At 31.8% G+C, this 288,358-nt stretch overlaps 22 protein-coding genes, 2 long non-coding RNA genes, 1 other non-coding gene and 1 pseudogene across 34 annotated transcripts in view; 11 read left to right on the forward strand and 15 right to left on the reverse strand.

Annotated features, from left to right (window-relative positions):
* Positions 1 to 24,755: 24,755 nt before the first annotated feature.
* Trnaq-cug lies at positions 24,756 to 24,827 on the reverse strand. Its single transcript has one exon. It is a non-coding gene; the product is annotated as a tRNA-Gln (tRNA).
* Positions 24,828 to 25,134: 307 nt separating this feature from the next.
* Positions 25,135 to 26,716, reverse strand: LOC105255198 (THUMP domain-containing protein 1 homolog). The gene is made up of 5 exons (XM_025411703.1): positions 26,449 to 26,716; positions 26,180 to 26,341; positions 25,815 to 26,059; positions 25,528 to 25,747; positions 25,135 to 25,412 (listed from the first exon to the last, which is right to left on the reverse strand). The coding sequence occupies exons 1-5, from the start codon at positions 26,638 to 26,640 to the stop codon at positions 25,263 to 25,265; spliced, it is 969 nt and encodes a 322-aa protein (XP_025267488.1). The 5' UTR covers positions 26,641 to 26,716; the 3' UTR covers positions 25,135 to 25,262.
* A 612-nt stretch (positions 26,717 to 27,328) lies between these two features.
* Positions 27,329 to 28,339, forward strand: LOC112638985 (annotated as a pseudogene).
* A 9,753-nt stretch (positions 28,340 to 38,092) lies between these two features.
* Positions 38,093 to 40,552, reverse strand: LOC105254670 (mannose-P-dolichol utilization defect 1 protein homolog). The gene is made up of 6 exons (XM_011263505.3): positions 40,447 to 40,552; positions 40,199 to 40,369; positions 39,748 to 39,813; positions 39,351 to 39,483; positions 39,047 to 39,251; positions 38,093 to 38,929 (listed from the first exon to the last, which is right to left on the reverse strand). Exons 2-6 carry the CDS (start codon positions 40,284 to 40,286, stop codon positions 38,687 to 38,689), a joined length of 735 nt encoding a protein of 244 aa, XP_011261807.1. The 5' UTR covers positions 40,287 to 40,369; positions 40,447 to 40,552; the 3' UTR covers positions 38,093 to 38,686.
* Positions 40,553 to 42,553: 2,001 nt separating this feature from the next.
* On the reverse strand, positions 42,554 to 44,044 carry LOC112638991. Its single transcript, XR_003123245.1, has 3 exons — positions 43,920 to 44,044; positions 43,291 to 43,407; positions 42,554 to 42,973 (listed from the first exon to the last, which is right to left on the reverse strand). It is a non-coding gene; the product is annotated as an uncharacterized LOC112638991 (long non-coding RNA).
* On the forward strand, positions 43,359 to 47,661 carry LOC105254698 (tubulin glycylase 3A). Of its 2 annotated transcripts, XM_011263536.2 has the most exons (13): positions 43,359 to 43,531; positions 43,614 to 43,826; positions 43,947 to 44,167; positions 44,479 to 44,606; positions 44,694 to 44,967; positions 45,067 to 45,280; positions 45,366 to 45,456; positions 45,739 to 45,909; positions 46,070 to 46,323; positions 46,412 to 46,605; positions 46,674 to 46,934; positions 47,005 to 47,208; positions 47,281 to 47,661. In XM_011263536.2, the coding sequence occupies exons 1-13, from the start codon at positions 43,378 to 43,380 to the stop codon at positions 47,509 to 47,511; spliced, it is 2,610 nt and encodes an 869-aa protein (XP_011261838.1). In that variant the 5' UTR covers positions 43,359 to 43,377; the 3' UTR covers positions 47,512 to 47,661. The 2 variants fall into 2 exon arrangements, with proteins under 2 accessions (XP_011261838.1, XP_025267487.1); XM_025411702.1 differs by having other exon boundaries at positions 43,378 to 43,531; positions 43,614 to 44,167.
* Positions 47,662 to 48,505: 844 nt separating this feature from the next.
* Positions 48,506 to 49,739, forward strand: LOC112638986 (tubulin glycylase 3A-like). Its single transcript, XM_025411688.1, has 5 exons — positions 48,506 to 48,619; positions 48,696 to 49,098; positions 49,170 to 49,303; positions 49,381 to 49,473; positions 49,557 to 49,739. Exons 1-5 carry the CDS (start codon positions 48,506 to 48,508, stop codon positions 49,737 to 49,739), a joined length of 927 nt encoding a protein of 308 aa, XP_025267473.1.
* Positions 49,740 to 50,915: 1,176 nt separating this feature from the next.
* On the forward strand, positions 50,916 to 51,684 carry LOC105254665 (tubulin monoglycylase TTLL3). Its single transcript, XM_020028499.2, has 2 exons — positions 50,916 to 51,081; positions 51,186 to 51,684. The coding sequence occupies exons 1-2, from the start codon at positions 50,916 to 50,918 to the stop codon at positions 51,341 to 51,343; spliced, it is 324 nt and encodes a 107-aa protein (XP_019884058.2). The 3' UTR covers positions 51,344 to 51,684.
* Positions 51,685 to 52,323: 639 nt separating this feature from the next.
* LOC105254650 (UPF0430 protein CG31712) lies at positions 52,324 to 57,487 on the reverse strand. Of its 2 annotated transcripts, XM_011263465.3 has the most exons (6): positions 57,159 to 57,487; positions 56,522 to 56,665; positions 56,291 to 56,338; positions 55,770 to 55,995; positions 52,896 to 52,979; positions 52,324 to 52,826 (listed from the first exon to the last, which is right to left on the reverse strand). In XM_011263465.3, exons 1-6 carry the CDS (start codon positions 57,302 to 57,304, stop codon positions 52,662 to 52,664), a joined length of 813 nt encoding a protein of 270 aa, XP_011261767.1. In that variant the 5' UTR covers positions 57,305 to 57,487; the 3' UTR covers positions 52,324 to 52,661. The 2 variants fall into 2 exon arrangements, with proteins under 2 accessions (XP_011261767.1, XP_011261775.1); XM_011263473.3 differs by lacking the exon at positions 56,291 to 56,338.
* A 1,468-nt stretch (positions 57,488 to 58,955) lies between these two features.
* On the forward strand, positions 58,956 to 147,716 carry LOC105254613 (serine/threonine-protein kinase 26). 4 transcript variants are annotated; one of them, XM_011263444.2, is made up of 11 exons: positions 85,474 to 85,620; positions 97,395 to 97,689; positions 135,152 to 135,376; positions 143,188 to 143,353; positions 143,665 to 143,822; positions 144,157 to 144,342; positions 144,595 to 144,740; positions 144,992 to 145,271; positions 145,345 to 145,710; positions 145,794 to 146,017; positions 146,097 to 147,716. In XM_011263444.2, exons 2-11 carry the CDS (start codon positions 97,510 to 97,512, stop codon positions 146,104 to 146,106), a joined length of 1,941 nt encoding a protein of 646 aa, XP_011261746.1. In that variant the 5' UTR covers positions 85,474 to 85,620; positions 97,395 to 97,509; the 3' UTR covers positions 146,107 to 147,716. The 4 variants fall into 4 exon arrangements, with proteins under 4 accessions (XP_011261755.1, XP_011261746.1, XP_011261729.1 ...); XM_011263427.2 differs by having other exon boundaries at positions 85,500 to 85,710; XM_011263453.2 differs by lacking the exons at positions 85,474 to 85,620; positions 97,395 to 97,689 and adding an exon at positions 58,956 to 59,915.
* A 3,253-nt stretch (positions 147,717 to 150,969) lies between these two features.
* On the forward strand, positions 150,970 to 187,115 carry LOC105254600. 3 transcript variants are annotated; one of them, XM_011263393.3, is made up of 14 exons: positions 150,970 to 151,593; positions 157,613 to 158,933; positions 159,147 to 159,289; positions 159,645 to 159,804; positions 160,348 to 160,582; positions 161,375 to 161,484; positions 180,963 to 181,255; positions 182,765 to 183,122; positions 183,212 to 183,555; positions 184,302 to 184,674; positions 184,763 to 185,024; positions 185,109 to 185,294; positions 185,368 to 185,505; positions 185,909 to 187,115. In XM_011263393.3, the coding sequence occupies exons 2-14, from the start codon at positions 158,719 to 158,721 to the stop codon at positions 186,131 to 186,133; spliced, it is 3,042 nt and encodes a 1,013-aa protein (XP_011261695.2). In that variant the 5' UTR covers positions 150,970 to 151,593; positions 157,613 to 158,718; the 3' UTR covers positions 186,134 to 187,115. The 3 variants fall into 3 exon arrangements, with proteins under 3 accessions (XP_011261695.2, XP_019884073.2, XP_019884077.2); XM_020028514.2 differs by lacking the exon at positions 150,970 to 151,593 and adding an exon at positions 153,965 to 154,455 and having other exon boundaries at positions 157,197 to 158,933; XM_020028518.2 differs by lacking the exon at positions 150,970 to 151,593 and adding an exon at positions 153,965 to 154,455.
* On the reverse strand, positions 162,440 to 173,085 carry LOC105254589 (prolyl 3-hydroxylase OGFOD1). 2 transcript variants are annotated; one of them, XM_011263362.3, is made up of 3 exons: positions 166,906 to 167,256; positions 164,808 to 164,937; positions 162,440 to 164,691 (listed from the first exon to the last, which is right to left on the reverse strand). In XM_011263362.3, the coding sequence occupies exon 3, from the start codon at positions 164,163 to 164,165 to the stop codon at positions 162,459 to 162,461; it is 1,707 nt and encodes a 568-aa protein (XP_011261664.1). In that variant the 5' UTR covers positions 164,166 to 164,691; positions 164,808 to 164,937; positions 166,906 to 167,256; the 3' UTR covers positions 162,440 to 162,458. The 2 variants fall into 2 exon arrangements, with proteins under 2 accessions (XP_011261664.1, XP_025267502.1); XM_025411717.1 differs by lacking the exons at positions 164,808 to 164,937; positions 166,906 to 167,256 and adding an exon at positions 173,081 to 173,085 and having other exon boundaries at positions 162,440 to 163,858.
* A 920-nt stretch (positions 187,116 to 188,035) lies between the features above and the next one.
* Positions 188,036 to 198,035, reverse strand: LOC105254581 (LHFPL tetraspan subfamily member 2 protein). The gene is made up of 5 exons (XM_011263350.2): positions 197,829 to 198,035; positions 190,462 to 190,648; positions 190,003 to 190,275; positions 189,055 to 189,168; positions 188,036 to 188,678 (listed from the first exon to the last, which is right to left on the reverse strand). Exons 2-5 carry the CDS (start codon positions 190,589 to 190,591, stop codon positions 188,536 to 188,538), a joined length of 660 nt encoding a protein of 219 aa, XP_011261652.1. The 5' UTR covers positions 190,592 to 190,648; positions 197,829 to 198,035; the 3' UTR covers positions 188,036 to 188,535.
* A 2,017-nt stretch (positions 198,036 to 200,052) lies between these two features.
* On the forward strand, positions 200,053 to 201,192 carry LOC112638987 (leucine-rich repeat-containing protein 71-like). The gene is given in 6 exon segments (XM_025411689.1): positions 200,053 to 200,118; positions 200,266 to 200,336; positions 200,411 to 200,554; positions 200,621 to 200,800; positions 200,907 to 200,984; positions 201,066 to 201,192. Coding segments are annotated over 6 exon segments (666 nt in total).
* A 181-nt stretch (positions 201,193 to 201,373) lies between these two features.
* LOC105254835 lies at positions 201,374 to 205,230 on the forward strand. The gene is given in 10 exon segments (XM_025411711.1): positions 201,374 to 201,436; positions 201,514 to 201,631; positions 201,711 to 201,820; positions 201,906 to 202,047; positions 202,162 to 202,298; positions 202,300 to 202,411; positions 202,414 to 202,541; positions 203,355 to 203,543; positions 204,117 to 204,266; positions 204,779 to 205,230. Coding segments are annotated over 10 exon segments (1,302 nt in total). The 5' UTR covers positions 201,374 to 201,388; the 3' UTR covers positions 204,947 to 205,230.
* A 2,211-nt stretch (positions 205,231 to 207,441) lies between these two features.
* LOC105254572 (protein CDV3 homolog) lies at positions 207,442 to 209,623 on the reverse strand. The gene is made up of 3 exons (XM_011263339.3): positions 209,151 to 209,623; positions 208,144 to 208,553; positions 207,442 to 207,618 (listed from the first exon to the last, which is right to left on the reverse strand). The coding sequence occupies exons 1-3, from the start codon at positions 209,325 to 209,327 to the stop codon at positions 207,480 to 207,482; spliced, it is 726 nt and encodes a 241-aa protein (XP_011261641.1). The 5' UTR covers positions 209,328 to 209,623; the 3' UTR covers positions 207,442 to 207,479.
* Positions 209,624 to 210,729: 1,106 nt separating this feature from the next.
* LOC105254566 (pyruvate dehydrogenase (acetyl-transferring) kinase, mitochondrial) lies at positions 210,730 to 224,046 on the forward strand. Its single transcript, XM_011263328.3, has 8 exons — positions 210,730 to 210,832; positions 221,796 to 222,003; positions 222,088 to 222,272; positions 222,383 to 222,547; positions 222,848 to 223,026; positions 223,187 to 223,411; positions 223,525 to 223,748; positions 223,833 to 224,046. The coding sequence occupies exons 1-7, from the start codon at positions 210,730 to 210,732 to the stop codon at positions 223,711 to 223,713; spliced, it is 1,254 nt and encodes a 417-aa protein (XP_011261630.1). The 3' UTR covers positions 223,714 to 223,748; positions 223,833 to 224,046.
* A 3,907-nt stretch (positions 224,047 to 227,953) lies between these two features.
* On the forward strand, positions 227,954 to 231,007 carry LOC105254830 (zinc carboxypeptidase). Its single transcript, XM_020028532.2, has 7 exons — positions 227,954 to 228,007; positions 228,400 to 228,563; positions 228,894 to 229,409; positions 229,492 to 229,579; positions 229,776 to 229,978; positions 230,402 to 230,486; positions 230,665 to 231,007. The coding sequence occupies exons 2-7, from the start codon at positions 228,423 to 228,425 to the stop codon at positions 230,865 to 230,867; spliced, it is 1,236 nt and encodes a 411-aa protein (XP_019884091.1). The 5' UTR covers positions 227,954 to 228,007; positions 228,400 to 228,422; the 3' UTR covers positions 230,868 to 231,007.
* Positions 231,008 to 231,898: 891 nt separating this feature from the next.
* LOC109610227 (zinc carboxypeptidase-like) lies at positions 231,899 to 235,110 on the forward strand. Its single transcript, XM_025411690.1, has 7 exons — positions 231,899 to 231,975; positions 232,617 to 232,770; positions 233,098 to 233,613; positions 233,754 to 233,841; positions 234,019 to 234,221; positions 234,573 to 234,657; positions 234,881 to 235,110. The coding sequence occupies exons 1-7, from the start codon at positions 231,953 to 231,955 to the stop codon at positions 235,108 to 235,110; spliced, it is 1,299 nt and encodes a 432-aa protein (XP_025267475.1). The 5' UTR covers positions 231,899 to 231,952.
* A 2,083-nt stretch (positions 235,111 to 237,193) lies between these two features.
* LOC105254821 (putative odorant receptor 85d) lies at positions 237,194 to 240,028 on the reverse strand. The gene is made up of 6 exons (XM_025411691.1): positions 240,016 to 240,028; positions 239,134 to 239,540; positions 238,801 to 238,900; positions 238,287 to 238,391; positions 238,059 to 238,217; positions 237,194 to 237,208 (listed from the first exon to the last, which is right to left on the reverse strand). Exons 2-6 carry the CDS (start codon positions 239,523 to 239,525, stop codon positions 237,194 to 237,196), a joined length of 771 nt encoding a protein of 256 aa, XP_025267476.1. The 5' UTR covers positions 239,526 to 239,540; positions 240,016 to 240,028.
* Positions 240,029 to 241,756: 1,728 nt separating this feature from the next.
* Positions 241,757 to 250,055, reverse strand: LOC109610225. Its single transcript, XM_025411692.1, has 12 exons — positions 249,577 to 250,055; positions 249,068 to 249,477; positions 248,688 to 248,787; positions 247,909 to 248,016; positions 247,685 to 247,843; positions 247,370 to 247,426; positions 244,342 to 244,689; positions 243,467 to 243,873; positions 243,160 to 243,262; positions 242,420 to 242,521; positions 241,915 to 242,073; positions 241,757 to 241,827 (listed from the first exon to the last, which is right to left on the reverse strand). Exons 1-12 carry the CDS (start codon positions 249,877 to 249,879, stop codon positions 241,762 to 241,764), a joined length of 2,322 nt encoding a protein of 773 aa, XP_025267477.1. The 5' UTR covers positions 249,880 to 250,055; the 3' UTR covers positions 241,757 to 241,761.
* A 5,147-nt stretch (positions 250,056 to 255,202) lies between these two features.
* On the reverse strand, positions 255,203 to 258,278 carry LOC105254814 (odorant receptor 30a-like). 2 transcript variants are annotated; one of them, XM_025411706.1, is made up of 7 exons: positions 258,149 to 258,278; positions 257,976 to 258,058; positions 256,874 to 257,280; positions 256,061 to 256,160; positions 255,766 to 255,867; positions 255,522 to 255,680; positions 255,203 to 255,290 (listed from the first exon to the last, which is right to left on the reverse strand). In XM_025411706.1, the coding sequence occupies exons 1-7, from the start codon at positions 258,267 to 258,269 to the stop codon at positions 255,222 to 255,224; spliced, it is 1,041 nt and encodes a 346-aa protein (XP_025267491.1). In that variant the 5' UTR covers positions 258,270 to 258,278; the 3' UTR covers positions 255,203 to 255,221. The 2 variants fall into 2 exon arrangements, with proteins under 2 accessions (XP_025267491.1, XP_019884040.1); XM_020028481.2 differs by having other exon boundaries at positions 257,976 to 258,278.
* A 1,626-nt stretch (positions 258,279 to 259,904) lies between these two features.
* LOC105254804 lies at positions 259,905 to 273,657 on the reverse strand. The gene is made up of 14 exons (XM_025411693.1): positions 273,286 to 273,657; positions 272,525 to 272,931; positions 272,068 to 272,167; positions 271,387 to 271,488; positions 270,635 to 270,793; positions 270,282 to 270,316; positions 265,615 to 265,714; positions 264,836 to 264,993; positions 263,239 to 263,560; positions 261,552 to 261,958; positions 260,989 to 261,088; positions 260,803 to 260,904; positions 260,051 to 260,209; positions 259,905 to 259,961 (listed from the first exon to the last, which is right to left on the reverse strand). The coding sequence occupies exons 1-14, from the start codon at positions 273,580 to 273,582 to the stop codon at positions 259,905 to 259,907; spliced, it is 2,505 nt and encodes an 834-aa protein (XP_025267478.1). The 5' UTR covers positions 273,583 to 273,657.
* A 1,449-nt stretch (positions 273,658 to 275,106) lies between these two features.
* Positions 275,107 to 278,255, reverse strand: LOC109610218 (odorant receptor 30a-like). Its single transcript, XM_025411694.1, has 6 exons — positions 277,904 to 278,255; positions 276,164 to 276,576; positions 275,801 to 275,900; positions 275,535 to 275,636; positions 275,281 to 275,391; positions 275,107 to 275,157 (listed from the first exon to the last, which is right to left on the reverse strand). Exons 1-6 carry the CDS (start codon positions 278,195 to 278,197, stop codon positions 275,107 to 275,109), a joined length of 1,071 nt encoding a protein of 356 aa, XP_025267479.1. The 5' UTR covers positions 278,198 to 278,255.
* On the reverse strand, positions 278,248 to 283,248 carry LOC109610216. The gene is made up of 5 exons (XM_025411695.1): positions 283,168 to 283,248; positions 280,277 to 280,683; positions 279,698 to 279,752; positions 279,377 to 279,535; positions 278,248 to 278,289 (listed from the first exon to the last, which is right to left on the reverse strand). Exons 1-5 carry the CDS (start codon positions 283,246 to 283,248, stop codon positions 278,257 to 278,259), a joined length of 735 nt encoding a protein of 244 aa, XP_025267480.1. The 3' UTR covers positions 278,248 to 278,256.
* A 4,526-nt stretch (positions 283,249 to 287,774) lies between these two features.
* Positions 287,775 to 288,358, reverse strand: part of LOC112638994 — a 4,502-nt gene continuing 3,918 nt past the window's right edge. Inside the window, exon 3 of the long non-coding RNA XR_003123246.1 lies at positions 287,775 to 288,218. This is a non-coding gene — a long non-coding RNA (uncharacterized LOC112638994). The remainder of the gene's footprint in view (positions 288,219 to 288,358) is intronic.

Consider the following 288,358-nt stretch of genomic DNA (forward strand, 5'->3'; position numbering starts at 1 on the left):
AAAGAGGATATATATCTGTTGTATTTTATATATTAATGCAGATTCTACAATTTTTACTTATAACTCAATCACCATTCAGATTCTGCGGGCTTAGATTCTTCCAATTTGGATTTAAATTTCTTCAAACGGTATGGTGTAGTGATATAATTATTCGTCATTAAACTCATGATATATATTTAAAAAAAACTGCTGTTCCTTTTTTTTATAGTTTACTACATCTGTGGCAACAGTTTTAGTTATATTACTACAAGCGTACACAAATAAGTATGTACATTTTTAAAATATGACGCAACATAAATGTCAAGCAATTGTACAATTTGATCAATTCAAATATTTTAAAAAACTTAAATAAGCGTTGATAAAGAATATTGTAGATGTAAAACAATATCTCTTTGAATATAACATTATTATTCATATTAAAAAGAATTATTATTCATATTAAAAAGAATATGTTGAAAGAATTATTATTAAAATTATTCTTATTTCTAATCCTTTTTATCTCTTTCTTTTTCTATCTCCTATATTTTCTTTCCTTTATAATCACATAATTTTATTATTATTTTGTCAAGGTTGATTTTAATTAAAAAAATCAATATATTAAAATACTACACTATTTCATTATTTAATGTTTTTAATCGTATGATAGTACCATGTAATCATGTAAGTAAAAAAATAAAAAATAAAATTGTCATAAACAACATTAATATTGTACAAAATGTACTTTGCTTGAAGATATGAGACACATCCAATCATTTCTAAAGCTCGCAGTATGTAAAATTCAGTACATTGATTATTTCATTATAGATAAGTATATGATGAGCGATATTACGATGATCCGCTATTTTAAGATCCTGATTATATTTCATTACAATTGTTGGCAAAGCAAGTATAGTTCGGAATTGCATACTTACGTTATGAGCATTCAAAAAATTTTATCGCCATTATTAATAATCAGTTATGTGTGTGGTTCAAGAATGGTCGAGTTTCCTAAAGGTGTCCCAAGACAATGGTTCAGTGTTTTATATATGCTGCTGTTGTGGTCCTTATATAATTTTATCTTTATTTATTTAGTAATACCTTACACAGTTCATTACTCTACTTTATATCATATTTGGTTTGGGATAAACATATTTATAGCATTTTTGTCAATTATCATCGGGATATATCATGACAAGGTAAGACTTAATATAGAAAAATATTATTGCAGCTTAAGTATTTAAAATCATTCATAAATTGGAATATAATTTATAATTTTTTCTACAGTATTTGAATAACCAAAAAGTGTCATATAAATATAAAAAATTTAACATATACTGATATATCATAAATTGTTAACTAATTTTGATTTTTGTACACGTAATAATATGTTTGATGGAATGATAATCACACATATTCCTTGAAAAATGTTAGTTAAAAAAATCAAATAAAATCAATACACACACACACACACACACACACACACACACACACACACACACACACACATATATATATATATATATATATATATATATAATATATACTGCATTTTTCAAAATAAAATATATTATTTATTAGTAGACACTAAAATTGTCAAAATTATATAATTTGATATTATTCGGAAGAATACAAATCATTAATTTACTACATACTATCTTCCTAGGCATTTAGAAATTGTATAAAGAATCTCACTGATGTGGACGATACATTGGAAAAATTAGGAATAACAACAAATTACAAATTTTATATGAGAACAACATGGTTCATTTTAGGATGATTTACGATATTTGTATTGGCGATTTGTTTGCATATTATATTATTAAAGAATATTAAGATTATCTTTTTTCCTCTTACGCAGCTTTATTGCGTTCATGTTAATATTATAAACGATTTAATTATAACAAGTATGCTTTGGTTAGTTTATTCTTTTAAATATATACAAAAGTATGTTGTTATATTATGTTAATTAGATAATTATTCATTAATCTCCTCAATTTTTAGGTACGTAGGATTGAAATTTGATCAAATCAATGGATATCTTGATAAATTAACAAATAAAGGTAGTATAAACAGAGTTTCGGAAGAATCCATATTATTTTTTCATCAATCTAGATATACAAAATTTCCGAAAAATGCATATATGATATGGATTGTAATGTAAATATATTTATATTACTTCGATTAATCATGATTGTGTTTCGCATAACAAAATAATACACAAAAATAATACGACGTTTGCACAGACATCTTCATTCAGAGTTACGTAAAATATCCCGCAAAATAGATCTGATATTTGGAATACAAATGACTATGGAAATGGGCTGTTACTTCGCTCACATAGCATTGGGTATTCAAGAAATGTTTGATGTGATATTCAGCAAAGATTATAATAATAAAATATACTACATTATCTTGTTAATAGTATCGCTTTTAGTGGACATTTTCAGACTCTTTCTTATCAATTATGAATGTGATAATGTTAGCATCAAGGTAGGTATTTTTAAAATCTATGTATCCAAAACTTAAAAATGTATATATTGAAAACTTATTCTTTAAACTTATTTCATTTATTATATGATATGCATCATGAGTTTGATAAAAAACTAACACTAAATTAATTTTACTTATTCAAATTTTAGGCAAATGCAACAGGAAATATTATAAGTAAATTATCATATCCCAATTGCGATGTTGAAATTCGTGAAAATGTAAGTTTTAACATATAATATTTTAATTTTTTACCGAAATATAAACTTTTATGTAAGTTTAAATTTATAAAGAAGATATATATCTGTTGTATTTTATATATTAATGCAGATTCTACAATTTTTACTTATGACTCAATCACCATTCAGATTCTGCGGGCTTAGATTCTTTCAATTTGGATTTAAATTTCTTCAAACGGTAAGGTGAAATGATATAATTATTCATTTACATTAAACTCATAATATATATTTAAAAAATTTGCTGTTCGTTTCTTTTATAGTTTATTACATCTGTGGCAACAGTTTTAGTTATATTACTACAAGCATATACAAATAAGTATGTACATTTAAAAAAAAAATTATAATAATTATACATGTAAAAATAATGTGATTGATTCTAACGACAAATCACATTTTCAACATGTAACATACATCTTATAAAATATATATATATCAAACAATATCTAATATTTCGTAAGTAAAAATATTTGTGTAATTACATCATGTGACGTAATCTAAATATATTTCTGAGTATATTTCAATTATACAAAGTAAGTTATTTTATTAAAAAAGCGTGAATATATTATAAATTTCTGTTAGAGTTGCAAATTGTTGAAACTGCACTTTATACCTAGTGCTCTTGGCACAAACCGTCGGCTTATTTTTTTTCTATTCACTTTCCTCTCTATAGTCTTTTTATTAATCATGTCTTCAGTCAAGTCACTAACGTCGCGCGTTTCTCTTTGTTTTATTTACGTATGTATACATTGTATTGAAAATATTAACCAGCATTTAATGCAATAAATTTGTGTATGTGTGTACACTTTGTTCTGCTCTCATATTACCTCAACACGATTTCTCAATTCTCAAAATAAATCTTCTCGAAAGTAAAGCTGCATAAAGAAGTTATTTTACTTGTTTAATTTTTTTGTACAAAAAGCATTCTTTATAATATAAAAAATCATTTCTTATCATATTATGTATTTCGATTATTTTACATATATATATATATATATATATATATATATATATATATATTCTATGAAAATTAATATTTATTTTATCATTTCGTCGGAGATTGAAGATTGATCATATTGTTTGTGATTGAAATGTTACAAGGTGAAAGATTACATTTCCTATTTTATTTTTTACATCGACTTTAGTTTTTTGCTTTTTTTACAAGAGTGATAAGACAAATTAAAATATTACAGTATCACGTTATTTGATGTTTTTATCGCGTAATAATAGCATGTAATCATATAAGTAGAAAAGTAAAAAAAGATTAAAAAATAAGTAGAAAAATAATAAAAACAAAAACAACATCAATATTTGCGTTCTAAACTTATGTACTTTATCTAAAGACATGTGACGCATCCAATAATTTCTATAGCTTGCAGTATGTAAAATTCAATACATTGATTATTTCATTATGGGTAAATATGGATAATGAACGAAATTACGAAGATCCACTATCATTGCATTTCAGCTCAGTTGTTGGAAAGCAAGTGAGTTCGGAATCGCATATCTACGTTATGAGTATTCAAAAAGTGTTATCTCCATTGTTAATAATCAGTTATGTATGTGGTTCAAGAATGATCGAGTTTCCTAAGAATGTTCCAAGACAATGGTTCGGTCTTTTGTACATGCTGTTGTTGTGGTCCTTATATAATTTTATCTTTATATATATAGTAATACCTTGTACAATTCATTATACAACTTCTAATATTTCCTTTGGAATAAGTATGTTTATAGCGTTTTTGTCAATTATTATCGGGATATACCATAAGAAGGTAAGAAACTTAACTTAAAAAAATATTAGTACAGTATGAATATTTAAAATCATTGATTTTAAAATATACATAACTTATAGGTTTTCTTATAATATTTATAAATCGGATAAACACTATCACAGAAATATATAAGATTTACTATATCATAAAATAGATAGATTTACTATATCATAAATTAGATAGATTTAATATATCATAAATTATTAATAAATTTTAATTTTTTTTACATGTAATAATATGTTTGATATAACTTTAATATACATATTCCTTGAAAGATTTTAATTTAAAAAACATAAGATTAGATAAATGTAAAAAATTAATATATATAGATATTTTATAATATCTTTTTCATCATTACTTATTATCGTTTTCAAAATAAAATGAGTTAGTTACTATAGTAGACACTAAAATTATTGTACAATTCGATGTTATAAATACAAGTAATTAATTTACTACACATTACTTTCTTATAGGCATTTAAAAATTGTATAAAGAATCTCACTGATGTGGACGATACATTGGAAAAATTAGGGATAACAACAGATTATAAATTGTATATGAGAACAATATGGTTTATTTTAGGATGGTTTATGGTAGTCGTATTAATAATTAATTTGGAAATTCCATTGTTGAAGAATATTAACATTATACAAACTATCTGTATTCCTTTTACGCATATGTATTGCGTTCATATTAATATTATCAACGATTTAACTATAACGAGTATGCTTTGGTTAGTTTAATCTTGTAAATATACAAAAATATTTTGTTATATCTGCCAATTAGATAATTTATTAATCTTTTTAATGTTTAGGTATATCGGATTGAAATTTGATCAAATCAATGAACATCTTGATAAATTAACAAATGGCAATAAAATAAAGCAAAATAAAGCTTGGAAAGATTCCGTATTACTTTTTCATCAATCTAGATATACAAACGCTCCGAGAAATGCACATATAATATGGATTGTAATGTAAGTGTATATTTAAATAATTTCGATTAATCATGATTGCGTTTCGTGTGACAAACTAATACGACGGTTACACAGACATCTTCATTCAAAGTTACGTAAAATATCCCGCAAAATAGACCTAATATTTGGAACACAAATGACTATAGGAATGTTGTGTTATTTCGGTTACATAGCGTTGAGTATTAAAGAAATTTTTGATATGATGTTCATCAAAGATTATTCATCAAGGATTAACAATAAAATACACTTTATCACAGTGTTAATAGTATGGCTTTTATTACACATTTTCAGATTGTTTCTCATTAATTATGAATGTGACAAAGTTAGTATCAAGGTAAATATTTTTAAAATCTATCTATCCAAAACTTAAAAATCTATTAAAAACTTTTTTAAAATTCTTTAAAAATATTCTTTATTCTTAATATTCTTTAAAATTATTGATTTATTATACGATATGTATCATTGGTTTAATATGAAAAAATTAACCATAATTTGATTTTACATATTCAAATTTTAGGCAAATGCAACAGGAAATTTTATAAGTAAATTATCATATTCCAATTGCAATGTTGAAATTCGTGAAAATGTAAGGCTTAATATTTAATATTTTAATTTAATATCTAATATTTTTTATCGCAATATAAACATTTATTTAAATTTAAATTTATAAAGAGACATGATAAAATATTTATTATATTGCATATACATATCTATTGTAATGCAGATTCTACAATTTTTATTTATGACTCAATTACCGTTCAGATTCTATGGACTTGGATTCTTCCAATTTGGCTTCAAATTTCTTCAAAAAGTACGTTATAATGATATAATTATCTATTACAAATAATTAAATTTATACTATAATTTATGATTTTAAAAAAGCTACTTTTTTATAGGTTACCATATCTGTTGTATCCGTTTTAGTTATATTATTACAATTATATAAAAATTAATATATATAATACATATATAAATTTTGTGAAAATTATAACGAATATAATATGCAAAAACAATATGATTGTTCTAACTACAAATAATAGGCTCAACATGTAATATCTTATAAAACGTATACTATTTATAATAATTTATTTATAATAATTTTGTAAATAAAAACATGCAGGATCACATAATGTGATGTGACATGTATAATCTGAATATAATTCTGACAATTAGATGAAGTATAATTTTGTATAAGAAATTATTTCTTTCTGGCTATAGTATGTTTCTTGATCATATTATACTATATATATGTGTGAAAATTAATATTAGAATTTTACTCTCTCATTAGAGATTAAAAATTGAATCATCTCATTCAAAACTGAAATGTTAAGAGTAAGGTAAGAGATTAATATAATCTAGTTTTACATCGATTTTGTTTTATAATTTATTTATTTTTTCAAAAATATTTCTTTGTGCAAAGTTAATTTTACTTATTTAATTGAATAATATTTTTAATATCTACACTATAATAAAAACAATTTTATGATTACCTTTTTAATTCTTTAATTATTACTCTTAGTATTTTTTTAATTATTGTCATCTTTAATTAATATTAGAGTGGTCATCTTATTTCTTGTTACTTGATAATATTTTTCAATATATAATATATAATAATATTATGCAGTCTTTTAAAACAAGAAATGAAAAAAGTATATCAAAAATAATGTTTATATTTGCTTGATGTGTCATGTAAAACGTATCCATCATATCATCTGATCTGTTTAAATATGTAAATTTTAGTAGATCGATTATTTTAATAAAAGTATATTGAAATTACAAATACTCGCTGTCACTTGATGAGACACAGTCGGCATACGAAATGTAATTCGAAATTAAAGCAATATCCACAATAACCAATAATATTTCGATGATTTTAACAATGTTTCTTTTCTGTCTGTTAAAGAATTGTCGTGTTTTTAACAAAAGTTTCTGAAAAATACAGTTTTGTCTAAATTAAGATTATGAATTATTGAGTTTCCTATTGAATCATTTAAAATCTATGATTCAGAATTTCGCATATATTGTCAGTTTATTTATACCATTAAATATATATTTTTCCAATTTAACTACAAATTTCTTCAAGAATATAGAGTATATATATATATATATATATATATATATATAAATATAATAAATGTATGTATTATAATTATAATGTAAATGTAATAGGTGTACATCTAATTATATATTAAACAATTAAATTCACAGTTAAATTACAATCCACAATTATTAATTTTTAAAGAAGAAATTAATATCTTTTAGTTCAGCGAATCTACTACGATTATTTTATTAATACATATATAAACATATTTTTTTAAAATGACAGTGTAAATGACAAATATCTAAACAACGTAACGAATTCTAAAGTTAATATTTCAAAGAACTTAAATATAAATTGAATAATACTCTGAAATATACTCTGAAAATAATACTTTGAAAATAATACTAAAAGAATAAAACAATTTCTTTTCCTCTTTGAAGAATGTAATATTATTTTATACCATGGTATTAAAGAGAAACGTGTTATTATGTTAATATGTAACGTTATTTTACTTGTTTTTCTTTTTCACTCTCACTCTCTTTTTTACTTTCTTTCTTTCTCTTTCTCTCCCTCTCCCGCTTATTTTTTTTACTTTATTTCCATCTTGCATAAACATACGTTATTTTATTGTATTGTCAGTGATGATACTCACACATACAAATCTCAATAATCAATTAAAGTATTACTATTATATTTCATTAATCAATAACCACATGTAATAAAACCATATAATTATATAATTACAAAAATAAAAACTAAATGTATCAACAAAAACATCAATGTTTGTATTTTAAACGTATGTATTTAGTCTGAAAACATATGATACATCCAACAATTCCTCTTGCTACAGTTTACAGTATATAAAATTCAGTACATCGATTATTTTATTACAGAAAAATATAGTGAAATTACGAAGATCTGCTATCATTACGTTTCAGTGAAGTTGTTGACAAGACAAGAGTGCAGTTTGAAGTCATATATTCACATTATGAGCATTCGAAAAATTTTATCACCATTGTTAATAATTAGTTATGTGTGCGGCTTAAGAATAGTCGAATTTCCTATAGGTGTTCCAAGAAAATGGTTTGGTCCTATGTACATGCTGCTGTTGTGGTCTTTATATAATTTTGTGTTTATATATATAATAATACCTTGTACAATTCATTACTCCATTTTATATCATGTTTGGATTGGAATAAACACGTTTATAATATTTTTATCAATTATTATTGGGATACATTATAATAAGGTAGGAGTTATAACATTCAAAAATATTATTACAACTTGAACATTCATAACATTGATTTTAAAATGGAACATAATATATAATATTTTTATAATATTTATGTAATAAAGCACTGTTATATAAATATAAAAAATTTAGCATATTGATATATAAAATTATTAATGAATTATTAATAAATTTTAATTTTTCTACATGAGAACATATTTGCTTGCATCATTAATTATTCCTTAAAAGATAACAAATATAAAAAATAAACATAAGGTGAGATAAATATAAAATTAATATATGTATATAATTTATATTTTATCTTGCATCTTTTTACAAGATTAAATGTATTAATTACTACTAAGCATTAAAATTGTCAATATTATCATATATTCGATATTACAAATACAAATAATTAATTTACTACATATTACTTTCTTGTATCAGGCATTTAAAAATTGTATAAAGAATCTCACTGATGTGGACGATACATTGGAAAAATTAGGAATTACAACAGATTATAAATTGTATATGAGAATAATATGGCTCATTTTAGGATGGTTTATTATAGCTATATTAATGATCTGTTTGTGTATTCCATTTTTGAAAAGCAATGATGACATTACGCTGACGGAAGCTATCTATATTTCTTTTATGCAGATTTATTGCATTCATATTAATATTATCACCGATTTAACTATAACGAGTATGCTTGGGTTAGTTCAATCTTGTAAATATGTACAAGAACATTTTGTTATATCTGCTAATTAGATAATTATTCATTAATCTTCTCAACTTTTTAGGTACGTAGGATTAAAATTTGATCAAATCAATGAACATCTTGAGAAATTAACAAATGATAATAAAGATAGAAGAAAGCAGGATTGGGAAGATTCCGTACTACTTTTTTATCAATCTAAATATACAAAAGCTCCAAGAACTTCCTCACATATGATGTGGATTGTAATGTAAGATTTGCATCAATTTATTTAATCATGACTGTGTTTCGTGCGACAAACTAATGTGACGTTTACACAGACATCTTCATTTGGAATTACGTAAAATATCCCGCAAAATAGATTTAATTTTTGGAACACAAATGACTATGGAAATGGGATGTTACTTCGCTTTCATAGCGTTGGATATTCAAGAAATGTTTCACATAATATTCATCAAAGATTACCACAATAAAATATACTTTATCATCATGTTAATAGTATGGCTTTTCTTGCATATTTTTAGACTCTTTTTCATCAATTATGAATGCGACGAAATTAGAATCAAGGAAAGTATTTTCAAAATCTATCTATTAAAAATTTAAAAATCCACGTATTTCAAAATTATTTGATTTATTATATATGATTAGTTTGATATTAAAAAATTAACATTAATTTGATTTTACATATTTAAATTTTAGGCAAATGCAACAGGGAATTTTATAACTAAATTCTCATATTCCAACGTTGAAATTCGTGAAAATGTAAGTCTTAATAAACTTAATGTACTATTTTGTTATAGAAATATAACCTTTTAAAAATTTAGAAAATTTTTAAATATTTAAATTCAATAAAACATCGAAAATATATATGTATATATATATATATATATATATATATATATAAATAATCCATTATATTAATACAGATTCTTCAATTTCTACTTATGATTCAATCACCAATCAGATTTTGCGGACTTGGATTTTTTGAGTTTGGCTTTAAATTCCTTCAAAGTGTACGTCATAATGATATAATTACAAATAATAAATATCATATTAAATATTTAAAAAAACTATTGTTTCTTTCTTTTATAGTTTACTATATCTGTTGCCACTCTCTTGGTTATATTACTTCAAGCGTACATAAATAAGTATGTATATAAATAAGTATGTACATTTAAAAAAAATTGTAACGCACATAATATGAAAAAATAATACGATTATCTCTATCGGCACATAATATTCAACATGTAACATCTTATAAAGTATACCATTTAGCATATAATATTTCGTAAGTAAAAACTTTCCTTATCATGTAACATAATGTGACCTAATCTAAATATATTTTTGACAATTATAATATTAAAGTAAGCCATTTGATTAAACAAGCGTGAATATATTATTGAACTTATACAATTGAATTATACAAAGTAAGCCATTTGATTAAACAAGCGTGAATATATTATCGAACTTTTAATCCTCGAAGTAAATTTTTTCAAATGCAAAACCGTATTTCAAATCAACTATTAGAACTGTTTTAGTTTTATTAATATATGCGCATAAATTAATAGACAATTTAAAAAAATGACAGAATGTAAACGATAAACAACTTAACAACTTAATAAATTTCATTCAAAAATATTTTAATATTTTTCTTTCTAATACTGTTTTTTGTGTTCCTTTCTCTCCCTCTATCTCTCTTTTTATTTCTTTTTCTCTCCCTTCCTCCCTCTCCCTCTTTCTCTTTCTATCTCTCTTTGCAATCACATTATTTTATTATTATGTTGTCAGGTATGATACTAATTATAGTCAATAAATAAATTTAAATATTATTAACTTATTATTTGATGTTTCTAATCGCGTAAAAGAATTGCGTAGACATATAAGTAGAAAAATAAAAATTAAAAATATAAAAAATCAAAAATATCAATATTTGCGTTCTAAACGTATATTACTTCGTCTAAAATCATGTGATGCATTCAACTATTTCTATTTATACGCAGTATGTAAAATTCATTACATTGATTATTTCATTACGGATATATAATGCACATGAAATTACAAAGATCCGCTATCATTACGTTTCAACGCAATTGTTGTCAAAGCAAGTGCAGTTTAAAACCGCACACCTACGTTATGAGCATTCGAAAAATTTTATCGCCATTATTAATAATCAGTTATGTGTGTGGTTCAAGAGTGATCGAATTTCCTGCAGGTGTTCCGAGACAATGGTTCGGTCTTTTATACATGCTACTATTGTGGTCCTTATATAATTTTGTCTTTATATATGTAGTAATACCTCATATGACTCATTTTTCTACTTTATTCTATATTTGGTATGGAATAAATGTGTTTATAGCATTATTGTCAATTAGTCTTGGAATCTATCATGACAAGGTAGGAGACTTAACGTAGAAAAAAAATTAGTGCAATAAAAATTTAAAATCTTTAATTTTAAAGTAGAACGTAAAACTTAGATTTGCTTATAATATTTACATAACGAAAAAACATTGTCATATAAATATAAAATATTTAGCATATTGTAACATACTATAAATTAAGAAATTTTAATTTTTCTACATTTGTTTGATTACAACATTAATTATTCTCTGAAAGAAAATGTGAAAAATAAATGTAAGAACACAAATATAAAAATAATATATGTATACATTTTACATTACATGTTTGCTAAAACAAAAACACTAAATTACTAGACTAAAATTGTCAATTTCGATAAAATTCGATATTATAAATACAAATCGTTAAATTAAATTACTATTATCAATTATCTTTTTATATCAGGCATTTAGAAATTGTATAAAGAATCTCACTACTGTCGATGATACGTTGGAAAAAATGGGAATAATCATCGATTACAAATTGCATATAAGAACAATATGGCTCATTTTAGGATGGTGTAGCATAGTCATATTAATAGTTTCTTTGGATATTCCACTTTTGAGGAGCATAAATTTTAACATTGCGCAATCTATTTATATTCCTTTTATGCGCATGTATTACATTCATATAAACGTTATCAATGATTTAACTATAACGAGTATGCTGTGGTTGGTTTATTGTTATATTTATATAAGAATTTTTGTTTAAACTTGCTAATTAAATTAAGCATTCACTAATTAAGTATTCACTAGTCTTTTCTCTTATTAGGTACATAGGATTGAAATTTGATCAAATCAATGAACATCTAGAGAAAATAACAAATAGTAATAAACGCAGAATAAAGCAAACTTGGGAAAATTCCATATTACTTTTTCATCAATTTAGATATATAAAAGCTCCGAGAAACGCATATATGATATGGATTATAATGTAAGCAGATTATATCAATTTAATTAAGCGAATTCATATCAATTTATTTAATTATAGTTGCACTTCATATGACAAGTTAATATCATGTTTATACAGACATCTTCATTCGGAGTTACGTAAAATATCCCGCAATATTGATCTAATGTTTGGAACTCAAATGACAATGGAAATAGGATGCTACTTCATTTACATAGCATTAGGTTCTCAAGATATTTTTAATATGATATTCTTCAAAGGTTTTCAGAATATGTATCTTCTCGTGATTATACTCTTATGGCTTTTCTTGCACATTGTCAGACTCTTTCTCATAAATTATGCATGTGAAAGAGTTAGCATCAAGGTATGAAAAGAAGCATTTATTTAAATCTTATTTTTAACAATTTTTGGTTTATTAAATGTTATATATATATATATATATATATATATATATATAATTTAATAATAAAAAAATTACATTAATTTTATTTTACATATTCAAATTTGAGGCAAATGCAACAGGAAATTTTATAAGTAAATTATCCTATTCTGATAGCGATTATGAAATTCGTGAAAATGTAAGTCTTAAAATTTAATGTATTATGTTATTATAAAAATATAAACTTTAATTAAGTTTAAATTCATAAGAACAGAATATATATATATATATATATATATATATATATATATATATATATATAAAATAATCTATTGTATTAATTCAGATTCTACAATTTTTACTTATGATTCAATCACCAATCAGATTCTGCGGGCTTGGATTCTTCCAGTTTGGTTTCAAATTCCTTCAAAATGTACGTTATAATCATATAATTACCCTTTGCAATTATCTAAATCCATAATAAATATAAGAAAGTAAATATTCTATATTTTTCTGTTTTTATAGATTGCTACATCTGTTGTCACCGTTTTAGTCATATTATTACAAACTTACACAAATGACTATATACATTTCTTAAAAAAAATATATAATGTGCAAAAATAATATGATTGACTCCCAGCACATACTTAACAAGTAACATCTTATGAAATTTAACATTTGTTCCAAAATGTATAATTTACTATATAATATTTGCAGGTAAAAACTTACATGTTACAAGATCATGTAACATAATATAACCTAATCCAGATATATTTCTGACAATTATACAAAATAAGTCATTTGATTAAGAAAACGTGAATATATGTATATTATTAAACTTTCAATCCTTAAAATAAATTTTAAATTTTTTTCAGAAACCACATAAATAAGTTATTTTATACATATATATACGCGTAATTTAAATAATTATATGATATTTATTGAAAAATTAAATCAGCAGATATATTTAGGAATGACAAACAACTTAAGACCTTAATTATATTTTTTCTTTTAATATTTCATACAATTTGAACAGACATTAAATAGTTGAAAATAATATCTTGCATGTGAAACACGCTTTTTAGAGGAATGTATTATATTTCACCATTGTATTAAAAAGAAATATATCATTATATCATATTATTTCAAAATTGTTTCTTATATTTTGTTCTTTCTCTCCCTTTTTCTTTCTCTCTCTGTTTCTCTTTTTCTTCCTCTCTCTATCTCTCTTTCTCGCACCTCTCCCTCTTTTTCTCTCTTTCTTCCTTTTTTTTCGTTCTTTCTTTTACAATCACATTATTGTCAGGCTTGATATTAATTATAATCCGTAATAAATTAAAATATTATTATCTCATTATATTACATATTTTTAATAGTGTAATGATACTGTGTCATCATATATATTTTTAATAGTGTAATGGTACTGTGTCATCATATATATAGTAAAAAAATAAAAATTAAAAGCGTCAAACTTGAATGTTTTTGTTCTAAATGCATATACTTTGTCTAAAAACATATAATGCATTAAACTACTTGTACATAGCTTGCAATATGTAAAATTCAGTACAATCGATTATTTTATTACGGATAAATATAATGAATGAAATTACGAAGATCCGCTCATAACGTTTCAATGCAATTGTTGCCATAGCAAGTCCGGTTCGAAATCTTACATACCTACGTTATGAGTATTCGAAAAATTTTGTCGCCATTATTAATAATCAGTTATGTGTGTGGTTTAAGAGTGATCGAATTTTCTACAGATATTCCGAGACGATGGCTCGGTCTTCTATACATATTACTAGTGTGGTCCTTGTATAATTTTGTCTTTATATATGTAATAATACCTCATATATTTCATCATTCCACAATATTCCATATTTGGTATGGAATAAATATCTTTATAGCATTATTGTCAATTATTCTTGGGATCTATCATGATAAGGTAGGAGATTTAATGTAAAAAAATATTAAGATATTGTTGTTTAAAATCATTGATTTAAAAAAAAGATAAATGAAAAGAATAAATGTGAAGCTGATAAAAGTAAAAATAATATGTATTTATATTTTAAATCTTTTTCAAGATAAAATGTTTTACATTACTAGTAGATACTAAAATTATCAATATTTCCTAAAATTTGATATTACGAATACAAATCATTTATTATATATTATCTTTTTATCAGGCTTTTAAAAATTGTATAAAGAATATCACTGCTGTGGACAATACATTGGAAAAATTGGGAATGACAACAGATTATACATTATATATGAGAACAATATGGCTTATTTTAGGATGGTTTATTATAGCTATATTAAGAATTTGTTTGGATATTCCAAATTTGAGAAGTCAAAACTTTAACATTGCTCAATCTATCTGTATTTCTTTTATGCGCATGTATTGCATTAATATTAACATCATCGGTGATTTAACTATAACAAATATGCTTTGGTTAGTTTATTCTTGTAGATATACAAGAATATTTTGTTATATCCTAATTAGATAATTATCCACTAATCTTTTCAATTTTTAGGTACGTAGGATTGAAATTTGATCAAATCAATGAACATCTTGAAAAATTAACAAATAATAACAAATGTAGAACAAAACGAGTTTGGAAAGATTCCGTATTACTTTTTCATCAATCTAGATATAAAAAAGCTCCGAGAAATGCACTTATGATATGGATTGTAATGTAAGTGAATGTATATCAATTTTGTTAATCATGGCATATGGTAATGTTTCGCGTGATAAATTAATATCATGTTTGTACAGACATCTTCATTTGGAATTACGTAAAATATCTCGCAAAATAGATCTAATATTTGGAACACAAATGACTATGGAAATGGGATGTTACTTTGCTTACATAGTATTGGGTTTTCAAAATATTTTTAATATGATATTCGATATCAAAGATTTTCAGAATAAAAAGCATCTTCTCATAATAGTACCATTATGGCTTTTCTTAAATGTTTTCAGATTCTTTCTCATGAATTATGCATGTGAAAGAGTTAGAATCAAGGTATCAATCTTCAAGAAAGCATTTATTTGAAAGAAAGTATTTGTAACAATTATTTGATTTATTAGATGATATATAATCAATTTTAATAAAGCATTATTAATAATATTAATGCATTATTAATAAGCATTATTAATAATATTAATAAAGCATTATTAATAATATTAATAAAGCAATATTAATTTTATTTTGTATTTAAATTTTAGGCAAATGCAACAGGAAACTTGATAAGTAAATTATCATATTCCAATTGCGATGGTGAAATTCGTGAAAATGTAAGTCTTAAATATCTTTAATATTTTATTATTTTATTATAAAAATACAAACTTTAATAAAGTTTGAATTTATAAAAATAGGGAATTGAATGTGTATATATATTGAATAATCTTTTGTATCAATACAGATTCTACAATTTTTACTTATGAATCAATCGCCAATCAGATTTTACGGACTTGGACTCTTCCAGTTTGGTTTCAAATTCCTTCAAAATGTATGTTATAATGATATAATTAGCTAAAATCCATAATAAATATAAAAAAGTAACTATTCTGATTTTTTTCTCTTTTTATAGGTTGCTACATCTGTTGTTACCGTTTTAGTCATATTACTACAAACTTACACAAATAACTATATACATTTTTAAAAAAAATTATAATGTATATAATGTACAAAAATAATATAATTGATTCTCGGCACATAATACCCACCATGTAACATTTTATAAAGTTTACCAAAATGTACCATTTACTATACAATATTTGTAAGTAAAAAAACTTACATGATCATGTAACACGATATGACTTAATCAACATATATTTCTGACAATATATGACAAAGTCAGTCATTTGATTAAGAAAAAGCGTGAATATATAATTATTGGACTTTCAATCTTCAAAGTAAATTTTCTCAAAAGCAAAACCGCATAAATAAATTATATATATATATATATATATATATATATATATATATATATGTACATATGTGTAATTTATATAATTACATGATATTTATTAACCAATTAAATCTATGCTAAATTATTTGTTTAAAGAAAAAATTAATGTCTTTGAGTTTAAATCATCTATTACAATTGTTTCAGTTTTATTAATACGCAAGAAGCAGACATCTTAAAAAATGGCAAAGTGTAAATGATAAACAACTTAACAATTTAATCATAATTTTTTCCTTTAATATTTTATACATTTGGAATAAATATTAAATAATTGAAAATAATATTTTGAGTGTAGAGCATGCTTCTTGGAGGAATATTATTTTTCATTATTGTGTTAAAAAGAAATACGTTATTAAAATTGTTTTTTATATTCTGCTCTCCATTACTCTTTCTCTCTCTTTCTCTCCCTATTTTGCTTCTTCTTCTATCTTTTTTCTCTTTCTTTTGTAATCACATTATTTTATTATTATATTGTCAGATTCGATATTAATTACAATCAATAATAAATTAAAATATTATTATCTCATTATTAGATGTTTTTAATGGTATAAGAGTGTCATCATATAAGTAGAACAATAAAGATTAAAAGTTTTAAAAATAATATCAATGTTTGTGTTCTAAACTTATATATACTTCGTCTAAAAAAGAACACATGATGCATTAAACTATTTGTACATAGCTTGCAATATGTAAAATTCAGTACAATCGATTATTTCATTACGAATAATTATAATGAATAAAATTACGAAGATCCGCTCATAACGTTTCAATTGTTAGCAAACCAAGTTTGAAACCGCATACCTACATTATGAGCATTCGAAAAATTTTATCGCCATTATTAATAATCAGTTATGTGTGCGGTTCAAGAGTTGTCGAGTTTTCCACAGATGTCCCGAGACAATGGTTCGGTTTTCTATACATGCTGCTAGTGTGGTCCTTATATAATGTTGTCTTTATATATGTAGCATATGTACCTCAGATGATTTATTATTCCATCCTATATCATATTTGGTGTGCAATAAATATGTTCATAGCGTTATTATCAATTATCGTTGGGATCTACCATAACAAGGTAGGACACTTAAGAAAAAATATTAGCTTAAATATTTAAAATTATTGATTTTAAAATGGAACATAAACTTTTCTGACTTTCTTACAATATTTTTGTAATGAAAAAGCATTTTTATATAAATATAAAGGATTTAACATATTGTAATATAAATTAGTAATTTTAATTTTGTCATAAGATAACATATTTGATTATAATAATTACTCCTTAAAAGATAATAAATGAAAAGAATAAATGTAAAAGCCGATGAATGTAAAAATAATATATATTTATATTTTATATTATATCTTTTTCAAGATAAAATGAATATGTTACTAGTAGACATTAAAATTGTCAATATTTTCTACAATTTGATATTACAAATACAAATTTTTACATACATTAATTTATCATATTTTTTTATTAGACTTTTAGAAATTGTATAAAGAATATCACTGCTGTGGATAATACATTGGAAAAATTGGGAATGACAACAGATTATACATTACATATTAGAACAATATGGCTTATTTTAGGATGGTTTGTTATAGCTATAATAATAACTTGTTTGGATATTTTACATTTGAGAAGTCAAAACTTTAGCATTGCTGAATCTATCTTTATTCCTTTTTTGCGCACGTACTGCACTAATATTAACATTATCAACGATTTAACTGTAACGAATATGCTTTGGTTAGTTTATTTCTGTAAAAATATAAAAATATTTTGTCAAATCTGCTAATTAGATAACTATCCAATAATCTTCTCAATTTTTAGGTACGTAGGATTGAAATTCGATCAAATCAATGAACATCTTGAAAATTTAACAATTAATAACAAACGTAGAATGAAACGAACTTGGGAAGAATCCATATTACTTTTTCATCAATCTAGATATACAAAAGCTCCGAGAAACGCATATATGATATGGATTGTAATGTAAGCGGATTTATATCAATTTATTTACTCATGTTACGTTTCATGTGACAAATTAATATCACGTTTGCATAGACATCTTCATTTGGAATTACGTAAAATGTCTCATAAAATTGATCTAATATTTGGAACACAAATGACAATCGAAATGGGATGTTGTTTCCTTTCCATAGCATTGAGTTTTCAAAATATTTTTAATATGATATTCGATATCAAAGATTTTTCGGATAAAAAGCATCTTCTCATAGTGATACCACTATGGATTTTCTTACACATTTTCAGACTTTTTCTCATTAATTATGCGTGTGAAAGAGTTAGGATCAAGGTAATATCAAGGTTCAAGAAAGTATTGATTTGGATTTTATTTATAACAATTATTTGATTTATTAGATAATATAGATCATAAATTTAATATTAAAAAAGTAATATTAATTTTATTTTCTATATTTAAATTTTAGGCAAATGCAACAGGAAATTTGATAAGTAAATGGTCATATTCCAGTTGCGATGATGAAATTCGTGAGAATGTAAGTCTTAAATGTCTTTAATGTATTATTTTATTATGAAAATATAAACTTTAATTAAGTTTAAATTCATAAGAACAGAATATATATATATATATATATATATATATATATATATATATAAAGTAATCTATTATATTAATACAGATTCTACAATTTTTATTTATGATTCAATCACCAATCAAATTCTGCGGGCTTGGACTCTTCCAGTTTGGTTTCAAATTCCTTCAAAGTGTATGTTATAATGATATAATTATTCGTTATAATTAGCTAAAATCCATAATAAATATAAAAAAGTGACTATTCTGATTTTTTTCTCTTTTTATAGGTTGCTACTTCTATTGTCACCATTTTAGTCATATTTCTACAAACTTACACAAATGACTATATACATTTCTTAAAAAAATTATATAATGTGCAAAAATAATATTATTGACTTCCAGCACATACTTAACATGTAATATCTTATGAAGTTTAACATTTGTATCCAAAATGTATCATTTACCATATAATATTTGTAGGTAAAAATGTACATGATTATGTAACATGATGTAACCTAATCTAAATATATTTCTGACATTTATACAAAATAAGTCATTTGATTAAGAAAGCTTGAATATATGTATATTATTAAACTTTCAATCTTCAAAGTAAATTTTAAATTTTTTCAAAAACCATAAATAAGTTATTTTATATGTATGTATCACATGTAATTTAAGTAATTATATAATATTTATTGAAGAATAAAATCTATGCTAAATTATTTTTTAACGAAAAAATTAATGTCTTTAAATTTAAATCGTCTATTAAAACTGTTTTAATTTTAATAATACATGCGCATAAATAGGCAGACATCTTAAAAAAATGATAGTATAAATGACAATCAACTTAAGAAAGAACTTAATTATATATTTTTTTAAATATTTCATACAATTGAAACAGACATTAAATAGTTGAATATAATATCTTGCATATAAAACACGGTTTTTAGAGAAATGTTATGTTATATTTCACTATTGTATTAAAAAGAAATATGCATTAAAATTGTTTCTTATATTATGTTCTCCCTCGAGAGAGAGGAAGAAAAATATAATTCTTCCTCTGTCTGTCTTTTTTTCTCCTCCCCTCTCTCTCTTTCTCTTTCTTCCTTTATCTTTTTTATTCTTTCTTTTATAATCACATTATTTTATTACTATATTGTCAGGCTGATATTAATTATAATAAATTAAAATATTATTATCTCATTCTTACCTGTTTTAAATAATGTAATGATACTATGTCATAATATAAGAACAAAAATAAAAATTAAAAGCATCAATTAGTAATTTTCTTTTCAGTTATTACATTTTATTATTATATTACATTACTGACCATCTTTTACGTGCGGTCTGCAGAAATTAATATCTCTCTAATAGTCATCTCGTTAGAGAAAATGTTGCAAAATGAAAGATTAATATTATTTATTTTAATTTTATATCGATTTTATTTCTCCGCTTTATCTTTTTTTCATAAAAAATATTTTGTGTGTAAAATCAACTTTACTTACTTAATCGAATAATATCATTTCTACAACTACAACAAAAACACAGTTTTATAATCATTTTTTATATTTTCTAATTATTTTATTTATAATTGATATTAAAGTCGATACTTCTTTTATTAAAAATCTTGAAAATATTTTTTAATATATGTTATATCATTAAATATGAATATAGAAATATATGTTTAAGATAAAACAATAAAAAAAATGTACTAAGAATAATGTTCATATCTGTATTATGTTTCATAAAAATAAATGCCATATTCATCTTCTGACCTACTTAAATATATCGCGGTAACCGCGTAAACTCCAACAAATCGATTATTTTAATAATCATAAGTGTATTGAAATTATAAGTATCCATTATCGCCACCATCTGATGAGACGCAGCCATTCATTCGGCGAACGAAATATAGTTCGGACTCGAAATAATGCGTACAATGACCAGTAATATTCGAACTATTTTAACACCGCTCTTTTTAATTAGTTTTGTGTCTGGTTTAAGGATCGTCGAGTTTTCGACAAATCGTTGGAAAGCACGGTTTTGCCTACTATATGTATTGTTAGTGTGGTCGATTTATTTCTTCCTCTTACATACAGTATTATCTTATATACACAAATATAATGTTGACTTTATCATTTTCTTTTATCTAAATAATTTTATTTCGTTAATGTCAGTCATCTTCGGAGTGCATTATAATAAAGTAAGTAAATATTCGTATATGACACACTATACATATTTTTAATAAATAATTTTGATAGTGTTCGAATAAACTGAATGTTTACCTTTAAATAAAATTATCATAATGATATAAAATTCTCAATATCTTGATATATTTCAATATTTTGATATATATGCAAGCATAAATTATTTGCAAGTTTCTTTTTGCTATATATCCCTAAAAAATTATTTCTTTTAAAATTAAAAATATAAAAGTAACATAATATTTATTTCTTTAAAAATTTCTTTAAAAATAGTATTATAGCTATTAGATATAAAGTTGTCAAATAAATTTTAATTATATATCCTTTTATGACAGAGATTTATAAAATGTCTAGAGAAGATCGCTATAGTCGATGATACTCTAGAACAACTGGGAACAACGACAGCTTATCAAAAATTGCATACGAGAATAATATGGTTTATTTTTGGATGGTCCGTGATAGTCATACTAATGACCTATACAGAAATTACATGGATGAGAAATGAATATAATTATAATATTGTAATAGCTTTATGTATTGCTATTTCAATGATTTATTGCTCTTACATTAACTTCATTAACGATTTGATTATTGTCAATATACTTGGGTTGGTACATACACATAATACATACACACATAAATTTAGCCATATCTAATAATTCATAAAAAACTTATATTATCAAAATATTAATTTATTTTACGTATAAAAATTTAAATCTTTTCGAGATATGTTAAAAAAAATACAATATAATGTATCGGTATATATCTCATAATAATAATATCATTACTCATTAATTTTAATTATATATAGATATATCGGATTAAAATTTGATCAAATTAATGAAAATCTTCGAAAACTGACTAATATATGTGGAAAAAAACAGACTTGGGAAGACGTATTACATTCGCGTCAACGCAAACATTTAAAGACTTTAAGCAACAAGCATATGACGTGGATAGTGATGTAAGAATTCGCATAAATTAAATGCAACGAATCTGTGCAGCAAATTATTTACTACTGCTATTTATACAGACATCTTCATTTGGAATTACGTAAAATATTTCGCGAAATAGATTCAATATTTGGAATGCAGCTGACTTTCAAAATGGGATTGTATTTCGGACTTATAGCATCAATTCTTCGAATATTATTTAGCATGATACTGATCAAAAATTATGTTAATAAAAAAATAGAGTTCTATGCCGTAATCTCATTCTGGAATATTATATACGCTTTCCAAGTTTTTCTCATTAATTGTATATGTGAGAGAGTCAGCTTTAAGGTATCACTTTTATATTCAATTTCGCGATATACATATATGTATGTGTGTGTGTGTGTTGAATTTGATGTAGTATATATGTACGTATTCATTATATGTTTAACTATTAAGAAATATTAAAATTATACTGCCAAATCAGTATTCAACACTATAATTAGTATTTTATATTTATATTTTAATTTTAGGCAAATACAATAGGAAGTTTTATAAATAGGATATCATATTCTACTTATGATGTTGAAGTTCGTGAAAATGTAAATCTTATTATTATGTGCGTTTTGAAAATAATGAAAATAAATCTTTATTTAAATTTAAGCAAATATAGAAAACATGAAAATATATACATTAAATAATACATTTTAATAATATAGATTTTACAGATACTATTGCAAGTAACCCAATTGCCGTTCAGATTCTATGGAATTGGACTTTTTCAATTTGGCTTCAAATTCCTTTATGGAGTATACTATAATATAATTATTTATTATAAATGATTAAATTCATAATATAAAAATATAAAAATTAACTGTTATATAAAATTTAACTGTTTTTTAGTTCTCTGCTTCTATCGTGACTGTCGTGGTTATAATATTACAAGCGCATGTAAGTAAATATTATTAAAAAATGATGATATATGTATAATGTATAGTAATTTTTAAATAATATGTAACAAACAGTATAAATATTTGAAATATAATTTGATTTTTTGGGAATATTTTCTCAACATTTTCTTATAATATTTCTAATCTTTATGTAGTTTTTCTTTATTATTCTTTTTATTTTTTCAACAAGTTCTTTATAAAGTCAATTTTACATATTCTATCAAAGCTTTTCACAATTTGTATCTATTGATAAAATATTAGTGTAATATTATTAATAATAATCATAATAATTAGAACACATATACGTACATATATATATATATATATATATATATATATATATATCCATATATTACAATGAATATCTAAACATGCAGCGAAATATTATATCAAATGTTAATGTATAATGTTTCATAATAAATGTTAATACGACATTTCTTTGCTATTACATTATTATCGATTAAAATACAATATGTATTCTTTATTATTAAATAATTAACAATATATTAATAAATTATTTATTATTTAATATTTCGTTAAATATGTATATATCGTTATATATCGAAAATAACATCACAGGCGTTAACATAAAGGCGTAAAACGAAAACGCAATTTTACAGAAACGAAGAAAACGTTTTAAAGTTCAAATTTTATAGGAATATAATTGTTACGTTTTTGATAAGAAAAGACATCAGAAATACTAATATCTCATTGTTCATTTAAAAAATTAAATATTTTTTAATATCTCATTTTTTAGGTAATATCTTATTTTTCATAAAAATTGGGGATATGTCCCTCGATTTATATTCGTTTTTAGAAAGAGAGAAAAAGATTTGTAAAAGATCTAAACAAAATAACTAATATTAGTGCCTTCTCTCTATATTCTACATCCTTAATTTTAATTTATTAATAGTTTTATCGAAATATATATGCATATGCAATAATATATATATTTAAATTTAAAAAAATATAATTTTATATATCAACATTAAAAAAAATTAAAAAATTGTATATGATGTAAAATTAAGGTCCCACCGAGATTTGAACTCGGATCGCTGGATTCAGAGTCCAGAGTGCTAACCATTACACCATGGGACCTTCCTTGAAAGTGTGTCTTTCGTATTCATTATTTTATTTAATCAATTAATGTACAATATCTACAAGCATTGTTCATTAATTTTATAATTTAAAAAAAATATATATATATTTTCCTATTAAAATAATATTTTTAGAGCAAGATATTACATTGAAAAAATCGTATAATTTTATGCGAAATTCTCACAAATAATATTATTTATATTTAAACATTCACACACATTAACATAATTTATATATATACATATATATTAATATTACTAATAATTCTAATAAAAATACATTAGAGAATATACAAAAAGTATCTCATTATATGTGTAATGTTTATTTACAAATAGTTTATACATCTTTATGAAGTATAAAACAAATGCACACACAGTAATTATAAATATATATGTATTTTATACATGTATCACAGGTTTATTTTAAGCATTAAATTTAATTTGTTTGTTCTTTTCTTTCCATTTCCAAAGTATTCAAACTTTTGTCAGTAGATTTTTCCACTTCTTGCGTACTTGATATAACTGTATCTAAATCTCCTTCATTTTTTTCATTTATTATTTTTGTTGCTTCTTTATTGGAAATTATCTAAATATTTATTAAATACATTTTTCATAATATATCAGAAATTTGTTGTTAATAATATTATATAATTTTTAATAATAAATTCTTACATAAGTAAATTTAATAAAAGTATTCTTACCTTTTCCTTTGTACTATTGCATATTTCATGAAGATTATATTTCTTAAATTTATAATAATTTGGAGCAATAGAAAATAAGCAGATTCCACAAATAATTTCTACAACCACGGCTATCTCTGGATTCTTCAAGTCTGCTTTGTTGCCTGGATTTTTTCTTAGAATTATTTCTGCTAAGTTTTGAATAACTTCATCTCTTTTAATGCTGTTATTATTACGACGACTAGAAGATAAATATTTTATAAATAAGAAAGAAATGCAAATTTTTATAAAATACTATCATAACTTACTTAAGCACTATGCTAAATGTCTTAGGTTCTTGAGCAAAATATTTTTCGAATAATACACTCGCTTTTGTTTTTATGTCATCTATATATGCTTTGCATATAACTTCTATTGGAAGTAATCTTAATAGATATCTAGTATATTGTTCCTTAGTTGCATCCAACTTGGTAAGAATTTTAGTGACTAGCTCTAATGGATTTGGTATGGTACTTGCTATAAAAATTACATTTTTGGCACCTGTGTCTACTACCTATAGAAAATAGTAATATTAAATATATATTGGTTTCTAAGAGAAAAAAGATTTTGTTAATGTAATGTCAAGCTATTGTCTGGTGTCATTATAATTATTATTGTGACATTAAAAACATACTTGAAATTTTCGAGAAGATAGCGGCATTTCATGTTCTGTTCTAAGTTCATTGATTTCTTTCTCCAGAGCAGTAGATATATCTTCATCTTCATCTTTATTTTTTGAAGATTTATTAGTCTCTTTTTTATCAAGTGTATTCGTTGTGCTTGATATTTCAGACTCCTTCAAATAAAAAAAAATTGTAATAAACATTTATGAATACACATGTTGTGTTTTCAAATCTTGTATATTTTTCCAGCTATATATCTAACTTAAGTATTCCTAAATACCTTATTTATGTCTGATTCCTCATCTGCAAACAGGTTAAGCAATTTGTAGGCGTCGGTGATGCAATCTTTTTCGTGAAAATTACATGTGCATAAGAATCCTGTCATACCCGGTTCTAATACCAATTGTTTACGTCTCTTATAATTGTTACGATGACCAACAACATACTTATTATTTCTCTTTCGTGTATCCATCGCACTTTTATTATTTGGAATTTATCTCTTCCAAATCTTATATCATATGATATGGGAAAAATAAAAGTTAAGGTGCAATTTCATTGACGCTACTTTTTAGCGTCAATGAAATTGCACCTTAAGTTCATATTTTTATGTTTATAGAGGACGCATCGTCCTTTCAGGGATAACCTAAAGCCGGATACTTTGTTAATCTAGTGACTTTAAGATCGCCTAAAAGCAGACTATGACAAAAAAGAGTGAAAACTATGAACAACTTTGTTGTATGTTTTATAGATTTTAAAAATGGCTTGTCGTATGTTACATATTTAGAGTTGTAAATAATTTGATAAAAAATGTTCAATCTATAAACAATGGTAACGCAAATGAAATATATCATTGTCTCTAAATTATTATATGTAATTAACATATAATGTGTATTTAAAATAAATTTATCAATTTAACTCCAATAAAATTATGAAATTTTTTTCAGGTATATTATTGTTTAATATTGTTTAATTTATTGCTTGTCAGTCATTCACATTTATTAAAAATAGTCACTTTATTAAATAATGTGAGAAACTCTATGTTCTTTGCGAATAGTAAGTAGAACTTTTATAGATATAGCATTTTAATAATAGTTTATATTTACAGTAGAAAATAGTTTGTATTTCACTGTGCTTTTGTTCTATAGGACCATGAATTATGAAAGGATGTGACAAGTATCAGTAATGCAGGAAGACGCAGAGGTAGAGCAAGAAGAGTAGTGAAAAGAGAGACCTAAATAAGGAGCAAATTATTGACATGGGAAAAATTCCAATACAATTTCCTGGTCTGAACACTTCTGTGTTTAGAGGAAAAGAATTAATTCAACAGCTGAAACTGCTTGTAAATTTTGAAAGAAAGCAAAAACTTATGGAATTACCACAAAGTCAGACCAGGCCAATGCAAATAAAATTATCGCCATTGGAATGTGGTTGGAGGAGTGTTACAATGGATGGCAGAAGCATTGAATCAGATCTTATTGGAAAAGGTTAATATTTATGCTATTATTGGATTATAATGGTTAAATTACATACATACAAAAATCATGTGATATGATGTCTATTTTCAATTTTTTTTTTTTTTTGATGTTTCAGTTCTAAATATTAGAATCTTATATAATTAATATCTTTGTTTTCTGCAGATACATTTGAAAGTTTTGAAACCTGGATTTTAGAAAACAAAATGATAACTTGTATGACCAGTAATTTAGCACGTAAGACTAGAATCAATTCATTTATAGTAACTGGGAATGGAAATGGATTGGCTGGATTTGCGTTATGAAAAGCCAAAGCATCCCTAAAGACGATTAAAAATAGGGCTGGTCAAAGATTAATGTATATTCCTACATATAAGGAACACACTGGTAAGAAAATACTTGTCAGTACTATATAGTATAAAATTTATTTCTTCTCTTTTAATATCACTTTGTATTTTTCAGTGTTACATGATTTCTTTACACAGTTTGAGAATATAAAAATATATAAAAGAATATAAAAATATATTTGTAAAGAAAATTCATGAAGGATAGTGGGCTTGTTTGTCATCATGCGATAAAAGCATGTTGCGAGATAATTGGCATAAAAGATATATATGCCAAAGTACAAGGAGGAATGTAAAAGCATTCTTTGGTTGGTTTATTACAAATAGGTGTGAATATAAAGTAAAAAGGTTTAAAGGCATATTATACTTTTTATTTAATTTATATTAGAAAGAAACATTTTTTTATTTATAAAAATATATATACATATATATATATATATAATGTTACACATAAAGCTAAAAAAAACGTAAATTGTGTCGATTAATTAATTAATTGTTTTATTTAATTATCAATTTATATATGTATCTCATTAACAATGATTTTTTGTTTACTTAAACTTGATATTGTACTTGGTTGTACATAAGAAACAATCTTTTTTTATTTAGTATTTCAAGCATATTTTCATAGAACTTTAATTTAATAATTATATTAAAAATATTGAACAAAATAAAGAATTAAAGCTGGCTTTCTCTGTAGTCTCATGGCAGATTATATCAGTAATCATACTTTAATTATTGCAATATATCATGAAACAAATCAATCTCAAAATAATGGAAATATTTGCAGAAATATCAACAATTTGCAGATGAAAAATGATAGCATTTAGTCAAAGTTACATCAGAAGATGGGAATTATCCAGTAGTACTTGTTTCATCAGCGCAAATCAGAAAACCAGAAGTACCGTCAATGAGTCTCTCGATTTTATGCAGTATGTAATGGATAAAAGAATGGTGTTGAAAAAGAAGAAATTACTGCCATTCTTTACTAAACTTCCGTCTTACAAAAGAAAATTGGAATGTTGGATTTGAACGAACGAGAAACTCCGATGAAACGAAAATACAATTGTTAGCGAAATATGGAAAACTGCATTTTCTGACAGAAAAATATCCAGAGGCACAAATATTTTATAAACAAAAACCACGCGAAGATGAAACAATAGAATAAAGAAGCCGTATAATCATTGTACTTTTATGTATAAACGTTTCACAAAATAAAATCTTTATAAATGAAGCGTTACATTAGAAATATTAGTATAAAATTAAATATCCATGTGAGATTTAAAATTTTTTGTCCTTTTTTTTCTTTGGAATTTTTTGTACTTTTTTTTTCTAAAGATTCTTTAAGCGAGAACTGCTTCTTTCGCAAGACTATTGAACAATTTGAATATATGATGTTTTTTTAGTAGTCTAAATTTCGTGAAAAAATTCGAGAGAAAATTAGATTTTATCGTATTACTGCACATATCGATTAAATGCTATATCAAATATGTAGTGTAAATATTTTAATTTTTTCGTATACGATCTATTTTTTATAATTTTTTCGTATACGATCTATTTTTTATTCTATCGATGTTTTCATAGTGATGCACCTTGAGCACTTGCTTCATATGTTTGCAATAAAAATATATTAAAACAAATTATTTTGCAAATTTATTATTCTAATTTTTATTTAGAAAGAACAAGATTTAAAAAGATGTATGAATTTTTTCAGATTTGTTTACATATTTCTATTGCAAAAAACGCATCAGATAAAACTGACTTTTCTTTTCTTTACATTTTAAATGTGCCAAAAGATTTGCTCTTTATTCTACTTACTGCAATAATGTACACTAAAAATGACAGATCTATATTAAAAATGATAGATTAGTAGTATATTTAGTAGTTGGAAAGAAAGAGAGCAGAAATGAAAAGTGCATCTAGAGAATTTAAAAGAATAAAAAATAAATCTAAAAATAATACATAAAGATTAATATTATGTATTTTTTTCATGAGAAATGTGGAGCGCACATTTATGCATTTATTTATTTAGATGAGATTTACTTTAGAGCACATTCAGTATTCAACTTTTATTTTATTTTCTCTTTCTTACGATATATAAGTATAACATAATTACCTGCAAATGCTATCATTTTTGTATGCTTACAGTGATACAGAAACAACATTACGAGTACTATATTTACAGATAACATCTGTATAATAAAAAAAGCACCAAAAGTCTAATGGAAAAAGGTAAATATTGTAGACCAGCATAAGTATCAACCAATTATTCCAACGCTCTGTTTCATTAGAGTTGCAATTTTCTTTTATAATATCACGAATATTATAAATAAGATAAAGATTTCAGTACGTTTCAAATAAATTTATATATTTTATGTATGTAATACTGCGCACACATATTAAAAGGTGATAATATCGCAGTTATAATAAGATACAATCCTGGCAATGTAGCAATGTTTGGATTCTGAAAATAATTTAATTTGATTTATTTTTGAGAAATGCACACAATACTTGAGAGCAAATTATTTTTGTGCCATGTATTACCTGTGTAAAATTCCACACGCAGTATCATATTGTCTGCGATATATGAAAAGTGTCTGCGATTTCATCGATGAAATAAATGGTTGAATATGATTGAGATATAAGAAAAGTACTTGTAATGTAGTAATATAGTACTTGTAATGAATAACGTTAATGTGGAATACATAAATATTTTATATTTTAATTTCATGTAATCGAGATGTGATAAGACACTCATGATTACTTTAAAAATGTGTCCACAAATATCATGTAACTTCAATAGCTGCACATTCGTCAAATTAATCCTATTACGTTAAATGAATCACAGCAGCTTGTTTTAATTTAATCTAACCTAACCAATTATATTATATGCTCCTCATTAAAATGTGTAAAACTGTACGTCGCACATTTAATACGATTAATATACTACGTAATGAAATGTAATACACTAATGAAATAATTAAATATTATTTTTGAAAGCATGATAAAATCCAGGGAGCATACGCTTATGTTTACATTCGATATCCAAAGACACTGAGAGATTAGGTTAGGTTAGGTTAGGTTAGATCAAACAAATTTATCGTTTAACTGTTGGCAGCCCTACGAGATAGGCTGTGCAGCACTGCGCGCACGTACAAAATAAATTTGAAATCGCTTCTATCATAACCATCTTCACGCGATCGACTTTATTTGAATTGCACCGAATCGAATTATGATGCCGATTTGTCCGAATGTAATTCGGGACATCGCGATGCTGTATAAGCGTCGAATGAGCACAAATTATCACGCAAATGTGATAAATCAAATCTACTCACCGGCTGTTCCACAGGCCGCTCCTCCTCGGAAAAGTTCGCTCGCCTCGGGACGTCCTATTCCGATCTTGATGCACACAAATCCACACGATATCATCAACGCGAACGCGCGACATTTTATTCGGCACTCCCGATATTCGCTCGCATCCGATAATCATCATCAAGGGCGCGAATAACGCGACGCAACTTCGCTCCATCTTCGCAATGACGCCATTACTGAATATCGTTAAAAATCGCTGTCGCGCGTTTCCATCGACACACTATAAAAGTCGCGCGATCATCCTTCGACACTCTCGACGCTCGTTCACTTGCGATATTCATTTAAAAACGGTTAAAAGATGCGAAAAATGCGGACGTACGACGATCCGTGTAACTGCGTATGACTCCGATCACGCACAAACATGGCGGCCGTATGACGCGTTTGACGTAGCAGTGACGTAGCAGTGACGAAGCAGTCACGCGCCAACATGGCGGCCGAACCAGTGCGCATTCGTTTCTGCGTATGGCCATTCCTGCGCGCAACTTTGATTTCTGAATATTGTCTACGGCTTTAATTAATAGCACATAATGATAAATATATAAAGATGGAATCAATTAATCATATTGGTCATATATGTAGACTTGCCCGAAGAAATAGAAAAAAAATTGAGATATATTTTTAATTTCTTTTTCTTTTAGTAAAGGATGGAAATGTCTATTCATAGGCTTGTTCTTTTTTTCCTCTTTCGCGCAATTTCGATTCAATATATAACGTAGAAAATTCATAGTATATTATGCTAATGATATGAATTACGAATGATTCGATTGTTTTATCGCGCTTTTCCAAAGTCAAATCTTATAATATTTAGTTTTGCATTTTAAAAGACTGAGAGCGATTCATATACAGAGTTTGAAGAGATATCCAATGCACGACAAATTATACTTGCGTTGATTAGTATTCATCAATACCGAACTGTTAATCGCGAATACGTACAACACTTTCACACATTTTTTTCGCAAAGAACGATATACGAAATGCAATATTTCGCGCCTCGCGTTTCACTCATGCGGCCATCTTTCTTTGCTGTTTAGTATCGCCATCTGCATTCGCGTTAAACGCCAGAATTACGTAGTCAAGATACTTCCTGATAAAGTCATCATTTTGTGCATGTCGGTAAATTGTTAGAATCGCGTCGCGCAAGCATGATTTTTTTATTTGTAATATAACAAAATATGTAATTAAAAATTCATGTAAAACACGTGTTTTTAATCAAATTACATATACTTATTCCGTTACTCTAATACTTGTACGTTAACAGATTTAAGTTACACACATTGCATAAAGCTTCCAGAGAAAAATATCCAGAGGCACAAATATTTCATTATTTAAACGAAAACCATGCGAAGATGAAACAATAGATTAAAGAAGCCGTATAATCATTGTACTTTTATGTATAAACGTTTCACAAAATAAAATCTTTATAAATGAAGTGTTACATTAAAAATATTAGTATAAAATTAAATATCCATGTGAGATTTAAAATTTCTTGTCCTTTTTTTTCTTTAGAATTTTTTTATTTTTTTTTCTAAAGATTCTTTCTAAGCGAGAACTGCTTCTTTCACAAGACTATTGAACAATTTGAATATTTGATATTTTTTTAGTAGTTTAAATTTCGAGAAAAAATTCGAGAGAAAATTAGATTTTACCGTATTACTGCACATATCGATTAAATGCTATATCAAATATGTAGTGTAAATATTTTAATTTTTTTGTATACGATCTATTTTTTATTCTATCGATGTTTTCATAGTGATGCACCTGAGCACTTTGCTTTATATGTTTGCAATAAAAATATATTAAAGCAAATTATTTTGCAAATTTATTATTCTAATTTTTATTTAGAAAGACTAAGATTAAAAAAGACGTATGAATTTTTTCAGATATTTCTATTGAAAAAAACGCATCAGATAAAACTGACTTTCCTGTACATTTTAATGTGCCAAAAGATTTGCTCTTTATTCCACTTACTGCAATAATGTACACTAAAAATGACAGATCTATATTAAAAATGATAGATCTATATTTAGTAGTTGGAAAGAAAGAGAGAAGAAAAGTGCATCTAGAGAATTTAAAAGAATAAAAAACAAATCTAAAAATAATAATACATAAAGATTCATATTATGTATTTTTTTCATGAGGAATGTGAGGCGCACATTTATGCATTTATTTATTTAGATGAGATTTACTTTAGAGCACATTCAGTATTCAACTTTAATTTTATTTTCTCTTTCTTATGATATATAATTATAACATAATTACTTGCAAATGCTATCATTTTTGTGTACTTACAGTGATACAGAAACAACATTACGAGTACTATATTTACAGATAACATCTGTATAATAAAAAAAGCACCAGTCTAATGGTGAAAAAAGGGTAAATATTGTAGACCAGCATAAGTATCAACCAATTATTTCACCGCTCTGTTTCATTAGAGTTGCAATTTTCTTTTATAATATCATAAATATTATAAATAAGATAGAGATTTCCATACGTTTCAAATAAATTTATATATTTTATGTATGTAATACTGCGCACACATATTAAAAGGTGATAATATCGCAGTTATAATAAGATACAATCCTGGCAATGTAGCGATTTTTGGATTCTGAAAATAATTTAATTTGATTTATTTTTGAGAAATGCGCACAATACTTTAGAACAAATTATTTTTGTGCCACGTATTACCTGTGTAAAATTCCACAAACAGTATCACAAACAGTATCACAAGCAGTATCATTGTCTGCGATATATGAAAAGCTTCATCGATGAAATAAATGGTTGAATATGATTGAGATATAAGAAAAGTAATATAGTACTTGTAATGAATAACGTTAACGTGGAATACATAAATATTTTATATTTTAATTTCATATAATCGAGATGAGATAAGACACTCATGATTACTTTAAAAATGTGTCCACAAATATCATGTAACTTCAATAGCTGCACATTCGTCAAATTAATCCTGTTACTTTAAATGAATCACAGCAGCTTGTTTTAATTTAATTTAATCTAACCTAACCAATATTATATGCTTCTCATTAAAATGTGTAAAACTGTACGTCGCACATTTAATACGATTAATATACTACATAATAAAATGTAATACATTAATGAAATAATTAAATATTATTTTTAAAAGCATGATACAATCCAGGCAGCATACGCTTGTGTTTACATTCGACATCCAAAGACAGTGGTTAGGTTAGGTTAGATTAGATCAAACAAATTTATCGTTTAACAGTTGGCAGCCCTACAAGATAGGCTGTGCAGCACTGCGCGTATATAAAATAAATTTGAAATCGCTTCTAGCCTAACCATCTTCACGCGATCGACTTTATTTGAATTGCACGGCATCGCATCGAATTATGATGCGGCGCCGATTTGTTCGAACGTAATTCGGGACATCGCGATGCTGTATAAGCGTCGAATGAGCACGAATTGTCACGCAAATATGATAAATCACATCTACTCACCGTTCACCGGCTGTTCCACAGGCCGCTCCTCCTCGGGACAGTTCGCTCGCCTCGGGACGTCCCATTCCGATCTTGATGCACACGATATCATCAATGCGAACGCGCGATACTTTATTCGGCACTCCCGATATTCGCTCGCATCCGATAATCATCATCAAGGGCGCAAATAACGCGACGCGACTTCGCTCCATCTTCGCGATCGCGCTATCACTGAACTGTGAAAAATAGCTGTCGCGCACTTTCACCGACATATTATGAAAGTCGCGCGATCATCCTTGGACACTTTCGACGCTCTTTCACTCGCGATATTCGTTTAAAAACGGTTAAAAGACGCGAAAAATGCGGACGTACGACGATCCGTGTAACTGCGTATGACTCCGATTCACGTATGACGCGTATGACGTAGCGATCACGCGCTAACATGGCGGCCGAACCAGTGCGCATTCGTTTCTGCGCACTGGTTCGGCCGCCATGTTAGCGCGTGATCGCTACGTCATACGCGTCATACGTGAATCGGAGTCATACGCAGTTACACGGATCGTCGTACGTCCGCATTTTTCGCGTCTTTTAACCGTTTTTAAACGAATATCGCGAGTGAAAGAGCGTCGAAAGTGTCCAAGGATGATCGCGCGACTTTCATAATATGTCGGTGAAAGTGCGCGACAGCTATTTTTCACAGTTCAGTGATAGCGCGATCGCGAAGATGGAGCGAAGTCGCGTCGCGTTATTTGCGCCCTTGATGATGATTATCGGATGCGAGCGAATATCGGGAGTGCCGAATAAAGTGTCGCGCGTTCGCATTGATGATATCGTGTGCATCAAGATCGGAATGGGACGTCCCGAGGCGAGCGAACTGTCCCGAGGAGGAGCGGCCTGTGGAACAGCCGGTGAACGGTGAGTAGATGTGATTTATCATATTTGCGTGACAATTCGTGCTCATTCGACGCTTATACAGCATCGCGATGTCCCGAATTACGTTCGAACAAATCGGCGCCGCATCATAATTCGATGCGATGCCGTGCAATTCAAATAAAGTCGATCGCGTGAAGATGGTTAGGCTAGAAGCGATTTCAAATTTATTTTATATACGCGCAGTGCTGCACAGCCTATCTTGTAGGGCTGCCAACTGTTAAGGTGCAATTTCATTGACGCTAAAAAGTAGCGTCAATGAAAAGGCCGCTTTACACACTAAAAAAGTTGAAACTGTTTGAACTTTATTTTATTGACGCCAAATCTAGAGAAAGAGTAGTGATTTTAATTTGCCGCTGGTTTCTAGCGTCAATGAAATTGCACCTTTAGGATCTTTTTCCTTTCTTTTGCATCTGCATCAATGTTGACAGAGAGGAAGGACAGATGTCATGACATGGTCCGTTTTTAGATGATCCCTGAAATGCCTTCTGTGGATATTAAAAACGTGGACATGACCTACAAAGCCAATGTTCACAAATGTTCTCAGAGGGTAACATATAATATACACAATTTCTGGTTCTGTTCTGTGTTATGTGCATGAAATGCCGATAACACAAGTGCTGTAACGCAAGACGCTTATGTATATTAAATAAATTTTCAATATAAATGAATTTTGTATGGTTTTCTCTCTCTCTCTCTCTCTACATATATATATATATTTAGAAAAGGAATTTGGCGGAATTTCTCACATTACTTTTCTGTGTATCATTGCGCAAATAGTAACAGAATCAAGCACTTTTTTCTTGTATATTCTTCGCTATTTCCTGTAACTGCACTCATTCGTGTAAACACAATTAATTATGATTAGTTAAATATGTAGAACATTTTGCATGATATTTTCGATCTAATCATTTCGGAATAATCACATGAAATTCGCACTTTATTATATCCATAAGAGAACAATATGACATACGAAATTAAAATCACGTTATGCGGCCAATTGCTATGCTTATTGTTAATATAAATAGTATATGCATAAAATCATAAGATTGAAAAATTAAAGCAATGAAAAGTCGTGATATAGCTATTGTTTAATTAATAATTAATTTGTTCTCATTTTAAGAAAATTTAAAATATAAAATACCGAAAATTTAAAATATCGAATGAAGTATTTTTGACTCCAACAAGTATATAAGGATAGACCGATTGGTTAAAAAATTGTAATAAAATTTATGTTTTTGTTCCCTTTATTTTAATTTTTACTCATATTGTTTTAAATTTTTATTTATATTACATTGTACGTCAAAAAATTTTACTGACAATGAAATAGATATTTATTTCGAAAACTGAGCAGTATCTCTCATAAATGTTAAAAATGTGACACTATACTTTCAATTGAATGATCATAAATTTACTAAAAAATTAATTAATTTTAATTAAAATAATTACTTTAAATGATTTTGTTTACATTAGTATAATAACATCAAAGATCGATTTTTACTTCAAGAATATTAAAAAATAATAATATAAAGGGATTTAAACTTCAAGAATTTAAAAAATAATAATATCATAATATATCATAAAAAATACATATTACACACACACACACACACACACTCATACATATAACAGAATGTGTAAATATATTTACTTTTTTCGAAAAAAAGAAAATATTGAAATATTTATACAAAATGTAAACGTAAATACACAATAGTAATAGAAACTCATTGCATATTTCTTTAATAAATTACAAATTGAAATAAAAATTAAGTTACATTATCTAAAAATTAAATATCATGTAGTCATTACAATTATTATTAGAAATAATATTACTTAGCAGCACTTTTTAAGCTTTATAAAGTATGTTACACATTATATATTTAGCTAATTATAAACTCAAAAATTATAGTTTTAATCAGTTCAATTTTTTCTATGATATTGCTTCTAATAATAAATGTAATGTTGATTACATTTTAGTAAAGGTTGGGCAAGTCTGAAATAAATCATAAGTATTTCAACAATATAATCATTTAATATATATATATATATATATATATATATATATATATATATATATATATAAATGATTCATCCAAACCTCCAAACCTTACTTTCAACAATGCATATCAAAAAATTGTAATTTATAAGTTATTATATAACACAAACATATATAAAATATTTTTAAAACCCATTTTAAATAATATGTAATATAACAAAATATTATAACAGAATTATATTTATATAATTTAATTCATTTTTTGCGCGTATAATGTAAAGAACATTTAAAAAGCTAGAATGTATACATACATACAAAATGCATATTAAAACATGTAAATATACATGAAAATATATACGAAATATTAAGTAGATGAAATTCTGTCTCGAAGTTCGTTGCAAAATCATCTAAAGCAGATTTAATTGCTTACAATTTCTTTAAACTATTAAGATATATTATTTTGTTTTATATTTGTTTCGAAAGAATATTTAACAGAGATATGTGGAGGAAATGAATAGTAATATAGTTTTATCTAACCTTATCTTGCATATATTTAAAAAGTGATGTTTTTTAGAGTATGTATTGTCATCTTACATAATGTCTATTGATAAGAGATGATAATACTATTTTATCTTTCAAATTATAAAACGATATTGACTGCTACAACAGGATATTTCAAACTGTTTATATATACTGGCTATTAAAATTGCAACATTATAGTGCACTTTGAATGGCAGCAGTATATATAATGATAATGAACACAGTTCCAAATTTATTTCCTTTATGGAAACTGATTCCTAAGTATTCATCTCTTCAATATCACATTGGCTTCATAAAATATCATTCACACAAAATTTCATACAGCCATGTATATCAAATTTACAATTATTATCGGCTTATATAGATTATCAATTGCGCACTGTATATAAACATTCATATTTCTTTCATTTTACTCTTTCTTTTTAATCTTTTCTTTACTTTTTACACCTACGTTCCAGTAGTGAAGAAGTTGTGCCACTATAACACCATTTGCCAGTGTAGAACACATATACATTGTTATCATAGCTGCATCGCCTGTTTCTTGGATGGAAGTAAAAATTCTCACGAAAGAACCGAAGAAGAGCATAAAACATGTTGCCGCCGATAATTGGCCGGTATGTCCATTGGAATAATTTGTATAGGCTTGTGAAAACTATAATCATGTAAAATCATTGATTAATAATTTATAAAATTTGATACATGTATGAGTGACAAAAAAAATGAGATATTCTCTCTTCCAAGATTTAATTTTGATAATTAAACTGTATACCTTACTAATAAGAACAATTGGTATATTCATTGCTTGGCATGCCCAGAGAATATGAATAGGCGTTAATCCACTATTAGCTGTAAAAAGTACTGCTAAATAAGCAGATAGAAATGCAGTCGCTTTTGCTGTATCTCCATTATAATGCATTACTAAGACTGCAATAATCAAAGTCTGAATTCCCAGAAATACTGCATCTCCCCAGGCACTAAAATTACAATATTATACAATGTTGAATAAAAAATAAAGGTTTTAAGCAGAAGAAAAATTTTTTTTATACATTGTTGTTAATGAATTACTTATTCACCTAAATGGAAATCCTCTCATAAAACTATAAGACAACATTGCAGTAATGGCAAATAAATCTAATAATACACTGAAGACATTAATTCCTTCACCGCTCTTGTTTTTTAGAATTTTTACAATTTGAGGTACCTTTACTAAAAAAGAAAAAAAAGCAAGATAATATGATACATTTAACATACAGATAAGACACATGTATATATAAAATAGCAAAACAGAATCAAGAAATATATATTATATAAACTATAAATAGAGATAAATTTTTAAACTAATATAAATCATAATAAAATTATTTGTTGAAGCGATTATATGGAATCATGATTATTGAATAAAATATTATGCATATATTTTCATAAAGCAATGAAATATTTTTATCTCTCGCTAATAATGATTGTACTAACCAAGCAAAGAACCTCCAATGATGGTCACTCCTAAAAGTTTGCTTAACGTCGCCTTGAAGCATGCGACTGAAACATTTTCAAAATAATCATATTTTATTTGCATACAAGTTTGCTTATTTATAAAGACTAATACAAATTTAATATAATGAAAATAGTCAAGCACCAGTAAAGTGTTATATTTCAATAAATATGGTATTTCTTTATAAGTATAGAGTTGTAAAAAAGTAGAACATGTAAAGATGATTTGATTTTGAAGAATAATAACATTAATTAATCAATCGCAAAGACAAGAGAAAACTTATTTAATAAATTATAAATAAATTATTTATATCTCTCAATTTTAAATTGAGGATGTTTATTTGTAAAACACAACTGAAAAAAGGTTACTTTCACATATGATGAAAAGCTGAAATAAAGTTGCAGTTAATGTTATTGGAATGAGAGAACGTACCGTGAAAAAAATTGAATTTGTCCAAGTATTCCCTCGTACATTCTTGAGTAAATAACAATAATGCTGCTTTTTTAATAAATTGAGCCATATCGTCTGATATATACTACTTGATATTATTTTGCATGGGCATCACACATAGAATGACGAGGAATAATCACGAGTGACTTGGAACTGTTGGCAAAGCGCTTGTCAATCCATTTATTAAATGATTGCTGATTGTACATTTAGATTATTTTTTGCCAACTCACATCGACACATGAAACTTGTTTAGTGGAGGGGCCCCAGCGCACTTAAGAAGTCAAGGACATTTTCTGTCTAAACTGTGCAGGTTCGTAACTACGCATGATCTGATACTTTATTTCATTTCTTTGCGAAAGCATTCTTAGATGCAGTATACAAATTTTTTTTTATAATTAAAGAAAAATTTATAATAATAATAAAACCGACAAATAAAATAAAAATGAGACATGTGAAAAGGGAAAATTAGAAATGGTGAAGATATCATTCACGTGGCCCGTAAAACATATGTGACAGGCCTTGAAAGGTTGAAAGGTTACGAAAGGGAGAGAGAGTCTAAGTTGAGACAGAATATATCCACCTCTCTGTTGAAACAAATTATATATAATTGGTATATATGCAAGACCCCTCCAATATTATATTTTCTTTATCCTGATTGGTCAATTAATTTACCCCACCAGGAGTAGGATTTCTGAACGCATCCTAGCGGTATTTAGAAACTATTATAATATGGCGCGAAACTTTGAACTTTGAACGATGCCCTTGGCTGGTACAAAAGACATATCCCCAAAATACTTGAAAGCACATTAACACATTAAAGACATAATTCTACTTCTTTTTAAGACTAAATCTAAAAGCTGCTGACGTAATACTATCTTTTTTCTTAATAATAAAAAGTGCTAATGTGCTAAAAATTCAAAATTAATATATAAAAATATTATTCTTAATGATAAAAATACAAAAGATACATTTTATTTTAAGAAAAGCAGACAGAAATAATAAATAAGAAATAAATATACGTTACATTATTGCTCAAGAAAATATTACATTATTAATTTTCAAATAGATTCTAATAACAAAACATTCTTGATATATTGTTCTGTTTAAAATAATTGTGTAAAATATTATTATAATATAAGAAGCAATACTACAAAAAATTGCAATATAAAAAATCATTATTACAAAGAATCATTATTCATCTTTAAAAAATAAGTGAATATTATATATTATAATAATAAAAATTTTTAAGGATTTAATGCCATAGGTGAGAAACATTTTTGTTATTGTTAAAGATCGCGTGCCCTCGATCCAAATAACAGTTGCAAGCCAAATAAAAAAGCAAACAAACTTGTTGATAGTTTTAACGACATAGTTGAGAACGACATAGAATGAGAAAAAGACTAAGTAATTGTTGAATATAAAATTAAGTAAGATTTATAGAGAGATTTATATAGATTAACATGTGTAGAAAGTTTCCAAATAATAAATTTATTCTTTTTGCATCAAATAATATTATTATATTTTATGAAAGAGAATTATATGTTTTTCACAGTAATTTATTCATATATGTTTGTTCTCTATGTGTCATTACACGTTTCTTGCGATCTTCACTTTTCCAATCGTCTATCAATGGCAGCAATATGTCAGTCATTCAAATCGTTCGTCCAACAAATTCTCGGTGTTTCGTGTTCTATTAATATTTTCTTGAGTCTCTCAAAATCTCAGAGTATATCGTTGAAGACCTCGCCGCGCGTGCCTCCTATCTTGCACGCGATCAGTGCCAAATTTGGAAATGAATTCGGTCGGTTTCCGAAAATAGACATTATCAGACGACGAGGATCAAACCCCCTGTTGTAATTAACGAAAATATCAAACCGAATGAGCGAGCGATTCATCAGGCCGCCACCTGCCGCGATTTCTCCACGCAACCGGAGATGCAACCGTGTAAGTGGGTCAAAATACACGCAAAGCCGAAGAAAGAGGAGCAGGGTCCGATTAACCGTGCGATTGCTTTGACTTTCTTGCCTATATTCCGATCGGGGGGGTTGCGCGAGAATTGGGCCGCGGGGGTGTACCTGGTACGCTGCTCGTAAGCTCCCGTTCAACCATCACTTGCACAACTAACGTGTGCAGGAACGTTTCATCCACTTTTATTGCCCAGGTTAACGCAATCATTTAGTCTAGTACTTGTTCGTCATATATACGTCACTTCCAACAATTAGAAAATACTTGAAAGCGTGTCTTATACAAGTGCCTTTAATACTTGAAGGACTTTTGTCGAAATTTTTCTTCAAATAATGATTAATTCTTTTAATTTTATATAACTATTATTTGACACACAATTAAAACAATTGACACATAAATTTTAATCTTAAAAATTTTGTTTACCGTCCGACAAAGATACATAGAGTTTCTTGTGACTCAAACTTTTCTTGATTGATCTAAGATGATTGATTTTTTTAATAGTTTTGAGCAAGAAAGGGATTTCATCAGATAATTTTTGGCATGGTAAGATATCAGCGCGATCCAATTACTTTTAACAAGGGCGCCTTAAAACATCCCTGCGGCGCGCGCCTGCGAAATATCAGATTCTACCATCTGACTCGCGTGTCCTCGTAGTCATCGTTCAGTCTTGCCTTTACTTCCATCCGTATATCATCTTTGCTCAGTTTCCTTCATCGTGCGGCAACGCTCTATTTACTTTTCCTTTTGAAAGTAACAATCTTTAATTAGTCTCGCGCGAATACTTTTTGATATCTGCAAGAGATGTATTTATTATTGGACAAGTATCGGGAATTCAACAGGTATCAAAAGTGTCGCAGTGGGTTTTGCTACAATCTGTTTGCATTGAAAATTAAGCATTGAAAATTAAGCACGTTCTTTTCGTATTTGCAAGTTTTGCTTTTGAGATTTTTATAATTTATTTATAATGGAATGGATTTATATAGAATATTTTAAAGATATATCTTTAATAATATAGATTTTGTTATCCTTGAATCAATCTAAGTTGTAAATATAAATATATTTATGCAATAACAGTTTCAGACTAAAATAACGACGCTTTCTTTACACACCTTTTATTGATATCTGCCGTGCGATGAAGAATTCATGAAAATCAGTGATACGCATTTGCGCGGGAAAGTTTTGCGGTTCTCCGCTACATGAATGCCAATGATGGGTCCTCTTCAAACCTGGAAAGTTCAAATGAGAACAAAAAGAATACGAAAGAAAGTACTGAGGACGAAAATGAAAATCCCGGAGAGAAAGTAGTGATAAATACGGATGGAACAAATTGTGATATTAAAATTCTGGAAGGTTGAAAACATTTAATAAAATTATGTTTAACGTAAATAATTAAAAATATCAAATAAATGTACATTTTAAATTTTCTTTATAGAAGAGCCAGAGTGTTCAGAAAATAAAATTGAATCATCTTTAGAACTGCCTTTGGAACCAACCCTTCACGAACGATTTTTGCGTATTAAACAAATCGTGAAGGACGCTATAACTGCCCATCATACTTTTATGATTTATGGCAAGTCACGGGTCATTCGCGATTGCATGCTGAAAAGAGGCTGGTGCGAGAAATTTTATCGTAGAAACAGCGGCGGTAATAAATCACTCGGCAACCTCACAACTTCTAATAGACTTTTTTACTTTAATGAAAAAACTGAACATTTGTACTTTATAATTTATAACTTACATTTTTCAAAAATGATAATTATTGCAGTTGATCAGCATTTTAGCGTCGAATCCAGCCCGGTAGTTTTATTAGCTGGGATCGGTGATTTGAAGGATCACCCAAATGAATATTTATTGATATCAAGAATGCTTACTAATCATACTGTTGACTTCCTCTGGAACACAGGGTCCGATTGGCCCGGCTGGCCCGGGCAAGATAACAAAACTACTGTGTTCAATCGATATTGTCGAGCTGGTTTTACGTCCAAGGTATCATTAGCTCATCATAATTGCTGTACTATTTTTAAAATTCTATTTATAGTCATCATAATCTAAAATTTACAATTCAAAATATAATGCGGAATGATCACTTTTCTAATTTTAGTGTAAAAAATTAGTTGCATAAGTTTTGTGAAAAATTAGTACGCTTAATTCAGATGTTTGAAAAATGTTTGTAAAGTATAGAAGTGTTTAGATAGAGGATGTAGCACGCGTTTGTCGAGAGTAGACAGTTTCGACGAGCGTGCCGACAAATCGTTAGGGAAAAGGTGCATGTACTTCTTCGAAAATCAATTATTCAGGTGGGCTTGTGTTCAAGCGTCAGACAAATGCATTGGTATTACGAAGCTGGAGTGGCCAACACTTTATTTCCACGTTGCTACAACATATGTCAGAACGATCAGATGCACGCCTTTGTCGAGGATTTCCGGTGAGTTGGTCGACTGTCTACTAGATGTATAATTATTCAATTAATACATTGATTAATAATAAAGATTTATAAATTATATTTTATTAGACTTACAGGTTGCTTGAGTCTCTTGAAATGGCTAGTGGATAAAGTCAACATCGAGGACGAAGAAGTTGTACGTTCACCAACTGGTACAATACCTCTCAAGGCTCTCGATTTTGCAATTAAAAGATGTAATGATTATATCAGTGCCCAATCACATGAAGATATCGATCAAGAGGCTGAAAGAGTCTGGTCTCATCAATGGGATCAATTTATTAGCTGGTATTACCAAATTATTCATGGTCAAGCTCTCTTCATTCGCACCAATGTACCTTTTAATGTGAGATATCTGCCGACAAGTAACAATTTTTTTAATTTTTCGTTCACTTTATTTATTATCATGCTATTTATCATTCAAGAAATTATATTATATTTGCAGAAATATGTTCTAGCTTCAAAGCACATATTAAAAAAGATGAGAAAGTATTGGCCGCAGATAGATATGGATGGCATAATGAACATGTGGATCCTGAAACCTGGAAACAAAAGCCGAGGACGCGGTATCGTTCTAATAAACAAATTGGAGGACGTAATGGCGAAAGTAAATCAAACAGGCAAACCAGACACACGATACGTTGTGCAAAAGTACATCGGTAATAAAATTGTCGGATTAATAATTGGAAAGAATAGATTACTCTCAGGCTATTTGTTTTTATAATTTGATTATTTCTCTAATAGAACGACCGTTATTAATTCACAATACAAAGTTCGACATAAGACAATGGTTCATCGTGACATGCGCTCAACCTTTAACTCTCTGGATGTACAGGTACATGATACAAATATACCAAGGATTTTTAGATAAGTCACGACATTTGGTAACATCTGGCTCACGCCAGAACAATTAGCGGCTCGATTGTAAGAAATAAATGATAGAGCTCCGGAACTAGGGTAATAATCAATTTATGCCTCGCTGGCATTAAAGCGACCCTGTTTCCTTGATAGTTAAGTTTGTAGATATAAATATCCGCAGACAATGTACATACAGAATGCATTATCCGCTATTCTCTATTTAATTGCCGCTAGCGCAAGGTTCGCCATTTTATTACAGGGAGAGTTATCTCCGTTTTTGCTCGCAAAAGTTCAATCTGGATGACTTTCACGAGTCGATCCACCTGTGCAATCACGCGATTCAATGCAAATACAATAACTGCGGCGACAGGGACCCCGCTCTACCCGCGGATAATATGTGGGACGCCACGACATTCAAAGAGTTTCTCAAGTACGATTTATATCATATGAAGAATTACGCCCTTCTAAAATTCCTTTAAAACTTTTTAAATGTTCTCTATATTTGTCTCCGATAAAGAATATGCAAGAAGAATTTCTGAACATATAAGATTGAAATAATAATTCTTACGATTTTCATAAAAATTCTTCAGATCTCAAGGTCACGATAACGTATGGGATGAGCTAATCTATCCTGGAATGAAGCAAGGTCTGGTGGGCTCGTTATTGGCTAGTCAAGAGGCTATGGATCGACGGAAAAATAGTTTCGAATTATATGGTGCTGATTTTATGATCATGGAAGACTTTTCTGTATGGCTGATCGAGATCAACAGTCATCCGGACATGAGTTATTCCACTAGTGTCACTACGCGATTATGTCGACAGGTGATGGAAGATACCATTAAAGGTGAACGATAATTTGATTAAAAAAATTGTTTTTCTTTTCTAAACTATTATACAAATGATCATAGTAAAAAATCATATTTGTTCGGTAGTCGTGATAGATTTTCGAGAAGATAAAACTACAGATACCGGAGGTTTTGAATTAGCATACAAACAACGAATGCCGAGCTGCCAACCCTATTTGGGAGCCGCTTTGTCGCTTCAGGGTACTCGTCTTACCACTTGCGAAAAGAAATTGAGTTTGAATCAAGATTCCAAAACCAGCTTAATCGCAAAATCTCCGATGGTGAGTTTATAAAGATAACAAATAATTTAATGTTGCAAATATTGATAGTATTTTATTTGTATTCTTAGACGAAAAAAAAATCGATAGCGCACAACAATATCGGGCCGGTAATCGTCGATCTTATCGAGGAACTAGAGATCCAGCTTGATCAAGAGTTGAATTCTTATTACAACACGGACTCGCCTAAATCGAGACTGGCACTTCCGGCGACAGCACCAACGAAGTCTTCAATTTCTGATGAGAAAGAAATTCTCACAAAGAGCACTTCGGCAAATGCAAAACCTATCAATAAGATAAAGTCGTCAACTTTATCTAAAACTAACGTTCAGGTAATTGAAATTCAATTAAAAAGAACAACATTGAAATGAAAATAATTACTTAATGTTATGTTTCATATAGAATAATCAGATTAAACCTTCGAGAAATGGAAAATCTTCTCCGCATAAACCGGCACGAAAGTTACGTACATTCGACACTGCAAGTAGCAAATTAGATGCATCTCCGACGAGACAAACATTGATATCAAAGATTATGGCTCTTCAGGAGCAATCGGCGAACGTGATGCTTAAATCTGAAAAACCATTGAGAAAAAATGAAGAGAAGGTTCGCGTGCAAATTTCTTATCATTCCATATGTGTTTAGCAATTTTTCTTTTATTTTCCGTTCTTTTATTAGATCATCAAAACTGCGATGCAAGATGCTGTGAAAAAGTACAAAAGAAACGTAACGACTTCACCACAAGTACCGTCACTGCCGACCCTTATGCCAACAACAAAAGCCATCTCTGCGTCAACGATTAAGAATAAAATCCGCAGCTTTCCGAAAAAACGAATGCATCATAAGAAAAATAAAGTTCTAGGAGATATCACCGACATGTATGCTGTCGGTTTAAGTCTGACAAAATAATCAGAAAATCTATCAATCGCGCTTGTTATTTATTCGTTATCTATCTCTTTACTCTTTACTGTTGATCAATTCTCGAATTCTATCTACACAAGTGATATATGTATACAATCAATAAATGTTATCGATATACTACTAATAATTTACTCATACCATCATAAAAGTCTTTATTACATAAGATATCGAAAAATATCGAAACAAAACACAAGTTCTTCGAACGATGAAAATAAATTCAATGCGATTTTCAAAAATTCTTGCTCTTGCAATTTCAATTTTAATTTACATTGTTCAAAATTCTTTATAAAAATATTCTAAAATATCGTGATAAATAAAAAATTTTCCAATGTTAATCCAATTAGCAGAAGCGCGATAATTCCTCACAAATAAAAGAACAAGCTAAGAAATAGATACATGTTAAGAATTTTCGAAGAGGTTACTCAAAAAATGAATAAAAATGACGAAGTTTTATCAAAAATGCTTTCAACGGTTCCCTCAAAAAATCAATTGGAATATTCGAATGTTAAATATCCTCAATTAGATAAACGTTCAGAGTCGGATAAAGAACATCAGAAATTACCTATCGCAAACTCAAAGAATCAAACTGATGAGCTTCAGAAGCCAATCTTTCAAAATCCTGCAGTGGAGAAATACTTGAATGAATCAATGAAGAAAACATTAAAAAGATATAAAAGATAATAACAAATGCAAAGACCAGAAAAATTTAGTAGATAAATAAAATATAAGAAAAATATAAGAAAAAGCTTTGCATTAATTTGGAAATATATGTATCATGCATTTTCAAAGATATTTATTATAACCATGATAAAAAATTCACGTCATTAAACATGAATGTAGATTATCGAGTTATATGATAATCGATAAAAGTAAAACGAAAGCGGTAAAAATTGTCGCTTTCAAAGCAAATTATCAAGTCTGAAGATCATATTTTAAAAGATTATTCAAATAAAAAATACAAAACATTTTTAATTTCAGCAACATGCACTGTGACAGCAATAACAATTCGATTTGTGCAGACAATCAATCTAATAAGTGGCAAATAACTTTAACTTCAAAAAATTGCACAATCAGAAAACATCTGGAAGGTTGGCAGGTTTGCATCGAGAAATTCTATGGATTATATTTTTCTGATTTATTTTACCAACGTTATCAATTTTATAAAATCGTAGATTTATCCAAAAAGCGCAAGCAATGAAGAAAAAAATTTACAATTAGTTCTAACAGTCCCAAAATTGAACATTAATTCGCAATGTGCAGACGAGAGGATCAAAACCGTGGATGCCGAGATTTGTTGTAATCGCGAAAATTTAGAAGAAATATTAGAAGCGAAAGATAGAGAAAACGATCAGGAAAATGGGAATATAATATTGACAGACTATTTAAAATTAGTAACAGATGACGAAGCAAAGATAAATTTTTTACTAAAAGTCTTGACAAGAACCATAATCGACCATAAATATTACGTAATCTGTGGCACGTTTCCGGCTCTGAAAAAACCATTGACAGATAGAGGCTGGCTTGAGAAAAAAGCAATTAGAAAAATAATTTCAACAATACCCGACACATATGAAGGTATTGCATTTTAAAGACTTCGTCATCATTCGAAGGAAATTAACTTGAAAGTTAACATTTTCACTTTACAGATGGCTTGGACCAAATCGAAAAATTGCTTCAAACTTCTCCTGATTTTATATGGTATACGAATAAAAAACCTAATATAAGAATGGATGACAAGACTATTGTGAATAAATTTGCTGGCAGTTATTTTACATCAAAGGTAATTCAAAAGTAATTTAATTCGAAAGTAAGCTGGATAATGTGGAATAAACAATTTTTAATTAATAAAATATTTAGATTGACATGTGTAACAATCTGGAAAATGCTTATTGGTTTTACGAAACCGGAGTGTCAGATATACAGTTTCCTCGATGCTACAATATATATCAAGTATGAATATTGCACATTTGAAAATTACACAATACTAAAAAATATTTATACAATTATTATATACATATAATTATTCCTAATAGTCGGCACAAATGGACGAGTTTATACAAGATTATTACATTACTGCGTGTTTTGGAATTTTAAAGTGGTTTTTATTACTCACCAATTTGGTAGGAGCGAAGAACACCTGGTCCCTGAATGGAACAATCCCCATAGATGCAATTTTGTTCGCTTTGAAACGCTGTATAGAATATATAAGGTTGTAAAAGTATTATTTATATTATACAAAATCATAATTTGTTTGACGAAAATCATTTTCAGTATCCAAACACACGAAGATATAGACCTTGTAATTTGCGAGGATATTCCTCTATCTGCATGGTATCAATTTCTAGATTGGTACTATCAAATAATATACGAACGTGTTTTATTGAAAGAAAGCGAAAAAATTGATATACATGTGTGTATAAATATTATATTATTTTTTCTTATAATATATATAGTATAAATCTTGGAAAGAAAAAAGCGCGATTAAAGAATTTTGGAATTTATAGGATCTTGTAACATCTGTGCGCGATGTAATGAAAACAGTGATGAAATATCGATCGCAAAGTAGGATCGACGGTATACGTAATATTTGGATTTTAAAACCGGGCGACAACAGTTTGGGACGCGGAATTGTTTTGAAGAGTTCTATAGTCGATATCCTCGCCAAAGTAAATCAGGCTGCGAAAAACAATACTGAATATGTTGTACAGAAATATATAGGTACCATCTCTCAAAAGGTCATTCAACATAATAATATAAAATACTTAATAACATATAATATAATGTACTTAACATAATAATATAAAATATTTAATAACATAATAATATAAAGTATACGATAAAGAAATGCAATGTTTAAAAAAAAAATATATAAATTACAATCATAATTTTTGTAGAGCGACCACTGCTTGTCTATAAAACAAAAATAGATATTAGACAATGGTTTCTGATAACAAGTACACAGCCTCTTGTCGTTTGGATGTTCAAGTATTTCATATTTTATGACTTTTCTGTATACTTTAAAGCTTTCAATAATTTAGATTATTTAATCAGGGATATCTTAATACGATTCGCGTCGAAAAATTTCACTCTTAGTGATTTTCACGAATCCATTCATTTGTGCAATACGACTGTGCAGCTAAAATATCGAAAGTTACCGAGATGCAATTCCGATTTACCAAAAGAACTTCATTGGAATCTTCAAGATTTCAAAAATTATCTACAGTATTTATCTTACGAGCTCTCTTACAAACTTTCTTAAAAATTAATAGATTGAATAGTTGGAGTTAAATTGCTGATTTAGATCGCGCGATCAAGAAATGGCTTGGGAAAAAATCATCAGACCAGGGATAAAGCAAAATTTGATAGGAGCACTTCTGGCGTCTCAAGATAATATGGTAAACCGTAAAAACAGTTTTCAATTGTACGGTGCTGATTTCGTAGTGGCGGATGATTTTTCGGTATGGCTGTTAGAAATAAATACAAATCCGCGATTGCATCCGCCAAGCAGCGAAGTCACAGCAAAACTCTATCCGGAAGTCATAGAAGACACGATGAAAGGTAAAAGTAATTTTAAGAATAGAAAAATGGATGAAACATAATGTAAATATATAAAGATTTATAAAAATATTACATAAAATCTCACATCTATTTTAATAATTTAGTGGTCTTAGATCGTCGTAAAAATAAAAAAGCACTATGCGGCAGATTCGAATGTATTTACAAGCAACGTAATCCGTTTTATGGAGTCAATGTCTTGGGGCAAGGTACGAGTCTTGGCATTCGTGGTAAAGGTTTATTTATGACACCGAAATTGTCGTGAAATCTCCAACTCGAACACAATTGTAACATTACTTCTCCGAAAACTTATTTCGCACAGAACTGTTTCAGTTCCAATCATAATCCGTCCAATCCTAATGCAATTTCGTATTAGCATATAAACAATGCGTTATGGATTGCTAGATAAACGTGTTCAAAAAGCACATTTGTATTCTCTTTTTTCATTGCATGACGCGCGATTAGCAGAAAGAGAGCAAGTAATTTATTAGAAACATGTTTATTTTACAAGTAACAATGCGCGGTAGGTATACAATCTTATATACTATAGATATTTTTTTTCACAGAACAATGAATATACATTATTATGATATAAGACAATTATGCCCTTGTTTATATTATTCACGTATACAATCACTTAATTTTATAATTCTTTAAATTGCTATTATTCTTTTAATTTGTCTTTTTATTATAAAATCATTTTATTATTTCTCATTTTGTAGAATAAATATATTTTATATCAGATTCTAAAAATGGATCCTAAAAGTGGATGTTTATGATCATATGATGTGTATCGTTAAATAGTTGCTTAAACATATCATATTATCGTGAAAATCATTCATTTTTAACACACGTTCGTACAATAGATAACTTGTAAAAAAATGAAAAGTATAATGACGATTATTATTCACGATATAAGAAATTACATTCAATTTAACAATATGAAATTAATTTACTATTTTTTGTGATACACATGATCTAATGTTATATGTGATTCATTTCACTGAAATAAAATATTACATTTAATATTAAGATGATAATAAAGAATTTATAATGTACAAATTATACATATATATGTAAATCATAGAACACATTTAAATAGGCTAGAATACACTTACATCAGAAGAACGCGACACTACTATTAAAAAAAATATTTTAAGATATGATATAGTTAAAATTTCTTTTCATTTTCAAGTTTTCTATTTTCATTAAAGATATTACATGTTTTTAATTATTATATATAATACTCTTACATGATAAAAAAATTGTATTGTGTTCATACTGATGTTAGCGTAATCTCGCATAATGTGAACTCCCATTTGTATCTGTGTTAAAATCTAACAAGATGAGAATTATTTAATTATGATGTATTTATCAATACATCACAATTAAATAAAATACAATCTTGCCTGATTTCAACAATCGTTTTGAATACATTAGGGTGAACTTTGGATCTTACATTACTGCACTAAACTATAATGTATTTATGTAGATACTATCTACGATTGTTCTCGCGGATCGAGTACGAAAACTGACAAGATTTTGTGTATATATCACATCAAACTGTATGAAACAACACTGACTCACGTAACCGATTTTAAAGAGAAAGATAACTTAGGCCTCGAGTTATTTTTGCCTAAGATCCTCTTTTGTTCCTCCTTAACACGCTTTTCATGCTCCTTTCTCATTTTTTGCCTTTCTTCTTCCATTAATCGCTGTTCTTCAACCATAGCCAATCTTTCTTCAGCCTGATATTGATGTTAAGTTGAATTAATATTGCATATTAATATTTTTTCTCGTAAATGCTAATAACTCACTAATTTCTTCTGAGCCTCTTCTATCTTTCTGTTGTTCTCCTCCATAATCCTCTCTAGTTCCTCACGCTTCTTCCGCTCTTCCTCCTACAATGACAATGAAATAGGTTTACACAAAGCAATGATGTTGTCGATCACCGATGTTACATCGTTCGTTTTCGAAATCATAGTGCTGCTATGTCAACAACCTAGTGTTACACATCCTAAGAACCTTTGTAAGGGTAAGTTCGGGATATAAAATTTTTAAGTCAGATTTCAAAGAGGATGGCTTGAGAAATAGAGAGTGACAGAGGACATATGTATATAAATACAGTTCCTTCTTTTGTGTAAAATACGTTCCTCTTAGATCTCAGCAAACTCGTTTTTTCTCACTGCCCAAATAAAAATACGATGATTTGGACAAATGTCGTTTAAATAGAAAAGAAAATGAATTTCTCATAACTTTATATGATTCCAGTGTGCATGCAAAGAATATACATAAAACTTTTTTTTCGTAAATTCGATACAAGTGCATGATAAGATAATAATAATGATATTATTTGTAATATTATGTCTGTAGATAAAATTATTAAAGAGATCTATAGATGATATAACTCAAAAATTAATACCCTAAAATACATGAATGATTGTTGCCATCCGCCTGACCTGACCTGTCGATGAAAATTCGTTGTATCCTATGATGATAGTATTTAGCGAATCTATAAAATGAGCCCTAATATGGTCTTTCTGGTACAAAGTGTTGAAACAAACAACAATGATAATAATATTGGTATAAAATGAATTATGAATATATAAATTGGATAATACCTGAATGAAGCTCACGCCAGCTCGTAGGGGATGCCTTCTTCATCGACAATCACTCAGCAGTGAGTAAAAAACCGGCATCTTCTGTTGGTAGTCAGTAAGGAAGATGACCTATATATCGCTAGGTCGTGCTTTGTCGCTATGGAATTCTAATTCTCTGCCCCCTTAAAGTCTCTAACTTTTCCCTTTCTAATAAATTTTCTCCCAAATTCGTAGAGATAATCAACGCAAACTCAATATGCAAAGCAATGAGGGTAAAACTTGTAATAAATTTGTAATTAAAATTGTTGTTCAATCAACAGGGAGCTGATGTTTCAAGGGTATAAAAGTAAATAATTGTGCATAGACACAAGAAATATAATAGTAACTACAATCCTAATCAATGAAATAAAATAAAGAAGGTTCAGAAAATTTTTTCAGTTTTTAATTAAATCTGCCGCGCAAATAATATGATTTTTTGTAATAATTAATGCATTTATATATATGTAATAATTGCTGAACAAGTTTAAAAATAAAAATTAAAGAATAAAATATGATAATAAATATAATGATAAGAATTATTTACATCATTGCATAATTATCTTGAATTTCAAAGGTAATAGTCATGTATTTGTTTATAGTTATATATGTATTTGTTTAGACAATGATAATTTATATTTTAATTTATATTTATTAAAAACTGTTATTAAATATATATATATATATATATATATATATATTTTTTTTTTTTCTCGCGCGCGCGCGCGTAAACTGATAAGATATAAAATAGTGATATAAGTAAATCAAGTTATATGTATAAAAAAAGATATCCCATACAACATACATTTCTAAACATATCTCTGTTTATGTTATCTAATTATATAAAAGTAATGGAATCAAAAAAGTTTGATAAAGTTTTATTTATAACTGATAGTAAGCTATTCTCTTATCTGCAATGTCTTCTGAATCCATATACATTTTATGCGGCATCAGTATAATATTATCACTACGATGATTCAACTGACAGTAACAACTGTTCAGGGAAGAATACTTTTTTTATAATTTCATATAAAAATAACTTTATTTCAGACTCAAGAATAATAAACTTTTCTTGATCAATAAATTACAAAGTTTTGGGATTGTTAACTTTTTTTAAATAGATAATAGATAATTTCTCGTTTCTATTTTTTCTTAAAGATAATATGCATAATGCATAATGCAATAAAGTGGCTATTCGCGGGCATTTTTTAAAATTAGATTGATAAGTATATAAGAAGATTGATAAGCAGACTTGCCAACATGCACAACAATTACAGAAATTGTGAATGAGGACTGTGGATCCAAACGAATCAAAACAGTCTAAGCACATTTTCTAAAATTGTTGACACAAACGTCAATCCATATATTGTGTGATGAAAAAGGTTATAATGTTGTACAAATATATAAATATATGTACATGGTAGAAATAATTTGATCATAAATAATCGATACATGCGCCTATAATAGCAGAGAATCTCTTTCATAATAATATAAAATATAATTTCTCAGTAACGCGACCTCAGTGGATGCTGAGAAATCGAAGCAGTGTGGTTTTATCGTTAAATTTCTTACAATATAGTCGCGAACCACAATACTTCAAGCCCAAACGCTGTGATCGTAAAATGTAAGATTATAATAGACCTGGTTGATAAATTCTCTCAATTGTTCAATCAAGATTTCTCAAACAGAAATAATACAATTTGTAAATTCCATAGTTTTGTCATCAAGATCAAAATATGCGAGATTTACAAATTGTATTTAGCCCGGCTTAACAACTAATAGCAAAGCTTTAATACAAATGTATCTTTTGGATTTTTTCTACTCTCATTTATCACAGATTTCAAATTCTGTAAATGTTGCAATAAATTGTGATAATCATTTAAAATTATTTTTTCACCTATAATATTAAATAATATATTTTTTGCAAAAATACATTCTATACATATTCCGATTTTTCGGAACAATTGCACTAAAAGAATGCTAGATTTTTATTTTCTGCTGATCACAACAGCGCTTGGGCTATCACTGACCAATATTTCTATCGATAGATCTTACCTCTCTTCGTTTCTCCTCCTCACGTAGTTTTGCTTGCCTCCATTCCATCTCCTCCATGATTTGACGCTCCATAGCCCTCTTTGCTTCTTCTACCCGCCTTTGTACCTCTGCTTCAATTTCTTCTTTACGTTTCTCAAGCTCCTCTTCTACCCTTTTTTGTACAAGTTCTTCAATACGTTTGGCTGCTTCCTCCTCCACCATTTTTTGTTCCACCTCACGCTGACGTCTGCAGACAGATAAGTAGCAATCTTCTTCCAGAGCACCATTCCAGAATCTTTTTTTTTTATTTTTATACAAAAGTGAAGTTAACAACATGCTAAATCTTCATTAAATATCAAGTGCCATAAATTTTGAAGTTTACCAATATAATTATTTGAATCGACAATTAAAATTTGTTGTAACTAAAAATGTTATCAAAAAATTTGGTGCTTGTGTACACATCAAGCATGTTTTTAACAAAATAGTGAGAATTGACGAATTTTAAATATGACCACCACCATGAAATAATTACACATTCTTACCCAGCTGTGCTCGTAGTGAAGATTTTGTTCATTAATTCTTTCTTTTTCCTGACAACATAATTATAAAAAATAACAAAAATTTCGGATATAAAATAATTGTAAAATAATGTTTCACTCTTGATATTGAACAAAATATAAAGGAATAAAGTTGAGAAATGATTTGTATTTCCCAACTCTAATAATATATGAGCTATCAAGAGGAACATTACCAATATAATTACTACTGTTTACCTTTGCCGTTCCATTTCAGCCAATCTTTCCACTTCATCCATCTTTCGATCTCTATCTCTGTACGAACGTTTCTTGAGACTGACAATGTGCACATCATCCGATACTTCCGAACCACTGCTGGATGATGCGGAATGGGATCGCTTTCTAAAATAACAACCAATTATAATTACAATATTATTCTTATAATGTTATGCACATACACAATCTATTAAAATAGATGTCATCCATAACAATCGCACATTAAAATCCGGACAAACGCATTTGCATGTGAAATCGAGGATTTACTCTACGCAATAATAAGATCTGGTTGCACCAACATTATTTTATCTTTAAGCGAAACTTAAATATATGTCTGTCTTTATTTATTTAGAAAGATAAAGATAGACATATACATAAGATAAAGATAAACATATATTTAAATCTCGCTTAAAGCTAAAATAATGTTGGTGCAATCGAGTCAAAGCATGTAATAATTTGTAAACATTTTTTATTGCCAAACATATACATATTAAAACGTGTTCAAGAGTGTGACAAGATGGCTGAAAAAAATACTCGATTTTAAATTTCTCGCGAAATCATTTTAGAATCAGATGGCATCTACGACACGTCAAACGCAATGCGATGCAAGGCAACGCACCTGGACTTGGAACTACGTTCCTTCGGTTTGTCTGAATATTTGTTGTTGGAGTGCTTCTCGCGCGATTTGGATCGCTTGCGAGAGTGTTTGCTCTTGTGACGCCGTCTGCTCTGCGGTGATTTCGATCTGGAACGCGACCGGCCCATCTTCTCGAGATCGATCGTTTTTTCGTTCAGTTCAGCTCGACGAAGCACAAAGAGTCACTGTTTCACGAGATTCGCTCGATATTTCACTACAACGCGATCAAATTATCACTCGGCTTCCAACTGCGTATCCGACAAAAGTAGCGAGAACACCAAGGACCTTCTACATGTTGAATTACAAGATGACGTAAGAATATAGATCGCCGACTCCCGTATTTTTGCTTTGTCGAGCGCCATCTAGTGGTACGCGCGTGAACTAATATCCAATATGGCCGACTTCTGATATACAGGCTGCGGTCGGAGAGATGCGAGCATCGCATTAACCAATCAAGATAAGGAAATTTTTACTTTTCTTGGCATGATTGGCCAATTGAAAGATGCCCTACGTGATAACCAGGTTTTCGAACGCAACGATACGTGTTTGAAGTTTAAATTTGTAGAGCAATGTTGTCACAAATGCATATGAATGTGACTGAACATATAAGTGGATTCTTGTATCGACAGGATCGACAGGATCAATGGAAGGTATTATATTTTCATTTGATATTTCATTTCGATGTTGCAAATAGAACTTTTCTTCGTCTGTAATGTTATAATTCTTTGGAAAAGTTTTGTAATAATAATCGATATTTTTTGTGTACTTTACGCTTTATGGAAATGTTTTAATTTGGTGAAATATTATTTATATTATACAGCATCTCTCAATATGATATTGATAACAACATAGAGTTTATTAAAAAAATATACAATGTCAAGTTTCTGTAAAAATTATACAAGATGTAAATAAGAATTAAAATATATTATGAAAAATTAATCAATTAATATCTTGAAATTTTTTGCAAAGCACGAGGCGCGAAAAATCAATCGTGGCAACGTCCATTAATAAAAGTTTGTATATTAACTATTTTGAAATTAAATTATATTAATTGTTTATATAAAATTTAAATATTAAATTGTATAACAGAATATAGTAAATACTCCAAAGTATAATATATCAATAAATTAACAAATTAATATTGTTTGTAAAATATATAATGTTGCGTGAATCAATCATGCCAACGGTATGTAATCGGTTGGTAACCTTTATTAAACGGTTTGAAATATTTTAAGTAACGATATTCCGACAATATGGCGGTCTGCTTGTACGACGGGATATATCATCGCCTTCGACGGGATATATCATCGCGATTTTTGACGTTTTTCTTCGACATTTATCCGACATATAAACAAAAAGTTGCACGAGAGAACGCTGTAAGTATAAGGATTTTGCGGAAAATCAATCAATTAACATATTGAAATCTTTCTCAAAGCAAAAGAACGTTAATCGAGAATCAATCGCGGGAGAGCATCATTAGCATAAACTTTCAATCAATTCTATTTATCTAATTTGATCTATTCTATTTTATTGCAGGCGAAATCATCGTTTGGAAGAGAAGAATACATATAATTATCCGGATAATTATGCGGAAATGAATCGCGTATGAAAATTTGCATAATCGAAGCGATCCGAAGTGAGGAGCGCGTCGCAGAGTGCGATCGGGAATCGCGCGCGCATGACACATATTCGGCCGGTCCGTTTCCGGCGCGTTCCGCCGGTTCGGGGAGCGCGCGCGGCAGCACCGTCGCCGGCCCGGCGTGTCACGCCAGCGCCACTCGCGCCACCAGCTGTGCCGTGTCGGTCGCGCCATTCCGGTCCGTTCCGCTGGCGATTGCCACAGAAAGCAAGATGGCGCCCGTCTGTTTGCGAATATCTCCGCGACGGATATAAATACGCGAGAGGAGAGAAAAAAAGAGAAGGAAAACAGTGCCGCGAGAAACGATTGCGGGACGAGTCGAGCGGTCGGTGACGGTCGCTCGTGATACGCGTGTCCGATCGACGTTGCCACGCGTTGCGGGAAGGTCGCGCCAAGGTAACGCGTCTGCCTCGTCCTCCGTCGTCGCGTTCCCCGTCGTCGTCGTCGTCGCGGCAAAGTCGGAGCGGCGCGCGTAACCCCCTGAAGTCGGCCGAATTCTCGGTAATTGGCCGCGGCTCCGGAGGCGGCTCCCGCGAACGGTGCCCACCTGAGGAATGCCAGATCGCTCGCGATTCCTCCCGGCGGCAGGTCGACGGATGATCGGCAGTGTGACGCGTCGTGAAAACGAGTGAGCGAGTCGTGAAAAAAAAGAAAAAGGAAAGAAAGAAGAGAAGAAAAAAAACGACCTCGCGACCACGGCGGAGTGTACTCTCGTGGGGGATCTCCTCCCGAGAAGGTGATCGCGGTCGCTATTCTTTTCCGTGACGTATGTGTCTCGCGGAGGTCGTCTGCCAGACGGGTGGTCGGTCGTCGCGAGTGTCTTCGCCGTCATTGTCGTTTACGTTCGCGTTATCGTCGTCGACGATACTGCGTCGCGAGTGCCGTTGGCGATCTCGATGCGCTGTCGCTCTTCCTTGGAGGACCAACAACCCCTCTGGACGTCCGACGAGATCAGCTGCTACTGCTGCTGTTATTGCTGCTGGGACTACTAGCCCGGCGGCCTCCTGCGTGGATATCCTTCTGTTGGAGCGGTGGGGCAGGGAGGCGCCGGAAGCAGCCGCGAATCCGGAAGCATAGCGAAGAAGATGGCCTTCAACGAGGTGAGTAGCCTGGCCTGGCCTGTGTTTTCGATCATGTTTTGCCTGTTCCGTCCGCACGTCATCGCATCGCGTCGCGTCGAGTCGAGTCGCATCGCGATCGGGTCGTTTCGATCCCGCGAGGTTGACCCCGCGACCCCCAAACGCCATTCCTAACCTAACCTAACCTCCGTTCCTGCGCACAGCTGGCACGCTATCAACTCCCGCTTTACTCTTCCCGGCGCCTCGTCCTTCGCTCTCCCACGTCTCCCCCGTAAAGATGCTTAGCGTTTAACAAGGATCGGTCTTGCATAGATTCTTGGCGATTGTCGTTTTGTAAATTAGCTTTAAATGAATCCGAAATGGGAGAGGAAGCGGGGAAGAGGATGTTAAAAATCCTGCCATTTTTACTCCACGACGATGTCGAATTCGAGAGCCAAGTCAGAGAGTGAGATCGCGCGATGTTTGTTTAATAATAATAATAATAATCAAGTTTGCGTAAAACAGTAGCGCTAATTGGAGTTGATAGCGACGTGTTTACGTACCATAATTATGTGCGGCCGGTATCTCTTTCATGCGCGCAATTTAGATCTTTAATCAGACGTTGCAGTAGTTATAAGCTATTTGTAAAAGGAAATTAGCTGCTGAAAGTGTCTGTCGTCTTCCATTCGCGACCTTATTCAACCGTGCATTAGATTCCGATTGTATATACTTAACCTTCGGCGTGTTGTAATAATAATGTGTCGAAACAACAAACGTTGAATAAAATATGCACGCGTAAAATCCAAGCGAGGAATCAGTAAATTCTGACAACGAGCTGGTAAATGCGCGTCTAATTGTCTCGCGTCCTTGAGGCGACGCGATAAATGTCGTTATAATACACAAGGTTTTATCTGCCACATAATAATTCTATCACTTCGACAGTAGTTTCGTGTCGCTCGACAGTGATTGGTCTGTCATTATCGCGATGTTACGTAATTTTAGGAATTTGTAATCTGCCTTGCATCGCCCTGTTTTTCACGGCTTCGAATCGTAACAATAACATTGACGAGTTCGTTGCTATCGATTTTGATAAAAAAAATAGTTGGCCTTGTTGCCTCGCTGACTCTCGATAGCGATAGAGTTACACGTTTATGTCTCTCGTTTCGATCGATTTGAAAATTATTCGCTTCAATTTGGTCTCTTGGAATTTTTATTCTACTTGTGTTCTTTTTTTAATTATTACGCTCGATTTAATAATCTCGGTCGCGTGTTTCATTTCCTATTTCGACTGCATCCGAGTTTCCGCGCGCAACGCAAGATAACATCGACCCTTTCATGTGGACCATGGGAAGCTTCCCATCATTTGTTGGTGCGTGTATAATGCTCGGTTATGTAGAATCACTTTTTATTATATATTTGCTAATATATTTCAGTCTATGCTATAATTATTACTAAGTATTACCGATTATTATACTAGGGTTTTGCACATTGTTTAAAATACTTGACGGAAACTTACATAGAGAAAAATGTATATTGTGTTCAAGTAAATATTATTTATTTTAAGTATATATCATAAGTCATCACAAGGATTAAATTTAATTAAATATATTCTGAATTTTAAGTGCAGTATTTTAATCAAAATTAATTTTAATCAAAATATTAAATTAAAACAAAAATTTGGTTACTACATAGAATTGGCGTAAAGTAAGTTTGATTTTTCTTTGATACAACTTTACAATATTTTTGAAGAGAAAATAAATTCTTCTTTTGAGCACATGAGATTTTCATTTGTGATGAGTATATTTTAAGACTATTATCAAGAATTCTTTGTTAAAGAAAACTATTACTTAAAAAAAGAAAAATAAACTAAGTAATCTCTTATCTTGGCAATAAAATGATATTTTTCTCTGTGTATAATCAGAATGGAATCCGTAACAGGATATATACTCCTGGACAAAATTAACGCATAATTTTTTTTCACTTTTTCTTTAAAAGCTGATATTTAAATTTTAACGAAAAATTTTAAGGAAAAAGTGAAAAAAAAATTATACGTTAATTTCATCCAGGAGTATATATATATATATATATATATATATATATGTATATGTAATCGAAATATAATTTACCTCACTCTGTCTCTGTTCATCGAACTTTATCATCGCGCATGACGCATGCAATTGTGCAGTAGCTCTCGGTTTTATCGCTCTCGTCTATTTTTTCGCTGGGTCGAGTCGTATTAAATAAAAATGAAAAAAAATATACCGGCGCGTAATTAATATACCGCGATCGGATTTCGCCGATAGCCTGCTATAACGTTACATACGGTTCATAAAACTCTCGACTGGTGATAATCGCATGGAACGTGACTTCTATTCTCACGTAGCTCTTGATACTTTCAATGGAATGCGCGACGTGAACTTCTCACCTTCCGCGCGCGCGAACGCGATTCGAGGAATGTTTGAATTTTCTTCGATGACGCAGAAATTCTTCGCTTGATTATCGTCCGCTTCTTCAACAAAGCTGCGAGTGTCACTTTTTTATCACAATTGATTGATTAAATTTTCTTCCGCGTGAAATTCTCAGACGCAAAACAACGCGATTGTCGAAGGTGAGCGGATTAAAATTTCGGATTCTTAATCTTAAGTATCTCGTGACTACCTCGACGGATCTATATCGAAAAGCACTTTATACAAGCCGTGTTCTTCGTCATCGTTATCTTATCTGTCACGCTTCGTGATTTCGCAAGAGGGGTTTGTGATCTGTCCATCAGGACTCTCGGAGAAGGAAAAAAATCGCCAACAAAGCTACGTACGTGACCCGTATGATTGATATCGATCGAGATGTCATATAGCATAGGGATTCCGCTCCTTCGACGTCTCTTACGCGTCATCCACGTAGGGCTTCGTTCTCGTTCTGAATTCTCCCTCCCATTCCTACAACGTGTCTATTCTCATCGAATGGACTCGTCGAGAATTAGAACCAAAGTTTTCCCTTCGACCTTTCCGGGTGACCTGGTTGAACTGCATGTTGTAGCTGTTTGTCCCTGCTACTGTATGAGTTACACATATAATGTGTGCTCTGAATCGTAAAACTTGGCAGCGAATTAAGAATTCTGAGCGTACTTGTTATTAGCGTTGTTGTCGAAATGGCTGTTTTGAAATTTGCTCAAACTTTACAGCCTGCCATATCTCATGGATAGTAATAAAACACTTTATATATGCTGCAGAAGTGATGCTGCGAGGATCGCGCACTTTCTTTATAGAGCATATATTTAATTTTTTTTTATTTTTATACTACTTAAATTTTATGGAAAATATTTTTTCGTACTTCAATATAATAATGTCTCTCGCACAGTTTTAAATGTTAAACAGGTTTATCGCTTAAAAGGGTTTCTCGTGTGTAGGGACTCACAAATATCGGTTCTATTCTTCTTATCAGCTTGTACTTAAAGTAGCTCCGGTTAACACACACGCGACTACTTCTTATCGCCACATTATTCTCCATCCGGTTTTATCATATATCGAGACGTGTGTGCATGTGAATTGTACATGTTAGGTATGTACCGTTATTATGTGGGCCAACGAAATTTTGACGATGGTGTTTTTTCGAGTTTCTTTTTCAGGTCACTACGTGCCCCTCATTCGTATAAACAAGTTCAATGATGCAAACATTGTTGTGACACTTTTTTCATTAAGTGAATCATTTTGAATAATTTATTTCGCGATTTGTTTAATTATTTGTATTTTTCTTTTATATTATATAAGTAATTCTTATTTGCGTCTAGAAATTTTTTCTTGCGAATCTAACTGTCGCGTGTAAAATCAGATACAATATAAAATAAAATAAAGCATAAGATATAATATAATATAAAAGATACAACTTAATATATACAGCAAGACAATAATACAAGAAAGACAATAATACAAGAAAGAATATTTTCTACGTACGACATAAAATTCTTCAAGTTTTACATATTTACTTCGATATTTGAAATGAAATAATTTTCTGTACTAAAATCTAGATTGTGTTCCAAATTAGCTTATCGTTAACTATTTTTTTATTATAAAATTGGTAACACTTTATTTACTTATGTTCCGTAATGAATAACTGATCAGTTGACAAAAGTAATGAAGAATTAATAAATTTTAATAATATGAATAAACGCCATAGAAAAAAAAGAGCGAGATTCGAAAATTTTATTGAAATCGTTGTGCATAGAAGCATTTTAATAAAATTTTCAATTCTGTTTCGTTTGTGATGATTATTTATATTAATATAATATATTATAATTTATATTAATAATTATTTATATTAATAAAATCTGTTAACTCTTAATCATCTCAACTTAAATTTGAAGATATAATATAGAATATAGATGATCCGATCAGCTGATTCACTAGGAGGGATGCAGGCAAAACGTAACTTTATAGAAAAATAGTAGAAGCTAATTTAAAAAACACGACCCTTAACGAAAATCAAAAGGAGAATATTAATCTGCACGAATGCATATCGCATATGACTAAATCATCTTAAGGAGAAATCGCGTGACAGAGCGATCGCGGCTGCGTTAACGTTACGTAAGATCCGCGCACGTTACATGGCATTTAATGGCTCGCATTTCCTTGGACGCGCGCATACGATGCAGGCCGGATGCGACGGGGGACACGTTCTAGATGCGTCGACGTACGACCGAGACCGTGGGCGAGCAGATAGCTCGGAATCGAACTATGGAAATTGACAAAGGCGGGCACATCCGTGATTAAACTCGACGCTCGCGCGCGGACAATGCACCCCATTGTACTCTGTTTCCAGGTGCGTAGCCTCCGCTTCCTGGTTTAAATTAAAATTTGCCATTTGCCATTTTCCTCTATCGCCGCGCATCTATATCGTGCATCGATTTATTTTTTTACGTATATTTTTGGGATACGGCGTATTGCGTATGTCTCGCAAATTACGCATCCGCAAATTTTTGAATATCCGCAAATGTGCGAAATGCGTGTATCGATTTTATCAGGGTGTCTATTCCTTGAAAAACATGAAAAATCTAGATTTCTCAGGAAATTTTCATGAAATTTTATTGGGAGATTAATCAGAGAATTTTTTTTTAAATTCTGATAATTTTGCTGTCGTACTGTAAACAGTTGGCAAGTCAAGCGAATTATTAATGTTTAAAATATATCATAAGTATATACCTATCTCTATTTACATATTCAATTTTAACGAAATATTGAATATGTAATATATATTCTTTATTATAATTTCTAGTGATAAATGAAAATGTTATGCAAGTGAAAAATATTTATCTTACAAAAGATAATAACAACAACAAACAACTATTACAGTTGTCATTGTCTTTCGTAAATCTTTTAAGTTTTAAATGCTAGATTTGTAAATTTGAAAAAAAATTATGCAGTTTTCGTAAAAGTTTCATTCCGATATTCCTTCTTATAAATAAAAAAACACTAGAGAACGCGTGTAATAAACAAATTTATTTTAGAAAGTTGCACCAAAAAATCTTTAAAATTTCTTTTTAATATCCCTTTAAAATTTTGAATAAAAATTTCCTATTTCTCAGTTTCATCCTAGTTTTTCCGTTTCTCCGTTTTCGAGGGGAAATTACGCGGATTATACTTACCAAGTATGGTTTCGTTAATGCTCGTACTACTTTCGATGATTTAAATCACCGATGTTGAGATAAATCTTGCAAAAGCGAAACGTGGCAATCGTTATGGCTTTTCTTAGTAATGTCTGCATACGCGTCTCGCGCTCTTGGCCACGATCCATTTTATTCCTGATAAAATATACGCGTCACCGAAAAGAAAAGAGCATCTGCACCTTGCTTAGTATGCTTTTGGAAGGCGCTGGTACAAAATGGCAAAATACTGCCAGCCAAACCCCGATCTCACCGAAATTGCTGAATAAAGGCCATTCCATAAGTTGATCCTGATCTCTAAACCGAGTAAATCTCTTCTTTCGACAGTGGCTATGATCTTCGTATAATGTTGATTCTAAAAAAGAAAACCGACTGTAATACACAGTTATCTCTTAAATCTTCAGTTATAGTAGCGAATTATTCTATTTGCAATCGAAAGAAAATTAAATTAATAAAATAAAATTAATATAAAATAATATAAAATTTAGGAAAAGTAAAAACTTTGACGTGACTAGTATTGCCAATTTTTTCAAAGATGCATTATTTATATATGTTGTAGTAGGATGTTTGAAAAAAGTAATAGCTATTTCAAATATTTAAAAAAAACATTAAACATTATTATCAAATTAATTTTTTTTTCACGAGTTTAAAAGTGTGATTTTCACGAGAATACAAACAAGTCATAACTCTCTAATTTTATTATTAAAAACTCTTTAATATATATCTCTGAAAAAAGAAGACTAATTTATTGATAAAGTTTAATAAATGTTTTTTTAGTGTTATTTGAAATAGGTATATAGTTATTTTCCGATGATCCTGTACATATACACTTAGTAATATACACTTAGTAATTACGAGTTTACGAGTCCTTTCGAACAACGCTAATTTCTCCGTAGACACTTAAATTATGATTAAGTAATTCCTTCGAGCATTGCTATTCCGCAGAAATGTAATTATCGAACGCAACATAATTTCCTTCTAGACTATATATATTTTGGATTCTACATCTGCTGCATAAAAATTATAAAATAAGTACTATAAAACAAAAATAACTGACAGGAAAACATTATAAAGGCTTAGAAAATAAAAATAATTATATTTTTAAGCATTTTTCTGGCGAAACACAAAAATCTTTGAAGATTCAATCCACTTTGATGTAACATTGCGAAATTATTGCGACACTCGTGGCAATTTTTTCTCTCTGCGACCACAGCCGCTAAAGCTCACCGACAGGAAAAAAAGGATATCACGCATGCAAGAGAGACGCTCTGGGATACGTTGTTATTTTCCGGAAGAACTTTTGGATCGGAACGTAGGAATTAAATCACGGTGAATTGCGCGATGGTTTCGTTCGGTCGTAAACGTCACTAGTGCACGCGGTCCCTCGTAAAGCGAAGTGACAGCGAGTTGATCGTACGCGTGTGCATACGTATAAATACCGCGTTTGCGTCTGCATTTACGTTTATCCATGGTCGCGAGCATATGGCGCCTCTAACCACGCATTTATTCACGTGTGTACGTAGGTGATAATGCTGTCGTACCTCGAACGGAGCAGACGCCTTTGGCGTATTTAACGCGGGGGTGAGGGAGTGTGCGACGCTGATATCTGGTGTTGCAATGCACGTTAATCTCAAAGTCAATGTATCGCGCTGTGAAACTTCGTTAGTCGGATTGATTATAGCGAAGGAGGCGCGGATAAGGGAGACATGCCTGCAACGACGTCTGGCACGTCGTAAGACGTAACAGAAACGCGTTAACGCGAGGCGAATTATCGTAAAAGTGGATGAGACGTTTTTGTGACGTATAATTAATCCCTGGAATGTGCGTGTGTAACGATCAACTCGATTACCTTCGAAGAGGCTTCCTCAAGGGCTTTCTTAATATTTCTTGGTGCACAGCATCCAGATAATTAATAAACGAATTATATCAGGTAGATATTTCACAATAATAATCGAGAAGATATTGTAGTTATTATTGCGAGTATATTTTTTACGAGATATTAAATTAATTTTCTAATTTTTGTATAAGACATATTAATATGTAACTTCTCAATCATGTTGACATTATGGAGGAAATTTCGTTTGGTTTTGTAGAATTTCGATATAAAAATCTTTATAACCATATGTGTGACACGAAAAGAAAATTATAATGATTGTAAGAACGCTACTCGGTGATCTGTGACAGAAAGCTGAAAATTTAACGCTCAACGATCGCATTTGAAAGTAACTTAAATTGCTGATTTAAATCCAGCCAAATGCGATCGGCGATAGGCAAATGCGATCTTTACGCTCGATAGATTTTCCTATTAATTAACTACAACATACTCCATAGATTTTTAATAAATTATCCGAAATTATAGTGCTTCTGATAGCACTAACGGTTAGGTAATGACACGACGACAAAAAAAGTTCGTGTAACAGGTTCTCGTCCACGGTGAAAGGAAAGGAAATTCTGATTCCATGGCGATGCACATTCGTACGATTAGATCATTACATCAAGATGAAATTCTATTTAGAAAAAAGAAAAAGGATTCCTAATGAAGATGAATCATTTCTCGGCATGCCTGCATTGATAGTCGTGTATAATTAAATAAAAAGATTTAAATAATCATGGAAAGAGATAAGAGGTGCTCTTTTTAATATCTTTTACAAAATCTTTTATATTATTTCATAAGAATAGTCATAAAGTAATATGTCAAATCTCTTTCTCTCTCATGATTTTTTTCCATGCATTATCTTAATTTGTCACGATTCTAACTAATGAGTTTGGCAAGTATAAGGTAAGAATTTCAAGCATAACGGCAAAGTGAAAAAAAGAGATGTTATACGATCTCTCGTTTTTTTCCCAAAGTGACCTTTGAAAATTCCCCCGGAGCACCAACTTTCCGTGCTTAAGTTTGCCTTCTCACTTGGTCGTCGCTGCTCTTTGAAACTTCTGTTGAATCGCGCTTCCATCCTTCCACCTCGTCTTGAGAGCGCACTTGAACCTCTTACCCGATCGCGGTTTCTTACCGTGGCGCTGCCATTACTTCCCCTGTTCTTCGTCTTGAAATTCCTCGTATCTAAAAAGTTCGATTCGTAAAACAAACAAAACTTTGATTCGCTAGAGATCAAGGGCGAGCCGGGAAAATTTATCACGTTCCTCCGAGATTCCGATCTGTGATTGTGGGTGTATTTATGGAATCCGCTGGACCGTGTGATACCCTGAAAAATATCCCGCGATCGAGCATAAACTTCATCCGTTAAACTTGCTCCGCTTATTTTTCTTTCGAGATAGAAATTTAATCGTATTTCTTATTTTATTTGAAATTTAATTTACCTTAGTAATGCAAATTCGAGATATTTTCACTAATATATTATAGTGAAATAATGTAATTCATTTATAATGCTATAATTTTGTTACAGAAAAGTATTATAAATGATATCTATAAATCTATAATGATATTTAGTTTAGTAATTGCTTTCATGCTTGCATGCTTGTGTTAGCACGAAAATATTTATTAATAACGTGGAAAATTCTAAACTCTAATTTTATTTGCGCGGAATGCATCGAAAATTAAAAAAGAATACACGTTCAACAAGCTCGAAAAACGATCAATAATCGGTTTGTTTTAATTATCGAAAAATTTAATCTATTATTATACCTATTCCCTACATGTTTAAGTGATTTGTCATTTTATACATAACAATTATTCACTACAATACAATTATTTACTATAGCGCAAAGTATTATTTGCTCAATTATAATAATATTATTTGTAAAAATTATTATTACTAAATTTATAGAAATTGTTATTGAGTTTAATCTCACTTGAATCTTTCGCAAAATCAAAGATATTTTAGGAATGAGTCTTATTATCGATACACATTACCGTTAGATTAATTAATTAATATTCACGGTATTTACGACGGAAAGGAATGTGGAATGTGACTTGAGAAATATAGAGAATTGAACGAAAACTATCTCTTTCGCGTATCACTAATGACGAGATATTTAAAAGAGGATGAGTCGCCGCTCTCTCTCAGGGAGAAAGACGGCTCTCGGAATAATATATAGAATAAATTTGCACCTGTTTAATAAAAATGATAGTAGAACTCGCTGTTCTCGCGCACGCTCGGACGACTATATCGCATCGTCGTTGGTGGAGCGTAGAAAAAAGAAATGTATTCTCGTGCAGGTACTCGTGGCATAATTGAATTTTGCACGAGAGGAGTTAGAGACGTTAATTCACGCTTCGCGTTGCGAGAGGAGGAGGAGGCGGGGGAGGGAATCTGCTCGCGAGGAGAGAAAAGCAGGCGGGAGGCAGGATCGACGTTGATTGAAATCCAACGTTCGCTCCGTAGAACCCGGTTTTATTTTCGAGATCTTCGATGGGTAGACCACCCTCGTCAGTGCTGAACCTCGAGAGGAGAAAGGAATTCCATTATCCCAGAGGACCGGATCTCTCCTCCTCGACCAGGAGCAGATACCCTGCGCGCGCGATCCCTTCCTCCCCCTTTCTCCTCCCTTCCTTCCTTTCTGCCTCCCGCATCTTCGCGGATAGTCCGTTCTTTGCACGGGATACCTCATTTCCTTTATATCCATCAGCCTTTCTCACGACCCCCGCGATTTTGCACCCATCACTGCCGCATTCGCGGAAAGGATAAAAGCAGTCCACCCGGTTGATTCTGCTGCTCAAACTCGGCAAATTACGCGTTCAGTTTCTACTAGCGTCGGCGGGGGCACGATCGATATCGATTTCCTCCATTTCCAGGATGTTCGATTTCACGGGAATTGAACTGTGCGACTGTGCCTTATTAAGGTATGGCGGTGCCGCTTACTGGGAGCGCCCGATAAAGCTTTGTCGATGTTTGCTAGATTGAACCGGCAGACTGGGCTTCGCGAATGGAGATTGTGCCCGTGTTGTGTTACGCAATTAAATGCATACAAACGCATCCTTTCAATGACATGATTAATATCTCGATTACTGCTCGAGTAATATTTTATTTTGTTTATTTATTTATTGGATAATTATATACTTTTCCTGTAATTAAATTAGACCAATTAAAAGTTTTATATAAATTTCGAACACGAAATGAAACACATGAAGCGTTAATATCTTACAATTAGTATAAACACTTTTAAGAGAGTAATTAATTATTAAGGATTATTAGCTACATCTTAATTAATAATTAATAGTTTTTATGTTAAAGCAACAAAAATTATGTGCTGAATTATACACATTATATTTTATATGAATAAATGAATATTCTTATTAATCATACTTATATATTTAATTCTTTATATTATATTAATATGCATAAATAGTGAAAATCATTTTATGCGTTTCTTTTCAAGCATATATTTAATGTTTAGTAACTACTCGAAGTAATCATCAAAATTTCACACTATCATTTTCCATTAGTATTATTCTCGATAAAGACGACCGTGGCTGGAATCTATTATCAATTCCTTACTATCTAAAAGCCACTGAATAATTCGACATCTTATCTCGTCTCGTACTGGCACTCGCTAGATAATTAAAGAAAATCGATTGCCCAGTATCTCGCTTGAAATCTTCTGTTGCATTATTTCACGTTTGGGATGTCCGATCGAGTGATCTGCTCGAAAGGAAAATGGCAGCGTCCGTTAAAAAATCATTTTACAATGGTTTCTATACTTTTTCTACATTTCTATATTTTTTCTTCTTTCCTCTGTATTTTATATTTTTAAATCTTTATGATCTGTGTAACTCGTAGATCATAATCCTAATAAAAAAATTCTCGCAATCGTACTTTAAAAAAATTACATAATCGTTTAAATAAAAAAATCACATAATCGTTTAAATTAAAAAATTACATAATCGTTTCATGATTAAATTACTCGATAATAATTTAGTCAACTATTTTAGTTGGTTATCATCGGTATCGTCTGATGCAAATGAATGCGCGAACTGTAAGTGTGACGGATTTAAAGCCAGAAAACACCGTTTCGCGTTCTACTAAAGAATGCACGTGTCGCGTTGATCTACTTTCGAATGAATATTTTGACGCCCACACACACATTACACGCTCGAGGAATGTTGAAGTATCCACAAAAATGTAGAATTCGGTCGACCGATAAAAAATGTTCAAAGTATTATTATATTTCGTCGCTTTTCGAGCGCGTTACTTTCTAACACGTCCTACTTTCGTAAATGTTTTTTGGTCGGAATGTTGTCGCATTTTGATAAGCGAGGAGATTTGAATATCGAAAACGGAATTTTTAGCAAACATGTTCGATAATGATGCTTCAATTTACGAGGCATGCGCGAAATATTTGTTTGTCTCGGCAATATATAATTAAATAACTTTAGGAAGCCGGCGAATTTGTCGAATTTTACAAATTTTTTGAAGTACCATATAATTAAATGATAATACGTGAGATTATAAAGTGTTTACGTATTATCTGAATAGTTTTACGTGTTTTTGTCGGTCAGGTTTTTGCGTAATAAAATAAATTACAAATCATCCAATCCAAGAAACAACATATGAATGCATCGATACGTAACTTCTTATTTACATATAATTTTTGCAAAACATGTGTAATCTAACTATATAATTTAATTGTATTTAAAAGCGATTATTTCATATATATTTATTTATATCAATATAATGCAACCATAATGTTTATGGTAACGCAAGCTGCGGAATGTTTGATGGATAACAGATGGCACTATAGATCTGAGAGCACTATAGATTTCTTCTCGTATTTTTTAACACCGCTCCGATGAAGCTGTGAAATAGCGTTGTCATGTTGACTCCGAAACAGTTGTTGTGAGGCGTGGAAGCAACGGTATCCGTCTTCTGTCTTTCTCTCTCTCGGATTATTTTCTTAGAGAATAAATTCCATTGTGGAAGTCCTCTTCTTCAATGCCAATAATGTCTTGAAATAATTCGCATATTCGACGCGTCAGTTTTGCACGAGTTATAGTACATCGACTTTACCGATTAAATCTAATAAAATAATCGTCATTTTTTAATTGTAATTTTTTAAATTATATCATTAAATTCGTAAACATATAGCAATTATAAAAATGATTATCTGAACATATATTTTATACTTGAGATGAAATTATAAATGCGTTAATTTTAAGATCTTAAATTGAATTATAATAAAAAAATGAATAATAAGAAATATGAAGATATAATTTTGACCTTTTAAAATTATTTTTGTTAAGAAACATTGGATACTCTTTCCCTTGAAATTAAATTTGAAATTAAATGTGAAATTAAATTCGAGCGTTTCACATAATTAATGATAATTTGTATAATTTATGTAATAGCATATTTAAAAACATAAAATATATAATATGTTGAAATATATTTGCAAGATCTTTAATTATTAATACCGTTAATTTTAGTATCTTGTTACAAGTGTTTTTTTAGAAGTAGGGATATAAATATTAGTATAATATTAAAGTATTTTTAATATTAATTTAGTGCTAATTGTTTCGATCAATATATTCGAGATTAAAGCAATAAATTAGCACTCAATTATATCATATTTCTAAATTTAATTTTTTATAAGTGTGGTAGATTAATAAAAGTATTTAAATAGTGTTTCTTCCCCATTTAAATTGATTAAATTCTTATATAAAATCTTGAATCATAAAAATAATTGAAATGAATCATGACTTTTATATGAATGTAAAACATACTTTTTTACACATGAAAAATCTGTGAGCTCTGGTAAATAAACCGATGAATGTAGGAAAAAGAACTATCGAAGAGGATGATTTCATCCTCTAGAGAATGGAAATAGAGAAGAAACGAACAGGTGGTTGGAATAAATGTGATAACATTAGAGCGCATCCCGGTTTTGCTCTAACTTTAATTAACAGCGTTGTTCCGTTATCTTTTTGCAATAAAATGTGCATAATATACCGCATCAACAGGATCAATTCCGTCGAAGGTAACTTATTAATTCAAAACACGCGTTTCTTTCATAAATACGATTAATTACGATTAATTTGCGATATACGCTCAGTTTCTCCTATTATTTTATAGCAAGTAGCTTTACATCGCAGCTTATATCATGAAACGTTAAATCGAACTCTCATCTGCGACGTAACATTTTTATCGTGAGACGTGTAGACACGGTCGGGTGGAATATACGACGAGCGAAGGTCCTTGCCCCAGGACGCGGCGGTTGGCCAGACGGTCGATGCCCAGGGTAACAACCGAAGTAGACGGTACTTTCCCCACACAGGGATATCTACCCTTCTATACAGGCTGACTCAGTCGTACCGAAATTGGACCCCAGACGAACTGTCTCGGTCTTTCCTATTCTCATCTCGACGTTATGAAGTTTCATGTTACTAACAATATAACAATACGTTTTACCGCAAACTAATTAAAGTCTGCTAAATAAATGTATCATAAATGTGTTTATGATATGATTTTTGTATATTAATCGAAAAATTTAATCAAAAGATATCTCAAAAGATAAGTAATCTCACTAAAATCGCGTTAATCGATATCTCTTTATGCTGTAGCTTTGTGCTTTAGAAAGGATTGTCTTTGAAGATAACGGAGACGTAAAAGAACGACATTAGGAAAGTATCTTTCTCTAGATGAGTATCTTTAATTAAGAAAATCTCTCTAATCAAACAGTTTCAGCGGAGAGTCTCTGGATTGCTGGAGAGCTCAAAGACGGGCTGGTTCGCAGATGCAGCACGTATTATAAATTTGATTGAGTATTACCGTCTTACTATTATGCACATGGCGCTCGTTAAGGAAGACAAATAGATTTTGCGAAAGTCAACAGTGTGCTTAATTGCCGCGCTCAATGAGAAAAGATTATTGCAAGCTTTAGAAGAGAAGCTAAAATACTTGTAAAATAATTTATAATAATAATAATAATATACATATAATAATAATTTAGAAAATAATATATGATAATAATTTCAGAATAATTTGAATTGATTACTTATTGTGTAGAATAATGTTTGACATTATTTATTGCAAGCTTTAGAAGAGAAGCTAAATAATTCTAAAATAATTTATAATAATAATAATAATTTAGAAAATAATATATGACAATAATTTCAGAGTATAATTTGTTGAATTTATTATTTATTGTGTAGAATAATGTTTGACAATATTTATTCGTTTGTTGTTTTTTTTTTCTCAATTTGTATCAAGATGATAAATTTAGCTGCCCAACAACAGATCGTTTTCATCATAGATATACTTTTCTCAGTGTATCTCGCAATTCGCTCATTTGCCAGCTACGTAACGCCACGTAAACTTTCCTTCTTATGCAAATGCAATTTATCTCGGTGATAAAAGTCCTCGAGTCTATCGATCCCGGGCGTGATGTGTAGATGCTTTTACACGAAACGACTTTATAACGACACGGCTGGAGACGTGAGTGCAACGTCTCGTTAGAACGCGTGTATCCTCTGCACGTGTAACCACTCATGGGCTAACGAAAGATTATGCATTTTCCACGTCACGAATAAAGATATCGCGGCAGTTTAACTCAACCTCTTTGTAACCGTGTCGCTAACCTGTTGTGTATTTTTAAAAAAGTCGTAGTATTCTGGCCAGTATTTGCTATCGCGTAAAATTGTTGCGTTGGAAGCCTAGTTGCGATAACCAACTTTACAACATGCGATAATACATACGCGCGTGGCTTACATGATAAATATAATAAAACGTCGTCTCTCGTTCACGAAAATATATCCACGTGGAGAGACTCGTCGCTATAGTATATAATATAAAGGTATAATAATATATAGGATAGTAATATAGGATAGTAATATAGGATATAGGATAGTAATATAAAGGTACGAACATGTAGAGACCAAACACACCGAGTCATTGTGAAAGAATGATATAGCTTCTTCCCTTCCCCCGTCGCAGATTGGGAGATGTTGAGGTAGAGAAAAATCATCGATATAACTCGCAGTTTCATAATCTACAACGTCGTTAACGCAAGAAGAGCGAAGGAGACGCGCGTCGTCTTGTGAAACAAGCTTTATGGACACCAGCATCGGTTGGCATGAAAATATATCAAGCTGGTGATGGCATAAGGGACGATTCTCCGTATCTCGCACTGGCTTGGGACGCGAACGTGAATCATCACGAGGAGACGACACATACTCTGCGAATGGCCACGATAAAGCGCGATATCGCTACGAGAAGACTTTGACGTGTCGTGCTTGCTTGCGTATTACCGACAATATCACGTGTGTGTTGCAGCTTTGTGTTCGCGGAACAAAAAGAGATCCGTTCATTGCAGCGACGCGCCCGGTTAGGACCGTCAATATTTCCTGTCCGAGACGAATACACGGGACGAGTCTCACAAGTCGCGATTGTCACTCGCATTGATTATCAAGGTGACCTAACCATTCGCCTCGATTTCTCTGGGACGGTCCCGAATTATAGAAAATATATCTCCACGTAAATAAATTTTTAGACTGGAAAAATGAAAATCAAAAAGTTTATTTTTATTGTATATATATAATAAATTTATTACATGTAAATTATATTTGAATTATTATATTTAAAAAATTATATTTGACTTATATATTATATTTAAAAAAATTATATAAAAATTATATATATATATATTTATTTAAAAAAAAATTTATCGCGTTTCGAGCTAAGTTTGACGTAATTAACAAACATGCTTGGCGTTTCAGGTCATAAAAAACAATTGTGTTGCGGCTTTAAATATGCTATTAAAAATTGTCATTTTTTCCAGAGAGATCCATTTCTCGTATAAATAAGAATTAAATTGCTTTGATTACGCGAATCGATACGAGAATTGTGAATTTATTTTTGGATTTTCACGATTGTCATTGCCTAATTCGTCAGTTTCCGGCTCTAGCCATTTTAATTAACCATTAGTCACCACTTTATCGTCGGTACTTGATCACGACGAGGTTTCAATTACTGCAACAAGAATATACCATTTCTCCGCGCATGTTTCACTCGTTAATTCTCGCACGGGAAACATGACGCTAGTTTTTATTTCCTCGCATTCATTTTCGGACGCATCCCACGGGTAATTAATATTTTAACCATTTTATTTCGTCGCTGAAAGGGCAGGAGCAATGTTTATGCTATTCGTTGTGGTACATATACATATACAGCGTTCGTCCGACCGATTAAAATTCATGGACAAGTTCGGTAGTGCGTCGGGAAAAAGCGAAAAAGAGAGACGAACGGAGAGGTGACTATTATTACCATCGTTATTCTCTCATTTTCCAGTCCGAGCGAGCTTTTTCGCAGGCGAGCTTTATAAAATACGAGGACTGAAATGGATACGCGAGCGCGCTACCGCGAAATTGTCTCGCGACTTAAGCGCGGACTGATTCGCTCTGCATTTAATTACTTCCACGGTATTTTTAAGCAGGATTATGCTGATCTATGGCGTGATATTACCTGCCGTCGAGTTTGCATTTAATTCGGAATTCCTGCGTACGCGGCGAGTCAAATTTCATGGCGTTCTCCAAACACGCCACTGTTGATTCGCCAGCAGCGAATTCCACAAGTTCCTCGTAATCATAATTCGCTAAATTGCGAATAGAAAATACGCGAAATTTATTATAAATATTTGTCCAAATTAATTATATGTTCCAATTGCGCTAATTTTTATTTCTTTTTCTTTGTTGCAGGTGAGTTTTCCTTGACGAATCTTTGTAGGACGTCCGAGGGTGAGTGCGCATATTTTATGTATCAAATTGGGTCATGAAAAATTATGCAATAGTCTTGACTGTTCCATTATTTAAACTTTTATTTCCAAAATAAATCCGAGACGTATTTAAAACGTAAATTGCACGAAATACATATATTATCGCGATTTTTCTATTTTCTATCGTCTTTCTTTTCGACTTCCTCTTGTGTAACTCGCGACATAATCCAGAGATTCCAAAATATTTTCTTCCCAGTCTGCCGCGGTGGACTTTTATTTTCATAAATTTCATGCCCCAACGGTATTCTTTATTTTGCACGGATGCTTGTACAAGCACTTGATATCAGAAGCTATGAGAGGAAATTAGTTTCCTGGACGCTCTAAGCTTAAAAGCCGCTTACTTCGCTTTACACAATTTCCCATGTGAAACTTGGAAAAGATTTTAAATATGTAATATAGAGACACTGATACGTTTCCCCGTCGTAAGATTGAATATGAAATTACGTCGTAAAGAAAGCTTTCGTCGTGAAATGCCCTAGAATTGCGATTCTACCTTAAAATGCAATAACGAAATGCTTCTCTGGAATGAGTCATCGCGTTTTTATTTCTGCGCAAAAACTATATCGCGTCATAGCTCATTAATATGCACTCGAAATGAATATGTCGCAGAGCGATAAAGTCGCTGCTTACCAAGTCACTTGTTCGTATTCGCACAATGACATTTACAAAAGTTACGCAAAGAATGAGAATTGATTGTACAAAATATATCAGGATGTTTACTCTCTGGAACAACATGGAAAGTCTGGATTTCTTAGCGATTTCTTTTATATGTGAAAAATCAATTCTCATGGAATTTTATTGGAAGTTAGAGAATTTTTTAAAATTCTCTTTGATAACTTATTTTCTCAAATTTTAAGCAATCGACAAGTCAAGTTTTAGTAACATTTCAAATATAAATATATACCTATTTTTCTTTCTTTTTATCTATTTTTCTAAATATTTAATTTTTTTTATTATATTTTTTTTTATTTTTAAATTTAATGAAATATTGAATATGTAGTCTATATTCTTTATTGTAATTTTTCGTGATAAAATGTGAAGTGAAAGAAAAATGTTTATCTCATGAAAACTATTCAGTTTTTTCAGTATGTTTATAAATCTAGTATTTGAAACTTAAAAATTTCCATGTTGTTTTTTCCTATGAAAAACATTTAAAAAACGCATACAATAAAAACATTTATTTTATAAAATTGCATAAAAAAATCTCTAAAATATTCCCTTTATCTAGAATTTTGAATACACTTGGAAAATCAGAGAATTTTTTGGTTTGTGGTGAGATATTCTGAAAATGCGTTCTTTGCGTATATATGTAAAAGAATGAATAGAAACGATTGTGATAGAACGGTAGCAGTCGCAACTGGATTTTCGTGGAGATTTCGTGGATCATGGGGATCGCGATGATTTCCAGCGGTCGACTCTCAGACTACGTAATTCCGAGAGGTTCGACCGACAACTAGTATCCGCAACATCATCCAATGAGAGAGAGAGAGAGAGGGATGAAACTTGATTCCACGGGATTACGCTACTGGATGAAGTCGGGAATTAGCCTCGGAAAGCGTAACGAGCTCAATCATCCCGCTAAATGAAATCATGTAAATTGTATTGTAGATTTGGATCATGCTTTAATGACGTTTTTTTTATAGAAAAGCAAGAAAAAAATTTAGGCGTTTGAAAACGGGTTCCCATTTACGTATCTAAATCCATGAACAAAAAATCCAATCGAGTTCGATAACATTTGAGCACGTGTCGCAAAGAAAATACGTATGATTCGATACCGAATATTACAGATATCTATCCGCAGGTGATATTATCGCGCGAGAAATGATTGAAGAAATCAGGGGGAAATATTATTAAACGCAATCGCGATACAATCGGCGGCACAAGCGTGACTCGTTTCTTCAAACACAAGGGTCAAGTGGGTATTGTTCGCTCTCCAATAAATTCAAAACGAACGCAATAAGAGGTGGCCGCGCCACCGTTATTGGTCACGCGACGTGTCGCCATCATATGGTAATAATTCATGCCGTCAAGGTGTAAACGTTCGTATTTCTCTCGTGCCACGTCAGCGCGACTCGCGACTAGTTACGAGGTAAACGTGCCACGAGTGCCAAGAGATTTTCCTGATTTTCCGTTGAGGTTCATTCGAGCGAGCGATCGCGAAAAGAAGCGCATCTCTTTGATACTTGTAGGTAATGGTTACCGTATCGTTGTAAGATTTATAAATAAAGGCGAGCGCCTTGTGTGCAGGGCCTTGCCTCTCCGCTTACCGCGCAGCAACCGACTATTTCTGCGAAACAAAGGATGCAGGATTTATAGCGTAGAGAGTTTTATACGTAATAAGGGTGAGCTAGCCGCGTATGCGGAAACGCCGCCTGGGGGAGAATTTTCCCCTGGTCGAGGAGAACCATTCCTTTTTTTTTTGTTTATCGCGGCTTCCCTCTGTGTCAAACTAGTCGGTGGTCGAGGAAAACAACGAATGTATCGCGAGTAACATTACGCTCGTATATGTGGTATTAATCAAAATATATGTGGTATTAATCAAAATATGTCCCAATTCGTGTCGCAAACACGAGAAGAGATACAAAATATATCGAGGGTTTTATAGAGCGTGGACTTGAGGGAGAAATTTATGTCGTCCTTTCGTACAAAGTTGCCAGCTCTGATTATTTTACTCGCCATTTTGTGTGGTTCGTCACTGAATAAATACATAAGTCGAGATAAGCAGTCGCGAAACGATCGTTCATCCAACTTACTCACCGCATTCAATGTTTTGTTTTTTTCTTTCTTTTCCAAATAATTAACATATTTTTCTTCGAATTTTTCTAATTGCCATGACGAAAAACGGAGCATACGATAGCTAAATTGTCTACGTTATCCTCATTCGCCATGCAAATCCCCATCCACGTCGAGATCTCGTTTATTGCGGCGGCCAGTCTAACGGGTGTGCGTTATGTACATGGCAGCGATGGCGCAATGTCCGCGGCACGAATTGCTATTCGTCCCACGGGAATCGTAGCTGCAGCGATTATTCATCTTTCAGAAAGCCAGGCACGGAATCCCGATAATCCCGGTATGCCAAGGAGCGGACACGCGAACGCAATAATTTAGAATCGGGACTCGCCCGACAACGTGGGTTACTATTAAAAAGAATCGAAAAGATGGCACATAGGCTTCCGAGATAGATAATACATGGACATTGATCGCGATATCTTGATATATTCTAGTGGAAGTCGGCTAAAAAAAAAGAAAAATAAATGTTAAAATTGTTATTACCAATTTCGATTTATATTAATTTTCGATTATTAAATAATATGTATTACAAATACATTGATAAATTATTAAGCAAATAATCTGGTCCAATTATATCGTACAGGATCGTATTTTATATGTCAAAATTATAGTAATTCGCAGAAAGTCTTGCCAATTTAATTTAAATTTAATTATTAATTTCAAATTTATATTACACATATTTTTACCTGATTATTAATACTTAATTATTAATATCATTAATATTAATAATTAAGTATTATAATAATATTTAATTATTAATTTCAATTTATACATATATATATTAATAAATTATAAATAAATATATTTATTTATTAATTATTATTTAAATTAGTGCTATTTCATCAAAATTCTTTTTCCGCCGATTGTTTCATTCGTTTCATTCACGATGACACATAAATGAGGAAACGCATCTAGTCCTTTGACGACTTCGTAGATTCTAATACGGAAAGTTGACAATGGAGTTTTTCCGTAGGGAGTCATCTGGAGATAATAGTATCCGAGGTTGAGTTTCGAAGGTCAATTTAAAGCGTTTTGGATCATTGCCGCGGCGGAAAAAGAAAATGGGAACTTTAACCGATCTTTATTCTAACCGGAGCTTTTCTCGAAAGAATTTTCCCCGAGATAGGTAAAAGCATTTAAAGGCGTCTGTAGATTTTGGACACTACTGATATAAAAAATAAAATCTTGAAAATTACTCAAAATGATAATATTAATAGAAATGCAAAAAAGCAATTATCAATTAATAGACAATAGAACGAGATAGATAAAAGCATTTAATAATCTGTAAATTTTGGATATCTACTGATACAAAAAATAAAATCTCGAAAATTTATCAAAATGGCAATATTAATAAAAAAAAAGCAATTATATAAATTAATAGACAGTAATATAATGTAAGAATTTTAAACGATTAATAAATTATAATCAATGAATACCTCTCGAATAATAATAACGTATAGTAGAAAACATCCGTTGCATAATCCATGAATATTAATCGTCGCGATCGAATTAACTAAAGTATCGATCAAATCCTCTTAGAATTATATAGTATCGTAACAGGCCGATTCATCAAAGTTTCACGCACGAGCGCCGTTATAATCTTTGATGGATCGATTTTGCATCGAGGCTCGGCATTTCCATTGTAAAGTCGCAGATTTCGGCGCCCGAGTCGATTACGTTCTCTCGCGCGTGTATGATGTAGCTAGCTGGAAAAGACAAAATTGATTTTTCTGATAATGAAAAGGCAATTATGCGTGGCCTCGTGTGTTCGCATGGTCGGCGGAATAAATAGCTTCGCTGGAGTTTTTAATGGCCTCTCGCGTCGAGGGACCCGGTAATCCCCGCTGTATTCCACTCTCGTTCGTCGTACCTATAGTCCCACGGGGAGCGTTAATTAACGTTAATTAATTTAACGTACTTAACGTCAATCCCTCGTCTCGACCGCGAGGGAAGGGCCGATATCCGGGTGACGATCAGATATCGTCAGAGCGCCGTTTCTCGATTACGATCCAAGCAGCAAAGCTTTAGTCTTTGCATTATCCGATCCAGTTAATGCTCTTGCTATTTCAAATGAGTAATCAAGCCGAACAATCAACATGAACGTGAAATACATTACTATCGATAATCGATTATCGTTTGTTCGGCATATATTTGATAATGTACCTCAATCGCATCTTGTTCCAACTTAAATTGGCTTATGCAGGTTAAATAATTACGTAATATATAGCATACTTGCACACGAGGAAGATCTATATACATGGTAAAATTATATAAAATTTATATATTTCAATTATATGAAAGTTTATCTATTAGGAATTACAAGATTCCATTTTGCGAATTGTCAAGATAGTACTAATTTCATGAGAGATAATAACGAATTTCGTTTGTTGCTTGTCTGCATTCTAGATTGTATATTCAAGCAAAATTATCATATTTAAATCTTTGCATTAGGTACAGCACGTGCTAGAGATTTGACGTCAAATTTAAATTTCCATCTAATGATATTACGTAATTTTATGCTCGCACCTGAAAAAGTTTCTACGTAATTCGCGAATATAAAACTTAGTTGAACACTTATATATAAGACGTAAAAAGTTGATCACCGCGAGGCGTCGTTTTTAACTTGCAAATTTGCCAAGCCTTTTTTTGATATAAAAAACTATAGCAAGGGAAATCTAATATATCTAAGAGATGGAAAAATATCGAACAAGTTTAGAAAATTTTTTTCTACAGCTGAATTGTTACTGTTGAATTGTTAGCCTCGCGATTCACGAACAGACATACATATGTACTCGCTGTCGCGAATTTCTGGCGAATTTGCATCAGATAATTCGACGAATAAAAACATATTTATTTACCAACTGTTTAACCAGTGTTTTTGTATGGGTGCAAAAACATGTGTGAGAAATTAGACGATGTACAAAGAGGAGAGGACTCGTCTTGCTTGTACCTTTTTGACGCGATCGATCTCCCCATGTTTGTCGATCCGCCCATTGAACTTCCTCGACTGCCTTCGATGCACCGTAAGATCCTCCGTCGCGCTCTAGAACCGGTTTTTCGGGCTTGATTCACGGAGCAAAGCTGTTCTTCGATCGCTCTTGCACCTCGAACTTCATATTCCGTGTTTTCCCTTACTTTGTTCTTTCTCGCATTGGATAAAAGCGGTAGAAAGCTCTGCTTTTTTGCTACAATCTCAATGGATTGCAAGTCGCCATTTCTCGTAAACGTTCGTTATCTTTTATTCGCAAGAAGCCATCCCATGGGAGACGCGCCTAAGATGCCGAGCGTGTCGTTTAAGACTGTAGTCTGTGCACTTCACTTTATGCTAATCAATGATACATAACTTTTTTTTCTTTTTTTTTTTCTTGCTTTTTCCTTTCTCTCTCTGAGATTTACTTTATTTAGACCATATTTTTATTCCATATTTATAATCGAGAGTGTACGTGTGTATATATAAAATTTTAAAAAATTCTTTTTACTATTTTTTAACATCATTTGATGAGCGTTGCGTGATCTTAGAATTTTTATATCTTATCATTCGGATATTTTTTTATTTTTTTTTAGACATTATCAAAATGCGTGAGTGACGACGATCGAACAAATTTCGAGCCGAGCTTTATCTCTCAAACTTATTTCGCGTCAACGGGTTAGATGTCTCGTATCATCAATCCTTTGCATTTTCCATCGCGTTGTGCAGCCATCCAAGAATCTTTGCGGTGTCGTTTCGCACCCCGAGGAAATTGTCAAGTCCTGACGACTGATATGGATTTCGTTCTCCTTACTTTGCACCGTCTATCTCGATACAGTTTCTAATTTATCTTCCTCCCGTCGTTTCTTGACGGTGCATAAAAACGATGACGTTGTGGCGTTCGATTTCACGGCTGAGAGCAAATTTAGCATTTTTAATTGCGTAATATTATTATTAAAAATCTATTAATATCGTCACTGTATTAGAAATAAATTTGGAGTTAACTATAAAAATTTTAATTACGGATCTTAATTTTTTATAGGTAATTTTGTCCTGGTTTTTGCCGACTTTTTTTTAAATTGATATTCTGAAAACATTATTAACTTAATTTACTGACACGCTAATTTTTACGCTATTTATCCGAAATTTAATTTCCTTACAATCGTAAATTTTACTCTGTGGCACATTGGTCTTAGTTTTTCGTCTTTTGCTTTTTTTTCTTCTGTCTCTATGGTATCGTTACTAACTTTTCTAGATGAGGAGAAACTTTTTGTTTCCGAGTTTATTCGAGCGAGCCTTCTTTAACAAGTAATTTTGTAACTAATATAATAAAGGATGCATAATGAAACGCTGCCGGGTTTAAAAAATTTGATTAACCATTTTTCAAGCACTGCCTCGGTATCAGACAACTCATTGTTTTTTTATACTTGCAATATATTATTATATATATTTTTTTAAATAGTGTGTGCAGTTTTATTGATTAATCAATTTTTTTTCTATTCTCGTTTCATTTATAAAAGTAGAATTTTTTCGACTTTTATTTGATTGTGATTTAGTAACAATTTCGTACTTTGAAGGCAATCAATTATTCTTTCGCTCTTATTTTTAGAATTTGTAGTACGCATAGTGAATTTTAATTTATTCTCTCTCTATCGTTGCTCTTTTTATCGTTTTACTCTGCGTTACCCCTCGTAAAACTAAATCATTCTCGCGAAAGTTGGCTTTGGAAAGTATGAAGATCAATAATTTTTGATTATAATATCAGCGTTTGAAAATAAAATCAGCATCTCAAAAATCAAATTAAAATTAGGAAAGTTTTAAAAAATAATATCCTCTACTAGCAAAGTATCCTTGTTACGATATTTTTATTAAATCATCGATCAAAATTACATAAAAAGTCTGAAAAAAGCAATAAACTCTTTTCCTTATATTTGTTTTGTAAAAATTAATTTGCCACGGATTATTTTATTATATGACAAATATCAAAAAGGATTAAGGATTATATTCTGCCAGATTACCTTCTTACATATCAGACATTTCCTCATCCTAATCGATGTCATGTTCTCGTCACCCACGTCGAAAAATCCGTACCGACTCGTTCAGCCGCGAATTCTGATTTATCTGCTCCATCGTCACGACCTTCATGCTTATGGTACCCTTGCGCCCTCCGCCCCGCGGTTTTCCGCCCTTTGCAACGGCGGGAGATAGAGGGAGAGGGAGGGGAAGAGAGGGAAGAGACGGGATGTTTTTTGCCGGACAAAGTAATTCCACCAGCAGACACCCCCACCAGTTTGTCGGCCGCGTGGCGATACAAGCATCCCCTCCCTCGATAATCATCGACGCGGTGGGGATGCATTCGGGGGTGGCGACGGTGGCGACTGGGGGCGGCTGGCTGGATGGTTGGCTAGCTGCTAAGGGGTTGCGTCGCGGCGTCGCCGTCGTCGTTTCTTGCGGATTCGGTGCCCCGAAAGAGAGAAGCTCTCAGTCGACGCGCGACCACCCTGCACGCGACACCTGCATCGTATCGTCACTGCAACCCCCGTGTGAGAGGCATCCGCCACCCACGATCGAAGGGGTGTGTGATAGCGCGCGAACAACCAGGAAGACGCGAGGTAATTGGAGAATTCCCGGGTTCGCGCGATTTTTATTTTATTGGTTTTTTCAAAGGGTGTGTTGCGGTGGAAAATATCGATTTTAGAAAAGTAAGATATTAAGCTATTAATAATTATAAATTAAAATTAATTAATTTCTGTTTGAGAAATGAGACTTTGGAAAATAGAGAAACAACGAAAATACGATAAAACGATATATATTTTGGAAAAATTGTTTCGTTTTTTTACGTTTTTTAAAAACGTACATAAAATATGAAATTACTTTTCCATCAAACTAATATATAAATTATTCAAACAGAAATTTCTTAAAATAATTTTCTATATAATATTTATAATAATTCTGTTTGATTAAAAACAGATCTATTATATTTCGGCTAATCTAATAGATTTCTTTTTTGTTTGAATTCTTGTGCCTGATGGATGGAGAATTAATACGTTTTTACATATCCACATTTCTTATTAGCACGTTTCGTTATGCAAATACGTTTGTATAATATGAATCATCCTCACGATTGGTATTTTATTCTCGAACGTGACATTGCGAGTTGCGACCAATCGTAGATAGAGTTTCTTCATTATGCTGGCTCACCCTCGGTCGTTCGTGCAATGGTGGAAAATCACGGCAGACATGTAATAGTGCAATCTCTTTCCCGATGACTAAGACTTTGCAAACTTTTCCACTATACAAAGATAGTAATATTTCGCAAAGTTTGCAATTATATTTGACATGTGATTACAAGTCTAAAATTAATTTTCTTAACATACAACTTTCTGAAATTGATAGAAGAGCAAGCATTAGTAAAAAGTTTGTTTATGTTTTAAAATTTTTAGTTTTTAATTATTAATATTATTATATAACAATTTAAATTTTTACGGAAATTACCATTATTTTGCATTCACAAGTGCAATGAAATCATCGGCAAAGAGGGACACAGCTGCTTAATATGCCAGAATCTTTGATGATTCAGGCTAATTAAAGATTTTTTTAATTCTTTAACGAATTCACAAGCAGTTCTTGCGTAGGGATCGTCGAATCTGATATATAACACCGAGAACAGTTTTGTGTTTCGTAAGGGATAACGTGATGATAACGTACAAAGTAAGGGCGTATTCTCGCGACGATTTTCTCGATAACTACACCGGTACCGATTTCCGCAACTTGTTGAGACGGGCATCGCGTGATGCGGTCGTTTCTCTCTTTGAATGCGATCCCTCCCGGTGGAGATATCTCCGTTCGCGCCGAAACGGAAACGATTTCATTCGAGTTTCGATCTGAGAACGTTCACGTGTGTGGTCGCTTGTGGAAATTCACAAAGACGTGAAAAATATCTCGCGTGTCGTTAGAGGTGCTTAAATTTTCAATTAGACTCGCGTGCGCGCTCGCTTTGATTCGAATTTCTAAGAAATGATATCGTTCATAAATGTATGAAATAAAAATATATTAATATATATTAATATATTAATATATTTAATATATTAATAATGTAGAATTAAATTAATTGATTTTATTACATTACATTGTATTAATAATTGGAATTTTAAATTAATTTCGAATAAGATTTAGAGAAAAATTTCGAAGCATATTCGCAGTGTTAGCTATAGCATAATATCTAGCTATAGTATAATTTATGCAAATAATATTAGTGCATAATTGACATTATGCACCGATATTATTTGCATAAATTTGTGAATGAAGATAATGAAATAGCCCAGACTAGACAGGAGTAACCGACATTGGTCAGACGACAGGCGCGCCGAATGAATTACGTAGGAAATTGCGCGATATCGTTTTGTAAATTGAATTTTCAAACAGACGCAATGCGCCGCGGCGTCTGAAAATAGGCAGGTCGATTACAGGGAAAACCCCGACAAGTTCAGATAAAGTGGCTTTAACGCGGCGCTTCCTTTGTCCCGTCGCGCCGGCTCCGTCTACGGGGAACGCCCTTTCCCTCCGCCAAGATTTACGGTGTCTATGGGGAAGAACTTTGATAATGCTCGGCGCGGAGCGTTATAGGGATCTCTCGCGAGTCGAGTCTCCGGCGTTTCCCTTCAACCAAGTGGAAACGCACGACCGTGCGAAAGCGAAAGAAGTATATCGCCGAGCTCGCGCGATATCATACCGGAAGAAAATAGAACCGGCACTTTTATTGTCGAGCTTTTAAGCGATCGTCATTTCTTGCCAGATGGAAATAAGAAAATAAGAAAAGCTCATCCGCCGGATTGTCGTTTCTTGCAATTATCGTTTACTTCTATTGCCTCGACGATTTTCGCGTCGATTAAAACGTCTCTATTTGTGCTCGAATAATTCGCCCTTAATAAGGGAAACTCAAAGCGTGTCGGTCTCGTAAAAACGGAAAAGGAAAAAAAGGACGATACCGTTATTAACAGTTTACCTTTGCATGCTAGTTTTTATCATCACGAAAACAAGTGATGTCCTACAAAGTTTGTCGATATATTTATTATGTATTTCATATATCGTGTATACTTTACAAGAGCATAAATTCCTTAATAGTAAAATTATCTCACGACAACCATATAATTTACTCATTGAGCAACATTAATAAGTAAGTAGTGTGACGAGCAATTTCGCGTCACGGAAGAGTTTTATCGCGAAACTAGTTGCGGTATTGACATTTAAATATTTGCACGATGGGACAAGTTTGCATTTTTTTAGCGAGTTTTATTTGCTACTCTAAAGATAAATATCAATGACGCAATTTAATGATCCATTAATTGTATTAATTATAATTGTTATATTAATTATATTAAATCTATTCATTTAACAAAATTTAAAATCTTACTCATTATAAAATGTAATTGTTCCTTAATTTATTGATTATGATTTCGAATATCGCGATGAACCATAGCGTGCGAGGAAATAATATGAATATAAATAAGAATATAACAATTTTTATTTCGCAGAGAAAAATCTTTACAAATGTTAGGTGAGATTTACACGAGATATATCTATTTAAGCTTGAGACGCAAGCGTGCAACCCATTGACGAGGACTGCTGTGAATTCCTCGTATTCGTGATCTATATTCTCACATGATTCACGTAATGACGCGTGTATAACCGATGCAACGCTTCCGTGATAATTCATGCTATATCTGATTTTCCGTAAATACGTGCGTGCGTGAGTACGTTCCCAACGACCGGTGGTGCGGTGGCTTCGATCGCTGCTTTTCGTGCGTGGATACTTTCCTTGCCCATTAGGGGCACGCGAACCATTAGGTTATATGTATCGAGCAGCGCAAGCCATTACTTGGCTGAAATTGGCTCGAGAGCTATTTTCAAAAATTCCTCTTTGCTCCATCGAGAATACGTCTTGTTTTTTTTATTCTCCTTTCTTTTTCATTGTTCATTGTCTATGTTTCTTTTCTCGCTTTACAGCGTAAATAGGAAAAAGGTTTTGTTCCAGTTTTGTAGGTTGTTTCGGGGGAAGAAGGGGAGAAATGCGAGGATATGGCTATTTCTAATAAAACAAACTAGTCTTTTTCCTGAAACGGAAGGTGAATTATATACGAGACGACCTGTGGCACGTACATCCGTACTTCCGGAATTAACGCGAGTTTTTTCAAATATCACTTTGCGCAACGGAAAACTTTAATCGCAAAACTCGAGCTTATATCGCTATTCATTAATCACATGACTGAGAAAACTTTGTAAGAGGCGAAACCAATTATTGCACGATGTATCTTGCTCTTATTTATTGAATAAAGAATACAATTTTTTATCTTTCTCAATTAATATAAAACGACGATGAGGCACATTTAATCCGACGAGGAATTTTAATCGAGTAAGTAACCTTCGTTCTCTTTTATTTTTGATTTTTTTTTTTGCGTAATATTGTAAAATACGCCCCTTACTCTTATCACTCGCGAAGAACACATTTGCGGTCATCGATCTTTCGTTGACGGCAAATATACGTCGCCGTATTTTTAGACGTCGCTGCGACAGGTAGGAGATGTCGGAGACGAGTCTATTTCCGAATACTTCGGATTCCACGGATACGTTAGATAGCTGACAGTTGGACGGTTAGATGAACGTCACTCTCCGCCGCATTAGTTAGTTATTTCCGCCGACGGAATTATCGATCCCCGTCAATCTCGTTAAGTTGTTAAATCGTCCGCAAAATGCATAAATTTGATTGTTTCTACCGCGACGAGAAATTTGCGAAATTATTCCCATCTGCCGGAATATCACGATATGCGAAATAATATTAATTATAATATAATTTTTTGTCTATTTACAACCCGTTATATGTATCTGGTCGTAATATGAGAGAGATATGTTTTGCGAATAATGAATTATATGTGGGAAACGAGATCGTACTTGCCAGTTGGTTCATTATTTACTCTTGCGCTGCCTCTACCATCGGTCCATCGATCTTGATATACTGACATCGCTGTTTCGATATGTGTAACACGTCCCTGCATCCTACATATGACACGGCAACACTCATGATTTGACAGTGGAAGAGACAGTCGCCATGAACAAGCGCGCAAAATATATCTATGTGGGTAGGTACATCATATACTCAATCAAAGTCACGTATCATTTATACGATTGCTGTGGAAACTCCTGCCGTGTCAAAAGAGGAGTTTATATCATTTCGAGTCATATTCTGTGCGTTTATTATTATTTAATTCTAATATTATGCATATAAATACGTAGAAAGATATGAGAGAGAAATAATTCAGAGACAATTCATTTAGCAATCTACACATTTGATTAAAATATACTTTGTGCTCGCAATACATCGCAATCCACTATTGTCGCGCAGACTAATGAATACGGGCTCCGCACAAACATGGGATTTAATTGTCCGCAAACACCATTAACCGAATAATCTAGATGACCGCGTCCAACTGCTATGTGTTGACCGAAACGTTTTATTAAAATTGTAGTCCCCGTTGGCTCGTTATCAAACGTGATGTTTATCATTTTAACGCAACCCCTGTTGTTGCGAATCTCAGTTTGAATAATAAATTTTCATCAGTTTATTATCTGCCGACGGATTTTTATCGAGAAAATTGAGTCGAAAAAGTGAAATAAATTCATCAAATAATACGTTATCGAAATTAATTTAACGCGACCTCCGCCGATAGATTTCTTCATTAATTAAATTATTACTACAAGTATATTGATAATAATGCTAAATCATAATCCATACTCGTATTTTATCTCGCGTGCCAAAATTAACTCGGACAATTCATCCCCTGGCCACAATGTATCGTGTATTACAAAACGCTTCACTGGCGAGGCTCCAAAAATGTTACACGTTACGAATTTCGACATGACCGGAAACCTGTGTACAGGTGCAAAAGACCGCGTTTGAGCGTCGTTTAATGGAGAATCAGGTACACGTATATCCGGCGAGCGACAAGTTTAAATGAATCTGTCTGTCGCAAACAATACGTCCCCCTTCCCCTCTCGTACGTCTGCCTTTCTCTATCGTGAAACCCGGAGTGTCTGACATCGTCACCGCGGATTTCTATGGGCCAGTTTTCCATGAATCCTATCGGCGGCCGACAGTCGCAAACGCGTCAGACAATGCGCTGTCAGACGGCTGTCAGGATACCGTCTGCGGCTATATTGGACACATATACGCGGTTAAATTACTTTTTCGAGCGAGAGAGCGCGATATCCGTGTCCTCGTGATGGATTCTTTTCGAGTCGATCCAACTGTATAAGTTATACGTAGAACAGCTGTTTCTGACAGCGTTGCGTAATACTTTTTGAAATCGAGTTTAATAACGTAATATACCAATAACCATTGTTAGCTTTCCCCTTATTAGCAACACGGCAAGCAATTAGCAGCAGATTCTGCCGCGTTCAAATATTAGTTCGATATACAATAATTGCTGATGGAGGCAACCTTAATTGATATAACCAACGCTCTGAATCTCGCGGACAAATTTTTCTCTATCAAATGCACAATCTGATAATAATTTGTGCAATAATTTATTACAATTTTTTTATCGCGCAGATTTATTTTCGCAATATTGCGTATTATCTATTTTCTTTTTGTTTGTTTCATCCAATGTTTATAGTGGCTTTTGACAATTATTGGAGTCTCGTTGTGACGACTACGGTATTAAAAAAACAGTTTTATATCGATAATTCTGTAAAAAATGCCGGCAGCGATCACCGCGCTTTGTTCCGGTCACCGCATAGGCTAAGCGTTTTTTTTCCGCACGTTGCGAGAGTTCGATAGAGATGGACGTGTACCATGTACATGTGCATGTGTCTCGACGCTGCTCTATGCATCGTATACCTGCATATACGTCATCCATATTGGCCCTCCCCCGACGACGCACATTCGCCGCATGTACAGCCATACACACACATACGCACGCACACGCACGCGCGTTATGTAAGCCGTGTAACGCTGGAGCGCGAGAGAGCAGGTAGAACATGAACCTCACTGTGCGTCGAGATACACATACATGCATCTGGAAGACTCCATGTTTTTGTTCGGTCAAAAATTCAACGCATCGATTTTCACTCTTTTGTCTGCGAGAGCATCTGCATAACGAGTAGTTGTCTAGGTTGTACCAACATTATTTTGGATTTAAGCAGTACTTAAGGATGTTTTGTACCTTTCAAAATATTGAGAATTTAATGAAAATTGTACAGAATGTAATTACATATGGTTAGAATCTTCAGTACAATTTTTTAAATCGATTCACTAAAACGTTCACAAGTTATAAGGATTTTAATTTGCACCGAATTAACATGTGTTCTTATGGGAAACGTATAATCACGTCGATTCAAATGACGAAAACATATGGAAATAATATTCAGAATTTGTTTAAAATTTGCAAAAGTTTAGATACAGAGGAAATATTTGCTCAAATAATATTATACACTACTAACTAATTAAAAAGGTATTAAATTCAATGAAGCTAGCCATTTATCTGTCACAAGGCGAAATTCTCTGCCAAAAGTAATCATTTCGATTAACAAAATTCGGAATTATTTCAATAAAAACGCAATAATAAATATTAAAAAATACATCTCTACACTGTAGCTAATTGTAAGATCAAATTGTAATATTTCACACAATTTCTTATTCAAAATATACCAAAAGTGAATATTCGTCAATATTGATTTTCAGCTACTTTTTGCTGGGATTGTACATACAAAACATCCTTAAATGTGTGTCTCTCTAGTTATCTAAAGAGAAAGATAAAGATAGGCATATTCAAGTGTCATTTAAATCCAAAATAATGTTGGTGCAATCTGGTTTTAAACAATTAAAATTCTGTGATTTGTTGGAAGAATGTGTTATGTAACTGGTGGGAAGCACATCGCTGTTACGCCCATAACTGTTTACTTGATAAGGAAACGTGTAGCGAAAAGATCAGAATCCGTTTCTCGATGATTGCTATTGTGAAGTATCCCATAGATTATTTTGCCGTCGATGTAATTATGATTGATTATTGGGAGGATTAATGACGGTGATGCGCAGAGATTTTAAATGGCGATGAGATGGATAATCTAAACGTGACCGGTTGGAATTTCCTGTGCGTGAAAAAGAAGGAGGAGAGGAGAAGGGAAATGGAGTTGCGAGCTTTACAATGTTTTGATATGATAGCTTCATCTTTTCCTGCTCGACGCGATCATAAATCGTCTCCGTGGCGAGTTTTCAATATCTTGATACGATACTAGTGCAATATCTTCTCGTCCAATGTACCGTAAATCAAACACGAGTGATCTTGTCGCTCGTTGCATATGAAGCGAGATATTATTCGGGCCTGAACTAGTTATGTATATTCATGTTATTCGGGTCGAATATTCTTAGTTAGACGGAAGAGACTCGTGTTTTTTCTTAAAAAAATACAAATTCCTCTGGAAATAAAAGATCAGAATCCTCGATAATATTGCGAACCAGAAAACCGTTTTTTAATTTGTCTCTTTCTCATCTATATCTATGCAATACTACAAAAACGAATCTCAAAGTTTAATAAATTTTATTTTATATATATAATTTATCGCGTCTCTTTTTGATTAATAAAATAAATTCTACTTGCCGAAATGTGTAAAATTTTTGCAACGAAATGCATTCGCATATCCGAAAGTTTCGTTGAAAATCTTGCGAAAGGCGGAATAACATAATGCCGAAGAATTGCGGGGGAGGAGAGAGAGAGCAGGGACTGTTTGTTGGCGAAATATTTGTCTAAATTCGTCGTCTTCGTCGTTGTCCTTCGTCGTTACCGGTGCGACAAGAAACTCGCCCAATTTTGTTCTGCAAAACAACGAACGCACGGGGGGAAACTTTATGCGCCCGGTTTTACGAACTGGAACCCCGACCTTCGCCCGAATCCTTCGTCGTTCTATTGTCGCGAATAAAGACTACGTCGCTCGCTCGAGGGTAAATGCAGTTAATTGAAAATTCTGCGAAACGGTACAGGATTCCTACAGTGAATAAATCGACGAGCGACGAAATCTACAATTTCAAGTTGGAATAAATTCGTGGTATAAATTTTTATGCGATAATATTTTTAAGATGGAAAAATAGAAAAGTTCTTTGCCTTTTGAACATTTTATTCGAGTAATCTATTTGACGTTTGAGAAAAATTTACAATTGACTTACGATTAAGCGACGATGATTGAAAAAAATATTGAAGAAAGGAAATGTTATCGATGAATAAAGGAAGAAAGAAATACATTTAATTCCCCCATTTCATTTGGCGTGCGACGCACCTTTCGAATGATTTTGTGATGGATCCTTTTTTTCTTCGACCGATTTCATTCAGTTAATTGGAAAAGTTAGCCGATTGAATCCCGACTGATGCACGAGCGAAAACACATTCGCTCGCGACCAGTAATTTTTGTATTTTTTTTCTCACTGACAAAGCCGGCAATTTCCTCTTTTTAATGACACGATGGGCTCATTGCTCTCGGTACAATTTGAAATCGATTTTAACGAGGTTATCTAACTAAACTCCTCCGATGTAATCGGCGGAGGCTCAAACGCGACTGCCGGGTTAAGTTGGGAAAGTTTTCAATTATCGAGATTTCGTGCGATTTACTTTGTGATTAAAGTACCTGTGCTCGCCGCTTATCGGTTGTTCGAGAGTCGCGAGTAAATCGATTGGCCGTTTCCCAGGCGATAAAAACACAATGAATTACAACACGCGATAATGTCGAGTTACATAACTCGAAATTTAGAATCGTACAGCAACTATGTATTTTTTTGGATCGTCGATTTTGAAATTTTCCTATATATTTTTTTTTTTACCTGGACGCGATTGGAAATTTCCCTTGATATTCCGCACTCCCGTGAATCTCGCGATGGAATCGCGAGGCTTGACGGTGATTTTAACGGAGAAAAATATCGCGGCGATTGCGAGAGATGACCCACGGATCACGCGCGACCCAATTTGATTACAAGGCGATGTTCTGGCCGTAATTACTGCCACGGCGCTAATCGCGTTACGAGCCCCACCTGCTGCCGCGAGACATCCGGCCAAGTGCCCTGTAAGTCGAGCAATCAAATCGACCGAGTTCGAATAACTATTTCAATTAACAGTAAATACGTACGGTACGCACGAATCAATCAGTCTCTCGAGAAGAACAATCTGTTACGATGCTTTCTCGAAGGACGTTATATAACCGTTTGAGTTACCGTTTGCGTTATTAACTCTTGGGTAACTCTTGATAAATATTCTTATTGACAGATACATTGACCGCTAACGTGTCGCTCGCTTTGCTCGCTGATATATCGTCGTGACTCTCACAAGTATTTTGACATATTTCCTTGTCGATATTTCCTTCACCGATCGAGAATAAGCTCGATTAATTTATTACCATTTTTATAATTGCTTATTATAATTTTAAATTATAGGTAAGCCTGTATTATATACATGAGAAAAAATTAATTTTCTTAGAAACTCTCATATTAAAGCATCAATTTTATATTTGAAACGATTTACGATACCATATATCATTTATTATGAAATAATAATAATTGACATATTGGGATATTTAAAAGGTGCACTTATTAAAAACAATTTCAAATGAAATTTTAAACGTAATAGCCGTTTCTTTGAAATTAAAATGTGTCTTTGAAATTATAAAATCTAGACGGAGAGATTTTATACGTATATGACTTAACTGTAATAGATGTGCCGGAGAGTAATACAGTTATAATAAGTTGTAAGTGACAGAAAGATGGGTGAACTTAATTATAAGTTATCAGCTCGAAGGATCAAATAAGATAGAACAGAGATAGAGATAGATACATAGATAGAGAGACAGACAGAGTGAGAGGGAGGAAGGGGAGGCAGAATGAAATTGGAACGATATTTTAAACAATTTATCGGTGATGTCTTACGTCGATTTACTAAAAGATTACAGTTCTTGTATGCAACGCGCGATATTTTCATTGACAATCGTGGCACAAGTCCGATCGACGTATTATTCAAATCGAGAGGGGGGAGAGAGATGGCTACGTCAGAAGGTGGCGGGAGAAGCCGCGAGAGAAGAGAAGGGAAGGGAAGACGAATAGCCGCAGTTCGCTGCACCTGACTATTTATAACAAATCAATAGGTGCCGGCAGCCGGTGCGTTCTTGTATAGTGGTGTTTCTTGCGTTTGCAAATGGTTCCCGCGAATACACCTTAAATACGATTAACCTTAGACGCACTCGACTTTTGATTGCATCATCGATAAATGATGATCTTCATCATTTATCACAATTTTCTGATGAAAAGGTTTGTAACGCAGATTTTTATACAGAAAGAAAAACTCGATTGCGTAAAAAAAATTTGTCAAACGATTTAAGAACGTGATATAATTTAATCGTGATCGATGATTCACTTGCTGGTTATGTTTATGTTTTCACATTATCGAACACTGCATTAATTATCGAAGGCAATAAATAATTATTTTACGCTAATCTATCATTATGTTATCATTGATCGCAAGAGTTTCTTGTTGACTCTTCATTCGCATAATATTATTCTCGAATGTTTGCAATAGTGCAGTGTTTTTAAACGAACTTGAATGTACGCGATATAAAAATTCATATATCATCATATTTATTTTAAGCTTCTAATACTCAATATCAAAAAAGTGCACGGCAAAAATGTACATCAGGAATATATTATATAATATTGACAGAAAATATTTTGCCATTTCGCGTTCGATTTGTTTATTTGCGGTATCGCAAACAATCATCCATTTCCGCGTTTCTGCGGTTTTTGCCGTTGCCTTCAATTACACGGTGGATATTGACCAACGAAATTAACGGGAGAAAGTCTGAAAAGCTTCTTCGCTCATTCGATTGCGCTCCGGTTATGCTTGTACGCGGCTTTCTACGAAATCCGCAAGCCGCGCGATATCTTTGCGGTGCACCGAAGTAGCCTCCGCAGTCGGCAGAATGAAATTAGTCTTTCTTCGTAAGGTAGTAAATCGTCCGATGTGTGTGTGTATGTGTTTGAAAATCGAATCGAAAATAGTCGGTTCTTCAGAGCTTCAAATCGATTTATTATCAACCTTCAGAATATTTTGAATATTACGATTTTATATTATTTTATTTTTTTTAAAAGATATTTTAAAAATAGTTTCTTTCCTTTTTTATTTAATTAGAAATAATGTATCATAAATTTCACGTTCCTACAAAGTTTTCCAAGACTTGTAAAAAGTTTAAAGGTCTCCATCCATCAGGCGCACGATTATTCCATTATTACGACGGTTGCGATAAATTGAAGGCGGTATTTTAGTTGGCGGTATTTTACTTGGCGGTATTTTACTTGGGTCAGAAGTGAACGATTCGAGTGATGCGGCGAAACGAGGGGCAGTGAGATCGGCGCTTTTTCGAAAGACCATCTTTGCTCGTTCCGCGTGTTTACCGTGTATTACGGGTAGACATTCGACATGTTCGCCGCAATGGTGCTGCACAAGCATAACAAGCACAACAATGGGAATCACTCGAATCATCACGCGAGCAACAATAACTCCACCAACTCCAATACCAGCAATCATCTCAACAACAACAATCACATCAATAACGTCAACGTCAACAACGTAAACCAGGCATTCAGCACGAGGGGGGCGGTAAGTGACATTGTACTTTGTCAAGATTCTGAAAACAATCCCCCTTTATTTTTAGCCTTTTCGTAAAAATACTTTACAATTTCATTGAATTTTATATTAAAATAGTAATTAAAAAAGTATAATTCTTTAATTAGCGTTATAAAACATTCGATTATAAAATAATATTTTATAAATAATATCTTATAATTATAAAATAATATTTTTATTTTAAAGTAAAATAAAAGACTAAAAATAAAAGGGAATCGGAGGAAAGGGATTATCCAGATATCTTGGGTTACGCATAAGAAATATAAGAAATCTCAATATATCTATTTGATTGAAAGGCAAGCCCGCCTTTCAATTCGATCAAACGCTTCTTGACGATAACGCGTTTCTATAGGGAATTATTATTTTTGCAAGCGCGAACGAATCGCGAGTAGTTAGATGTAAATTTTATGCCTTCGAATGTCGTCGTATTTTTTGAAGCGAACCGTTCTGGCGGGTCGGCATCGGCTTTCGCGGGCTCCGACAAGATTTAGAAGGATTTTTATCAGCCGAGCGCGAAAAAGCTCGGCGGAATGTTCCTTTCGGTCGGGCAAGAGGACGCGAAAAAAAGAAAGTTTTTCCGCTCGGAGGGAAATCACGTTTACGGCGCAAAAGGGTAGGTCTTATCTCTCGCGTTGTAGAAACGATCCCGAGAAAATCGCGATGATTTTGCTGACATGGCCGACGATTCGTCCTGCGAAACGCTACGGTGGTTGTGAATTTAGTTTTCATTATACTTGGTTTCTCTTTTTCGTCCACCGCGTTTTTTTTTTCACCGTACCTCCCCTCGGCTTATCTCTGATATTCATTTTTTTGTGTGACATAAAAACAACTATGTGGAAAAAATCTTCCTTATGCTTGAAGGCGATTTTTTTTGTCGTTTTCTTCGTAAAAAATTCTTCGTAAAATATTTTCGCGCGTTTTGAAAAGAGATTCAGATGGTCCACCGGATAAGATGAAGCAAAAATTGTCTTAAAAAGGATTAAACCGTGATCCTTTTTAATTCGAGGCAATTGTACCGCAGGAATGATAAATTGGAAACTGAAAATTTAAACTCTATTGTAAATGCGGCGCTGCGGTTAAGTATGGATGCCACCGCACACATGGTATTACTTGATGTGTAGCGCACGGCGGATTATATCGGTTTAATATTTTAGGTTTTCCTCGGGAATATCTCTTCTATTTCGGTGCGGTTCGTTAAAGTGGCGCAAGGTATCCCAGTTTCAATTTCCCAGGATATACTCGACTGAAAGATTGGAAATGGAGAATTCAGCGAGTAGTCGATGACGAAATATTTCCAAGTACAGTCGGGAATCGGTTCCACGTGTAACGCGATGTGACAGAATTTGTTTTATACAAGCGGTAAAACGTGGCGGGTTTCAACGGGAGATGGAATTCACCCTGTTACGCGAAATCTATTTTTTGAGGGCCGATATTGATTTTGACTATTTTTGTTCCATCGCGGTAGAGGAATATCTTGTTAAACAGGAGATCGTTTTCCTTCTTTTTTTTTTTTTTGTTAATTACAAGTTGTTTTCTCATCGCGATTTCTTAATTAAGATTCGATGGAAATTGAGATTATTATTATTATCAACGATTGTTGTTATTGTTGTAATTTTCATAAAGTGAGAAAATGGCAACAATATGCATACACTCAGGATGCTTGCTCATTTCTAGTTTCCTCTAACTTCATTTTCCGAATTACCATTGCGGTTTATTATTCTGCGGCGCGATCTGCATCCTGTTTGCCATCCAGCGGGCAGTTTATTTATTTATTTTTTTTTTTAGCAGGGAAAGGATGGAGGATTACGAATGAGTTAATTGCATCTGTCGCTCCCACCTCCCTCCCCCTAAAGCAAGGCGAAACTTGGAGAGGGTTAAATGCAAATGAAGTAGTGAAATTAAGTCCTTTGTGCTATTCGGTCCTGATAACGAACATGTTAAAGGACTCGCTTGATACACTATAAATTAACAACTAGATTAAACCATCCATGACTCTCGTCTAACATCTTTATAGTCTTTCGTCTCTCTGTCCATTCTCTCCCTTTATCTGTATCTAAAAATTAATCAATAATTGTGTGTCTGCGCTTTCAGAATATCTATTTTATTCTCTTTACAGATAGTTTTTTTTTAGGTGAATGCATTTTTTTTAACGCATTTTATAAAGAACTTATGTTATGTGAAATATTAATATTGTTAAAATTTTTCACAGAAAAATAGATTATTGGTTTTATCATGTGATAAAATTGTTTGTTATTAAAGTTTTATAGCGGCCACAGTAATTTAGATTTATACCATTACTGTTATTATTACCGTCGGTGCGTTTTATTATTTATCTGACTTGAAAAATAGAGAAAATTCTCGTAAATGGCCACAGAAATTTTACCGAAAAAGAAAACAAGACTCTTTTAGCTTCCATCGTCCCTTACGCGTTCTAAGGGTGAAAGCATCGCTATCTACGGTAAAAGACAAAAACAGTTAAATATATCGACGTGAAGCGGAATAAAGACCGTTTTCCCTCGAAGGGAGAGCCCGTCGAGTCCCTTGTTTCGTGTTGTACCTGCCTATCTACCTTTCGCCCTTCAGTCTTCGCGTCGTTTCTCAACCGCCGTGTAATTCGATTTCAGAGCACGACGAGACTTCGCTTTGTGCGACTTGTCGGACCCTCGCCGGCTTGAAATAACTTCGTAAAGGGCTTCGATTTTCCCAAATGTGCGGTTAGTGTATGTAATACGTTATATCGAACGATATGAGGAATGTCAGATAGACATGGGAAATCGGAAACTGCACGATTCCAAGCATAAAATGTGATTTATAACTTGGCGAATCGTCCCGCCTTAAAGCTGAAACTTCAAAGCGATTCTATCTAACAATAAGAAATTTCTCTTAATGCTTCTTTATGAGTTATGAAAATAAGATTTTCACAATTTATTCAAATAATATTACATAAAAACAATTTTCTAGAGAATGTCTTTCTTTTTTTATCTTTCTGTTTGTAATTTCTGAGTCTGTAATTGTGAGAGTTCAAAGTACTAAATATAAGCTGAGACAAAGAATAGCTATGATTAAAAACGTCAACTATGATTAAAAACGCAGCCTTTAATCTTTAGATGACAGGACAGAGAGGGTAAATCGATTACGTGACAATAAAAACCAATCAGGAGACTCAAAGAAAGAATATTTGCTCTTTTTAGAATAGTAATTTAAAAGATCGATGATCTATCGTTCCGAGCAAATATATAAATAATCGCCGGATATCAATATTTCCTTCGTAATAAATATTCGAGAGTCTAGACCGAATTTATATACATACATCAATTTTTTTACACGCACAATCTCTTTTTCGTCTGTGTGCGATCGAAATTATTATGCAAAATTATTTATTCTCTCTCTGCGTTTGTGTTAATGATTTTATGGTATCGAACTTTCGCCGAAAAAATGGGATATTTTTTGCGAAACGTTGATGCATTTCCATTAACGCGCCGGCGAAGCGAGACGGATCCATCGGCTCGAAAATTCACCCTCTCGTCGATGTCTACGGGGGGATGATGTTACTAGGGAGAGGATACCCGGGCAACCGCATCTCGTCCGCGTTGCCAAGGTTATGCTTGGACAATCAATGGACCCGGCTGTAATCAGCGCGAATTATAAACGGTGTTCGCTTAACGCGTCGCCGATCGCCATCATTAATGTTCGACAAATTGGCCAGCCATGCCGCTTTTGCAAATAGCACGCCACTCGCGTTCTCGTGGATGGGAAAAACATCGTCGATGTCATTGATCGTCATTTCCGGGAGGTGATTACCAACAGTAGCAACGAGTCGACAATTTCGAAAATGATTCGCGAGCTCGTTCACTATTCTGTAATTAGCTCGCGAATTAGCTTGCGTGTAATCATCCCCTCTGCGCTTTTAGCACGCACGTCGCAACTCACTAAACATTTTACGCGAATGAATTTCATCGACGATGAATTTTTATCTATATTATTATTTATAATTCAGTGACAAATTTATTATATTCGTGCGAATTTATGCGACGCGTCGAAGGAATTACAGTTTAAAGCGATAAATAAAGTTTCACGCGTGCGTTGAATAACGAGGGATAGAGACATCAATTTAATTGGCGAGATAGTACTCTTTTTCTGTCACGGGATAATAAAACAGAAGAGCGAATATGATTATCGTAATAGTCCGCTTCGCGTCGGTTTTATACAGATATAAACCTTAAGTCTCTCGATACGATTCCATTCTACGACCATCCTGCCGTCGTCTTCTATTATGTATGTGTAATACCGAGCCAACTCTCTCAAATCCATAAAACACACGAATTTCTTTTTTATATTGTCGCATTATGCGAATGTCGCATAAATTTTCTTATTCTGTCACATAACTAGTCATCATCTGACTTACTTTCTGGCATTTATGAAAACGGAATATGCGTTTGTACTTGAGAAGTACGAGTATAAATGTATGAATATCTGATATAAAAAGATTATATTTTTAAAAATTTGTGAATATTTTTAATTTTATAAGAGCTAGATTTTTATCATTTATTAAGTATTTAAATTTTTCACATTTATTCAAATTCTTTGGATTTTCATATCTTATTAGACTTGCATGATTTTCATTTAAATTTTTGAAAATTTATGCAAAATTTTCACCTTGTGTTTATAAAATACTTGATAAATTTTATATTTAATATATAATCAATTAGACATTGATTATCGTACATAGAGATGTAAACTGACAATTAACAAATTTTCACATTTACTACGAACGTTTGATATCGCGAAACAATGCGTGGAATTGTCGCGATAACGATCGATTTGGTAAACTCTCTCTCTCTGTTAAAATCAAACATGTGGCCAGAGATTGCAAATCGAGTTTGTCGCAAACTGAGTATGCTGATACGTTTGGATGGTATTGTATTTGTTAAGCTGGCGTCTCATTTCGTGTGGAAACTCGTAAATTATTAAGCGTATTTTCAATAGTTTTATCATTCTTGCTACTTACATTTTTTATCAAAAAGAAAAAGCATATACATCAAGTATCTTACTTTGTATTGCAAGATTTAAAAAAAAATATCATTTTTAAAAAAATTTATAGTTTTTCATATTTTTAAAAATAAAACATGACACGATTAAAATAAAATCTGATAAACAAATGTATTACACATGGAACACATAAACAAATTCTAGAGTTTCATTCGTTGGAAAATCATTTTTGTCTAATATTATACTTATAAAGGAATATTGAAAATAAGGATAAAACCGAGGATAAAACTTTTTATTGATTTATAAGTATTTACGAGATGATACAGCAACTTTACACATAACGTATACATCTGACATTACATCAATCAAACCAAACTTGCTGTTTTGAACACAAGTTTCTCGCGTGGACGTTTCACTATAGATGAGCTTGCTTGAAAGAGAAGATCGTTAATATCAAGTGCTTCAAAGTATTCGAGTCGGTAAAAATTTTTGGCAAACATGTTGGGCACTCATTTGGCATTTTCACGACAAAGACGATCGTCTAAAGAGCAACGCGTTTGATTCATTCCTTTCCTTTGTGTCATGTGATTGATTGCACAATACTATCTCTCTGCATCGTATAGTTTCTTTTTCTTTCATATTTCGACTATCGTCATTGTTATCATTAGTACTCGAATACATCTCAATTATTTCCTGGAGCGGTGCATTGCTTAATTAATTAGTACATTTACCAAATTAAGTATTGGTGATCTTATACAAATTTGTGTAGTCTTTTTATTTATTAATTGTTATTTATACAAACTTTTTTCGAAAGTACAAAATTTTACATATTTTACAAAATTTTATAGTTAAAAAATAAAAATTTAATTTTAATAATACTATCTTTAAATTTGTCTTGTATCATAAAATCTTTTTTTTTGTTATTTTTTCGCGTAGCACATTCAAAATTACAAGACAAGAAAAACGAAAGTCTCGAGTAAAGTTACAACGGAATTTTTTTTCCACGAGAAGGTTTTATTCTACAAGAGTCGGTGCGTCGGTTAATTAGCCAGTCTCGGCATCGTCAGGAGTAACACCGTTAAACACTCACGTTGCCGCCTATTAATGCACCCTACGTGCATTTCCCGCCGTTGGCCGACAGCAGGAAGCTGCCCTGCACCCCGACTCCATGTCGACGAGGAGGAGGAACCAAAGACCGCCTAATGGTAACGATGTAATGACCTTACCCGTGCAGTGTACCTTCCGGTTACGAGCTTCCTGATGCCGGCGGAGACCGCTATCGTCGTCCCCCGGGTCGATCGTAAAACTAGAACTTCCCCATCATGGAAAGTCCGAAACGGAACGGTTGATTTTATGACGAGAAACCGGTACGATATTCTTGAACCGAAGGTTTCCCGTTTAACGGTAATTACCGGTACATCCGCAAGGTTGAAATATTTCTCGCGTGTATTTATATATAAATATAAATTATAATAAATTTAATAAAATTTATGTAAATAGTAAATATTAAAAAATATAAAAAATTAATATAAAATTAATATTAAATATAAATATAAAATTAATATAAAAAATTCATATAAAATTAATATTAAACTAATATTAAATATAAATATAAATATTAATTATATATAAATATAAATTTATAATGGTGAAATATATAATGGTGAATATAATGGTAAATATAAAAGTCTTAATTTTTTTTCTGTCTATGTAATACGTGTTTCCGCGATTTTAAAGAGCGTCGATACTCGTGAGAAAATGTAGGAAACTAAAAGATTTTTGATGGTTGCTTTGTCTAAAGAATTGTACATGCAGTGAAGAGTAAAATCTTGCAACTATTTGAAATCATCTCATATTTTCTGATAAAACGCTTCGAATTTTGGGACTGATTATACGAGTTTCAATTTTACCTCCTGATCTTCAATCTTGGAAATTGAGTTTCCGATTATGAAAGTTCCGGAGATTTGGTGGATCTACATCGAACTGTAAATTTTGCAATTCTCTGAAATTTTCCAATCTAATTTTCGCTCTCGAATTGTTACGTTACTCGATTGTCTCGGATCGAGATAATGCAAAATTGATTATCATTCATTAGATTTTCATTGAATTCTTATTATCCAATTACCGCGATTGTCGGAGTGTAATGATCTGTAGAATAAGAAAATCTTGAAAGAATGTTTTTTTATCCTTTAATATTTAATTTTCCTCCTCATTTGCGCTTTAATCGTAAAAATCGTTCAATTACGCATGCTAATGCGATAATATTAAAATTATGCGATTGTTTCTGTGTTTAACATTTTTATCCGTTTCTTTTTCTTCTCGATGCTTAAAGTATTTATAGTATTTGTTCTTTATTTTACGGAAAAACTCGTTTCTTGAGAGATCTTGCTTAACAATTTTCGACACGTCAATCTTTCCGACGAAATGGACTATTTCTCTATTTTCCCTCGCCGTCCAAAACGTTACACGCCACCATTTTAGCACGAGAATACGCACTCAAATAGACAGAGGAATGCACACAGACACATAGATAAATCTTGGATTACGAGCACCGTTGAATATTTATGATCGATAAAAGATATCTCGCACGAAACAACGCAAAAAATATCGTCATGAATATATGTAAGCGAACGATATACGATGAATCAACGCGAGGGTGAATTCGAAAGATTCCGTGCAAGATAGAACGGCGACAATTTGAAAGATAATTTGTCGCGGATTTTATTTTATTCGTGTAAACACTCGCATTTTCTTTCTTTATTTTCGCATAAAATAACCGAAAATGTTTTGTTTACATTCTTCTGTTGTTTACATTTTTCGAAAAGCCTGTCTTTTAAAAAAGGACAAGGTGTCTTGAATAATTGAAAACATTATTTTTATTTATTTTTTGTATTCGACCTCGTTGATAGAAAGTAAAATAAATACGGGATATAGTACTTCAAATGTTAACACAGAAATGTCAACACAGAAGTCAGTCGATGATGAACCAACGTACGGACAAGATTGTAAGTAGATTTTTAAACTCTTTAAATTCGTTAGAAAATGGAAGAGAGATTAGGCTTAAGAATTTTGATTGTTATAAAATATTTCGCGTTTGCTTATAATTTTTAATTACCAAGAAGAAGATTATATGTAATATATAATATTGATTGTTTATTATCGCGCGACTTATCGCAATTTTCTCTTTTATGAGCGATAAGTTTTGTAAATCCATGCCGCAATTTTCTTAATGTATCATTCGAAAAAGCCCTTCACTCAAATCTAAATGTCAGAATGCAATGTTGAAGCTTCGCATCCTTACAGTCAGTCAATACACATTTAGTTTCTCTCATCTTTTCATGCGTGCATACTCAATCTTACGTGCTTCGCAGCTGCCATTGTTTTGTTCGATCTCGAAAAATCTAATATTCCACTTATTCGTCTCATTTTTCCGGCATCCGCGCCGTCACCTCTGTTCAAGGATCTTGGAGGATGCGTGGAGGCTGTGGCAAAATTGGCAAGCTTCCGGCATTCCGAATAAGATTTGGCGTCGATATTCCATCGTTTGAGACTAGCTGTCATCAAGTATTTACTAACGGTTGCGTCGGCTTCATGTTTTATTTGTCAGACAGTCGAACATCGCCCGAAACTACTACATTTTCAAAGCTTGCCGTAGTAAACCAAAGTGTAAATCTTGTAGTTTGAAATTGCCGATGCGTAGGATGTCCTATAAATCACGAGAAAGCATTTATTATGAAGATTGAACCGTGTCTTCGTGAAAATTGCGGAAAAAATATATTGCATATATTTTATAAGATGACATATCTTAGAGCAAGTCATGAAAATTTATTCCATAATTTTATTATGAAAGTTTTTAAATTATGTTTTTGTGATAAATATTTGTGTTTACGATCATTCACTAGTAGTGACGTATAAAATACACACTTATTTATATTTGCAATATATTAAAAAATAACAACTGGCGATGCCAGTATTATCCAATTCTAAGAATATAGCGCTCGGATTTCTTTACAATGTAATTGGCGCAACGTGCATTATCTGTCACTCGCGTCATTTGGTCATGTATATCGCTGTGAAAGTAATGTGAATTACTCGCGTCACCCTTCCCCTCGTGGTTAGAACGTAGTATCGAACGTAGCCGCTCTCGGTATCGACGACGAATCGTGTGCACCGTCTTGACCTCGTCAAATGTCGGAGCGGCATTTGAAAGGAACGACCGCCGCACTCTTTAATACCAACCACTTTCAACTGGCTGCCGTGCACGCCGGTCGGTTAACACTCGCTAGTGTACACTTTGTGACATTTAAGTATCCAGTCTAACAGTTTAAAAAATTGAGAATTTTTAGGAATTTTTTTTGAAGAATTAGAAATCGATATTTTCGGCATTTAATATTTTTATCTAATATTTTCATATAAATTTCATATTTTTATTGATGTTTAAGCGATACGTCAGTATTTTTAAATCTCGATACTAGCATTTTTTTGTTCAACATGATTCGTTTGATTTTCTTCAAAAAAAATTCTTAAAATCATTACTTTTTCATACTTCTAGAATTTTAGCTCGTCAAGAAGATAATACAATTATTTGCATGCAAATTTTTAATTTATTTAACATAATTATACAGTGTGCACGGATAAATAATAAATTTAGATAAATTCTTAAGCTATTTTTTTCTGCTTAACATGAGAAAGAAAGGTAATTTAATAACGCGACGTGTAAATATTTAAGATGACATGTATACCTAAAGTCGTATCGATCCGTTAGGCGCGATGGAGCGTACGTATCGAAGTATATAAAAGCCGAGTAACGGCCGCGTTATCATCCATCTATATTAAGACTGCGTTGTAAAAGTGAATATTTGATCGCTAAAGAGTATATATAAAAAGGAAAAATTTTTGCACCTGACGTCACGTCAGTTTTACGTCATTTTAAAAATATTATTTTCTGACGTTGCATTATTTTATTTTAGATCCTCTTAATTGAACGATAAATTTAAAATTATCGATTTTCCAAGTTTTATTCCTCGAAAGTAGAATATGATATTATTTCTGTAATCTCGGTTTATGTAATTTGGCTTCTGTAATCGACGTATTTCTTAATTCTCGATGGCTCGTAAATTAAATAAAGCGTACAACAGATTTATGCGTGCGCGGAATTAAAAAAGAATTTATCACGATTGTCGAAGACAAGGGTCGCGCGTACAAAGGTGACCTTTACGTAACGACGGATCGTTGTGGCATGTGCCACAACGTCCGTAGGTAGTTGGATAGTTAGTTGGCGAAACGATCGAAGCATTATCGAGCTCGCAGTCGTTGAACAATTTCGAGGAACAAACGGATCGTACGATAGAGGCAAATTGGGTCGGCAAATCGTAACCGCGTAATCACCGCACGCGGTTCTACAAACGGCATGTTTGATACAATTTGCCGGTGCAATCGCCGCAACGATTCTGATTTCGAAAGGCGAATATTGCGATTGGCAGGCGACGATTATGTCACTTGTCTATCGAGTTCCACTTTAATCGGTCTTTGGTTCCGCGCGAGAAGGCGCCCTTTTTTCTTGCCTGAATCACTCGTCGCTGATGGGTTCGCGTGTAAGGTTGCCAACCGTCCGGTTCGACATCAGATCTGTCAGGTGTTCAGGAGTCTTGTCCGGTGTCCGGTTGACGAGTCATATATTCAAGATTTTTAGATACATCCAAATAATAAAATAAAATCTAGTTTATTTTTTATTTTATTTATCCAAATTCTGTCTTTAAAATTATTTGGAAAATAATGTTGCAAGTAATTTTTCTAATACGAAATTTAGTACGTTTGATCTAGTTTTATTGTTTCGGTGAGGTTTTGTTTGAAGACGAAATTTAGATTTTTAGATTTGGCAACCCTATTCGCGTGACAGCTAACAGCTGTGCGCGATGTATCTCGTCGCCTTTCACTCGGTACTCCACGTCATTGTGCGGCAGTCGCGCGGCGATTGCGCAACGATATTTTATAGTAGTAGCGTATTGCAAAATGAAGGCGCGGGAGCTCGTCATCATGTCGCGGTCGCGTTGCAGCTGTCGCTCGGTTATCCTCTTCCGGCACGTGCCGCGACGACGACCTGGTCGTTGCGAGGAAACCGAGAACAATCGTGTATCCCGCCGAGAATCAGTTGTACAACTAATCCACCGTGCGATTGTTTACTTGACAAAATCTCGCATCCCGTCGAAAGTAAACCCTTGATTTATCGCGAATATTTGATAGCGAGAAATAAATCTCGCTGGCAAATGAGAGATCGTCCAGATTCATCGCGCGCACCGATGATGTTATTTAAAATTCAATAGCCGAATGACACACGCGGAGCATGAATCATATGAGATTGCTCGTCACACGACGCTTTGTCTATCATTTGCAATAACCGATGTAGTACGCGAAATATCGTTGCGCCCCATAACTCAGTCTGCAAGGCCGAAACGTGTATTTCAAACGCCGCGGGCCCAGGTGCGAAAGTAAAGTCTCCGTGCTCCTATATATCTCTGATGGACCGCGATAAAGTCGTTTTCGCTGCGTATCGGTCGGCCGAAATTTAAATCCCATGCGCGAGGCGTGGTAGTTGTCATATATTGTCATAACGAGAATATACCGAGAATCCCCTGATGATTCTCGCGGTCAAGTCGTATATTTTTCGCGTATTTTATTCAAAAGTGAGTTTTAATTTTGTTACGAGGACAATCGCAATTTTGACGATTCATTTTAAAAAGCGAGCAAATCACGATTTGTTTTTTTTTTTTTTTCTTTTTTTGTAATATTGTACATCAATAATGTGTAAATATGACAATAGCATTGATAATATTATACGATATTATTTAGTTTGACTTTTTCATCTCTCGCTATTCAAAGTGATTAGATTAATCTCCCGCGGACAATTGAATTTATTATTCGCTCATATGCCTCGCGAAACTACAAAGTAACGTATATCATTGTGACAGACGAAAAATTACAGACTCCATTTGGACATGCGTAAAACATAACCGATGTGTAAGAACATTAATCGTACATCGAGGTCTCTATCGATGATGGCGGATCGAGTGGCTGGCACCCTGTGGAAACGCCAAGTCAAGTTTCAAGAGTGTAAAATGGGGTCTGAAATGGATCGGAACTGGTCGTGCCAGACGATCGTAGAGATATAGGAGCCTAAAAAAAATGTGGCAACCGATATGTCGAAATTATCGATCACATATAAGACATGATGAAATCGATAGATTTTTTGTCTGTTAGTTTTCATGTCAAAAAAATTTCTTTTGCGAAATTACGATTCCATCGAATTAAGAATGTTTTATCGTAAACAAAAAAAAAATGTCGAGTTATTAATTTGTGAATTTTTTTCATATCCTTTCAAGATTCTTGCAGAGTTGCTCATTGCACAGTTTTAATTATTTAAAGCTTTATTTAATTAACTAATGTTAATGACACTTACAGATTCTTTCGAGACATCCATTAAAATATGTTTCTTCGGATACTTTTATATTAGTTAGGATAATACAAGATTTAAGCATTTTACTTGGACGGCGCCGTAAAATCCATATAACGCGCAGTCGAAAGTAAGGGATAAGGACGAGGGTGGCTCGCATCGCGAATGGAAGCGCCGACGGCTCTTATTTCACGCATATACCTTCGTGTAGTAAGATTACCTAGATGTAACTCGTTCCTCTCGGGGCACAAATCACATCGGGTCTTAACCGCGTCGCGAAGCTTTCAGACGTTTCCGACGCCGCGCGAAAGGGAACACCGATCGATCACGAGCACCTCGCATACGAGCGGATCTTCATCTATATTTATTTTTAGCGAATGTACTAAAAGCTCCGCCGACGCGGAGTGATAGTATCTCCCATTAATAATACATCGAGAAAATAAATCCTAGAGTCGTAAAAGATTGCCATTTCTCGAAGAAAAGATCCTACTTTGTTATGAGTTTCTCGAATGGATTAGCGGTAGCCATATTGTCGGTTTATTTTCGCGATAGTATCCACATTTATTTACGTACGAGATATCAAGTATCAATTGAAATTAAAATAAAAATAACATAGATATGCATTCGTAATTTCGATTGAAAATGACATGTCCGATAACGTAAATTAATTATAAATTATCGATACACATATATTAAAAATGTTCATTTTCCCATTGGCTGTGCATTAAATATTACAATCTCATATTTTACTCATTGCTCGCTCGTTGCACACCTGTTGCTCATTATGCATTGCACAGTTTTAATTGTTTAAGCGTCATCATTTTAATTTCTCTCAATGAACTAATGTTATTGATTCTTTCACGAGACACATATTATTATACATATTTGATGATTTTGAGTTAATGCGAGATTTGCATCTCACGACTTTTTGTCAAACTAATCCGTAAATACTTAAAGACAAGAGCGATTAAGCGATGCTCGAATTTTTCGGGGAATTGATCGATAAAAGGATGATAAATTAAAATAAATTGTTTCTGAACATTGCTCAAGAATGGTATCTGAATAGATATACACATCATCATTGATATGACTTTCTGTCGTAATTTGCAGAGCTCGCTGCTCTTTAATTTACGATTCTGATTCTGCTCCACTTTTAACCATTTGAGAATAATCCCTTTAACAGTGATTACGTCGGTACACAGCAACAGGCACTAGACACAGTAACGAGTTTTTCAAATTCCGAGATTGTCCTTAACCGCGTTACTTTTAATTAACTTTGAAATTAAACCAGTAAATTGATTAATAAAATAAAAGGATCTGCCAGCGTTACGACTTTATCGTAAAAAGACTTTAAGATAATCCATGCATACATATATATAAATATCTAAAATGCGAATAAATTATGAACTAATTACTGTTACAATTTATCAGTTTCCTGGATTTAATGCTTAACAAATAACACTCGTAATTAAATTCGTAATTAAACTCCTAATTAAATTTTGATAATTTCATAATGCAAAAGAAAAAGCAAAAATTCCATGCTAAACATCATTAAATAAGGCTTGTGGTTAATTTGACTCTTGTATGTTTTACACACATAATAACGTCGAAAATTAAATTTTCTTTTGATAAGGACGGCTACGTGGGAAGGACGTAATTATGTTAAATTTGCCTCAATTATACGTAAATGAGAAATGCCTGCTGCTGTTGCTGCTGCTCCGGTTATTAAATCGCGTTACACCACCGTGTTGGTGCGGTTAGTGGAGGACGGAAAGTGAAGGGGGTAGACCGCGCAAATTAAAGGAAAGTATAGATCCACATCATTGCGTACGCTATACGCGAATATCGCGCCCGTAATTAACAATCTCTTTCACAGTTGCAAAAATTTGCGATCTCCGCGAAACCTCCCGCGCACTCGTGCGTGAAAATTCATATTTTCACCATTCGCTCCTCTTTGATGTACGCATCACTGCGGTGCGTGGCTGCACCTATTATTATCGTATTGCTTAAAATACACGAGATATTGTGTGTGTACGCACGTCGCGCCGTAATTTCACCAGCTACTTTCTTTCCGCGATCCGAGCGCATCACACGTAATAATTACTGCCGCAATGATGCCGGTAATAAGCCGCCTATTACGATTACAATTGCGAGAAACAATGAAAAATATTGCGTGCGCACGCTGGAGGGAAAGTTGCCGTTGGATTTAATTTACATTTGTTATTTCGCGGTCGCGGACAATCGATGACATTCGAATAAATTTTCGCGGATATTTATTGTTGATTGGGAAATTGAAAATTTATTTTTATTTTTATTATCATTTTCCCGAAAAGCAATATATATATATTCGCAAACTTGCCATAAAATGTTATTGATATTACTCTAGTATTAATTAAACAATAGTCATAAAAAATTAAAATATTGAAATGTCCCGAGAGGAGAAAATAGTGATACGTTTTAATATCGGTATCGGAATGGCTATATCCACATCAGCAACGGTATTTTGTACTTTGGATACCGTCGACTTATCCATAACAGAGTTTCTCTTGGTTTGTGTGTGTGTGTATGTGAGATAGCTGTGGTATTTTAATATATACAGTAGCGTATGTAGGATAATTCTTTTTAAATACTTTATATTATTTATTCCTCTTCTTCCAACTTTTAATTATAAAAACTATTGTATCTTTTTTTCAAGATACCAGAAAATGAAAATAATTTTATTGTCCCCTATAATCAAGATATCGAGAATTATTAGAATAAGCATCAACTTTATTTAATACAAACCGCACCATCGCCATCCGCCGGTTGTGTTTTTCTCCTCTCGATGCCCACTCCAATGCCCCTACTCTGATCGCCTTTGCTATCCCACAACGAAGCGAGCCAGTCTCTCCCGCGCCTTTCTTCGCGCGACTACAAACTGCGTGTCAGTTGGAAAGCAACTGCGGACAATACCTGACAACTGGTGGCCGGCCAGTCTTGTCGATTTTTTTCGACGACAATCGTTGGAAATCCGAAGCGCGATATATCCGTGAAAAACACACGGTTGCTTCGAAAATGTGACGTATGTTAGTGAACAGTGATCTGGTTATCCGGTCCAAAATTAACGGAGGGACAATCTTCGAGTATATCGAGAGTGATTGGTAATTGTGTAATGAACGGTGATCGTTTCTGATTATTCGTCAATAATTTAACAAATCGTTGACGCGATTTAATGATTGATGCGAGATTCGAAAAGCGACGGATTGCTCGAACAACGATCTTATCATTAAATCCCTCGGGCTTTAATTTATCTCAAGGTTTTCTATTTCTCAACTTTAAAAATTTATCTCAAGGTTTTCTATTTATCAACTTTAAAAATTATAGAATTAATAGCTTAATAATTACTTTTTTTACCTTGTATTTAGTGGACTCATTGAAAATTAAAGACTGCGCACCTTTGGCATTCTTATTCGTATAAGTTATCGCACAGCATTAATAAATATAATTAAACTGTTATTCAATTGTAAAAAGAATAATATCTACAATAGATGCGCAACTGCAAGTATAATTTATATAAATTCATTGCTTAATGATGTTGAAATAATAGCAAAGTATGAAAAAAGGTGCATTTACGTTGCATTCGCCAACGATTTTGATCGCGATCGATTCTTGGAAAAACGAGTGGTTGGTATCGCACGAGAACGTAATATAAGAGCGGAAGCGTTGAAAAACGAGAATGAATATCCGGTTGATAAACGCGTATCACGAGTGCATGTATAAAGTCGTAGAAATGTGTGTTAGTACGTGTGTTATGTACGTGTATCTGTCGCAAGCGCATAGCATATGCTATCAGGATCTGCATTCGTTCGATTATCCTATAGCGAAACGATAACACCGGGGACAATTCGGTAACGATTTATTGCCGTCAGTTTCGTTTAAATGCGATTCGTGGTTTTGGTGATGTGTCGTTGATCCACGTAACGTGCGAGACTCAAATTTACTGATCCAGTGTGTAAAGTTACTAATTTACCGCTTTAGCCTAAGTATATTATTAATTTTGAATATATATTATTTATTTAATTTTTAATGTATATTATTTATTTAATTTTTAATATTGATTATTTATTTAATTTTTAATATATATTATTTAATTTTTAATATATTTATATATTTATGATTAAAAATCTTTCTAATTAAAAATTCTTGGAATTTTTTATTTTTAAACAAACGTTGCTCGAATCGCTATCAAAGAAATTTAATAAAAATGATATTCAAATTTCTATTTAATGTTGAATATTAAGAATTAAAAAAAAATATATTTAAAATTCATAAACTTTACACAATGGCTGTTGCATCATATGTTTACGCCATATGATAATTAATCCAAAGGAACGGCTCATTTGTGTCTCGCATGATTACGTAGGACGCGCTTGTGCAGTCGAGTAAACAACACTTATTCTAATGAATCGCGGACATTCATTCTCGGTTATCGCCTCGACTAATATATCTTATGGTGGTTCCCACATGGCAATCGTTTGTTTTCCATCCAGACATACAGAGATCCGCATACGAGAGACTGGCAAATTGTTATTGTATTTGATACAAACCATAATATTAATGAGAAATGATAAGTTAACTGAGACATGATAAATTCTGCGAGCAAGCGCGATCAAAATTCAGGAAGCGTGTAGCGTTTCTCTCTGCAATAATTTATCCTTCCTCCTTGTCAATTTGCAGACACTCCACGCGAAATTTTCAATTCAGAGAGCCTCTTTTAAAGCGCGCGGATGCAATTTATCCGTCGACCAGGACGTTCGTGCGGCTAAGTAAGGTAGTGTGTTTTCGGGCACGGTAGGTTAATTCTCTCTCTCTATGGTGATGGCTGAGTTATGTAGAGCATAAAACGACCGATTCGCCTCGTCCACGCCGAGGGCTGAGGAGAGGAAGAAAGAGAGAGAGAGAGAAAGAGGCTGCTCGAAATAATTATTCCTCCTCGGGAGGTGGGCACGATTCTCTCCACTATTCCGTTGTCGAGGATAATTCCCGAGGAAAGTCTCGCGATGTCGACAGATATCTAAAAGTAAACTATCGCGGAGCTCGGTGAAAATTACCCCCTCGTATTATTTTATAGAGAATAGTTTCCCCGAAACTTCTTTCAAATTCATTCGCCAACAACTCTTGCGCTCCCTTTTGAACATTCGAGGAGAGTTCGGTTAAAAGTTATCCGGTCTTAAACTTTGCAATCAAATGAAAATTGATTTCCCCATTTCTCTCGTTGAAATTTAAATTTTGCAAAAATTTTCATATTTTTTTCTCGAAATGCTTCATTCATGTCGCGCCTCTTCTTCATAGGAGGACGACTTTCGAAAGGACAGCGCTTCGCTTCGCGTCGTGACATAAAAACGTGAGAAGCTCGTAGGAACGACGATGATGCAGTCGCGATTCGTCCCCGAAAGTTTTCATACAAAGGGAATGACGATCCCGAGGGTCGCCCCGTGGAAATGAGTGAAAGTGGCCATTACTCAACTCTGTTCTCGGAAAACCTCACCTCACCTCACTTCATCTCACCGTCAATTAATCGAAAAACATTCGGTAACGCTGTACCTATTGTCTCGCTTTGTTCCAACAAATCCCCGATGATGGGAGGGGAATTTCTTAATCGCATCCTTCAAACGTCAAAATCGAGAAACGCTGGATTTTCGAGCCGTCATTGCTTTCAACTCGCGGATGTGAATAACCATGATTCTCACGTTCTTTTGTTCAAAAATATTCTCTCTGATTGCGTTGGATCGCGCATAAATTTTCCAAGAAATTAAACGGACGTCGTCTCTTATCCCGCGCGCGTTGCCGGTTTAATCGATCCGTTCGGTATCGCTCTCGGAAATTAGAGAAACAGGTTTCACACTTGACCGGTTCGCATTTTTCATGAAAATACGTACACTCGGTCGCTCGTGAAGAATTTTTCTCAAAACGCGCGACGCGAAGCAGGCGAAACGAATTTCCATCTCTCGCCCGATCGAAACGAGTTAGGCATCGGAAAAAAAGATCGTAGACTTAACGGCGATCGGCCGCGCGTTTCGCCGGTCGTTGGCACTTCCTGGCGCTTTTCTCGCCATTAAAAATCGGCCAACCACCTGTCGCCCGTTAATTTCGATTAACCGTTCGAGCTCTTACATGTGTCATGCATCATTCATATATTATACATACATTATTACATTTCTCACAGTCGTTATACCGGTTATATCGGTACCTATTACTACATGGCGCTTATATTTTAATAACTTTTACCCGCGTTTTACGAAACAATAAATAGCTCTACAATGTCGGAAAAAAACTGAGACATCGCGCAGCATTTGTGCGGAATCAAAGTCCAAAAAAAAAATTTAAAAAAAAGAAAAATAAAAAAATAATTGCGATGTTTTCATTCAAGTACGAGGAGAAACGAGTTTTATGGAGGTGATCGCGTTATCGCGAATCCGTCGCACACGGGATGGCCGATTATCCGCGCTGGCTCGCTCACTTTCACTGGTCCCCCTTCTCCCCCTCCCCTCCTCACCAGAACCCCCCGCCGACCAGAAAGAGAAAAGCGATCGAAGAGTACGCGGCCGAGGTGTTATATAAATTAGATGTTTCGCGAGTTTTTCCAGCGCGCCGACGCGCATCGAGATATCGATTTCTCGCGATAAGGTTGCACCTTTTTTTGATCGGACCTGAAAATTACCACGAAGCGAAACTCTACATTTGCGCACACGCGCCAAATTAAACAATTGCGCTATCTTATTTCGATTTAATCTTCTTTATTTATGTCTTAAGAATTATATAATTTTTATTTTCGAAGTTTAATGTTTTTTTTTTTTTGACGTATCAACATTTTCGCGTATATTACGTTCCACTTAAGTCGCGTGCCAAGATGCCTCTGAGGAACGAACGTATCTTACTATGACATCTTCACTAAAGACAGTTACTCCCACGCGAGTTGAATGCGCCGGGATGCCTGTCGCTCATCGATCCTCGCGATTGTGATATCCTGGCGGTAGCCGAGATCCACGGAAGTTGTCGATACCGCGGGCGATATCTGCTTGCGTAACTTTTATGTCGGTAGCTGGCATAACGGTATCCAATCGCCGGCTCGCAGAGCGCGATAGCCGCGGTTAGAATTAACGTTTCTTCCTTGCGCGCGTTCACGTACGCTTGGTCGGTTTTCAGTAACAGCTGCCGCGTGTACGCACGATAGGATCCGATACTTGAATCTGTATATGTGTGTGTGTGTGTGTGTGCGAGAAAAATCCGCTTTCCCTACGATCACGCGTGAGAACACGATGCTAATATTAATCGATAAGCGACTTTGTTTTGTCGCGTCCCATTAGACTGCGATGTACCTGTGATGTAACAGCGCTGTAAATTAAGAGTTTCAAGAAAAACATTGATAAATCACGGAGAATGCCGGAAACTAACGACTTATACAAGTATCCGCAATAAAGCGCAATAAAGCGCGAAAACAAAGAAATGTTTCTTTAATATTATTTAAGGATGTTTTGTATCTATTGGAATTTAATGAAAATTGTGCAGAATGTCCTTACATATGTTTAGAATCTTCAGTACAATTTTTAAATCGATTCACTAAAGCGTTCACAAGTAGGAGGATAATTTGCACCGAATTAACATGTGTTCTTATGGGAAACATAATCACGTCGATTCAAGTGACAAAAACACATGGAAATAATATTGAGAATTTGTTTAAAATTTGCAAAAGTTTAGATACAGAGGAAATATTTGGTCAAATGATATTATACAAGTACTAACTGGTTAAAAAGATATTAAATATAATTTAATGAAGTTAGCCATGTATCTGTCACAAGCCGAAATTCTCTGCCAAAAGTTAATCATTTCGATTAACAAAATTCGGAATATTTCAGTAAAAACGCAATAAATATTAAAAAATACATCTCTGCACTGTAGCTAAGATCAAATTGTAATATTCCACACAATCTTTTACTCAAAATATACCAAAAGTGGATATTCATCAATTGATTTTCAGCTACTTTTTGCTGGGATTGTACATACAAAGCATCCTTAAAAAAATATAACAATACAATAAAATGCAATAAAAAGGGGGAATAAATCTCTCTTCGATTTTTTCTTCTTCTTCAGGAAAAAAGTATGTTACATTCTTGCATGCGCCACTTTGCACGTAATTGGCATAATTATCATTTTCGTTGTTTGTTTGTTGTAACGTTATTGATGCCTCGAGTGCTCAAAAGTTTGTTACATTTCCTGGTAATTCCACGCCCGACTTTCCTCTCCGCGTCGAACTAGATTTCCAACGGAAAACGTGCATGTAAAGCCGACGCAATCCTAAATAGGCGAGATAATATTATGCATACCCGCACATTATAAACTGCAAAAAATAAAAATAAAAATATCGGTCACTGACTTTCGCTCCGTTCAACGCGCGAAAAAATACACGTCTTTCCTTTTATATTCTAACTGTAATTTGCATTTCCTGTTTTATCCAATCTTGAAGCGGTACTTTTCAAATCAACTTTCGAATCGGGCTATTGTAAAAATTAGATTTGACATTTATCTCTTTCCCCCAATCGTTAATTCATTTCTAACGTTGTTAAATAAATAACACTGATGACATATCTCGATAATATATATACAGGAAATATTAAAATTTTGTCGAAGTATGCTTGAAATTGATTGACGAGAAAAGATTTCTAAAATAATACCATTATACTTTTACATAAATAATATTGTACATTTCCGCAATTTATTAACGAACGTCATTTAGGCTAATTAAATGCCCGTTATTATCCGGATCATCAAACGTTTATTGGAGAAAGTTAACGTCAAACTTTATCGCAGGCATCTCGGACTAACGCTAGATTTAAAGCTCTCTTTCTCTGACGCGTCGATCTTTGTTTGGCGTCAATCGTCCGTGCGAAAAATACGCAGCCTTTTTCGCGGCGTGAACCCTTTTCCGGCGTCGGTGACGTGCGCCGTAAAAAGAGTCGACCGTGACAGGGCCATCGATCCCACGCGAGTCCCGATAAAGGCACGTATCCGCCTACGCGTCACGATTAACAATTAACGACGACATATAACAAATGCCGTGCGGCCTCCTCGTAGAAAAGTACGTCGTGTCCGTCGTCGTCGTTTGCGCACGTGCAAATATAACTAGGAGAGTCCCAATTGTTCGGAATAACGGACACACACGACCTAGGAATGCGCGTTTGCGCGCACGCGATCGGAACGCACGTGTCATGTGTCATGCGCGGGATGGCGCGTGTGCTTTTCGAAAAATCATACCTGTTAAATTCCGAGACTCGATTATCGTCTAACGGTGATTGATCCTCCGGATACGTAATCGCGCATTTTAGTGTCGCGGATATACCCGGAGCCCCTTTGAGAAAATTGTCTATTCTAAATTGCTGAAAAAAATCCATCGGAAGATTCACCAAAGTGGTACTTTTCAACTTTCGAGTCGGCCAACCTATTGTCAAAATTAGATTTGACATTTACCTCTTTCCCTCAATCGTTAATTCACTTCTAACGTTGTTAAATGAATAACACTGATGACATATCACGATAATATATATACAGAAAATATTAAAATTTTGTCGAAGTTTGCTTGAAATTGATTGACGAAAAAAAAATTTTTTTAAATAATATCATTATACTGTTGCATAAATAATATTATACATTACCGCAATTTATTAACGAACGTCATTTAGGCTAATTAAATGCCCAAAGTGCCTGAAATACCTTGCTCGTGACACATTTTACGACCTATTGTTTGCTCGTGTAAAACTTGACAGCCATACGTGATCTCTAAGAGTATGAAAGAACACAATTCTGCAAAAAATGCTATTCATTCTCGTTCGCGATCTGGGAGAAATAGTAGCGCAACGCGAATGATTCAATTATCCGCCGTTTCTCCGCGCGACGTAACGCATATCTTTCCTTTGTATACCTGGCGCATGTATTTTCCCACGTTTTCACTGGCCGCGGCGGCCAGGACAAAGGCCATGTTTCAACGATGGTGACCGAAAACGAGAGTCTAGTTGGAAACAAGCTACCGGGAAACAATGCGCTATCGTATTTCAAGAGACCCGTCCCTCTCATCAAACGCTCGTGCCCGGTGCATTTAAAATGACTCGACGTTTATAACGCGTTTTCTCGATCACTGATATCTCATTAATGATGCCGCAACTTGACGTGACGCACGAGTTTAATTAAATCTTTAAAAATATACGTACACGAAGCCTTATTGTTAAATTATATCGAGAAGGAGGAGCGTTAAATCCTTTTCCAGGGAAAAATTGATGCAAGAATCTCATGCATATTTATAGCGTTGGCTCTTAAACTTTCTAATTCCCCGAGGTTCGATAACCGTGGAATACTTGAAATAATTATAGAACTTGAAGAGCGTGTGTAAAGGAGCGCAGCCTGAACGCGCGCGCATGCGGATCCATTTATGTAAGAGCAAAATTTGTTGTGAAACTGTTGTTGGCAAGATGTGTGTTACGCGTGTTACAAGCGTGATTAAAAAAGCGTGAAAAAGAGTGAATGAACACTCTGGATCGAATTTCTCGACATTCCCGCGATCACGGAGCGGAAAGACGCGCCGCGGCCGGCCTCGCTTCCGCTCGCATCGCGTTGAGTGTCCGCACTTGGGCCGCAAATTAATCGCCATCCGTCTCGGCGATTTAATGCCGATTTAATGGCGATTTAATCGACCGGGTATCGACGGTGCAGCGAACCCGATCTCTTTCCGACCTGACGGTGCCCGCGCGGACTTTCCGGCGGAAGCTGCCGCCCTGAAAATTATTCGAGCGTGTCAAATCGCCCTCGCGTGATTGCGGGGAACGAGAGTCACGATAGCCGCCTGTTTTCTCTCCTCGCGATCGATATATCGGCCAAGCGATCCATTTGCCTCCTTTGTCGACGCTGATCCTCGACGCGATCTCTCGTTCTCTCTCTCTCTCTCTGTCTTTTTCTTCTCGCGGCGCTGAGATCCGAGGGATTACGAAAGCGATCGTCAATGCGAACATGAATAATGACTCTGGAGAACCAAAGAGAGAAAATGCAAGATTTAAAGATGCAAAGGTGCGATACCGTCGAATCTCGGAGAAACTCGTTAATTTTTTTTATTAAAAAAAAATGGTGAAAAAAATGCTGGGTAGTTCTCGTAATTTATTCTGGAATAGGCAAAGAGCCCTCGTTGTGACTGGGAATTTCTTCTTCGTCGATCGATATTATTCCGGTCGTGTCGAGCCGAAATTTAGTCCGATCGCGTCCAATCAGCTTGAACTTCCTCTTGTGACGTCGCAGTGACCTAGATTATTATCGCGATTGGCGTTTTCTATTTTTACAGAGGTAAGCGCTTTGCGCGTCTGGCACTGAACTTGTGTGTAACACTTTCGCGACGACGGTTAATCCGCGTAATTCGGAGCGAATTACGACGTGGATGCAACTTTGTAGCTTGGGGCGCGATCGTCCGCGTCGAAAGTTTTCGAGGCGAGAGTTTTACAACTCCATCGTCTTTTTGCAATCGAACGAAACGCCGGCGGCGATAAAAATCGAGGAGGAGAATACGCGGTACACTTTTTGCCGCGTCGTCGTTCCGTTAACATCGATCGCGACGCTCGAACTCTCGAAAATGCCCGTGAAAAATCGATTTTGTTCACCGAGAGAGACACTCGAGAGCGGCCCGTGTTTCCGAAGCTTCGCTCGCGGAAAAAGCCGCGGCAAGGATGACTACTCGGAACAATTTTCTTCTTCTTTCTCCCTTTCTTTCTCTTGAGATGGATGCTCTTTTTTCGTCGCTATATTTTTATCGAACCTTCCTCGGGGACTTTTTGCCGGGACGATCGTCCCGGCACGTTATTCTATCTCGCTGGCTTAGCTCTGTGTAACGAAGGACGACAGGACGCGATGGAACGCGTAAAAGACAAGAAAGGGATAACGGAACTGCAGGCGAATGTCTGTGCCAATCTCAATACAAGATATCTTATGTTATATTTATGCTTGAATATTCTGTCTCGCAAAAATAAATTCACGCGAATTAATTTTGCAAGCAAATCTATTAAATGGAATAAAATCCAAACAAGAAATCCTGTCTGGCAATCTTTTAAATCTTTTTTTTTAATTGTAGACAAATCAGATAAAATTTATTAGTCATTTATTAAGAGACATATATAAAAATTAAATATCGACAATTGAACTATCCAGTGACCAAAAACCAGATGCGCGTTTCGATGATGAAAAGAAATGTGCGTGTTGTACTGTCGCGAGTGAGAGTGAACGTTGACGCTTTCCTCGAGCGACCGGCATCGGTGTCATCTGAAGAAACGCGCTAATCATCAAGGACGAATCTCCTTGTGCGAAAGATGCGAAACGGCGGGCAAACGGCGCAGCAAACGGCGGTGATGACGCCCCCGCACCTGAACGGCTCGGCGCAGTTCATCTCGGGCGGTTACGTGACGGGATATCTGCCACGTCAATCCTGGAGTCAATTTCATCCCGCGCCGCAGCATCCGACCAGGAGCAGCAGCGGCAGACCCTTATCGCTTCCGCCGCCCCCGCCGCCCTCCAGACGGGATAACCAGAGGCTGTGCAACGGGGGTCCGGTCGGCGCTAAAAACACATCCCTGCCGCATCCCAGAGCGGTGACCCACAGGAGTACCACTCCCTCGGTGAGTTAAACATTTATGGAAATGCTTTGAGAGAGAAAGAGAAAAAAAAATCATCTCGAGTATTCTTGAATGAATCGAAACTTGTCAAAGGCCTGAACAAGCTGAGTCAGTCAACGATTCATGAAAAAAATATTAATGATAGGAGCAATTGGGTTTGGTTAAAAGTGGAATTGGAGTAAGTCTGGACAAGGTCTGAAAAGGATCGTTTGCTTTTTTCCTTTTTGCGAGTTCACCGCGTTATATAAACCGGTCGTTTTAGCAGCGCGAGAGCGATGGGAACTGTTCAGCTTTGGATCATTATCTCTGCGCTGCTCCAGTCGGATAGTTACGCTCTAGTCGGTAGTTACTTTATCGGATGCATAAAAGGAGGAAGTGCGCCACGAAATCCGGAGCATTCCGGTGGGACGAGACGAAGCGCACGCCAACTCTCCTTCGGGAAGAAGTTTAGTTTCTTGGAATCAACCCAGCAAGCTACGATTCTCGGAGAATTTCGCCCGCACAATACTTTAGATTCGCTCGACAGGGCCAAGGATATCGATCTGCGTTTATTTACGAGCGTACGCGTCGCCGATTGAATGAAAATATGACCCGTACAATAAACGACGTCAGAAATTTCGATGGCGTCCGCCCATGCGAGTGTCTTCTCCCCCGAGAAACGAAAGCTCGTCCGATGGGGTGGTTGAACGCGCATAACTATAATTCCCTTTTGACGAGAAGGGATCTCGGGATCGTCTCTGAAGCACGATTTGGAGAATAGATTCGGGATTTCTCCGCGATGGCAACTCGCTATTACGGATATCACCTTGGGATGAATGGAAGAGCGATTTACCGAGTATATATATTTGCTTGTACACTATCCTCGAAATTTATAGTCAATTGTGTTGCGCAGCAGACACAACATGGATATTTTACGACTACAGATCATTTCTCCTGGATTTATGCTCGATGTCAGAAGTATCCAAGAAGATCCAAACAGTTCATATTTTATAAGAATGAAAAACCCTTAGGGAGGTGAAAAGCTCTAGTATTCTATAGGACTTTCATACGATCCAGAGATTCAAATATTTTAATATTGAAAGTTTATACCGGAATATTGAAAGATATTTGTTGGAAATTTTAATAACAGAAGGCGTGAAAAGTTACAAGGCTTTGAAAAGTCGCTGAAAATTGACGCTTTAATATTTCACTAAAGTTTTGTAATTTAGCTATTGAGTCGATTGGTAATAATTGGAAAAAGATCTAATGATATTCAAGTGAAAGAAAGAGAAAGGCAGGGAACGGAGAATCATGGAGCGGCATGAGTGTCTAGAAAAACGCGCTGCGGAATACTTAATCCTTATACGGAATAGAGATATTCGCCTGCAGGAATGTCGGAAATTACATATCACTTTTATCGAATATCGAGGAAATTGGATTTTTCATCTAAATCTCACGCTAAAATCGAAAATCCACTTTCTGATTAATTAATCTATAACATTCTCGCGCTATTATCTGACATATATTTATTATTAAAGAGATGAGAATTTATAATTCTTTCGATTCATTCCTCCGATATATGCCATGTTAATATTGGAAATTAATTTTCTGATTAACCAATCTAACATTCTCTCTCGCCATTTCCTGATATTACGAAAATGAGAATTATAATTCCGTTTTAAAACGATATATCATACGATGTATCCGTGACCAGTTATCGATCAGTGTGTCGTCTTGTCATCCTGACAGGCCAGTTTTGCAATTCAATTATAGGAATTGAAATTGAAATTGACTCGTCAATGAAAACTGACAGACAATAGAGAAAGCCTAGAACGTGGTAATCTATTTGCAGGCTGTTTGACGGTTGCCGCGCGAATATATATATAATATTATTCACTGATACTCATTTATGCATATTCCGCGTTATTATGGAGAGAGAAAGGGGAACGGAAGGCGTAGAAAATATGCATATCTGGCTACTAAAAATTCCTAACACTTTCGCGTATATCAGATATATCTACATAAGAAATATTTACGTACCGCCCACGTTTGTGTCAACGCTCGATGAATGCATTTGGAAAAAAATAGTTTGTCATTGATCTTAATATCGTCGCTTCTAATAATATATTAATTACTTTTAATATTTTTTTAGTTTATTTAATACAGTAATTTCATAGTAAATGCGCAGACATGTAAGAACTTGAGCATTATTGCAACAAAAGTATTCAGTTTCGAGATCTCTCAAGAATTCTGGACGAGAAGATTGTCGTAAAGTCTTTGCAAACTGTGCGGATAAAACTTTGAGACAAACACGGATCGTCTCGCACAAGAAGAATGCATGAGAAGACCCGCGAAGGTGGGATTCGAGAGACCAGTTTCGACCTTAAAGTCCAAACGAGTTCTAACCCGAGAGTCTGAAATCCGAGCTACGTCGAGACACTAGAAAGTGGTCAAGGTGTCGCGTTTCGGTCTCCAACCGATCGAATGTTTCAGCCAGCTCCCTGGGGTTCGAGAAAAAGTTGATCGGTTTGCGGCTGGGAGAAACATTCGATAAGATGGGACAAGAAAAGCGTTTTTATCTCGCAGCTCTATTATATAAATAGCCAAGTTCGGTGAAAATATTTTCTTATTATATTAGCAACATCTAATTTTATTGAAAGAAAAGTTTATTGCAAATATTGAATTAATTAATAGAATGTTTTTTAAAGTAGCAAAACTTTGAAGAGAGAGAAGTTCTTATATAAAGAGGTCGTAATTTGTTTTTGCATCGATATTTATTAAAAAATTATTTATTATAATAATTTGTCATAATAATATATTATATAATAATAAATATTTAATAATAATTATTGATTATAATTTATTATAATAATTAATATTATTAATATCATTTTTATTTATTATAATTTATTATAAAAATTTATTATAATAATTATTTATTAAACAATTATTTTTTTATCTCATATTTTCATTACGAGTATTAATAATAATTTTATATTTGGATTAATATATGATAAAGCCAAGTTTTCTCTCTCTGGTAAAATGCGAATTCATTTGTCGAAATGTCCCCCATATTTTGACCGTTATCGGTCATAATAAAACAAAACGCGGACGTAAAAAAGCTTCGGGAGCGACGATGCAGCATGGAAATACCGGTGTAACAGGATTCTCGTGGACCGTAAGATCTCGCGCGAAGACCGTCCCGTGTGCATTTTGCCTCTTTTTTTTTTCTCTCTCTTCTTTCGGCCGAGGCCAGTGCAAGGTCGACTCTCACCTTGCCTCATATCGCCTCACACGTGTAGACTCGCGTGCGTTGAAAAGACCACGCGATCGAGACATCGGTTACCGTCGAATAATCGATTTCGTGTGTTCGCTTTGGTGCCGTATTTTATTACGTTATTTTCGTGCCAAAATCATTAAATCAATAGACCATCCTTGTTAACTCATCATGTTAATAATTCGACGTGCGTAGGATGCAAATGACGTCTATTTTATATAATATTCTGCGACGAGAATCGCATAATCATTATATTCAGAATTAATGAATCCCACGGTATAATCTATTTTGGGTGTTATTTGATAATTATTAATTATACTATTTATTAATATAGAGAAATTTGCAACATTTATTAGTAAAAGTGCTCCTCATTGCACTTGACGTTTCGTGTGTATCGGTAACATTTATACTAAACTAGGTTTTTCTCTAATATTATTCTCATCTGCTATCGACTGTTAAAATAATTGCAGCTCGTTAAAAACAAAGCAAATTCGCCAAAATTTATACGCAATTTTAAATGTGTTCGTTCAGAGATACAAACGATGACATTTTATGCGCGAGTCTCGGTAATAACTCGAGAACGAATTGAAACTCCTGATCGCGGGCAAACAATTTATTTACGGTACGTAGTATATTTTCCTACGTATGTAGATTCATATTCCGCGATAAACATCCTCAGAAGGCGAGCTTCGTGTTTACAACGTCGGGATAAGTCGGATTCGGCGCGTAATGTCTCAAAGAATGCGCCCAATACTCGATCCGGCGTGGTCGCCTTTACGTATGCATTGGTAACTGCATTCTATGCGCGATCCCGCATATTGTATACCGATGCCTACGTGCGCCTGCATACATAAATAAACAGCTGTAGCGCATAACTCCATTGGCGTCGCGGTTGTTTCTGGCGACGCCAGTGTGAGTCGTACTGGAGAACCTTCGTTTCAACCTACGACAGCATAGTGATTGCGATAATATCGTTCGTATTATCGTGGAGCATTTATTCCGCATTATTTCCCAACTCGTGATAACTCGACAATTTAGGTTGAGAACAACGGGTTTCGTAATCCAAATCAATTAATCAAGTAATTACGCGATCGAAGTGTTCTCGCGTTTAGACAACGTGCTAGCGTGGCAACGAATCAGCGAATGCGTTTCACGGCAGTTTATCATTCGGATAAGAATCATCAGCTATCGCGATGTTTACAGAAACGTTGCAGGTGATAAAAAGCGCGGTTAATTATGAGCATGTGTCGCGCCATCGTGCTCATTTTCGTCGCGATAAAGCGTATCTATCGCGACAAAAATATCAGGAGAACAGGCAAACACGAGAGTATTCGTTATTCAACGTTTGCGTGGGACCACGCATGATTTAATCGCACAAATATCACGTGAGATGATATATATTTCTGGAAGTTCTCTGGAAATAGAATCGCAAAAGAAGATTTCTGCGGTATTCGCACATTGTCGCGTAGGATGTATACTCTTGGGAAAAGCCTTGGAAACTTGGTTTTCTCAGGTATTTTCGTTCCTTGAAAAATCAGGGACTTTTCATGAAATTTTATTGAAAGGGAGTTTCAGGAAGTTTTTTTTTTAAATTGATAGTTTTGATATTTTTATTTGTATGTAAATATTTATATTTTATTTTTAACAGCTTTAATTTTGAAATTCTGAAGAAATCTATTCTTTTGAAATATTTAAATTTTAAAATCTTTTATAATCTTTTATTGATTTTATTTTTTATCTCTCGTATTAGTTTTATCTTTTGTATTCTTAGTAAAAATATTTTTTTTATCTTTAAATAACTATGTATACACAAACTTTTATATTTAAAGAATACAACTTATTGTATATGCACACCATTTTTTAATAGTTTATAATATTTTTAGTATTTAGATAATATATTCAGATATCAGATGTTAGTACTTTAAAGTCTATATTTTATTTAATACATAAATATATTTATAATTTAAATATATTTATAATTAAAAATTTTGAAGTTTAAAACATATTAAAATATATTTTATTTCTATTAAAAAATCATACACAACAAAACTATTTTAAAATTGCATCTAAAAATTCTAGACTTTAATTCTACCTGGAACTTTGAACAAAACTAGTTGAAAAATCATGAGATCTTCAGGGAATTTGTCTACAAGGTTTGAGTATACATCCTGCGTCGCGATGACATTGTCAGTTTGATGTACGGCCTGTTGAAGTTTAATTATGCATGATATAATTTAAGGAAAAAATGGCATCGAGAGCAATTTGCCTGTCAAGTTTTCAGTGCGCCTATCGCTTTGCGCTGGGGAAACGATTTACAGCGCGTACCTCGCGTGCCGCGGTTTCTCATTATCTCGTATCGGCGGCAGAATGGCATTTCACGATTAAGGCATTGCGCAATAGCTTCGAATTCCATGCGTCCATTCAACCCCGCGCGATTAAACACGCGATCGAGGGAAATGCGTTCGCGCTTCAACGCTCGCGTTATTACTATTATATTAGCGAGCGTGATGACTTCGCGTTAAATTCGCGATAGCATATTGTCACAATCAACGTGCAATTTTCGGCCTGCCATTGATTTAGATTCTCCTTATGAGGACGAGGAATCGCGCGATCGATAACGCATTTGCATTTTTATCGCGCGCGCGGATGTGCAAAAATTACAAATGTAAATATAAGAAGCGTTAACTGGAGAAAATTATGCCCGGCCACGCGAAATGTGTTATCCTTTAACGTGAAATCCGTTCTATTTTCGCGATAGGAAGATATACTGGGTGAGTACATAAAATATGGGAAAAGATGGGAAAATCTTGTGTCACCGTCCGCATTTTTTTAATCGTGATTTATCTCTCACAATAAATGCCGTTTTAATCATTTTCGTTTCAACCATCGTCGAGATAACCTTCTCCCGATAATTGAAATAAAATCTCGACGTGAAAAACAACGCGAAGCGAGGAAGTGCAAATGATAAGAGGCTGGTAAATCTATCAATGCCATATTAAACGAGTTGCATATTATGCAACGTAATGAGCGATGTAATGTAGTGCGAAGGAGCGCATATATATAGCTAATTATATATATAATGAACGTGCAAAGTTCGGTCATACGGCTTTAATTAAATGAATATTCATGCGAGCTTCCCGGACTGCGATCGTTAGAGGGACCGAGGGACAAAAAGAAAGAGGTGGGTCATAAGAACGTCGGTCGTAAAGATGCGTTTCAACGCTCGCTCGTTGTTCTAACACGACAAGCGGTGCAGCTAGGCTGCAAATTTCGAAAGTGGTTCAACGAGCTTGCGCGCCACGTGTCGTTATTTGACCCCGTTCGCGACGAGAGTAATTCATTCGACCGAGGAGAGGGGTGAACTCCCGAAATTAAAGTTTAAACGACACTCGAGCGAGCGCGGGCGACGTCGATCCTCGAGCTCGGAAAATACGAGGGACGCGCTCTTGATGATGGTGAATCGCGTGCTCGCTCCATCGTTAAACGAGGGAGAATTATCAGGAAAACACTTGGACGCGTAGTTTGGTAGTTTGGGAGTTCGTCCCGTCTATTTATGCTAATGCCAAACGAGCTCCGCGACGAGAAACCCCTTATTTGGCCTTATTTAAAAGCACACTCGTGCGTCAATTTTACCTTTTTCCTTCATTTTGTATTATTTTCTTAATAATTCTTAATAATTAGCATTATATACAGGAAATAATGTGTTCATTTTATATTATTTTCTTAATAATTAGCATTATATACAGGAAATAATTTTATTGGGTGTAATAAGATGTAAACATAAATACAGTTTAAAAGAACAAAATTAATCAAAGATTTAGAGGACCAGAGCAATGGTGAAAGTATGCTATAGTAAATTACACTGAAACTATTGCTCTGGTCCTCTAAGCCTTTGATTAATTTTGTTGATTTATCCTACGGACCTTTATTTTATACAGTTTAAAAGTATTTATACAATAAAAAAATAAAATTGTTATTAAAAGGCAAGGGTAAATATCATAATTTCTCCAAGTCTAGTTAAAGAAGAATTAAAAATATAAGAAATAACAAAAGGAAATACAAAATTATATAATTTTAATAGACAAATAATTAGATAATGAAACTTTAATTATGCGAGAATTTTGGTTTATTTGCTCATCAGATAAAAGTGGCTGTTGAATTATAAATTCAGTAATACATTTCCCTCAAACTTATGTCGCATCCTGCGCATTTCAGAATTCGCGATGCAGATGTTGCGAATTGTCGCGTATCATTCTGATTCCGTTCGGGGTGTGCTTTTGTTCGTTCGTTTTATCATCGTCAATATTGACTGTGTTGATTGACCCTAGAACACTCGCTGCATCAGCCCGCACCTGCCTCTTGCATTCTGCATCGCTTCGCTGCACTCGCGTCGCATCGCATACGTGAGAGATAGGCAATCGCAATTCTCTCTCGGTTGTATAAACGTGAAAAAAGCAACGCCAGATATCGTCCGATGGTTTCAATTTATAGCGAATTATTCGCGCGCCTATTGTTCGCCTCTATCCGTCCACGGATCGCGACAAAAATGCACCGATAAATTCACGAATATATTTATATACGATTCCACAAACGCGAGAGAGAAAGTTCAGAGGTAGCTTTAATATAATTGAACTTTAGAGAGATTGATGTGCGAAATATTAATTTATATTTAACCTCCAGATTTACATAATTATTTCTATATGAATTTGATTAAGTAGTTTGTGTTTATTTAATTTAAAGCGAATTTTTTTTATACAAAATTCTTTTTCCATAAAAAAGAAAACCGGGTAATAATTTTATTTATTTCGTGCGTACGCGAACATAATTTATATTTAAGAAGTAACGAACGGATTTTATTATTCAAATGCAAGAAAAATCGACGATACTAAAACGAACAACATAGTCTCGCGTACTTGACATTACTTTCGCCCAATGCATTTTAAAATCCACGACTTAGGCGGAGCTCCGATTTGTCATGCATTCAGATTTTCAAAGAGTAACTTAAACATATGGTAATGAAATTCTTCTTTACACATAACAATGCTTTTGAAGCGCGTACATAGTCTGAGTTACCTTTCGTGTAAGTTTATTCAGCCGCAAAAAAAATATGGTAATTTTTTGCAACAATAGAGTTAACCGGAGCAATCCCACAAATGTTTTAGTCAATTTGCATCGAGATCCGGAAGCACGCAACACATACAAAATTGCACGCAATTGACAATAAAAGATTTCATTTGTCTCTTTATCGCAGTAAAAGTTTCATTTGCGATTTATTATTTATATAAATATCTCATTGCAAATGTCTTATTTCGAGTGATGAAATATACAACTGACTTGGATTGTTGTTTCATTGAATCGCTGGAATACATATTGCAAATAGGTATCGGACTGTTCCCATCTCGAGAGAGAACAATCGTAGCTTCTTGGAATTAATGCGATCTCGCTGTAGTCTGACAGTCTTGAGCTTCCTGATGAAGTTGGCACGTTTATCTTGAAAGGCGGCGAGTCTATTTGAGCCCATCTCCCCCTAAAAGGACGGTTGAGACGAAATTCTTGAGACGCGGTTACACTTCTTAATTAAGATGTGTCAGAACGATACCAAACTTCGTGTTATCTGGCAAATTATTTCAGTCCCATGCTCAGCGAAGTGATATTAAATGGGAACTTCATCACTAGGTATTAAAGAAGATTTTAGAGAAATGTGTGCGTGTGTGTGTGTGTGTGTGTATGGATTAATTCGAGAATCTGATCTAAAAGAATAATTATTCGCAGCGATGGAAATTTAATGGATAGAACAGATATAACAATTTTACGGGGGACAAATACATCGAGAAATAGCATGTAATTCACACATTTATACGACTAAACATCATTAAATTGCCACATTTCTCATACAAAAGTTCTACAAATCAAATTCACAAAACTGTAACGTTACTTTGTCAGGATTAGCATCTCTCATATAATCCGAATAAATTTAATATTTCAGGAAATTTACGTAATTTGCTTTTTAAATTAATTCCGCATATCCTGATATAAACGAGAAATTAATGCTGAATGTAGCATATGCTTGAACGAGAAGCTAATGTAACGCTATAATCCAATTACATTCAGCACACGTTAATTTTCTGACATATCACCAGCCATATCACCGAGATATTGTGTTATGCTATTTTGGCGAGATTTTGTAAATTGTGCAACAACTGATAGTTGTGTACAATAGAATCAAGCTGTTACATGACCGTTAATAATGAGTGCTCTTGATGGCTCTACGTCAATTTCATCATATCCGCCAATCATGAGTCAAAGATCGCTCAACAGGAAACCCATATGCTTACATAGCGTGGCATAGTTAATATGGTTTAGAGTAGGCGTGTCCATCAAAATCAAGCGAACCATTGTCCAAACTCGCCTAATAAGGGGGTTTGTTGGAAATCTAAAGCATCATTATGACGATGCTACAAATAGATAAAATTTCTTTCTTCATAATATGCGAGGAAAATTTATTTTTTACAACAATAAAAATAACATTAAATAATATTAAAATAAATAATATAAATATTAAAAATATTAAAATAAATAATATTATTTAATGAAAGAAGAAAGCTTTTTTCAGGGGAAAAAGGAAGCAAATTTGAATTCCAATTCTTCATAATACGTGAAGAATAACGAAGAATATTCATATCTTATTTTTGCGATGCAAATATCTTCGTTGCCTTTGTTCCTCGATCGTCGGTTACCTATCTGCCGCGAATTTCTTTGCGGCGACCACTAATTAGAATTTGTGTCGCGAGTTCCAGGCGACGCGTCGCGCACTAAAAAGCAACTTGAAAAAAGGAGAGACGTCCGGTGCATCTCGACGATGCAGTATTACATGCCGAGTCGAGAGTCATTCTCTTCTCTTGTCTCTCGCGCTCTCGTTCGATGGTCCTTACGTCGCTCACGAATCTTAGATTGCATACAGCGTGTGCGCTCTTGCGGTGAAAAAGGTGGATATGCAATTTTTTTGCAGCTTCTCGTTAATTGATCAAGTATTATTGCATCACCACAACGTAATTTGTATCGAAAATTACATGATTTTATTCCTCCTTTTATCGTACAATTTTGGCAAATATTTCGCGCTAATATATTACAAGCTCGATAATATTTGCAAATATTATCGGTTTATAAGCGTGGTTAACCATGACTTCACGTGACTTGCTAGAACAAGTAGTGTGTTGTACTCTGCAAACCGCCGACCACAAATTTACACTAATTTTCAATAGTATCTGGAAATTAGATGATAATTTGCAGGAAAATCTCATACTAATGTAATGTTCAGCAGCAATAATTTCCGAGTGTTTTTTTTTACGCTTTTTGATACGCTCATGCGATTATCAATTTTGGTGTAAAAAAAAATATCGATGATACTAAGTGAAATGGAAATGATCGAGATCCAATGAAAATCAATGGGCTTTAATCCATCAGCGCGATAAAATGCTCCGACAGTCACGAAATACCGCCGTTGGATATATGAGAGAATTTGCAAAGCAAATTTTCCGGATTTTACCGACGGTCGCGAATTTTTATTCCATTGCCCTTAGAGCCCATTCCAGGCTTCGAAGCTTCGCTTTAATCTCGCTGTTCTGATATGAGCTTTCAGTTTACTGACTTTTTGACTGTGATCTGCGGATTGCGAAGGCAGAAGAGAATAAAGAGTCAGCCTCCCATAAAAAACTTCCGTGCATATTCATCATTAATTTGAGTGTCCGAGACAAATTAGCGTGTCTGACATTTTTAATGCTTATCAACGAATACGACTGTCCGGAAGATATGAGAGAAAAGAAAATAAAATGATTTATTTCTACGATATTTGTTAGCGAAAAAATTATGATATGTAGAAAATTATATTCATGATTAGATTAGATTTGTTTGGATTTCTTTCCCATCACGAATTAATTCAGAATTTTAAAAAGAATTCTAACCACTTATGGCAAATTAGAACATTTCATCCAAGTTGCATAAAAAATGTAATGTTTACGAGTGAAACATTAAATGTCGTATTCAAGACAATGCAATTTGTTTTGGACTATTTTGTCGTCTCGCGCTCAGTTTCTCGCGTGAGATGAATACTAAAAGCGTGTTGAAATTGCAAAGAATTTATTTACGTAAAATATATACGTAGAACATGCGTTTTTTTTCTTGTTCTTTTCTCTCTCTCATTGCGATTTTTATTGCCGCTGTTTTATTACCGAGATAATCTCTTCGCGAATCAAAGAAAAAATTCCGGTGAAAAAAATTCCAGCGAAAAAATTCTTAGTGTTCTGCGGTTATGGGATATACGGGGAATACACTTTCGGGAAAAACCCATAAGAAAGGATTAGTAGCAGACTGAATTCTAAAATTTTTTTTTCGTTCACCGTAAAACGGTCGTTTCGCCTGATTAAAGGCGAATTCTCTAGTCGACGTTAGAGGCGTTTTCGGGCGGAAAAGCGCCGGAGGGAAAAGGCGCAAAACAGTCGCAGTAACCGTAATTTATTAATGCCCGGGCAGTAACGTCGTCTCTTAGTGCAAATAGCTTCCACAAGCAAGAAGAAATGTGCACGCATAGCGCTCGTATGCAAGTCTAAACAGTGAATTAAAGCAAAGGACGTTTGTCAAACTGCTCAACGCGAATAGCTAAATCCAGTGCTACCATTTATTACGAGTATAAAATCGCGATTTATTATTAAAAAGTAAATAATTTACCTAGTTTATGCGAGATACGTAAAGTCGACGCGACTTGCAATTTTTTTTTGACGCATGTTATGATATCATGTGTCATCTCGTAGAAAGGAGCCAAGGAGAACTGCATAGCTGCATTTATTAATCTCCGAAGGCCGCGTTGTAGCGAAGAAAGTCTCGCATGCCTATTGCCTGAGAAATCTCGAAATTTCTCAATACCTTGTTATATTGTCATGGTTGTTGCGTCATGGAAAGATCCGTACTCTTTACGGAAATGACGCGAGAGACATTGCGAAAGAGCGAAGCGAGACGAAGTCGAATGGCAGAAAGTAATAACCGGAGACTATCGAATTTCTGTTGCAGAAGGTGGATCCCGAGCTGATATTTACAAAACAGGAGCGAATCGGAAAGGGTAGCTTCGGCGAAGTCTTCAAAGGCATCGACAACAGAACTCAGCAAGTCGTGGCCATCAAGATCATCGATCTCGAAGAGGCGGAAGATGAGATTGAGGACATACAGCAGGAGATTATGGTGCTGTCGCAGTGCGACAGCCCATACGTCACCAAGTATTATGGGTCTTATCTCAAAGTAAGTGGAAAAGTATTTTCTCCCGAAAGATAAAGTATTTTGTAAAATAGTAACTTAGAACCCCTTGATATATCTCGAGCATCAAATTACATTTATCGGTCACGTAAAATGTCGGTCGGGACACTCTTCATTTGATAATGTTATTCTGTCGAATAATCGCATACGGACAAAAATAAAAGCTCACTTATCGAGGGCACTTGGCTTGGTTGCGCTCTGCCATTTTTCATACGCAAAGAATAGGAAGGACTTGTATGAGGTTGGTTAACTATCGCTTCCGGCTCGACTGTGTCGTCCATTGCTTCCGCTTCCTGCGAGAGAGGTTTAACGAGGTTTCACGATCGTGAACATTGCAAATCTCCGCGATTCATTCCATATCGTATATATAATATAATATTGTAATATAATATTATGTATATTTGTAATGTAATATTATGTAATAATTGTCTTCTCTTCATTTCCAAACATTTGCTTTAATTCATTGAAATTTCCTATTCATATCAAATTTTCTATTAATAAAAAATAATAAATTGAATATGAAAATATTAAATATTATATATATACATATTTATACAAGAGACATATGTACACATTTCTCCAAGAAATGCAAGAGAAGACATTCATGCATCTCGAGTGAACGTGATTTTATACCGTTCTGTAGCGCGCGCTGGGAAAATCATGTCGATCAACGGGATCGAGATCGAGCGCTTTACATGGAAAAGTCACGGACGGTCGTTCATTTGCATAAGTCTCGTCTTTCTCTGGTGAACCACGACGAGAAGTTATGTTTTGCGCGATCGTCGACACGCTTTTGACGTTGGCTAGGAGGAGACACATTTTCTCACCGTGTCGTTTTGTTGCATTACCGACAAGCCGAAGCTATTTATAATCCCACAAGGAGGAGAAAAAAAGAGAGGCTAACATTGTTCGCATTCTGAAACGAATGCCAGAACCTCTTAAGAAATTTTAGGAGTCACAAATTTTTCTTTTTACACAGCGACAGCTCGTTTGTGCGTGATAGGATAAGAAATACGCAAATTTCAGATTATTATTTTCTTTTTAATTATACATTTTTTTTTCATCAATTTAACGCGTTGTTTTTATCTAAATTTTTTAATTAAAAATTTATTAGTGGATTTTTCACAAAAAGACATTTGTACAAATAATGTTAATTATGTTTATGAGAATATTTTTTTCGTTCAATACTTAGAATTTTTATTATTTACCTTAATACTTATCAATTATGCCACCACTTGTTACATTTCAATTCCATAATAGCGATGACAATTATTCAGTCGATTCGAGACGCTATAATGACAACGAATAAATCGTAAATCTTGCGAAAAGAGCTCTCGTTACAGAGAAGAGGAGGAAACAAACAGGATCAGCGCGATCGTTATCGACAATTGTTGAGGGACCATTAATTGCAGCTAAAGGAGTGAGGACGGATTATCGTTTCCTCGCGTCGATTTCGAAACTGTGCATACAAAACAAGGAAATAAATTAACTGCATGTCCTTCTATTTTTCGTCCTCCTTGTTTTTATAACCGAGAAGAGCTTTGCGCGAAAGCTCGATATGATTACTTATGAAATAAAGCGGCCACCTCCCAATGCTCGGCCGAGAGAAGTTTTCTTAACGACCGCGCGAAACGGTCATTAACGATCGTTAGTCGCTTTCTCGCGGGCGTGAACGAACTCGACTCGAAATACATTCTCTCGCCAATTTGCGTAGCGATCTGAGAAACGTTCCCCCTCACGCTTACGTTTGCATAGATAATTGCGCAAACGCTAAATGATCGCAATTATGATGTTGCAAAGCGACGCTTATAAGAGATACGGGGAATCATCGACGCAAGGAGGTGTATAAACGTCTCATTAACATAATTACGAAGTGACGCGAAATGTTGACTCAATGAGCTGTCTTCGCGAGATAATTAATTCCGAACTTGTATCAATATTTTACTCAAAAAGCGAGAGAGAAGTAAACAGAGAAGACGCGAGAAAATCGCTCGATACGAAACGAAGCGTAACAGCTGATTGATAAGCGCAAGATTTCGCGACATCTTCAACAAGATATCCGTCTTTGCGGGATAATTAATTCCGAATTTGTATCAATATTTTACTCAAAAAGCGGGAGAGAAGTCAACAGAGAAGGCGCGAGAAAATCGTTCGATTCAAAACGAAGCGTAACAGCTGATCGATAAATGTCAAAAGCGCAAGGTTTCGTGACATCTTCAACAAGACATCCATTTTTGCGGGATAATTAATTCCGAATTTGTTTCAATATTTACTCAAAAAGCGAGAGAAAAGTAAATAGACAAGGCGCGAGAAAATTGTTCAATTCGAAACGAAGCGTAACAGCTGATCGATAAATGTCAAAAGCGCAAGGTTTCGCGACATCTTCAACAAGATATCCGTCTTTGCGGGATAATTAATTCCGAATTTGTTTCAATATTTTACTCAAAAAGCGGGAGAGAAGTAAACAGAGAAAGCGCGAGAAAATCGTTCGATTCAAAACGAAGCGTAACAGCTGATCGATAAATGTCAAAAGCGCAAGGTTTCGCGACATCTTCAACAAGATATCCGTCTTTGCGGGATAATTAATTCCGAATTTGTTTCAATATTTTACTCAAAAAGCGGGAGAAAAATAAACAGACAAGGCGCGAGAAAATCGTTCGATTCGAAACAAAGCGTAACAGCTGATCGATAAATGTCAAAAGCGCAAAGTTTCGCGATACCTTCAACAAGATATCCGTCTTTGCGGGATAATTAATTCCGAATTTGTTTCAATATTTTAATCAAAAAGCGGGAGAGAAGTAAACAGAGAAGGCGCGAGAAAATCGTTCGATTCGAAACGAAGCGTAACAGCTGATTGATAAATGTCAAAAGCGCAAGGTTTCGCGACGCCTTCAGCGAGACATCCGTCTTGCCTCTTTCTTGTCGTTGAATTTTTTCCATTCCTCCGCACAATATGCACAATGGCACGATCTTGTAATCTCATGATGACACATCGACGATTGTTGCGAGATGAAAGAAGGCGCGCGGGTACCTACGCGTCCGTCTACGCGCCTGATGTCATCGCGTATAACGGGTGTATACCGCGGCCGCCGCCTCGATCGTCGCGGCTTTCCTACCTTCGGAAACTGTTATTAAGACCAAGTCGGTCAACAACGGTTATCGGGCGACGGCACTCCTCGCTCGCGAGCCAGATGTAAATTCCTCCGTATGTTTCTATAACGCCAACTTTTCATTGCACTCTCTCGCTAAAAAAGATTCGAGTTTTTCTTGCGTGTATGCGATACTAGAGCGTGTATTGTAATATATTGTAATAGTATATTGTAATTTTTCAAAGAAATTGTGAAAAAAACTTTAATTTCACGTAAGATGATCTTGCCAAAATTGTTGCAATCGCGACAATTATATTTGCTTATTAAATTTCATAAAAAATTTTGTCTAGATTACTCGGGTTTGACATTTCTCGTACATCTCTGGAATTTGTATAAAAATGCATAGATGTACGAATAAGTTGAATTAAAGATGACTCTCGCAATACTTTGCGGCACTCCTTCAGATTTCTCAATCCGGATGTATCGTCGATTATGAAGGCGTCACGGGATTCTTTTGTCGTGTCCTCTCATCGTTGGAGAGACGGCTAAAAATATTGCTTTATTATCGATCTTCTAAAAATATTGTTTCGCTGTCGTAGCCAGATTAATAAAGCAAACCCTGCACGTGTAGCTCATAATATTTTTTGTTTACTATTCATTATATTGTAACATATACATGCACATACATCACACAGTTTTTAATAATTTAATTTTTAATTTTTATTATCAAAATTGTGTTTGAAATAATTTTGAAAAAATACATAAGTTTTATTGGATAATTTTTTTTAATGAAAAAAGAATTATCGAATAAAATTTATGTATGTTTGCAGGATTTTTTTATGTATCGTTGCAGGATTTTATTATAATAATTAACGGAAATTTTTACGGAACAGATTTTTATCCGTCGCTTATATCTGGACAATAATATAATATGAGCGAAAATCCGCGATGCTTCTACTCTTTTACTCCATTATAGTCGGTTCATTGTGCATCGAACAAAAGACAATGCCCGACAGCGATGCGGCCGAGATTTTATGAATGAATGAGTATAATTGCCCAGTTATATATATATATATTATGCGAGCACTCGTCTCGGCGAATGTCTAGACGAAATTACGGTATTTTTGCCACTTGGCTTCCTCCTGTGCTTTTCGACCCGATGAATGTCGGTACGGTATAATATGTAGAACGCATATACCTGTCGTTCCTATTTCGCAGACGGAATCATCGACACGCGCACGCAATTTAAAATCGCAGTTTACGTTTCTAGTTTGCGTCTCGCTCGAGGAATATCGAGTAGATCGCGTGTCAATTTTTCCGTAAAAATCACTGCGATTCTCTTACCATTCCCTCTACTTTGTAGCGAGATTTACGGTCAGTGGCTATCGACTCTAGAAAACGTTCTCCGATAATGGTGGATCGATGAAGAGGGTGCTTTAACTCTTGGCGACCTTACGTTGCTGCGATACACGTGATGTTGTGCTTTATCATGGAGGTTGTCATGAGAGATAAGAGCATTTTAGATCGAGGTCGCAAAGATTACAGATGTAAAGTAGTGTAATATACGAGAGCCGAGCAAATAAACTGTAAAAATTCTTCAAACAAGATCCGTCTAAAATGGGTTTTTACCACTCGCATTTTAGGCAGGAAAAGGAAAGGAAGAGGGGAAGGGTGGATCGTACAAAATGCAACACGGCATGCAAAATAGAGACAAGAGAGCGTTCAGCGAATGGATGATTAATGGACCGGTCGAATTCTCTTTGCTTTTTTGGCACGCGCGTTATGTCCTTTTGTTCCTACGTTTCGCGAAATGGCAGGAGTGCTGTTGGCATTGATGGACGACGCGACGGAATTAATCTTCGTTTTACGATGCTCCGTCCTCTTCCTGACGCTGGGCGTTTCGCGACTAAAATGCCGAATTAAACATCGATAAATTACAACATATTCACAAATAAATCAGTCTTTTTTCCCTCCATCTTCGAATTTTCAAAGGTTTTGGCTTTGTTTCTTTTTTCCGATTATATCGAGTTGCTCTTCATCTCTTAGAAATTGCATTAGAAATTTCGCATATAATGAAAATTCTAGTAACGCCGATTAATTTCACAAAAGATCGCAATTGCCGATATGGTAATTACTGTGTTCGAATGGACTTTCTCCCCCAAAGAGGCTTAAAATTAAGCGCTTCTGTCGTCACTTGCCGAGAGTGAAAGCGGCCGATTACAGGGTTCCGTCAATTAACAATAATTGCCGCGTACGGATGAGGACGAGTGGGGAAGAGGAGCGAAAAATAATTCTTGACTAAGCGAGGGGCGAGAGTCTATTCTCGGATCGTGTCGACCGAGAGATCCAAACCATTAGGAAATTGGCCGATTAATAATAGCTCCCTCGCAATGCTAGAATTCGTAATCTGTTATGTAAAGTGACCCCTTAAAGTTCGTTATCGTCATCGACGATGATGGGGTCGAACTGTGTGAAGAAAATCACTTGGAAGTGCCTTTCCTCGTTCTAGTAGCAAAATTGAGGATTTAAATAAATCCTAGAATCCCAAAATTGAGGATTTAAATAAATCCTAGAATCCTTAAATGAAAACTTTCCCTAAAAGATATAATTAATCAATTCTTCCCTAAAAGATATAATTAATCAAACACACATAATAAAAAAAGTATTTATAAAATTAAATTATATTTGTGTATATATTTATAAAATATATTTACATAAATAAAAATTATTGTTTATATATTTTAAGGAAAAGATAAAAATTTATTATTTATGTAAATAATATAATAATAAAAATATATTCTTTATTATTATATATTTTAGAAGAGAAACAAATAAAAATGAACATCAGCTTCGCGACTCTTGATCGATATTTGCTCTGGCAAGACTCATTAACTCCCGTCGATTAACCCTGCCTGCAATTTACCTTCTTATCATCTCCCTCGGGAATTTAATTCATGATTATCTTCGAATTGATATCTTTGATAACGTTCTCGTTAAATCGGCCAACTGCCGATCATTCTTCCTGGACGAAGGAAGACAAAGGGTCTATCGAACAAGAGGAATGACATAGCAAACCTCTTCGCGTAGAAATGGGCGATCAAAATCGGGTTGAACGAACCTTGTGCAACGACAACGACGGCCACCTATCTCGAGACGATCTAAAGGGGGAAAAAGTGGGGCGTCGAGCAAGCCTCTTGACCAGCCGACGGTGATAAATAGTGCCCATTTTATGGGGAGCTATATTCGCCATCCTGGCGAATGTGCTTTCTCGGTCGATCTGCTTAAACTATGAAAATTATTTGCCATAAAACGATGGCGCGCGTCAACCACACGTCAAGCGAAAGTCGGAGCCGAGACTTATAAAGTCTCTCTCGGGAATTCTTAGGATATTCCATAAAGGTAGACGAATATGAAAAATCTGACGATACATGTACTTTCGCAGGTAGTATCTCCCGTCGTTTATCTTCAAAGAGGATAGATTTTTTTGTAAGAAACTAAACTGAATATTTATTTTAAAATCTTCTGTACATAATTTTGTTTGTCGGATTAATTAATACCGTAGATTATAATTAATTGTGGAATTAAAATTCGATCATAAATCACGAATCCGTTTGCGGAATTTTTGAAATAGCAAAGGGCTCATAGTTTGTTTCTCAAAGCTACATTTACTTTCACTTCGCAAGTGACGAGGTGACGAGGGAGACAAAGTGCGGTGAGCAGAAGAGCGACATATAGTACACACGGCGTAATTGCAAGGCCGCGGCCGAGAGGGGGAAAGGGATCAATTAATTATTTCTTTATAATCGAGTGAACAAAGGGTGTAAATCTTCCTCGGCATCCTCGGATCACTAGCTCGAATCGTGCTGATTATTAACGCGCGATAACTCATCGGTTTTATCGCCCTTACGCGCTACACCACCACCACCGTCACGTTATCATCATCAACGCGCGCTGTATAATTTATTTTATCCGATAAGTCGCACAGTGATTGGTCATCGATGTCGGATATAATTATCGCGCGTAAGATCCGGTCAGCGCTGACGCGCGTTACCTTGGGGCGCAACATGCTCGGGGAAAATTAATAGGCCGCAGGAAACGACGACGCTTTCCTTAACAACCCTCGTATTAGACAATAATTTACGACTGTTCGAGGAGCGATGAATCTTCATTACCCGGGACGACCGCGGGATTAATCATATCGCCGTCTGTTGTTGAGGAAAGGTCGTCTCATTCTCGTAGCGGGATGTTGCTTGCTCCGTATCGTTGATCGCCACTTTGCAGTCGATCTGTCTCGCAGAGTCTCTTAGAGTACGATCCGGATGATGCACACTCGCGCGATTATCTCTTACAATTAGTGTCAAGAATTTTATTTTTTGAATCGCGTAAATCGCTGAACCATTTTTGACAGTTCGAAAAATTTGCATATAAAAAAACTGCTGAAATTTAGCAGCAATTCTCGAGTAGTCACGCGCGAAAAATGCGTCAGAAATATCACGATGCAGTAGAAGGTGGCTGTATCATAGTTTCCTTAACGTCTCAAGGTTCAATCCGATCAGGAATAACGATCGTTCGGCGAAACGATCTATTTTCGTTAATTGGCGGCTACCCGAGACTCTTTGATTTTTATCGCCGGTACGCAAATCTGTTATGAATCTTTCCACAGTAATTCTCAATCGATCCTCAATCTCTGTTCCTTCTGCTCGATAGGGTACGAAGCTGTGGATCATCATGGAGTACCTCGGTGGCGGCTCGGCCCTGGACTTGATGAAGGCCGGTAGCTTTGAGGAGATGCACATTGCCGTGATACTACGCGAAGTGCTCAAAGGGCTGGATTATCTGCACAGCGAGCGTAAGCTTCATCGCGACATTAAAGGTACGTACGCTCGATAACGTTCGAAAGATATTTATGATTAACACTTTAACGCTTGGCGCCAAAACATTTCGTACAAGATAATTTTGAGCAAGATGCTAAATATATATCATGCTGATTATAACGTTTCATTTAACTAAATTTCACAGGAAATTAACTGCGATGATAGATTCCTTTCTCTCTATTGAAAAAAAGATATTATTTCATTATTAATTTTTTTTTTCATTTATTAATTTATTAGTTGTTTTATTTATTTATTTTTATTAGTTGTTTTGTAAATAAGAAATTAATGTGAGTTTTTTGTATTTTTATAGCGGCAAATGTATTGCTGAGCGAAATGGGCGACGTCAAGCTGGCCGATTTCGGTGTAGCTGGTCAATTGACAAACACTACCAGCAAACGAAACACTTTTGTCGGCACGCCGTTCTGGATGGCACCCGAGGTCATCAAACAATCCGCTTATGATTCCAAGGTAATTATATTAATTATAAATTGTAAGTCGTGTGTATTTTAAAATTAAAATTAAAAAGAATATATAATGCGCTGTTTCTTTCTTCTTCATATGTTAAGAGATTATTACTATAATGTTACGATTAATTTTTTATAAGATATATAACTAACGCTTTATTAATTAGATTTAAATTTAATGCTCGTTATTTTGCTTTTCTTATTCTTCATTTTTCTTCAAAGCTTTGTCACTTTAGAAAATTATCCCCAAAAGTAGCGCGGTCACGTTTTCATTAGCATATCGTTAGCGCTTCATCTGAATGCCAGTAGTAGTAACTCTGTGAACGATCATTCTGCAGGCTGATATTTGGTCTTTGGGCATTACGGCGATCGAGCTCGCGAAAGGAGAGCCTCCCAACAGTGAATTGCATCCCATGAGGGTCCTCTTCCTAATACCCAAGAACAATCCGCCTCAACTGACCGGAAACTACACGAAACAGTTCAAGGAGTTTGTCGAAGCTTGCCTCAATAAGGATCCTGAAAACGTGAGTATACCGTTATATATCTGTTATGTACGACTGTTTGCGTTTCAAGTCATTAGTTTATTAATTCATCTATTCGAAAATATGTTTCATACTGTCGAACAGTTTAATATCTTTATTGTGATTAAAGAAGTAATTTTGAAACAAGATAACAAAAGAAACAATCCAATAGAAATTTAATTTAAAAGATCAGGGAATTCGACAAAAGAAAGTGGTTAATTTTTATTCATCGATCATCGCATTATGCTTGTATAGAGGCCGACAGCAAAGGAGCTGCTAAAGTTCCAGTTTATCAGAAAGGCGAAGAAGAACTCGTATCTAATCGACCTGATCGATAGGTACAAAAAGTGGAAATCGCAACGCAGCGAAGAATCGGAGACTGAGAGTGAGAATTCGGACTCGTGAGTATCTCCATTCTCGCGTTTCTCTTCACGTTTCATCTGTTCATGAAAGTAAAAGCCGACCGCTTGCTATCTTTATGTTACGCACATTGGGAACTTTTTTCTGCTGCGTTAATTCCATAATAAATTTATATCTTGAACGTGTAAGAAGAAAAAGAACCTGTTTGAAATCATTTATGAGTCGGTATAATAGATTAGATTTGAAGAACCGCAGTAGTAAATTGTAACACGTTGTATTACACGGTGTTCAGGGAGGAATCCAAGCAAGACAGCGACATGGACGAGCCGTGGATAATGACGGTGAAAGGCCCACACGGGGTCAAAGGATCTGTGGTGCCTATGTTGCCACTGGATGAACAACCCGCATCCTTGACCCTAACGCACACAAATCACAGGTCCTCCAATCACAACCAACCGAGTAAACCGCACGCGAATGGTGCTTCGCGATCACCACCGAAGGACACCACGCTTAATCACTACAGAAGCGAGTCCAGAGATTCGTTGCGCGATGGTCAAGCGAAACATACGCCGGTACGTTTTATATGCGATTGATTTTTATTGTGCGATATTTCATGTTTATATTTTTTCTATTTCTCTTTTTTAGTCCCGACCACACGAAGCTGCGCCTCCACCGCCAGTGGATACGAGAGAGAAACGAGACGAACGAGACTACCGTGATTTGAGTCGAGAATCCACTCTTAGAGAGCCGAAGGAGATGCGCGACGCCCGCGAGAGAGATAGAGAAGGTGTCAGGGAGCGAGAACGAGATAGAGAAGGCAGAGATCGGGATAGAACCAGTAGGGACTTTAACACACGGGAGAAGAGGAGAAACAGCAAGCCGGAAGTGCCCATCACTTCGATGGCCGATCACAGACCCGGCGAGGATAAGCAGAGGCCTAGAAGTTCGCAGGAACTGAAACATCCACGAAGCGTCGCTCTGTCTGGTGTTGTCATTCCTCTGCTTTCCGAGGTATATAATGAATTACATATAGAATGATAACAGTATAAATGTATGTAAAGATCTTATAGTAATTGTTTCTAATAATTCTGCAGCTTCAACGAAAGCACCAATATTCGGCGAGAGACAATAATGGCGAAGGTGGTAGCGGTAGCAAGAATGGCGGTGCTATTGAAGAATTGCGGGGCGCTTTTGAATCGGCGGAACGTACGTCGCCAGGAATGACAGAGTCCCTTATTCGCGAACTCATAAAATCCCTACTTCCGCCCAATCACTCGGAAGGACGCCTGTCTATGTTAATGGAGAAGGTTATTCTGAGGTAATGCTCTCTCTTTCCCGAGCGTATATATTTTCACGGCAAATTCGTGCAGAAAACAATCAACGCTTCTCTGTTTAAGGGATACGTAGGGACACGAGAGGACAAAGGTCCGCAAGAGACTGTGGTCCCAGAATATACTGACGTTGTAAAGCCATTCGTTATTTTTCTCGATTAACAATTTGCTAATCAGTACGAACCGAACACGTCGTTGTTAAATAGCGACGACTCCGGATGCGTGAACGCAAAGATACGAGGGAATGCGTTCGTTATGCCTATCCTCCCCAACATTTTTCCGCGCTCTTCCTCTCCTTCGTTAATCTGTAAAGACCGTACTACAACGAAGTCTATCGAAGTTTTACGAAGTAGTCTATATTAACCGCCCCAAATCCATCTACCCACATATCTACCTCGCCATATGATAAAAATACATGGACGACGGCAGATGCACGCGAAACGTTGTGCCAGTATTTTTGCAGTTCCTACTCATCTGTTGTCATCGATCTTTTGTCAAACTTTTCGATTAAACTGTCCTACATTTACATATTTTGTCGTATCGGTTCATCGATCGACAGTTCCTTTTAATTACAAATCAATCATCATTGTAGAATTTCCTAAAGCGACATTTTCTCAGTCTAATTTTAAATAATAATTATATGTTCCATTCGAAAAGAGAACATAAAATCATTTTATAATAGGAAAAATCGAGTTATATTTAATCGAACTATATTTAACTCAATAAGGCGATTCATCTTTAAAAATATACTGCTTTATTAGTATCAATAAAGTTATATTAGTATCAATAAAGTTAATAAAACATTTAGCCAAACGGAACTGTCGGTTGATTTCTTTCCAGCGTTAGATCATAAAACGTTTTTCATTATCAGTAGTTTAATTGCGAAGAGAATCTAGAGTATGTATTTAATAACTTCAATTTATTTTGAAAAAAATATAATGTTCTGGCGAATATCAATTACGAGTAGAGAAAGGCAGAAGGTAGACTATAACGTGTTAGTAAGAAGGAGTTTGAATTGAAATCTTTATTACGCGCGATAGCCTAATAAAAATCTTAGAAACCTTCTCCATATTCAGCGCAAACATCGATCTGGCGAATGCGACAACAAAGTAAAATTGTACAGATTTAAAGGCAAAGCGGATAGATGAAAAGTATTCGATGACTTGGTCTTGCTTTTCAATGTGGATACGTCCGCAGCATGCACTATCGCATTATATCGAATATATTGACGTCTATGTAAGAAAGAGTGACTTTTTGAAGCTTTTATGGGGCTTTTAAAAGCGGCGCTTCTACTCTGATGTTTTTACAGACAGTATATTTATTTAATAGTGTTTCGATAAAAGAGAACTTATCCTGTAGCAGCTGAGCAAAAGAAAAAGATGCGTTCTCTGAATAGATTCCTTCCTGTTGCTTCCTATGCTAGTGCAGGTTTCGGACGCGAAGGAGAAAGGCGCTCTAGCGTGCAATGCTAGAGAAATTGTAAATATGTATGTAGCACGATAAGAGATAGTCTTATTGTTCTTGATCGACGTCTTTGCCAATCGGTCGCACAGCTCCGTTAAACGATCTTGTTACGAAGAGAAAAAAAATCCCTTTTTCTTTCCGTGGTCATCGGTCGTTATTGAAAAAGATGATAGGCGTAGACTATAGGCAATATTGCGATTACAAATTTATCGAGAGCTTTTATCGTTTCGTCGATGTAGTTTTCGCTTGTTGCATAAAAATTGCAGGTAAAGCGCTACAGTGTTTGAGCAGCTCCCCATACGCGACACATAGTAGCGTGTTTAAATATATGTAATTAAGTTCTAGTTGTGTGTGAAAATCCCACTTGGAGATCGTCGAAAAATGCTATTTTAGAATTCTATCGTCTCCGAATATACGTACATCCGTGTGCGAAAAACGCATCGATCTTGAAATATCCGTATACATCATTAACTTAGACTAATATCGGAATCGTTTCACGTTAACACGTTGTTAAAACGCTCGTATAATATTGCCGGATTGTAACAATTTCGCGATTCGATAGTTTGATAGAGACAAAAATGCCACAGGAAGCGTCTTTTATAAATAAGAATTTCATCCCTTTCGACAAAGCGTTACGTAGGACGACCTGACAATCGATCCAGACGGATTTTACTAAACGAGGAGATACGAGAAGAGTTTGTTGAACCTTGAATATGCAGCGCGTTCGAGCGGTAGCGACCGAATATATTGCGTGGAACTTGAGTACTGCCGTTCTTCCAAACTCAACTTACGTTATAAATATGCACACGCATTTCCCGAATTCATTCCCTCCCCCCTCATACTCCTTAATTTCCACGATCGAGTCTGAGCTGCGATGACTCCCGCGCAGGGCGTCGACACTTAATCCACGTTGTTTGTAAACTAATGTATTTTATAAAATATAGAGAGAGAAAAATATATATTCCACACACACACACACACACACACACACACACACACACACACACACACACACACACACAAAATGATACATACACACACATACATACATGTACACGCGCGTAAAAGATAGAGGAATTAGAGAACATGTCATCTACGAGGTGGTCGGAGAGAAATCTCGCGAGTGAGAGCATGCGTTCCAACGGAATACAAGGACCATCCTGCGTAAACGTGATATAAAGGGAGATATAAGAGGGTGATAGAGCAAGAGTGAAAGAAGAGGGATAATTTATTTATCGCGAGTTTGTAAAAAAGGCATACGTCAATTAATGGCAAAAATCTAAAAGTGAAATGGCAAAGGGACTTAATTACGTTAAATTAAATACGATCATTGCGTTAATTACAATTTTGTTTTCTTTGTTTTTCAATTGAGTCTGCTTTTCATCTGAATAATTATATTTGATGAAGAAACCAGGAAAGAATATGATAATGATGTATTCTATAAATCTCTGCTCTACCACCGCCTTTTCTTTTTTTTCCGTTTTGTTTTCCTGCCGCCCGCCTAGATGAGGAATAAGTCAGATTATGCGATATATATATATATATATATATATATATATATATATATATTTTAGTTGAGTTACGTTAATTATTCATTTACGTTATATTGTTAATACAGTTATGTCAATCGTTCAAACGATTTTTTCAGTTTCTCGTCTTAAATCGTGCAGAGGAATCCTTTTACGGCGATTGCGAAAAAACCGCTTGACAAGACTTGACGTGGTTTGACTCTCATGAACTATTGTCTTATTGTCGTTTCATCGTTTTGGGTTAAGTTCTTTTTCATTTTTACGGCGATCGCTATACCCTTAAGCAGGCCTCATAACGCTGCCATAAATGCTTACCGGTTACGCGCGTTAAGAGTATGCGACGAAGGCGTCTCCGTGCCGAGTTTGAGAAAACTTATGGCTGTGTAAGCAGTATGTATGTTAAAAAAAAGAAAAAAAAAAAAAAACAATTACATCGGATCACGCTCGTCGAGTAGCGATCGATTTTACGTCCAGTAATGATCATTCTTTTTACTGAGAACATCTCTTTCCCGATGACCGTCTTTGATTGACGGCCAAAGAATTGTATATGCGAACTATGTATCTAAGAGTATATTAACTCGCTAGCAGTTAGACGAGATTTACGTGCTCGTCGCATGTTACAATCTTTGACAGAGAATTATTGTTATTTACATAAACTTCTCTCTTCTCATACTTTTAAATGAGTTTATTTAATCTTCCCGGCGAATGTCCAACATTGTTATATCACGAGCTATTTTTTCTCTTATATAACGTGTCGGCGAATTCGTTATAAGTTATTTCATTAATTCATTTCATCGAGATAGAATCGAGATAGTTTATATATATTATAATTTTGTTTTGTCCAGTCGCAAGAGATCTCGGACCGTTTGAAACGAGCGGTAAAAGCTCGAAATGCGACACGATACAGTGAACTGACAGGACGTTTAATTATAGACGATTAGGCTCGGAAAACGTTTGCGCTTGGAAGAAGAAATTTCCCGAATTCGCGGTCGAACCTTTCTCATGCCATACTTAACAACCGGCTAGGAAACTTCTACGCTTTCGTTGAGTATGCTTCACGCGAAGGTCGGACGCTAAATCGTTCTTCCGTTTCTCTGCGTATGTAGATTACGGACGGGCAAACACGGCGCCGAACTGTGATCTTCAATGTCTAGGAAAAACTCGTTGCTTTCTTTTAGTTTATACATTTATATAGTTGACCGAATGCGAGAGTTTTTATTAATCGAGATTATGGTTACGGAGAGAAAGAGTGAAAGATCGATAGATCGCAAAAGATCCGCGTGAAATCGCACCACATTCAATCCGAATTACGTGTCCTACTGTATCCACAGCACTCTTCTTTGTATTATACTCTTAGCTACTATTCATCTAATATATTCAACGTTATAACACACACATCGTGGTAACAATAATATCTCTCGGCGTAGAGTATACATATATAAATATATAAATATATATATATATATATTTTTTGTATTTTACTTCTACCTTGGCTGCGTTGGACTGTATTATATTGATTGTATGTGGCATGCTAAGGGCGTGTACAAATATGAAATAAAGATTAAGTGAACCACGATGTGCCAAGTGTTTTGTTGATGTACGGTGCTTAATACATCGATTATCTTTCATTATTATACATTATAAGTGTTTTTTGTTTGCGATTTTATTTCAAGATAATCTTGTAATACATCATATTTTAATTCGGAGACAATAATTCTATTAGAAACATCGCATTTAATTCTATATTTTTTCTTTAGAAGTACAAAAAAAACATTGTCAATTCGAGGCGTCTCGACGCGAGCGTCGCGACGACGTCGTCGGGCGACATCATCCGAAGAGCGCAGGCCCGTGGAGCGAGATGGCCCGCCAGGTCGGGAGGGGCATGGAAAACGTAGGGATTTTCTCGATGCATCTCGTGCAGTAGTCGACAGCATCCCGCGGATGGTCGCGATCGAAGTACCAAAGGCGGGAGGGCCGACGAGCAGAGAGGGAGAGGCGAGGGTTGCCCAGACATACACTCTCTTTCCCTTCCTCCCCTCTCTCTCTCTCTCTCTCTCTCTCTCTTTCGCTCTTCGTCTTTGCCTCCCCCTGACCGTCTTTCGCTCTTCATAGTGTGTATCAACGTCTCTGCTCCTCCCGCCAAAAAAGAGGGACGTATAAAACAGCCTGTATCCGCGAGGGAGACCTATTTGCGACCTTCCAGAGAGAACAGATCGGACAGAGCGGGGAATGAGAGAGAGTATTGTCGTGTCGCGCCTTTTATACATACATAAATAGAGCGACAGGCACATGTAAACATTTCATCGTTCCTGGAAATGCTCGCGATATCCGGAGATCCATCCGCGGAACGACAGTGTTTACGGTATATCTCGCGGAGTGAACGCCAACGAGGGTGTGTGTTCCTCCAGAGGGTGTCCCGAAAGAGTTGAGCGCCTCATTCCTCGTGTCGGCGACTCTCGGGAGAGCGGCCACCGTCTGGCTGTCGAGCTGCGGGTAGGGCTCGGCAAACAGCATCATCCCTCGATGACGTCGCCGCAGGATACCGTCAAGTGCGTCGTCGCGATACTGATGTACGTATCTCGGGGTGGGACGCGCGTCGGGATGGAACGCGCTGAATGAGTTTGTATCGTGTCTTCAAAAGAATCTCCGTTTTTTTTCTTTTGTTTCTCTCGTCTATCTGCATATTATGAATGCGCAATTTCTGAATTTAACGCATAATTGTGGACACAATTTTCGGTGTAAATATCTATCGTATTTCGCGTCGTGTCGCGGATTGCATGAGATGTGCTTGGCATGTCACTTTGATGTGCGACATTTGAAGGCATTAGATACAGACTCTTCTAGACTGATAGAAACTTCCAAGTTTGTTTCGCGCGCGTTTCTCAACTTTAAAAAATATATATATACTACATCGATTTTTTTTGCGTTGCTGACAACTGACATTACTGCTGTTCCTGTTGTAGTGATTTCCAGCATGCGTAACGCATAATACATTTTACGAGCAAATATTTGAGTTCTCAGAATCTTGTGCAACACGAATATTATCAGACGCATGTTTTTTATCGGAATTAAATACTCGTCAATCACTTGGCTTTCTCGTTCTTCCGTGAAAACGATTTACGACTTATTCTATTATCCTTTAATTCCTCACAATGGCCTCATAATTACGCCCATTATTATTATATCGTGCTTGCAGAATCTTAATTATTTTTCATGTTTACTTTTCGTAGCACGATAATAAGAATGTAAGATATTTTCTACTATTCTGTTACATTCAAAAATTTTTACGTGAATCTATAATATTTTTTAGAGTTATTTATCGTTTCGTTGCTTTCGCGTAAAAATCGGAGCAAAACAAACGATTCGTCGTTTCCTCGGAAACAATACGTGCTCGACGTGAGATTGGCACACGCGTTTTAACGTTGTGGAAACACGTGTTATACGCACGTTATATTTCAGGACAAGATTCCACGACGCAGAATTCTCTCTCTCTCTTTCTCTTTTCACCGCGTTGGTCGCGAAAATATTTTTCCAACTGTTGTCGGTTCGTTTCATAAAATTATTACGAGTAGCGCAAAGGGAGAGGGATCGGCTGAAAATGATCGAATAATAGATTTATTACACGGTTCGCTCTGATGTCTATGCAAGAGGACTCTGAGTGCTCCGATAAAAATAAGCGGATCGATTATTCGTTGATTAATGAAAACGTCCTCGCAACTTATTCTTAAATCAAGTCTCTACGCAATTTTTATTTTTTTGTGATATCGAAAAATAAAAAGTATACACACACGCGTATGTGTGTGCGTACTTTTTATTTATTCTAAATTTTTTATTAAAAAAAAGGAATCTATTTAATTTTTGAAAATTTAATTTTGCAAATTTATTCTATCATTATTCTCTTCATTAAAGAATGTTGGATTTATATGACAAGTTATTATATTTGATATTCGTTTTGCGATTTTCACGTATGCAATGTAATTTCTACTTCGACTGACGGGATTTCACGTGATGTATTGATATTGAATTTCTCTCAACTTTTTTTATATATATATAACAGATACAAGTATGTATCTTAATTAAATACTCGTAAACAGATACGCTTTTATCACGGAAAACGACAGAAATTCGATGCGAATTAAAGTCTGACAGTTGCAATTTAATATGAGATGAAAGGAAAACGTGCATTTTCTAGGGTGGGACGTTCTATGTAATATACAAAATGGATTCGTATAATTCACGGAGGAGGTAGATTATAATATTAAAGACGCATGTTCGCATTACGAGCACGCTGTTTTCATGTAAGAACAAAAGAAATTCAAAGCTCAACGCTACGCGGATAAACATCGCATATCAATTTAAAAGTGCTTATCATAGCCTTGGCAAATGCGTCGCAGGTACTTCAATACGAGCCATATCGTTATTGCAACATTTTCCACACGAAAGGACTGACCTATCGTCGATCCTAAAGATGATAAAAACGAAGAGAATTTTTTCACAGCACATATTTATCGCGTGCCTTGAGGAGAGATTAACATTAATTTCTTCTTTCTAGACTTAACGAACGATCTACGAATTTTTTGAATTTTTCCTTTACAATCCGCTGTAAATAATATATGTATAATTCGTGAATCTGTAATATTCATCTGTAATATTGCATTATATACATTCGAAGAATTGAAGTATACAAAATATATGCATGTCGGATAAAGTACAAGAGATCAGCACATGAAATTATAAATAGATTTTCCTGTCTTGAATTTTATCGCGAATTATAAATCATCTAAAGTGGACTCTAGAGAAGATTTAAGTAATAGCATGAGATTTTTTTTTTTAATTTAACATTATATCCATTTTTATAAATTTTTCTGCAACTAGATGAAAAATATAATAGAATGTGGGCTGCTTTCAAGTAGCCTTTGTATCATTTTATCGTGTTGCCAAGTCATGAAAGAAAAAAAAAAAGAATATAAGGGCCACTGGAGATTTTCACATACCCTAAGCGAATAATAGCTTGGGCCTGGGTTTGCGCGCGCGCGCACAATCCTCCCTCGTCCCTATTAAAGCATAACGCTCGTCGGCACACAGCTACACAGGTAGCTACGCTTTAATTACACATTTTTCTTCGCCGCTCCAAAAAGCCACCGATGTGTAATAGAGCTGACGGAGAGCTCTTCGTTCCCCTTCCTTCGTCTCCTCGTGGCTTGGAGCGAAGCGACGCAGCCAGCAGTGAATCCCGGTGACGCGCCGAACGTGGACGTAGAACGGCCGACGCCTACGGCCTTTAAGTGTGCGGTTTACACATTACATTTACATTATCGAGACCCTTGGAAGTCCAGCGGCTGGATCGTCCAACATCCAACATCTTTTATTCGTTATTCTTTTGACTCATCTTGTAAAGTGTTCTCCCTGCGCAGTGTGTCTTATGTTTACATGTAAATATATATTTAAAGTCGTTGGTCTCGTAGATATATCGTACGCACGATTGACTTCATTATTGTTGACGGCTAACTTATTTCTTGTTTTCTCTCTTTTTTTCTAATCTTACTTCCGCATTCGAAATAAAAATTGATATCGGAGCGGCTTTGATACAGTTACGTAGATCTAAAAATATACTTCAAAGTAACGGGTGTTTCCTTTCACGATTCAACGGCTCGAATTATACACGAGACATCGCTGAACGACGTTGTGGAGGTCCTCCGATAAGGCTGATAAAAGCAAGCGTGTTGTTCGCGCGTAAATGTCAGTTCGCGGCTCACGCTTGGTCGCAGTAGTTTCCACTCGTACTTGATCAGACCGCGCCTTTCGAAATCTTCGCCTACGTATTTATCATCGCGATGCAACGTCGCGATACAGCCTGGCACAATGGTCCCCTTCCTTTGTGCGACTCATTAATTTACCGTATCTGGATCCCTTTGTCGTAAATGACAGCGACGGAGCCGCTGTCAAAACGGCAAACGCAAGCAGTGCAACAACAAACTCGTTTCTTCACGCTGTACTGCTTCGCAATCCGTTTTAAAAGACTTGCAGTCCGCAACGAGACTTTGTAGAAGCCTATCTGCTGTAATTACTTCTCGTTGAAAAGAAAAAAATCCTCGCGTCAGCGTTTCTTCAACAGTTTGCCGTGTTCTAATTTTATTATGAAACAAACGAGCGACATTTGTGAAGTTTTAGAGAAATGCAATTCATATAATTAGAATTGATCAAAAATGACAAAGATATATATGTATAAATGTAGATTATTTTATGTCTGATTGAGATATAATAATCCAAGTCTACACAGAAAAAAATAAGTAAATAATAAAAAGAAGAATTTAATAATTTTAAATTTCAACAATATTATAGTCTTATTTTAATATTGTAATTGTCACCTCAAGAATATATAATTATTTAATTCTACTTTAAGGAAATTATAATCTTTGATTTAAAAATGTTATTTTCTATCTAACTAAACTTTTCTACCCTAATTGTTTCTTTTCTATTCAAGAAAATTAAATCTTAAATCACACATAAGAATATATTTTTCTCGATTGAACTATATAAAACGGCTTCATTCAAGCAAGCAATTATTTAATTATATTTTTCTTTAATTAACGCAATATAATCTCATTTAAAGATTTTCATGTTAAAACTAAAGATATTTCCAAAACAAGAATGTCCTTTTTTCTGTGTATATCTTTGTAATTTCATATATTTATTTTGTATTTTCGCCTGTTTTTGCCTCATATTGAGAACTTTAAAGAATTTTAAGTCCTCTTGGTCGCTCGTCTGGATTCTTATAAACGAAAAGAGACACAAGAGGAATGATGCATTGAAAAGCATCGATTTAAATTTACCATATCGATGACTCGTTTATAATCACTCGACATTAGCTTCATTCTACAAACAACTTTTCAGGCATTCGTTGTTGACTGCAGCCTACAATTTAACGTTGCACAGAATCGTCTTCCTGAATTAAATGTCACCTTTAAACGATCCTCGCGAGAAAAATTCTTTTCTTTTCGCCGTTCTACTTGGACCGTTTTCAACGATGATGTAATTAAAAGAAGCACTGATCCGATTTCCAGTAGAGATAAAACGAAGTTTGTCGTCGCGAGATAAGTCGTTTTCAATTAGAAACAGTCAAGTCGGAAGAGCACCTTTCCAGAAAACTACGCTTATAAAGCCGAGAGGTATATTCTCTTTGAACTAGATGCGATTAAAAATAAATGATGACAACGTAATTGGATTTAATTGATAGAAGCATATTTATATCGTGTGAACGCATCTACGTGGATTGCAAGGCACGTATGAATGCAACGCGCGAATTGAAATCGCGCTTGAATTCCCCCCCCCCGATCTTATTCTCGAGGCAAACTAGCATTTGAATATTGACCTTGCGATGTGTGATGCAACTTGCAATTTTTTGCATTCCTCGCAATGCGCGGAAAAGAAGACGGAAACGCATTCCACATCGCCCACCGATGTAATTCCGCTCGCGATATTATGTTCACGACACGGTCGACACGATAATTAAGCTCGCAATTCATTCCTGGCATGACCCTTTTTCCCATTCCTAGAGGAATTCCATGGCGGTTGGATCGTTGACGTCGTCGAAAAATGGAGAGAAACCGGACTTTGTGCGCGTCCTCGCGGATAAATTTAGCCCTTTAATACGCGATTTTAGAACATACTCGTCTGACCTTTCCGAATACGAGTGTGAACCATAGAATTTCTGGAATGAGAGAAAAACGGAATTGGAGCACGGATTAAAAGAGACGCTTTCGAAAGAATTGGAGATTCTGGAAAGAAAGATATTTTTAAATAATTATCTTAGCTGGAAATTTTAATTAAGCGCGAGATGAAAGTGCCAAGTTTCGCAATGCCGATAATAATGTCATTGTTTTCAAAAAAAATCGTCCACGTGTAAATAAAAAAAGTCGATTAAATGCGCGATCGAGTGAGATGCGTTGTAAGCGTAATAAAAATAAGAGAGGGAGCGAGAATCTAATAATATAAAATTAATATATAATAATTTAGTTTTTTTAATTATAAAATCAGAATCATGTTTTTAGAGACGCGTTTCAAAATCGCCCAAGTTTCGTTCAAATAGCTCTTGTGGGATTTTACCTTCGAGAAACCAAAGGGGCGCTCAAAATTAATTCGATCTCCGTCGATTGACTTGCATTATTTCAAGTAGTCACAATTTGGGTCGAACGGACGAACATCGTTACATTTTATCGACAAAGAGGGGGAAGCCGCGTTCCAGATAGAGAAATAAAACAGGGAGAAAAGAGACGTGATGGACCGTGTGTCGTGTGAATAGTGAATAGCCGCATTCACTGTGTGGCCATCATTTTAAATAGTAGGACGTCTGATATCCGAGTTCGATTTTCCAATCGCGAGACAATATAACGCGCACGCAGAAATTGTAATTAAGCGCCCACACGCGTTGACATGTGCCAATTGATGTAATACGCATTTATAAGCAGCGAATTTTTACGCCGCGAAAATTTTTCATTGAACAAAAAATAACAATTTTTTTCAAATAATCAATCTATATCTGATTATGTTCAATCGAGTTTATTTCTTCCTCTTAACATTTTACACAAGAGAAGTGCTATGTGCCGGTGTGTTTGTGCCAATTCGGAAAGCGTCGACTATCATGTGCCGGAAGTAGGCTTGGAAGTGTTCGATGAATTTTTCACAGAACTGCTTGTTTTTACCGAAAAAAAATATCTAATCGAGGGAACGATTGTAAGTGTCAACGTGAGTCTGTGTGAGCGAAACGGCATGATCCAGAAACGTTAATTTGAAAAGTGTCAGAAACGGCGAGATCTCGCGACACGTACACGCACACGCGAATATTTCAATTATTAGAGTGGCGGGAGCGTGTGTGCACGCTTGCTCGCGTGCATCGCGATCACGCAGCGTGATAATTACGTCGTAGCATTCTCCGTGGGATGAATGAACGTGACCCGCGCATTTTTTTCTCCCTCCTGGCTCGCGACGCAGGGAGAGAGAGGAGGAGAAGGAGGAAGAGAAGGGAGAGAGAAGGGAGAGAGAAAAGAAGAGTGAATCGAACTCGCTCTGATAAAAACAACCACCTATTGTGATATCAGCCAACACCAAAAAGATCGCGAGATCGGGAAGACTCAATCCGCGATTCGACTTCGTCGCGCGAGGAAGCTCGAAGCGGCAACTGTCAAAACGACCGTGACGTAACGTTGCGCACGTGGATTGCGTCGCGCTCTCATGTCAATCATGACCCGATCGAGACACTTTGTGATTCGAGGGAGTATCACGGCGATCCGTGCATCGAAATAATTTTCCCATCTCTTTTCTACCGCCGATATAAATGTGAAAAATCGTAGGCTTCGAATTTCCAGTTTTACACGACTTTATATGCAAATATTTCGTGTGTCAACGTATTTATCTCTGGTCTCGTCGTCGTAAAAGTGAAAGGAGCGGGTTTTACGATAAATAGTAACACGTGAGCGTAATCGCAAAGATAAGGAAGATAAGGAAGTACGAGGTGATGTCGAAGGCTTTGACGTGACGTAGCGGTTTCCCTCCGTGATGCGGAGATACGATGTGGGAGGATCGAACGGGCAATAAGGTCGAGAGCAATTGAACTCTCGACGCGTCGGTGGATTTCGTTGTCGTCGTCGAGGGAGGACGACGGAGGGATCGACATCAGATCGTTACATCAGTCGATCATGGAGAGGAAAAGCGGAGGTGAGGCGCGGCCGAAGATCGAGATTGTGCGCGTCTCGTCCATCGAGCGGAGCAACTTCCGGCCGCTGGACGGGGTGCAGCTGCGTGCTACGTATAGCCACGTGCGAGTAGGCACTTACTGCCCGGAACCGGAAACGACCAGCGGATCGACCGCCGAGAACAAGCCGCCGATCGAGCAGACGCGACGCTTCAAGAAGTTAGTACATTTTTGATCGCTCTGTCGCGAGAGAATTATCTCTTTCGCGATAAAGCGAAATATCAGTTTTACCGAGATAACATTCGCTCGATTTTTTTATAACGCTTCGATTTATTATTTTACGTCACTTTGATAAAGGATAAAAGCGTTGTTTTTGCAAAGTCTCTTCTTTTTTTTTGGCGCGAATCTAAGAAATGCTGAATTTTTTTGTAGAAACTTGGGACCAGTATCAAGACTGCTGAGACGTCGTCATCACGCGACATGCCTTGCCACCAAATCCTGTGATAACATTTATAGCGTGAATAGAAATAGTAATTCTCTGGACTGGAGGGTCGGCCAGACCGCCAACGAGCAAGGTAATCCATTAACTGTGACTCATAAAATCATTAGCGAGCTGGGGGAGCTCACGATTACTCAATAGCAATTTAATTTTTTTAAATTTCATCAGACATTCAATTTTTCTCTCTTTAATCCTCTTACGCTTGAATCCTTTTAGTTATAATACTTTATATAATTTATTTTATTTATTTTAAAAATTCGCATTTTTTTATTCTTCATTGAAAATGTGAATTATATTATATTTCACGGTCCCCTATGAATATGCAAATGAAATTTGCATAAAATCGCTCTACTGCAACTAGTGTGTGTACTAAAAAAAAATCACGGCTCTTAAAATTCTCGTATGGATCGATTATCGGTTTCCATTTTCAGATCTGCAAGCCAGACAGAGTAGCAGCCTGGACTGGAGGGTAGGAAGATCTGTCACTTTCGGCTCCAATCAGCTCCATTGGAGGGACGCGACGCGAAGTGCCGAGCAGCTTTCCAGGAGCGCGCCTCTCACTTCCGATCATCTCCAAACGCCGAGCACGAGGTATGCTAATTCGTGTGCTTCGCGTGCGCACGCAACAAAAGCGAATAATTTATGATAAGCTTATTCGAAACGGGGCGGCCGCTGTTTCGCACGGTAGATGAGTAGAAAAGTATAACGGTAAAGACGTGAGTCAAGAGGAAACCAGCAGATTTAATGATGGAAAGAGGAAGGGAGACTTTAGTATTGAATGTAGCGAGTGAATCGCGATGAAGTCATACCGGGAAAACGCGAATTACGTTGGAAATGGCAATTAATTTGTTAAAAAAAATGATGTTTGTTCGAAAGACACGCGATAAAAATGTACAACTCGGTGGAAATGTAACTAAAACTGCCGCGGAAAATAATTGTCAATACCTGAAAATTACGTGATACATCGAAATATTTCATAAAGTTTTAAATTTTACGTGGCTATTTAAAAAAGACACATTTGATAAAAAAAATTAAAAATTAAAAAATGTAATTAAAAAAAAATTTTCTGGCTACATTTTGCTCGCATTTACCATGCTAGATATCGTTAGGAGTAAGATAAAAGTATCGTCTTAGATCGAAACTCGTGTCGTTATTGAGACGACTCTCTCCGCGCCTGTCCCGACCCGGAAGCAAAGGCTCGCTGCAATCGTCGCCGACGATTTGTCCCTGGATCCAGGTCGAGTACTCGGCCGAATCGATCGAGGGCGGCAGGCGAGAGGAGTCGCAGGAGAGCGATGTCAGCTTTCAGCAGGAGCTGCAATTGAACGAGCTACGGAAACGAATGGCCGGGATTGCCTCCACGTCCCAGGTGATTAGTAATCTGCGGACGACGATCTGAATGAAGGTCCCGATTCCGTTCCGTGTCGCGCGATAAATCAATATCGTTTAATTACGAGTAACGAATCTGTCAATGACATAGAAGTGCATATACATACTTAGCATCAATTCGCGCGTCCTGATTCGATAACTTGATTATAATAGCAATAAATACATTTGACATAAACGTATCACGTGTCAGAAAATTAAAAAAAATATATGTTATAATTTGAGAAATTTTTGCAAAAATATATACGTGGCTTCGGGAAAGAAATATAAAAAGTATGCATCTGTCAATTATTTAATCTGTTTATGATAAATTAATTAATAATCAGACGAATGAATTTAATAATCACTTAAAGGAATATGACAAGTATGCATCTATCAATTATTTAATCTGTTTATGATAAATTAAATAATAATCAGACGAATAAATTTAACGATCACTTAAAGGAATCTGACGAGTATGCAGCTGTCAATTATTTAATTTATTTATGATAAATTAAATAACAATCAGACAAATAAATTTAACGATCACTTAAAGAAGTCCGATGAAGTCATTCGGAACAGAATCGTATTGAAGGTGCGCCCACTAATAACTTCCGGTGAACTGATCGCTCTCGAAATAGAAGACGACGCGAGAGGAACGCGGGACGGATAAAGTTTCCTTCCTAAAGACGAGTAACTAAATTCTCTTAACGCTTCTTTAAGCCATCTACTCGCGGAATTACGATCTCGCGTCGCCGTCGTAGTCTTTGTATTAAAACGATTTATCACGTGTCAGGTTACGTCAAAGACCGCAGCCAAGGATGGCATAGCGAGACCACCGAATCTGCCACGACCCAGGATTCAAGTGCAGGAACCCGAAACCACCGAGTGTAATCATCCCAGAGCGTAAGCTTTCATTTTTCATTCGATCTTCCCTCTCTTTCCCCTCCTGCTTCCTTCACGGAATGGCTCGAATCGCGAGATGAGAGAATCGCAATCGATCTCGCAAAGACTAGCGTGTGAGTTTCCTTGATGCACATGCGAATCGCAATATCCAATAATCGCATATTCATAAAGCCGAGAGAAGTTTTTCAGTCTAACTATACATATTCAAAAATACGATATGTTAAGTTTCAAGAGAAACTTTTCTCTCAAACATCCCTTAGCGCGATTTCTCGCATCCAACTTTATGATTGCATGAATCCCGAAAACGTTTGCCGTGACTCTCGCAAGTGAAATAAAGATTTCTTTTACACATGTATATACTACTGCATCCAATAAATGATTGTATATGTTTGCTGTATTATAATCTTAATCTCCACCTTGGCAAGACCACCGCAAACTTTTCGCAAGTCTATAAATTGCTTAATGCACCGATATTTGTTTTTAAAATTTATTATTATATATCTACTATATTTTTTTTTAATTTTCTCTTCCTCCAAAAATTAAAAAAAAAATATATTTAGCCGGAACTATATTTATGTACTAGAAATTTTCCTATTTAACATCATTGTTAGTATCCTTTGTTGACATATTTATTAAATCAATTTCTTAAATTTTTCGCGAATAACATCCGCAATTTTTTTATGCTTACTATTACTTAGCCATCTTTTATATCTACCATATTTTTACTAAAGAGAAAACAAGAGACTTATTTCTCACGATAAATTTTATTAAAATACGAATATTTACAATTTGTTCATAAAATATTATTGTCTCGAAGAGAATTATCTCTTCAAGAATGTTACTTTTGATTATTAACAAAATTAAATTAAAAAATAATTTTGATCTTTATTTTTCTTTAGATTTTTTTTAACAGAACAACATCGATTTATAATAAACATCTGAATATTTAAATGAATATTACATCATATGCGCAATTATTCATAATATGAACACATCAAAGTATAAGAATAACCCTCGTAAAGATGATTCAGATATTGTTGAAGACGATATACCATTAATGACCTATAAACTAGACAAAGATGATTATCTAACGCTGGTATTTGAATTAGAGTCCCCTGCTCTTGATTAGGATCTATAAAATCTATCGTGTCTCCTGTTTTTGATACGCCCTGGTCATTTACCGTATGAAATTGCATTATTACATCTAATGTGTATTCATCATTGGTGGAATTATTCTCGCTGTCACTGGCTGATGTATCACTAGAAATCTCCTCATCTCGAAGCGAAATTTCATTCGTGTCCGTGCCATGTTTAGAATCTTTACTCAAGGATTGCGTGCTAACGTCAGACTCGACATATTTAGTTACCTTCTTTTTGTGAGATAAATTTGTCGTACTTGGGAAAGAGCCGTCTCTTTTTCTTTTTATTGAACTTGTATCTAAGATAATCTCGGTCAAAGACTTTGAGGTCGATGCACCAGCTGTAATACTCGTGTTCTCGTCAAGTTGGGAAGTTTTTGCCGCATCATCTGAGCCATCTTTCACTAGCGATTTATCGTACAGTAACGTGTAGCACCCCGCCGACCATCTCTGCAATTCTATCGTCATCTTAGGCCTCATAGTCTTCTCATCGGGCACAAGATCGAGTCCCGTGTACTTCCATAGTAGTTCAAAAAAGGAAAGAGATTTAAATAGATTGTAAAAGTCCTTCAATAATTTTGGTAGGGTTTGTTCATCGGCTATCTCGTAATGACGTATGTCCGCAGGGCCAGCCATCCGCCAACTAATATCTTGTGACGTCAAATCATTCGCAATTTGCTCATATACAGATTCTTTCAAAAAGCTTTCAAGAAATGTGTAAGGTTCTTTCATGACATTCTCGTGAATTTGGTCTATTATGCTGGGTAATAGATAACGCTTCGAGATCCAAGAACTTAATTCTATTTCAGTAGTGTTCGGTTCTATGAAATTTCTTATTAAGTCGAATCTTGGCGATTTAGCTTGGTAGCATTCTTTTAAGGGACCATGAAACCATCCATTAATCGACCACCGACATTTGTCATCGGTCATTACTTCAGCTACTTGATGATAGGAATTTTCTACAACTTCAAAGAATATAAGAGAATTATATTCTGGGACTAATGATCTTACTACTTTATTAGGCGAACCATGTTCATCTGTATCAAAGAGCTCTAAAGCACCTCCATCCTCTTCTGTCCAACCTTTCGATAAGTATAATATATAAGCTATTCTTCTATCACCCATATTATCATCATGACATAATAAATAATCTGTTTCGTAGTAACGAGCACTTGACATAGAGATAGTTTTGTTTAGTTTAATGTCTGTATTGCGTTCCATCCATGATGCCAGATCTTTCTGGAAAGATTTGTATAGCATCTGGCTGCAATAGTCGGAGGCACCAAACAAGTCGTCAGTTTTCTCAAATTGATAAAGATCAGTAACTTTGCGTTTATGATCATGGTTTTCCAACTCGCATTTCAAATTCTCTATAAATCTTTCATTTTTTAAAAAATTTGATATTCTACAGATTCTAAAGGGCTTTGATATGATCTCCAAATTTACATTTTTAAAGTCAGTTTGGGAATGCCAGTACTTTTTGAATTCTTCTTGAAACTTGGCGCTATATATGTGCTCCGAAAACAGGCCTTCATCTACCATATTTTCCTAACTTTGTTAAACTTAATCAAAGTAACAATTTAAATACGATTCTTCTCTTTTGTTAACAAGCTACGCATACAATTTTTCGATTCAGAGACACTATACAGATAATATATATCTGTAGGAATTTTCTTAATCCTATTTTACAGCATCACATGAAACTTCTCTCAAGCAATCTTAGAGTAATCGGTCATATTTCTATTGCGCTGCAGATGATTTAATCTTACTTGATAAAAAATGTGAAAGGAGTTTTACAATTAACAATATTTCATCTTTCCTATCTAATTCTCGAAACGGGATTCGCAACAATAATCGAATGCACGTGACACTATTTACGATTGACAACCTAACCTCTCTCTCGACTAGTAGGCGCGTAGGCGTTCGTGGAAATCTCCGGCGTGTCTCGTCGTCTCAATCACGTTCTCAATGCGACAGATGACAGCATCACGTGATAGAGTCGCTGAATGAACGCAATGGTTGCGTTACTCGGTGTATCCAGCCCACGTGGTCAGTCGATTGTACATACCTGCGAGCATAATAAGTGAAAAGAAGAACGATATCGCAGTCGTAGAGATCGCGCTAATCGTCGCGATTGCTAAATATTAACTTGCGAATAATTGACGCGCGCACGTGCATACGTACCACAAAAATTGCGACAATTTAAATTCAAAGAATCGGCCACCGTCCGTCTGATGCGTCCGATATCGCGCAGCGATGACGACGCGACGAATCCGCGTATTATTCTCGCGGAAAACATCCGCCCGATCGAAGGCTGAAAAAGAGGGAGGAATGTAACGCGTGTCTTTACGTCATGTTTCGCGAAAATTTCCGGCTCTCGTCTTGGATATCATCGACGATCGAAAGTATGATTTTTTAAATTATAAAATAATGATTATTTTCCTGCCGGATTTTGCGATAATTTCTCAGAATCGATCTTCGAGCGCGAAGATAAGTTCTTATCTTCGTAACGCTTTCGAAAGTTCGCGCGCCCGCCGCTTGACGGCGGCGCCGCCGGGCGGCGTTGGCGTCGCCGTGACAACATGGCGGGTGCGTGTCGCGTTTGACGGGTGCCGTTGTGGTCGCGTGGACAGAAGGGATTCGCAGGGCGCATTCTGGGACACGCCGTGGAAACGTGCGAGGTGAAGTGAGCGCGTCGGAACGTGCGGGTACCGGTTTCGCGAGGAAACGTTGTCCGTCGAGCATCCTGGAGCCTGACATCAGCGGGACGCACGTATACTGTGAGTAAATATTATAACCCTTTACTGACAAGCGCGAGCCTCGCGTTCCTTCTCCCTGATTTCCTTCCTCCTCATCATCTCGACGGGATTTCCTTTTTCCCCGAGATTCACGGTTGCCTGTGCGTTGACGGAAGTTGGAGCGAAGGATGGGGTCCTTCCGGACAGGTGAACCCGCGTGTTTCAGGACACACGAAAGGATACGCGCCAGGGTCCTTTGCGTTCTTGCGAGTAAATTCGGAGCGAGATCGTCTCGTCGGTCACGTTCGCACCGGCTTCTCGCGAGGATTTATTAGGGGTATTAAAATCAATTCTGTAAATTTTATAGATATATTTTATCGATATGACAGGTAAATATCTTTTAGATATCGCGATATTGCGAAATTTTGGAATTGCTCTGCTCCGATTTAATAAATGTATGTCTGTACGCGTATAGTGCTCGTCATCGTTCCTTTACACCTGACAATGTGTGCAGGTGTTTATGTATGTTTCAACGTCCTTATAACGGCATTTAATATGACTGATGAATTGATTGAAATGGCAGCATGGCTAAAAATTGTATTTCTTTTATATTAAAATTAGATTAAATTAATAATTAAATTATATTAAAATTATTTATATTAAAATATCCTGCTTTCCGGATTAGATTAATCCCCTTATTAATTCGTTTAATGCGAGTAAAAATCGACGTCATTCATTTTTGGAGCACGTTCGTACGGGAAGTTCTATACGTATTTGTCTGACATCATTTGCGTTTTAATATTTTAAGTGTTATTGTCGAACGCGACTCATCGATGACTCGTCGTTCCTCGCATACGGGGACTTTCAACGTTCTCGTTTTTCCTCTAGAAAGCAGCAGTCTTCGTAGAATTTTTCAAGTCTCGACTGTGGTATAGATTATCGTTGTCCTTGAGCCGTACTTTCCTCGCGTCCTACTGCGATCGCGATTATGGCGAGAAACGGGTTATCGAATTTTCGAAACTTCGTACGCGATATCAGCATTTTGCGGAGGCGAACCGGAGTCTCGCCTTCTCATCGACATACACATAATTTAACATTAAATTAAATTACACGTCGGACGTTTTCCTTGAGTCGCGAATCGCGTAGCTACTATCGATTAGTAAATGCAGTCACGTGTGCGTCGATGTCACGAAGTCGCCTGTGCTGTTTTTTTTTCTTATAGTTCGTTTCTAATGTCATAGCTGACATTTGTTTCTTTCACGGTCATCTTAAAGTGAAAATTCCAAATTATTTTTGACAGATATGTATTTTTATTATGATACAGTTTAACAATATTGAAGTATTTTTCAATTTTCTGCTTCGACAATGATTATTTTTTAATATCTCGTACAAGTGTGAGTAAAGATTTTTTTTACTCGGAACGTGCTTTAAAATTATTCTCAGGAGCGTTAGGCACTTTAAATGATCGATGCATCGGCCGAAGAAAAAGAGAAAATATACTTTTGATAGGATAGGATCGTGTGCGTTCTAATCGATGCACTTACCGCGATGAGATGGGTCATTATCCTTTCTTGTCTGCTTCTCTACCGACAAAATACCTCCGGCGATGTCGAGTTTAATGATTGCGCCACTTCAGTCACTAAACTGTCAGTTGTGCCATTAAAGCGGTTGTTGTTGTTTGATGTATGTCGATTAATGTAGTCGTGTAGTCGAATACACGCACGAACCGTTACGTCGTCTCTTGTGCGTGAAAAAAGAATGATATGTCGAGGCACGCGCACGCATAACCCGTTTATTCCTTCTTTCCGGGTGTTTAGCGGTTCGTAGAGCCTCCAGTTCAGACATCGCTCTGGATTAAAGCCTCGGTTATGGAAATGTCATTTTTAGAAATTTAAAATTATTTAGATTTATAAAGAAGCCATTAATACTAATGCCAATTTAAACACGTGTGTGACAAGGTATTATTTTAATTTTTATCAAAATATGAGAAGGTGATTTTTTTTCTATGGAACAATACTGTTCGATTTTATCCCATCCATCCTATACCTCGCTGACAGATCGTGAGATTAGAAAGACAGCGAGAGAGTTTGACCAATGATGTATAACTTTTAATAAAGCGGTAACGGTAGTGTCCGAGGCTCGCACATGTTATTCGCCATGTAACGCGTTATAAATGCCGTATGGATTTAAACTTTGTCGAGAAATTTAATGGTAAATTGCAATTTTTCATTGAAATGAAAAATATTGTAACTATAAAACTAGAAAAGTTCACAATAATTTCTTTCCTCAAATATTTTTTCTTTATAAATTATTCACATGAGTTAAATTAAACACATGCAATTAAATGAAATATTAAATAAATACAAAATTTGGTTTTACAATATTTTTTAAGCAAATATATGATAAAATATAATTAAAAAATGATATAAAAATATACAAAAGAGCACAGTGCAATATTTTTTGCTGATTTTATCGATATATTTATTACGTTGTTTAGTTCTATCGATGGCATATGATGGTACATGATTGGTTATTTTATTGATGGCACTTTTCATACATAATTTGTATTTTATATTAGTCAGACGCGTGTTATATGTAGATAGTCGTCGAAATAATCGCCACGTCAAAAATGTGCGCATTTTCTTTCTCTCTTCTTGGACGAGCGCGATGGCAGCGTAACGGCTCGACGCAGCCGTTCGATTCGCTTATGGCATCGTTCATCCATCAGTAGAGTGCGATGTGCTTTTGAGTGTGGTGTGCATCGTCGAGAGATGCCGGGTGGTCGAATCTCGCACGCGCGCGCGATTGTTTCGTTACAGGAGTGACTCTCGACTTGGCCTCCCGGCATCGAGGTAACGACGTTAACCGATATTAATTGGCGATGATTAGGGGAGAGTTAAGTGATCGGTGATCATCGCGAACGGCAGATCCAGAGAGTATATGTATGTACACATTGACAATTTTATATGAGAATCATTCGCGTTGATTTACGTATTTCTTTTCTCTCTTTCTATCACTCTTTTTTGCACGATATATATTTCTGTGATTTTTATTTAAATTTTTTTTTAAATAGTTGGCATATATTTGACATTCCTATAATTTCGACGCGAAATTTATGACCGTCTTGACGCACATTTCTTATAGAAATTGTAAAGTTTCGCTTGATTGCTCCAATCAGTCGCGGTGACGATGACTTTTATACGATGCATCGCAACCACGATAAAATGCAGTGCGCTCGGTGTGACATAGTTGCTACGTTGCAACTGCAACGAGATATGATTGCCGCATAATTTCTCAGCCGCTATGATATACTGCTCCATACGCGTGCAAGAAGATTAAGGCGAAGCAGGAAACCGCACAACTTGTGTAATATATCGCGGTGATATCGCGCATCATTTGACAGCCGTTTCAGATCGGTTATGACAGATTGTGATTGAAATTTGATCTCGTCGATGCACTTTCCTAATCACGCAAAACTGTCGTTTTTAAATCGCGCTTTCTTCAATCTACAAAATCTAACACAACGACGAGCCAAATCGTTGATCGTGATCACACTTTAATCCGGATTAATAATCATTCTATTATTATCGAATGCAAATGTAATTAGATTGCAATTTCGAGGTAGATTAGTCACGACACGACTAAAGAAAACTGCGAGTTCGTGATTCCGAGCACTTGACGTGACTCACGATTAAGTCACAAGTGCTAATCGAATTAGACGACAAAGGTACAAATAATAATGCAATCTCGCGACGAATTAGGATGTCGAAATAATGCGGATAATTCTGATTAAAGTACAATTGAAACGCGTTCATGAGACACGGTTTGTGAGCGCCGCTTTTATTTTTACCCCTCGACATGCGCTAAATTTGACCGTGTCACGCCTTCGTCGCCGGGTATTATTGTCCGCATTGTCCCGCGATGCGCGATCGTTACAGTTTGCGGCGCCTTATTCGCGGAATGCCGTTTTTACCCGGCACATAATTATAATAGGTACGCGTTGGCCGGCGCGAAATTACCGTACGGAGCCATTCTTTGTTGCCCGTTTTACACGAAACACCGTACAGTACACGTACCGGTTTTCTCTGCCGCCGATCGATAAACAGAAATAAAGAACGCGCGACACTCGGCTCTTACTCGGGAGAAACGTCGCGGCCGGGTAAAAACTTTGGACAAAATTTTTAAAAAAATAATATATATTTTTGCAGAACAGGGGAAAAGTAAAATAAAATATTGGAATAACTGGAGAAGATTTATATTTAAAGACGTTTGTTATAAAACTATCGTAATAGGTATAATAAATAAAAATTAATGGAATAAAAATTAATGGAAAATTAAATAATAATAAATAAAAAATTCTTGGAGAATTGCTCGCGTCATTTATGGTATCTTTATTGTGTGTAGCTAATCGCACTAATCACGCTCTTAAAAGCCACAACAGCTCGTAAAACCTGTACTTATTTATTGTGTAACTATGACGGTGCCATTAACCGAGCATCGAGGATTACCCTGGTGACCCTGTTTGCATTTATTTTCTACCAGGCTTCATTGTGATCGACGTGTCGAGGAAGGAGCGAGGATAGCTCGTCTCCCGCTTCCTCTTTTCCCTCTACTTGCTAACGCAGCCGATTTTGTACGCGCTCGTCGGGCTAATATCTAGAACGTAACAGGTTCTTTTATGGTAGCCCCTACCCCATATCGTGGCCCGCCTCCTCGCATAATTTATCGCATTCGCGTAGGCGTGCGTATGTGCGTGCGTGCGTGAGTGAGTGCGTGCGAGACGCGCACAGGCAACCTGCATCCCGCGCTTTCCCTTTTTCGGAAATCCGGTTCCCCTCCCCACTCTCAACGGAAAGATGGGCCATGTTGGGACCCTCCTATAATTTTCCTTCCCCCTTGAATGTTTTTCCGCCCGAAACGGAAACAAACATCGACCGATTCCTTTCTGAAAACGAATGAAATTTCGATCGTGAATTCAAATTATACGGAAATATCAGACACAAAGTATCGTGTCAATTATTATATCGCTAAATTATTATGACACACATCGTTTCAGTGATGTTAAATGTACCATATTTATTTGTTTCTTGTAGCACTATGATACTAATTTGAATTATTACATAGAAATTTGTAAGCATGTAATACACGGAGAGGGACTTATGTTTCACAATTTTATGTGTAATTCTACAAGACTGACATTCTTATTTACACGCTCCATCATTCGTTCAATCATTGATGTTTCCACGTTTTCGTAGTAACACTAATATGTCTATACGACTGCATACGTCAATCTGGCACAACTATAGACCGACACAGTTGCACGCAATCTTACGCACTCATCTATTCCCACATCATACATCCGTCATACGTAAAACTTCACGCGCCACTTCGATCGCAGATGTAGAGCATAACGTTGCATTTATCGATTTGCGCCACGCACGTGATCGTGACATTTCGATGCACGCGTCATCGTGCGCTGCTGCTGCCATGAGACAGTTTTTTTTTTCCGCAGGAATGAGCTTATGTCTTTTATCCTAGGATAAAATAGCTCGATGAATTCACGTCGCCTTTTATCCATGATCGTTCCTCGCTCGTCTTCCATAAATGCATCGAATAAAGTGCGGGCGTTCCGCCGTGATTATTCGTCCCATTCTCGGCGAGACCAGCACCAGCCGCTCCGCTCTTCGAGCTTTCGACATCGCGAATAATTACCGAGGCTCATTGTGAGTCAACGACGTTCGAATGTTTTCCGTCAGCGTCACGCTTTGCACATTCAATCCTGGCTTATTTTTATTCATACGTCATGTGAATAAAAGTGAAACGCGCTTGATTTTCTTTTAAATTCATATCCGCGCGTTATTTTCATTTGATTTTATTTGATAGGAAATTGATTGAAAATTAAATTTGCTAAAAAGAATAAACCCTTGACATTTGGACGTGCAAGTTAGACGTCAGAATCGGAAAGATACGATATGACCTTTGCTTAAATACTTGGTACAATCAACGCGATGACTTTCGTTTAAAATACAGAAGTTGAAATTATTCTTTATTGTCTCGTTAGTACGAGCCCGGCAACCCACGCTCAATTTACCAAGCTCGGTTGAGAACTCGTTAAAAAAAAGTCTCAAAGCTGAATCGTAATATTCAAATATCGCATACATAAAACATGAAATATAATATCTCGTACAAGTCAGGATACATATTCTTTCGATGATGGCAAGACAGAACCGTTTACATGAATAACTGATCATTAGCGTATCTGCAAGAACGGTTCCTTTAATTGAAACCATGTGAGAGATTAATGACGTATAGTTGAAGCGTGATACAAGCACGATCTCGTATAAGCGTGACTTATAACGCATCATCATACGTCAAATTTCGACCGTAATAGCTTCTTAGACGAGGCAAAAGACTTCTTGCGATCTTCAATGTAGATTTCGATCGAAGCTCTTTCTTTCACTATTCGATATGCACTCTTCCGTTGCAACGTGCATACCTCTTACTTCCTGCGACAATGTCGATATAATATTGCGAGAATGTTTTCACAAGTGAGTAGAATAGTTAAATATTCGCCTGTGAAAAAATTTTTTGAAGATACTAAAATATTTAAAAAAAAATTACAGTTTACATGGACTCAAAATTCTTCAAGGATATAATTATGTAGGATATAAAGATTAAATATTTGTCTCATAAAATTATTAAATAAAAATTGTTGATATAATTATTTTAATCTCTTTCATGTGTGAATTAAAATAATTTATATAACTTGAATATAAAATAATTTTTCTAATTGCAATTATTGAAATATTTTTTATCAGTTATTATATTTAAATATTGTAATATATCGATGGGAAAATTTCAAATAATTTTATGAATTTATTATTAAAGACTGTTATTTTTTTTATACCATTCAATTTATTCTACGCTATTCTTGTACAAGAGTATTTTAACCGGAAAAACGCTTGCATAATTACTTCCGCGATGTTGATATATATTAAGGATGCAACGTTACATTGAAGTACAACCTTGGAATTATAATTCTTGTCATGTCAGGGAATTGACGTTTTTTTTTCCAGTATCAGGAAGATCCGCGTATAATCCTTCTGTCCGTCCGACTGTCGGATCTTTAAAATACAGAGCGATGTACGAGTGCGATGAAAATTAAGAGTTAATTATAAAAAGGAATAATTCGAGAAGAAGATAGAAAAGCCTAAGGGAGGACAGGCGCCTCTTGATTTAGCTGGCACAATTTTTCTCAGACGATCGTCGCGACGTCCGTTTCCCCTCGTCCTTTCTGCCAGCGTCTCTCTTTTGGCCTGTCGTGCAAGAAGAGGGGCGACAGTGAGAGTATAGTTCAAATGTCACTTTAGTTTATTTTCGTTTATATATAGATCGGGAGAGTTCACCCGGTGTCACTTACCTCTGAATACCAGCGATGCACGCTTGACAATTTTCAGAAAGCGAGGAGGAATTCCTCTTTAGCGGGAAAGCTGCACAAGTTTCGCGAAGCAATGCGAAACTGTACGCGAAATAGACATGCATAGACGTGGTGTAGAGAGAAATGTGACTTTCGAGATTTTAACATATGCATAACCGGGAAATAAAAATATAAATCGTGATTTTGAGATCTTATCGTCTCTCACGTCGATCAATTTTGCGCACAATAGCTCACTTATGGATTCATGCATATTTTCTCTGTTGCATGTTGGATGAGCAAACCGGAAGAGCACTTTAATACCGGTATTTAAATCGTCTTGTGGCTGCGACAGTGGCTCTCTATTTTAGGCTAGTCTCCTCACGATTTACCGTTCATTTCGTAACTTAATATACCTCGCAAGTTCTCAACCGTGACATCCAGATAGGATTCCCATGCGTGTTTCATCCGATACATCATAACATAAATATGCATAAACATTTACTTAATGTGCAGAATTACTGAAGTTTCAATTTTTAAGTTTTAAAAATCTCTTACGATAGCAACAGTATTTTAAATTACCATGTATTTTCTCGGAATCTAATTTTACGTAGCTCGTGATTATCGTGAATTAAGCGAATAAATGCTAATTTTTACTCCACTTTCCATGAAGCGAGTCCAACCCACATGCGGAGGGATAAATATTTTCCTCTTCTAAATGCGTGAAATTTCATGTCAATGGACTTCGTGACGAGGCGAGAAATCACGAGGCATTTTATATTCAGGTCACGTGTAACAAATGCAAAAGAATTATGCTATTTTTGATCGCGCATGTAAAAGTCATCGATTAATTAGCGTTGCCTATATGAGTGATATTTATATATTACATTATATATTTACATTATATATTTACATTTAATGATATATTACATTTAATGATCTAATTTTCTTCTAATTTTATATAAAATCATTCGCGTTAATGATGTTTTTTCGATAAGCAAATACAAAAAGGAAACATGCCTTCTAATGTTAAGAGACAGGTACATTCGAGGGACGGAAAGATCGGTATGCAAGATACTTATGTAATTTTCCTTCGGAAAACATGACATGAGGCGCGATAATACACGTTCCTTGATTCGATATCTATAGAAGAAGTAGTTTATATAGAGGTTGCCCCTTGTTTCCTCAGGATTTATGTTCGTTCGGTCACATAAATGGCACAGCCATATCTCATCTCACGTGTCGTTTTATTGAATATAGAATCGCAGATAGTACATCAAACATGAGTTGGTGACTCATCGTCCCGAGATAAGATCAAGTATATTATACCTTTATCGCAAACTCGTAGGAATGTTTTCGAGATACAATCTTAGTCGGGTTTTGAAGTCAAAATTTTTGAATCTTTTTTTCGAAAGAAAATATCTTTTCTCGTAGAAAGTTCTTTTGTATACATTTACAAGTAAAATATAATTTTCAGTTTACACATTTAAGTGCATTTAGGACATGTCAGGTTCCTTCTGTGCGATGCAATTTTTCATCGGATTCGCACGTGACAACTCTTTCAGCGGAACGTTAGCACATATTGCATTTGAATTCATAGCTGCACTTTCTGCATTCCCAGACGGCAGCTTCTGCTCACGCTAGTCATGCGTTCGATTAAACTTTATTTGCGTCCTTATCTTTTTGCGAATATTACAATGATATGATAAATTCCGCGCTAACGATACTTTATGCACATTTTTATGAGACATTATAATTCCATTATATTTATTACATCAAAGTATTAGGCTTGCAATACACGGTTTAATATTGCTAGAAATTAATCGGAATCTGAAATTTTTATGAATTTTAATTCGTGATTGAATTCTAATCGATTATAAATTTATCGTTTTGTTTTTATCAGTAGTCTCCATGCTTTTCATAATTTTCATGAAGAGGAGGCAAAATTGAATATGTTGTTTCTCTCTCTTTCTCTTCTCAGTGGGAATTTTATAATCAAGCGTTTCTATGATGATTCCAACAATGAGAAGAGGAGGTCATGGAACGTTATAATGATTCCATGAACGAGACTTTATCAATTCTAGATTGTTAGTGCTGCTGATATATCGAAAGATGCTCTTCATGCTATTGCTGTAAACGAACCGGAAACCCCATGGCGATACGAACCCTTGTCGACAACGTCCCGAATTCTGTCGGTTTCAATTATCGAGCCCGTAAATCTCTGTAGGAGCACTAAAATAGAATAATGACACAGAAACGTTTGCACGGATTATGTTCAACATACGGGAATACGAGAAATCTTCCGGGGAGATACGAAACCCTTTCTCTGTTTTGCTTCTGTCTTACCTCAAATTTATTTAATCTTTTCGTTACGATACTGACTTTAAAAATAGTTTGTAAGAACGGCTTTTACCACGTTATCATTACATTTTTGTGAGGATCGATAGTAAATTTTAATTTTCCTTCTATATATCTCTCTCGAGACTGGAGAAAATTTGTTGATCGTAACTTGGATGAGAGCCTTTGTTTGAATTTAAAAGTTTAGCATTTGCCATAAATTTCACTTTTTATCGCGGACTTAATTCAAGCGATTCTCGAAAGTTTTTCGCAGAAAATCCTCGCGTGTTTCTCCGGATTTTTTTTCACCTCAAAGATAAGTGAATTATATCAAATTATTAAAAGACACAAAGCGTAACAAACTTTTATACATGGTAATGCGTACTTTGCGATAGTCGCGGATTGAGGCCGTTTGAAAGCCGGCATTGGAGAAAGCAACCCTGTGAAGAAAGAGAAACTATTACGCAGGCCATAAAAGCGCTTACGGATTAACGGTTCATAAAAGACCAGATGACAGAAACCAAAAGGGATTATTAGCTCTCAACAACGATTTACACACGATACTTATTTGCTCGCTTGCACATGAAATCGAAGGCAAGCTTTTCTTCTTCCGACGTGTTAACTTGCACTATTCATTTTAATCTTTATTCTTGCGCATATAATTTCCGCAAAGAAAGAGAATAATAAAAGAAATGATTTCTTCGATAATATTTCATTTGAATTAATATCGAATAGCTACAGAACAGCTGATTTCTATTTATTTGTAGTAAAAACGTTGAATTTTTTTTACATTCAAAAAATCTTCAATCAAATTTGATCGCAAGCGAGCAAGTCGGGACGGTCTGCGAGGATTGCTCGCGAGTTATGCGATGATCATCTTTGCAGCGCGCGTGCCGGGCACGTGTAGACACGCCGACTTTCCGCTCGCGATCCTCTTCAAATTCGTGCGCCCTTCCACGTTCGTTCACGCGTTAATGCCCGCGCAAAGGGAGTAAGACAGAAGCAGAAGAAGAAGAAAAGACAACATGCGGGTTGACGAGAGAAAGCGGCACCGTGTGCCATCGTGGTTTTTTGAGTGTTCCAAAAATACTCGCGACTCAAGAAAAGATAAAGAGACCAGCTGGAAAGACGAGAGATTGGGAGAGACCGAGTGAAAGAGGAAGATAACGATAAAGAGAGAGAGAGAGAAAGAGAGAGAATCAGTACGGAGAGACGAGATTGGGAAGATGCCAGTCTTCGGCAGCTAGTCATCCTAGAAACGTGCTCGCGAGAACCATACGACGACAAAGGGTCACGCAAAAAGAGAGAAATCACTAGCGCTGACCACGAGTAGAATAAATAAATCGATAGCGGTGAAGCTGCATCACGAATATATATACTCTTTAAGTGAGATTAATTGACAGATAAGATAAACCGAATGTGATGTCTTTATAAGTACGTAACTAGGCAATATTAATAATAATTTAATTAGGAATAAAAATTCCCCGATTAATTTAGAGAGAAAAGGTCATATATGAATAAAGTAACACGCATATATATAAAATGCGCAATAACGCTTAGAATTGCATTTTAATGACGCTTTGTCGTCGTTTCGAAATACAAGCGCAGGAGAATAATACCATCGTGCAATATCGTCTCCTTTGACATTCGCAGATCATCTTTCGATCGATATATCGGCCCGCACGCCGTCAATGCGTATCGAGCGCAATCCAAAGTGACGCGTTCGCGGCTAAGGATGCCTCTAAAAATTGAGAGCGGTACCTATACAGTGAATCCGGTAACGAAAAAGAATGTCTCCAAATTCCTCCTCTGGAAACATTGGCGGCGAAGGTAGGCGAAAAGAGAGAGAAGGACGTTTGCAAAGGGTTGAAAAATTTCCTTGGAATTTTAAGAGCGAATCCTCAGGGTTGCTCTGACATTAATATCGTGTGTATTACACTTGCATGCTTTTTTTTCTCTCTTATTATGCAGAGTAACATGGATTTATTTTTATCGAGAATGGATAATTAATACATGATTAATATTTAATGTGTGTCATTGACAATTAATCCATAATTAATAATAATTGATTAACGTCCCATTAGAAATATATATAATTCAGGGCGCAACAGATACTGGGAGACACAAGGTGTTTGTTGCCTTCTGAATATTAACGGTGAGCGATTAAAACGTCAAGGCACAGTACGATGCATCCACCATATGCATTCAGATATTATTCCTATCTGATGTATGGAGATTCATATCTAAGATTCGAGACAGGCGAAATTAAAAGATTCGACACATCAACGATGATTTGTTCGCATATTTGCGCGGTCAGCATCACCTTACGGAGAAATATCATTATATGATAACACTTTGACATTTTCTCCAACAGACCGTCGATTAATTCTCACGTGCGTTCACGCATACACGCTCATCATCATCATTATCATCATCATCGTCATCGACGATCGAGCATGATTCGTTCATCTCTTACACATTTTATTTTTGCTTGGCCGCACGCCTACATCCGCGATGCACTTTAAACCGTTAACTCGCAATTATGTCAGCGCCGATTTCCGCATCGTAAACAACATTGTACAACACCGGACAATTTACCTATCTATCTACCTACCTATCTATCTACTCGCGCGACTCGTTTCTTCAACGCGTTATGAGCACAATACAATCTGGTGTTTGATGCACTTTTTTGCTCGAGGAATTGCATCCTATACGATATTATTGTAATGCAAAAAATTTATCACAATACAGTAATTTCGTAAGATTCATTTACGCTATAACTTTTGGTACATAATTAATAGAGTGTCTATAAAAATATTTGCTCGCGTTTAATTCTTCGGGATATAATTTTGGAGTTTGATGCTCGAGAAATTGCATCGGTGCGTTATTATTGTAATGCAAAAAATTTATCACAATACAGTAATTTCGTAAGATTCATTTACGCTATAACTTTTGGTACATAATTAATAGAATTTCTATAAAAATATTTATATAAAAATATTTATAAATAGAGTGTCTATAAAAATATTTGCTCGTGTTTAATTCTTCGGGATATAATTTTGGAGTTTGATTCACTTTTTTGCTCGAGGAATTGCATCGGTGCGTTATTATTGTAATGCAAAAAATTTATCACAATACAGTAATTTCGTAAGATTCATTTACACTATAACTTTTGGTACATAATTAATAGAGTGTCTATAAAAATATTTATATAAAAATATTTCCTCGCGTTTAATTTTTCGGGATATAATTTTAAGTGCTTAAAATGAGGCACATAGCGATTTGAAAAACGAGCCGCTGTATTCTATACTCTATACTATGTGTGACTTTTTCGAAGAGATTCCCCCTGTTTCTATGTACATTACATACTTACACTGCCGTCGCGATTGCATAAGCGAGTAAACGTGCGACAATCGTCAATGGACGATGCGTTTTTTCTGGGCAACATGAAGAGCTGTCGCGCGAGTTTAGTCGCCGATGTGAGAGCGACTTTAACTGCATGTATTATAGTTTGGCACTCATTCGATATGCACCCGCTTGATTCGTACGATTGTACGTAAGGTTTATTCTTTTTAGCCACACTTTTAGCGCAACCTTGAATGTTTCTCTCTTCGCACACGATATTGATACATGTATATTGTTATCTACGTGTTTTGTTTCAAAAAGCGAGAAAGTGTGCGACTAAAATGAACGGACTTGTAGTTGATATCCCTGCTCGATTCGCGGCGAATGACCGATGCTACGTGCAATTAACACCGGCGCCAATTTGCCGATAATTTCATTCGCACGCCGGAACCATTTGCACGAGGCTCTCTCGTGAGCGAGTTGTTAACGATAAATCAATTATCGGAAGCTAGTGCCACTCTACGATAACGTCTCCGAGATTCAGATCCGTTATACAGCTCTTCTCTAAATGTTTTTTTTTTATTTTCATTAAAAATAACGATTATTGAATTTGGTACTTTAGTAATCTGTATCTGCTTATCTTCGCAAGAAGTGTTCAAAATGACTATCTTGTCCAAATATACGTCTGTAGGTTTTAACATTCATATTTTTTAATTCCTCGGAATTTTCTAAATATTCTTTGGAAACTTTCAATGGCAAAATTTCAATAGATATTAATAGATATTCTCTTTAGATGATAGATAGATTCTTCAGTGATTTCACGAGTAAAAGTCTAAGTAAAAACGTTGACAGGCGTGCAGTCCAATACAAGATGGTCATTTTAAACATGTCTTGTGAAAGTGACTAAATATAAATTGCTAAAATAAACCTCTGTAATTCGGAAGCAAGTCAATCATACGTTTATATAAACTTTTTTTATTTTTATGAATCGATATCTAATATTACGAGATTTATATTATTTTATTTTTTTGCAAATATTTATCTTAGTAAATACTGAGTAATAACTGTACTGAAAAAAAAGATAATGACATGCGGAGAATTCGTGCATAATACAACGTAAAAAGAAAATATGGCATTGATGCGTGTTGCGTGAGTGGCGGCAATAAAAATCGCTTATTTATTCATTGTCTTGATTATGCAGAAAAATACGAAAGTCACGGTGAAATTAATGAGATTGCCTGCACATAACATATAACGTTTGCCTTCATTAAGTTCAAAAATCTGATTCTTATTGCACCGTGCAACTTTCCAATTGATTTTCTCCATTGCTGGGACATTAAAGCGTTGAGTTTTTATCAGACAATTACGCGCGTGCCACGTCGATATGTCGTTAATTACTCTCATTACATTGGTAAGAGAGAAAATATACGACTCGTTAATACTCTGTCGCAAAAATGCGCCGAATGAATTCCAAGGGAATCTCGTCGAAATTGACTTCTTGCTCGCTCAAGCGAGCGGCAACTGTTGTAAAATCTATTTTTGTTATCCGCGAGATTCCCCTGCATCAATGTTATGTTGTCGAATCTCTCCGCAAGATCCAGCTGTGTAATATTATACATGCAAAATGCGCTGGTCCATCGAGAAACCGGTAATCTATCGGACTTATTCGAGTGGCGCCAGCTCCCGTCCCTACGATGTTCTCGAGCTCCTTTGGTGGTACACGATATGAGAGAAAGAAAGCAGTATCAGAGACCCGTTTATCAGTTGCCATACGAATGCTGTGTGCAAAAAGCAGTCGCGGTTACCGGTAAATGCTAATTTGTGCCGCTTTCTCGTGCCTCTTCAAGGCAATACTACATTCAAAAAGGAAATGCAGAGAAATGCGACAGCGAAACGTTTCGTTGGACCTCTTGGAGATAACTCAAGTTTCATTACATTTGAGGTCACTTTCTGTGATTTTTTCAATTTTTTTATTAAATGATCGAGGTCACTTTTTTGTGATTTTTTTCAATTTTATTATTAAATGATCGAGGTCACTTTTCTGTGATTTTTTTCAATTTTTTTATTAAATCTCCAAACTCCTTCAAAATCAAATAATCAATATTTCTTATATTGTCTTTTTTTAATATCGTTAAGATATTGAATAATAGACTTGATAGATAAAAATGAAAGATGAAAGAAACTAATATTCCTTGTTGAAAGTTAAAATATTTTCTCAAATGAGATTCAACCGAGAGGCTAGCTTTTCGAGACATATTTGAATTAAATTTTATAAAAATTGATTTATGATATTATACAGTAATTGTTGACTTTTTTTGAGATTTTCGCTTTGCATAAAGAAAACATTTAATCAGAAATAGCAGCGGTACCGGTATATTTAGCACATCAATATGTATGTGCGTATTATATACATATACGTGGAAATGTCGTAAGCCGACACTGAGCTCGAGAACAAATTCCGACACACGCGTGACAGTATACGCGATGAGAACCGGACCTGTGCAGTGTGCACGAGGATCGCGTGGACGAGGAGCGCCGAGGAGGCGAGGTGGCGGGTCTGGAGGACGTTGACGACTCCTGCGTCGCGACGGTGACGTCGTCGGTACCCGGAGCCGGCGGCATCCGCTCACATCGGCGCACTAGGCCGCTCTCTCTGGCCGTGCAACCCCTCAACTACCATCGTTTGGACCCGGACTCGAGGTCGGCGATCGGTGCCAGGCATCACCCCAACATGACCAGCCAGGAGAGCATCGGGAGCTGCAGCCTGGACGTCGACCGTTCCGCGTCCGACCGATCAGGTTGGCTATCCACGCATTGAGAACACCGTTTCCGCGATTGGGAGACGCATTATTGATAAGAGATTGTTATCGAGAAAAATTCCGTGGCTAAATTGTTTTTATTGAATTAACTTGTTGATGAAAGAATAATCTTAAATTCTCCGACAATAAGAGGAATTTTAAATATATGTACATTTAAATATTATTTATATATCATCTGAGAATCTATAAATATATTAAAGCGTTTCGCGAGAAAAGATTCATGATTTGGGAATTTTGATAATTGATATTGAATTAGATGTTCAAATAATATCTAGAACTTAGAGAAGAGAATCTTGTTGCAATGACAGAAAATGTCTCTTACTGGAAGCATTGTTTCTCGCAGGGAATTCTCGGTGAGAACTCGGTCGGGCGGAGAATGATTAGACGCGTCGCTCAAGCGAGGAAATCATTCCGGGGAAAAAGGACGGAATGTGCGCCTGAAAAGAATGTATTTCTTAGAGTTTATCTCTTGAACGAGATCTTTCAATTATCCCAAAATACAGAATTTAATTGGTGCTGAAAGCTACACGAGAAACCCAATAATACCGAATCGTAATTATCCAATCGGTACAAATTATCTCACGTTTATATTTTATAGAATAAAATTTTATAGTCAAATTTAAAGAGGCTTTTTTGTAACTAGCTTAGATTTTTTGTTTCGTATGCATCTCTCGTATTATTACGTTAATTCTCAGGTACTCAAGATCCATGCAGATTTTCGAGATTCCAAGGTCGTCTTTCGGGGTCGCCGATCTCTCCCACCGTTACCTTCTCGCAGGTCGCGGGCGCTTTTTGCTCGCTCGAAATGCCGATCGGATTTAGACCGTAGGCAAGCGCATCAAGTGCAATGCTTCTTTTCCTCATCGTTGCCAAGAAGGCGTTGACGAGATGCCCACGAGGAATCTCTCTGCTCAGTGTTCCAGGACCGTCGCCACGATTTAGACGAGCGTGAAGACCTCTCGTCGCTACATCTCGCTTCTGCGAGACGCGTCGGTCTATCGTAGCTTAGATCTGTGTGACCAAGTTGGAGTCTCGTTGTTTCGACGCAAGGAGCTTGAAATCGCTCCATTCGTAGAAAATAAGGTCGCATTGCGCGACAACGATGTGAATAAGATTCATTTGACGCGAGTTGGCATATGCATAATTGCGTGGGTGGCAGTACTTTTCGAGGGTGAATGTCTCGTCGAGTTGATCACTTAATAAGAACACGGTGAATCGAATAATTAGTGAACTTACAGATGATTTAAACGTGTATCTAAATGCGCGATTTAAATATTTACTTGAGTAATTCTATTTATGCAAAACCGATTTGTTATATCATCTTAATATTGCAGAAGCTAATTTTCCAAAATTATCAAATCTTATTCAATCATGCAATGTGACATTTGCGCTAGTGTCTTTCGTAATTTCTAGGAATTGTAAGATCGTAAATTGGAGCTGAGAAGAAGAGTGCTTCTGCGAGTGTTAGATTGGAATTTCCTCTTTCAGAAAACACCGTAGACTCCGTGTCGGAAAAGACGCTGCACAGTTTGAATCTATCAGGGTGCAACGGCGAACCGGTGTCGTCACCTGAGAATTTGGCGAACGGCAGCAGCGAAACGTTGCAAAAGTCGCACCTCACTCCCGATGAACAGAAGCTAAACGTCAGCAATGTACATCGCAGGAGCCCGGAGCCAGAGCAGGTGACAGCAGCGAAGAAACCAAGTTATCTGGGACTGGCGTGCAGCATAAGCGGCTACTCGGGAATCACCAGGTACGACAGCAAACTGAGGGAAGGATTCCGTTCGAGAGATAGCAGTCCTGGCACAAGACTGATCACGAGGGACACGAGTCCTGCAGGTTTCAGGTGAGATGCTTGCAATTCATTCTTTTTATTTCTTCTAAAACACACGTATATTGGTTAAATAACTAACAATAACTGAAAAATGTTAAAAGATCCAACGAGAATCTCAGCGTTCCGACGCCTCAATATCCGCCTAAGAGTCAGTCGATATCGCCGCTTGCGATGGACAGGCAAAACGGATTTACGAATGGTATGAAGGAGGAGTGTAAAGTTGAAACATACATGGAGAGCAGAAGCACGATCAGTATATGTCAGGGTTATTCGGAAGTCGACAAGGGAGTGTCGTTACACACGACGTTTCCTGATCTTAGTCCTATTAGAATGAGTACTTCTACGACTAAACGAAGCCCCGGCTTGCCACAGATGATGTCCTGCGGTCAACAAAATAAATCCTATGGTACAGGTTTCTCCTCTCCGAAGCAGGGCGTTGCTAATCGTAAGGAAAACTCTTTTCAATATACAATTTTAGTTGTTAATTTTATTATTTTAATAATTTCTTATATAATTTATTTTTTTCTAAATTTTAACTTAAAAAATTTTTTTGTAATTATTAAAAATTTATTTTTGATATCGTTAGATCAATAAAACGATACGTGTTTTTTACATAATTTTATCAATATTTAAATAGATATTTAGTCGTTGACGCTATATTGTCGTTATATTGATAGGTCATGGTTTCGATTTATACTTGTATTGACATTCTTTATTGATGTTTGACGATTATTGATTTTTGTAATAGAAAACACACTGTTGGTACCTATATGTACGTTATTAGTTTGTTTTCTTGATCTTTGTATGTGAATATTTCTATATATTTGAATTATGTTTGGTAAGCTTTTACGACTGTTAAAATTTACAATTAAATGAAATTTTGAAATTTCTATCTAGCAGAATTTTTAATTAATACATTTGCATTGTGTCACTATTTTATCACTTGCAATTAAATAACTTTTCGTATCGTGTTTTATTATTTTTATTTGATTGCGAAAATTTATTTTAGTTCTTTCTTATTTCAATTACTATAATTAAAAGGAATTCAAAATTGAAATATTTAGTGATGAAATAATATTTTGATATTAATTTTTATTTATTGTTCCTTTTATTTTAATTTTATTCATATATATTTTATATCATAAAGTTTTCTAAATTTTTTTATTAATTCTTTCTTTATTTTTTACGTAGTTTCAGATGCATCATTTAGTGATGCTAGTATTTTGAATGGCTCGACGGAAGTTGAAAGTCAAGTGTTAAACACTTCATCGAGTAGCGAAAAATCTTTTATTCAGCAACGAGTGGAGCGGCTCTACGGTCCAGGTGCTCTAGCACAGGGTTTCTTCTACAAACGCAGCACCACTAAACTAAACACCAGTGACAGTAATTTCAATAAATCCAGTAATAACAATAACATTTCGGCAGATAATGCAAACATGGAACAGTCGTTGAAAAATCTACCTGTTTTGCGACATCTGCGTCCGGAATTTCGGGCTCAGCTTCCCGTAGTCGGTAGTAGAAAACCCACAGATGGAACGGAACAAGTCATAAAACCTCTACAAAGGTGAATATCTATATTTTATCTACAAATAAAATAGCAAATGTCTTTTTTTATTTTTTTGCTTTGATGACGAAATACTGTTATATTTTAGGGTAACACCGATAAGAAAAATCGAGCAGAAGACTCCCACAACTATGAATTCACAAAATAGCATAACGAGAATTCCGATTACTATAGAAGGTGATGCATTGAAGCGTGATTCTAGTAGTAAAAGCATACCTGATCAACAGCCAGCGGCGCCGAAAGTAGTGTTACCTGTATTAGAACCTAGCAGCAGTTCAACGAACATAGCGAAACAAACTCAAGAAACGGAAAAAATAATCGAAGAAAAGGATGGTCATTACTTTATGAAGGTAATAGAAAAAAACTGCTTAACTATACAGGTGATGCAGACACAATCCGACAATATAAATTTATAGAGACATTCGTGTTTTTAGTTATTGAAACAAGAGACAGATAGATTGCTCTCATTGGCCGCATCCGCAGAGGCCGAATTAGTCAGCAGTGACACCGTTGCACTTCCAGAGGAAGCAGCTGGTAAGCTACGATCTGCTGCGGGAAAAGCCAAGTTGTTAGCTTCGCAGAAGATGCAGCAATTCGAAGGATTATGTCAAAAGAATATTGTAAGCAACATTTTAATTGTTTTTTACTTGCAATTAGATTGAATACAACTAACGGTTCGTATTTGGATATTAGATTCAGGTACCGGGTGAAGAATTTCCAACGACGAATGAAGATTTAGCTGGTTTTTGGGATATGGTAATGTTACAGGTTGTTCAAGTAAACGAACTTTTTGATCAGATAGAAAAACTGAGGACGTCACAGTGGCAAGAGGTATGTTTAAAAATTATTGGAATTAAAACTGAATCGGCTTTTATATATATTGCGCGAATCTAAAGAAAGTCGATAAGAAAAACTGAAGTTGGAAACAATTTCACCAAGAAATATATTGAAATTATACTGGTGCCGATAAAATCCTATAAAACGGCAAATTTTCTGTATTGTTTAAAATTTGAAAATAATAGCAGTCTAAGTTTTCTCTTAATTAAAAAATGAATTAATAAAAATATCTATTATATAAGATGATGTGTGAAAAAATGAAGAGTTATGATTACAATATATTTTAAATGTAACATTTTTAAAATTTTTCTTTGATAAAAATTAAACAATTATTATAATACTTTAATATTCCGTCTGTTACGATTATTCGCAGTTATATCATTAACACTTTATACAGGTCGTGGTGGACAAGAAAGCTGCATCAGCCTCGCAACAGAACGGTAAACGACGAGTCATACCGGTCCACAAAGCGAAGCCGACCGCGAACAGCGAGGCAAATAAAAAGGCGCGCGAGGCGAGAGAGCAGGCGCGACGACAAATGATCGAAGAGCGAAGACGAGCAATGCGTTCCAATGCGCAGAACACCGATAATTCCGTCGAGATCTTCGCTCCTGAAACGTAACGATGAATCGTTGCACATTGAATCAGAATTTAAACGAGCGATACAATCGATCGCATCGCGCCTCCTAGGGAATATTAATATGTATAGACTGTCTGACTTGAATATAAAGAGATAAGGAGAAGGAAGAAAAAAGGAAAAGAGAAAGAGAGAATAAATTTGTACGAGAAGGTAACATCAATTCAGCAATCAGCTTCAACAAAAGTCAAACCTGCTTGTTATAATTATTCATATTCAAGATATTATCTTTCGCGCGCGCGTGATTCGGATGCGGATTATATGCATATGAGAAAGGAGAAAGTATTAAGCAGATAGATTGTGTAATATATGTTGAAGTTGCAGAAATTTTTAGTATTATCCATGAAAAAAAGAGAGTATAAATACATGCAAGATAATACAAAGAATAGGAGTTTACGTTTCATAAAAATTTCTCATTTTTCATCGAGCTTTGACGTGTTACATATTATCCCAAGCATTTTAACGCAATAACGCGGCACGATAACGGTACGTCGCCTCTTGATAAAAATATTTTGTAAATGCGAAACGTGAAATATTTACTATAACACTTTACTTGTAGAACTGTTTTTCTACATTACGTATCGCAGCGAAGGGGGGGGAGCGAACATTATTAACTTATATTTATAAAAGGTAGTAAATTGTTGTGTGTGTGTGGGCGTTTAAACTGGCGATTAAAGAAGAAACATACACACAGTTCTCACCAATGGGAGTCAGTCGCTTTTTGAAAGTCTAGAAACTGTCTAAGTTAAGGAGAGGAAGAGAATGGAGAAAAATTGGCATTGTTTTCTGATTTTCTTGGCTAAACTGAATTACGATAATTTATAACTTTCCTTAACTTAGACAAGTAGTTTATTAGCTGATGTATGTAAATAGAATATTCACATTTGCACAAGGCCGACTCTATGCCGAGTGTTTGCCTAATATAATTTTTATCAGATATCAATAAAGTTCTCTCGTTGAAATGTCATCAATAGCAGGTAAAAGCAAAAAGATTCCTACTATTCTTATTATTCTTATTATTATTGTCTTACAATGCGATTAATATTAATATTTTTTATTATACTTTATTCTAATTATAATTATATGCAATTATATCTCCTCGTGTCTCCTGCACGAAACGTGGACGTAAAAATTGATCCCGCTCTCTTTTCAATAATTTTCTGCGTAATATTGTTTTTCCAAGTTTCGCGCGCGAGACTCTAATACGCTGGCAGGTTGACATTTGTAAAATGTTCGTATTTAATAAATTGTCGAATATTGCACATAAATTCGAATGTTTGTGAGAGAGAGGGAGAGCGAGATACACTAGATGTACGACAGATGCGTTAATAATATTATTGCAGTGCGTCATACATGGATAACCCGACTGTGATCGACAAACGCGTCACTCGATGTCCGTGATCCGCCGAATTTGACATTCCCCTGCGATAAGAGCGTATATCTCTCTCATCACATCACGTCAATCTCTATTTGCATAGTTATACGATTGTAGCGTTGTTACTGCGATCAATGGTCAGCGGTTTTAAGCGGCAAGTCATCAACCAAATAACACTCATACTTTAAGTAATTACATCGCGCGTTGTTACACACGAGTTGTATAATTTCTCTTCGTTATTTGCTCCCGTTATATTTTCCTATCATTGTCAATTATATTCTTTTTCGAAAATTTTGTATAAATTCGCTCATGTACATTATTAATTGTTGATTCCCTTGGTGCCTTCATTATTTATACATGTGTATATAATCGATTGACATACAAGCCGATAATTTTTTATGTACATGTATCTATTTAAATTATATGTTCGATCGAATTTCAAATAATCTGTTGAAAAATAATAATGAAACAAATAAATTCCATTATTTATCAATCAAACTTGTTGGAAGAACATGAAAAATTAATTGAGCAGATGCGTGTGTGTGTGTCTGTGCGTGTGAATGTGTGTTGCATGTGTGCTTATAAGATAAATCATACTGTTAAATATATTATCTCTCATTACGATAATACATTTATTCTCTTTACATCGAGTAAACAAAACGGAACATTTATAAATGATAAAATGGCTTACTTTATAAAATATAAAATAGGAATTCTCTGCAAAAACATTGCAGCATCTATATAAATTGTGGCAGTTGTGGGAAGACTGTAAGTACATACATTTAATATTCTATCATATCATTCTGTAAATATTCATCCTTTCTAGTCTCGCACAATTAATTATTCTGATTGTATAATTCCGTTCGATAAAAAAAGTTATCCTTGTTCTGTTATGCAGTGAACACAACGAGGTGGATATTTTTTTTAAATTCTCCAAGAATTTCTTTTCGACGCTTTATATCGAGAATATCCATTGGCGAGATTGGACCTCTTGCTGATTTTATTTGCGCGTTCAGGCTAAGCATATTAGAGTTTTTCCTTCGTTCATTTTGTCTTGGACCTTGTCGCTGGCCGTCGACTTCTCCGCCTGTCCGCTAAAAGCGGCGCAGACAAAAGTGAGAGCGACGCCGATCGCTGCGCTATAAAAAGCCCAACCTAAAGAAATTATTTTTTTAGAATCTTCCAAAATTATTGTGACTAAGATTAATTTAATTTGATTTACTTTGAGAGCAGGGATCTATATAAATTTGATTTTTTTTCGAATACCCAGTGAGAAATGTTGGTCGAATCTACATTAATTCGATCGATTCGACATCAACAATCGATTCGATAAATGATTTGTCGAATCGATGTTGAATTGATGTCGATTCGATCAACATTTCTCACTGGGTAGGACACTACATCTGTGCATCATAATTATTTCAAGAGGAATTGCAAATATTTTAAAAAGAATAATAAAAATCCGAAATCAAAATTGGACTTGCATTTTTAAAAATTTTTAGTAATAAATATATCGATGTTTTAGATTTACCAAGACTGCAGTTAGCAAGATAAAAAGCGTCAGCTTCAGAACCACAGATCCTCTGCACCCTCTCGGCACCCCAACCGGCGGGGTATAAGATCATCCCGAAAAGGTACAATATTCCTGTGAAAATAAAAAATATGCACTAAACTAGAGCGCGATACACTAATTTATTTATTTATTTTATAAGCACGCATTACAAGGATACATTTTCCGATTATCTGATTTGTTAGACTTATTGGCAAAGTAAACATCGTTTTTTAAAATTTGTGTATATTCGTTGATTATTCCAGACACAATCTTTCGTTACAATGGAAAGACTGATGCTCGAGATGCCATTGTCAGGCTAAAGGCACGTGGAATAGTCAGCTATACAAAGAGCAGTCATTGCCTTTTAAAAATTTGCATTACTGTTATTGTCAGCAATGTTGAGAAAAGACTGGCGATTTTTATATTGAATGAAAGAATGAACTAATGCGTTTTGAAAAAAAGAAAGAAAAATTAAATTACAAATTTTGTTTAGAAATTATCAATATTTTAAGCCATTGCTAGGCTAAAGGCTGGATTACATAAATTAATATTAAAACGCACGTGGAATAGTCAACTACACAAAGAGCGATCGTTGCCTTTTAAAAATTTGCATTACTCTTATTGTCAGCAATGTTGAGAAAAGACTGGCGATTTTTATATTGAATGAAAGAATGAACTAATGCGTTTTGAAAAAAAGGAAGAAAAATTAAATTACAAATTTTGTTTAGAAATTATCAATATTTTAAACGTATTCAAGAAATTTTCTGATCCCATTGTATATAAAAAAATAATACTTTTTCTCATATAAGATACCTAAGATATCGCTCATCATTTATAAGATTATTTCGCTTTTCGAGCTAAGAAGCTTAATATCAGAGCTTCATCATCTCATCATATCAATCCTCCTCTCTCGAAGGACAACATTACCGGCAACGGCCTGTGCCACTCCCGCCAGATTGAAGATGCTCTTACGGCCAATGCTCTGTACGCAGCATCCGAGTAAAGCAGCCATCACGGTCACCGACATCACAGCCAGGCCCGCGGACAAGAAAAACAGGGAAGCCTTCCAGCATCCCGGAAAGATGTTGGAATCCGTCGCGAAACCGTCCACGTTAAAATTAGCGCAATGCATCTTGCCGAATAATCTCGTGCAACGATTAAAGATCCCGACTGTCGGTGTATACAGTTCCGTGCCGTTTTCTGAAATTTTCAAACAAGCAAATAATAGAGCGTAGGTGTATCTTACGATAACGCACATCTATTAACATGAAATGGGGAGATACTTTATTTGTGATGAACGTTATCATCTTTATATATAAATATACAACGGGAATTCCGATGTCGCATCCACGCACGCGGATATCTAGTTGAGAAGAAGATATTTACTCGTATCCTTAATTGTCGGTGGTCCCACGAGCCATCTGGGAGTGATGAGGCCCGATAAAACCGCCATCAATGCTGCCAGAGACAAGAGCGTCCATAGCAGACTACGTCCAGTGACTATCACATAACACATACTGCCGATCGATTGTTCCTTCGCTTTATGCCATTACATTCTTAAATTGCTCGATCGCTGAAAAATAACGTGTATTAAATTTCTTACAACTGGCACTAGAAAATTTTCTTAAAAATTGCATTAGAAAATGTTAATTTATAATTATTGATACAATTGGCAAGCAAGAATTGATAAGAAAATTTCTTGATAATTCTTTTGCAATTAATGCAAACACGTTTCTGCTCTCTAGTGAGATTGAGAGATGTTTAATGAGCGAGTTCGGGGATTTGGTCGGGCTGGCAGTAGAATAAATGCCTTTCACATGTATTTCGAGGAAACGCGCGTTGGTGTTATTCGAGGTTCTCTTTGCTCGAGCATGAATATTAAAAGAGAGGTCGCAAAACCGAAACGTAGAATACACAAATCTCGGATTACGGCATAACGACTAACACAGTTCTAACTCTTTATTCGGTGATTTCATGGGAATCGTGAAAGGGCACGAGATATCCCTCGCCGGGCATTGAAATCAATCGATCCGTGGATCTGACGCGGCATTCGTTTGAGTGGAATCTTTGAACGAACACTAACATTTCATCGGTGATTGACTCTGGAATCTGATTCTTGTGCTTCCTTTCCGAAGATAGTGATCTTTCTTTTTGGAAATATCTCGCGTGTAATCTTTATGGCTAAAATTATGTAAATTAAAATCACGTTTTTAATTTGGAATTTTAATTAAATCTAAAAATTTATCGATCCTAAAATTTTTTCTCAATATATGCAAGGCCTGTGAAGAAGAATTTAAAAAAAAGAAACAAAAATTTCTTAATAATTTTATCATAATGGATGAAACATCATCAAGTATTTTAAGTCACCTATGATGATAAATTTCTATGAAAAGAAAAATGATACATTAAAAGTGGAGTAATCCAAAGTGCTTCATCTTATCTTTCAGTCTGGAATAGCTTCGGTCTTTTCGACGTGTTTGTGAGGGCGGCGCCTTTTCACTTTTACACTATACGTGCTGCTTGAGACTGCTCTCTCAAGATTCTCAGTGCTCTTCAAACCCGCAAACTTAATCGCCCTCGTCCTCTTACCGTCAATTGAAGAGCATCACTTTGATCTTACCGGCAAATCAACAAGCTAAGATGCGCATCTCGAAAAAAATATGTTAATAACTCGATTGTACGTTTTTTCAATATTTGGAACAATACATAATAGATACATAATCTTCAGATTTGAAATACATTTTCGAATTTAGAGATGTCTCCAAAAATAATATAAAATAATTTAAGATTTTTTTTTAATTTTTATGAAAGTTAAATAAGTAGATTAAGTAAATTTTATAGCAGTATCATTGTATAAGATTAGAGAAATTTATCGCACTTATCACTTTTGCTTTTGTCACTTCTTGCCTGTGACTCGCAACCACTTCAGAAAATGTGTTTACTTAGGATCACACCCTAATCACTGTTTATATTTACGCTCTCTTGAATACAATAATGAAATCTTTCTGACAAGAGACGACGTTGACTTATTATGAGAATCTTAAGAAAATGTTTTTTCTTACAATTAGATATATTTGTTTTTAATAATTTATTTTTCTTTCGTTTGATGATCGCGAATTTATTTTATGGTAAATTATTCAAATAACAATGCAAGAAATGCCGGCAATTTTCTGCTTTCTCAGATGCTTGATCATTAATTAAGAATAATTAATCGTGTTTCATTTGTGTGGCCATTGCGTCGCCAAGAGAGAAGATTATCGCTTCCATTTAAAAGATTTTTTGTCACATTTAGCTCTTTGTTTCGATAGCCTTCGACGATCTGTTCTTGCGCATGATCGGGAATTAATGAGCCATAGTTAAATTGACAATCTATGGATTCGATAAGATTCGAGCGGACGAAGAGATAAATCCCATTGGACACGTGGGCAGACTGCGCGAATAAATGGGCAGCTGCGCGTTTTTTCCCTTTCATTTTAATTGCCGGCTTCATATATTGTTATGTAGCTCTGCCACGCCTTCTCATAATACGATACCCCATGCACAGACCCCTTTCTCCAAGAACGCAAGAGCTACCGTCATGAATTAGTACTTAAATTTGTATCGAAATCTCGACAGCATAGAAGAGCGCGGCTCATTATTATTTTCTTTCTAACTCATTATTATTTTAATTGTCATTATTTGTTATATACTTTTCAACAACGAGATGAGTGTGTTACTGCGCGCGCTTTAGTTAAATATTTTTTTATTTGCAAGGAGAGGGAGAAGACAGATTTATTATCGCGGTGAAATCGAGCGCAGACGCTGGGATTTAGACTTACAAGGAAATTATTAGTATTCTCCGTTGACTTATGGTTTTTCGACCATGAGTTACCGGACAGAGGACCCATTGGCGGATGACTAATAGTCGGAGCGTCTGTGCGACTGGAAAGAAGGAGGGAGGATATTGCATTCCGCGAAGATGCGTGAGTTAAATGAGAAATTCAGATGCCACCCACACACAAATGCGGTCACAATAGGATTAAATATATTATATAATCCTTTGTGAATGGGCACAAATATACTTGACAAAATCGCATGATTTTTCACATTCAAGACATAATTTTAATCTGTCGCTAAATTGTAAGGATATTAAACGACGTGGAAGAAAGTATTTTACTCAAATTTTAAAAGAAAAATATTATCCCCGCGAGAGAAGATTTAAAAAATCTGTCGATTATTACGCGGATCTGAATTATTTTGAAAGCCTTTGCCCGCAGCATCTCAAAACAAAACGTATATATACTCTCCTTACATAATCTCGCGAGTGTAATGCCATATGCGAGGCAGCTGTTAGACAGGTGCTTCCTTGCATCTCGCATCTCTTGTTTTCATTCTCCCTCTTCTCACCCTTTTTGGGATCCAGTCTGCAAGAAGAGAGAGAAAGAAAAAGAAAGAGAAATTCATTTTCTCTTCTCCTTTTTAGTTTCACCACATCTCATTTAGTCCATCGATTTTAGTGATTTATCGCGAGTCTTGCTTTGTTTTCAAACAATCGATTGGTTCTGAAGCTGTACTGAATGAGAGATGATTGAGAGATTTGTAATTATCAGAAAATTTAGCGAGAATGTAATTAATATTGCAATGAATAATACATATTATATAATAATCAAAATAAGTCAAATATGCCAGCTGATTATATTATTTGACACTTAAAGAAATGTTCAAGTAAAGTACAGCAGGAAATTAAATATCCAGTTATATTGTAAATTAATTATTATTTATCTCGACATATAATATAATAATGAATAATTTTATAAAGCTGTATTATTATATCAATCTTAAAAATTAAGAACATATTTGATTCCAGTATAAAAATAAAGAAAATACATGTAATATCTACAAAAAATCAAAGAAATTTTTATTGATCGATATGATTGACAGCTTAATCAACAGAAAATGTATGGAAACGTATCTCATGTAAAGAGTTACTTCCAATTGTAAGTTCGATGAAACGTTATTTATGAGCGAACCAGCGTGATAAGAGCGAGTCTTCTATGGTTCTAACATAACGACGGGTTAATTAAGGAATGACGACAACGAGCTAACGGTTCTTTCACATTGAAGACCTGGCAATTAAGATAACTGTCGTTGATCGGTTTTAAATCTCGCGTACGCGTTCGTTGTGACGTCTGGGTTTAATTATCGATAATTTCAATTATGTGTATATGTTATGTTTGTAAATATATATGTATAAAAGTTGTAACGTGTCATGTATAAAAAAATGTTATTATATAAAATATTAATCAGAAGACATAATCCAATCGAAATAGAATATGTCTCCGAAAGATCTTGTATGCGTTATGTCAATTTTAAATTATGATTGGCATAATATTATTTAGATTGGACACGCATTGAAATTATTCGTCAAGTCTATTATCGGATCTGGAGCGAATTCGCGATGACACTTTGCACACTCCCGGATAAATACAAACGTCATTAACGAGCTTATCTTGAGCCTCTGGAAGTTGCACATTTGCTGCCCGCATTTCCATGCATATTTTTGAACACGCGGACTAATCGCCGAAGGCGGCCACAAGGCCAGCACGATTAGATTCTATTCGTTTTAGCTGTTTCCTTTTGCGCTCTGTGTGTTTAAAATAAAATAGATATATGTTCAGATTCTCTCTCTGGAGAGAAAACGAGACGGGGAACAAAATGCAGGGAGTGTAACTAGAACAAGCGATTCTACGAACGCGGTTAATCATTGCGTTGCTTTGAAATCGAGATTATTTCCGCTCTCTTGATGTTTATGCAATCTTATTTTGATCCATTTAAAGTGTTACTAATTTTGCAGCCACGCAAGCAAGATATGAATCTTATCAAAAATTTGTAGCAATAATCATATATTTTTTTTTTCATAAAATTAACGAATCTTTAAGATTTAACTCATTATATTCTTTTAGTAAGAGAAACCGGTTTCTCGCAGTAAATTGCCGTGACTTCGCAGCTACTCCTCCTGTTAAATTCTCGTGTTTACGTACGGAAGGGCGTGTTAATGCGAAACTTCTCGATGCGATTTGTTTATCATTTTTGGCGAGCATCGCTGCCGGTTAAACATTAACATTCCCTAACGTTGCCGGGAGCATACACACATGCACGCACGCACGCACTTACGCGGTTTTATTTATGCGTGCACACGCGCGAGTGCTCAGCCAATTTATATTTATGATGTATCAGGCCTCGATGACACAGCGACTGGCTATGCTGGTCGAACCAGCCGAGGGAAGGCCAGGAAGAAAGGAAAAGATAGGAGCAATAGACACAGAAGAGCGGCTGACAAGAGTAGGAGGAGAGAAACAAGGAAGAGGAGAGAGGCGAGAGAAAACACCCACGGAATGTAAAACGGTCTGACCGCTTGTCCTTTTGTGGGTTACTACACTTCCGTTCAACTTGATTGCGAGAGAGCGAAAAATTCGCGACGAACGATACTAGATAGAATTGTTTAATATTAAGAGGGTGTAAAAATTTCGCGAAGTCAAATTTTCCATAAATTACAAGACTATTCTTTCAGAAGAGAAAGATTTTCCTGTTTGATCGAAAAAAGCCATCATCACACAATTATTATTGTAAGATTAAAATCTTTTTCTCTTCGCATCTTTTTTAAATTTTGTCTTCTTTTAGAAAGAGATTCTTCAGACTTTTTCTTTTTCTTTTCCTTATTGGAATGTTTTAATTTTCCACTCGAGAAAGAATAACCGATTCCACTGACAGTCATTATTGTATCCTTTAATTCAGACTTCTATTTACTCTTAAGCTGCCACGTGTTCGGCCTACTCGTGCATTTACGTGCAATGACACGCGACGCATTTTAATTGCTATTCACAGATTATTCGTAAATAATGCACGTTCGTACGTGACATTACTTCTTGAAAAAGGAATTCTCCAAAGACAGAATAGCGGATTTCCTGATAAAGCGGACGCGACATCCGTGAGAATCTATTCCGCGATTTTAATTCGCAATGTAAAGAGAATAAAACGAATTTTTTGTTACTTGTAGAATTTATAGTCGCATATTTTATAGAATTTGAATGAATTAAGGCTTTCAACGATTGTTTATTTTTTGAAGATTGAGAAGTAGGATCATAAAGTCTTATAACTTCCATCTATCTCTTTGAGTTTGTTACATTCTTCTTAATTTTTTTTTACATTCCATCCTATCTAATCCTGTCCCTCTTTCTGATGTCTCTTTTCGATTGATTTTCTCAAAACTCTTTTTCCAAAGTTCTTTCTTCGTCCCGTGTTTCGTCCATCCAACTCTGACCCACTTGAAAGCCAAAAAGAAAGGGCCCGGAAGGTCCCCCACATAGAAAGCGCGGGGAACCCCTTTTGTTCATCGAGTCGTTCTCCAGACACAAGTCGCCCGCATTCCTTACACAGAGAAAAAAAGCAAGCCAGCCTCCTTCCGTATGGAGAAAAAGAGAAATAAGGTGAATTTACAAGTGAACGCGCCTGTAACAAGCGGTCGACCAGCTGCACCAAGTGCATCACCAACATCTGGAGAAACACAATTTAATCTCGAAAGATATTTCTGTGTTTTTGCTCTTTATCATATGCGGTGCAAAAAAATGCGATCGTGGAGACATGGATAGAGTTGCATGATTAAAGTCATGCTAAAAAAATTGCCGAGTTTGAAAATTTAAGATACATTCTCTCGCGATTAATAATTCTCTCTCTTCTTTCTTTTTCGTTTTCATATGCTCTTTACTTTGAATAAAATAAAATATTTTATGTCAATTTAATTTCTCTTTTATACAATTTCGGACTCATATTCATTCTGAATGACTGTGCATGGTTTTCACGTTCTAGATTATACGTAAATAATGAGAAAGATTTCCTAAAGAGTGCACGAATGCAGCGACATTTGAAACATTTCATGGCTATCTCATTTCACTGACAGACAAGAAAGATCAAACTGCTTATCACACGTACAACTTACTCTAAATCGCAATCAAGACTACCAATTAATCCCCACTTGCATTTTATTATTTTTTCATCATTCATCGAATATATCTTTGAAATAAGTGAAAATACGCTGTAAAAAATGTCTTCTACGCTTTAAAACATAAAGAAAAAAGAATCTGTTAATGAATATTCACGAAACAAACTTCTAAAAGTGACACAATGGTTTAATTGACGAGCGTGTCGTTTATATTATGTCGTAATTTGTACCAATTTAGCAGTTTTGCATCGCGTAAAATTACTGCGAACATATAGCGAGCTGTCTCTTCGTGTTCAGGATCAAAATGACCCTGAAAGAAATTCGAAATCATGTGGATGCATAATTCATAGTATCCATGTGCGATTACGGCGCGCCCTTACATCGTGATGTAAACACTCGTAAATTAATGCAATCGACGAGGGATGCACTCGTGGATGCAAAGAAGCGTGGAACACTCTCTAGAAAAAATTTAACGCGACGTAAATCTTTTGCATTATCGTCGAAATATTCGTAATAATAATTTCTTTCAGAAAAAAATTAACGAAATCATTAATATTTACTTTGCTCCAATATTACTAATATTATTAATTAATTTGAGAGAAGAGAGAGAGAGAGAGAAAGAGAGGCAGGAGAATTTGCATATAAAATAATTAGAATACAACTAGAGATATATCAATTCTTTCGTTGAAAATTGCGAAACACTGATTAGAAATTAAATTAGAAAATTTTATTACAGCTAAAAAATTGCGATAAAGGTTATAATAGTGCAATTTACATTTTGTTACTCCTCTTCCGCTTTTAATCCAGCAACATTTCCCAGTAAAACCGATGCCTCATTTTTTGATAAGTGATGTTTTAATTTTAATACTCAGGATCGATTTGGAAGTCACTACTTTGACAAAACGCGCACAATTTATCACCGATCGTGTCTAATCTCGGTATAGAAACGCGAATCATCTACCTCACGTGCGGCTCACTGGACGCGTGAAGCACGACTGAAGAACGCGCGTTGTTCGATGGAGGAGCGCTATAACGAGATGCAAACTTGTCAGACCGCCGTGTAGCAAGAGAATTTTATTCGGACAATTTTATTTGAATGATAAATTACGAATGAAAAGACTAATAAATGTTTATTACGTAAGTTTTCGGTCGAAGAATATTTTAAAATTAATATAAAAGTAATGAGATTTTTTAGAGGAATATAATCTACGAGGAATATAATCTCGTACATTATTCTAACAGTTATTATTGTATATTTAATCTCTATTTGAATTATTTGTAATCATTATAACAATACATGGCTCTTTCATTTAATTAGATAATATATCAATAATAAAAATGTAAATAAAAGTATTAATAAAAATGTAAATACATTAAAATAATGGATTGATTGTGGATCGACATAAAATAATTTTTTATACAATAGTGAGACTTGTATATAATACTTGTAAATAATATAAATCTCTATTTTTCATAGAGATGTATAATTTTCTCTCTTCAATTGAGTATTCTTGTCGCGCTATCGATTTAACGCAACTGTTCACTTCTCGTACGATGTGTCATCGATCGAGCCTAGGGCTTTCGCGGTCGTTTGCGCCGTTAGGATCAACACAAATCATTTCGGTAATCGTCCCTGTAGTCCCGTAATTACAGACTTTAATCCCTCGAAAGCCCCACGGCTGACCTTTATCGCCATTCGATGCTCTCTCTGCCTCCTATTACACCATACAGCACACCCGCACAAAGGTTCGCTTGATATACCTTTCCAAGGCTTTTCCCCACTTCCCCAGTTGTGTCCCCAGTCACTGAGGGTTAGTCACCCTTATATTTTTTAGGCATTACATTATTACATTCCGTCCACAGCGGGGATGCCCGACAAAGGCGCCAGATCTATGAATTTACGACGTGTGTAAAAAATCGAGGGATTTAATGCGATGACACTGTATGAATGGAAACAAATAAGAATGCATGAAGAATGTTGAGAATTTAAGATTTTTATAACAAGTATAACACAATAATTCGAAACTTGATTATTTTAGCAGTTAATGAGATCCGATAATATCTGACGGTTTTAAGATATTTTATATATGTGTGTGTATATAGAAGTGTATAAAGGAGGCAAGCATGCTAATATAATCGATATGCTAAGTTTAATACTTAAATATTTGTTATATTGCTATAAGAGAGAGTGGCGATGGCGATAATGATGATTGATTAACAGTCATGATACTCAAATTTAAAGATAATAATTGCCCTTAATCATATACAAAATTATTTTTAATTATTTAGAGATAATAGTTGCTCATAATCATATATAAAATTATTTTTAATCATATATGATATATATTATATACATATATATTTTTTAGATCATATATTATATACTAAAAGGAATTATATATTGCACGCGTTTTCTAATGTTCTAAATTAAAAAAGTGAATTGTCTTCTGTATATTTTTATTGTCATTTGTTTCTGCCTAAATTACAATAAAACTAGCAAAAGGTTAAAGTTAAATAAAAGATAACTGACATTATATATATAGAAAAAATACGCCTATCCATGAGAGATAAAACACCTTTGACAAATAGTTAATATATTTTAGATTAGAATATTATTCAGAGGAGAAAGCAACATATAAAAGTATTTTTAAAATTATTAAGATAGAGTGATATATAGATTTCCATCAATATCATTTCTTGTGACACATCAGAAATAATGCTTCAAGAAAATTTTATTACCGAGTTTTTAAGACATTGCGAAGAATATGAAGAGCCGTTGCCTAGTTTTCTAGTAAATCTTTTTAAATATGCTATCATATTGACTTGTATATTATTAATTTTGTAATATTATATTGTTTTGCAGATAAGGAATGGTATAGAATATATGAAGTTTGAGCCAGAAAAGTAAATATTTTAATTTTTATTAAAACTTTTTCTACGTCTTTAAATTCGTGATTTATTTAGAGTCAAATTGGAAGGAGATGTCAAATTGGAGGAAGATGGTCCGATCTTTTACATTTCCTTCGAGAATCCTAAAATAATGGAGAACATACAAAAACTGGAATGCAAAGATAAGAATGACAAAGATATATCATGAAGAAATATATATGTATATTAACATGTTTAGTTATCATTTAGTTATTGATATTAACATTTGTATGTTCACGCATTTGTATGTTTTCGCATAACATCTTTTTTGTATTACACGACAGGAAGTATCGATTTGCATCCTGGACGCATTGAATACTACGTTGCAGAAATATAACACTATTACAGTGCTCAAGTAATAGAAATTTTAAAATGAGTCGTGTGTAATTTAACATTTATATGTAATACATAATAATTACATTCTCTCAGATTGCCAAATTGTCAAATAAATGCTTACGGCATCTTACAAATAGCGCAAATGTTGACGGAAATTAAATGTCTGACCGATTTAAATCTAGACAACAATCCGAATGTGCAAGAGAATTATTTTTTGCTTTGCACACCGGCTAGAAAGTACGTTATACAATCGCATATATATATGTACGATTGCGATGAACATTTAATTTGATGTTTTTTTAGTTTACATTATTTATCGTTGAAAATGTGTAAGTTATCCGATAAAGGTATACAAAAAATCATGGATGAATTAAAGTACCGGGATTCGCCGAATGATCCAAAATTAATTGCTCTTAATGTAGCGGATAACGATATTACAGATGTCGGCGCCAAGTATATCGCTGCGATGCTTCGAACTAATCGGTAATAATTGATTATTATAGTTTTAATTCAAGAGATGTTCATCTATATTTTCTCCAAGGCAAAGCATTTACATTTAGTGAAACATAATGTTTTCCAATATTTGTAGATCCTTACAAAGCATGGTCTTAACCGGAAACAAGATACAAGATGATGGGGCCTTGCTGATAATCCAAGAACTTTGCATGTATTTTTAATAATAAAAGTGACAAAAGCGATTATAAATTAGATACTTTCGATTAAACTTCTATCTTTAATAATATAATAGGTCCACTTTGACCCATGAAGAAGTCGTCGATCTTCGACGTCGCAGATTTCTCGAGTTGGAGAGCAAGGTTGATAAATTATCTCTCGTCATAGTGTTATTTTGCTCAGTCGTAAATGAAAGATTATAATTATAGCTGGATAACGGAACTACTCAAGAAACTTGTGTCACAAAGCAATGGAAGAGAAGTAAAACACACACATGGCAGCGTCAGAATTTAAATCAGAATTCTAAGAAAAGTACGTTTGATATGTTCCAAGTTGCTTAAAAATCCATTACATAATAATTTTCAAAATGCAGTGAATCGTCGTGACAGCTCGTTAAAGATGAAGACACAAATGAATTCTTCGTCGATATCAGACTATTCCGTTCAAGTATTTTTTTAGCATTTGATTTATTAATCAGAAATTATTAGAAATAAAAATAAGAATATAAAATAATTTTTATACAGATATCTGAAAAATTCTCAGATAACAATATTAGTCATCCATTTACAAGAGAAACTATGGCGATAAATGGTTCCATAATGACGAGTGGAAATTTGGAATTGCAACATTTGAGTCTAAGTTGTACGCTTTTGTTATCTTAACATCAAATTTTCGATGAATTACAATACTTATGGCTAAAAATCATATATTTTGTGGCTAGTCAACCGTTTGACGAATAAGACATTGAAGAAACTGATATCGTGTCTGTATTATCAAAAGTACATGTTATTAAACGATTACAGTAAGGGATTATTATATGTATTTTTAGAGGTAATTTATATTTATTATTTAAAAAATTTCGATATATATAAAAAAAATTTGCAATGTTTGATCAGATCATTTCTTCTATAATTAGGGTAATGATATTTCAAAGAATGAAGATTGGACAACGTTACAGGAGCTTTTACGTTGCAGACGACAAGAGAATCAAATAATTCTAGATGAGGATTTTAAGGACCTTGTACCGGTAGAGAGTGAAACTTTGCGGAGCAGAATCAGTGTATAATCATTATTCTTTTTAATTATTTTTGTACACTTGTGAAATATTCTTTTGATGCAAATTTGTGCAAAATTATTATGATATAATGAAAACTGCCTATTTCACAGAACAGAAAATATTTTATTGTATTTATATTAATTTTTCTATGTATATTATATTAATTTTTCTATTTTTTCTATAGAATCTTCATATTTAAATTTTAAAGTCATTTTGGATATAATGTCGTGCGGGATGGTGTGACCAGCGATAGAGCAATTGTTTGAAAATTTTATTGGACGAAAATTTTATCTTATCGCCACGCATGCTCTCTCTCTCTCTTTACATCCGATGGACAACGAACTCGAACTGACACTGTCATTTCAATTTTTGCACTTTGTGAAGATGTTGCTGCATATCACCGCCGTTACCGTGCTCTTTAATATTGCCATTATGGAATTGGATTCTTTTTATTCTCTTCCATCGGAAAAAATTTTGGATCTGCCGCTTACCAAGGTAATAAGTGAATTACGCGAACGGTTTCTATTCATAAAATATAAATAATAGTAACACGTGACAAATTTTCTTATGAAAAATTATGTTTCGCATTATTTATATTGTAATAAATTTAATAATTGACAATTAATAATTTTGTTGTACTTGCTCAATTAAATTATGATAATTTCAGTATATTTTTTCATTTATCATTTTTATACTCGTTTGTGAAATTTGCACATATGAATATAAATTAAGAATGATGATAAGAATAAATTTGAAAAATGAGAAATATAATTATAAAATATTATTTTATATACTTTGCGTACACATATTTTTATACATACTTAAAATATATAAGATATTATTTTATATATGTACTTTGTTCCACACATATTCTCTCTCTCGATTGAATCATAAATAATCCCGCCAACTAAGATATTACTGACATCTAGTGTTGACATTTCATAATCTTGACAGTTTACACGTGACTGTTCTCGCGTATTGTCAAATTTTTTATCATTCCTTTTTTTATTGACATAATTTTGTGTGTTTTCCAAACGCAAGTTTAAAGAGAATTTTGACATTTTCTTAATTACATTTTTTCGCGACATTTCAATCTCTTTGAAGTGTCATTCTAAAATATACTCGAGCAATTTTTATTCTAAGGTTCTAGGTTAGAGATATGTGTTTCGTAAGACTTAAATGCTGCATAGATAACGTGCGATAACAAATAATATTGTTGATTAACATTATCGATGACATCGGTTGAAAATCACGTGAAATTTCCGCGACTCATCCACGATTTCCGACATGTATGAAAACCTGTTCAAGAGTCCGTTGCACCGCGTATTCGTGTACGGCACGTTAAAACGAGGCGAGCCGAATCACAGTCTTATTAAGGATACTGCGAACGGCTATGCAAAATTTCTGGGCCTTGGCAGGACAACAGTCTTATATCCTCTGGTAATCGCTACCAAGTATAACATCCCGTTTCTGCTGAAAAAACCCAACATGGGCAATGTGAGTTGAGAAATCAATTAAATTCTTACAGTATTAAAATTCAAAATCCATAAAGAATTAAAAGTAAGAGAATTGAAAGAATTGTAGAATTTAATTCATATAATTTCTCTCTCAAAATCCATTGTTATATTAATAATGCTTTTAATAAAACTGCTAATATGAGCAACAAATGGATATATAATTTTACTTAAATATATGTAATATTATTCAAATGGACTATATTTGTTAATGAAATACATTTAACGAAATGTTTTTGCACTAATTAATAATCTTTTTCTCTTTAATCATGTATAAATTTTGTCAACTGAAAATTGTAATTAAATTGATTGAAGAAAAAAAAATATTTTTATATAAATTTCAAAGTATTATTTTATTTTATTATATTTAAACAACTAATTATTGCTCGTATAGCTTTTTGAAATTATTTGTAACTAAACCTTGTGTGTATATTTTTCTGACCTCTTTTTATACTTTTATTCTTAGAATTTTAATTTTTTTCTAAGAATTAATCTTTTATTTATATAATACATATTATTATGAAATTGCATGTGTGTTAATGCTTCGGATAAACAGTTTGTGCTTGGAGAAATATATGATGTAGACTCTAAAATGCTGAAAAGACTAGATGAATTAGAGGAACATCCAACATTTTATGAGCGAACCGAAGAAGAAGTCTTATTGGCTCCAGAAACTGCATTCAAATCTGGGAAAACTTTTGAAGAGGTATATATAAATTATATATAAATATATAAATAGTATATATACATATAATTTAATAGAAATATGTATAGGCCCCTAAATGTTTTTTAAATATGTTATCAATTTGTAATTAATCTTGGAAAATTATTTATTGTAAATTTCTAATCTTATACCAAATCTTTAATTTCATTATATATCTTTGTAATTAACTATATATCAATAATTAAAATTCTATTAAATTAAAATCATTTAAAATTTAACATATAGTTTTATTATCTATTTTGCCCTTGTATTTTGAAAGTTTTGCAAAAATCGTCTTGAAAATACCTTTTTTCTATTGCTTATTAATAAAAAATTATTAAAAAAGCATTCCATAATTTTGAATGTCTTCTATATAAAATATATAGGAGATGTATATATATTTAATATGTTATTCCTTATGATTTTTCTTTCAATATTGAATGCGCAAGACATTGATATTTTTCATTATTTAATTTCGTTTATTTTCTCTTCTAATGAATTTATTTCTTTTTCAGGTTGGCGAATTGACAAAAGCCTCGATATACTTTCTGCCAAGATACAGGTCTTCCTTACTGGATAGTCCCATGTACGCGTCTTACAGCAATAACGGAAGTCACGGATTGAAGTATTGTGAGAAGTATGTTCGCGATCCATCCTACGATCATAGAAAGGAGGTGCAATAAATCATTGCCACTGGCTTTTGTTTTTTTTGCAGCGATGAGGACGCGTCGAGCCTTAATGATGTTCTTTGAACAGTCTATCTAATGGGCAGAATGACGAATATTTTCTCTTACAATACTACTTAAAATTCTTGCGATTAATCGAAGAAAGTAAGAATGTGCAGAAAATATAAGTAATTAATAAAAATAATTTTGTATTGCCGCGCATACGTTCCGCATAATGATATATTAAAAACTATTTTAAGAGGAAACATATCTTAATTTCTAGCCCACGAAAAAATAATCTTTATATAACAATATGTAAATATATATAATTATATATATAAATGTATATACTTATAGTAATAATTTTTTAATAATTAATAATCTTTTTCTCTTATATATATATATATGTATATATATATATATATATATATATATATATATACATACTTATATATGATTAGATATGATTATATATGTAGATATGAACTATTTTTTTCCAGAAATATATTAGAAGTAGAATATTAAAAATAATTTTTACATAATGGCTTTCGATGCTTCTTGATTTTATATAATAATCGTTTTATTAATAGTGTGTAATAAACTTTTACCAGATCTTTAAATTAAAATTAAATGATACTGAATCTAAAAAATATATATGTATATATATATATATATATATATATATATATATATATATATATATTTATATATATAGGACTTTACAAATGAAGGAGCGGAAGAAAGTGGCAATCAAATATATCTTGATGATTGAGTTTTATTAAATATGCCACGTATGCTCGCACCTCATACTTTCGTGCACTCTCATTTCCTGTCATTCCATCGCTCGCTCTCATGTATAACAGTAGCGATAAAATTATATTGTGTATTTCAACTATTCTGTAACAAAAGGCAGAGTACTCCGTGGCGATCAAAATTATCTCGAAACTATCCTCGAGAGGCAGCGACGCTGCATCTCCACCACGTGCTCAAGTTAAATATCTTTTCACGCTGTTTTTATTGAAAGCCGATATTTCTTTCGACAGATATTACATTTTCGAAAAAACGATCGACTAAATAAGATGCTCGCGAATATCTAAGCACGCTTAGATTCATTCGCTTCTTTTCATTTCGAAAATTGATTGATCGATGATATACGTTGCGGCAAATTAAAAATGCTCAAAGGCAGTAAATATGAATTATCCTAAGAAATTTATTTATAAATAATCACATTTTATCACGCTATACAAGAATTTATATTATTATCTATCGTTTCCGCGTATGGCATTCCGCTCATTGTACCCGAAAACAACATACATCATCCCACCGTAGGATTCGCCAATAACGTGAGAAACTATCTTCCAAGAAACGGATCCGGCATTTATATATTTGCCGCACTCTTCGTCTCGAGAAAGAAATTCTTAGCTCAATAAAAAGAGAATTATACAATTGTCAACAAAGATGTACACAAGAGTTTCTTTATGTTTAACACAATGTATAATATGTGTGTGTCTTTCTCCCTCCTATTTTACAACATCACGCAATACGTTCACTGGTGTCTTGCACTATTTTGCCTTGCGCATTTGGTGATTCTCACTCAATTTGCGTTCATGCTATTTCTCATCTTTATGTTTTTGTGCCATTTTAAGCCCAGCTTCACAAAAAATTCCATTAATTTATATATATATAGTTATAATTTTTTATCTAGAAATTTCTGTTCGTTGACATATTGCCATTTTGAGCGAAGCAATACACTCTCTCAAAAATGGAGAAAAAGAGAGCTCAAAATTTATCTCGCGATTTCTGGAAATTATTTGAAGAATGTTCTTATAGATCAGCTAAAACTAATTGTATGAATTTCAATATCGCGACATTGCTATGCCGATCTCGAAATTTATTGTGTATGTTCGAACGTCAATGCGAATCTGTTCTATCTATATCGACACTATTCAATGAGAAGGCATCGATCGTGGCAGTAAATATGTACGTTAAATTAAAAGTAGCATTATATAAAAAAAAAGTGCAAATACCACGTAAAATACTTTAATTGAGAATATTTTTCAGACTACACAATCTTTGCGCATAACAATGACGCGTATACAGTGTTGTTCCAATCTGTCATTTTGAGGATTCGAGCACGTTTCGAGGATTCGAACACATTCTTCCGCACATTCCGACATTTCTCTGGAAGCAGTGTACTACACACTATGCTGATTAGAAAATGAAATATCAAAATCGATTTCCAACCACGTGTCTATACGGTATGAAAATAAGCTTGCGCACATGCACGTCCGCAAGGTCCATGAGCGCACGTGCAAATACTTAAGATCGATGATCCGTCGCACGATCACTTTAAAATCGCCGACGAGAACCAAAATTGACATACCCGAGTCTTATAAAGACTCCGGAGTATGTGTACATGCGCACTGTGATATACGCTAGGGATACGTGATCCTAGTCTAGAAAATATATTTTCTCGGCGAGGTTGGGTCACGAAACAGAAAAGAGCGACGATGCAATATTGATGTGATGTATTTTGATTTGATCGGTGTTTTCAGCTTTGATCTTGCGATAAAGCGCCATACTTGTTGCCCAGGGAAAGTTTGGGCACTTGGACTTGAGACTCCGACGTGTTAAATGACCTGCTGCCGCCTCGGTTGCGGACTTCCTCGAATGCTCCCTCTTCTCGTCGTCTATAATTAAAAATATCCATATATTTAAGTATAATACATTTCCAATCTTTTAATCCTTAATTAGTGATTTAAATTTAGTGATCTAAATAAAATTCTATTTCATATTTCATTCTTAAAAATAATTATGGATTTAAATATTATGATTAATAATATATTTTAATTTCTTGGTACTTATTATTAATACTTTCTATTATCATTTTAGAGACTCAGACATTTTCCTATTGAATATTTATAGATATATTTATAGATATATAGATATAGATATATTTTTTCTTATTGAAATTAATACTTTCTATTATCATATATTTTAGAGACTCAGACATTTTCTTATTGGACAGATTAATACAATTGCCTTAATTTATATTTCATTTAAATGTTTAATTTATGTTTTATTTATTTACAGAAAATTTTTCAAATTTACAAACAAATTAACAAGAGTAATCGCTTCATTATTCATTACTTTCATATCTTTAAAATTAAACTAAGGTTAATGAAATATTATCATTAAATATACTTGTATCTTACTTTCTGCCCCATGGATTGCTGCCATTACTTTGCTGAGGCTTGGAGCTAAGAGTGGGAAAGTATTCTTCGCTATGTATATCAGGTGCGACATTCCTTCCTCGTGGTCGTGGACTAGTAAACGTAGGTTGATTTCTTAAATGTGGAGCTTTGTAACTACTTCCCGTAGATACAGGTGGTGCTGGCGGTGCTACTGTTACTTCTGGAACTACTTCCGGCGGTAGATCTGGCTTCTTCCATGGTCCCGTATGTTTTGTGCCACCCTCGCCAGATTCTCCATCAGAACTGTTTTCACCAGTGCCCCTCTCGTCATCCGACTCTGCATCCAAGCTGTCATTTATCGTCAAGTGTCCAATCTTTAGACCGCTATAATCCTTTTTCTCCTCCTCAAATTCCTTCCATTCATCCTCATCCTAAAAAACAAAAAAAAATATATATACATGTGATACTCCTATAGCATTCATCTTAAACAATTTTTGTACACGTCTGATTCATACTTTTGAAACTAATTAAGAGGCTAGATTATTTCCATTACTTTTGTATCTTGAAATTGAGTCAAGGTTAATAAAATATTAGAATCGATGAAACTGAATTTAAAATAGCACTATACAAAATTGCAAAAATATCCTCTTAATCTAGAGTATCACAGCGTATAATACACATTTGTTGCGATTCGTTTTGAATCCAGTGCATTCGCAAAAGAATCACGAAAGTCATATACGAGAAACAGCGCGTCCACGAGGATACCGTTCCACCGGGGGGATGATCCGGAATACACGTGCTCGGAAACAGCTGGCGCGACGTAAGGACCACTTGACACATTCGGCCTTATTACATAAGGCGCGCTTAGGGGATCGTTTCAAGAACCTCGCGCATCATCGTCGTCGGTCTCGACGCAACCCTACGATGTCCGCGAGAACAAACATGGCAGCACGTCGTGCACGATCACGAACTCGGGAGTGCGCCCTAGGAAAACGCGTGAAAGGCTCGTCGCCTCGTCGTCGCCTCACCTCGGTGTGCTGAGACTCCTCGCCCTCGGGATTCGTTGGCTTCTCCTTCGGCTTGGGCTTCTCGATTCGCTTGCCCGTCTCCTCCAGCTTCTTGGCGACCTCGTCGGTCGTGGCGAACTTCTTGCCCTTGGCCTTCTTCCGATCCTTTTTAGCGAAAAAGTCGTCCAAGTCGGCCATGGTGACGCGACAGAGTCCGGGTGACACGAGAACCGAGAGGGGACGATCTAGGACGTGCGACGAGCGCGTGAATTACAGCGCAGACCGAGAACACGACCGATCACGGACTGATCTGGGTCTTCGCTACGACCGTCCACATGGGCTTGTCTCCACCGGAAGTCGGTAGCGTCAAGCGCGCGAGTCAAGCGCGCGACTAAACGTCCCTGACAAGACGGGATTTCCCGTCGACGACGTTCCTGGTTCGCCCCGAAGGGCTCGGCCGAGGTTGGCCTCGCGACGCCGATGATATTTCACGCTTCCTCGTCGCAGCCGGACGCCCGGTCGGCGACGAAAAACGACTCCGAAATCGCGCGGGTCGCCCACCGTCTAGCAGAAGACCAACGTGAAAGGAGCACGCGCGAGCTCATAACCTGAAAGCTACGCGTCACGTTGCACGAGTGACGGACGATCGAGCACGCTTCTCGGCGCGCTCGCGATTTTCCGAGCGGAAAATGACGTCGTATCGATTCGTCGGGAGAACGCGTCCTCGAGGACCGCGCGAAATCGACGCTGAAGGACGCGCCGCGAGAGGCATGGAACGAAGAGGTTAATTGTTTCTCGATGTCATCGCGAGTGTGATATATGGCGCTTTAAAATATCGCTTATCATTTCCGGAATACGAATCGACGAAACGAAGGTACTGCGCCGATATATAAATAGATATTATTCTTCCAAAGAAAAGAAAGTGGTATAATTAAGAAAAATATTATTTGCTGCTTATATTCCAATATATTACATAAAGGTGACATTTTTCTCTACGATTTTCCTGGGAAAGTAATTTTGTGTACTTTGAACATTTATTAATTTTGAAATTTAATATTTGATTTGGAACAGAAAGAAAAAATATCACAAGTATATTATAATTTTATATATATATATATATATATATATATATATATACATATATGTGTGTGTGTGTGTGTGTGTGTGTGTGTGTGTGTGTGTGTGTGTTTGCACAGGGTATAACACATCGATTATATTGCACTTGAAGGAAAGGAAAATTACACATGTACAGTGAAAGCCCGCCTGTGTGTTTCTCTGTCTCACGGAATAACTCGTACATCCGCGGTGCGCATGCGCGGCTGACGCGAAGCCCGCATATACCGCACCGCGCTCCGTCGAGTTCTCAGCACTCGTTGACGCGAGTCCCCGCGATTGTGTACGACAGTCGGCGAGATCTTTTTATCCTCGTGTCTCGACTACCACTACTACGAAAGACGAGAGCTACCACATTTTTTATACATTATCCATAGTACGAAGTGACCACCTCTCTCCGGACGAGAGTCTCTCTTCGACGTGCAACGGGTTACGGGCTTTCGAGCTTCGAGCGCGGGTTTAATGTGTAACAACAAGGCGATGCGAGATGAAGCTCACCCGGAACTGTCTCAGCAACATCGGCAAGATGTTGGACTTTTATTCGCAATTCAACCCTTCGCCGCTCTCGATAAAGCAATTCATCGATTTCGGTAAGTCCCTCCTCGTCCTCATCCTCGTCTTCATCGCGTTCGACGAGTACGTTCGCCCCTGACGTCAGGTCGGCCGCGCGTCCCTACGTCAGGCGTTTTATATCGTTTAGATTTTATACATCCCAACGTGTGCTCCGTATATTCGCTTCGCTCGTTACGTGAATTAAACGCGATTGACAGAGAAGCGTCTCAATTCCGGTCGGCACGATGCGGCGTCCGTGAAACTCTCGCATGTGTAGTTTGTATGTGTGGTATCAATTATTTAACTTGAGGGGATTATTTAATTTTAGGAGAGAATTATTTATATTATTATATTCAAGAAATATATTAGATTCTTTAAACATCAGAAAAATTATGGTGTATATTAAAATATTTCATAAAAAAATTCTTAAATATAATTTTTAATAATTAATAATAATTTTAAAATAAATTTGTCTTTAATAATTAATAACAATATCTAACAACATTATCTAAAAAATTATGTATTATTCGTAAAGATATCATTTTTAATGAATAATATATATTATTATTTATAATTAATATCTACTTTTAATAATTAATAATTATCTATATTTTCTAATAATATATATTTATAATACATTGTTAACGCATTTTATAAAGAACTCAGAGCCTTATATGAGTGTCCTACTATATGATTCGTTATTGCATTTACGCGTTAATGATAACAATGACGTTATTATGCTAGTCTGTTTTTTACATGCATAGCGTACGTGCGGTTTCAGTGATAAATTTATAATGCTTGAACACATGCATATACTTGTATATGTAAGAACTGGTTCTCATTTCTCGGATCTCACGGGGAATTGATATCTCTTTCTTTCTCTTCTCCTTTTTATAAAAAGAAAACTCTATAATTTTTGCCACGTTTGTTTATAATTATAAGAGTAGTCGATCTTTCTTTTATTTGCTGTGTTATATGTGTTTTTTGTCGATAAAGAGCGATAAGATGTGCTTGTGAAATGCAATTGTACGCATGAACAATCTAAATGAGTCTTTTCCTGTCTCTTCGTGTCAGCAGTACGTTCAGAATCATTTACATATGATCGATATTTATTATTCGAGTCTGCTTTTTTCTGCGCGATCAGGAATGATATTATTTTAATTACAAAGTAATGGATGAAAATAGCAAATAATATCCTTAGGAAAATTATTTAAATTAAAGATATCAATTCCTGGATTTTTCAAAATAATATAAAAATATAATTTGAAATTAAAATTAGATAAATGTGATGAAAAGAATCTTGTTTTAGAATCATGGGAACGTGGGATAGACAGACCAGGTCATTCACCTTTGATCGCTTATTTGTACCCAATGTATAAGTATGTTATATGTTTTGTCTAGCGGTTGTTCTTGTTTCAAAAACATCGTTAGACATGGTTTAATGTCACAAACGTGTTTAAAGGAATCTTGTGCTTCAATAGAATTCTTTGTAACATACTTTATAAAAGTCGTTTGCAGTCTATTAATTTTTGATATGATTGATAGAATAGTTATTGGTATATCAAGATTAATAGATCAAGAAGATATAATTATTTAATAATTAATTTAAATCATTTTTATTAGAAACATTTTGTAAAATACAAAGAGATTTGATGGGTCGCATATCTTTTAGTAAAATTTTAAGAAAGATTTTCACTTTCAACTTTATTATTGCGTGTTAAATAACCTCAGATAATTGTAATTATGTAAATGCATCGCGATAACTTCCTGCCTCACCTTGTCCGCAGATTGTGTTTACCATTTCCTTTGTGCTATTCTTCAAGCGTGAATGCTGATAAATATCATGAGACACGCTTTGAAGAATACATCAAAATTATTTTTGGAACATGTAACATAACAACTAAATAATCCATTTAATTTCGCAGAAAAGTAGTGAATTGAAACAATAAATTTATCGAGATAATATATTGAACAAAAATCTATTCGAATAATTCTCTTAATCTGTGTTGCAAATCATAGATACACGGACAATACACGTTCACGTTCAAGGAACGTGCGCCCTTCGCATCGTACAGAGTCAAGGTCATGATGTGTCATATATATTTGGAGAAAGCTACTCGATTTCAGGGTTGTTCTATTAGTAATATCGGATTGATCTCCCAACGTGGACTTAGACACGAAAATAAAATAAGTACAAAAGCACGATCGTATATTTTGGAATGTTGCCTACGCAAAGATTTGGCAAAGTCTGATAATACAAAAAGCAAGAGCGGATATAGATCTGGTGGAATTTGCACCCCGCAGATGGTATCGCTCTTGCAATTATACGCCCACACAGGATCTCACTATATCTGTATTTCGCCAAAAATATGCATGTCACACGTCATTACCGCGAACTTTGTACCGCGAAATCGATACATTTTCATTCACAGGAGCAATGTACGATGCATGTAACGTAAATATGAAAATATAGAAATGTGAACCAAGTAGAAAAGTAAATTTTGTGTGATTCTGTAGAAAATGTAAATTGAAGTAAATAAATGAAAAATTTATCGCAAGTCGTAACTATTAAAGATTCTGTTTTTGAGGTAAATTGAAAATTTAATTAAAATTGCAAATATTAAATATTTATTTATTCATGAATATTATTTTAACATAAGGATTATGATTTGTTTTACAGATAGAATAATATCCTAATTATGAATTGTTAATTATTCTACTGTAATTATTTATCACGTAATATACCTTTCGTTTTATTAACAAATATTTCCTTTATGTATTTCATATATATATTTATTTTTTTATGTGTTTCATTATATATTTACGTTTTGTATTTACTTTATGTTTTCTATTTATGTTAGCGTATTAAATTTTTATTAAGGATTTTTGTTATGTAACAGGGCTAGAGATCATCAATATTACGAAATATACGTTATCATCACGTGCTACTTCGCACGATCATGATTTTTCATTACGCTACTGCGTATCATGATATGACTGAATATTGATCACTTCTTGATCAATGACAAATCAAATTAAATATATATCTAAATACTTGACATATATTCAATACATGACATATATTTGTAAGGCGTGATTCAGATTATTGAATGAATGAATACGCTGATTAAAATTAATAGGTACATATATTTCGTATACACGTGCGCGCGTACAACCTTAAATTATACCATTTGTCATTGAATAGTTTATATCAACCAATATGTGCTTAATATCTTTCATATATTCATCACATATTTTTAAAAATTGACTCATTTGTTTACTTCAAAATATTTTGTAGAATCGAGATCAAAACAGAATCGACTTAAATCTGAAATCATATTAGTTTTTAAAATCAAATCTCGAAGAAAAATGTGCTATAAATGTGTTATAATTTCTGAAATACACTTCGTATAAATGGAAAAATTAATAGTGTTTTATAATTATGTTTTATAATTATGTTTTATGAATGTTAAAATATGTTATTTTAATATTTAAATATGCTGAGCTTTATAAAAAAGTTGTACATGTCGACAATAAAACATACTTAGCAACAAAATTTAATTTTTTAAATATTAAATTAATCTAGTATACTAGTTCTTACTTATATCTTTTGCGCTGATTTCAAATCTATTTGTCAAATTTACGTGGACAATAATTTTTGACTACCATATATTTAGAATTTTAAAATATTAATTAATAGATAGTTATAATTTAAATTTCATATTATAATTTAAAATTAATTAAATATATTAAACATAACAAATGTTTTCGGAAAGTAAGATATTTTTCTAGAAATAATAAGAGTTATTTTCGTTAATCTGAAATATCTGATTTAATATGAAAGATTCTCAAATTTTTTATCTTGTTCCTATTTTATTAAAAAAAATTATAGAGTATTAAAATTATGTCATAAAATAATGTGCTATTTCCGTATTTATATAAATTAAAAATTTATTCTCTCGATTGAAAATGTATCGTTGCTACAAAGAATAAGATTGAGAAACACTTGTATATCGGATCTTCCTCTTGCAACGAGAGATGAGTGAAATAATGCGCAGCAAACAGTTGTTTTATATTCATCTTGACTGACTTTAATGTATAAATTTTATTGCAATGCGTTAATGTCCAGACAAAATAACAATGTTTATCACATTCATTTTCTGTTATCTCTTTACACATTATACTTTAAAATTTACGTGTTACAACTGTCAGCTTATGACAATTTGCCTCTTTCATTACGTACAAATTACATAGATTATCCATGGATTACTCGGTATCAATTATCTATTGAGGTCTGTTTATGCCTTTGCGTCAGCAACGTAGTTACACTTTTCATGCTTTACACGTAATTCTCTCTTATCGATTTTATTTTTATCATTTGCAAGGAACGTGTTTGACACACCTTGACCATATGTTGTCTACGTGCGAAAGTATGCTTCGTGTCGATAAGCATGTTTTTGTGCATATGTTTGGTTAGGCTATTCTTTATCTACTAATACTCCGGTTTCTAGATTTCCCAGAAATAGAGACTGTTTATTGCAGCGGTTTTACCATATCCACCAATGTTATGACTCCTAAAAAGTGCTTCATCATGCGAATGATGTATCTCGTCGATCTAAGAATGCTAGTTTTATTTTACAATCTTCTATTATTAGGTAGCTGTTTGAAAAACAGCAAATTGATGTCTGGCTCCCTACGAGAGAAATAATAAAAAATTTATTTAATTTAATTGAAAACACCGTAAATTAATATAGACAATGTATGTACCTCGATGTTGTTTTTATTTTGGTATGCTTCATTTGAAAGGAAGAAACTGTTTTCTTATATAAAGTAATGCTTTTGGAAGTTTTTTGAAGAAACTGACTTTGATTCGTAAGAAGTTCATTGTGCGTATTATATATAATGCAATTATATATAATTTACACTTACTCGCATGATACGTCATCGAGGTATTGCATAATCTACAAACTACGTACTATTCAAGTTTGCCTTTGTTTGTTTAATGACATTATGATTCTATAACTTAACAAGTTGTGATTACTACACATTATCGTATAAAATATGCGATTATATATTTTCCACTTGTGCATAATTATAAATGTCTAGGGTAATATTAGATGTAATATTTAGCAATGTTTGCAATTTCGAAATATAAATTTTAAAGCGTTCGAAATACTTTCGTTATTTATTAATAAAATAGTTAGTAAATACTTGATATTTCTATCTGGATACTTAAGTAAAATTTGATAAAATGAAATTAGAATTCAGATATTCAAATTATTCGATTTATATTTTAACAATACTTGTAATTGCATCACATTACGTGCATTTTTCTGCAGCTAAAGAAGCAGTATAAACCAAATTTTATTTTTCTCATTTTATCTTGTATTATTCCAAACATAAAATTTAAGGAGTGTTCAAAAGATTAGTTTTGCGAAAATATAGTTTTATGTAACATTGGTTTATTTCTAATAAATTCTCGAAAGAGAAAAAGGAATAAAGTGGAATAAAATAAAATTATATGTAATTAAATATGATAAGTTAAAAAAAATTAATCAGTTAAAATAAAAAATTAAAAAAAGTCGATGCTATTAATATATTAATGTCACATAGATGTATGATAGGTACAGAAAAAGTAAATTTTTATAATAATCGAAAACAATATGAGAGTTTACATCTTGAAAATATTTTTATTTTACATATTAGAATATTTATTTTATAATCTTCTTTTAACTTTCTACATACGTTTATACTCAGTATTTTAAATATATTTTAATAATAAATTTTAATAATAAATATATATAAACAAATATATATTTATTATTAGTTATATATATAGATGCATGTATGTACGTGTGTATGTTATAAATAATTAGATTTCAATTATAATACAATTTTTATGCAATTGAACGGTGCAAATATATGCTATATATTAATGTATGTTACATAGTCTCTGGAAATAGAAAGATATATTATAGTGTAAGTATTTACCATTTTAAAAAGTCACTAACAAACACGATAAGTTTTAATTTTACGTGCATTATTACATGTCTAAATGCTAATACAGTGTGAAAATAAAATGAATCAACTTTTGAAATGAATCACTATTTATTAATATGAAAAACTGATTAGTAGACTTGTTTAAATACGATCTTGTTTAAAACGACTTCTTTAAATACGATCTAGATAGTTAATACATTTACTTGTGAATATAATTTATTCAAAATGTAAATTTACTTTTTTATCTGTAACAAATAATTTTGCAACAAAATATTATGTAATATGACTTGTGAATGTAATTTTTTTTATACAGCAAATGAAATTTTTTATTTTTATTTTAATATTTTATTGAAACTAGAGCTATTAAAATTTATTATAATTAAAGAGAAATGTAGATGTAAATTATAATTTTTTAAAACTAAATGTAGTTGATAAATTATAGATTTATATTTATTTTAATTACACTTTCTATATGTGCGTTTAAAACAAAAAGATGATAAAATATACTTAGATCTTGGAAGAAAGGAGAAAAGGAGCGTAATGCAAGAAGTGCGATTAAAACGAGTAAATCTCGCATTTCTTGCAAATTATATTCTTCTGCGTCATTGAGTAAAAGAAGCCAATTTATAGATTTGCTAGAATGCGGCCAATTATAGGTACGAGTATCAGGAACGAAATCCAAAGTCCAGAAAGCTTGTTCATTTTCAGTTTTGCCGGTCATACATCCGGTAAACAAATGATTTTATTTGACGTCACCCTATATCTTTATTAGATAAATTCTTGGATGGGTGGCTTTTTTTCGCACATTACCCTGTAATCTCGTCACTGACACGTATTACTGCGTGAAACGAAGAAACGATTGAGATCAAATTCCAAATTATTTTTTTTTGGATGAAGTCTCTCGTTATCGAAATGTTTCAGTGAATTGATCATAAAAAATGTGAGTGTAATAACAAAAAATTAAATCCTTCAATCTTATTACTTTTATCTTTTATTTACTGATATCTTTATTGACTTCAAATAACAATAATCTCTTTAGATAAAAAACTATCCGCGTTTCTTTCGCTAAAAGTATGTTAAGAAGATAAAACTTCTTTGAGCTGATCTTCTTCTCTTAATCTCTCTTTTGTTTATCTTATTTTATCCATATATATATGTATACATATCATTTTGGAAGCATCTTTTGTCAGTTCAAACCGAATAATTATGTATGATGAGCAATATTCATATAGTGCGTTTAATGATTGCTACTTCCATTCGGACAAAATAACATTCTTATCTGCTATTATGCTTGACATGCCATACTATGATGATTCAGAAAGAAAAACTGTGAGATATTTTTTTCGCTCTTTGTAAGGGGATTATTCTATTTATCAATTGACAAAGAAGCCGCCGTCATCGTCGATACTTTGAAACAAATAATATTTTCGAACAAAGCAGAATCTGCAGATAATAGTGCAGCTATGTGTTTATTTGAATGAGATAAACGTTTAGGCATATTTCAATATGCTAATTTATGAGAGCAACGCCCCTGCGTGCTACTTTCAGTATGCCTGGTATGTCTGCTGAATTCTTCTCGATAACCTTTTAAAGTTGAACATATTATCATTTGCTTTTATCACTTATTTTTATTGAAGATTCGTATATTTTTATGTAACAAATACAATAATAATATTTACATTTTACTTATGTAAAATAACAGTGAATTCGTTCATAATAAAATTATTTAAATCTAAAGCAATAGAAATCACATATATATAAATTTATCTCGAGCTTTATAATTAGAAGATACAAGTCTATGTAGTTATTTTAAATATTTCTTATTATTAAAATTTCTAAGATTTATAAGAATAATATTTTTTTAAGACGCGTATAATTAGATAAGAAAAGTTTAGCTGTTATTTGATATATTAATTTAATAATTTATGTACAATTAGTTTAGAATATACACACAATAAATGTGTATAAGTAATGGAAATTAAATTAAATATTTAATATCAAATTAAAATATAATATACTATAATAGAAATAGCTTCGCGATACGGGAAATTTCATTATCTATCAATGTAAATAATGTTAAGATTAGATCACAATAAATTTCGTTATCTGTCGATGTAACACGTTACATTAGGTAACAATAAACAGAATTTCTCGCTTATCCATTTTCACATTATTAAATGAAGTTTTAGATAAAAGTTCATTCAAAAGGCACTTTAATGATGGTTTATTCGATCTGCGTTTGATAGATAAGGGCGTTCAATTTTTCAACAATTTCCCAACTGGCCAAAATCGAATTACGATTGTCGCAATTCTCCTCAGAAAATTAATGAGGATGTAATTCCGTTTGATACCCACGATTGTTTGCGACACGCTCGACAATACGAAATTGTTGCAAAGATCGTGCAACGATATGAAAATGTATCATTGTCTTGTAACGTCATGTGTTTGTTCCAATAGAATCTATTTGTTATTAGATTTGTACAGAATGTGCAGCAGAACTGTTGCATACGCGTGTAAATCCAATGTAATTATACAATGTAAATGGAGCCTTGCCGACAAGCGAATCCTCGCTATTGAGAGAATGACGCAATGTTCCGTCTTATTAAGGCTGATTAAAATTGCGCAGAAACACACAGTTATCGTCATTGACTTTTTGATGTTCTCAACTTTTACATTGATTACATGCCGCGTGATAAATAGTCATTTCTCAAACAGAGAATCGATGAACTATTATCTAATATTTTTTGGTAATATTCTTAAACAAAAGTTTATGGGAAAATACGAAAGACTTCTCTTATTTACAAAAATAAATATTGACTTCCTATATTTTTCAGTATTGACAAATAATAAATTTAATAAACAAATTGTTAAAAATTATTGAAAGTTATGGTAAATTTTATTTATTTGCAGAAAATAAATATAAATTATATCCTTTACATGTACAATTTTTTTCTATATTAGTTTGCTTTTTTAGGATAATTACTAGTTGCAAAATTATCGCGTTAATAAAAGGTCTAAAGGTCTAAAGTATGATTTAAAATTCTATCTGATGACTGATCAACAAATGTTTTATTAATGAGTATAAAGTACACTTTTGTTTTCATTTTACACGTCTTTCTGATACTTATTATGTACTATGTAACATTCAAACATTTTGCGCACTAAGATGCCAAATAATAATTTTTCAGATTTGCTATCCCAAGTAACAATGTCTCGCGTTGCATGCTCACGAGGTCGAGGTTTATTTTCAGAGTATACTGCTGTAGACACCCGGGAACATGTCTCAGAGAGAGGCGCATATCTATGTAAATAATTGAATTTTCACTCTGACGAGAAGATAAGGGATGTTACGATCGATTTATCGACGACGTCTACTCGAGCGTGCAGATATCAAATATTTTATAAATGATCGATAAACATTCCTATTACAATAATTTTCTATCAAACAATTTTCTATCTTTCACGTTTTTCAAAATATAAATATTTGTTAAGAAAATAATGTTTGACGATATCTAAGACTGCATACAATTTTTTTAATAAAAAAAATTAAGTCAAGAAAAACCTTTAAAATAAAAAAGCTTATTTTTTTAAATGAAGAGTTTATACTCTACTTATTCTAACAATTTGTAATTGAGTGGTAGAATATTTTTAGCGAATGCGCGTAGAGTACGAGTATCTTATATGCGAGTGCAATTCATATTTATCTAGCATAGTGATCGTATATCAAATAGGTCAATATGATTGTTAGAAGATTTTTTGTTAAAAGAAAATTTGTATCAATTTTTTGGCATTACATAGATGATAAGATAATAATGTGATAACTTTTAAATGAATTTGTTTTGTACAGAATTTTTGGTAATATATTTTGCAATTTTTTACAAAATATAAAAATAAATAAATTAGATATATTTTAACATAATCTTAATTTATTAAAAATCGATATAAACTGTTGAATTTTCGAGTTTCTTTGCATCGGAATATTTTTATATGTATATTTACATGATTATAAAAAGCTATATTAATTTTTCGTAAATTACTTTTTAGTAACAATTAATAATTGGTTAAAAACTGCCATAATTTAGTGATGAAAACGGTATACATTGTTAATTCCTTATCTCATGATAACAGTTTTTTATCAATTAATTGGTAAATAGACGAACGCTTCCGCGAATGCTCTGTTACAATCATGACATGCAAATTTTATCTCTCGGTTTTTCTTTCTCGATTATATTAAACTATAAAGTGAAAACTCAACGTACAAATATTTATATTTGAGATAAAGATTTATCAATTTAGAATTGTGTCTCTGATATTATTGCTTGCTGTATATAAAAGTTTACATTATAATATTCTTGTTGAAAATTTTAAATACATATTAAATTGTGTATTATTTAGACTTTTTGTTTTCCTGCGAAATAGATTATTTAAATATAATATATACTTTTTCGAAAGACATTTAACTATTTATACGGTTGATGACAACTGTAAAAGTTTCACTAAAACAGATCAATTTTTTGTTGATCTTATACTGTAGCGATAACGTGATAATGAGTTATCATTTTTTCTCTTCTGGAAGACGCTTCTTAATCCTTGCAATAAATATGTATTTTGTGTCTGGCAGACGAAAAAGATAATGACAGAATAAAATCTATCTTCATGAATACTGCAATTGTATATAACTGTCATCATTTTAATGGCTGTTTAACGTCAGCACATTACGGGCAAATCTATCAAGCAACAGAGAAAGATTAAACAGTAGAAAAGAAGATAAAAGATTTCTAAAAAAATGAAATATATGATTGCTAAAGTTTATTTCTCGTATACGTTTGCGTGAATTAAAATGTCTAGAATTTATTTTTATATTTGTTAGAAATAAAATTATCTGTTAAAGTTTTTCGATACCTGGATCAATAAAATTGACTTGATTAAAACCCTATTTTGTCATATTAATAATTAAGCTTACGAGTATATAATTATAATTATATCGTATATATTTTTCAGGTCTAAGTGCCTGCGAAAGGAAATCTTTCATATTCCTGAGGAAAGAATTGCCAGTTCGGCTCGCTAATATTATGAAAGAGATTCATTTGCTGCCGGATAATCTGCTGAAGATGCCTAGTGTGGGTATTGTTAATAACTTATATGCCACTTCCTTCGAGGAAATAATACACTTCGAGAAAGTTGAAGTCAACGATACTACTTTAGACAAGTGAGTGTGCCAATTAAGCACTTGGGCGATGTTTGTTGAGAAAAGATCGATTTTACGAATTCTTTGATATGAATCTTTTTATAGATTCTGCCAAGCTTTGATAAAAATCCGGAATAGACACACTGATGTCGTTCAAACTATGGCGCAAGGCGTTCTGGAGCTGAAGGAGTCTCACGACGTAGATATTCAGACTGAAAACAGCATACAGTATTTTCTGGACAGATTTTTAATGTCCCGCATTTCCATTCGTATGTTAATCAATCAGCACAGTATGTATCAAATATTTCAATATACAATTAAATATTTAATGGAATTTAAGTATAAATCAAGTATCAGTATTTTATTAATGTTTAATTTTGTTTGCGTTCTGTGTTTTTAGCACTCCTTTTTGGTGGACAATTGAATGGGCACAGTAGACATGTAGGATGTATAGATCCATCTTGTGACGTGATCGGCGTTATTAAGGATGCTTATGAGAATGCACGATTTTTATGTGATCAATATTATCTGGCTAGTCCAGAATTAATAGTCAAACAGCATAATGGCAAGTTTAAACATTGTTGATTAGCATAAGTAAATAATTTTATATGATATATGATATAGGATATATGAATAATTTTTTTATAAAATATATAGTATAAATTGTGTTATATTCATTCATTATTATCTTTATTATTTTTATACATATATTAATTGTTTGTAATAACAAAAAGAGAGAATTATATCTGTACGTTCGACTTGTTATATTTTTATTACATGATTAAAAGTTGATTAAAGCTGAATAATAGATCGAATTCTGGTTGTATATTGTATAATATAATTGCCGTACATTTCGTTTTTCCAGAGCTTGACCGTAGTAGTGAAATTAGAATCATTTACGTGCCGAGTCATTTGTATCATATGTTATTCGAGCTCTTCAAGAACAGCATGCGAGCCGTGATGGAGTATCATGGATCGGATTCGGACAATTATCCGCCACTCGAGGTTTTGTTGGTGCGTGGTAAAGAGGATATTTGTGTCAAGGTACGATGGAGAAAAAGAGAAAGAAAGACAGAGAGAGTTTCAATTTTTACAATTTCAATTTTTAAAATATAATATGGTAGATATAATAAATGATTAGACTGCAATGATTAATAATTTATATTTTATGATTATTAATTTATATTTTATCTGCTTCCTTTAGATATCCGATAGAGGTGGTGGCATTCCTCGTTCACAAATGGACCATTTATTTAAATATATGTATAGCACCGCCCCACAGCCGAGTAAATCGGATGCTCACACAGTACCGCTAGCAGGATACGGTTACGGTTTGCCATTGTCTCGGCTCTATGCCAGGTATTTACACGGTGACATCGTGCTACTTAGTTGTGAAGGTTATGGAACAGACGCTATCATCTATCTGAAGGTAATACTCGAAAATCCTCGCAAAAATTTATAAAAATACATTTAATGATAGTTGTTATAGCTTTATATTTTATTTATAAGCGATGTATGAAATACGAAAGTTTTTATCTTCAGGCATTATCTACCGAGGCGAACGAGCTATTGCCAATATTTAACAAGACTTCATCAAGGTTTTACCGCATGCCGATACCCATTGCGGATTGGAGCAGTCAATGTGGTGGTGGAATGGCGACAAGACAACTTAGTATGAGTCACGCTCAGGGTCACAGGCTTCCCCATGGATTGGAAATCACTCATTTATAGCAAAACGCGATCGATGCGGATCAGGAAACGATTTGGTAATAATTTGTAATACAGTGACATATATTCTCATAATTTTTCTGCTTATTTTTAATAGACTAAATTAAATTATTTTTTTCTAGGGAACTCGGAAAAATTTTTTGACTGCAAGTTGAAAAGTATGCTTTACAGGAAAGCTAGATCTGCATTTGAAATTAGAATTCAAATGTTGAAGAAATATTCTTTATAAATATAAGAAACAATTAGTTATTAGATGTATAAAATATTATATTGGCCAGAAATAACATTGATAATCTTCCTTGTGCCGCAATTGCATTACATATCAAATTAATTGTACAGATAATTGAGATTTTTTTTCAACACCTTTTCTGACACAAGCATAGAATTATTCACTACATGTTTTTAGGGGAAACATTTTCACAGGGTTTATTCGAGCTGAATAAGAATAAAAAATATCTTGAAATTTCAAAGGAATGAATGATTTTAAATGAAGCATTGCGTCTAAATGATTGGATTGTGATTGTAATATTAGATTTTGTAAATGAAGTGTATTTGAAATTCTTATTAATTATATTGCAAAAATCAAAGAGCATTTCAATTTGTAAGGAAGCATTTTTGTTACAATAATAAGCAGACTATAATTTGTAATCTCCAATAATACATCCTAGATCATATATTTTGAATTCATAAAAATTATTTGACAAACTTATTATTATTATAATTTAACAATTATTTGACATATTAAGGAAGGATAATGTTGATACAAATAATGATCTGATTAATAATATAAATAAATGTAAAAAATTATGATTTCTTTTTGAAAAGAAACGTAAAATATATACAATGTTGTATAATATATAGGGAAAGTACAAAAAAAAATTAATATTCTTTTATTTTTCTTTCTTCTCTATTTTGTTTCTTTCTTGTTATCAAATTATGTTCTATCAATAAGAAAGATTCTTTATATATTGAATATATTTAGAATGTGATCTAGGAAAAAATAGGATTTATTTCCGAGTTTGAGATTGATGTGTAACAAACTGCAGACTGTGATGTAGCCTGAAATTTTGATTTAGCTAGTAAACAATTATATTATATTAGTGTGCACAAGGTGTGTATCGTGTATGTAGTAAATTATAATTTTACTGTTGCTACTATACGGTTGTTTCGAATGATTATAATAGGGACTGAAGAAAAATTACTCTCTATTTCTCAGAAAGTATTTGATGCTATATAAAAAAATTTACAGCTGGCAAACTAGCTGTATACAATATATATTTTTTTAATTACAATTTATATGAACAGATTATTTTTAAACGAATTAGAGTTGTTTCTTCACAAAAAAATCTTTTGGCATAGATTTAACGTTCCAAAATCTATGTATATCTATGTATCTCATTATATTTATTTATTTTAATTATTTTAATAATATCACGTTTTTTTACAATAGCATACTTTAACATGATATAAGAAAACTTGTAATCTATTCATTTTTATTGAATTTATTTTCTTTGAATTCTCTTGAAAAAATAATAATTTCTTAAAAATATCAATTCTTTATATATTCTTTATATTGTCTTAAAAATATCAATTCTTTATATATTATGTATATATTTTAGAAAAATATGATATACCAATATATTTATACGTATATATGTTTTTCTTCTAAAATCATGATTTTTTAAATTAATTCTTGTTTCATTATAAAAGTTTTTCACTTTATTACACAGAAGACAATTAATTTGTAAGTTTATAATGTTATGCTGGAAGAAGAATGTTGTAATGTTGATAAATGAATCAGAATTATGAATGCTACGTACGTTTTCTACGATGCTGCAACTTTTCAGACGTAATTTTGAAGATGTAGATCAAAACGTTCCTAATTAAACTAGTGTGTCAAGTAAGGCGTATCGCGTGCATAATGCATATATTTCAAGAGATCATAATATCGGTAATTTATATAGAAACCATTTCTTCTGAATAATTATTAAGAAATATATATATATATATATATATATATATATATATATATATATAAGCTGTTTTTTCTGATTAATTATAAAGAGAAAATGTATATACTATATACACACATTTCTTTATATTTATTAAAAAAAAAAAACGGCTTCTATACAAATTATCGACATTATGAATGTTATGTTACACAAATAATTAAATATGTAAATTTTTTGTTGTTACTTATATATAGACTTATATTCATACGCGCGACATGAAGATCTTGTAAAGCATTGTTAATAAATACGTCGCAACAAATGTAAAATGCGTACAGGTTATTTTAAATTGTGAAATAGAGGTCAACCTAATCTAATTCGAGCGCAAGTTTAATTGCAAGTTTTTACTAATTCTTAGCAGTAGTACAGTATCTTCAGTACGCGTCTGATAAGGACCCGCATGTTATCAAGGTAAACAATGAATGTAGAACATTCTGTAGCATGCGGACTGTTCACTCAGTCAACTGTTCATTATCTTTTTAGAGAAAAAAAAATTTATTTTGCATATGCAAATTAACACATATATTCTGTTACTTCGCATGTATCTCACGTATATTATAATTCTAGATAATCGCGCATATAAAAGTCGAAAGGTGGATAATCAGAGACATTTAACGTGTTTCATGAAGCCTACACAGGTCGCATCCAGCAAACTATTGTCATTTAAGCAAGTATAAGTACAAATTTTAAGTTTTTGTTATATATAAATTTAATTAATTAATAAAAATTTCTAGCATCTAAATTCTAAATTATCGAAATAAAACATAGTATATTGTGTTTTATTTTTATTTATTTATTTTCCCTATAAATGATTACATAAAATTGATTACTGATTAAATTCATTATAACATCGAAACATGCGAGTTATTTATTAATATAATGATTATATAAATATTTATTTATATGGAAAAATTTAGGAATGCAAATCATGCGAATAAAGATAAAACACTGATCATGATTTTGTAATCGATGCGATGCTTGTATCGGTCAAGGTATATGAAATTCTTTCTGCAATATATTTGGATATGAGAAATTCTGTTTTGATTTTAATCTATAATTAGATGACAAGACAATTTTATATTTTTAATTATTTGCACAAATTAGCTATCACCGAATGCGCGACGCGATTAAAAACGACGCTATCGCAATCATGTTATAGTTAATCAATGGAACATTTCTGATAAGATGATAAAATTGATAGTGTATTTAATAAAAATATATAAATTCATATGATAATTATGCGTAAAATTCTAAAGTGCAATTTTTATATTCCTACACTGAGAAAAATGTCCGATGAAAAGGTAACGAATGGATATTATACCGATTTTAATCGAATATCTGATTGGAATGTTCCGAATTTTGAACTTTCTGATTAAATATCCGATCGATCGATATTTTCTGATTGGATATTTGACCGATTTCTTTTTTTTCCGATTAAAGTGATCGGTATAATATCCGTTCGTACCTTTTCACCGGATATTTTTCTCAGTAACAAAACGATTAAATTAAATTGCTTTATATTAAAAAAAATCAGAAATATGACTTAATAGCCATTTAGATTTAGATTTATTTAATAAGTACAAAAAGAAGTACATTACTTATAAAAAATATAGAATAATTATTTATTAAAATTATTTTATAAAATAGTTTATATATGGGATAATGCGTATAAACAAGGATTCAATTATTTGATAATAATCGATTTTATGACATTATTATTTTATCTACATATTTTGCAAGCATCTATTTTATGCTAACTATGATTAAATCTACGTTGAGAACGTATAGTTTTTATAAATTTATATATTATTTTTATACTTATTGAAGAGCAGAAATTTGGATTATCGATATTTTAGATCAATTCTTCTTCTTAAATTCTTTTTTTTGCGATGCTAAAGGTATTTATATTTTGAATCAAACAAAACAAATTTATATTTTAAAAATAGTTTGTAAAATACGCAATGTATAATAACATCTAGATTTAAATTATAAAAGAGTATATATCCATTGTTTAAATATCTAATAAAGCTAGACGACTAATTGTGAAATCTCGATTTCTGGTCAAGTGTGCCACGTAGAATCAGTTGATATCGCGCTGTTCTTGAAGTTAATCCGATGATCAGTGGTAAAACCCACATAAAGTAAACGTAATCTTGTATTTGATTGATTGTTGTGATTTTTTTTCGAAATCATGTTCTGATGTCTCGGTTGTTTGGTGCCGTGTGCATTTAGTGTTTAAATACAACTGACTGAAACAGAGCGACGATCACAAATATTTCTTACAAAGAGTAAGCCGATTTTCTGGAAGAAAATATCCTGAATTAAATTAAATAACTGACTAACGACAATAATTGTCAACGATTGCAAATATTCTTGCAAAAACTGCGTATTGTATTATAATTGAAAAAATGTTCGCGATAATTGTGATTATTATGGATTGATAATCACGATATAACTTTATTTTGCTCATTAAAAAATAAAAAAAATCTGCTCTCTAAAAGTGAATCAGTGTAATACATTGATTTAGTCTAGTGAAAGTAGTATATATACTACTTTCACTAGAGTGAATCATTGTATCACTGAAAAACAGTAAATACTCATTACTCATTAGTAAATACTAATTACAAACAGTTATAAGTACAGCACTAATTACAGTGATAATACACTGACTCACTTTTAGAGAGTGTGTTCTTCAGAATCATTATGTGGAAGGCAATAGTGTTGTGCACGATCCTGAGTCTGGCAATCGCCCAGAAAGCTAGATTCGATAATTACAAAGTCTTCAGTATTATTCCAACTACAGAGGCGCAGCTTGAAATTCTTCGCGGATTAGAAGAAATTGGAGTGAGTAAATTTTTTTTCGCAAATATCTAAATTACAGATGTGTGTATAGATTAAGTAATATATGCGTACAGAATTATATTTTTTTGAAGAAGTTGGAAGCAATAATTATTAATTTAATATTACTTAGACTTAATTAGATTTAATATTAACTTAGACTAGATTAGATTTTATTTAGCAATTAATATTAATTTAAAATTAATTAGTTTCATGAAATTTATGCAATTTAATCGAAATTCACAAAATTTACAAAATCAAGAATAAGACTAATAATTAATAAATAATGTTTGATAATATTAAATTTTAACATGTAAAATTGAATATTATTTACAGTTCTCTTTTTGGGAGGCACCGAGCTTTGTAGGCAGAAATGTGGATCTCATGGTAGCACCACACCTATTGCCCGATTTTTACACAATAATGATTCAGAACGGAGTACCCTATCGCCTTCATATCCAGGATGTTCAGGCGCTCATAGATGAAACGACTCCTTTAAGTCGGTCGACATCGTTCGATTTCACTAACTATCATACTCTTGACGAAATTTACAAGGACCTAGATGATCTGGCAAAGCAGTATTCAAACAACGTGCAAGTTCTCATAGGCGGCAAGACATATGAAGGACGTCAAATCAAGGGCGTCAAGCTTTCCTTTAAGGCAAATAATCCTGGAATCTTCATCGAGGGTGGCATTCATGCCAGAGAATGGATCTCTCCGGCAACTGTCATGTTTATTCTGCATCAATTCTTGACCAGTAATAATACGGACGTCAGAAATCTGGCTGAGAGATATGATTGGTACATCTTCCCCTCGTTTAATCCCGACGGATATGTATACACACATACCACGGTAAATTATGTTTTTCATGATATTATATAAGATTGTTTTTTTTTTTAATTGAAATCATTTATATTCTATCAATCGTTTACAGAACCGAATGTGGAGGAAGACGCGTAAGCCGTATAGTTCTTTATGTTTTGGCAGTGATCCTAATAGAAATTGGAATTACAGATGGAACAGTAAGTACTAGTATTCTTTTATTATAACAGAAAATTATAAAATGAATAAAATGTTATCTCTCTTAAGAGTTTAAAGATTGTTAAATATAATAAATATAATAACGCTGAAGAGATTTTTAAAAATCCTTGAAAAACTCTTGAAATTAAGATTAGTCCTGTATTTATTAATTAGATATTGATATTGTAATTTTGATAGCTGGAGGTGCCAGCAGCAGTCCGTGCGCCGAAACTTATGCTGGAAGTGAACCGTTTTCTGAAATAGAGACGAAGAGCCTGTCTGAATTCATCGAGTCCATAAAAGACAAATTTTACGCATATATCTCTTTCCATAGTTACTCGCAGCTACTAATGTTTCCTTACGGCCATACAACAAATCATTTAGAGAATTACGACGAAGAAGTAAGGGATCTTTAATTGTACAATATTATTCAAGATTTTTTCAAAATCTTGAATAGAATATAAAAATAATATTTTTTATAAATTAATAAAATAATTATTATTTTCTTGTTGTATCACATCATTATTATTATTATATGTATATTAATAAGATAATATAAATTTCGCGTAAACTATCTAAATTATGAATCAATGCGAAAAGAATCGATTTTATAACAAAGTATTTATTCTTTTTATGAATTGATCAAGATAAGTGATATTAAGAGTAGAATGATTCAATTCAATATACAATTTATGTCATATTTTTTTATAATTTTATATATCAGTCAAAGTAAGTCTCAAAAATGTACTGTCAAGTGTAATTTTATCTTATCCCTGATAATTTCAGATTTAATAATAGAAATTTATGTGATTTTGCAATTTCAGTATGCTATCAGTTCTAAGGCCGTTGCAGCTCTCGCAAAGAGATATGGAACTAAGTATCAAAACGGAAATATTGCCGAAACGATCTGTAAGTAAAATGATATTAAATTATCTTAATTTCTTTAGTCCATATCAATTATGTTTATCAATATTTAAACATTATTTAATTATATGAAGCGATTGTCAGTTTTCAAATATATTATATTAATTTAAATGTAAATATACAAGTTCTAGATGCTAAAATAAATATATAAAACTATTTCTAGATGTAGCCACTGGAAGTACTTGTGATTACATAAAAGGCGTTTATAAAAAACAACTCTCCTTCACTTATGAATTGCGTGATCAAGGTCGTTATGGTTTCTTATTACCTCCAGAACAAATTATTCCAACTGGAGAAGAGACTTTGGATTCTCTTGTAGCCCTGTTTAATGAAGCCGAAAAACATGGATTTCCTAAAGAGACTTAAAATTAGCTTAATTGATTGTAAATATAATATCCTTCATCGATAACATATTCTAAAAACTTATTGTATAAATTGCTGATTTTTATAATATTATTTTATAAAATTGATGATAATAAATTTTGGTATTTCGATTTTTAATTATGTATGATGTTTTAAATTTCATTTTTTTACGGCTTTATTATCACAAATAATGAAATTATCAAGATTTGAATTTGATTTGATTAGTTATTTTTGGAAGAAAATAAACTTTTTTTATAATATTGTGCTTATAGATATGTATTTTGCACGGTTAAAAAATTTAATATAATTTATTTATCACATTTATATCAGTTATTTGTTTGTTCAAATCAGTTTCCTTGATTACAAATCATGTATACAATAAAAATGGATAGATAGACGAAGATAATAATTTATTTATACGCGAAAATAATTTACTTAACTTTATATCAAAATTCTCATGAAAATATAATTTAAATTAAAAATGGCAAAATACATTGTGAGCTTTTTCTTATAATATTTTTTAAAAATAAATATGAGATTCATCTGGAAAAATACTTAAATGCTTATCTTACGGAAGTTATTCAATTTTTTAAATACATTTACAAATGTAGCACGTATACATCCTTCTTATTTATTTAATTGTCGTATTTTGATTGTAATAATTGCCTTTTATACATACAATAAGAAGAATAAATTGAATAAGGAGGAATATATATTGGAAATAATTATTTTCTGACTTTAAGAATATTTTAAAACAAGTTAATCTCGCATATATATAGACACACACATACTTACACACACACACACACACACACACACACACACACACACACATACACACACACATACATATATATAAACATTAGATTTTGAACACAAGCAAATATAAGCTTAATCATATAAACATTGTTCATATTTCACCAGTGTCAGATGTGTTTCTTAGTTGCTCTATTTATATATTTGAATTTGATTTGTAACGTCAATTTTCAAGAAAAATTTATTGAAAATGTATAATTTAAAAATAATCGTTATTTTTATTTAACATTTCGTGAGTTAATTTTGATATCAACTATTTTTGGTCTAATAAAATGTCTAGATTTGGAATAAAAAGGTATAATTATGATTATTCGTATTTAATAAAGAATTTTAATTTCTATAGAGTATTCTATTTTTTATTTTAATTAATTTTAATTAATTTTAATTAGTTTTATTTTGATATCGTAAGAGTGAATTATTTAATTTATTATTTTTAAATGATTTTAACATATATTAAATCGTTATTTATTGTTTTGCATCTTTGATCGCTTTTATGTATATTAATCATATACAATTATAAGTATATACTTGTATATATTATTTATATATAATTATAAGTATTACAAGAATATATATATTATTTATAAAATTAATCTGATAGACAAATAGGCTTCAATGTGATTATTTTTCATTTATTTAAATAGCATTTCTTCTCTATTAATTTGGATCTATCGGTTATTGGCACTTATTGCTATTAGATTATGCATCATTTGTATTTAATATTTAAATTCAATAAATGTAATTTTGCCTCGAAAGAGGTATTTGATTTTTGGATCAAATTTTAAAAATTAAATTTTTAAGATAACAATATTATCCATGATTAAATTGTATATTAAAATACATAGCATAAAATTAAAAAAATTATGTCTTGATAAGTGTAATTTAATAATTAATAAAAATTAATTTTATATATTAAATTATGGAAAAATGTTATAGAGTCATGTTTTGGAGCGTGAGTTTATTAAATATGATCATGTGCTTGACTATCGCTCAGAAAGCTACTTTCGAGAATTATAAAGTTTTCAGTATTATGCCGACTACAGAGATACAAATCAAACAACTTTTCCAAATGGATAACATTCATAATGGAGTAAGTAGATCTTTCATGTACATACAGTCCGCACAGATTTCTTTTCTTCTTTACAGGAACTTAGATTATATAAATTTATTTCGTAAATTGAAATTTATTTAATATGAAAATTTTATAATTATACAAGATTTTTATTAATGATTCATAAAAATAAGAATAAAATTAAAGAATAAGCGGTTTAAAAATTCTTCGATAGATTAAAATTTAGATAGATTAAAATTTAGTTTTATATTTTTTTAGTTTATAATTTAGATTAAAATTTAATTAAGCAAAATTGAGAAATTAAATATTATTATTTATAGTTAATTGTAATATTATTATTTATAGTTCACCTTTTGGAATACGCCAGCCCTCACAAATAGAATAGTAAATCTTATGGTTGCCCCGGACATATTGCCGCTGTTCTACGAAATAATGGCCCGAATTAATATATCTTATCAGATTAACATCGAAAACGTTCAAAAACTTGTCGATCAGACGATGCCTTCGAATCGATTAACGTCTTTCGATTTTAACAATTATCACACTCTCGAAAGAATCTATATGAATTTGAATAATTTGGCTAAGAATTATCCGGATAATGTACAGATCATTATAGGTGGCACAACGTATGAAGGACGCGAGATCAAAGGTGTCAAAGTATCTTTCAGGGCGAATAATCCTGGAATCTTCATAGAAGGAGGAATTCACGCCAAGGAGTGGATCTCGCCGGCAACTGCCATGTATATCTTACATCAAGTGCTGACCAGCAATGAGGTGGATATTAGAGCTTTGGCAGAAAGTCATGATTGGTACATTTTTCCTGTATTTAATCCTGATGGATATGTATATACACATACTACGGTAAATAAGTTTACATAATAATATTTCATAATATTATGATATTTTTTTATATTTTTTATTTTATTTTTTTATATTTTTTAATTCTATTAATTTTTTAAATTGAAATCATACGAGTAAAGATTTTTTATTTATTTACATAGAATCGAATGTGGAGAAAGAATCGTAAACTATCAAATTCTTTCTGTGTTGGTGTAGATCTTAACAGAAATTGGAACTATAAATGGAATAGTGAGTATCCCCTGTGAACATAAGATTATAATAAAAAAATAAAACATCAACAGTATAGATTATACATGAACTTTAAACAATTTTAGAAATTTGAGACTTTAAGAACTTTTTGAAAATTAAATGTTAGTCTTATTATATTAACATTAACATTAATTTTAATTTGATATTATTTCTTAGCTCACACATTGAAAAATGATCCATGTTCTAATAACTATGCAGGAAGTGGGCCATTGTCTGAAATAGAAACGAAAAGTATGTCTAAATATATAAAGACCATTTCCGACAAGTTTTATGCGTATATTGCATTTCACAGTCATGCGCAGTTGTTATTATTTCCTTATGGGCACACAAAAAATCATCTTGATAATTATGATGAATTAGTAAGAAATTTTGTTATTGCAACAATAAAGATTTTTCAAAACGTAAAGTAAATCAATATATATATGCATTATTGTCATTATCGTCATTATCTTTATTATTACAAATTAATATAAGTTATTCTTTAATAAATCAAATACTAAATTCATTAATTTCTATTAAAAACAATATTCATTCTTTTTAAAGGCTCATTAAGTATACCAATTTAATTATTATTGTCTCAATAATATTATATCTATTATTGGATTAAGTACTTTAAATTAATCATTTAATTGTATCATTGTTGATATTGATAATTATATATATGTGTTATGAGAATAACATTTCTATTAATTTAAGTTTCATAATTTCAGCATGATATCGGTTTGAAAGCCATTGCAGCTCTCAAGAAAAAATATGGAACTGAATATCAGACCGGAAATATTGCAGAAAAAATGTGTAAGAGAAGAATTTTTAACTCTCGTTCTATTATCATGCGTTTTAAAACAGTTTTTAATTATCTTATATAATCTATTATAATTAAAGTTTTTTTCTTTGAAATAATTGCATATTGCAGTGTAACTATGACACTAATTTGCATTGTTGCATTGTTTTGAATCTGTAATTTCTTATTAATTAGGACATGAAATATTGCTTTTTAAACGCTATAAATTTTTTTTAGATAGGGCCACAGGAAGTAGTGTAGATTATATTAAGGCTACTTATGGTAAGCAAATCACTTATACCTATGAGTTACGTGATCGCGATAATTATGGGTTTTTGCTGCCCCCTGACCTGATTATTCCGACTGGAGAGGAAATTATGGACTCTCTTGTAGTCATGTTCAAAGAAGTAAAAGCATGTAGAAGCTTGTCATTATGGAAATTTGTGACAAGTGATTTACTAAATTAATATAAATTAATTAAAATAATTAAATTAATATAATAAATTTTTTATAATTTCATTATATATATATATATACATATATATACATATATATATATATATATACATATACATATACATATATATTTTATACATTATATATACTATATATTACACACACACACACATATATATATATATATATATATATATATATATATATATGTGTGTGTGTGTGTGTGTGTGTGTGTATAATAAATATATATGTATATAAGTTATTAAAAATATATTAATATTTTATAATAACATTTTATATTAATATAGTGTGTGTTAATGTTTATTAAAATTCATATTTAACTTACAATTAATAATAATTTTACTTTATAGATAATAATAATCTTATAGATAAATGTTATTTTTAGCATTATATTAATTATATTGTTGTGATACATATAAATATTATCAACAGAAACAGTAATCCTAGAAAAAAATTTTATTTTAGTTTTATAAATTGATTTCTTATGATTTGAGTTTATAATTAATTAATGTTCAATAAATTTTATTTTTTTGTATATTATGTTGTAATTTTGGGTATTTTGAATTTTTTTATACTTGATATACATGAAATTACACATTATTTTATTACCTTCCTGAGAAACGATTAGTTTAAATTCTGAGCTTTATCCTATTTTTTCAGATTTTTATTTAATTTATTCTTTTCATGAAGGATTTGTAAACATCTCTCTTGTATCATATATAATTTAATTTGATCGATTTACTTTATTTATTTTATTTATTTACTTTACTTTCTCATTATTTATGCGTTTACCAAAATTATATTTTATTTAAGTGCCTTGATTAAAAATGGAGCTTGATTGACGGATTGATCATGAAATAACTAATCAATAAATAATTTATGATAAGCTGATAAATTTATATATATGTAAGAGAGAATAAATATATTCCATTCATAATATCAATTGTATATGTATATCGAATAAAAAAGCGAGTCGGAATGCAATCAGTCGAATAGTGAATTAAATATTTATATATATAAATATTTAACGAGTTAATCGAACGAATGCATTCCGATTCATCTTTTCGTTTGGTATATATAAATATTTAATTCACTATTCGACTGATTGCGTTCCGACTCGCTTTTTTATTCGATATATATAAATATTACACTTAAGTGTGAGTCCAAGAAGCAGATTTCAAATATTCACTATAAGTCAGCCGCTCCTCGGGCGATCGGGACGAGATTTAAACGGTAGTGCCGCGAAATGGTGTAGAATTTTATGCAAAAAGAACGAAATCGCTATCGCGTCCGGAAGTCGAGATATTAATTGGCCGTTTTTCGTCTGCGCGCGGACGGTCGAAATCGTGCACGACGCCGCGCATGTTGTCTGTCTTTCTCGCGCGATATTCACTGTAACGCAGCGAGTAAAATGGCAAGCCGAATGTAATCGTTCGATTAATTAATTAAATGTTTATATATATATATATATTTAAAATTTTATAAATACGTTTTACTTTGCAATTGCATTTATAAAATAGCATAAGAAAATAAGAAAATAGGAAAAAATAGGAAAATCAGCAATTGATAGCTAAGAAACATGATTAAAAGAACATAAATATATAAATATAAATAAATAAATATACATATATAAGTATACATACACACACACATACACAAAAGTATATATACTTACACGCATAACTATATATTCGTATTTATGTATATTATCATTTATTATTATATTAAATACTACTGAAAAATAATGTGACTAAAAATTTGTTTCTTACCTAATATAGGATGGCATACAATAATAATTAAATTAAATTCATAAATTCTGAGTAAAATAAAAATTGTTCGAAAAAATATTTTCTTGAAATATTTTTAATATATCTTCCAATATTATTATATTATTTGTTACAATACATTTTTCTTTATAATATTTGTGTGACAAAGCAGTTTATCTACACAATTAGAAAGAATATTACGTTTCAACTATCGCCACGATATATAATATACAATTATTTTGTGGCTACTGGCTCTTTAAAATATAATATATCTAGATTTTTCAAAGTTTCAAAAATATTGACATCCTTAGTTATCCTCCATCTTGGGTATTTTGTATAACCATTCGTAACGTTGTAAAAAATGAAAATATAGTTGACAAATACTGCAACATTAATAATATTTAAATACTATACTTTTGATTTTCGTCTTATAAAAAGATATGTCGTTATATGTGATAATTTATTCTTAGTTTTTATTATTTATATTCTATGCATTTGTCATTTATCGTATGTGATATTTAATTAAATTTGTTTCGACAAAATTGTATATTTAAAAATATAAACTCTTCCTTTATTATTAAAATATTACTTAAATCTCTGTATAATAATATATACATACATCGTATTACATTTTTTTCTATAGACATATCATCATAATACTATATATATATGAGAACATTTTTACAATAAAAATAATAATTGTAAAATTATTTATATTAACAATCGAGATACACTAGTAATAAATAAACATTATACTTTATGTACATAAGCACACACATACACATACAGAGATATTCCAATAACGAATATTCATTTCAAAATAATAATAAATTCTATTGTATTTAAACAATAAAGTATTATAATTTATAAGTATATAATTTATAAATATACAAAAAACAATGATAAAAATTTTATTTCTTCTGATATTAAATATATTTTTAATATTTTGTAGAAATATGTTTTCTTATTAATAAAAAATTAAAGATTGTAAAAATGATATTTGCCATACTATTTTAATATTGTGTAATAATGAGACTAGAAGTAATTATTACAATATAATGAGACTAGAAGTAATTATTACAAAAATATAATAATATATGAACAGTAAGCCATTCAGATGATATGTATAATGATTAATATATTAAGTAATAATATTTCAAATTTTTCCTTACCGATGCGTAGTAATTTAAAGATAATGTAGGCATAACGCATGGTATTGCGACAATTATTGGTTTTTGAGACTTCTGTATCATTATTTGTAGATTTTTTTGTAGAGTAATTGATAATTTATACCACTGCGTATTAAATGCTGTCTGTCCAACTTCATTACTCTTGCAAAGATATTGGACAATTATGATACAAATTGAAGTAAAGCAAAATTTTAATGATAATTAACTTACTATGTGAATCAAATGCTCAGCTGGCCATGTATACATAAATACTTCTGCTAATCCACCAAAAATTAAACCGACGCATTGAATTTTCATGGATAATGGTTGCCCTTGCTACATGTAAAATAAAAATATTCTATAAATATGTACAAATAAATTTTTTATTCTTAATTAATGCAGTTTTTTATATTATAATTTTTTTATAAGTAAGATAATTCAAATAATGCTTTATATGTAATTTTTGATGCTGATTTTGATATTAAACAAATCTTTTTACAATAATTTTTTAAGAGTTATTGTGATCTTAATATTTTTGTATTAGAATCTTTAATTTTAATTAAATTATATTATTAGAATAAGAATATGCTGTTAAAATATATATTGATTATCATGAGGAATTTTTTATATACAGAATAAAATAAAATAAACATACACTTAAAGAAAATAGAAAAAATTAATTAATTTAGAGAATATTTACAGCACATAAAATATCATTGTTAATAATATACTACTTTACACTTACAGTAATGAGGATTATTCCGATTATTATTAATGCAAAAGTGCTAATGCTTATAGCTAAGAATGCAAAGGGGCGAACTACAGAAACCACTTCTTCTGCATATCTAAAATAAATATATTACGTAATCTTTTTAAAAAATAAATTTTAATAAATTAGGATTTAAATTTTAATAAGTTAGATTCTTATGTGTACTAGAAAATAGATTTATAAATGAAATTCAGCTTGGATCCAACCTAAATAAACTCTTCTATAGCATTATATTTTAACTTTAATTAAAATATTTTTATGTAATTAAAAAAAAGATTTCTAATAAAATTAATATTTTTTAAGTCTCACTTTAATAATTTCTGATGTTTTTGAATACATTGTATTAAATCATGGATATCTACAATTGCTCGTAATTCTTCGCTTAATAATTTAAATCTCATTGATGTAAACCAAAGCAGTAGGGCTATGAAAATATTCATACATATTTGGGAACCACATTGCATGCATATAAAAGCCTGATATATGAAGATAATAAATTTTATCGGTTGATGGTAAATATCGAACGGATATTCAGCATTTGTCGGAAATGTTTGATCGAGAGCAGCAGGTCCAGTAATGATCACAATAGTAGTTAAGTAGACCCAGACGATAGATCCACCATAGAAATAAATGCATCTGTCAATATATTGTTGAATAATTGCTTCTTCATGAGACTTAATTAATTCACAGAAATTTTCCATTTCGTATGTAACCAACTGAAATTGATCAATTTTGTTTTACATGTATTGTAGAAAAAAAATTAATAATAATAAATATTATTTTATCTTATATTTTATTTTATTAAATATATATTTATTTTATATATATTTATTTAATTACTTGTAGACGATAAGAATTAATTTTACATGACACAATATTGAATATAACGTGTATAGTAGAACACATAATCATTATCGATTGTGCCATAATAAGAGGATCATCAAGGTGATTTCTAATTGTATTACATAATCCAACAGTTATGCCCAAAGTTAAAATCATACACAAATATTGGTACAGTTTTACACAGATGACTTTAAACTTAATTGTATTTGCTGGAAGAGGCCAACAGCAAGTTATAAACAAACTTAATTTTACGGTGGCGATCACATTTTTTAGCGTTGCGTTTTTCCACATGATTAAATGCACATACGCATTTATTGCGATATATATATATATCAAAAGTTTTCTTACATAAGTTGCAGTGATGTGATAAATGGATGTAAAGAAAACTTTAGCGCGAAAAATGATATACGTACGCTTCGATTTCACATCTAATATACATTTGTAATAAGAAATCTCTCATGAAATAAGCGGTACAATAGTACGTATATAAAGTAGGAAGTAAAAGTAAATATAGATAGTAAATCTATAATTCAATTCGCATTTATGGAATATTCTAAAGTGATTGCAAAAGAAACACGATAAGGGTGAAGACATATAGTAAGGATATTATTAATTTAATACATAGTTAGAATTCTCTCTTAGAATGTAGCATTTTTATTGAAAACGAAAACTTTCAAAATATTATTTCCTACAGCTATCTGTGTAATATTATGAATATAAAACAGGGAGAATTATTGAAAAGCTATGGATTATGCAAATTATGTAAATTGGAGTATATAAATTGAGGAATCGTTACTACTAATATATTATACAATAGGTTTAAACAATACTTACTCGTGCATAAAGTTTTCCACTATAACTTCAGTTTTATTTAAAATGCTTTGAAAATCAAGACATGTAGTTTTATTACAATAATACTATAACTACGTTCAATATTAGTTTCACTATTGCGCGTTGTCTTTAATTATTTTTTATTCTTATTTTTTTTGAAAACTAAAGAAGATTAATACCTCTTTTTGATTATTTTATAACTTTTATGAATTATGCGAGGAATTATATCATATATGAATAAAATGATAGACAAAAAACCAAAGGTAAGTTCAATAGATTATAGAAAATTTTAAATTATAAAACCAACTTGAAACAAAAATCTATAATGATTGTAATATTATATATATGTGCACATACATATAAAAGATGCTTTATTTTTTAGTAATGACATCTATGAGACAATAATATTTTTCTGTGTATATATTTTCTAAATCACAATTTTCTAAATTATAAGGATTACTTTTTAAGCATTAATTTTTCTCGCATAATTACTTCGCTACGTATTATGTTACATAAATATTATAAACTTTATTAGGAAAGAAAGCACTTCTTCATGAGCAGTTATGTGTAAGACTAACTAATGAAAATATAAAATAATGACTAAGTTAATATAAATATCTTTCGACAAATTCCTTTCGCGTGCAGCATGTAATACATCACGGACGTTATGAAATATTCAATGAGAGATAATGTTTGTTGCGTATTCAAATTTAACAAGTAAAAGTGTTTTTATAGTATTTATAGTTTAAACAAAAACGAAAATTTTAAATAATAAATTAATTAAAATTTCTTGACGATATCCAAAGTATGTATATTTTAGGAAAACTATTATAGATAAGTAGATAGATTTATTTATCTCTTATCTTTCAGCATTGAGAGGGGTTTTATATAAAATGTACAATGTACATTGCAGACTTTATAATATGCTTATACAATGTTGGAAAACTATTATAACCAATACATATAAATTATATTAGTTTATTTATTATTTTACATGTATATTTTTTAATTGTTGTATATGCACGATATATCTAGCAGTTTACAAATGATAAATGTGCACGAATTTTTACAATACTTTTAATATGTAATATTTGCAACTTTTAGTAATTGTTATATGAAATCACTTTTTGTCTACATTGTTATATAACATAAAAATATTATCGCATATATAATAAACATTGTTAAATATAATACTTTTAATATATGAAATATTATTATTTTTATAATCTGATGATAGACTTGTAATATTGTTTTATTTTATAATCAAACTTTATTTTCTTCAAACATCACTCTTAAAGTCGTGAAATAGGAAAAAGCCGTTGAAATATACTAAAACATAATAAATATATACAAATACATGTATATGTATGTATATTAAAACGTATTTATATTAAATTTTCAAAAGTTCCATCTTACCGAACCAAAGTATCTTAAGGATAAAACTGGTATAATGCAGGTGACGGTTACAGCAACTGGTTTCTGGCATCGTAATAAAATGAGAAGCAAATTTTTTTGCATGTATACATTGCGAGAATACCATAACGATTCATAAGCTGCTAGAGCAATATTTGAACTCTGTTATAAAAAGATATTTAATAAAATCCTTTAATATGTGTAATTGTTATTTATATAATAATATAATAATATTGTAAAATATTTATAGACTTTATAAACTTTTAATTCTTAAAAAATAGTTACTTAGAAAATTAGAGATTCAAATAGAATATATACTAAAAATAGATAATTTTTATCTCTGATATATATCTAGATAGTTTCTGCTTCTGATTAATAGATTATAAAAGAAATATAATCTGTTTGAATTGCGTAAATGTATCGTATATTAAAATTATACATATTATCAGAATTATATTTAAGAATTACTTGTGTATATATGCATTTCGTAAAATATAAATATACATACTGCAACTAGTAGATTATTAGCAGGCCAGCAGCACATAAATACTTGAGAAAGACAGGTGAAAATTAGCACACAAAACTGCATTTTGATAATTAAAGGTTGTTGCTGTTGATGAGTAAGATTAATTTTACATATTAATACATATATATTAATGTAATATATTATTATAACTTATATACTTTTTCTCTTCATATTTTTAATTTAGGTATCAATTACATTAATTATATAAATGAAAGGTTCCACTAATTGCAGTTTTTCTAATTAATTAAAAGCTTATATTTTTTTACATAAACATAACAAGATATCAGTTTTAGAAATGATTGACAATAAATAATTTTTTAAAAATAGAACTGTAAAGCTATCAATTAAAATAATCTAAGTAAAGTCAAATAATTTCATTTAGAACTTATTTGACTTTATTTGAATGGAATTTTATCTTGAAAAGTTTGGTTAGTAAAATATTAAAAATTGAAAAATATTAAAAATTTTAAAATTTAAAAAGGCGATGAAAAAAATTTCTTCCAATTTTCTTAAAAAATAGCTGATTCAAATTTCATTAAATAATTTATAGTTAAAAGAATTTATAGTTAAAGGAAACATTTAAAATGCATTTGACATATATTATATAATAATTAGAATAACTAAGAATAATAAGACTATAATAATATTATTTCAAAGAAGCGAAAGGAATAAAACAATTGAATAAGCTTTTGTTTCATTTTTTTAAATAGTGTATTACTTACAAGACTGACAAGAGTGAGACCGACGAATAGTATTGCCGCTGCACTACATCCTACTATTGTCAGAACCAAAAAACGAACAGAGTGAGTTACATCATTTGCATATCTGTAAATTTATATAATATTCATATTTTATAATGATAAATTACAATCTTATCAATAAATCCAAAATAAATTACATATAAAATATAAATAATTTTTCAAAATACATATTTTCCTTTTGCTTTTTTAAGATTCTAATTGATGAAACTGCTTATTATAAAATTAAGGATTAATTACATTAATTAAATAATTATATTTATAATCGTGCCTTAACACTTGTTGATGCTTCCGAATGCACTGTGTCAGTTCGTAAACATTTGATATCATTCGTAATTCATTGCACAACATATCAAACCTAGCTGAAGCAAACCAAAGTAAAAGTGCAATAAGAATATTGATACATAAAACTGATGCCATCTGTATGCCAACAGTACTCTGCTGTACGTAAATGACTGTTTTCAATGGCTGATAATTTACGTTGAATGGATATTTAGCATACGTTGGGAAAGTATCAGATGAAAATGGTGGACTGCACACAACAGCAAACGCTGTTAGATAAAACCACATCGCAGCTGTAGCATAAAACATCGCGTATCTGTCGACATACTGTTGTAAGATATCTTTTTCGTAACCTATAGCATGTTTACAGTAGCTTTCCATTTCAGCGATTAATAACTGCAATATATCATTTGTGCTTTGATAGAAAATTTATATATTATTTATATATTATTTATATATTATAAAATTTATATTTATATATTATATTTTATAATTCAAATTATCATATAATAATATTTCAGAATATTAATTTTAATGTATTTTAATTTTTAATTATTAAAGTAATTAAAAACTGTTCAATGAATAATAATATAATTATTATAAATTATGATTTTGAACTATTTAAGTGTAATAAATAAGTTATGATTATTTTTTAGATGTATAATTAATAATTTTTAATTAAAATATATGTATGAAATGTATATATATACATTTATAAAAGTATCAAAGAATTATAATGATCGGGAATAAACAAATATCATAATGATAAATATATTGTAATTAAATTGTATATTTATACATATAAACTAAAAAAGAAACAAAACTTATGAAAAAAAAAATTACTGTTTTTATTTAGAATCTTACTTGGAGATGTTTATGTTGTCCGTGACATATCCACATCTCTATAAAAGCTTGAGCACTACCAGCGATTAATGGGATCGATTTGATGCAAATGTCGGAATGATCACTCCAATCTTGAAGGGTCATGGACAACGGTACAAAAAGACACCATATGTTCATGTAAGTTAAAAAACGTAACAACCTAAAACGAACTACTTGTCGCTTCGTAGCGGTTGCCGGTAGTGGCCATGAAAGGGATATAACTAAACTCAATTTTGTAAAAGTGATAACATTTTCTAGTGTTAGCTTTCTCGACATCTTATGGCCAACTGAAACAGCTGTCAATATCTGAGATGTACAATAAAAAACATAGAGGGAAATAATACATTTTTACATTGATTTTTTTACGTCGAAAAATATCAATAATGCTGCATTGAACTTTAACTATGATTATGCACGCGCATATGTAATAGAAAGTTTTCTGCATTATTCGTTTCCTATTCATCGATATAATACACTGGTTTATGTGAAGGTATAAAAGAAATAACTTATTACATAAATCATTACAAATAACATGCATGTGAATATTTGTGCATTTCTATTATTTGCTAATACTTCTATAGGCTTCATTGAAACAACTGCATGTTATCAATTCAAATAATCATATATCATTTCTATAGACTACTTTCATAATAAATTAAGTTCTGTACAAGAAACTTATAAGAAAAAAAAATGAAACGCACTATTAATGTATACATATCATACAACACATGGGAGTTTTGCTAAAATATCAGAAAGTGTCAATAGTGAGATATTTGAAATTACAGCTGTTTTTTTTTAAATATGAATTGGTAATTAAGCAATATAAATTGATGTTACGCAATAAACGTAAACTTAAATATAATATAATAATATAATACATACTATAATATGTACAATATTTGTTGAAGGAATAAAATAGAGAATTAATGATTTCACTATACAATTTTAGGCATTAATACAATTTTTATGTATCTAATAATAACTAAAGCTAACAAACTTACACTATAATTACAATGCAATATTACAATATAACTTATTATTGATTTTTCTGTATCAAATATAATACCATATGACTTTTTTTATTAAAGTAAATAAATTTTTTTGTTTCTTCTGGAATGGCAATCGTTTATAAATAAATATATTCTATTTATTAAACAACAATAGCATTGTTTTAAAATGTGAATAAAAAAGTGAATTTTTTGAGACAAAACAATTTAAAGTGGATTTAATATTTAATATTTATATGTATAAGATAATTTTTTGTAGCTATTAAAAAATTTAGTTTATTTAAATTTAAAAAACTGATCATAGTCTTGTTGTTATAAATAATAATTTTATCTTTAGCAAAATTTTTTATTTTACGTAGATAGATTAAAAGAGACAGATTAAAAAGAATTTACATAACAATGAAATAAATAATTATCTTTTTGCAAAAAGTTGACTGGAAAGTATTAAAATTGATTATTAAATAATGTTCTAAATTTTTCGAATAATTAATCCACTGTGGATAAAAAAGTATTAGTGAACATTAAATCTCTTACACATTATACCTTTGCAGAAATATCATATATTTATCTATATAAAATAAATGTGTGATTACATCATTACAAAATATACACAGGGGCGTAGCCAGGGAGGAGAGGGCAAGAGCAGGCTTTGCTGGCTTTTCGCAACTTTTTTGCCTGCTCTTGAAAAATCTAGCAATTTATAAATAATTCTATTTTTTTATTAAAATATTTGCAAATTGTTTGTAATATTATATTATTTACAATAATATTTTTTTAAAAATATCATACATTATTATTTTTTGTCATCGGGGGGCAGCAATACGAGATAGAATAGAAATGTTTTTTATGTTTCTATGAATTATGTTTTTTATATTTGTTAAAAGTTTAAATATTAAAACTACATTTAAAAATGGAAATTTTATTAACTCAATCACTATTTCAATATTCATTATATGATTATTAATAACATTATATGATTATTAATAATATTTCCATGAAATTTATCATTGAAGAGGTAAAATATTTGTTATTAGATAAAGTATATTTTATTATATTTGTTTATTATATTTTTTACATTTATATATTATATTTGTTCAAATTTTTACTATATTTGTTCAAATTTATTTATTAAATTTACGTTATTAATATATGTTAATATATATTAATATATATCAATATTTATTATTAAATATTATAATTAAATGTAATAATGTGTTATTAAATTATCAAATTTGTCAATTTATTAGAATTGAGTATTTTATCTATATTATTATTATCTATATTATTAAAAATATATTACATATAAATATATAATATATATTATTAAATATATATTTTATCTATATTGTTAAATTTTACAATTATTTACTATAATAAAATGATAAGATTTCTCTTTCCTTACTCCCCATTGAACTCTCATTTTAATCTTATTCAGCGAGTCTAATAAAGTATGCCTCTGATAATGAGCATCCCGACTTAATGATGTGTATGTTGCGGAAACATCCTGTACTCAACGTTATCTTGGCTGATAATATACATTGAACGGATATTCAGCTAACGATGGAAACGGTTGATATGTTATAATTGTTATCATCTGCGATATTTACTGACGTATGTGGCAATATTAGATATATATTTTGCATATTAAGTAAATAAAATATGTTGTTTTTCCTAAATATAATAAAATATAAAAATAAAAAAATAAGCATTATTAGTATCAAAGATGGATACAATGTACTGTTACATTTCATAACAACATATCTAAATCTGTAATAAAGATATATAACTATATATTTATAGTACTTTTGAAATGAAACAAAATAATTTGCTAATTCAGAAATTTATATTTATATAATAAATTTTATATAATATGACATTATATAAATTTTTCTTCGTGTAAACATCAATAGTGTGTATTACATTATATAAATTTTTCTTCGTGTAAACATCAATTGTGTGTGTTACAATGATATATTATCTCTATGTAATGTTTGTTTTTACTTTTCATCATTTAAAAATATTCGAAACGTTGTGAAAAAAGAGACTATAGACGAACAGTACTGGAACATATGAGGATAAATGCGTAGATAAGATTTAAACGTGTTGATAATACAAAGACATTTATATATATTTTTATATCTTTATAATTATAGAATAGTTTATATTAATCAAATATTTAATAAAATATTAAATCAAATATTAGTTAATAAAATATCAATAAACATTTTGATCAGAATTATATATGATGATAACTAAATAATTGATCGATATGATAGAGATATTTTTAATCAATTCGATCAATTCTAAATCTTTCTTACCGATGCAAAATAACTGAGAGATAATGTAGGCATAATACAAGCTATTGCAATCGTTAATGGTTTTTGACTTCTTCGTATAATAATTTGTAGACATCTGCGTACTTCAATTGATCGATCGTACCACGGTGTATCGAACGCTGCTTGTGCGACATCTTGGCTCTGAAAAGAATAAGAAACATGAATAGAATTATTTATAATAATTTTTAGTCATAAATACAACTTACTTTGTAAATTAAATGTTCTGCTGGCCATGTATACATAAATACTTCTGATAAGCCGCTTAAAATTAAACCGATAATTTTGGCTATTATCAGAAATCCTGTTGATTGATTCTGTTTAAACAATTTGTTAAAATAAGTGAAATTTTATCATCATTATTTATATTTTTCATATTAAAATTTGTTGAATTATTGTTAATTGAATTACATTTCTTATATGCAAAAATAAATAAATATCTATTTCTATAATAAAATATATATCTATAGCCAGTGAGAAATGACAAATCAGATAGACATTTAATAGACATTTATTAGATACTTATAAGACGTCTTAGTTTATTCAACTTAATTATGTTTTAATTATTAATAAAAATAGGTAAATATAATACAATATTAATAAATATTAATAAATATAATATTACTTTAATATACAATTTAATATCCCTTTTATAAAGTAACTTAACTAGTCGAAATGTTATTATTATACAAAAAAAATAATTTATTTTTTATTATAAGTTTAAAAATGCATATATATACACATATATATACAATTAAGAAACTAAAAGCTATAATTTTATCCTTTTATTTTATTAAAATCAAAATAATTGTTAGATTGTATTATGTTAAAATCAGAATCGTTTTCATATTGTGTTGTATACAAATTATATTTTAATTTCTTAAGTCGATAATTTTGATATTTATAATCGCATATAAAATTCTATAAAAAAATAACTTCCAGAAAAAATTTGAGAGAACTAACTTTTCTCAATAAAGCATGTACTTACGGAAAGAAATAAAAGACAGAGTATCACCATGCAAACTGTACTACAACATATAGCTATTAGTGCGAAAGGACGAACAGCAAGAATAATTTCAGTTGCATATCTAAATAAATTTATATATGTGTTAATCATTTAAAATTTTCACAATACTTAAATATTTTTTCAATCATATAATATATGCAATAATATGATTCTTAATATATTCGCATTCACACAGCGATTTGTAATGTTTTTCCATTTATACATATATAACGGACAACAATATAGTATAACTATATTGTTGTCCGTTATATATTATTTTATGAATAAATGGAAAATATATAATGGAAATAAAATCGTCAGGCAATTAATGTTTGCAATTGTATAAAAAGAACGATATTTACTTGAGTAAGAACTGATGTTTTCTAATACACTTGGCCAAATGATATACATTGGAGGTTTCCCGTAACTCATCGGTCAACATCTCAAATCTTGCGGATGTAAACCAAAGTAAAAGAGCCATGAAAACATTGGTACATAATTGCGCTGTTATGTGCATTCCGACCACACTATGATGCAGATATATAATAGATTTTAACGGGTGATAATGTGTATTAAATGGATATTCAGCTAACATTGGAAACGGTTGATTCGTTAGAATAGGTATACCAATAATGACTATTAACGCAGCCACATAGAACGTTAATATAGATGCACCGTGAAATATAACACATTTATCAACGTATCGTTGAATAATTATATCTTCGTGTGGCTTAATCACTTCAGAAAAATGTATCATTTCGAAAGTGACATACTACAAATAATTGTACATATTATTGATATAAAAAAATAAAGCAAAAAAACGAGATTACTTAACTAATTTTTCCATGTTAAATGCAAGGATAACAATTACCTGTATACGATGTTTATTAATTCTGTAGAAGATAAAATTTGCTATACTGTGAATAGTGCTGCTTAGTTGAAGAATACATTCTACTAAAATTAAAAAGTCGTCAAGATGATTTCTGATAGTATATATCAATGGTGGTTGTGATATTATTGCTAAAATAATGCTTAAATAATGATATAGTTTCACACAGATCATTTCCAATCTTGTAGCATCTTTTGATAGTGGCCAACACCAAGTTGGAGACAAACTTAACTTTACATAAAATATAACTTTCTGTAACATCATTTTTCCACGCATGATTAACATGTTTTGCTTCTAGAGAACTTCTAGAGAAAAACCATTAGATGGATGGTTGTATTTGCAAAGATATTGTGATAAATGTACATATAGCTAAAGAGAATACATTTTGTACATTCTTGTACATTTCTGTTTTGCACACTTGTAGATATGCATCGATAAAATTATTATGCGATAAGAAGTACTATACGTTCAATTTTAACAAATAAAAACTTCCGCATAGACGATAAAATAAAAGTACAGAATAATAAATGCGAATTAAAAATTAGCTATCATATCTGAAAAGTATATTAGGCATTCGCATATCTCAAATATTATATGGAAACGAAACCATAAAATATCGTAAATCACATTTCTGAAGTGTTTTTCTTGATTTTTGTAGATATCGTAATAAGATGTTTCTGCTTGTAAGTGCCATAAGGCGTTCCCGCTTATAACTGAACATGCAACCTCAACATTATCTCTTACATATTTTATAATTCGAAACACATATCTCATGTGAAATGAACATGTGTAGGAAATAAGATGTGTGTACGTTACACTGAATGATATATAGTATTTCCAGAAGAATCGAGTTTTTTTTTATATAGTATACTCGTATGTTGCTGCGCATTTTGAGAAAGACAATATTGTAATTCTACAGAAAAGTGAGTTGTCAACTATGCAGTGACATATATACTTGAGTGTTATAATTTTTGAAGACAGAATATTTTGGAGCAAGTTGTATCTTTTAATTAAAATTAAAGCATATAATTTTTATCTGTAATGAGAATAAATGAAAGACTCTTAAATTAATACGTACTGCTGTTCACAATCAAGCAAATTTTCACCCACATAGAATGAAGTGTAATAATTTAAGGTATGTATGAGACTTATCGAGAATGACGATGTAATTACCTTCTTCCCATCATATTTCTATTACCGATGTTATATTAATACAATCACACATTACGGTGCATATGAGATAACCTTTAGCAGTTAATAAAGCACAATAAATAAATATTTAAACGAGATAGAGAACGATTAATCCGTAAGGATGTCACAATTATTATCGCAATAAAATAGTAAATTAATAAAAATTGACTATGGAATATATTTTTGAATTATGTACTTGTAAAATATATTATATATATTGTTAATATATTAAAGAATAATTACATTTTTAAACACTTGATCAATGCGATATTTATTGACGTATGTGGCAATATTAGATATATATTTTGTATATTTTTCCTAAATATAATAAAATATAAAAATACATTATTAGTATCAAAGATGGATAGAATGTACTGTTATATTTTATAACATAATATCTAAATCTGTAATGAGAATGTATAACTATATTTATATGGTAACTATATTTATATATTTAACTATTTTTATTATTATATAGTAATTTTGAAATGAAACAAAATAATTTGCTAATTCAGAAATTTATATATTAAATATATTTATATATTAATATATTTATATATTAAATTTTATATAATATGACATTATATAAATTTTTCTTCGTGTAAACATTAAGTGTGTGTGTTACAATATTATCTCTACGTAATATTTGTTTTTAGTTTTCATTATTTAGAAATACTCGAAACGTTGTGAAAAAAGAGACTACAGACGAACAGTACTGGAACATATGAGGATAAATGTAGATAAGTTTTAATCGTATTGATAATGTAAAAAAATTTGTATACATTTTTATATCTTTATAATTATAGAATAGTTTATATTAATCAAATATTTAATAAAATGTCAAATCAAATATTAGTTAATAAAATATCAATAAACTTTCTGAACAAAATTGTATATGATGATAACTAAATAACTGATACGATCTATATGATAGAGATATTTTTAATCAATTTGATTAATTCTAAATCTTTCTTACCGATGCAAAATAACTGAGAGATAATATGGGCATAATACAAGCTATTGCAATCGTTAATGATTTTTGACTTCTTCGTATAATAATTTGTAGGCATCTGCGTACTTCAATTGATTATACCACGGTGTATCGAAAGCTGCCTGTGCGACGTCTTGGCTCTGAAAAGAATAACAAACATGCATAGAATTATTTATAATAATTTTTAGCCATAAATACAACTTACTTTGTAAATTAAATGTTCTGCTGGCCATGTATACATAAATACTTCTGAAAAACAGCTTAAAACGAAACCGAATTGTTTGGCTGTTATTGTCAGGGATTCCTTTGATTGATTCTGTTTAAGCAATTGTTAAAATAGGTTAAATTTGATACATTTTTTTTTATATTCTTTCTATTAAAATTTGTTGATTAATTAATTGAATGATATTTCTTATAAGCACAAATAAATCAATATCAATTTCTAAAATATATATTTATAGCCAGTGAGAAATGACAAATCGGATAGACATTTAATAAACGTCTGTTAGACATCTATAAGATGTCTTAGACGCTTATTCGACTTATTGATAAAAATAGATAAATATAATATAATATTAATAATTAATATAATATTATATTGATGTAGAATTTAATATTCCTTTTATAAAGTAACTTAACTAATCGAAATGTTATTATATAGAGAAAAATAATTTATTTTTTATTAGTTTAATAATGCTTATATATATATATATATATATATATATATATATATATATGTATATATAATTAGAAAACTAAAAGCTATAGTTTTATGATTTTATTTTATTAAAATAAAAATAATTATTAGATTGTATTATGTCAAAATGAGAATCGTTTTCATATTGCACATATCGTTGTATACAAATTATATTTTAATATCTTAAGTAAAATCAATAATTTTGATATTTATAATCATATATAAAAATTTATAAAAGAATAACTTGTAGAAAAAATTTAAGAGAATAACTTTTCTTGACAAAGCATGTACTTACGGTAAGAAGAAAAAGACAGATTATTACCGTGCAAACTGTACTACAACATGTAGTTATTAGTGCGAAAGGACGAGCAGCAAGAGTAATTTTAGTTGCATATCTAAAAAAATATATGTGTTAACTATTTAAAATTTTCACAATACTTAAATGTCTTTCAAATGACATGATGTATGCAATAATATAATTATTAATGTTTATTAGTATTTATAGAGATTTTATGAATAAATGGAAAAACATATAATGGAAATACAATCGTCAAGCATTAATGTTTGCAATTGTTTAAAGGAGACGGTATTCATTTGTGTAAATACTGATGCTTTCTAATACATTTGGCCAAATTATACACATCGGTGGTTTTCCGTAGCTCATCGATCAATATCTCAAATCTTGCGGATGCAAACCAAAGTAAAAGAGCCATAAAAATATTGGTACATAATTGCGCTGCTATTTGCACTCCGACCACACTGTGATGTAGATATATAATAGATTTTAGCGGCTGATAATATACACTGAATGGATATTCAGCTAACATTGGAAATGGTTGATTCGTTACAATAGGTGTAATATTGAAAATTATCCCAGCTACATAAAAAATTAATATAGATGCACCGTGAAATATAACACATTTATCAATGTATCGTTGAATAATTTTTTCTTCGTGTGGCTTAATTACTTCAGAAAAATGTATCATTTCGAAAGTGACATGCTACAAATAATTGTACATATTGATATAAAAGAATAAAGTAGTAAATCGAGATTACTTTACTAATTCGCATTTTCCGATGTTAAATGCACATGGATAACAATTACTTGTATACGATGTTTATTAATTCTGTAGAAGATAAAATTTGCCATACTGTGAATAGTGCTGCTTAGTTCAAGAATACATTCTATTAAGATTAAAAAGTCGTCAAAATGATTTCTGATAGTATATATCAATGATGGTTGTAACATCATTATTAAAATAATGCTTAAATAATGATATAGTTTCACGCAAGTCATTTCCAATCTTGAAGCATCTTTTGATAATGGCCAACATCAAATTGGAGATAAACTTAACTTTACATAAAATATAACTTTTTGTAACATCATTTTTCCACGCATGATTAACCTGTTTTGTATCTCATGTACTGGTATGAAAAAATATTAATTATTATTTGAAATATATACTTCTAGAGAAAAACCATTAGATGGATGGTTGTACTTGCAAAGATAATGTGATAAATGGACATATAGCTAAAAAGAATATATTTTATATATTCTTGTACATTTCCATTTCGCACACTTATAGAATATGTATCGATAAAATTATTATATGATAAGAGGTGCTATGCGTTCAGGTTTAATAAATAAAAACTTCCGCCATAGACAATAAAATAAAAATACAGAATAATAAATACGAATTGAAAATTAGCTCCATATCTGTAAAATATCCATATCTGTAAAATATACTACGCATTCGCATATCCTAAATATAAACTTCCGCCATAGACAATAAAATAAAAATACAGAATAATAAATATCTGTAAAATATACTACGCATTCGCATATTCTAAATATTATATAGAACGAAACCATAAAAATATCGTAAATGATCTATCACTTTTCTCAAGTGTTTTTCTTGACTCTTATTCTAGATATCGTAATAAGGTATTTCTGCTTGTAAGTGCCATAAGGCGTTCCCCCTTATAACTGAGCATGCAACCTCAACATTATCTTTTACATATTTTATAATTCAAAACACATATCTCATGTGAAATGAACATGTGTAGAAAGAAAGATATGCGAGTGTTATATACACTGAATGATATACGGTATTTCTAAAAATCTAGTTTTGTTTATATAATGGATATAGGAAATTTTTTGTTCAGAATTAAATTTTCTATAAGATCTCAAAGTCTGGCTGGAACGTTCTGGGCCACCCTGTATATGTAAGCAGATTTAATTTAGTAAATAAAAAGTATTTTTATTAGAATTTAATTTTTAATTTTTATGAATAAATTTACTTTTCTTAATTTTGTTTTTTAGTTTTTCTTATAAAATCAAAATAATAAGTTTTTTATCATGAAGTATGTACAGAAATCGTAGAACATTTTTTTCTAAATATTAGAGAAGAGAATCCGTAGCAATACATATCAAAAAACTAATTTAAGGAATTATAATTATATAATAAACAGATTTAATAAAGAAAATTGTAAACGTAATTTTATAAGAAACTTTTTGATAACTTGATCATGATTGATATTGAATTTTATGGAATAAAAGGGCAAAATCAAATAATATAATTAAATATACGCAATGTTTGCAAAGAATCAAATAGAATTATTTATTTTACTGTATTATTTTCAGTGTTACATTTACATGTTCAACAATATGAATAATTTAATTCTTATAACATGCAAAAATGTTAACAAGATAAATTTATCATGTGTTTCAAAATATTTATCCTTGATTTAATCTATGATCTTTTCATTGACCATTATGCGTACTGCAGTAAAGTAGGAATAGGATGTATACAAAAACTACAATAAACAAATTTTTTTATTATCTTCTATAGCTATAATTATAATTAGATGCTTAATAAAATTTTTGCTCTTATATAATAGAACACAAAAATTGTTATTAGTAAACTGTAATTATATACATATACAAAGTGTTCAAAAGGATCAGTACAAGATTAAATGAGTGTTAGAGATGCTGAGTTAATGAAGCAAAAATTTCAAAATATGTATAAAAATATATGTGATCTTTACCCTTGCGTAATAACGTAATGACAAAGCTGGAAGAATGCCATTAATTCGAATAACTTCAGGTTTCTGTGACCTGAAAATAATTTGAACAATTTTTCTTTGCATGCTTACACTTCTTTGAAACCATTTCGACTCATACGCTCCAAGGCATATTCTGCTGTTCTATGAGGAAAAGCAAAAATTTTTATCGCAATTTTTTATCTAAAACAAATTTTAATCAATCTAATTTTTAATTAAAGAATATTACCATATGCATTAAATTATCAGCTGGAAAAGCGCACATGAAGAGTTCTACACCGGCACTAAACACTACGATGGAATATTGTATCTTGACAATTGTTGGTTGTTCCTATTTATTAAAAATAAACCACACACACATCTCTTCTTGAAATTCAATATAATATTAATAATTCAATATAATATTTAAAGATGTTTTTATATTATTTAGAAGATCTCTGATGTCTTTTTGTCAAGTTTGATTCAAGAAATTCAAAAGAGATTTTATATTAAATAAAATAATTCACGTGAATAAAATAACTTACAGTGATTATATTTAAACTTCCAAAAACAACACCCATAGTTGTCATTGTTATTGTAGTCAAGACCAAAGGTCGCACAACGCTAATCATTTTGCTAATATATCTGAAAATTATTTAATTAAAAAAAATAGCATTTAGCATAGAGTACAAGATACTTTTCTATTTTGTTTTTGTTAATTTTTCTCATTATGAAATAGTTATCATTCTTTAAAGTAAAAAAAAAATTTTTATGTTGTTTTTATGTTTTCATTTTACATTTATCATGTAAACATCTAATTATGTTTAAAATAAGAATTTTCAGAATAGAGGGAGTTTCATCTCGGTGATATATATTTGTTATATACAGAATAGGAGAGTTATTTTATTATACAGTTATAAAAATGCCATATTACTAAATAACGCGCGTTTTATAGTAATTATATATTATATATACAAATTAAATTTTGACACAAAATATAGCTATAGTATTTTTTCATTTCTGCATTTTTTATTTCTGCATTATATTATATATATTATTAATTAGATAAAAATAGAAAAGACTTTCAGATTGACAATTTATTATTAATTATATATCACTCCATTTTATCTTCTATTGATCTTACATATATTAATGTTTTTATATCCATATGAATATATATATATATATATATATGCATCTGCAAGTCTTTTTTTAAAACATTTTTAATAATGCATAATGTACACATACACACACACACGTAGTATTATGTATGTAAGATGCATATACATATTTATAATAATAAATTTGATAATTGAATTTTGATAATTATAAAAATTAGATAAATAATAAATTCTCACTTTAATATTTCACCATGTAGTTTAATGCATGCATCGAGTTCGCACTCACTTTTGGCATTGCGTATCTCTTGGACCAACATTTCTAATCTTGCCGCGGAATAGAATAAAAGAATCGCTACACTGCAATCGATACACATTCCAGCCGAGGCTTGTAAACCGACTAATGACTGATGTAAATAAATAATACTTTTTACCGGATGATGTTCCACAGAAAACGGATATTTTGCATCAGTTGGAAATTGTTGCGGAAGAAATAATGGCCCGCAAATGACGCCAATGGCGGTCAGATAACACCATAAAATATAACTACCGTATGTACATTTGTAATTGTCAATATAACGTTGCAAAGTAATATTTGTTTTATCATCCGCCTGCTTACAAAACGTTTCCATGTCATGATAAAGCATCTGAAATTATACGCACTATAAATAATTTGTATTAAATATTATTACAAAAATTAATTTTTATATTTACAATAATTAATTTATCTCTAATAAATGAAAATATATTACTTTTATGCATTAGTGTTATTATAATATAAAATAATTATGCCAAAAACATGTTTAATGAAATTTAAAATTTAAAATGTTTTAATTTTTTTTAAGAATATACTAATTTAGATAAAAATATTTTGATACATATATAACTAATTAATGATTTTAATTAATTTATGATTTGACAAAACTAGAACAAATTACCATTTGGCATAAGCGTATACATAAAATTAAAATATAGACTGTGAAATTTTTTAACATTTAATTTTATAATACATTGAAAATTAAGATTATTTATAAAGTGCAAATTTTTAAATAATTATTTATGTTATTTTAATGTTATCTCGACTAAATTAGATCTACGTCAAATCATTATCCACATATATTTATTTGTAATTATTTAAAATGTTTTACATCAATCTTTTCATAAAAAACAAAGGATAATTTTTCAAAATTACAATTCGTTTTACAAGATTACTCATGCATTATACATCATACATCATACATCACTATTGTGTGTGTTATAAATAATTCGCCTGTAAAACTTATGTATTTCTTTTTGAATATGCAAATATATGTTAAATTTTATTTAATTATGTAATACATACTTGAAAGGAAGTATATTGTATGCGACATACTATCATTTTAATTGTGACTTGAAGGACCGCACAAGAAAGGCACACTGACTTTGCTAAAATCACGGGATCGTCACGATACTCATAAACTGAGCTTAACAGTGGAAGTAACAATAAGATACTGCAGAAGTAACATATATACCAACAAGCTTTAAAAAGGATAGTATTAGATTTCGTTATTTTTGGTGACGGCGGCCAAGTGCACGACAATGCTACGCTCATTTTCATAAAGAGTATAGCTTTGACTGGCGTAATTTTCATTGCCATAATGTAGTCGTTGTACTTCGTAAACACGTTATCAGCACAGAGAATACATTGGTTATCCGTGATAAATTTTCCTTGCACTTTCTCTCATATGCCTAATGAATTTCCTTCGTAACATTTTGCGTTTGCGCATTGCAAAAGCAAAAAGGAGAACCTAACGAGAATTATCCGTAAAGTAAGTGTACAGGTGTATCCACATAAATCATGATTGTACTGAAAGGTTTCTATAGCATCTTATAGCTATTCCTATATAAATTCCTATTTGAATTATAGGTTAATCAACTTATTCATGTAAGTCAAAATTTTACACAGAAATATTTTCTGAATATTTGTTTATTATTAAGAAAATCAAATATGATTACATATATATCGATTTTGAAAGGTACTATAATTTCACACGCGAAGCTCGGAAACTAGCTTGTTAATGAATAAAGTATCCCTTTAGACTGGCATAATCATACCCTTGGTTAGAATTGCATCTATGTGTAAGGATAATAACACACAACACACACACACACAAGTTACAATGAAGCGATAGTAAAGATATGATATCTGGACTATTATGAAACTTCCGCACTTAATTCATTAAATATTATTCTCGGCATTAACAGTTATTTGATTGTTCGAGGAAGTGTTATATATCTTTTTGTTAAGGCAAATAGATTTCTTCTGACTTTGTGCCGTAGTGATATTCGATGATAAACAAGCAAACATATATTTGCGTATTAATCTATTGATGTAAATTAACATTAAGATTATGTTCTTGAGATAATACTCTCTTCGAAATATTATGGTTTGTATTAATCAATAAAACATCAAAATTCTTATTTTATAAAATATTAATTATTATTTCTTTACATATCTTTATTTTAATTCACACAAATTAATTATTAATTTTATATTTTAAAAGACTAAAAGCGTTTTTACACAATGTCAAATTCATGAATTCCTCGTATTTGATTTATTAACTTTTCATATAGCTGATTAATTTTATGCAGTAGAAAGCAATACTGTTAAATAAATCTATCAAAATCTATCAAAAATAAATCTATCAAAATATATGCAAAAATATTATACAATCAATCATACAGTATTTTAAATTTTTAAAAAATGTTGAAGAATTTAAATTTTTAAGAAAATTTTTAAAGAAAACTATTATAATTCGCTGTAGATTAGAACGTATCGACAAACACAAAAACCCTATTTATCGATAACTGATATAGATACATTATGTATCATGTGAAGCTTATTTGTACATAAAGATATTTACTCTTATAAGATAAATGCAATTACAACATTTAAAGCACAAAATTTGAATATATGATGCTAAAAAATCTTTTTTATTATTTTTCCATTTCTAATAAAAAATGTATATATATATATATATATATATGTGTGTGTGTGTGTGATTATATTTTATTAGTAAATTATATTCTTATATAATTATATAAATTCTGATTTACTAAATTAAAGAAAAATATAAATAATATGTTATTAAATACAACTTGTCATTAGTAATAAAATAAGGTAATACAGTTTCAAATCATAATGTATATCTAATGTACATTTTTTTATCATTTTATCTCTATCTCTCTTTTCTTTTTTCTTCTATTTTATAATTATCCTTAATTATAGAATTTATGAGGCAATAACTACTCTCATGGTCATAAAATATGACAAAACTGTGGTGACAAACTGCAAACACACACAATGTAAATCTTTTGAAATTTTATGTTAAAAATTTAAAAATAATATAATTTTCATTTAAAAAAAATATTTCTCACATTGGCATAATATTCAAGAGTAAGAGCGGGTAATAAACCATTCATAAATATCAAACACGGTCGTCGACTTTTTTGAAGCATTATAAAAATGTCATTTTTCATTTTTCGTGTTTTACCAATCCATGATGCACTATATATCGACCAAGAAAGTCGTGTACTCTATAAATAAAAGCATATCATGAATTAAATTTCATTTTTTTTTGTGTAAAGAAATTTAATACATGTACATATGTGTGTTTGAATATTATTTATATATTAATTTAATCCATTCAAAAAGGCGTTTCTTAAGCTTCAATATCACTCACTTCAAATCATCACTTATGCCTATATCTCTTATATTTTTAATTTTCAAATTTTTTGTTCAAATTTTTTATTGGAGGAAATTTTTTATCAACTACCTAAACTACAACATATTTTAATTTTAACCAATGTGGCCGAAGCCATTTTTTTCATATAAAATGTACAGAGTCCTTTTTCTTATTTTATTTCTTATTTTATTTTTTATTTTATTTATTCTTTCAAAGAGTAATATAAATTAATATTTTGACGAATACAACTTTGAGTTTAATAGCTTAAGAATATTAAACAGATAAAAATAAAATATGAAAATGTCGCCAAATAAGGAATATGGTATAATAGCAAAATAACATATTTAAATAAAAGTGCATGTTTATAATTTATCATAATTATTTTATTATAAATAGAAAAAGATTGGCAATAAGAATGTTTTAATATCTTTTTAAACAACTTACGATTTCTCTCAAATCATCTGCTGCCCATGCTGTGATAAACATTCGTTGTAAAGCGCCCAGAGCCATAGATATAAATTGAGGAATCAGAACACCAGATTGTAGCTGTGATTCCAAAATTCCAAAATTATAAGTCCTAATTATGCACTTATATATACTTACATTTACATTATATCACGAAATGCTTACAAATAACATAGGAAAACTGCCGCTGATTACAGTAAACGCCATCGTGAAATTAGTTTTGAAAAGTATATGTTGAAGAGTTTGTTGCGTTTTTGAAATAAATCTGCTCATATAAAGAAATGTGCAAATTGAACTTAGAGATATTATTGCGGACATATTAATTCATGAAAGATAATAAAAAAAGAAATATACGTAAGAACTAATAAATCATTCCTCTCTCATACATATATAATAGCTTGCGACTATTTTTGTATCTCGGAAATTGTTTAAGATATCAAAAAATGTTTTACAAAAGTTTCATTAATCATACTAGTAAAATATATATTAATTATTTGAAATATTAATTTAATTTATTTTTTAATTTAATTTATTTTTTAAAATTGAATTTATTTTTCTAGAAAAGAGATGAAAAAAATATGTTTTATGTATCATAAATACACAGCAATTATACATATTTATTTTGAACAGATTAATTAAATTTCTTCAATTAGAATGATAATCGGTATACAATTCTATGGACAATGTTTTGAAATATCTAAAATACATTTTACATCTACCTCACTTACTCTATTATCTCTTGATGTTGTTTAATGCATGATATGACATGATCATTATCAGTAGCTCGCTTTATTTTAAAAGCCAACATCTCTAGTCTGGCTGATGAATACAAAAAGAAAACAGCAATCATAATGTCTACATTAAGACAGAAAACAGTGTGTGCAATTGTAAATATCTGCATAATGTAGAGAATAAATTTTAGCAACAATGATTTCACCGAAAACGGATACCATACATCCAAAGGAAATTCCAAAGGCATAAATAAAGGGGCACATATGACAGTAATCCCTGCCATACTGAAGGATATTGCGACAGTCGATATAAATGCAATATAACGATTTATGTATTTTTGCAAGATAATTTTGTCGCAATCCTTCAAAATTTCCGTAAATTCCTTGATGTGTATCACCAGATTCTAAGACACATTTTAAATAATCCACAAAAGAAATATACAAGTAACAAAGTTCAATAAAAGTTAGAAATAATTATTTTTGTAAATTTTTGTCAATCTGTAGCCGGCAGCCGCCAAGTCACTCATGATTTATATTTTAGAAATATTATATAAAACTTACACGATAATAGACATAAGTATTTTATGTGCATTGTATAAAATTATATTAATAATTTTATTTTAGAAATATTTTCCATTCTTTGTAAGTTGTCAAGTACAAATAGTACTATAAAAAATATTTAATAATGTTATATAAACGTATAAAATTAAAATATATTATATAATCATAATTTAAAATATGTGCAAAAGAAATTTTGTTATGGATCAAAATTGACTTTGCCTCTGCCATACATGCGATTGTTATGTCATTTGATTTTTAAGACTTAATACTTGACTATGGTCTTAGAAATGCTTTACAATCACAATTTTGTAAAATTTAAAGTTGTAAAAAATTTATTTTTTAATGTCATTTATCATATTATTATTATATATAACTTTAAAAAATTATTAAAGTTTTATTTTATTTAAAAGTATAAAATGCAATATTACTTCAAAATACTTGAAATCAAATATTTTCTGTTTCTGAAGCAACAAACTGGTTTACCTTCCAAAGATTGTTCAATAAATCTGTCCAGTAGTTTATTAAAACCAAAAATGAGTGAAATAAAAATAAGAAATCTTTGTATTTAGATTTGTGTCATTGTTACTATTACAATCGGATTATCTACACATTTACATCCAGTTAATTGTTTGCATTTTTAGAAAAAATTGTACAAACTAACTATAATAAGTAATAGTGACAAATTTAAAGATAAGGATTTTATGGAAAACAATTTAATTGTATGTATATTTATAATTGGCATTATATTTATTTTAATAGGAGAAAGCGATATAGCTACATTAAATACATAAATTAAATTCTTAGTTATATTTAAAAAGAGAATAGAGTAAACATTACAAATTTTTATAAATCGACGATTTTTCTCTCCATTTAAAATAATTATTTTTATTATAATATATAAAATGCTTAATTACATTCCATTCCATTCCATTATATTTTATCCATTAGCATTACGATTAGCATTTGTGAAGTCTTCATTTTAACTTGTTTCCAGAAATTAATTATATATATTATTAACTAACAATTTAATACAAAATATAACAAAAAAAATATCTCAAAAAAATAGATATTAAAAATTATTAGCACGTATCAAAAGAAAATTTTCGATAATAAATATCGTTACCTGTAGTTGTTTTCTCTTAACTGTACACAAAATTGAATTGAGAATAGCTTCCATTATTGATGTCATATGAGATATATTCTTCATTAACTCGCCGACATCGTTGTTTCGAGTTTTGTATGCATTCATTAACATTGCTATCCACACTGTTGCGAATATAAAGATACTAATGCAGTAATAAAAATTACGAAGAAGCAACTTGTTTTTTCCAATATTTGGATGCGGTGGCCACGTATTGGTAATGGTCCCGAACACTCGGAGAAGGTGAAATATCTGTTGAAACTTTAGATGAATGAGTACCATATTCTGATACCAATTTTGTTTTTACAGGATATTCTGAATAACTACGATACGTATTTAGTTAGTGCATCAAGGAAATATTAGTTGGAAAAGAAATAATAGTTGAAGGCGGAACGGTGCGATCAATAGCGCATTTATTATTTGTTGGATAGCGTTTGATCTCTCACGGTAATTATTAGTTTCTACTATCATGACCATAGGAAATAAAGTTAAAATACGTGTGATATATGGCACGCATAAACCCCTCGATAATAAATATGCACATTGTTAGTCAGTTTTATTGCTTCTTCCACTCTATAATTTTTATAATTTTATAATAGCACGCATATAGATTGCTATTTTATTTATTGCTTTGTTTTATTACAAACTAAAAGCACTATTTAAGTATAAAATCATAAATAAAAAATTGATCTATACACTAATTATTTATGTAGCAGCATAATTCTCAAAAAGTGTTATAAAAAAAATAATAATTAAAGAAAAATAATTTAATGTGTTCATATTTCTCGCAAATCTAGTGCTTAGACAAGCCATTTCTTTATTTAGTAATTGTTTCCATCGTCATAAAATAAGAAAAACCGTTTTTGGAAATTGCAAAATTTAAACAATAAATCTTATATAAAAAGAATAAAATTTTTTAAAATAAAATCTATAAAATATAACCTTATAAAATATTAGCCTTTATTTATTCGATGTAAAACTATATAGTATTGCAAATTTTTTATCTTAAAAAAAGATTTCGATTTTTATTTTTATTATTTGTAAATAAATATAACTAAGCAAATGCAAAAAGTTACTTATCGATTATTTATTTAGATACGATGTTTATTGTCCGAAATTGACACTATTTATAAGTAAAGATATTTAGTGATAAAAATGAATACATTATTATAAAGGATATAATATTTGAATATTTATTACTAAAATATTTTCTACTCATTATTTTTTAATCTAAATCTAATAAAATAATACAATTTAAAATTTAAACATATATCTATATATTTCTTCTTTGTCTTTCTCTTCTATTTTAAAGTTATCTTTATCTATATGCTTTATGCAATTACTGCTTTCATTGTCGTAAAATATGACAAGATTGTTGTTACAAACTGCGAATATACATAAGATAAATCTTATAAAATATTATACTAAAATTATTATTATACTAAAAGTAATGTATACTGTTTAAAAAAGTATGTATTACTATATACATACATATACATACATACATATACATATATATGTATATGTGTGTGTGTGTGTGTGTGTGTGTGTGTTAATAAAAAAAGAAAACGTTTCTCACAATAGATAATATTTCAGAGTAAGATTTGGTAATAAGCTACCTAAAGATATCAAACACGGTTGCTGGCTTTTTTGAAGCATGATGAAAATGTCATTTTTCATTTTTTGCGTTTTACCAATCCATGATGCACCATATACCGACCAAGGAAGTTGCGTACTCTGTACATAAAAACAAATCATAAATTAAATCTTATTTTTTCTTGTGTATATTATTATTGAAATTATTTTTATATGTGTGTTTTATATCCGAATCAATTTATATCATGCAAGCTTATAATAATTATTTTATATTATATATACATATAATACTAGTATGATGCATAATATATTTTACATTTATTTAAAAATTCTGTAGATAATCTGTAAAAATTTTTATCATAATTGATAATGTACTTGATGTTTTTGACTTATTTTATTTTATTTATTGTTTCGATCAAATGCATACTTATGTTGGAACAGATATGGAACAAAATATTAACAAGTTTAACAGTGCTATCAATGTTATTGAATATGATTATTTAATAATGATAAAATAAATGCATATTTATAAGCCTTTTCATGATTTTATCCTATTTTCTTTGAAAACTTACGACTTCTCTCAAATCATCGGCTGCTGATGCTGTGATATATATATTCGTTGTAAAGCGGCTATAGCCGTAGATATAAATTGAGGAAGCTGAACATAAGATTCTAGCTATAATTTTGAAATTAGAAGTTCCAAATTATAAGTCTCAATATTATGCACCTGTATACATTTACATTATACAATAAAATGCTTACATATAATATAGGAAAACCACCACTGATTACAGCAAATGCCATCGTAAAATTAGCTTTGAAAAGTACATGTTGAAGAGTTTCTTGTGTTTTTGAAATAAATCTGCTCATATAAAGAAATATGTAAATTGAACAATATAAAGTCATAAATATTACATTATTGAGATATATAATTAATAAATTTATAAAAGATAATAGTAAAAGAAGAAACATATAATAGCATAATTAAAAGATTTTTATTTATTCACATATTATTGCTTAGATTCAAGTGAAAGTTGCAGAAAAAAATCATTTAAAAAATCTGCTGTTTATATATTTTTATTTATGGAAATTTTAAGAAAGTAAGATTAAAGAAAAAGATTTTAAATAGTTGCTTTTACTTTATACAACTGTGGAATAATATATGAGAAGAATAATTAACAATTTATTTTTACTATACATTTCTATAAATATATAAACATGCAAAAGTAATTTTGCAAAAATATAAAAATTTAAAATACAAAAAGATTACACAACAGTATATTTTGATTCATTATAGGTGCATTCATACACATATACATATACATATATATATTATATATATGATAATTACAGATTTATATAATATATACATGTCTGTAATTAATCTAATCTTATTTTTATCCTTTCCCTGGACAAGAGAAAAAACATATTTGTATATCAAATAAATACACGATAGTTACACATATTTGTTTTATATGGATTAATTAAATTTCTGCAATTAAAATTAGAAGATAATTGGTGCACAATGTTTTGTGAAATATGTAAAAGATATTTTGTGTCTATCTCACATACTCTATTATTTCCTGATGTTTTTAAATTCACAATATGGCATGCTTTTCATCAGTAGCTTGTTCTATTTCAAAAGCCAACATCTCCAGTCTGGCTGCTGAATACAAAAAGAAAGTAGCAATGATGTCTACATTAAGACAGAAAACGGTATGCGTTAAACTATATGTGTGACGTAGCAGATAAATTTTAGCCACAATGGTTCCACTGAAAACGGGTACCATGTGTCCAAAGGAAATTCCTTAGGCGTAAATAAAGGGGCACATATGATAGTAACCCCTGCCATAGTAAAGGATATTGCGACAATCGATATAAATGTATGGCGATTTATATACTTTTGCAAGATAACTATTTCGCGATCCTTCGAAATATTCATAAATTCCTTGATGTGTATCACCAGATTCTAAGACACTTTTAAATAATCCATAAAAGAAATATATAAGTAACAGTTTAACAAAAGTTAGAAATAATCATTTTTATAGATGTTTTCGACCTTCTATCGGCGAACGCCAAGTATCTTATGATTCATATCTTAAAAATGTTATATAAAACTTACACGATAATAGAAGTAAATATTTTATGTGTGCATTGTTAAACAAAATTATATCAATAATTTTTATTTAAAAATTTTTTTATTCTTTGTAAGTTGTCAAGTACAAATAGTATTATGGGAAAAAAGAATATTTACAGATGTTGCATGTATGTATTAAAATGTAAATTAAAATGTAGTATGAAATTATAATCTAGGATGTGTACAAAGAAAAGTTTGAATCAAAAGTGACTCTGTTTCTGTCGTATCCGCAATATTATTCGCTATTTAAGAGTTAATACTTTGTGTACAATTGTGATTTTAGGCATATTAATATTTTGTACATTTGATATTTGTGAAATTTAATGTAAAAGAGACAACTTTTTAATGTAATTTATCATGCTATTATTGTATGTAAATTTAGAAAATATTCTTTTAAATTTTTATTTTATTTAAAACTAATGCAAGATTGCTTCAGAGAACTTGAAATTAAATATTTACTATTTCTGACGCAATAAACTGATTTACTCTTCCAAAGGATATTAAATAAATCTTTCCAGTAAGTTTATTAAAAACGAAAAACGAGTAAAATAGAAATAAGAAAAAAAATAAAAGAAGATAAGAATAAGTAATAAATAGTTACATATAATAAATATGATCTGCGTGTATCTTATTTTAATTGTAACCATTATAATATATAAATATATCACTATATAGATATTTAAATATGCATTAAATTAATTTGTTCTCTTTATCTTTAAATTTGTGTCATTGTTACTATTACAATTGGATTACCTATATAATTTAAAATACATATACACGTGCAGTTAATTTGAAGTTATTTATTTGTTGCATTTTTATAAAATTATTATATAAATGAATTGCAATAAGTAATAATGACAAATTTAAAAACAAGGAGTTTGGAAAACAATTTAATTATATACATATATACATATATACATATATATTTATAGTTGGTACTTTAATATAATTATCTCTATATATCTCCATAATTTTATTTATAGCAATACACATAAAGTTATATAAATTAAATTAGTTATGTTTAATAGAAAAGTTAAATGAAACAAATATTGACTAATTTTTATAATCTTTGATTTCTCGTTTTATATAATCAAATAATCACTTTTTCCACATAAAATTATACATTTAATTAATTAATTACATTTAATCTATTCCATTTACATTCAATTGTATTACATTTTATTCATTAGTAATTATATTTTGCATTTGTAAAGTCTTTATCTCATATTAGCTTATGTTTCATCATATTAATATAACTAAAAAAATTTGATCAATACAAAATAGAGAAAATTATCTCAAAAAGATAGTTATTAAAAATTATTAGCATATATAAAAAAAATTTCCAATAATAAATATCGTTACCTGTAATTGTTTTCTCTTAATTGTGCACAGAATTGAATTCAGAGTAGCATCCAGTAGAGATATTCAGCATCCAGTAGAGATATTCAGCATCCAGTAGAGTATGAGATAAGTTCATCATAAACTCGTCCACATCATTGTTTCGAGTTTTGTATGCATTTATTACCATTGATACCCATGTTGTCACGTATATAAAGATAGCAATGCAATAATAAAAATTACGAAGGAACAGCTTGATTTTTCTACTATCCGGTTGAGGTGACCACGTGTAGCAATGGTTCCTAATACTCGCAGGAAATAAAATACCTGTTGGAACTTAAACTGAATGATTGTCATAGTGTAGTATCAATTTTTGCTATACAAAATATTCTGGATAACTACAAAGCATTAAGTGCATCAAGGAAAAATTGTAAGAAAAAGAAATGATAGTTGGAGGCGGAACGGTGCGATCAATAGCGCATTTATTATTTGTTGGGTAGCGTTTGATCTCCCATGGTAATTATTAGTTTCTATCCCCATGATCATAAGAAATAAAGTTAAAATGCGTGTGATATATAGCACGCATAAAACCCTCGATAATAAATATGCACATTGCTGATCAGTTTTATTGCTTCTGCTACTCCATAATTTTTATAATTTTATAATAGCACGCATATAGATCGCTATTTTATTTATAAACATAGAATCGTAAATAAAAAACATTGATCCATACACTAACTTATTATTTATATAGCAGCAAAATTCTGAAAAGTATTATAGAACAAACAATTGAAAAAAAAGAATTTAATATTTTCGTATTTCTCGCAAATGTAGCGCTTAAACTTACAATTAAACAAATCATTTCTTTATTCAGCAATTGGTTTTATCATCATAAGGAAATCGTTTTTGGGAACTGCAAAATTTAAATATTAAATTTTATCTTTAAATTTTATTTATATATTTGCATTAATTAATAGAAAATCAAATTTTTTGTTTATAAAGTATTAGTCTTTATTATTTATTTATTTAATTTATTTACTTTATTTGTTGATTTATTAATCTTTTCGTAAAATTATATCGCATTGCAATTTTTTTACCTTAGTTTAAAAATGATTTTCATTTTCTACAAATGTATTATAACTAGGTAAACGCTAAAATTTACGAAAAAATTATTTACATAGATATAATGTTTATAATCAGAACTCATTATTTGTGTGTAAAGATTTAGTAATAAAAAAGATTATAACGTTATTGTAGAGGATAACATTTGAATATTTATTTACTAAAATATTTTCTCTGTTCATTTTAAAATATTTTCTGTTATTTTTTAATTAAGATTTAATAAAATAATACAATCTAATATGTAATTATATATCTATAGATTTATTTTAACATCTTTCTTCTTTCTTTCTCTTTTATTTTATAGTTAACTTTATCTATAGAATTTATGAAATGACTGCTCTCATTGTTGTAAAATATGACAAGACTGTTGTTACAAACTGCGAATACACACAAGATAAATTTTTTGAAGTATATCATAATAATAAATGTATATTTTTTAAAAAGTGTGTATTAAAAATTAAAAAATGTGTATTAAACATTAAATGTTTGTAAGCTAAAGCTTCTTCAAATGGTATTATAATATATTAAATGTTTAATAGAATAAAGTAGCACACTACACATAGATATTACACACTATACGAACACACAAATATTATGTTAAGTTGATGTATCACTCATATATTAATAGTCATAGTTCTATTTAAATTAGTTTTAATTATAAAATAATATTATATAATATTATGTTTATAGAATATTTTTATATGTATAAATATATATATATGTGTGTGTTTGTAAATTTGATTACATTATAATAATATATTTTAATGTTTTAATATTTTTTGCAAAGTACCGCTTACATAACTTATTGCTTTATTCAGCAATTGTAGCTCGCATTGTCATAAAATAAGATGAAATCGTTTTTAGAAACTGAAAAAATAAAATATATATATCTTATGAAATATATATAAATGAAAACAAAAAAAATCTAATAAATATTTATTACGTTCTCATAAATATTTGTTGTGCTATTTTAATTGTACAAAAAAATAATTTAAAATTATATAGTTTATTTCTCTTTTTTCTCTTTTTTTTATAAAAATGCGAAAACTAAATTATGTATCATAAATAAGTATTTTAATATATTTGTATAAATAAATATGATTAAGATAAATATTAATAATAACAAACTTTGATATATAAACAAATTTATGATATAATATGATTTAATATAACATGATATCTTACATGAGCATAATATTGTACTGACAACACTGGAAACATACCGCCCATAGATATTAAAAGTGGTTTTTTGCTTCTTTGTATAAAGATAAATATATTAGTGATTGTTTCATGAGATTTTTCAAACCAAGGTATACTATATGCAGACCAAGCAATTTGTTGACTCTAAAATGTTGTAGAGATAAACAAATTTTATAAATATAATCTATTTAGTTGTGCATATATCTTAAATAATACAACGTAGATATAATGTCAATACAATTCAAATTATTATACAGAGTGTTCCTGAGCATGAGCTCACGCACTTGTGAGGAGGTAGAGTGCAGTAAGTTAAATAAAGAAATTTATCGGCGGGAAGGGAGGGACAGTGCGCCATTACTCGTGGTTATCACCATCGCCATCTTCACGTTTCGCCGCGCGCTGGCAGGCAATATTTGACACAGTGGACCGTGCTTCAATAATTAATATTTCGATTATTTTTACAAAAATCGTTACATGGAATAAGATTTCTTTATTTAATTTACTGCGCTCTACCTCCTCACAAGTGTGTGAGTTCATGCTCAGGGACATCCTGTATATATTAAAAATGTTTTACTAAATTTAACTTATATATAATATAATAATATATAATATAATAATATATCTCTATAGTGTTTTTTAATTATAGTTTTTACTAAAAACAATGATTAATATATAATTTTCTATTATAGTAAAGATTGTGTTATTACGAATAAATATTTTGTTTGTTAATAACTTACAATTTCTGCTAAATCATCTGCCGGCCAAGCCGTAATATAAAGTCTTTCACATCCCCCCAATACCATGCAAATAAATTGTGCTGTTACAGCCACAGGTTGTTTCTAGATAAATATATATATATATATATATATATATATATATAATTTAAAATTTGAAATTTATTTAGAATATTTTACAATAATTCATGTTTTGCATGTGTGTTGATCAAAGCGATAAATGTCTGAGACAAATGATGAGAGTTACGAGACAACAAATACGTATACATAAAACATAATAAAATGCAATATAACGATATATATTGTAAAAATACAATATACAATATTGAATCAATATTGGACTTTACGCTTTTTATATAATGTTTTATTTATTTATACTATAAAATACAAAAACAAATGTTTGTATGATTTTTATAATTATCAGTATATTATTGAAAATAATGCATAAATATTTATACAAAATGAGAAAGAGGAAGCGAAAGAAAACGATAGAAAGAAAGAGAAAAAATATGATTACAATTATTATTTTACACTAATGTTACTATTTTTGTTAAGAATGTAGCAATATATAATGAAGAAAAACATTGTAATTTTTTTCTAATTAAATTTTGTCTATGAGAATAATTAAATATCTCGAGAACATAAACAAAAAATTAATAAACAAGTAATATTGTAATTACTCACATGAACTAACGGAAAAGCTCCGCAAATTATGGTAAAGCCCATTGTAATATTTGATTTGCAAATTAAATATCGAACCGTATATTGAACTTCTTCTACAAAACTAATATTGACATTAATTACGATAATAATTATATGCATTTTTTGTGCTACATTATTAAGAGTTTAAGATAAGATTTTTATCGCATATTCAAAATATTAAAATGTATAATTTAATTACATAATTTTAATCTAAACGAGTAATTTCATAACTATGCAATTTGTATCTTATAAAAATAATACATAATATGTTTTACTCGATAATAAAAAATTTTGAAATTAAATGATAGAATATATTTAGAAAATAGAATATTTAGAAAACAATATTTCTTTTAAGTAATTAATGGTTAATAGATTGTGCAACGTAATATAAAACTATAATTTGACGATATTTATATTCAAAAGAGAATTAATTTCTTACTTGATTATTTCTTGGTGTTTTTGGATACACGTTTTCACATGACTTTCATGCGTTATTTGCTGCAATTCCTGTCCGAGCATTTCCAATCTCGCAGCGGAATAGCAGAAGAATATTGCAATCATGAAATCCACCGTGATACAGAATCCAGTTTGCAAGATGGCGAAGACTTGCAAAATGTAAAGAATCGTTCTAGTGTAGGGAGTTTCAGTAGAAAACGGATACCAAGCTTCCATTGGAAGGTTTATCGATAAGAACAAAGGGCCGCAGGAAAAAGTGATTGCTGCCAGAATATAGGATATTCCAACAAAGGCATAAAAGCCCGAGTAACGATTTATATATTTTTGTATAATATGCCTTTCATGCAACTTGGAATGTTTGAGAAAATTTCTCAGGTGTGCTAAAAGCTTCTGTATGTGAAAAACGTATGTGAAAAATATTAAAAAATATTTTAATTGTAACAATTAAAATAATTATTTCGTATTTAAAATTTTAATATAGTATTGTTAGAAATAATAATTTATTAATAAGATTCAGATTTCAAAGAAATATAACATTATTTTATGTACACTGTGTTAGTGTCATGTTTATTTAATAAGCGCTCAGCCATATATTTTTTTTGAGATGTGTATTATATTATATTATATTCTTTATAAAAAAAAGAAAAACGGACAGTATTTATCTTGACATAGGAAGAATATATTGCAGAATATGATTTTAATATTATGTATAAATATACTATTTATAGTATAATAGAATCAAACCTGTAATCGTAATCTTCCTATTCTACACAATATTAAATTTAATAGTACTTCCATCAATGCTGTCAATTCAGACAGTGCCTTCATCATTCGAATAATATCGTTTTCAGAATACCATGCGCCAAGAATCAGCGGTGGCAATGAGCCCAGCACATTCAAAATTGCCAAAGTCCAACCAAGATCTCGAAGAAAGATTTCTCGTTTTCCGGCTGTAGATTTTGGTGGCCACGTGCTTATGAACGTACCACAAATTTCGAGTATGCGAAGTACCTGATGAATCTTTATACGGATTAGCACCATCTCAGATTACTGAGATCACTGCTCTTTATATTTTATATTTGCAGATACATTCACATATTGCCTTTTTTGTACAGTTATACATCACTGCTGTAGTAATACTGAATGAAGCATAAATCGATGTTTCATTACATATTCTTCACAAGGTGCATGATTAAAAAGAAAGTAATTAATGGCCTACGAATGATAGAGGAAGTAAGATGTGATGCGAATAAAGTGAGGTATGAGGAAATGCATTGTACAAAGCTTTTAAACGTAACTATTATAATATTCAGCTTTCGTCAAATCTATATTTTATACTTCTAGTGTTCACGCGATATTGTTCTGCAATTACTCTCTCATTTCATAAACCTTGTAATTTGCATAGATTTTTTTTGATGGAATATATCCGATGTTAATGTCTATAAGAAATATCTACAGTGGCAAAATGTATACATAATATATACATATATATAGTATGTGTATGGATGTACAATAAAAAGGAAACAAAAATCTGTCATATATGTAAAATTAAGTAAAGTTCTTTTCATAATGACATCTGTTTTTTTTCTTTTTGATAAAATAATAAGCATTTATATCAGTATTGCTTTATTTTCCAATTAATATTAGTAAAATAATAAAATCTAATTTAAAGTCTAATTTAAAGTCGAATTAAAATTCTTATTTGATTATTATCACGTGCAATAATTATTATGAATCTTTGATATATACGATAAAAATCGATTATTGGCACAAACTTTTACTTATGAAAAATTATTGTAACCTGAATATATACTTAACATGTTCTATGAAGATATAATTGACATATATTTTAATATATATATATACAATATTATATATATATATATATGTCAATTATATATATATATATATATATATATATATATATATGCATGTGTATATTCTATGTAATAATATTTATAATATTTTATAAACATAATTCACTCTAAAAGAAACAAAATCAATTTTATCTTTATCTATTGTTAACTGATTATCTCAGATTTGTATGTATGCACATATGTATTTTTATATATATATATATATATATATATATGTGTGTACATATAATTATTTAATATTATTTTTATCCATTTTAATAATCGATTTTCGTAAAATTTTTTATAAGTAAAACTATCAATATCTCGATTTCATATGAAATACTGAAATTGAAATATTCCTTTATGCTTTGAAATTTTTCATATATTGAACGAGTCTTCTTATTTTTGGAAAGTTTTTCAATAATTTTTGTACATGTTTCATATTCTTGCACAATAAATACTATATTTAATAGTGTAATTTTTTTACAAAAATGTGTACATTTTTATAAATATAATTTTTAAGTTTCACCGTTTTAAAACAAAAATAACCTTAAAAATGTTTAAATTATAAAAATTATATTGTAAAAAAATAATTATAATACGTGCAATAATAATTTCTAGAATAATATTTGCAATGAACAAATTAAATTCTAAAATAAATAAGATAAATATTATGCAACAATATCTAGATGTATATAAAATTAAATATTTATAATAAACTCTTCAATGCCGTAAAATAAGAAAAAGCCTTTGTCATAAACTGAAAAACACGAATTAACACAAATGTTAATAATTTATTTATTTCTTTACGTATTATGTATTTAATATAAATCTGTCTTACGTTTCCAAAATATTCTAAAGAGAGAACGGGGAGAAAACTTGCCATTGATATTGTAAGAGGTTTTTGACTTCTAATTATTATGAATAAAATATCATTTATGGTTTCTGGTGTCATATAATCTTCAAACGAAAAGTTGTATGCAATCTGTTCGCTCTAAAATTTTGTAGAATAATTTAATTTAAAAACTATAATAATATAATTTTTCGTCAGTTATTCTTTCACAATAATTTATAGATCAAAATAACATAATAATTATTAATATATTGAAATAATAACTAGATATTAAAATTAATTACCCTCTCAATTAAATCATTTGCTGACCAGGCACCGATGTAAAATCTTTGGCATGCACTAAGTAATGTGAACATAAATTGACCTTTTACAGCCAAGGGTTGATTCTTTGAAATAAAATTATGTTTTTAATATCTCAAAGTGAAAAAGTGAGTGAAGAAAATAAAAGAAAATCTTTATTGTTAAATGCTAATTTCAAGTACAATTTAAATAATAAATACATTAACAAATAAAGAAATCTTAAATAGTAAAAATTTGCTAATAAACTTACAATTATTAGTGGAAAGAAACTGCAAACTACAGTTATGCCCATGGTAAGATTAAATTTTAGAATTAAATATTGTATAGTAGCTTGGGTCACTTCAACTAATCTAATTTCGATAATAAGTGAAATGGTATAAAAACATCTTACGTAATATATCTTCTTTGTTACGAATTCATAGATAAATATAAATATCTTTTAGCTAAAAATACTTTTCTAATATTTATGGTAGTGTGTATGCTCATACACACAATATATTGAAATATATTTAACAATATAACGTTAATATTTATGTTAAACACAATGAATGTTACAATAAATAGAAATATTTTTTATAAATTATTAGTATCAAAATAAAAATCTGCTACTCACTTGATAATATCTTGATGTTCTTTAATACATGCATGTATAAAATCTTTGGTTTTTGTATTTTTCAAATTATGTTGTAATACTTCGAGTCTAGCGGTGAAATAACAGATAAATGTGGCGATTGTGATATCGGTATTAAAGGCTAGAACACATTCTATGCCGGAAAAAATTTGAGAGACATAGATTAAAAATGATCTAATTGTAAGTGGTATATCCATAAAAGATGGATACCACACATCAACAGGAAAACGATCATTTGTGACCAGAGGACGAAAGCAGATGATCAATCCAGCACAGGATAGCAATAAAATATTTGCTGCTGATATTAACATATAACGATTCATATGTTTCTGCAGAATATTTATATCATTCTCATTAGCAGTTTGTAGATAGTTTTTAATTTCTTCTAAAAGATGCTGTAAATGATTTTCAAAATGTATACACACATATATTATACACATATATATTATCAAATCTCGCGTAGATTGTGCATATTAATTATTTTATTGATTAAAAAAGTCTTGAAAATTTTTCTTATTCTAAATATGAAAAAATACCTTAGGAATTAACTGAAAACATAACTGTTTAGGGAAATTTTTTAATTAAAAATATGGATTTGATATTATAACGATATGTTGTTTTAAACGATTACTTTTTAAAATCTTTTTTATAGAAAAATTTAATTATTACGTTATTTAAATATTAAATCTGATGAATAAGCTAACAAGTAAGTGACTGCATTACTTTCAATCAAGCAATTAAAGAACGTATTATTTACAATAGTACAACGCAAAGCTTTGTCAGTTGGTAATGTTAGAATCACATTAGCAATCGATGCAGAAACATATTTTCACAATAATATCGAATAATATAAAAAAATGCATATACATATTACAGAATATATTCTAATTTGAGTCAAGAGATAAAAAATGTTTTGCGATTTTTTATTTGTCGTGCTCGAAATCATTCAGATTTCATCGTAATTATTATTTTAAATATACATAAAAAAATAAATGTCAAAATTAATTTACCCAATTTCTCTTAATTTTTTGTACTGAAAAACATATTTTGAAGTCTTTTTATGTCTTAAACTTTGATGTCATCGAATCAAAAAATATTATACAATTTTAAGAAATAACAATGATTTCGAAATGATCTTGAAAAAAACCTCGACTAAAAATTTTTTTCATACTATTCGCTTATAACAAAGCAATTTCTTTTTTGGAGATATATTCTCTAAAAATAAAAGGTACATCAAAATATTCATGATAAATATTCTGTATATTTAAAATAGTCCTATATATATATATATATATATATATATATATATATATATATATATATATATATGTATATATGTTTATTGAGATCTACTAAATAATAAAACACAAAATAAGATATTAATGGCAGATTTTAACATAAAATTAAATGTGATAATTATAAATTAAATATGAATATATATTTATTTTTACGGCAAAATATAAGTTTATTAAATTTTTCATTAAAATATTAATTATTTACGTAAGATAAATTCTTCATAATTTTTATAATTTTATCTTTATATAAATCTTCAATTTTTATAAATTTTTATATAAATCTTATTTTAATATTGCGTAATCTTTATGTAAATTTAAACTTATTTATATTATTTTTAGAAAATTTTAGCATTTTCGTATTTTGTTTATTGTTGCACATTGTTATATTTTTTCTCATATTTAATTAAAATAATAAAAGCTGTCATACCTGAAGTTGTTCTCTTTGAATGTGACATAATATGAGATTTAGGAGTCCATCAGTAACACAAGCAGCTATCAATATAGTTTTTAGTATCATAATGATATCATCTTGATTGTGATAAATGTAGAGTATCTCGCCGATTAATTGAAATATAAAATTGCCACAGATAAGATACCAAAAAATATTTCGAAGAATGTTGTAAAATCTTCCAGATATCGGTTTTGGCGATGTACTGGATAACACTCCTAATATTTCAAGAATCCAAAGCAGTTGTTGGGGCGTCAAGTGAAAACGTGCCATTTCTATGTACAGTTAACTTTTGAATATAATCCGAGCTATATGCTCTCGATTTGTTATCATTAAATATTCAATATATCCACTGTTTTAGTATTCTGAAACGCAATTAAGAATGTAGAGAATTGAAGCTCATTATAAGTTGTAAATAATTAATATATGAATAGGGGTGCTTGAATATAATCCGAGCCATGTACTCTCGATTTCTTATCATTAAACATTCAATACATGCGCTGTTTTAGTATTTTGAAACGCAATTAAGAATATAGAGAATTGAAGTTCATTATAAGTTGTAAATAATTAATATATGAATAAGGGTGCTTAGTAGATAATATGATTTGTGTTGTTTTCTAGGAAAATACTAAAAGTCAAATTATAACTTCAAGAAATGACTTATATTTTATAAACTCCAAAGCATAGTAAAGCTGGTAGAAATTAATATTCTCTTTAAACACTGTCTCACATATTATTCACACACATCATTGATTAAGAAAATTAATTTTTTATTATAATAATGCTTGATACGTAATAGAAGTATGTAGCAAACATAGAATATACAGAATGTCATAAAGATAAGCACATATAGATATTGTCAGTATATCATGTTTATCTTCAATATATTTTTCTTTCTTTTCTTAACCATACTCAGAATAATATCATCTCAAATAATCGCTTATATTTTATGAATAAATTGATCATGCTACTTTACAATTGTGCAGACAAAAACAAAGGTAAAAATTTGTCTATTCTAAAAATCGCTCTAAGCAACATTTGTCTCAAACTCTTTTAAAAAAACTTACACATTATATAATTTATTTAAAATAGTAATTTTTAGTATCAAATAATAATTTTTAATTACATATTTCAGTATATATAAAAATTCTATATATATATATATATATATATATATATATATATATATATATATATATATAGTTATTAATTTATATTGCGTTTGTGTAATTATTTAATAGATGTGGAAAATACTACATATGTAAGTTATTTTTCCTTTTATTTTAATCACCAATTATTGCTCTCATTGTTGTAAAATAAGATAACGTCATCACGAAATACTGTAAAAAGATAATTTATATTTTTTTATTTTATTTCTATCTCCAATTATGCTTAAAGTTATTATATAATAATATTATTATATAAAAAAAAGATTATATAAAAAATATACACCTTAGCGAAATATTCAAGGGATAAGGTTGGTAGAAGACCTCTTATGCTGATTTTAAATGGTATTTGGCTCCTTTGAATCATGAAACATATATCTTTAGCGTTATATTGTGATTTTTTAAACCATGGTATATTATATATTTCCATTCCAATCTGCTTACTCTAAAATCGTAACAGTATCAATATTAATTTGCTATAAAGTATTAATTAGTTTTTGCCAAAATAGTTCTATAAATGTAATAGTTTTTATGATCATATAAAATATGCTAATTCACATTATTCATAATTTATTAAATTTACTAAATAAATTTTTATTATAATTACATTTTCTTTTAAGTCATCAGCTGTCCAAGCAGTAATATATACTCTTTGATATCCACTGATTATCATAAATATAAATTGAGATAATACCCATATCGGTTGTTTCTATAGTAAATAATATAATAAATTTAAAATAAAAGTTAAATAAATATCGTTAGAAACCGAGAATTATAATAAGAAATAATTAAATGTTAATAAAAATGCAACATACGCGAATAATTGGGAAAGCACCAAAAATAATAAGTGATGCCGTCATAATGTTTGTTTTGAGAAGAATATATTTCACAGTATGTTTTATTTCATTCATATATCTAATTATGAAAAATGAATTAATTTTAATACTAAATAATTTTATTACTTACTATATGTTATTATATTATATTAAAATATATTATATTATATTAAAATATACTAATAATGTTAATATATTAATATTAATATATTAAAATATTAATAAATTGATCATATTAATATATTTGCAATACACTGTAGAGATATGTAAAAAAGATCTAAAAATTTACTATATTTATTAGATACAATTTTATGACAAAGAGTTTTTTAATTAGGTTTTTAATCACTTACTTAATTATTTTCTGATGTTTCTTAATACATGAATTTATCTGCCTTTTATTCTTTGCGTTTTGTATTTTTAAACATAACATTTCTAATCTTGCAGATGAATATAAAAATAATATGGCCAATATAAAGTTCGGCATAAAATTAAGTCCAGTTTTTATAATACAGTAGACTTGTATGGTGTAGAAGATATGTATCGCAATCGGCGATTCAATAGGAAATGGGTACCATACTTCAATAGGAAACTTCGTCAAAAGTAAAAGAGGACCGCAAGAAAAGACGACAACGGCTAAACAGTTGCATATTATAATAAATACAGAAAAGAAGAAATAACGATCCGCATATTTCTGCAGGATGATTTTTTCATTGTCATCGGAAGTGCGAAGAAAGTCTTCTATTTCTCGCAGAAAATTCTAAATTTAATTAATATTTTTATTAATATTTAATTAATATTTAATATTTTTATTAATATTTTATTAATATTTTATTAATATTTATTATTTTTAATAACAAATTAAAAAAAATAAGTTCAACGATGCATAAGTAATAAAGCTGAATGACATAATGTTTTGTTTGAAACAATATTAATAATAATTAGAGTACATGTAAATTCATGAGAATTTATTAATAATATATTTGAAAAATTCATTTACGCATTTAAAATATCAAACATAACCTGATATTGTGTAAAGGGCAAATGTCACTATATAAAATATACCTCATTCTACAACATCAAACTAATACGAGAGTAATAGTTAATACAATGCACTGACCTGTATGCGCGTGCTTTTTAATTTGAATATGATAAGATTGAGAAACATGTCCACTGCAGAAGAAAATTCTGAAAGAGCCTTCATCATCGTCGTTATATCGTTCCAAGATTTATAAATGGAGAACATAAATGACACTATTACTACAATTATATTCAAGAATATAAAACTCCACTCAATTTCTCGCAAAATAAAAATAAGTTTCCCTCTATTAGGATCATACGGCCAGGTATTTGTTATAATACCACATATATGAATAAAACGAAATATTTGATGAATCTTTGATCGTAATTGTACCATTATTCAAAGAATTTAAAACGCATTTTAAAAATTAAGAAACACGTTTGATGTTCTTTCTGGCATAGAATATTTCTGATGAAATTGTAAATAAGATAATAAATGAGATAGAGTAAAATGATAGCTCATTTCTTGCAATTTTTCATCGTGAACATATTTAATGAGCAATGGTAATTAATAAATAATTCTAGTAAACTCAACTCTGACTTATTTAATGTGAAGATTAATAATTAATTGATTGTAAACGACATTAGAAGGAGACATTATTTTGGGATTAAGTAGGAAAGTTAATATTGATAAAGGATATTTTTTTTCAATAAATATATATGTACTTATAAACATATATACACAATGATATATATATACACACGTAGATTATTATATTATATAAGCATTTTAAAGTATAAATTAATTATTTATTAAATGATTGTACGTATTACGGCGCTTATTATTATGTTAATTGATTCTGTGATTCGATTATTTTATTGCGCATTCTCTCCATAATTACTAATTTAATATTAACAATTCCATATATTAATAATCTAACAGTTCAATGAATATAAAAAAGATTGTTAATAACGCAACATTATAAATCAATTTTATTCAACTTATTTTATTTTACCATTTATTATTATTAAATAGTAATATTGCATTTACTTTTTTTATTTATCAAAGGTTCATCAAGCCCATTAAAAAATAATAGAAATTTAAATAATATTTCTTTCCATATTTATTTTATTGTTAAATATTTTATTATATTATTATTCCCTAAGATTTAGAATTTTTATCTTTATTTTTTATATCGTTAATCTTGAATACTCATATATTTAAAAATACATAATTTTATTACATGCCACTACACAGAATTCAAAAATATAATAGATTCGACCTCTATTAAAACAATGAAGGATCAAAACTTCTTCCCGTTGCCGGGTACTTATTTCACTTACTATTTTCACCGGTACATGAGCGTAATTTGATGCTCATTTACAATCGTCATATTGTGACCGTTTGTTGTCATTTTAATATAACATTGCTTTAATTAATATAGTGTCAAGTGAATTTTATAACATATAATATTATAAAAAATAAAGCATATAATTGCAATTAGTAATAGTAATATTATAATTCTTGCTATAATATATAGTATAAAGCTATAATATAATTTTTTTACAATTTATTCCTAATTTGCAGAGATTTTATGATAATAAATAATAATGAAAATTTATTGATATATAATAATTATTGTTAAAATTATTGCAAATCTACAAATACTATTGATATATCGAACATTTCGAAGCAAATATTAATCATTACGCCAAATACAAATTAAATCCAAATACAATCGATTAATATTTTTAATAAATTTATTTTGTATGTAAAACAAGTTGTTGTAAAACAAATCTAAATTAATCGATTGTAAAATTACTTATTACGCGTAAATATACGTCAATTTTTTCCCTTTTTAACAGATGTTTGATATTATAAATTGTAATTATCAGAAAAATATTTTCTTGCATATAAATAAATGCATTTGTAATAAATTTAATCCATTAAAAGTTTCTAATTCTAAATATGTAAATAATTAATAATTACAACATTGTAAAATATTTTACAAAATATTAAACAATTTATATAATATTAATTAATGCAAAAAAATATTAAAGTATTAAATATTTTATTATAGATATTTAAAATATTTTTTAAAATAAAAACTAAAATATTTTATATATGCGTTATATTTGACAATATATTTAGAATGAATTAGAAAATAAAAAAAGAACAACCTATATGAAAATACAAATAATAAATAATTTATAAATCACTTACATCACATATTCGTTGCTCCGTATGTTGTCCTATACTTTTTCCAATCTCCATTTCCTCTTCTCCTTGTCCTTTGCTATTCATGGCACTCACACTCACTCTCGAAAATACGATTAATAATGATTAGATATATCGAACGACCGCGAAACACTTTGCACAACACTCCCGGTCGCGAATAATTACATGAGAGATACATACTTTTTTAAATAAAAAGTAAAAAACACGAGAGAAGACGATACATTCGACGTTTATTTGAAGCCAAATTTATGCGCTAGAAATGACGCTACATATGCTATCTTTATTGTTGATAGTATGTACATACATACTACACCAATAGTAAAATCGAAAGATTAATGTAATGAATTGAAGAGTATGACATAATAATCATTTATTTAATGATTAATTTATATTCGCATTTTACGAAAATTTAAAATATCAGACGAAATATATTTGACTTCAAACATTATTAGATGAATAATTATTAAGATTGGATTTAAAAGTTTAATATTTGGTAGTTGTAATAATTATATTTCGATGCGATCGCGTTTAAAAAAAGAATTCGATAATATATACGAAGTATTTCGCACTACGACTATAGTCCTCGAATGTCGTCGCGCGAATGAGAACAAGGCCGTGAGATGTAAACAATAGCGCGCTTTGCCGTTAAGGCCAAATACCGTGTTATTGTCAACTCGTTGCCGAAATATTTTACGTATTTTATATATATACGGAATATTAAAGCTTAGAAATATTTTAAATTGTAGATTTTAATTATTTATTAAACGATTGTATATCATTGAATCTTTTGTTATTTTAATTACTTGATTCTGCGATTTGATTGTTACGTGATATAGATTATATTTAATCGTTGAAAAGTAAAACGATAAAGTGTCGTGAATGAAATATATTTGACTCTATTATTAAAGCAATAATTGTTGTCCGTAAAAATGACAATGAAACTTATTTATATATTAGAAATATTATATTAGAAATTTATTTTATATACAAACGTTTTATAACTCGTATTATCGTCATTTCATGTTCATCGTAGTATGGAATACAATCCGAAATTGTGTTATCCATTGAAAACACTCGTAGATATTGGCTTCGTAGTTCCATGTTCACGTTATGATGTTTATAGAGGATGAATGCTTTCAGGGATCACTTCAAAGCGGATTATGACATCTCTCATTTTTCTTTTTAACGCGAGTATTCGTAAGACTGTTTAAATAATACAATATCGTTGGTACCAGTGATAAAATGTTTTATTATGGTACCAATGATAGATAATATTAAACTTGTCGGTAACTTATATCTTCAATTATTGTTACCATTAAACGATTAAAATGAATAAAACAAAGTGTTAGAATAATCTAACTTTGTGTAATAAAAAAATTCGCAACTAATTATTTTTTTAACTTTTAATTCTTTTAATCTACAATTTTCTTAACTGTCAATAAAAATTTTTTAAATATTTTTTTAAATTTGTAATTTCGTAGTGATTAATTATAGTCAATAGTTTGTATTAATGCAAATCTTAACATATCGTTTCCTCTTGGCAACAATATATTTTTAGTTTTCGTCATTTTTACTTATATGATTTCCGTTAATTAGTTGTGTCGTTACCAAGTATTTTGTTGTGATTTCGTTTCAAGCCAATGTTACGACGCAAGCGTAATGGATTCACTTCTCTACCTTCGAAATTCCAAAATAAACTCTTTTGCACAACGTAAAACCCGACTGTGCTTCATGCCTTAAAGAACCATTTCAAATTTGCAATGCACCGAGAATGCGCGCGTTTGCCTGGGCGTTGATGTACCGAGCAGTTCTGATCACAATTCGTGAAAGTTTGAGACTATATTAAACTTTATATTACTATGCACATTGAGGAAAAAGCTTTATACATATTTTCCCTTATCAACGTTGACTGTTCTCGTGTTCATGTTATGACACAAATTTACGAGTGACACTTCGTTACTCTTATTGTGCATGATATTATTTTTTTCAGGCAATTTTTAATTTTGTTATTGATTATAAATATTTACTAATAGAATAGATTTTTTATTTATTAATAGAATTACTAAATAAAAATGTTAGTAAATAGAGATATTTACTATAGAATAGACATAAGTCTTTTTTCTTATTATATAAAAAAATGTTATGCTGTAATTAAAATCTCTTCAGATATAGTTTGCTTTTACAAAAAAAAGAGAAAGGAAGAGAAAGAATAAACATCATATCAAAAATGTATTTTGAATCAAGGATATCAATTCTGTTAATTTATCTGTAAATTAAGAGTAAAAAAATAATTGCGCATAATTGTTGAAAACTAGCTTAAAATTATTTGTTTACAAATATTTAGAGATCAAAAAATAATAAATAAATAAAGAAAAAACATAAAATATTGAACAATAAGTTTTTATCTTTTTTAATTAATCATTTTTTTTACTCAATAATTATTGTAAAATTAATAATTATTGTTGTAAAACGTTATATTTTAGTTTATTTTTACTAAAATTCAGAGAGCATATACGAGAAATTTGTCTTAAATAAGAAAAAACTTTTTAATGATATATATATATCATTAAAAAGTTTTTTCTTACAACAGCACATGTTCCACCCATTGTTATGCATATATAAAATGATGTGCTCATATCAAATAGATCTGATATATATATATATATATATATATATATATATATATCAGATCTATTTGATATGAGCACATCATTTTATATATGCATAACAATGGATGGAACATGTGCTGTTGTATTGTATTGCATTTCACACTTCTTACTGCAATATGTGTGTATCACACATTTTGTTGCACTATTATTATTCTGCAATCGTGCACAAACAGCACACGGTTATCCAAGTCGATAAAGTACTCTATTTGAGTGAAATTATCGAGACTATTCGGTCAAATAGAGCATGGGTATAGTTTCATTATCGTTCAACGTCAATGACTGCCTGGCCTGAAGTTGAAATATCAGTCATGTCCGTACATTTCGTTGCAACTTGGACATTTTATCGTTTCCGATTCTGTGCTCATCGATTCGATTCCATAGAGTGAATTATCAATTGAAGAGTGTTCTTAGATAATTTACAATTTTTTTGTTAAATTAAAATAAAATAAATTGCTCAAATTTTATTTAAATTTTAAATTTCTTTATTTTTTTCCTTTATTTTCAGTCGATAATTGATGTATATCTATACAAATGTACATAATAATATTAACATATATATACACTATAAGTGTACATATATGTAACCGGATAAAAGAATACTAATATAGGGAATTGAATAAAAAAATTAATTTTTAGTAAAAAAATTTCAATAAAAATACATTTGAAAATATATGACTGAAAAAATAATTACTAAAAGATTTATAAGTATTTGCTAGCAGATTAATTTTTCAAATTTATTTATTTAAACTTCACACTAAGTATATTTTATAACAAAAACGTAATAACAAATTTCAGAGAGAAAGTATACATATATATATGTGTGTGTGTGTGTGTGTGTGTGTGTGTGTGTGTGTGTGTGTGTGTGTGTGTGTGTGTGTGTGTGTGTAAATTTAATTGCATTTATTTTTGCGTGGGAGAAACAATTTAAAAAAATTAATGATAAATGTAAAATTTTAATAAGAGAAATTAATACTTACTATATACATTAGATAGAAAGAATCTATAACACACATAAGATATTATCTAGATCGATTTTTTTTGTATGAATGATATTTAATATTTTTTATGTAATTGATTTTTTTTGTATGAATGATATTTAATATTTTTTATATAATCATATAACTATTGTTATTTTAAGATTTATAATAGCTTTATCTGGGATAAAGAAATTCTTTTTTATTATTTTTAAATTTTAAACTACTTATAAATTTTGTAATATTCTTTTAAAAATTATTCTATATCTTTAAATACATAAACAATATGGAATAATATTTTATTAAATAAATGCTATAACTAGATTCCCGATTATAATTATTATATGTTTATATATAAGGAAAGTTAATAATAAAATCTAATATCTACATACACAGTCTTATAAGCTTAAATCGTTTTAGTATATGCAACAAGTGTAAGATGGCAGCATATAGAAAATATAGCTATGATAAAAGTAAAATTGTGCAATAATTTTTTGAATTATTATTGTTCTTTTCTTTATTATCAGATATTAAATTTATCTTATATCTATAATATTTTATACTTTTTTATATCAATAAAAAGTGAAAAGTTTAATTAATAATGTAGAATATATATTTTTCTACATAAGTTTGAATATTTCTAACAGCGATTAATCACGATTCTATCCTGGCATTCACATTCATATACACTGCTAGTCAAATATTAAAATTTATAAAAATAGCTTTAATTGCTTTCGGAGAGCGATTTAAACCCGCTTCTGTCAAAAAATGTTAATATTTACAGTAGGAAATAGGAAATCTCAAAACAAGACAAAATTCCATAAAATTGATATTAAACATTTTATAAATAAAGAAAAAATTCTTCATACATAAATATTAATGATTTTTTATCATTGATAAAATTAACATTAAAAAAACTACATTAAATATATATTTGATATTATACGCAGCTAACAAGTAAATAAAATACATATGTTGTATACATAATTGATCATTTTGTGTGAGTTTATCATACAAAATACACTGCCCTCTTATATTTTGCATTTGATCGAATCGAAATTTAACAGAGCAGTCTGTTCGCGCGGTTTTGCTAATAACGAGTTATAAAATGAGATTGACGGATTAATTATAAAATTCATACTAGTTTATGCGAATGTGTTAATTTATGTATATTTATTGAATAAATATGCGGATTAACAGCGGCATACAGCCGTTTTGCGATAAAAAGTTTGATTATTTTCAATTCTTTTTTAATCTTAATATGTGACATAGAATGCTTATATCTATTTAATAATACAATTTAGCTGAAAAAAATAATTGCAGTCTGCAATCACCAATATGGACGATATTTCAATTTATTGGTACTTCAATTTCTCTTTTAGAGCAGTACCTACTGCAAAGAAGTATTTTCATATTAAATATAATTAAATATCATATTAAAATATTATAAATATTTCGTACATTTTATCTAATACAATGATGTATCTTTAAATAATGTTGAAATTAAATAGAAATGTAATTTTATTTAAGCAA

This window comes from Camponotus floridanus, unplaced genomic scaffold (genome assembly GCF_003227725.1).
Source record: "Camponotus floridanus strain SB8 unplaced genomic scaffold, Cflo_v7.5 scaffold42, whole genome shotgun sequence".
NCBI classification, from domain to species: domain Eukaryota; kingdom Metazoa; phylum Arthropoda; class Insecta; order Hymenoptera; family Formicidae; genus Camponotus; species Camponotus floridanus.

Bases quoted from the DNA above. Each gene is read 5' to 3' on its own strand.
- LOC105255198 (XM_025411703.1), bottom strand. From the start codon at position 26,640: ATGGATACACGAAAGAGAAATAATAAGTATGTTGTTGGTCATCGTAAC. The intron at 26,060-26,179 runs GTATGTTTTTAA...TATTTTCTATAG, and splicing joins TATCTTCTCGAAAATTTCAA to GTAGTAGACACAGGTGCCAA. The intron at 25,413-25,527 runs GTAAGAATACTT...ATAAATATTTAG, and splicing joins GCAATAGTACAAAGGAAAAG to ATAATTTCCAATAAAGAAGC.
- LOC105254670 (XM_011263505.3), bottom strand. From the start codon at position 40,286: ATGGCTCAATTTATTAAAAAAGCAGCATTATTGTTATTTACTCAAGAA. The intron at 39,814-40,198 runs GTACGTTCTCTC...AAAATGTTTCAG, and splicing joins CAAATTCAATTTTTTTCACG to TCGCATGCTTCAAGGCGACG. The intron at 38,930-39,046 runs GTATACAGTTTA...ACATGATTATAG, and splicing joins CAATTGTTCTTATTAGTAAG to TTTTCACAAGCCTATACAAA.
- LOC105254698 (XM_025411702.1), top strand. From the start codon at position 43,378: ATGAATGCCAATGATGGGTCCTCTTCAAACCTGGAAAGTTCAAATGAG. The intron at 43,532-43,613 runs GTTGAAAACATT...TTTTCTTTATAG, and splicing joins TGATATTAAAATTCTGGAAG to AAGAGCCAGAGTGTTCAGAA. The intron at 45,457-45,738 runs GTACATGATACA...ATTTTATTACAG, and splicing joins TTAACTCTCTGGATGTACAG to GGAGAGTTATCTCCGTTTTT.
- LOC112638986 (XM_025411688.1), top strand. From the start codon at position 48,506: ATGCACTGTGACAGCAATAACAATTCGATTTGTGCAGACAATCAATCT. The intron at 49,099-49,169 runs GTATTGCATTTT...TTCACTTTACAG, and splicing joins AATACCCGACACATATGAAG to ATGGCTTGGACCAAATCGAA. The intron at 49,304-49,380 runs GTAATTCAAAAG...TAAAATATTTAG, and splicing joins GCAGTTATTTTACATCAAAG to ATTGACATGTGTAACAATCT.
- LOC105254665 (XM_020028499.2), top strand. From the start codon at position 50,916: ATGGTAAACCGTAAAAACAGTTTTCAATTGTACGGTGCTGATTTCGTA. The intron at 51,082-51,185 runs GTAAAAGTAATT...TTAATAATTTAG, and splicing joins CATAGAAGACACGATGAAAG to TGGTCTTAGATCGTCGTAAA.
- LOC105254650 (XM_011263465.3), bottom strand. From the start codon at position 57,304: ATGGGCCGGTCGCGTTCCAGATCGAAATCACCGCAGAGCAGACGGCGT. The intron at 56,666-57,158 runs GTGCGTTGCCTT...TTGTTATTTTAG, and splicing joins GAACGTAGTTCCAAGTCCAG to AAAGCGATCCCATTCCGCAT. The intron at 55,996-56,290 runs GTAAGAATGTGT...ATCTGTCTGCAG, and splicing joins TTCACTACGAGCACAGCTGG to ACGTCAGCGTGAGGTGGAAC.
- LOC105254613 (XM_011263403.2), top strand. From the start codon at position 122,530: ATGCGAAACGGCGGGCAAACGGCGCAGCAAACGGCGGTGATGACGCCC. The intron at 143,354-143,664 runs GTACGTACGCTC...GTATTTTTATAG, and splicing joins GCTTCATCGCGACATTAAAG to CGGCAAATGTATTGCTGAGC. The intron at 145,711-145,793 runs GTATATAATGAA...ATAATTCTGCAG, and splicing joins TCATTCCTCTGCTTTCCGAG to CTTCAACGAAAGCACCAATA.
- LOC105254600 (XM_011263393.3), top strand. From the start codon at position 158,719: ATGGAGAGGAAAAGCGGAGGTGAGGCGCGGCCGAAGATCGAGATTGTG. The intron at 159,290-159,644 runs GTAATCCATTAA...TTCCATTTTCAG, and splicing joins CCAGACCGCCAACGAGCAAG to ATCTGCAAGCCAGACAGAGT. The intron at 185,506-185,908 runs GTATGTTTAAAA...CACTTTATACAG, and splicing joins GGACGTCACAGTGGCAAGAG to GTCGTGGTGGACAAGAAAGC.
- LOC105254589 (XM_011263362.3), bottom strand. From the start codon at position 164,165: ATGGTAGATGAAGGCCTGTTTTCGGAGCACATATATAGCGCCAAGTTT.
- LOC105254581 (XM_011263350.2), bottom strand. From the start codon at position 190,591: ATGTGTTATGTGATAGTCACTGGACGTAGTCTGCTATGGACGCTCTTG. The intron at 190,276-190,461 runs GTAAATATCTTC...TGAAAATTTCAG, and splicing joins ACCGACAATTAAGGATACGA to AAAACGGCACGGAACTGTAT. The intron at 189,169-190,002 runs GTAATGTTGTCC...TTATTTTCACAG, and splicing joins AGTGGCACAGGCCGTTGCCG to GAATATTGTACCTTTTCGGG.
- LOC105254572 (XM_011263339.3), bottom strand. From the start codon at position 209,327: ATGGCCGACTTGGACGACTTTTTCGCTAAAAAGGATCGGAAGAAGGCC. The intron at 208,554-209,150 runs GTGAGGCGACGA...TTTGTTTTTTAG, and splicing joins AGGAGTCTCAGCACACCGAG to GATGAGGATGAATGGAAGGA. The intron at 207,619-208,143 runs GTAAGATACAAG...TTTTAATTATAG, and splicing joins AGCAATCCATGGGGCAGAAA to ACGACGAGAAGAGGGAGCAT.
- LOC105254566 (XM_011263328.3), top strand. From the start codon at position 210,730: ATGAAGCTCACCCGGAACTGTCTCAGCAACATCGGCAAGATGTTGGAC. The intron at 210,833-221,795 runs GTAAGTCCCTCC...TATATTTTTCAG, and splicing joins AAAGCAATTCATCGATTTCG to GTCTAAGTGCCTGCGAAAGG. The intron at 223,412-223,524 runs GTAATACTCGAA...TTTTATCTTCAG, and splicing joins ACGCTATCATCTATCTGAAG to GCATTATCTACCGAGGCGAA.
- LOC105254830 (XM_020028532.2), top strand. From the start codon at position 228,423: ATGTGGAAGGCAATAGTGTTGTGCACGATCCTGAGTCTGGCAATCGCC. The intron at 228,564-228,893 runs GTGAGTAAATTT...TATTATTTACAG, and splicing joins GCGGATTAGAAGAAATTGGA to TTCTCTTTTTGGGAGGCACC. The intron at 229,979-230,401 runs GTAAGGGATCTT...TTGCAATTTCAG, and splicing joins TAGAGAATTACGACGAAGAA to TATGCTATCAGTTCTAAGGC.
- LOC109610227 (XM_025411690.1), top strand. From the start codon at position 231,953: ATGTCTAGATTTGGAATAAAAAG. The intron at 233,614-233,753 runs GTAAATAAGTTT...TTATTTACATAG, and splicing joins ATGTATATACACATACTACG to AATCGAATGTGGAGAAAGAA. The intron at 234,222-234,572 runs GTAAGAAATTTT...TCATAATTTCAG, and splicing joins TTGATAATTATGATGAATTA to CATGATATCGGTTTGAAAGC.
- LOC105254821 (XM_025411691.1), bottom strand. From the start codon at position 239,525: ATGGAAAATTTCTGTGAATTAATTAAGTCTCATGAAGAAGCAATTATT. The intron at 238,392-238,800 runs GTAAGTGTAAAG...TTTTACATGTAG, and splicing joins TCGGAATAATCCTCATTACT to CAAGGGCAACCATTATCCAT. The intron at 238,218-238,286 runs GTAAGTTAATTA...TATCTTTGCAAG, and splicing joins CTGAGCATTTGATTCACATA to AGTAATGAAGTTGGACAGAC.
- LOC109610225 (XM_025411692.1), bottom strand. From the start codon at position 249,879: ATGTTAATCATGCGTGGAAAAATGATGTTACAGAAAGTTATATTTTAT. The intron at 247,844-247,908 runs GTAAGTTGTATT...TATTCTTTTCAG, and splicing joins CAGAACATTTAATTTACAAA to AGCCAAGATGTCGCACAAGC. The intron at 241,828-241,914 runs GTAAGATGGAAC...ATTATGTTTTAG, and splicing joins CCTTAAGATACTTTGGTTCG to TATATTTCAACGGCTTTTTC.
- LOC105254814 (XM_020028481.2), bottom strand. From the start codon at position 258,269: ATGGCAATGAAAATTACGCCAGTCAAAGCTATACTCTTTATGAAAATG. The intron at 257,281-257,975 runs GTATGTATTACA...GTATAATTTCAG, and splicing joins TACAATATACTTCCTTTCAA to ATGCTTTATCATGACATGGA. The intron at 255,681-255,765 runs GTAATATTCTTT...TTTTCCTCATAG, and splicing joins CTGATAATTTAATGCATATG to AACAGCAGAATATGCCTTGG.
- LOC105254804 (XM_025411693.1), bottom strand. From the start codon at position 273,582: ATGGTGCTAATCCGTATAAAGATTCATCAGGTACTTCGCATACTCGAA. The intron at 270,794-271,386 runs GTAAGTTATTAA...ACAACATTTTAG, and splicing joins CAGATGATTTAGCAGAAATT to AGTCAACAAATTGCTTGGTC. The intron at 260,210-260,802 runs GTAAGTTGTTTA...TTTTATTTATAG, and splicing joins CAGATGATTTGAGAGAAATC to AGTACACGACTTTCTTGGTC.
- LOC109610218 (XM_025411694.1), bottom strand. From the start codon at position 278,197: ATGGCACGTTTTCACTTGACGCCCCAACAACTGCTTTGGATTCTTGAA. The intron at 275,901-276,163 runs GTGAGTAGCAGA...TATCGAAATTAG, and splicing joins GAACATCAAGATATTATCAA to ATTAGTTGAAGTGACCCAAG. The intron at 275,637-275,800 runs GTAAGTTTATTA...TTTATTTCAAAG, and splicing joins GTTTCTTTCCACTAATAATT to AATCAACCCTTGGCTGTAAA.
- LOC109610216 (XM_025411695.1), bottom strand. From the start codon at position 283,248: ATGAATAGCAAAGGACAAGGAGAAGAGGAAATGGAGATTGGAAAAAGT. The intron at 279,753-280,276 runs GTAAGTGATTAA...TATGATAATCAG, and splicing joins AAACATCAGAAAATAATTAA to TGGATATCAAAGAGTATATA. The intron at 278,290-279,376 runs GTGTATATTTTT...ATTGCGTTTCAG, and splicing joins CCCTTGAATATTTCGCTAAG to AATACTAAAACAGTGGATAT.